The sequence below is a fragment of the Pelodiscus sinensis genome, chromosome 6 (genome assembly GCF_049634645.1).
Source record: "Pelodiscus sinensis isolate JC-2024 chromosome 6, ASM4963464v1, whole genome shotgun sequence".
In the NCBI taxonomy this organism is placed as follows: domain Eukaryota; kingdom Metazoa; phylum Chordata; order Testudines; family Trionychidae; genus Pelodiscus; species Pelodiscus sinensis.
The window spans coordinates 53437983-53726340 of NC_134716.1; the positions used below are offsets into that span (position 1 = coordinate 53437983).

Genomic DNA, 288358 nt, shown 5'->3' on the forward strand with positions numbered 1-288358 from the left:
CTGGCCCCCACTTCTGCATTTATCGTAACAGAGTGGGGAAAAAGCCTTGACACAGCTCAAACACTTTCTCAGTTAATCATGGTGTAGTCCAATACTGACTTTTCAGAATGTGTGCTTTGGCAGTTTCAAGCATAATAGTTTTCATTTTGTTCCAAAGTTCATTTGGGGTTGTATGTCTCCTTTTTTACTTGTGCTGATGCCTCAAACACATTCTGGACAGAAGTTGTTCTGAAACAATGAAAATTATACAAGTCCAAGTAAGAGCTAGTGAGGAATATGGACTATTACTGAATGTGATAAAAACAAAATGCATATATGTTGACATACCCTACAAAAGCAGGGTAGACAGTGTGAGGAAGATCATTGGAAAATCACCTGCATAGGGCTCAAAATTAGCAATGGATTTTGAAGACTTATGAAAATTCTGCAATAATTTCATTGATATCCAGGCATGAATAACTGGTTTTACTTAATTACTTAGTTAACATAAAGTATGTTTAAGACTATGTCTACACTGCAAAGCTTTTCTGGGATACCAAGGAATTTGGAAAAGCAAATGCTTTTGGCATCCCTGCAAACTTCATTCTATGAGGAAGAAGGGATGTTCCAAAAGAGGGTTTTTTTTTGACATTCAGCTCTGTGTAGATGGGCCTAATGTTGGAAAAGCCTCTTTTGGAACGAAAAGTGGAAAAAAGATACATAAATTATTATCTTTTTCTGACTTTTCTTTGTAATGTAGACATAGCCTAACCCGCCTCCCTCCAAATCTTAAACCCACTGAGCAACACTTAAGGCAGGGGTTGGGGACCTTTTTTTGAGTCTGGAACCACTGACCCACAGAAAAATCAATTGGGGCTGCACACCAGAGCCTAGTAGATTTTGTGTACTACAGCCCTATTGTAAGGCACTGGAGGGGTACTGGAGTGCCAGTGTAGGATCTTCAATGCTGGGGGGCATTAGCCTTGGGGGCTGGATCCTGGCAAGCCACTCTTTCCACCCATCTTGTCCATAGGGTCTCTAAAGTTTGATTTCCTCTTTTCTATCCCTTCTCACCCCCACTACAGTAGCATTCATGGGACATCTATCAAGTGAAGAAGGGTCAGGATATAGACAGGGTTTCTCCCTCCAGGAGTTGTGACAATCCACATTGTGGAGCTGCTGCAGATAAGGTCTGTGTCCCTTCTGCATTAGCTTGACCATCTTCAGCATTTGCCAGGCTGGTGGCACCACCAGACACAGGAGTAATGTGTTAACATACTTATTGCTGCCACAGGAAAAAAAAAAAAAAAAAGATCAAGACTTTGCCCACGCTCAAGGTAGAATGTTTTTCCAGTCCTAAAGAATATCTGACTATGTCAGTATTAGAAGGCTACACCATAAGAATTATGAAGGAGCCTAGCTACCAATACACTTACTGTGTATTTTACAAAGAATCCACTTGTTTTAAACAAAGCTAAACCACTGGAACTATATGGAGCATATATTTTGTATACCTTGGGCTCCCTATCACATGCACCTATCAAAAGAGCAAGGAATAATGTGGCAACAACTGAAGAATAGCTGATAGCAGAATCCAGACATGTGAGAATGTAGCAGCTCTATATATTCACAATTCAAGGCCAGTATGCATTATACCGAACCTTACGATTCTACATATTGTTATAGAAAACTCTTTTCTAGTCTTGTCATCATGTATACTTGAATTTGTCACTTTGCCAAGAATACAACTAAAGAGACCAGTTTAGCAGGAATATATAAGAGCATAATTTAAAAGTAAATCTTTAGAGGTGTAGACTGACTGCTTGGTATCCTTTGTTTTCCTTGAATGACCTTTAGTTTCCCTATGAATTACCTTCCTCACTTTATACAAACAATGACTGTTACAGAATAGAAAAGAATTGAGGAATTATGCACTTCCAGCTGGTTATGTTAATTGTGTGCTGTTTATTCAACAGCAACATTCCAAATACAAAAACCTCATCACTTAGTTCGCTGTGAAAGCCTTTACAAATAACAATACTTATGTAAAACGTAAGGTCTGAATGTTCCTTGTTTATGAGTAACTAGATATTATCATATTAAAATCATTACTAACCCAGTGCCTGATTATTTGTTCCGAAGCCTGTCAATACTCTAATGGCAGTAGTCTTGGAAACTACACATCTGCCACAGGATTAATTACTCACATAAAACATTATCATTTCCCCGCATCTCCTATGAGGTAGAGAGGCTGCGAGAATGATTAATGCCCCTGTATCACATACAAAGGAATAAACGTAAATGTTACCCAGTGGATAGAAAGATCTATTCTTGATTCATATTTGAACAAGTTGAAGAACCTTTGTGGTTCAACATTAATTCTTAAGGCCTGCAGGCAACAAAAAAATTTGAAAACAATTTCTGCAAAACTTGCTATTAAACTAACAAGAACACTTATCCCACAAGACATGGGTACATGTGTATGTGCATTTATCATACATGTACCAGATAAATGAATGTGACTGCTTATAATAGTCAGTGTTGGTACTTCTTGGCAGACCTTGCCAGTTAAACATCTGTGAATTTTTATTTAAGGGGTCTATACCACCATTGGTGGGGGGTTGTACTTATGTCAGGCATACAGCATGGAGACATTGGCTCAGTTTTAATGAAGAGAAATAAGTATTTTGGGGACAGTTTTTTGTTTGCTATTAAAACTAGCAGAGCAGAGTTCAAAGGTGAAATCTCAGCATGCAGTTGCTGCCATTGGGAAGCCCTAAGCAAGCAATTAGGCAATACGTACAACAAATGTAAAGAGGAGCTAATCTATTGATTGTGTCGCTAAGTGTCATTCTCAGCTGTCTGTCATTCTTGAGATATCCTGTATAAAGAACTAGAATTTTTTCCACTGCATAGTATCAGCCTCTTTTTATTCATTACTGTAAATCATTGAGATCAGAAATGCTATACTACAAAGGAGAAATCCTTGATATGTTCTCACCAAGTCATTTGTTTCAATATCCATTTTATTAGTGTTGTTTTGGCTTTTTTTAAAAAAATGTTTCATTTTCTTAATTTTAGGGTCAGTAATTAACATATAGGAGTTGGCAGACAGAGAGCTTTGCAGTATGTCACAGACTGAAAATACTTTGTCACAAAATAGCTGGCTTCTTTAGATGAAGTGGGTGTGGCCTCCCTGCGCTAGCACAGGTGCATTTCAGTTTGACCTGATTAAGAAGGTGAGGCAGCATCTGAGATTGATAAATGGGAGGAAGACAACTGTTGCTGGGAAGCAGGCAGCTGGAAGGAACAACAGGAGTTCCCTGGGGAAGGCTGTGGAAAGGAAAGATGGAGACAGCTATAAAGCAGGGATGTGGAGACTCCAGAGCTAGAGGAAGGCCCATGGGAGCCCTAACTGTGGTCACTGTCCTGTATAAGAGGCAGAAGTTGGGAAAAACCCAGGAAGGTTAAAAAAACCAGTGGAGGGGCTTGCCTGCTCACCTTCCTGAACTGGAGAGCTGGGAAGGCTGATGAGGACTGAAAGTTAGGATACCAGGGAAGGGGTATGAGGTGTATTGTTGGCAATTGTTTCAGGATTATGGACAATGTGCACAGTGTTTGGGATAAATGGACTGTGTCTTGGGCTCTCAAGGACTTTTTGCATGTTTGAGACAGTAAACTGGCTCTGGGTAGACGTAAGATTAGGCCAAGAGAACTTGTGGTGGAATCTTTCAGGAACCTGGGAGAAAAGGAAACTGAAGCAAGTGTCCATAGAACCACATCAGGCTACTAGTGATACTCAAGAGCCAGCCACAGCATAATCAACACAGTATCAGAAAAATGTTAATTCTTCAGCTAAAATTATATGATTTATGTCCATGTTAGGCACAGAAAGGTTTACAAGTTTTATGTCAGCAGACAACAATCTGTACTATAATTGTTACAGAAGTAATCACTGAGAAGCCAGAGGCAATTTAAATGGTTTGGCAAAACTGGCAAGGTTTTTTAAGGCAAACATCCATTAGATGAAATGTTCAATTTGTTTCTTACCATGCTGACATTATATCAAAATAGTGATATAACGTAAACTTAGTTAAAGTAATAATAATGAAGCCAGTAATTATTAATATCAGGGATAGAAAGTAATTATATCAAGTCAGGAATACCACAGAAGTATTGTGATGAAGTACTAAAAGAGATCATGTGTCCATCTCCTTAATCTTATTATGGCCCATACATTCTTCTGAATGAGTCTGGAAAAACTTGAGGACTAGTCCAATTTTTCCCTCGCTATTCTAGTCCAGATCTCATGAACGAATTTCTGCATTAATGGAATTTCTGCATGAGGTCCAGTTGAGAACATAGGATGGGCATAGGATCAAGCCTGGAAACAACCAGCCAATAGGAGCTGACAGATTGGCCAGAGAATGGAAACAACACAAGCCTCTTTCCTCTCCCAGAGCTGAGAGCCACAAGGAGGGAGCAGCCTGCAGTTTCAAGCAGCCTGGGGCTGCAGCAGGCAGGGAGACCAGCCTGTCTAGGGGGTGCTGCAGAGCTTCTGGCCTAGAGACATTTAGGTAAGCGCCTCTCAGCCAGAGCCTGCCTCTTGCGCCCCTGCCCTTCCTGGACCCCAACTTCCTCCCCCAGATCACCATCCAAACCCTCTGCACCCGCTGCCTCAGGTCATACCTCCCTCCCACACTCTGTACCCCCTCTTACATGCCTCCCCCAGGCCAGAATCCTCTCCCACACCCAAACACCCTCCCAGACCCTTCACCCTGTTCCCCTGAGCCAGGTCATAACCACTTCCTTCAACCAAACTCCCTCTCAGATCTCACACCATCTCCTGCACCCCATACTCCACACACCCTTTTGCATCCAACCTCCATCTTAGACCCCGCACCACCTCCACAGAAAAGTGTGGCCCTTGACCACTTTCCAAAATCTTGGAGTGCCCCCCCCCCACCAAAAATTATTGCCTACCCCGATTTATTTGGTTATGGCGAGGCTTCTGAGGTATAGTGAACCAACCTAGCAGCTGGTAAAAGGATGGCTTGTATGTGTTTACCATTGGGGTAAGCAGGTTACTATAGCTTTACTTAAATTCTGTTCACAATTTCTGAATGGTCTAAAAGGCAGAAGTGACCTTTTCTCACTATTGTACATTTATCTTTTGTAATTACAGTTATCAGTCATATTACAATAATAATGATAAAAAATTGCCCCAAAATGTAGTTCTCCAATCACACACTGCGGCTGCCAAATTGATATACTTATTTCCACCTGATTTGTTGGATTTTTGTGAGAAGCAGGAACTAAAAATTGAGTGCCTAGCTGAAAATTATTTATTGTCAGTGGTCACTGTGCTCAAGATTGTATCACTGAAATGACTAAGGAAGAAAAATCAATAATACTCAACTGTGGTGCTCTTCTCTTAGAGATCATCAGTTTTACTCTCAAAATTCTTTCTCCTTCCAAATTATTCTGTTGAATAAGAACTCTGTATCACAGTTCTTTGTTCAGAAGATCATTTGTGTTATACTTTCATTTGATTTTATGGCACTTTCAGAATTTAAAAAAGGTCCAAAAAGAAAATGGAAGTAGACAGGCTGAGGAAGCAGAGTGGCTAGTAATTATTTCAGGCAAGATTGAAAGCATCAATTCTGTAGTTGTATGGTGAAATGAATAGGTTGGTATATGTGATTGGTTGTATAGAATATCTGGATCTGCTACCAATATTTGGGAGCCCAGATAAATGCCTTTCATTCAAAATATCTAAATCTATCTGCTTACAGTGCTTCTGCCTATCACTATGGTATTTAAATACCATTCAGTGTTGTGTACTGTGATACGACCAATATTTGTCAAGTGAGGTTCTGTCTCTATTCCTTTTCAATTTACTTTGATAGGAATGTTAAATTTTGTTAATTTAAATGGCATATATGAGCTCAGAGAAGGTAGTAACAGGACTTGAAACTGCTCAACTCTAAACAGTTTTAAATCCAATAAGGGTTTGGTATACCAAAACTTCAGCCTGCATAGTGCCTTTGCAAATACATAATTAAAATCTTGTAATCTTTTATTAAAGGTACAGAAAAGAAGGAAAAACAGTTAAAGCATTTGAAATATGTAGTTTAGCTTTCATTTTAACAATATTCCTCTTGTCTTTCCCTTTAGCTGAAGAGTTTTTAGAAGGAAACATCTCCTCATCCCCTGACACACATTTGATAGTCTTTTAGATGATATTCAAGATGTCTTTTTGGGGGTGGGGAAAAAGGATGTTAGTTGAGAAGAGCTGCTGCTGCCGGTAGTGTTACATTCCAATTCAATTGTCTGAAAGACAAAACAAGACAAACACACATGAGGGAAGACAAAAGAACAAGGAAGATAGAGATGCAGCTTCTGTCTCTGATGTTGATTCTCATTGGGAGCTTCACTGCCGGAGAAAGATAGGCATGAGCCTGACACACCAGTCTTATTAACCACTGAGATCTCTTGTATCAACATTGGGCCATTTAGGGCTTTGCATTTAACTGCTGCTTTATGGCAGCAAAATATAGAGTTGGCAGCCACAAGCCAGCCTCTTATTATATAGAAGGCAAAGGAGAGGGATAGGAAAGAGAAGAAATAAGGAAGGGAAGGAAAAGAATACAGAGAGGTCCAGTAAATATGACAAACTATCCATTCCAGGTTCTGCTCAGAGTTTATCCAGAGCTGGTAGAGGTGCGGTCATCTAGGTCCCTCTCTCTGGCTCAGTCTGGTTACAAAATTTCTCAGAATTAGAAAGTCTTGGGTACCAAAAGATAGCCATCCAGCATTGCAATAGCCAGTTTGTATGAAATGTGTGATCAGATTTGCCAGTTGAGGATTGGCTTAGTTAGTCCAACAGCTTCATAGAAGATAAGATCTGTCAATCAATGGCTCAGTCCATCCTCCTGCTCATCAAATACTTAAATATTAATTGGTGCAGGAACTGGAATCTGGGTCTCCCAGATAAGTGCCTTAATCAGCAGCTATAGATTCTCTCTCTGACCCAATGAATATTTTAGTATTTCAGACAAATACCTGACCTTGACACTTTTTACTGGCTAGCTTAGGCAGCTACCTGACTAGCATGCTGATGTCTGTGAATTTCATTCCAAGGTGCCCACCTCTCACGATGCATTGTATAGGGAGCCTAACTCAAAGCTGTGGACTCTATTGGGAGGCAGGCTTACACTGTAAAGCCTGGTAATTTTGGGTGCCCTAAGTGCTCTTTGCAAATCTAGTCCTGGTACTTAGTTGAGCCAAAACAAATTCAGAACTGATGGTTGCACATTGCTGATCACTAAACCAATACACAGTTCTCAATAGCTTTATGAAATGGACAGACAGAAAGGATGCTGCCTTTCATATAATATCTCTGTTTGAGAATAGTTGATGATGAGGCAGAGAGGAATTTAAATAGGAATAGTAATTAATATCACCAGAGCTGTCTGAACAAAAGTAAATAAAGCCTTTGAGAATAACTAGTTAATTGCAATCGTAGCCAGGCATCCAAGCAACAAAGAGCAACTACAAAACTACAGCACAAACATGGCTGCAACAACATATAATGATTGTTTTTACACTAGTCTGAATAATTTCATTCTCTATTAAAATTGCTATCTGTAGTTCTTAGAGACATTCCTGATGAAGTCAGACCATTCCAATAGAATTAGAAAAGGTCTTTTGGCCAACAAACAAATTTTTAGGGGTCTTTTAAAGTAATATAATAAATTTCAGGAAAAAAGCCAGTGTTTGAAGGGTGTGCAGCTGGTCCCCGAGTTGCGAACCGCGCTTACAAACAGAATGGTCGCTATGTAACTCAATGGGGTCCGAGTTATGAACAGATCGAGTTATGGCCAAGTGTTTGGTCCGTAACTCGTTCATAACTTGGGGAGAGGCTGTAATTAAGGTGCTGAGAAAAAAATAAAGCTACTGCAGCCTGAGAAGAGCTTAAAGGCTCATGTGCAGATTTTGTTATTTCATTTTTCTCTGATTGTTAGTAGCATCAGCAAAAAGAGAAGGATGTGACCATCACAAATGAGTGAGTTAAGAATTGCTGCAACTCTCAGAATAGATATAATCTCCCTATTGAAATGAGAAATGCTGCACTAGCCTTCTCCTAGTAGGAAGCAAAGTGGAGGCTCTCTCTTATTGCTAAGTAACAGCAACACATCAAGACATTGGCAACACCTCCTCTGAAACACATAGGCTGCATCTAGACTGGCAAGTTTTTCCGCAAAAGTGGTTGCTTTCGCGCAAAAACTTGCCAGCTCTCTACACTAGCCGCTTGATTTTGTGCAAGAGCACTGACTTTGTAACGTACAAAATCAGTGCTTCTTGCGCAAATACTTTCACGCTCCTGTTTGGGGAAAAAACCCTTTTCCAGAAATGCTTTTGCGCAAAAGGGCCAGTGTAAACAGCTCAGATTTGTTTTGCGCAAAAAAGCCCTGATGGCGAAAATGGTGATCGGGGCTTTCTTGCGCAAAACCGTGTCTAGATTGACACAGACGCTTTTCCGCAAAAGCGTCCATGCCAATCTAGATGCTCTTTTCTGCAAATGCTTTTAACGGAAAATCTTTTCCGTTAAAAGCATTTGCGGAAAATCATGCCAGTCTAGATGTAGCCATAATGTTTGCACTTTTAAAAAAATCAGAAAAAACTTTCAATAGCTTCCCAAAGGGGATTTCATGCTTTTTCTTCCCTAACAAAAAGGTGGGTTTTTTTTGATGATATAAGAGTTGGTTGAAGATTTTCTGACAGAACAGCTTTGATGGAACATGCAGATTCCACATCTAGCATACACATAAGATTACCATCATGGAGATCGTATGAGATGTGACTGACTCTTCCGTACTAGCTCCATAGCAGAAGATCAATGCCTTGATCCCCCATATTTCATTCGTCCTGAAGGGATCTGCTATGGTGCTATCTGATATCTCTTAATGCCATCAGGCATCCAGCGAAGAAGGGGATATTTCTTTCCTAGGGGGCCGGCAAAGAAGTGGAGTAGTTATAGCACAGGCACAGTGGCACCATACATTCAAGGGATGTTGGTGCCACACTGCAGTGTTCACTCTCTTGTTTTCTGATGTGCCATGGTGAGGAACATTGCAGAGAGTGCCGTGCAGAACACTGTCAGGAAGCAAATCACTGAGAACCCTCCTGCCAAGATGTTGCACATTTGGAAATAGTACACAAATGCTTGAGAGGACTCTGAAGGATGCATCTGCTTCCGCTATGTGGAAAACATGAAACAGAACCTAAGCTAACACAAGCCTTTAAAGTGATAAGCAAATGGGTTGCTAGCAATCACTTCCTCCCTGGGGCAGCTTCACCTGATTTGCAGGTTCACCAGGAGGGCCTGGTCAACTGCATACTGCTGAATGAAGCCTTCACCCTGGGAAACAGAACAAGTAATGCTGGAAGTGTTGCTATGCTAATGAGACACTAATGTAGCCTGATTCCAGAGCCAGGAAACTGACACAAAAAGGCATTCAGAATTGCCTAGTTGAGGGGTGGCCAATATTTTTTGACCGGAGGCTGCATTAGAAATTATTGAAGTGGCCCCGGGATGCCCCGAAAGGAGAAAGATCTCAGGCAGAAGGGGCAGGGCTAGGGCACTTCCATGCCTCCTCTCCCACAGACCCTGATTGATCTGGCAGTGGGGGAGCACATGGAATCTTGCCCCCACCCTTCCCCAGAGAAAACAACGAGCCATTCTGAACAGCTGGTGGATCCCTCTAGATGCCCTGGCAGTGGGAGCAGACTTCACACGCTCTCCCCTACCTCTAGCTAATTAGAGCCTGGGTACAGAGAAAGCATGCAACATCTCCTCCCACCCTGCCCCCTTGACAGTTAGGGGCTCTGGTTCAAACTCACATGGTGGTTGTCAGAGCTTTGGGTGCATGAGACTCCAGCAATGTGTGTGCACTGAGAGAATGTGGAATTGGACAGTGCTACATGTGCCTGATGCAGCTAACTCATTGTATCAAACCAGGTTGTTGAGGGACATCTACCTAGAACACAACACAGGACATCAACACCACCAGTAGAGATGGGCTGGCATGCCAATGAGAAGTGAAATCAGGTAGTAACAAATATTTCTCTGATGGATTCTATAGCTACTAAGGGACAACCTATCTTAAACACTCAATTACTGATGGACAATATACACTCATTCCTATATTTCTTTTCTATGACTAACTTTCTGTACAACTTTTGAGTAATGAGTAATATTCCTGAGTATACGGATTCAGATATTTAAACTGTCCTGTTAAATTTGCTCACCTAACTTTGGGGTATTGTAGATTATGTACTATAAGTATCTTATCATTCTTAAACCAGACTTTGGACTTTGGATTATCTGAGTACTATGCTCAGATGTGCAGACATTATTTCCTTAACCTGTATATTCTATAATTTTAACATTAGCTTTAATATTTTTTTTAATAAAAAAGGTAACCATAGGGTGTCATTTGAATGCATTAGTTACCAGTGCCAAGAAAAGAGAGAGAGAATGAAATAATTATTTTCCTACAGTGTAATCTTAAAATGGAACAGCCCAATAGGTAAAAATTAACTGTCGCTGAATAGTACCTGTCACATTATGAAGTTCCTTATGCAGAATTGTAAGGTTCAGAATGCTCAGTGAATTGAGAATGAATCAAGGTGCCAAGCTGAGAAGCAATCCGTCCTTATTCAGCAAAACACTAAATCACATTCTTTGAATAGATGCTTAATCCCATTGATTTCAATGGGGCTTAAGCGGCTGCTTAAAGTTGAGCATGCACTTAACTGCTTTAATGAATCTAAATATGGGCCCACAGGCTAGACATGGCCTACCAAACATTTGGATCTGGCACATCATGACCCTTCAGGCTGCCAAATGCTGCTCAAGGCAGCCAGCTACTGGGGCAAGTGTGTCTCTGCATGTGTGTGCTCCATGTGGGTAGAGGACATTCGGTCGCCATACGCTGTGCCTGCTCCGGGAAACTGACCAATGGGAGTTGCAGGGGCAGTGCTTGTAGACTCAGGCAGTGTGAAAAGATCTGCTGTCTCTATCTCCCCAAGGAACATGCAGAAATATGTTTGCTTCAGCAGCCAGCTGCTTTGTGAAGTGTGTGGGGCAGTGGCAGACAGGCAGCCTGCCTAAGTGCCCCATTAGACTGCTGGTTAGGAGCTGCCTACTGTAAGTGTCTCCCAGCCAGAGCCTACACTGGTTACCCCCTTGTGTATTCCAGCCCTCTTCCCTAGGTCACAATCTTCTCCTGCACCCAAATTCTCTCTGTGTCAGCTCTAACTAGAGCACCTTCCTTCATCCAAACTCTGTCCCAGACCCACCACCCTCTCCATTAATATAGTAGAAAAGTGCAGCCCATGGCCATTTATCAAATTCTTGGAGTGGCCTCCCTGGAAAAATTATTGTCTGTCCCCTGATACAGAAGAACCTAAGCAAACACTTCAGTGTTTTGCTGAGTTGAGGCCTAAGTGAGCTTAAATGTTTTACATTGTAGTAGTTAGGTGGGGGAAGGAGTCAGATCTGATAAGAATACATACTGAATGCAGAATGATCATCTGAAGGCAGAATGATCATCCTGGATCCTACCTGCTCCCTGCCTTTGTTCCCCTCAACCCAAACTCATGTCCTCAGTTACTGTCTCCCTGTTGGTAGAAATGTGCCCTGCTGAGGAGGCCCTGGCCAGAGCCTGTTTGTTTCAAAGCTGAGACCCAATCAGCCTATGGGGAGTAGGTAATTGGAGCTGGGTAGGGTGGAATCCCAGGGCAGAGCAGCCAAAAGGAGAGAAATTGAGTCAGGGAAAGTGGAGGTGTGCTGAACACCAGTAAAAGCTTTCTTCCAAGAAAACGAGACAATGGTGTCTGGAATTTCTGGAGAAAGGAGGAAGAATTCTTGACCTGCTGGGAACACATGGAAAAATAAGTTTTGTGTTTATTAGAAAAGCACATATGGAGAGAAAGAATGGTCCTGTAGTTAAGGCACTCAAAAGGCGGGTCTCAAAACATCTGGGATCTGTTTTCATCCTAACACAGATTTCCTGTGTCATTGGTGGCACGTATTCTGCCTCACTTCCCCCTCTTTAGGGATATTAATACTTTCTAGCTTTCAAGGAAATTGCAAAGGTACCCTAAACCAATGAATGAATGTATTTAGATTCTTCATTGATGAGGGCCATACTAGAGTTAAGCTTCCAGGGTAAAAATATTAAAGCTTTTGGTCTTTTTTAAAAAAAGAGTACAGTGTATGATAATAGCTATTAAAAAAATTATTCCTTTAATCAAATGGTTTCAGACCAAATTTAGCAATATTTTTACAATTAGACACATTAAAAATGAGATTTTTCAGCCATAAAATTATTAATTGTTCTGCCTTATAAAAAAGTCCATAAATATCATTAATGTCTAACACTTGAATTGCTATTTTATATGTTGCAAAATCAACCACATATTGTGCACAAAAATTAAAGATATCAAATGAGCATGCCTTTATAAAGTGTAGCTTCTGTATCTCTAAGAACTGACGTATTTTAAGACCAAATAATGCTAGTTTTATTTCTTTCTCCATCCCAGTTGTGGGTGTTACAAAAATTCTAATCTTCAGAAGGTTACATCACTGCACTTTTATTGCTAACACTAATTGAACAGAAGGATTTGCAGAAAAGATTTGGAGTCAAATGTGCTCTCCCACCAGTGTCAACCTGGGGCAACCCCAGTAACTTTTCAGAGCAAATTTGGCCCATTATTTTTATTTCACAATTCATTTGTTTTTGACGAGTAGGAAAATTAAATGTAAAGGTTTATATAAATAGGCTGAAATAAGTGAAAAGGTTGAGTACTTGAACAGATATTCAAAAGCCCGATTAGATTAATTTTCCATGCACATGCCACACAGGTATGCACAGAGTTCTTCACAATGGAGCCCAAAAGATCAAATTATGCAAACTAGTTAAGGTCCATTGACATCTACAGTTACATACATTTTAATAGAATCATTATAATGTGTTTTGCATGGCTAGTGTTATATACAACTGCCAAAGATGCTCTGAACACTCAACCATTCAGTATAAAGTTTCCCATGTACCTCTTTCTAGGTATTGAATTTTCAAAGCGCCATCATTCTTCTGAAATCATTTAAGTATTTGTATATTATTCTCTTTCACAATAGCTATTATCACTAGCATCACACAATGTCTCTTTCCCCTACAAAATGTCAGTGTGTGAAATGTGCTGGCAGATGATACCAAAACGACAGTGAGGTGAAGATGAGCGATTTCTACCTCAACCAAACCAAAAATAAAAAGATATCCCTAAACTTATTGGCCAGATGCCTCTTTGATCTCATGTGTTGCTTGCTAAGGCAATTTTTAGGACTGTCATGTATTATATTAGTAGAGCACAACTGGGCCTCAACTTGATTGAGGCAACTAGAGATCCTCATAATATCAATGATAATAAAAATCTAAATGATAATGGTAATAATGACAATCAATACATTATTTATCCCAGGAAGTCTATTAAATTTTCCAGGTAGAGTTACAAAATTATATTTATTATAGGATATAGATTTTTTTAAAAGAAGGAATGACAGACGTTAGAATTTAAACCTATCTTCTCTAATCCCAGCTAGAGCAGCAGTCAGATTTCATTCTTTTGAACGCTATATACACAAATTTCATATTCTAAAATGCATTCGATTCTAGCTGAACATGTGAAAGACTTCCTATTCCATCCATCAGAAAATGACTTATTGCCTTACAAGTTAACACTACTTACCTTTTTAGATAAAATGTTCTGTGCAGTTTGAGATTTTGACATATACATGTCAAGGAAACTCAAAATAAAGAGGAACAAAATTAAGTGAAAGGAAGAAGATGAAAGTCAATGCAAAGGTACTACTAAATGCCATTTCTAGTTTATTACATATATAGAATGATAACTAAAATAGCAGAATGAATATGCTGAAAATACTAATTGGAAATCGAGCGAGGTTTTATTGCTGTGCATGGTATTAGAAGGAAAATGGTTTCACCTAAGTATTAGTCTCCCATGAGGTTTTCCACAATGGGTAGATCATATGAAAGCAAATTCATTAGTGGTCATGCTTACCCTTTACTGTACAGCATTGCACAATAGGAAGTGCATTATGAGGGATTTTATCTATCTTCTGAGGTATAAGCTGTAGCAGATGCCAGAGACAGGATATAGGACAAAATGAACTGATGGTCAGTGTGACAGTTGAGGGAATATTTCTATATACAACTTACAAATGCTGGACAATTTCATGGTATTGCTATATTTCTGAATGCCTCAATGTATCTTTATCTGGGTCATATATCACCCATGCTGTAGGGAAGAATGTATAGAACACATTAAAAAGTTGTTCACGGTAATGACTGTGCCCTGGCTGGGCAATGGGTATGAGATGCAGGAGGTCTCAGCTAGAAGGTAAACTGTGTTGGATTTAGATCTTCTGTTAACACCTGTAGATAAAGAATTCGATTAAAGAAACCCTTTATTTTCAATTTTGCCTATTCTGATATTAAAGATTATGGCTCTCCCTATAGATTTTCCATGGAAAAGGTTGCTAACTTTAGGCTAGCTATCCTTCCCCTTGAGGGACAAGGATATAGATTCATCAAGAACTAAATTCTTTGAAAACAAAATTATATATAGAGAGGTAACATATAATAAAACAAAACAGTAAATATTACAATTTAAAGGAGAGTGGTGTGGTTAATAAAGACTCAGCACTACATAAACAATGTCACTTAATTAACTCTATAACATAACAATTTAGCAATATAATCATGTAATGCTCTATAACAATATCTATTATATGCAACAATATAATAACTAACAAGCATATAACATCCATTACATAACAATTCAACATTCAATATTAAATATTTAAAACTAAATACTTAATACTAAGTATCTAAGAGCTGATCACACAATTATCAGATGAGTAGGGGAAAATATCAGAGAGAACCCAGGCATCCAGCTTTACTGACAGGCAAAACCCATGTACTTTAGGATGTTAAAGACAAAAAGATTTTAACTTACAGAGGCTTCTTTAAAATTCCCTCCAAAACAGCTTGTTTATTCCTTCTGCTCTTGTTTTGAGGGGATTGTCTGGGGAGCATTGTTGCAGGAAGGGCTATTGGAGGCAGTGACTGTTGCTGAGGTAAAAGCTCCTGCTTCAGTAGGAAATATGGAGTCCTGCTAGTTGCCAATGCTGGGCTGCTGCATAGGCCTCCTGCTGGCCGGGTATCAAGAGTGGTCATTGCCAAGCAACCGTGGAAGTCGGGGTGATCTGTTGATGCTTCTACTGTAACACTTGTTGACTTTCAAGCAGTTGTTCTTTTGTTGGGCTTTGCTGGAACTGCTGCCTCTGTTCTGCAGGGCTACATCTAGATTGGCATGATTTTCTGCAAATGCTTTTAACGGAAAAGTTTTCCGTTAAAAGCATTTGCGGAAAAGAGCGTCTAGATTGGCAGGGATACTTTTCCGCAAAAGCACTTTTTGTGGAAAAGCATCCATGCCAATCTACATGCGCTTTTGCGCAAAAAAGCCCCGATCGCCATTTTTGTGCAAAAGCTTTTGCAGAAAAGGACTTTTGCCCAAACAGGAGCAGCATAGTATTTCCACAAGAAGCACTGATTTCTTACATGAGATCGTCAGTGTTCTTGCGGAAATTCAAGAGGCCAGTGTAGACAGCTGGCAAGTTTTTCTGCAAAAGCAGTAGCTTTTGTGGAAAACTTGCCAGTCTAGACACAGCCCAGGTGTCTTCTTCCTTTCAGATGTCTGGTAGCTTCCCAGTCTTCTGCTCGTCCCAATCCGATGTAGCATGGGTCTCAGACTCATGCCATCCTTACCTGGAGCAGTTGTGTAATCCGTCCTGGGAGTCCCTGCCATCCGGGAGAGGGGGACTGTCCCTTCCTGCCATCATCTCACTCTCTTCCCCAATGGTGCCCCATCTTCCAAGGACATAGCTTTGGGGATTACTGGACATGTCTGGTACAGGGTGGCAGCAGAGCTTCCTGCAGAGGCAGGACCCGCAGTGAGTGCAGCGGGGCGGGGGGGGTCCAACCCCTGCTGCTGCCTCATTCCAGGTCCCCCATGTAATTCCCCTGTCCACTCCTGCCCACAGGCTGTCCTCAGTATGGAGAGTCATCCCATCCATGGAACAACTGGGGTGGCTGCCCTGAACTGTCCTATAGATGGGATGGTTCTGCCAGAGGAGAAGACACAAGGAGCAAGTTCCCAGAGATGAAATTTGGAATCCTGAGAGGACATTCACCCAAATCCTGAAGAACATTCCAAAGTGGTAAGGAAACTGAGTTATGAAATAATGTTTATAGCTTTGCCTATATATGTATATTTCTCTTGCTAAAGTAAAAAGTAAGGGTGCATCTGCACAGCACCCTAAACTTGAAATAAAATACACAATTTGCACAACACAAATTGCATATCTTATTTTGAATCTATTTCAAAATAGATTATTTTGAAATGAGGATTACTGGGATGTCGAAAAATATTTCAAAATAACGGGTGCTTGTGTAGACACGGAGTAGCTATTTTGGGATATGCAATTTGGTATCGGAAATAGCTGTGCAGTGTAGACGTATCCTAATTGGTTTTGGAATTTTTAGCAAAGTGTGTGTTATGCACTTCAAGTTTCACATATCCCCAGAGAGAGAAACTGTAAACCAGAGTATCCACATGGTTGGAGCTCTGGGAAAGTGTGTGGGTAAGTTAATGTGTCAATGCCCCTGGACTCCTCTAGTTTCAGGGTCTAGACTGTGGGACCATAGTGGTCTTAGCACTTAGAAGGAATTGCTAGACAGAGGGGCTACATTTCAAGAATTTGCTCAGAAGAATCACTGAGCAAGAGGCAGTGCCTCAGCTGTGTGCAGGGTCAGTAAGCTTAGAGCACATGGCCTGAGAACGTCCAGAAGAAGGAGCTCAACTTGGGCTGTGATATTCTGATATAAGGCCTAATTCTGCATTCAGAACCATGCAGATAAGCTTGTCATGTGGAATTCAGCTGAAATTGGTGGGATTATTGCACACACTCTCAAAGGTCTGGCCACACCGATCTAATTGGCGGATCAGAACTTAAAATTGCAACATCTTTTCTGTTCCTTCCCCTCGCCACCAGATTACCATTTCATCTGTCAAGTGTAGACCTGTTTGTGGTGGGTGTGTCCAGGGTAAGAGCTAGAGGAAATCAAAGGAATAAATATCTTTATTTTGGTTTGAATCTTTCTCAGAGCCACAAATTCACCTATGACATTTTCCCCATAAAAATGATGTAGGAGAACAATGGTGCCATGAGCCAGTGTAAAATAATGCACATAATTTCATGTTAACAGCAGGGTAACTACACTGGTAATTACATGACAACGCATGCTAACATTACCATGTAATTACCAGATAATTTTGGAGTTAACTTATTATATTCTTGAAGACAACAGACAACTACTAATACAATTATCTTCTGTCTTCATGAATTGTATCACAGTTAGCTATTATTTTAAAGAGCAGCTATGATTTCCTCTCATCACAGAAAACTTTTTGCAATTTTTGTATGCCAAATTAATAGTGTGAAAAGAGGGGTGAGGCAATATTTTTTTATTGAACCTATTTTTGTTATGGTGAGAGACAAGTTTTCCAGCTGACAGAGATCTCTTCTTCAGGAGCGCTGTGTAAGATCAAAAGTTTATCTCTGTTACAAACAGAAGTTGGTCCAATAAAAGATATTACTTCACCAATCTTGTCTCTCTAATATCCTGGGACCAACATGGCTACAACAACACAGCATATACATTATTAGAGTTCTAGTACTTACACTGTAAAATAAAATACACAGTACATCAATGTATTTAAAAGCATTGCGAGTTTCTCCCTGCCCTCTTACTTTTCACATTTCAATTTGTGTGTATTTCATTTCTTATATGATTGTGGCTTCTTTTGCTAATGCTATTTAACAAAGACGGACTTGTGGCAAATACTATCATGGAGATTGCATCGAAACTGATTACATAATCCTTCAAGTTTCTGTGTGAATTGGGGACCATGTTAGCACAAGGGAAGCCACAGAATGCTTGGGCATGGGAGTACAGTTAGTGGTTGAGAAACAAACTCTTCCCCTGCCCCCCCAAGAAAATGTGTTACACAAAGATTTCCCTTTGGAATATTTTATTCTGTGCATGTATTGCAAGAATCTTCAAGGTGAGAGCATGTGAAGCTGATGAAAAACAATATTACATTTGAACTACAATAACCACTTTTTAATTTTAGCATCCATGTGAAAAGGAGGAATTCATTGTGGGCACTTACAACCCAGTGAGCTGCTGACTATACAATCCTCATAAAGCAACATTCACAAGAACACTGACACGTAATGGAACTGGAGAACTGTTAGCACAGCTAATATCAGTGAGCACACACCCCACAGCTATAGCCTGTTTTACTCACACACCTCTATCTGCCATCTGTTCAATACAGAATGGAATATATCCCTTTTGATGTGTGTTAACACTATCCCAGGCTGCATCAGTGAAAAACATGGGGGAGAGGATGGATAAAAACATATTAAAGGGAAACTGTAACAGAGTGTGAATTGCAATTTGATAATCTGAGTGGTTATGGTTGTGACATTTTATTGGCAATGTTCAGGCGGTGATAGAAGAAGTATAGAAATTTGTCATTGAAAACAAATGCAGCCATAGTTATTTTTCATTTTGCTAATATATTTGAAGGAAACTCACTTTCCGAAAAAAAGTCAATACTGTGATATTTAAGTAACTGATGAACAAAAGATTTTAAAAAACCATGACTCCAAGAATGAGCAAGTAAATCTTTGTAGTTCGTCTGACTGACATCACAGCTTAGGGACACATATTTCACTGGCCAGCTAGCTCTTTTTTTTAAATATAAAAATTAAGCAGCCAACTCAAAATGTCACCCTGATGTTAAAAAATAAGAAAAAGTAATTAGCTGAGTATTATGAATAACAGATTTTTTAGTTTACTAGCAATTCAGAAAAAAAGTTTGGTTTCGATGAAACAAACATTTGGCAAATTAAAAAGAGGAAAACATATTAAATATAAAATTTGAAACAAAGTCTTTGCAAATAAAAAAAATAAGTATTGGGATTATTTTTTGTTTTGTTTTTCTTTTTCCAATAAAAAAATCAGTGAAACAGATATACATTTATGTAATGTTGGCGTCGTAGGAATAGTCACTAGCACAAATTATACATAATTATGCCACCATTGACAGAACTAGTTCAGTTGACTGTATTTTCTAAGCTATCTTATTACCACATTTGGCCAATAGACTTTTTTCCCCCACTGGTTCCTCTCAAAGAACTAAGAGTGAGGGTGAAACTCCAATTCATTTCAATGGGATCAGCTTTTATTCAGATAACTTTAACTCTAATGGCTGGCAACACATCTGCTAGGTGTAGATAATTATGTGATCCATAGACTTTTTCTGGTGACAATGTGTTAGAACAGCTTTGTTTTAACCAGCCATTTGGCCAGACATGGTTTGCCAGGGTTAGCCCCTGGCAGGCTGATTTGGCTGTATTTTCCTGCACTTTTGGTTTGTAGCACCTGTTGGCTATGGATCACCATTCCCAGCCAATGGGAGCTGTGGGAAGCAGTGTCCCGGTCTGCACCACTTCCTGCAGCTCCCATTGGCTGAGAACAGCATTCTGCAGCCAACAGGAGCTGCAAACACCTGTACTGGTGGAGGTGTAGGTAAATAAAGTGATGGCGGCCTGCCAGTGGCTAACTCTGGTGAACTGCCACCATTTTATTGCCCACCCCTGTTAGAGACAGGAGTGGCCTGAGGCCGGCTGCGGCAGCTGATGTCCCAGGCGGAAGGCGCAATCGACGCCCCCGCCTGCACGGCCGTCAATGACCGTGACTTACTCACGGGATGCCCCGGCACCCTGTGACGTCAACATCGGGGTGCCAGGGCCGGCAGCGCCGTAGGCAACTGCCTAGTTTGCCTAGGCTCACGGGCCGCCCCGGTTAGAGTATACTCTGTTAAGAGGGACAAACTGAGGTAGCTATTCTCCCACCATTTAGGCAATGTACTCACTTCAGCTTAAGTCTGCTTAAATTATATTACTCAGTGGTGTGTATAAGCCACCTCCTTGAGCACCATTGTAAATTACATGATGACATAGCTACCTACCACTGATCGCAGCGGCTGGAGTAATTAAGTTGATGGGTGAGCTAGCTCCCATCAGCTAGACTGTCTGCATTAGCAGTGCTACAGAGGCACAGTTGCATCCGTGTGATGTAACCATAGCTTTACATGACCAGTACCTATTACTTATAATACAAATGCAATTGAAACAAGTGAGATTGGGCTTTTCAACATCAAAGGAATCTTTATAGCACTCTGGGCTTGTTCCATCCAGATTCTTGATCAAGGTTTTATAACAGTCAAAGAAGAGATTTTCTCAGAAAAATCCTACATAGAATTCAGTGCATGCTGAGAATTGTCTTTTTAAGCGTACCCTACACTAGAAACTTATATCAGTATAAATCCGTCACTTATGAGTGTGGAAAATCTATATCCTCCTGAGTGACATAGTTATACGACCTGTCCGTGTAGACAGTACTTTCGATGAAGCTCCTCCTCTCCAGGAGCTTTCCAAATGATTGTAGGTAGCTGCTTCACTATGCACTACAGTGGTGCCAGGAGCTCTGAAATGGGGGTCATGGCCTCTCCTCGCCTCCGGTGGCCCTTCTCCCCCAGGTAGGTTGGCAGCTGGTGCTTGGACCTTATGCTATGGACCCTTGACCTGCCTGGACTGGGGCAGGACAAAAGCAGCCCACAGCATGTGTCCCCACCCAATGAACCCTCCCACCCTGCTAAGGACAGTAACTCTGCAGTGCTCCACAACTGCCTGTGCACAACTCTTACCTGGACCCAGCTCCCACTGCGGGGGTTGCAGCCCAGCCATAGTAAGAACGATGTGGGCAGCTATGAGGAGCCATGCACACTCCATTTGCTCTGGGTGGGGGACCTGATGCAAGGCATGGACACTGGCCATGGGCTACTCTCTATTCCTCTCGCTCCCAAGCAGATTCAGGATCAGCACTCCTGATCCATTCCAGCTTGGCTGGGAACAGGGACTCCAGTGGAAGAAGAGGGAGGGCCCTAATCTTGGCCCTCCTCCACATTTAAGCAGGCTCTGCTGTCCTTGAGTGGTGCAGCTGTAGCAAAGGAAGTATAGAAAAGCCCTTAGTTTCGGTCAGTACTATGTTTGGTTAGGCAATATAGCTCTTGCGGTAGCACTGTACTATAATATTCAAGGCTCAGGCTACATCTATACTGCAGCCTTCTTCCGCAAAAGCTTATGCAAATGAAGTGCAGAGTAGAATATCGCTGTGCTTCATTTGCATAATTAATTAGCAGCCGTTTTTGTGCAAGAGGCTTTTGTGCAAAAGGGAACTGTATAGATGGCTCCTTTTTGCACCCAAACCCCCTCTTGCGCAAGAGCCATTCTTCCTGAAAAAATGAGGAAGAACGGCTCTTGTGCAAGAGGGGGTTTTGGCACAAAAAGGAGGCATCTACACAGCTCCTTTTTGCTCAAAAGCCTCTTGTGCATACACGGAGCCTCATTAATTATGCAAATGAAGTGTGGCAATAGTCTACTCTGCATTTCATTTGCATAAGCTTTCGCGGAAGGCTGCAGTATAAACCTAGCCTCAGTGTTAGAATTCTGTGAACTGGAATATAGAGCAACAATAGACTGGTGTACATCAAGATTTTTTTGTGCCAGAGTAGTTATCCCAGTGCAAACCCATAGTTCATTACCACTGCACTGATGAAAGTGGGTGCAATTTAAACCATGGTAAGTTATTGCATTATAAAAGTTTACATTAGTTGTTTGGTAGTTACATTGTTGCAAAATTCTCAGGTGTACACAGTTCAGAGTCTAGAAAATGTTTTTCAATTATTTATTGTCCAATAAGGGCAAGATTTTGACTTCCCAAAGAGCAGTGGGTATTCTGCACCTTGCGAACTCAGGTCCACACATACCAGGAAATCAGATGTTTTGGTGATAGAGGCCATATTAGAATAAGGCCTATATAGAAAGAAAGGTAAGTGTAGCTGTCTCTGTTTAAGTGTGTTCAACTAAATACCCTGAAAATCTAGAGCCTAAATTCATAACTTTGTAAACACTAAAAATCATGGACTTAATAAAGACACTAAATTTATGGCTCATTACAATAATCTATAACCCATTAACCTTCCTCAGTTCTAGGCATGCAAACTGCCCTCTTCACCTTGAATGGTTTCTTATAACGTGTGATCTTTTATGCTAAAAAATGTGTTCCACCTTGTAATTAGTTTGTCTCTCTTATGAACAAAAATTGGTCCAGTAAAAGATATTACCTCTCCACTTTCTTTTACTAGTAGATTAGATAATATGTGGTATGGCCTCTGTTTGATTCTAGCATGAGTTTGCTAAAGAGGAAGCAAAGCAGTGTTCTGAGTACATTTGACTTGGAGTCAAATTCAAGGCTTCAAAGTATAGTTGTTAAAGAGACTTCAGTGTTACCATTTGTGACCCTCCTGGCTAATATAACCAAATGAGTTAAACAAATTCCTCCAAGATCACTAACAAAAATTTGCAAACAAATTGCCATTGTCTCATTTTGGCTCAGCACAGTAGGCTCTGCATCTCTCCACAACTGCCTATACACAACTCTTGTAAGTAAGAGTTAACAGAATGTTTGCATATTTAAGTCAACTGCTTCAGCTGTCTGAGAGCAGTATCAGTCAGAGAACTAGAAAAAACCTAGTGATCCCAGAACATAAATATCACACGTATGCTGCGCTCCACTGCTTCATTGCTTTAATTGGACACTTTAAGTATTGGGTGAGCTTGATGTGAGAATTCTTTAAATGATTTTAAAGAAAGAGTTTCCCTACAGGCAGGAAGAGAGAGAGGTAAACTCTCACTGCTTCAATTAAACATTTTTGCTTTAGTGGTGCAGGGTGTGGCCTGAACACCATAAATATGACTTTACTGAATTAATTTGGAGGATTAAAAAATCTTTGTCAGAACAAAAAGCCGCACCTCCTACTGCTGTCAAAATATAGCCACAAAGGGTGTGGGAAAGTTCAAGTCATAGACAAATCTTCTGTTTTTTCCTTTGGTGCACTTTCTTTACCATATATCATTTGACCAATAGCATTGCAGCTGTTTACAATGCCCCTTTTAGGCCACCATACAGATGTAATCTGCAAATCCCATGCTTGTGAGATCAGTCTGTAGTAGAGCATATGCTGTTACAGAATGTGAAGTAAACTGGAGGCATTCTGGCAGTAAAGTATGTTGGGGGGTGTTGTGTATGTGTGTGACTGAATTAACTTCACATAGCTAGTACAAAGGTCAGCTGTCCCTGTCTTTAATTCACTTGAGGCCTTATGTACAGTAGGACTAAAACAGTGTTACATGAAGCAATTTAAAGTGTGTTTTAAAATCATTCAAGATGCTTCTGTTCATAGTGGTTTGGGCCAAATCTGTTAAACCAACTTTAGAGAGTAGATAAGATTCCTACATAGGTAGTGTTGCCAAGTCTCCAGTCAGACAAAACTGAGCACCCCAGTCCCACCCTTTCCTTGAGTCTCTACCCATGCCCCACCCCTTCTCTGAAGCATTTTTCCTGCATCTCCATCTTCTCTCTCTACATTGCTCACTTTGCTCCACCCTCACTCATTTTTTATTGGGCTGGGGCAGGAGGTAGGGATGTGGAGGGGGAAGGCTCCATTTGGAGGTGCAGGCTCTGGGGTGCGGACAGGAATGAGGATTTTGTGGTGCAGAAGAGGGCTTTAGGATGGGGCAGACACTTAGAGGTTGAGGGTGAGGACTCCAGCTGGGGTAGCAGGCTTTGAGTGGGGCCAGAATTCAGGAGAGGGTTCTGGCTTGAGGCAGAGGTATGGGGTGGGTGAGCGTGAAGGCTCCTGCAAGGAGTGTGGGCTCTGGCATGGGGATGATGGCTGTAGGGTGCAGGGAAGACACTCAGGGCTGTGGTAGGGAGTTGAGATGTGAGAGGGGGCGCAGGCTGTGGGGTCCTGGCAGCACTCACCCCAGCTCCCAGGAAGCAGCTCCCAAGTTCCTGCAATCATCCCTAGGCACAAGAGTGGCAAAGGAGGCTCCTCCTGCAGGCACTACTCCCACAGCTCCCAATGATCACAGTTCCCAGCCTGAATGAGCTACAGAGCCAGCACTCAGGGGTGCAGGAGTGCATGGAGCCTCCCTGGCTCCCAATGCACCTAGGGGAGCTGCACCCAGGGCAGATAGGGGGCCTGCCTTAGCTCTGCTGCACTGCCAACCAGATATTTGAACCAACTGGTCTTCTGTGCCAACTGAAGGCACCAAGGTCCTTTTTCAACCAGGCATTCTGTTCTAAAACTGAACTCCTAGAAACCCTATATGTAGGCAAAACTTAAAAAAGAACAAATAGTCTAGCAGCACCTTAAAGACTAACAAAACATGTAGATGGTATCATGTATAACCCACATCTTCAGATGAATGGAGTATTAAAAGTCCAATTCCAAGATAAATAGGGGATGGGGGGGGAGGGGGAAATAGTGAATTAGAGTGTCCATGTTACATGAAGCTGATAGAGAAGGTGCAAATTATTCATAAGTACCCATTGTTTGGTTGGTTAAGGTAGGATGTGGAAGGTAGTGTGCTAGCCAGGTAATGTCTTTATTCATACCTTTGTGATGGGTCCCAAACTTGTAAATGAAGTTAAGTTCCGATGTCTATTTTTGCCACCTCTGCCTAAAGGAATATTTCCAACACACCAATGTACAACACACTGACCTTGCACCTCTTTCCCTGCCAATCCCACAAGAGAAAGGTTTCTGTGTGGGCCCCTACTAATGGTTGTAATGAGCGTCTTGACTTCTACATTGACTGCTTCTGCAAACATGCATGGGTTGACATTGTCAGCAAACAACATATAACATATCATGCAGAATGCAATTCTATACACAGCCTCAAAAACAATTTTAGAGTCATAATCAAAGGGGGCACTGTAGTCATCATGAACAGAACAGATTATGACCAGACAACTCACCAACACCAGATTCTACAAACCTCTCTGCTCTGATCCCACATAAGAATACCAAAAAACCTTAACAATTGCTTGTGAAGCTCCCAGGACCAAATTTACACAAACACCCCCACCCCCCAATCCCCAACCAGGATTTTTCTATCTGCTACCCAAGATACACAAACCTGGAAATCCCAGAAGACCCATAATCTCAAGCACTGGCACACTTACAATAGGATTATCTGGCTATATTGACTCTCTCCTCAGACCTATGTTGCCAGCATATCTAACTATTTTCAAAACACCACCAACTTCCTGAGGAAACTACAGAACATAAATAATGTTCCTGAAAACACCATCCTGGCCACCATGAATGTAGAAGCTCTTTACATCAACATTCAACATGAAGACGGATTACAGGCTATCAGAAACACCATCCCTGATGACACCACTGCACACCTGGTTACAGACCTCTGCAACTTTATCCTTACCCATAACTACTTTTGATTCAGAGACAATTTGTATCTTCAAGTCAGTGGCACAGCCATGGGCACCTGTATGACCCCACAATATGCCAACGTCCTCATGGCTAACTTTGAATGTTTCCTCAGCTCTTGCCCTCTAGCACTCTTACTCTTCTTACGCTACATTGATGACATCTTCATTATATGGACCCACAGGAAAGAGACCCTTGAAGAATTTCACAGGGATTTCAACATCTTCCACCTCACCATCAACCTCAGCCTGGATCAGTCCACAAGAGGGATCCACTTCCTTGGCACTACAGTACAATTGCACGATGGACACATTTCCATCGCCTTATACTGGAAACCTACCAACTGCTACACTCACCTTCATGCCTCTATCTTCCATCCCAGACACATTTCTCAATCTATTGTATACAGCCAAGCCCTAAGATACAACCGGATTTGCTCCAATCCCACAGACAGAGACAAACAGCTACAGGGTCTTTATAGAGCATTCTTAAAACTGAAATATCCACCCGGAGAAGTGAAAAAACAGATTGACAGCGCCAGAAGAGTACCTCCATCATACTCATCCAAGAACCCACCACTGCAGTCAGCCTCGGTGTCAACTCTGTGCACACATCTACACAAGCAATTTCATCACTGGACCCAACCACATCAGCAACTACATCAGGGGCTCATTTAACTGCACATCCACTAATGTGATCTATGCCATCAAATGCCATTTATATTGGCCAAATTGGACAGTCTCTATGGGAAAGAATTAATGGACACAAATCAGATATATGAAAAGGCAACACACAGAAACCTGTTGGAGAAAACTTTGAGATCAGTTAATGAGTGCCCAGGCAGGTTAAAGTCACTGTGTACCCATGAAAGCTCATGATACTATCTACATGTTTTGTTAGTCTTTAAGGTACATTTATTTGTTATTTTTTAAGTTTTTCCAGTTACAGACTAACTCGGCTACCCCTCTGAAGTTTTTATATATAGGCAGTGGGGCATAGCCATGTAGCAAAATTGATTTTAAATAGAACATGCAAGTATTCATTTGTGCCCAAATAGTTATCCAATCAGGAAGCAAAATTAATAGCATGTGACTACTCACGGTTGAGCAATATAGAGGGAATTGTCAGTATTGCAAACACACAGCAAACTTCACAGTGTACATTTTTTGAATAAATTAGAATAATGAATACATTAAAAGAAATTATGATCTACTCACAGATATTCCAGAAGCAGAAAGAGGGTAAATTAATCTGATAAATTATTCATTGCAAATTATTCGCTTAGCTCCAGTTATGTTTATTATTACTTATCTGATCTAGAAGAATAGCAGAAAGTCAAAGCAATGGACAAGATGAGGCAGGAAGTGAAATGAGGTACTAAATTTGTTACCTATGAAAAAAATTACTACCAACATGGTCAGAGAGTGACTGCCCCTGGTGCACTGCACACACAAGCAGACCTGCCAACTCTATGGGTATACAGTAAGCATTTCATCCCAGATTTGGCAGGACAATGCTAAAATGCAAAGTTCACGTCCCTGTTTCTGATTGAATGACTAATGAACTAACTAGCTCTAGGATCCCCTGCAGTGCCACTGTGTAATTGCCTAAGGCTTTAGGGGAAGTGCCAACCTCTTTGTGGTGAGAGGGTGGGGACTGAGGTGGGCCTCGGCCTCAACTTGCCATGAGGTCTTGCTCCTTGGCTAGGCTAGAAGCCTAATCCAAGAGGAAAGAGTGTCTCAGAGGGCCTGGGCTGCTGTGGGAAGCCACAGACCCTCTGTCTGCTCTGGTTGTCATGCACCAAGGGGCAGGACATAAGTGGGGGCTTCTCTCAGGCTGTCCAGACCCTGCCTAGAGCAGGTGGAGATCTCTGGACTTTCTACAGCAGCCAGAACTCCCTGGGCTGTTCTTCCCATGGCACAGCTCCAGCTTTTAGTCTGGCTGGACATAGGGCTCCTAAGGAAAAGGAGGGATAGGGGGCAGGTCCATGGAGAAGGTGGAGCTCCTACCTGTGTCCTGTTTTTGCCTTTTGAAAAGGTCACCTTATCTGGGTCTTGTCCATAGAATATGTTTTCTCCACCACATCTTCCTGTGGTGGAAAAACCACTGGATTGTAGGATAAGCCATGAGCTGCTTTTCTTTTTTCCTAGTCCTCTTCCTCCTTCTCTTCTCTGTAAAAATGGCAATGGATATTCACCACTCCTCCCTTTATTCCTCTCTACAGGTATGGCTAGACTGCAGAGCTTTTCCGGGATACTCTCCAGTATCCCGGAAAAGCTCTGTGTCCACAGAGTGTCCACTTTTCTGAAAAAAATGTCGGAAAAGTGGATGTGTTTTGTTGGCATCCCTATAAACCTTGTTTCACGAGGGTTCTGAAAGAGGGTTTTTTTCTGACATTTGGGCCTGTCTAGATGGGCTAAATGTTGGAACAGCCTCTTTTGGAAGAAAAGCAGAAAAAGATATGCAAATTGCAGTTCGCAATTTGCGCCTCTTTTTCTGACTTTTCTTTATAGTGTAGACATCGCCTACCTTGTAATTTTGGGGCCTGGAGGAAGGTGAGAAACCTATTTTGTGGCTACCCTTCTAGGCCTATGAGGAGAAAAAACATTTCCATGGTGCTACTACCCTCTTCAGGTCTGTGAAGGAAAGAAGAGATTGGAGACCTTCTGATCCATCCAGGCCTGGGAGAAGTGAAGAGCTAACTGCTTGCCTAGAAGGCTGGCGTGTGGGTGGCGGGTCAGAGTAAAATGCTAGGGTTGGAGAGAGCAATGAGCGAGTGAGAGAGAGATGCATGTGCAAGGTTGTGTGACCACCCCATGCGCACCCATGACAGCAGGGGAGATGGGTCCACCCAAAATCTCACCTCTTCTGTCTCACCCACTGGAGTCCAGCCCCAGCCCTTACTATGACTGCAAGTCTTGCTCAACGCCTCTGTGTGTCCCTTCTCTCCCTGCCCTAGGGTAGTGGCCTTGGAGACTGGAGAGCAGGGAGATGTGGTCACAACCCACAGCAACAGGTGATGAGTATCAGCCTCTTTGTGCCAAGCTGGCAGGCCTAACAACCAAGCAGCTCTTTGCCTGTGAAGCCACCCCTCCCCTCCTTCTGCAGCTGAACTGACACTGGGCAGAAGGAGCAGCCAGAATGGCCCCAACACCAGGAGGGCAGGCAACGTAGCATGAGCCCCCAGCCTACCTGGCCCAGCCTGCCTGCATGGGAACAGCAGGCAGGAAAGGGCCTGGAGGTGAGGTCATATCAGGCAGTTTGGTAAAGTAGAGCTTTCCTGTACCTAAGACACCCAACCCCCATGCCTGGCAGGGAGGAGCACCTCCTTCCACCTGCTCTCTTTACATACCTCCCTTCCCAACACTAAAAACCAGTCAAATACATTATGGCTTCTTCCCTCCCCCCACCCCTTCCCAGTAAATCACTTCTCCCTCTTTTCTTCATTGCTTTTAAGTAGCACTGCTCCCTGCCCACCTCAAATTTTGCTCCAATGCTTTCTTTACATCCCCCTTCCTGGATTTCTCACAATCCTGCATCTCTATATGTATCTGTACCATTTTTGCAAATTATGCAAATGTGAGCTGTAATGGTTTTGCCCACATGATATTTGCAGTTATGCAAGGGCAAGGAGAAACACAGCCTCTGAGGTCTAAGGAGTGGGCAGGCATAACAGGGGACAACTAATGCCATTTTAAAGATACAATCCCATCTCATGTTGCTTTTGAGGTGATATAATTCCTCATTGCTCTCAGTGCATGGCTGTATCCTCAAAGCACAATCTATGGGTATCATCAAGTACACTGATACATTTTCTTTGGTTTTCAGGTTTCTGAGTAGTCAAGGAAATCAATGCAGTATTCTCAGCCAATCCCTGTCTGCACACTAGTTTGTGGAGGCATCATGTTTCTTGAAAACTGAATAATGCTGCCTAATAACATTGTATCTCTTCCACTGCATGGCTTGAATAATTCTTCTAAATTCTGTTTTTATTTTGGGAGGGACTATCAAATGGTCACCATGAAATATGCAATACAGCAAAATTAAAGTGGTCTATTTAACATGCTACATGTCAGACAGCCTATTTCATTCCAGATGGCAAAGCAACTTTTTTTTCCATATGATAGTGGGATGGGAACAATTGTGTTTATTTTTTCTATTTTCTGGAATGTTTGCCACATAAATGTGCCTTGAGAAGGACATATATTTTGCCATGAGCATAGTACTAAATCTCCCCAGAGTGAGTTAGCTCAGGGTTGCAGTTTTCAAGTGTAATTATGTGTATTAAGTCCCAGTTCATTTCCTATTCTCCTGAAAAATGCCATCCCCAAAGCACTATATAACCATACAGTAATGTGAATGAGTGAAAAGCTTTGAATTCATTGTGTAATAACAAATGTTTGATGAACCCAATATTTTGAGTGCAGCATATGAGTCCAGCATGAGCCCCAGTTGTTTATTCCATGCACACAAACGCATTCATATAGTTCTATCTTGCTATATATTTAAAATACATCCATTTTGTTTCACCTTTTGGGAATCATGTTTACATGCAGCTATGCTGTAATAATCTTTTGAGAATTTTTCTAAGCTATGTGTTTTTCATTTGGAGATCCTAAGGTTTTTTTGGTAATTTTGTTTTTTTATGCACTGTATTCATGCTTTCTATTATCCCTCCAGCTTTGTCTTCAGCTGAACATATTATTTTTTTCTTTCCCCTCCAAGTGATTATTTGCTAGGGGATTTGCATTTAAATGGATGCGGAAAGTGCATTAATGACACCTACACTAACAAAGGGAAAGCTGCTTGGTATTTGTTGTTGCCAGACATGAATGAAAAAAAAATCAATTAATGTTTTGTGAGAGGAGTTCTCAGGTATCTACATTTTCGGCATAGGCTCTTCATTAGATTGTAGTTAATACAAGCTGTTTATACAGCATTATACAAGCATCAATGGCCTGATCGGAAAAGAACAGTTACCAAAATGTAACAGTGTTGTGTGACATCTATTTCAGCACTTGGATTAGATTCTGAGAACCTCCAGCTAGGATAGTCTTGAGGATTTGTTCCTAAGTTTTTCCTGTTTTATACCTCCATTTATCTGCTAGAATTAAGTTGCACTGATCAGACTGTAATGTATATTTGTTAAGGTATGTTTTTTGTTTTATGGAGTAAAACAATAGGAGTTTTGCAAATAGCCTGAATATATGTGGAAGAGCGAGAGAGAGTGTAGCTATGAACCGATCTGTTGTAACTTGCATATAAAGTACAAATGTAAGATTATCATTTAACGTTATAAATGATAAAATTAAATTGGACTTGGCAAAAGGACTGTATTACTGAAGAATATTTCCCCTTTATTGTTAATTATTTTATGTTTACAATTGTCAGTTTAAATGTATATTATTTATACAGTTACACATGATTTAACATAAATAATTTATACAGAATATGGAATTAATTTCTAATTAACTTTTAGCTCTGTTGGCTTATAAAGCTGCTTTAAATTTAAACCCTCTCTCTTTTCAGTGAATCCTTGAAGGGTAGCAACTGGCATAATTGCAGACTTTCATTTTTGGTATATTTATATTTAGCACATTTTAGTAAGTACCACTGATCACAAGAGAGAGAGAGAGAGAGAGAGAGAGAGAGAGGAAAAGGTAGTGTAGGAGCATTGTTTATATTTTTAGGTCTGCACAAGAAAAATAGAGCAGAGAAATTTACCAGAATTCTGAATATAATATGGCACTAACATCAAATAACTAAAATACAATTATTGTTTATTGCCTAAAATCAACCTTAGTATACTGCATATGCTAAAAAGAAATCCATAAAAATCAGAGATAAATCACTAACAGGTCTTCCTTGTTTATGAGGATGAAACAATCTATATTCCCCTACCTGTTAATGTGGAATAAGTCTAAATAAAGCAAATTCATTGCTTCCAATGAGATTTGTAATGCAGCAGTGAAAGAATGTGATTTCACATATTATGGTTAGTGTCCTCCATATCCATGCCATAATAAGTGTAATAAACAAGGCATATTTTAAAGCCAGATGAATACCTTCAGTAATTGACATGCACTCTGCATGAAAAACAATGATTTCCAAATGAAACAGCCTAAGTGGAATAAGAGGATTTACAGATACTCTTTGTAGGGTTGTATTATGTTAAATTTTCTCTTGCAACTCTTTCTCCTACTTCCCATTTTCCCAAAATCTCTTTTATAAAGGGGGAGGGGAAGGAGTGGAAAGAGAGTGTTCATATCTAGAACTTCCAGCACAAAAGTGACAGATAAGAGCAGAGGCCCTTTCACTAGAATAGCCTGAGGCTTCAGTGCCAAATAATGCTCTCATTTAAGAACACACTACTCTCATTGTTCTTCAGTGGATGTTGCAAGGACACAACTGAGGGAAAAATCTGGACCTACATTAAGTGAATTCACTTAGTGGGGTAATATTGGTGTAAACTGTAAACCCCTAAAGCAGATGTTATTAACTGGTTTTACACTAGTGAAGCTTAATCCAATATGACAGAGAAAAGGGTGCTGCTCCATCCACTATATTAGTGGGCAATTCTCTGCTGGTGTAAATTGTCAAATTTCACTGAAGTGAATGGAGGAATGACAATTCCCACTAGCTGAATATCTGCCTCTATGTTTGCACTGTTGCACATCACCATTTCCTGAGCACAGAGAGGAAATGAATGCTAAATTCCTCCACCTCCAAATCTAGTATCTTGTCAATGAACACATTTGGATTGAAATGAGATTTGTGCGTTATTCTTAATGTGCACTCACAGAAGGCACTGAAATTGCTCCTTTGAAGCTGTTAATGCTTTTTGATTGCTTAAAAACAATTTTCTGTTCTATGTGGTAATATAATCATTGGCTTATGCTGTGAATATATCACTACATATTCTAGGCCAAATTCTCCCCTTGGCTGCACTTCAAGGAGCCAAATTGTGTTTCATTTACACCAATGTGAAATGGAAATTGGTGACAGAAATTCATGGAGTTCCTCTGGACTTGCCTTGGGACCTGAGATTTAAACTAAGGTCTTGTCTACATGGGTGGCAGTGTTAGTACCTGTGGATACATGCTGCAGTGAAAAACAGGCTGCACCAACGCTGAGGTATGTGGTTACATATGGCAGTGAAAGAATCTGGCAAGCGGGTGAGACAGAAGGCAAAGGCGCTGGCAACCAGGAGAAGCTGGAGCCTTTCCCTGCTGCTTCCCTCCTTCCCCACTGCAGAAGTTTTTCTCTATTGCAGGGAAAAGCTCCCTCAGTGGGGTGCTACACTTTAGTATAGGCTCCAACTTTCTCACTACATTGGGGGTACACGACTACTTCACTCTGCCTCAGTCTACCCAAGTCCATCTCTTACCCAGACTCTATCCCTGCCCCACTTCTTCCTGTCTTGTCCCCCTGGAGCATGCCCTTATTCTGCTCCTCCCCTTTTCTCCTAGCATGCCTGGGAGCATTTGTTCTGTGGTGCTCAAAGGGGAATGAAAGGGAGGGGGAAGGAGTTCGTCAGCGGCAGGCAGGACATGCTGGGGAGGGAGGAAGCTTGGTTGCTGCAAGTAGAGCACCCATGAAGTCAGTGCCTATGAATGCCAATAACTGCTTAGATGTGTAGAGGGCCATATTGAGCATATACCCTTGGACTCTGGTGTTTCCTTCCCCTGCTCACTTGAGCAGAGTCACACTGTCTACGCTGCTATTGATATCCAGGCTACGGAGGAGAGCAGAGTATGTTTCTATCTACCACTATAAATGTAGGCATAGTCTTAGGTTGACAAAACTACAGCACTCAGAGTATGAAAAATCCACATTGCCGAGTGCTGTACTTTGCTGACTTAACCCATGCTGTGGGTGCAATTAGGTCAATGTACAAATATTTCTGTCAAACTGGCTACTGTTCTTTGGGGAAGTGGTGTTTCCCCAGCAATGGAAACCACCCTGTAGTCTGCATCTACATTAAGGTGTTATAATTGCATATCTATAGAGCCTTAGTCAGTGGGACCGACAGCCTAGCTGGGCCCGTGGGTAAGGCGAAGGGAGGCGTGCACTATGCCTCCAGAAGGGGCGGGTCCTCAGGTCAAAGGGGCGGGGCTTGGACTAGCCAGACTTCTGTGCTGCCCAGTGTGCACCATATCTCACTTTGGCAGTGATTTAATTGGCCCAGGTCTCCAGTTTCCGCAACTGCCTCAGCTCTGGGCCCTTTTGTATTGCCAGACCTCAGGGCAGTTGCCCTCTTTGCCCCTCTCTCCCATTGGTGGGCCTGACCTTAGCTATGCTACTGTAGTGCCCATAGTTTAAACATGACTTGAGACCACAATTTGGGCAATACACCCAGCTGCTAGATTCTATGCTGTTTGGAAAAACATAGCAAATATAGTGCATGAGAGAGAGAAAGAGAAGTGAGTAGGAAACAAAAGAGAAAAAAATGGTGAAAAGTAGTGAGATGGAAGGTTATAGAACAGAAATCAAATAAGGAGATGAAAAAAATTCTGCAAAATGGAAAAAAAGAACTTTGAAGGGAAAGAAGACAGAGGGACTAACAAAGGGATAAAATATAAAACTTTTAATAAGCCTGTGAAGATTTTTCTCTGAAAAAGGAATAGATCATAAAGCAGAGGAAGATGTAACACTGGCAGCAGAAAAATCTGCTCCTCCCCCTCCTTCTATTCACCAAACTCATTCCTTGGAAAGTCCATTATCTTTTTTTTGCTTCTAATACAGAAACCCAGTGAAAGGGCCACGAGGGAAAAGTGGTGTTTGTGCAATCACAGTGGAAGATTAAAAAAAAGTACTGTATCTTTATTGATTTTGCCCTCAGAATATAGCATTTAGCTACAGCTGGGTTTTTGTATCACAGAACCCATCAGAGAAACCTAAGGAGAAAGACACTTTAGAAAAACATAAATAAATAAACAGCAATAGATTGCCCTAGGCACATACTTTGACTAATTTTGGTTTGTTGTTGCTTATGTCAGTTAGGTTCAGTGAACAAGTTCTGTGGTAATGCTCCACTTGCTTATGTGACACCTCAAGAGCGAACTGTCAGTTTTTTGTGTTGTTGTTTCACTTATAATTCTATAAAGAAGGGGAGGGCCCAGCTTTTCATATCCCATTAGATTTCTTATTTCTTATAACTGGTTTCAAAAGATCATTGGGGAGAGGCCAACAGCAGACTCAGTTATGTGCAATACACAGAGCCCTTGCTGTGCAGGCATTAATTTTCTGTGTTCTGCCTCAGAAAATACTGAGAGGGATGTTGAAAATGCTGCCTGTTTTATTGACTTGAGAAAATAAGGTAGAGCTGGTCAAAGTGTGACAAAAATTTCAGGAAGCAAAAATACTCCCCCCCCCCCCATGACAAGTATTTTGCATACTAATGACCTGTATTTTGAAGATTTTTATATGCTTTATTCTTATGGGATTAAGTCCATGTTATCTAGCAGCAGTAGAGGCTGTTGAAGCTCTCACTCAATAGTTATGAAGGCTGTTTCCCCTACTTCAGAGGGTCTTCTCTCTTGGAGACAGTTGCTTAAAACTGATTTCAGACATATGAATTTTTTATTTAGCCACCTTCTCCCTAGAGCAAAGTCAATGTATGAAATCTTCTGTCTATGAAATCATTGCAGTGAAATCAAGTGGAGTTTTGCCACTGATTTCAATGGGGCCAGGATTTCACCCTGTGAAACTAATCTGTTAGACTGCCAATGACCTTTTGGTGCAATCCAGACAAGTGAGGGACTGTCACTCTTTCTTTGAACTCTTGGATGCCTTCTAAGGTCTTGCTGCTGTAGCTCCAACCTGGGTCACTCACAAACAGCCTGCCAGCATGCAAATTTCATCCTGAATGTTTGTGTATAGCTGCAGCCGGACAGCACTCTGCAATCACACTCTGGCTTCTGCCAGCCTTAATTAACACATGTGAGGTGATCCAAAGACACTCCTCCAAAAATATGTGTTCTGTACTGCACTGTCTACCTTCCTCTGGATAGTTCAGTTAATAAAGGTCTAAAGTCCCTGTAAAGGAACAATAAATAGCAATCTGCCCCCTTAAATGGAGTTACCCACACAGCTCACAACATCAGGTTAATTCTGATTGTAGTTCAATAAACTATTTTTGTTCTTTAAAGAGCTGGGTTTTAAGTAAATACAAGTATTAAGGAATTAAAGTCAGAGATAGTTACAAGAAATATAAAGTTCAAATACTTCCTAATCCTAAAACTTTACAAACTCGGCTGAAAATTCTTACTATGTGCTTCCGATTGCATTCCTCAACAATCTTCTGGTCAGGATCCCTCCCAACATTAAAAAGCTGGATTCTTTCTAAATGAAAAAGAAAAGGATGGTAATGGAGAGCTAGGGTGTTTTTTCCCTTCACTTATATAGTTCAGTTACTCTTTGAAATGTCTTCCCCTGAGATAGTGGCGACGTGTGTGGGGGAGGGACATGCTTTCCCAAACACCATGGGTGGGAAGGGCAATGGGCCAGAGCTCTAGATGGCCCAGGAGATGGGGGGCTAGTAGAAGGCCTAGTGTCCACAGCAAGAGTTTTGGCTCCTCCCTCCACACTCACCAGCTGTAACCTGTGCCCCCAGCTGGTGGGCACATCATTGGGGAGAGGCACCACTCCCTGCACTCATCAACAGGAAGCTAGCAATATGGCCAGCAGCTGGGGGAATGGGGTAGGCTGCAGTCCTGTTGCTCTGCTCTCCTAGCCCTCACTGCTACTGGCACCAGACCATCCTCACTAGTCTCCCAAGCAACATTGCTTGGGGCAGAAGAAGGCAGAGTGAGAGGCAGAGAAAGGGCAGGGAAGAGGTAGGGATAAGGGGGGCAGGAGGGAGTGCAAAAAGGGGCAGGGAAAGGCAGAGCTTGGGGCAGAGGGGGAGTTGTTCTAGCCCTCTTCCAGGTTAGGGGTGATACAGGGGAGAGTCATGCCTAACCTGGGGGTGGGTTGGAATAGCTCCCTCTAGTGGGCCAGTGGCCCCTCCCATATCCCTCCTTACCAGTTGCCCCCTGTCCTGAGAGTATGCCCTAGATAAAGTTCTTTACACTGAGAGCAAGGAGACACAGGAGAAGGTTTGATAAGTTGTTTGTTAAGCTGTGTATTTGTTTCTACCTCTTTTCCTTGCTAAAGATTAGCTACTTGATAGGTGATTACACCTGACTCTGATGACACTTGGCTGGGCATCAACTTGTCCTTTGTCTTTGAGAATGATTTATCCATTTCAATCATGATTCTAGCTTATGTTTGTAAAACTACATACAATTTTACATGATATTGTTGGCTAGCATGTTATCCATTTCTAAACGATACCTTACAATGCATATTTAGTACAAAGATTATTAATAGAAAGTATAAGGTCTGATTATAGAGGTGCATTCAATCACACTAACATAGGAAGCAATTGGACAGTCAAGACTTCTAGGGATATGCTGAATATCTTCCCTTGATCTATCCAAAACACATCCCCTCTCCAGAATTCTAGAAGGTGATATCTTCCACTATCTCATTTATTAACGCACCTGTTCTCAAATTCAAAATTCTGAGAAACTGAACTAAATAGTAGATAAAGGAAAATTGGCATTTATGTATTTGAACTTTAAAAAATTGTTTGAATTAAGTCCATCACATCAGGCACTGAAGGTACTGCCATGGATCAGATGCTGGCCAAGAATAGAAAACAAATAGTAGGAATAAATGGTAAAATTTTAAAATGGAACAAGGATAATAGCAGATTGTCCCAAGAATTTATACTATCATGTGTGTTATATTTTATATTTATTAATGTTATAGGAGAGAGGATGAACACTGATGCAAAAATGTCACAACATTTTTTGATTAGGGTAAATGCTCGGTTATCTGGCATATTGCGAGAATGGGGGGTGCTGGTTAATCGAATATTCTGGTTAACTGACAGTTATGCTTTACCAGTGGAATACCAATTTTCAAAGAATTAAAATAGATAACGTGTAAAATACTTAAATAGATAAAGTGTAAAATACTACTCACCAATCCAGTCGTAGTGATGCATTGCAGAGTGGTTGGTTTCATAAATCACTTAGGTGTATATGGATAAAGTTTTCTATTCATTAGGTTAGCTTATGACACTACATCTCACTATCGGACGAGTTCACCCAGATCACTAAAAATACACTTAACAGTAAAACTATACTGAACATAATTTAATCTTTCTTTGATGATTCAGAAAGCACTTCAGGATCTTGCAGTGCCTCAGGGTCATCATTATCAACATCAATTATAATTGTAGATGTAGAAGATGCAGGAGATTGGGCTGATCCTGTAATGATCTCATGACACCCTGGAACCTGCTTTTTTGGAATAAATTCCTGATTTCAGCTTGCTTACTTGTCTTCTGCTTCTTTTGCATAAATATAGAGTGCAGAATATGCAATTGCATAAAGTGCAGGCCAGTAGACTAGTATTCATTACTAGATTGAATGTTTGAATGGGGAGATATCAGTAATGCCAGTTAATAGAACTTTCTGGTTAACTGAGTGCCGGATAACAGAGCTTTTACTGTATTTAAGATTAGAGAAGATAGTGAGGGATTTTTTAATGCCCTAAGAACAATAAGCAATAAAATGGAATGTAAGGTATTTGTAAGCTGGAAAGAACTACAGTACTTGAAATACCCTTGTAAATTAAGGGGAAACCTTTCAGGAAGATGTCCAAGTTATCACAGTAAGGAATTCTATAACAATATCTTGCCCATATGCTGCACTAGCCAAAACAGAAAAAAAATTGTTTTAGGCACAGTATTGACTATGGCACTAATAATGTTATATCATTTTATAAAGCAAATCACTGGAATGCTCTCGCTTTATATTATATTGTGTTCTTGATAACTCACCTGAAATAGGAAAATATCATAGTTCGAACTAGGGTGGCTAATGTAGGCATTCGAACTTGCAAATGAAGCATGGGATTTATATATCCCGGGCTTTATTTGCATGTTCCCGGGCGCCGCCATTTTTAAATGCCTGTAGTTCGAACTACCTGCCTGCGGCTACACGCAGCACGGACTAGGTAGTTTGAATTAAAGCTCCTAAATCGAACTACCATTACGTCTCATTGCAGGAGGAATAATGGTAGTTTGAATTAGGAGCTTTAATTCAACCTACCTAGTCCGTGCTGCATGTAACTGCGGGCAGGTAGTTCAAACTATAGGCATTTAAAAATGGCGGTGCCTGGGAACATGCAAATAAAGCCCAGGATATTTAAATCCCGGGCTTCATTTGCAAGTTCGAATGCCTACACCCTAATTCGAACTAGGGTGGCAGTGTAGACATACCCATATAAAATAGTAGAGACTATAAGCTGGACAAAAAGTGTTTAGATCACTGGACTGTATGAATAGTGATCAATGGCTCAATGTTCAGTTAGTAGCCGGTGTCAAGTGGTGTTCCGCAGAGGTCTGTCTTAGGGCTGGTTTTGTTCATCATTTTCAATAATGACTTGGATGATTGGATAGGTTGCACCCTCAGCAAGTTCATGAATGACACTAAACTGTGGGGGTGAGACAGATTCACTGGAGATCAGCAATAAAGTCCAGAGTGACATAGACAAATTGGAGGATTGGGCCAAAAGAAATCTGATGAGGTTCAACAAGGACAAGTGCAGAGTCCTGAACTTAGAATGGAAGAATCCCATGCACTGCTAAAGGCTGGGGATTGACTGGATAAGTGGATACGAGTCAACCGGATACGAGTTGGATACGAGTCAACCGTATGACTAATGCTAATGGCATTTTGGACTGTATTAGTAGGAGAAATCTCAGCATATTGAGGGAAGTGATTATTCTCCTCTACTTGGTACTAGTGAGGCCACAACTATAGTACTGTGTCTAGTTTTGGGACCTGTACCTCAGAAATGATGTGGCCAAATTGGAGAGAGTCCAGCAGAGACCAACAAAAATGATTAGGGGGCTGGAGTGCATAATTTATGAGGAGAGGCTGAGGGAACTGGTCTCATTTAATCTGTAGAAGCAAAGAGTGGGTGGGGAAGGGTTGGGGAGGGGGAGGAGGAGGGATTTGATTCACTTCCTGAAGAGGGGTTCCAGAGAGGCTGGAGCTAGGCTGTTCTCAGTAGTGGCAGATGACAGAACAAGAAGCAGTGGTCTCAGGCTGCAGTGGGAGAAATCTAGGTTGGATATTAGGAAAAACTATTTCACTAGGAGTATGATAAAAACATCTATGGATGCACATTCCACAACCTCCCTAGGTAGCTCATTCCAGTGCTTTAAGTTCCAGCTTGTAAAAGCCCTGCGTCTGGGATGATTAGTAGGGGTTGATTCTGCTTTGAGCAGGGAATTGAACTAGATGACCTCCTGAGGTCTCTTTCAACCATAATCTTCTATGCTTCATATATGAAAAATGGCAATGAGAATGATTACAGATATAGAAAATGGCCATTGGAGGAGGCATTTAAAAGAGTAGGATTATTTAGAGTGAGAAGAAGAGCTAACAAATAGGGACATATCACAAAATAAATAGCACGGAGAGGTCAGTTGGCTACTCCACTTTTCCAAAAAATGGAGAATAAATTGTTACCGATCAATTCTAAACTCAGAAAAATCGGTAGGAAGAATTCTTTTGCCCTCTAGGGTAGCTAAACCCACCTGATTCAAATCTACCATATGTTCAGGGAGAGGAAAGAAGGGGATAAAAATCGCAGGCTGAATCAGGAGCATATTATCAGACCAACATGTGCTATTCTTTTCTCACAGCTATCTCTCTTCCAGCACAATGTTTTCAAAAAGGCAACTTTTTAACAGATGTAAAGATCTGTTATTCAAAATAGCAGTCTTTGTTAAATGTGCAGAGTTTCTACCCAATTCTCTGCTTACAAAAGGATTTAATTTTGAATCAGGACTGAAGTCCTCATCACATTTTGCACTCTGTGTTTCTGACGAGCTTGGACCAGTGAGAAAGGCTGAAGAGAAGCAAAAACAGAGTGGATTCTTAAAATAGAGATTCAGTAACTAATATAACAGACATTACTATTGTTTAGGAACCCTGTCCTGTAAACCTCACTCACCATGGGAATCAGACCCTATTTACTTCCCATAGTTTCATAGCAAAGTTAAAATTAAATATTTTTATTTAATTTGCATTTATTTTTATCATGGCATCTTTTTGAAATATCTTTTCAGTAGTTTTAAAATAGAAGGAAATTTCTGACATTGTGAGGAAAATTCCACTTATCTACAATTGTCTGAATTCTGTCCATTAAAATATATTCAGTGATCTTGGCTTGAAGATGGTCTATTATACTTTAACATTTCACTTTGACTATTCCAATTTTTGTAAATTATCCTATAAAATCTAATCTTTAGAATTTTATTTTTTGGAGTTATTAATAATAATAGATGATTAATTTTAGGAAAGCCTCATTAGCAATGCTATTCATTTCAGATTCACATTAACCTGTCAAATAAGAGCTGTGGATTCACCTTTGTTAGAATCAAGGCAGGTTCTAATAAGCTCTAATTACCACGAATGAAGTATCACACTATCTCTGATGATGTTTGTATGTTAGTGGGTTGAGAACATTCTGCTCAGATGCAGTCTCAGATATGTAATTTTCTGGATTTAGCTGGATTTAGCACTATTTACAGAAAGAGCAAAAATAACAATGTAGCTGGTGAAGATCTAATTTAGTATGAAATAGAATGCTATGCACATCATTCAGCTGAGATGCAATTGCCATGGATAAGTCCCTGACTGTGTGTATTTGGAATAGCTCTTTTGTAAACATACACACTGTGTATTTGTGTACATCAGCAATATGGTATCTTCAGTTTACAGGGGACTACAGATTTAGATTAAGTACTGAAGAGGTCATGGTCATAAACTCAGATACAAGAACCAAGGTCTGAGCTCTGGTACTGCACAGCAACAAAGTCTGATTGAAACCCCTTAATGACAGCCATCTGCTTTTGATCAGTGAGGCTGCAATGAAACATTTTAAAGACTTTATCGAGCACTTGCTGATTAAGATGATAAGACTTTTTCTAGAGTCCGCTGAATTGTCCTATTGAATATTTCTGTGGTCAGATACAGAATAAGCTGCTTATAAAGTCTAATTATGATGCATTTTTGTTTCTGTAGGTATCCATCACACTGAAAATGTAATGACTGAGATTCTATACAATTTTAGACAAAAGGAGGAAACTAAGGTGATCTATGGTTGTTAGGATCATTCATGTTTCCCAATTCCTTAACTAGGATTATTATGGGTAAGTTCACAGGAGGTGGCTACTAGGGAAGAAGGGTGGGTAATTAATGGTATATAATTGGCACATTAACTATAGATAAGCATTTTTGGAAAATGTGTAATTCATGGGATTATATAATTGCTATCCATGAATTGCAGGCCTTTCCGGGACATACTGAGTTCAGATGGAATTTATATTCCAAGTTCCTTTATCTATTTCCATTACTCTGTTTTGCCCTGTTCATCTCTAGTATGCTCAGCCTATGCTTCCAGCAGCTGAGTCAAAGCAGGGAACAGTCTGCCATTGCCTCCCAGCTAGGCTCTCTCAGGCAGAAGTGTCTCTGCTGTGCTCCCAGCCCACCTACCAGGGAGAAAAGCCGAATGTTCTGTGGGGTGATGCGTAGGGGGGAGGAGGGACAGAGGTGCAGGGAGAGAAAGACAGAGCCTCTTTACCTTCCTGTCCCTGGCATGTCAATCTGGGGGCTCACTTGACCACCTTCTCAGCCTGCCTCCCCCACACGTTGCCTCCACCTCCCAGGTCATAGAAGCAAAACAAAGATATACCCATGTGCCCACCCACTGTGGTCTCTCCTGCCAACCTCCAGACAATGTAGTATGTGAACAGAGAGAGGAAAGAAAGGCACTTAGAGTTGTGCAGATAGATGAGAGTGGCAACTCCATTAGGGCGTGTCTACACTACCCTCCTAGTTCGAACTAGGAGGGTAATGTAGGCATACCGCACTTGCAAATGAAGCCCGGGATTTGAATTTCCCGGGCTTCATTTGCATAAGCCGGGCGCCGCCATTTTTAAATCCCGGCTTGTTCCACGAGGAGTAACGATAGTTCGGACTAGGAAGCCTAGTCCTAACTACCTAGTCCGTGCCGCGTGTAGCAGTGCGGCACGGGGTTCGAACGAGCCGGGATTTAAAAATGGCGGCGCCCGGCTTATGCAAATGAAGCCCGGGAAATTCAAATCCCGGGCTTCATTTGCAAGTGTGGTATGCCTACATTACCCTCCTAGTTCGAACTAGGAGGGTAGTGTAGACATACCCTTAGAGACTTAGGATAGGATCCATGAAAGGACTTAAGTGCCATGAGTCTCAGAGTTAAAAACAACAACTAACTTTTGAGTACCTAGAAAAATCACAAGAGAGGGGTTGGTTTGGGGAGAGCTGTGGGTCTAGTTTGGTTTGGTCTGGGGAAGGATGTTGGTCTGGTCCAATTGGGAGGTTTTTTTTTCTGAATAGTAAAGCTTTGTTCAGCTGTACACATTTGAAAGAACAACCATAACATTTAGTTCCCCATTATGAACAACTGCAATTTGCTAGGTTTGTAACTCTGACATTCCACTGTATTCCCAAACTTTAACATGTGTTTGCTGGTCAGGGCCTGTGTGCCTGGGAGGAACACTATTGCTGGTGTAGTTCTCTGGCTGAGGCAGAACTTTTAGTCATTCTAAGTCCCATGGCATGCTTTGCAATTGTAGGGTAGTTAGCACCTGTGTGTCAGGACAGGGATCATATTACTACCTAGAAAATTATTATGTTAATTAGCTGTTATAATGTTAGTGTGGAATGGTTATGCCAATCAAATATAGCTCTAATGTAAAGCCTTTGAGCCAGTCCAGTAGAAACTAAATGTTCCCAGAAGCCTAACCAGAGTGGATTCTTATTCATTTTAAAATTGCTGTGTCTTCCTTCCAACCATCTGAGCGTCTCAGTTTTTAACCAAGCAGTTTACTATATTCTGGCTAGATTCCATTTGGCTAATACGCCACCTCTCTAAATTCCATCAGCAGCTCCACGTGGGTCAACAGTTTTTAATTTCTTGCTGTGTAATATTGGTGCAAAATTACAGCAACCTTTGCTTTTATGGGATTGTAGAATTCCTTCCTATGGTGGCTATATTTGAAGAGTGAGCTAAGTGATCCCTGTACACAGTCTGTAGAGCACTTTGGGATACTTCAACATGAAAGGTGTTGTATTGGCATTAGTGGGATTTACCAATGTAAAATATCTAATGTTTCATTGGGAGAACAAATCCAAGTGAGTGTTTGCTGTTTTTTTTTTTTCAAATAAAGATTTTGTATTATCCTGCTATAGCTTCTAAATTAAGCTAAAAAGGCTTTTTTATTTCCGCTCTTGTTCAGTGGGCTTTTGATATAATGCAGTTTTGCTTGGCAACAGCCATGGCTTAAAATGGTATTCCATGTATATAATTTGTGTTAGAAAACCCAGGAGCATACTTTTTCACTGCATCTGTTTTTGTTGTTGCTTAAAATGTGTGCATTTGGAGAACAATTTGGAGAGAAAGGATGTATCCGAACAGAGTAAGTTTCAACATACTATAAATTATGCTGCAAAAAAATGCAATAAAGTGTGTTTGCAGAAGCAAGCTAGCTTCTTTTTATCATGGTTACAAAAGGAGTAATGTTCATTGATTGGATATGTTTGATACAATATAGCATACAGCACACTGTATGAACAAAGACAACAGAGAAACAGCTAGTGTTTTGACTTTAATAGAGTTGTCTTGATTACATAGCACAAGCAATGATAAGCTTGATTAAATGACTTTATTTCATTGAGATCTTTTAACAGCTGAATACATAACTTGTAGTTTAACTTACCCAGTTACCGCTATGTTGCTATGGCAATAAAATATATACAAGAATGACATTTGACATTATTTTAATTTTTATAATTTGCAATCAAAAGGCTCCAAAAGTATGCTATTTTTCAAAGATGGCTTAGGAAAAATAGAAATGTAATTAACATCTTCTGAACAGCTATGAATCCTAAAAAACTAAATATAAAAAGTCTCTGGGAGTAGCAGCATTACGCTATGTCTACACAGCAGTGTTATTTCAAAATAACTAGCATTATTTCAAAATAATATAATCCATGTCTACACATCTGGCAGTTATTTTGTCAAGCTGGAGGACTTCTTACTCTATCTCCTGTAACCCTCATTATACGAGGAATAAGGGAAGTCGGAGGGAGAGTGCTCTATTTCAAAGTAAGTGCTGTGTAGACAGCATCAAAATTCAAAATATGCTATTTCAAAATAAGCTACGCAATTGACGTAGCTCAATTTGCATGGCATATCTCAAGTTAAGCCCTGCTGCATAGACACGCCCTTAGTATGCATCTACACTGCAGGACTTAACTCGAAATAAGTTACGCAAATTGAGCTACGACAATTGCATAGCTTATTTCAAAATAGGGAACGTTTACACAGCCCTCATTTCAAAATAGAGCACTCTTTCTCCAACTTCCCTTATTCCTTGTACAATGAGGGTTACAGGAGTCAGAGTAAAAAGTCCTCCAGCTTGACAGTATTTTGACACTTCTTCGAGTGCCTGCTGTGTACATGTGGACTAAGTTATTTCGGAATAGTACTAGTTAATGTTACTATATAGATGTGCCCTAAGTCTGTAACGTTAAAAACAATGAGTAGTCCTGTGGCACCTTATGGCACGTCTACACTGCAGGGCAAAAGTATAATTAAGATATGCAACTTTAGCTACGTCAATTGTGAAGCTGAAGTTGAAATAGTTTAATTTGGCTTTTGAAGTTTTCTACGCAGCAAGAAGTCGAGGGAAGAACACTCTTCCTTCGACTTCCCTTACTTCTCATGAATTGTGAGTTACAGAAGTCAGAGTAAGAAGTCCATCAATGGCTTGCTGTGTAGCAATGCACTTTGTTATTTTGAAATAATGTCAGTTATTCCGAAATAACACTGCTGTGTAGATGTACCCTTAATGTCTATTCAAACCCAGGTAAACAGTGCCACATTTGTAAATGAATTCCAGATCTGCAGTCTCTCTCTGTAATTGGGTGGTGAATAACTTTGTAAAAGAATGGTTACTTTTAAATCCATGACTTAGTGGATGTCCAGTTTGGCCAATATACATGGCAGAGGGACATTGCTGGCACTTGATTGCATATATCACATTAGAGGATGTGCAATTGTACGAGTCTGTGTTGTTGTGGCTTATGTGGTTAGGTCCTGTGATGGTGTTGCTTGTGTAGATATGTGGACAGAGTTGGCAATAGGGTTTCTTGCAGAGGTAGGTTCCTGGGTGAATATATCTGAGGTAGTGCAAAGCTGCTGGTAAGGATTTGCTTCATGTTGCATGGTTGTGTGAGGATTGGCCTGTATCTAATGCCTATGAGAGTGAGGGATCATTTTCCAGGACAGGTGGTAGATTGTCAATGATGCACTGAAGAGATTTAAGATGATGGCTGTAGGTGTTGACCGGTGGTGTTCTGTTATTTTGCTTGGTGAGCCAAACCAGTACCTAAACTTCTAGGTACTGGTTTGGCTCTATCAATCCAGTTTCCTTAATTCTCTAGGCAGGTGTCATGGCTCCTTCCCCACTCTGGCACGATAAATGCAGAAATGGGGGCAGCAAAAATACCCCAAAACCTTATCTACCAGGCTTTGGTATAAAACTTCCCTCCAAAATCTTAACAACCTATATTTTGGGAATAAAATCTCTGCTGCCACCACCCAAGTATTGATACAAAAATCAGGGGGAAACTCATGTGGGAAATCTTACCCCTAAAGTACAAACCAGGACACAATCATCAGCAAATACCAGGTTAATAAAAAGGAAAGAGGAAGAACTTTTATTATCACCACAATATTCCTGTTGCAAGTATAATAACTAGATGGAACAGTAACAAAGTAATATACTCACGGAGGAGAAATTTACCATGGGCCAGAAGTTACTTACAAAGGAGAGCAAAATCCATTTTTAAATGCACAGACATCAGATCCCATTTCCCAAACCATAAAACAATAAAACCTAATGAATTTATCTAAACTTTACCCACGTACAGAAAGTGAAGAATAGTTTCTTGGAGAGAGAGACATATTTGTCTCTCTCAGAAGCTGGAGAGGAACTGCCCAAACAAAGGAGGGGAAAACCCCAAAATTCTTTTGTCCCAGTTTGAAATTTCTACCTGCATTCCTATTGGCTGAATCTACCTGGTTAAGTAAGGGACATAGTTAACCCCTTAATCCCCAGGCTGCTGGCTAACCCTCATGATCATGACAACAGGTATTTAAGTTTTAAGAATGATTGATAAAGCTCTTGTAGGTGTTTGTCTATGTCTGTGTGATTGGAGCAAATCTGGTTGTATCTTAGGACGTGGCTGTAGATAGCGGATCATGTGATGTGTCCTAGATGGAAGCTAGAAGCTAAAAGTCTCATAACTCTGGCTTCCACCCAGCATACATCACACGATATAAAAGGTACTCTCACTATGTCAGTTATATAATTTTATTGAAAAATAGGTGTCCACTGTTTCCAAGTTTGGTTGGAAGAATGTACTGTCACATGGCAAGGCACTACTGCTGTGCCAAACCCAGACTTCTCTAGCTAACAATTTAATATAAAGATTTACTTATGGATACTCCTAGACAGGGAAAGCTTCCACAGTAGATACATGTAATTAAACAATGATGGGCTCAGACACAGGCACAAGCCCTTTATTCAAATTTTGCCAGCATATGAAAGGAAGGTTTGAGTGATTTGCCTATTTCTGACAGGATTTCTTAAATCTTCCTTAGGGAGCTTTTAAATATTCTGAAGGAACACATTTCGTCCCTACACTCAAACATTCTGTGTGAACACAATTCATCTTTCAGGAAGTCCAAGGGCCACGTTGACATCTTTGCTCTTCATGACCATCAACTATGTTTTTTTGACATAAAGGAGTTTGTGTCCTTAGCTAGGTCTGGATGAACACTTCTCAACTGAATTGTCCAATTTCAGGAAGCAAGACAAAGTGGAGCTAGACAATTCAGTACTTGGCATTTGCTAGTCACAAAAGTCTCCATCAAATGCTTTCCTACATGACAGAGAAATGTTCCTTGATGTTGAGAGGCAAATACAATCAGTACAGCCAAAAAATCTAGTTTTCCAAGTCAGAAAACTAAAACCAAAGCAAACGAGAAAAGTTATAGATTCTCTAGCCTCCACTGGGTATGGGAAAGAGTCAAATCTTGTCACTACTGCATTGAATTGGAGTGCTGAATCTCAAGAACCCCAAACTTTGTAGGGCTAATTTGAAATCAAAATCTAGTTCAGAATGTCACTATGGGAAGTTTTGTTATATAATGGGATGATCTTAAAATTGATACCTAGCTCTGGCTTCTATAGCTGAAGCCCTTTACAAGTACTTACTTGTACCTTATTTGAAACAGTCATCCCAACTATAATGTTCAATTCTTAAATAGTGCTTTACATGCTTATACTATAGTAGGAATCTCAGCCAATTAATCCTCACAATGTATTCCATAAGGTAGGTAAATTGGCAATATTATTTCCTATTGAATGGTTGAAGAAGCAGAGAAATTAGGTGACTTTTCAAGACAACAGTGTCAGTGGCCAAACACAGACTGAAATTAAGGAGTTCATGGCTCTCAGCCCTATATTCTAGCCAAAAGGCTACATTGCCTCCCTGGATTGAAAAGCTCACCTAAAAGTGAAAGGCTCCATATCTCATGAGGAAATCTCTCAAAGAATGGAAGAACAAAGAATACATTTTCAGAGTACTACAGTTTTTAATAACATAGGGTATGTCTCCACTACAGCGTTAATTCAAGTTAACTTAATTTGAAATAGTTAATCCAAATTAAGCTACTTCAAATTAATGCGTCTACACACAAAATGCAGTTCGAATTAGCATTTTGCTAATTTGAAATACTGCGTCCACACTGAATGGACACTGATACGGATTTAAGGCCGGCCGGAACCAAGTCAGGGGTAGGGCATCAGGTCAGTATGCCTGAGGCTATCTGAGGCTTATGCTTAAAGGAACACACACACACACACACACACACACACACACACACACACACACACAGGCTTGCTAGGTCACGGCAGTGACTGCTGGCTCTGGGTTGGCAGGCTTGGAGCTGGCACAGGCACCATGGCCATAGTCTACCCCTTTAAGGGCTCCGGAGAGGATGGGGGAGGGAGAGGAGTGTTCTTGCTTAAGGCTGGAGTGGCCACAAGGGCACCCTGGGACGGCTGGAGGCCCCCTATTTCAAAATAAGTGTCTACACAGCACTTATTTCGAATTAGGTAATTCGAGTTTGGTGTTACTCCTCATAGAATTAATTGCCCCACTATTTAATTCGAAATAGCGGTTTGCCTGTGCAGACACTATTACAGTTAATTCGAAATAATGGCTGTTATTCCATAGAGTGGAATACCCATAGAGTGCAGAAAATCAATATTGTGCATTTAAAAATGTTTTGAAGTAGGTTTATACTAGAATGCCAACACATCTTATATTATAAGGTGTATGATGATATTAAACAATAGGTCTCCTAATGCCACAATACTGTTATACAAGACTGTTTTGGCTAAACAAGCACTTTTCTCAGCTTTGTTGTGCATCTCAAGGTAAAATTTTACATACTGTAATTAATGTCAGAGGAAAAATAGTCAACTGTGAAAGGCTTTTGGCATCTAATTCAATAGAATTAGACTGAGGAAGGCCAGGGGATGCTGGTGGCTGTCACTCTGACATTGTCTTATTGTGGAATCCTGGGAAAAAAGTTGATGGAATGATCCATGGCTTAGAATAATGCAGCTATATGAGTCCTTGTTTCTGAAGTTGAATAGAAACAAACATATTTAACAGCTAACATTAAAGAGGAAATTATATACAAGGCAATGGATAAAGATGAAATTTTCAGTAGTTGCAATAGCCATCAGAAACCATAAGCCACATTCACACCCTTTCTGTGTCATTTTTCATTAACGGAGATACCTAAGCCAGACAAAATTCTACAGAAGCGTGTATGACCATGCTACACAATTACTTTGTATCAATACATTGACAGAATATTAGTTTTAAGTCTAACCATAGCAACAGAATATTTTTAAACAACAATGTATCAGTCATACTAAAATAATAGATTTAAACTCCTATAATAATTACCCAATTCTGGTATTCTATCTTCTTCAACTTATGCAAACTGCTCCTACCATCTCCCTGAGATAATCAGTGATCTGATTAGCTGGTCATGCCTTCCACGTCTTTACTATAAAGCATTCGTTTAGTCAGAACACACAAAAAAGTATTATGGGAAATTTTTCCATAGACTTCACTGGGGCCAAGATTTAACCTCACATAAGTGTCAAATGCAATTGAAGAGCAATACATAAGCAGAAATGTTTTCATGTTAAGCATTTGTCATTTGTCAAAAAGCTATGAACAGACATTTAAGTTAAATGAGAGTCTAATTGTGAACAGGAATAAGGGTAAAATATATTAAATGACCTGCTTGGTGTGAATAGTTTGTTTTGTGCTATCCATAAACAATGGCCTTATTAGCCAATAAGAAAATGAAAATATATCAGCCAACATCATAACAAAGAAAAAGTAATTTTTTTCTTCTGCCTCATCTGGATCTGAATTTCTGCATTACTGCTTTTGTTGATTTTCTATTGAAAATCTGTTGATTTTCTTTCTTTGGGTCAGGGCTCACATAAAAAACCTTTCCAGAAAGGCATCAGTAATTGTGAACAAGTGTTTGAAAGAATACTGCCTGCATAGAAATGATAAACATGCCATCAATGAATAGGTGCAGTTTGAACATCAATAAGAATGTCAATGTCATTTGTGAAAGACTGATGTACCGTATTTTTTGCCCTATAATTGGCTGGAATTGTTCATTTGTTGTCTGTTAGAGAAAAGTGTTAGTTATCTAATAATTAATACAGAATCACGGCCTTTGCAGTAAAAGCAGAGAGTGAGAATCAGATATGGGTGGCCAGTGACTTGACCACCTGGGGAGGCTAGCCTCTGGTCTTCCCCTTGTGCCCCCCTATTCTACTCTGCCTCACTCCTGCAGAAGGGAGATAAGACTCCAGTCATGGTGTGCCACAGCTTCAGTGCTCACAGTTCCTGGGCAGTGTGGCCACTGCACCCACATCTCCAGGGCTCTAGTCCCCAGTGTTGAAATAACTGTTTGTAGTATAGATGTGGACTATGTTATTTCAGAATAATGACAGTTATTCCGAAATAACACTGCTGTGTAGATGTACCTTAAGTGAATTTTAAGATCATACTCTAGACCTTATTAGGTGGGAACTTCCTCGGTAGAAACAGGATTAGTTTTTATATTGAATACTCTTTTAACTGTGGCAATATCAACACTGCACTGTACAGTAGTTCAAAAAAATACACAATTTGAGCTATGCAAATTATGTATCTTATTTCAATCTTATTTCGAAATAGCTTATTTCATAATTTGGCGCAGTCTGCACAGCACTAAATTTCTAAATAACCCACTATTCTAAAACATCCCTTATTACTCATGGAATGAGGTTTACAGGGGCATTGGAATAGTGAGCCCGAAATAACAGGCTTGCTATTAAGACACAGGATACCTATTTCGGGATACTCTGGTATCCCAAAATAGTGTTGTGGTGTAGGTGTAGCTTGTGTTATCAAGGGTTGCTGCTGTATTGTGTTGTAGTGTATTAGTAACAGCCAAATAAATCATTTATAGATGGCACTTTGACAGACCTTCCCCCCATGCTTTATGAAATGGACATGAACAGGGCTCAACAAACTATGTAATCTATGTGCCCGAGGCGAGTACATTACAACCCGGAAGCGCCGGGTTTGGGTGATCTGCGCATGCGCAGAATCGCTGGATAGCGCGGCTGGCGAGTGGGGCTCGCCGTGGTTTGGTGAGCCCTGGACTTGAATATACATAACTCAAAGGTGGTTTGAGTGAATTATTTCATGTAACCCATTGATCTTCATGTCATGATCTGCTGGTTCTGTTTATCTTACTCTGTTGTATGTACCATTGGAGTGTGGATAATTAGACACATGGAGTGGGGAATACTTTGTGGGTTTCAAACATGTATATCAGAGACATGGAGGGTGTTACCCTCAACTGTTAAACTATCTCTTTTTTCCTTCAGTCTGAGCAGTGGTTGGTAGGGAGTAGCCTCAGTTCTTTAACGGAAAGAATAGGAGAGGAGAGGCTTGGGTCTTTTGGCTGGGCTGCACCTGGAGGAAGGGGCCAGGGACTCCAGGGTGTGGAAAAAAGTCCTTGTTTAGAATGGCAGCTGGAAAATAGGTTTTAGGGTGAGTTTGATTAAGTTTGTACTGAGGTTTCAATGTAGAATTAGTCAAGTGGTTTTGTTTCTTTTGATTTGTAACCTACTTTACTCTGCCTACTTTCACTTAATACTACTTAAATCTTACTGCTTCAACTTAATAAAACCATTTTTATTTTCTATCAAACACAGTGTAAGCGATTGTTACCTGGGGGGGCAACCAGTGTGCACATTCCCCCTTTCATTGCTAAAGGGGGCTTACCTAATTCTTTGGGGTTTGATACCATCTGTGGAGAGCTCTCTCAGGAGGTTGGGCCCTAAACTGTACTCTCCTTGGACCTGAAGAGGATCTGTGTCTATGCTGCTTCTCTGTGGGGGCAGGGACCTCAGCTTGGGGCCTTGGCTGTGGGAGACCAGCGGACCTGGTCCAGCAGGACCAGGCTGTGAGGAGCCCCAGAGAGTGGGAAGGCGAGTGGCAGTGGTCATGTCAGCACCCCGGGAGGCACCCTGAGGGGTTGTCTATGACCGCACCCCGTCATAGGCACTATAAATGATTTAGTATTGCACTCTCTGATCTAGCAACATTCGTGGTCCTGCATGATTTTTGTTAGGTGGATGTCTACTTATGAGTATGGCCAAGTTTCTCATGGTCCCATAAAATTTGTTTACAGCCACCAGTCCTGGCTCTCAGTGTTCTGTGCTGTTATTTAGCTCTAATTTACATAACAATGTCTTCTAAAAGCCCAGTAAGCAGTTGAAATGTTGCAATGGTGCTAGACAATATTGACCTCCCCAGGGTCAGCAGATTCTCTAGTTCAGCATCGGTCAGGTCCCAAGGGTGCAGGACTAGAGAGGTTCAATCTATATGTTAAAATGACTATAGCAGTATACCCATTCCCTGCAGACTAGTTCTGAGGTTACTGGATAAGTATATATATTGTGACAACCAAGCTCTATAACTTTCTTCACAAAGGAGTATTTGCTCCTCTATTCTTTGTGGATATTTTGAACTCCTAATCCAACTGATTAATTTTCTACTCAAATTTGTATTGTAGTGCACTGTAAATAGAAAAAAAATGTCAGTAGTCAGAAAAAAAATGTTATTAAAGATAGAAAAAGAATGTATCCATAAGCTAATGGAAATAAAACCAATAAGTCCCCAAAACAGTAAAGGAAACATTAATTCAGTTGGCACCCTTTCAGTTTGCCTCAGGAATCATGAGTAGCAATTTGAAATCCTGTTTTTCTCTTGGGAAGAAATGCTGCCTGGAATATGATATAAACTATACTGATCAAATAAAAAGGGGAGCCTCGGGCTAAAACAGAAAGAAAGAGGTAACAACAAAGAAAAACAGCTAGTTGTATGAAATGACACATTTATACACCAGCAAAGTAAAATTAGAATCTCCCCCTTAACTTTATATCAGCAGAGAAGAAAAATAGCTGTATTACAGAGACAAGATAACAGAAAACTAAAGTCAAGGAATATCCAGTCATACCCAGAGGTTGCCTATAAAATATATATTTAGGGTCCAGTAATAATATATCATTAATTTGTTTGGGCTACAAAAATGTATGTAATGAAACTGTACATATTAAAGAGATGTAAAGAGTCTATGAATAAAAACCTTTAAATGATTCTGCCAGAATAAAGGTTGCTTTGTTTTTTTTCTCTAAAGTCTACTAAAAAAATGTAAAATTCTTTTTATTCTATTGTAGAAGAGAAATTACAGTATAAGAGGTTTTATTTCTTGGAAGCTTGAAATCTCTTATGCAATTATAGCCTTTTACTTACTCGACTTACACTATCCTTATAAATGAGGAAGATGAACATAGTAAATAAATTTGTTCAAGAACAGCAGGTTAGAGAGAAATGGTGAATTCACCATTAGCAAGAATTCCACTGAAACTAATGATCTTTGTTTTGTTTATGTAGCCTTTTCTTTGGATTTCCAACAGAGAAAAAATATTCTATCAAAAATACCCTAGATATTTTCACTCGCTGTTACAAATAAAGGCTGACACTATTTGTATGTGATAATTGAAAAAAAAAAGCCCTGTGGCACTTTGTGAAAGTTACATGACACAGATGTGCTTGCAGTGAAAGGTTTCTAGTAAAATAGTTCAGTCCCAAATATCAGTCCAGAAAGCTCTCTCTGCTAATTAAGGAACAGCATGTTATGGGTAAGTATTGAAGATGCATAAAATGGTTGGTTTAGAAGGGATCAAACACCTAGAATGACAGGAGAACCCAATGTCAAGATCTTACAGCTACATAAAATTTACAAAGAATTTTAATTACAGCTGCTTTAAGCAAATGCTCTAAAAGTGTAATAGAGGTCAATTTCAGCAACTGTTCCCCTTCTCTATGGCTATGAGAAGTTATACTAAGGCAGATGGCAAAAGAAATAATCCACATCTGTCTCATGTCTCTGTTCAGTGAAGCTGTATAAGGTTTTACAGAGAAAACTGTATAATAAAGGTGATTTTTGCTCAAACCACTATGGATGCCTGCTATATGACTAGACAGGTAAGGAGGGTGATGCTCCTTGATACTGTTCGCTACCAAATTATAGGCTGATAAAGTTGTTGACTCCCATTAAAATGTAACCTAAAATTCATATCTAACAAAAAAATAGCTTTCTTATGTATAATCTTGATTTCTCTAGTAGGGATTCATTGTTTGGACTGTGGCTGGAATTTGGGGCTAAATCCTGCCTGATCTGGTTGAATGGAAGCAGAATTTTTGAAAAACAAACAAACAGCCCTCCATTTGGCATATTTGCTGAAGAGATTGTCATTCACAAGCAAAACACTTCCAAAGCTAAAGAAAACCATAACGGCTGCGTCTAGACTGGCATGATTTTGCGGAAATACTTCTTCCCTGTCTATACAGGCCCTCTTGCGCAAGTATTCTTGAGCAAGAGGGCTTTTTCCTGAGCGGGAGCGGGAAAATATTTGTGCAAGAAGCACTGATTTTGTACATTACAAAGACAGTGCTCTTGTGCAAATTCAAGCAGCCTGTGTAGACAGCTGGCAAGTAATTGCACAAAAGTGGCCGCTTTTGCGCAAAATCTTGCCAGTCTAGATGCCCCCAACTAGAACAGCTATTACCTTTAGGGACGGAAGAAACAAATACAGTCTTTGTGACATTTTTGCTCATTACGTTCTTGTCCTAACTGTCCTAATATGCATGAAAACAGAAGAACAAAACCAGGGCTGCTGACAGAACTGTGAGACCCCTATGCAAGGTGTGTGTGTTGGGGAGGGGCCTTAGGCAGAAGAGGTGGATCTGGGGCTATCCTTCCTCTGTCAAGACCCCCACATGGAAGGAAAAAAGGGTACACTTTTATTACTCCTTGGAGGTATTGGGAGGCCTGGGCCAGAAGAAAAATTGTGGAATATTGGGTGGGAGGCCCATGTTACAAGTTTGTACTGGGCCCACATAAATTATTCTTGGGTCATCTTCTCATTTAGCCCTTCAGTGCTGCCCACATGTGCTACCCAGGGTGTTCTGAAGGGCCCAGGGCTCTGGCTACTGCCAAGGTAGTAGGGGAGGCAGCTGGGAGTTTTAAATTTTTGGGCCTCACAGCAGCGGCCCTTTTTGCACTTGACTTCCCCCTATCCTGTCAGCGGCCCTGAGCGAAACCAAACATACTGGATCTGCTTGTATTTATGCACTATGATAGTGTTTAATTATGTGCTATTTTCCCCCACAGGATATATTTCTCATTCAATGCTCCTGGTGTATGGTGCTCACTGAATGAGAAGCTATTCATGATTTTAATTTTTGTTATTTTAATATGTTTTTTCTTCATTATGCAGGGTCTGACCCCATGACTCATTTACTACACGCTATTCCTTCCTGTGAATACAGAATTATTCATTTACTCGTGGACTTTTATATAGCACTCATCACTATAGTATCTGAGTGCTTCAAAATATTAATGACTTTATCTTCACAACATCCGTGTTACAGAACTGAAACACAGACATTGAGACCAAAATTGGGAGGCGTGCTCACTAATTTTATATTCCTAAGTTTGAAAAATCAGATCTGAATGATCCTGAGTATTTAGCTTTTTAATAGCACTCTTTAAGTTCCAAACACAGTTCCCTTTGGCTTCAAATGTTGCAAAGCAGACCCCCAAAGGTGTCAAGCCTGGAACCTAGAAAATGAGGAACTTATAATAACCATTTATGAAAATTTTACTTTAAGTAACGTGTCTAGCATCATATAAGAACTCTGTGGCAGAAACAGGGATGGAATCCAATTATCCATGATGTTGTTCAACTGCCTTAGCCATCAGACCTTTCGTTCTTTCCTTCCACCCACACACCCACAATCTCCTGTATTGGACACTACAAACTTTTCATCTTTGACAACTATGAAGCAAGAGCTCTACAAACAACATTCCCATTCTCTACATGGAAATAGCAGAGTGAATAAATGCAAAAAAAGTTATTAAAAGCAAAGGAAATAAATAAGTGACTGTGTTCCAATCAAAATCAAATACTTTATAAGTCTAACAGAGGTCAACTTAAACAACTGTTCCTCTCCTCCATGGCAGCAGCAGCAACATCAGCCAGGCACCCCAGACTGCTTTGAACTGCTGGCAATTATTCTCTTTAACCTCCTTTTTGGCAGGCCTGGGCTTTGCAGGCTAAATGCTGTCATTCTACAGGTAATAGACATGCCAACCTTAGATTCCTCTGAGAGTGTCCCTGCAGGCCCACTTGCATAGGCGTACGCAGCACATTTCATTAGGGTGTGCACCCAAATAATTTTTTAAAAATGTACTCTTTGTCCCCCATTAGCCACGTCTCCGGAGGTAATACTTTCGGGGCAATATGGACACATGACCAGAAAAAAAGGTGTCATGTGACTGCCCCCCCCCCCCCGGACTTTTTCCACCATCCTCTTACCAATAGGGATTAGTTTGGCCCTCACCAACCCGCCCCTCATGCAACTATCCTACAATTGCACTAACCAATGTGTGTGACATTAACTCCGGGGCAGAGAGGCTGGGGGAAGTGTTTCCTCTAAGAGTTTCCTTCCATGAGCACAATAAATTTTGTGTTATCCACCAGTACTGAGTTTCTGGCTTATTTGGATGTGCCACTGTGGCACCCAAGTTATTAATAAGTATCTTATAAACCTCTACCTTTTCCCTCTGCTGCCCTGTCTCCTCCTCTTGCTCGATTAGCTCCCCTGGTGCCTGCTGCCTTCCCCAACCTCTCACCCACCTCTGCTGTCCTGACTCCTGCCCTTCTCACTGCCCTCAGCCTTCCTGAGACCTGCCTCCCTCCACCAGCCCTTCTCTCCCCCCCTGTGCCCACTCCTCCAGTAGCCCCAGTCTGATCATGTAAACTACCCCTCCTCATCCTCTCTCCTAACACCTTCCTCTACACACCTGCCTTGCCTCTCTCCTCTGGTGCTGGTTCCCCCCCCCCCCCCCCGCAGGTGTCTGCCCTTCTGCTTCACCCCCAGAATCCCCTGGCACCTGCACCTTCCCTTAGCCCTGCACCCTCCTGGTGCCTCTCCCTTCCCTCACTGCCCCTGACCCCTTTGCCCTCCTTTTCCCTGATACCCATCCCCTCACCACCCTCTGCCCCCATTCCCCTCATGCCCCTGTGCCTCACACATGCCTTGCTCCATCTCTGCCTTCCTCATGCTCACCCCTCCTTTCAAGCCTTCTCCCAGCACCTCCCCTTTTCCCCTCTCCTCTCCCAGCATCATCCTGTCCCCCCCTCTCACTGACACTTCCCCTCCTGCCCTTTTCCTCATTGTCTCCACTTGGCTCCCTGGCATTTGTCTCTCTCCTCACTTTGTCCCTTGGTGCCTTCTCCTTTCTTCTCCTGACCTGACGCCTTCCCCTCAGCACAAGCCCCTTCCTCTCTGACCCTTTCCCCCTATTTTTCCCTCCTCCTCCAGCAGCCACCAGCTGGTCTGTAACAGAGTTCTAGGGTCACCCTATCACCCTTCTGGTGCTCTCCCTACTCTGTCTTTCTTAAGTTTCTCAGCCTCCTTTTGGGCCACCAACCCCCACCACGCAGTCTCTGGTATCCAAAGTTCTGGCAGGCTCCCCAACACTTGGTGCCTGCACCGGGTCTGACTTGTAGGATTGCCAGGTGTCCAGTTTTCTACCAGACAGTCTGGTTTTTGGGCCCTCTGGTAAAAAAAAAAATCCAGAAAATACCCGACACATGCAATGTCTGGTATTTCTTGGTTTTCTGGCTGGGTGCCAGACTGAAGCCTGGCAGCGGAGGGGGGGAAGGCTGCAAGGTGGGGTGCGATTAGCACTGGGAGACTCTAGTTGAGTCTGATGTCTTGGGGAGGAAGAAAAGCCCTGTCCCTGAGCATGTTGTGCAGCTGGTAGAGTTACCTGGTAGACCACCCCCAAAAAACCAGACACACTTGATCATGGACTGGGGGTGAGGAGGAGGGAGGATGGCCAGGAGGAAGGGAGGTTGGTAAGCAGAGCTGGTGGGGGTCAGGGACCGCAGGGCTGGCTGGGAGGAAGGGGGACCTGGAGGAAGGAGGTGCAGGAAGCAGAGTAGGGGGAGGGGGAGTCGAGGAACGCCAGGTTGGCTGGGAAGAAGAGGGGGGATGTGAAGCAGCTCTGGAGGGGTGGGGGCCAGCCGTGCTGCCCCAGACCGCATCCCCCCCCCCCCCCGGACCAGCCGCGCTGCTCCCGACCCCGGGCCAGCCCGCTGCCCCTGGGCCCAGCCCCCTCCTTCCCAAACCAGCCACGCTGCCCCGGGCCCAGCCCCCTCCCTTCCTGGACCAGCCGCACTGTCCCCGACCCTGGGCCCCCTCTCCCTGAACTGGCCACACTGCCCCTGGGCCCAGCCCAGCCGTGCTGCCCCGGGCCCAGCCCCCTGCCCCCGACCCTGGGCTCAGCCGCGCTAATCCTGACCCAACCCCCCCCCCCCACACCTTCCCACCCGGGGTTTAAACTTACCTCGCTTGCCTGGAAGGTGGGGTGACAATGCTGCTCTCTGCCGCCTGTTTCTGTGGGATGCTAAGACCCGCCAGTTTTGGCCCCGCATGCGTGGCAAACCTGGTGCAGCATCTGTTCCTCAGCTCACCAGGGCGGCCCTTTGAAACATTAGGGTGTGCCTGGGCACACCCAGCACAACCCGTACGCACACCTATGCCCACTTGCAGTATTCATCAATCTGCTGCTTCCAAAGAAACTGCACAGTGCACTCCAGATTACTGGTTTCACTTCACATCACTTCTCCACTTTACACACAGCATTTAGATATGTTTATTGTGAAATCAAGTTTACGTTTAGTTAACAGAGCACAGAGATTCAAGTAGTCTCCAGTAGAAATGTTGGAAACAAATAGTTATATACAAATTAGAATCATAACATGCATCCTAGAACCTAGATTTAATTAACACGACTCTTATGGCTAAAAAACTATTACTCACCCAAAATCCTTGCAGCATTTTACAGCCTTTTACAGGCTGAGTGTGGCCCTTTTTTCATGAGACAGGCTGCTGCCAGTTTGTCTTCTAGGTGAAGGATTTGGTGTGTCTCTTTGTATTCCAGGATATACCAGATCAGTCCTTTGCGTTTGTTAATAAAAAAGGACCCTCTTCTTCCTCCCCAGCTTGTTTCTTCCTATGGCTTTTCTCTTCTCTCAATTCACACCTGACTCAGTACACAAATAGGCAGACAGTGTAAGGCATACAATAAATAAATTGGGAGATAGGTATGTGTCACTTCAGAAATGTTCCTTTCAGGAAGAAGATACGTCAACTCCTAGTGGCCGGTCTTAACTCCAGGCTCTAAGAACTTAATTTTTAGAGCAGATACATAACTCTTTAAATATTATCCATCCATTCATTTTGCAGTGATTATGATGACCAATGAGCTACATACACTACAGACCTTGTGAGACATCTCACTTACCATGCTTTGGTGAACTATTATGCAGATAGACTCAGAGGGGTAGCCAATTTAGTTTGTAACTTTAAAAACGAGTAGCCCCGTGGTACCTTAGAGACTTACAAAAATATGCATATTGTATCATGAGATTTTGTGGGCAAAACCCATTTCTTCAGATGAGATAATCTTAAGTGAAGACCAGAAGTATATAGGAGTACTCATTATTATGCAGATCGAAATACTCTCAAATCACTGCATAGCAAAGCACGTGATAATCTGACAAGTAATCTTGAGAAACTCAGGCTTGATGGAACTACCATTACGTGGATATGTAATTGGTTAAACAACCACAAACAAAGAATAACTATTAATGGAATAATGTCAGATTGGAAGTAGGCCTCAAATACGGTTCCATAGGAATTTGTTCAGAGTTTGGTGATGTTTAACCTCTTTATTAATGACTTGGATGTAGGAAGAAGTTCCTGAAGGGAGGTTCCAAAGAGGATGGTCAGAGATTGTTCTCAGTAGTAATGGATGACAGAACAAGGAGCAATGGTTTCAAGCTACAGTGGGGGAGATATAGGTTGGAGATTAGGAAAAACTACTTTACTAGGAGTGTGGTGAAGTACTGGAATGGATTACCTAGGGAGCTGGTGGAATCTCCATCCTTAGAAGTTTTTAAGTCCCAGCTTGACAAATCTCTGGCTGGGAAGATTTAGTTAGGGTTGGTCCTGCTTTGGGCAGGGGGTTGGATTTGATGACCTTCTGAGGTCTCTTCCAGCGCTAGGATTCTATGATTCTATGAAGAGAGAACATTCTGGTCAAATTTGCAGATGACACAAAGCTAGGAGAGTTTGGCAATAATTTGGAAAATGGAGTTAAAATTCAGAGGGATCTTAATAAATTGGAGAACTGAGCTCTACACAACAAAACTAAATTCACCAAAGACAAATGTAAGGTTCTCCACATAGGGAAGTAAAAACAAATGCAAAAATACAGAATGGGGGATAAGTGGCTTGGATCACAACTTTAACATGGGCCAGCAATGCAATTTTGTTGCAAAAAAAAGCAAATGCAATTTTAAGTTGCATTAACAGAAGTATAACAGTCAAGTCATGGGAGGTCATAGTAACACTCTAGTCAGCATTGATTAGGCCTGAGCTAAAGTACCATGTCCAATTTTGGTCACAAGTGTAAGAAAGGGGGTAGAAAAACTGGAAAGATGAGTGACATAGATATTCAATGGGATGAAATGCCAGCCATACGAGCAAAGGCTGAAGGAACTGGGTATGTTTAGGTTGGAAAAAGAGGATATTTAGGGGGGATATGACAGCGTTCTTCAAATACTTGAAAGGTTGACATGAAAAGATTCAAAAAAGTTGTTCTTTCTTGCTACAGATGGCAGGACAACAGACAATGGCTTCAAACTACAGCATAGTTGATTTAGTTTAAATCTCAGGAAAAACTGTAAGAACATTAGGACAAAAGGTCATGTGTGGGAAGACTGGCATTGGAAAAGGTTCAGAAAAGGGCAACAAAAATTATTAGGGGTTTTGAAAGATTCCCATATGAAGAGAGATTAAAAAGACTTGGACTTTTCAGCTTAGGGAAGAGGAGACTAAGGGGGGATATGATAGAGGTTTATAAAATCATGACTGGTATTGTTAAAGTGACTGAGGAAAAGTTATTTACTTATTCCCCCAATAAGAACTAGGGGTCACCAAATGAAATTAATAGGCATCAGGTTTAAAACAAACAAAAGGAAGTTTTACTTCACTCAAGCACAGTCAACCTGTGGAACTCCTTGCCAGAGGATGCGGTGAAGGCTAGAACTTTAACAGGGGTCACAAAAGAGCTAGATAGGTTAATGGAGATTAGGTCCATCAATAGCGATGAGCCAGAATGGGTAGAAAAAGTATCCCTAGCCTCCATTTCTCTGAAGGTGGGTAACAGGGAAGGGACCGTGTGAGGATTACCTGTTGACTCTGGGGCAACTGGTATTGGCAACTGTCGGCAGATAGCATACGGGGCTAGATGGATCTTTGGTCTTACCCAGTATGGCCATTATTATGTTCTGATGTGTAGGGAGATCAGAAGGTCCTTCACTAGAGGTTTTCAAAAGAAGGCTCATGAGCCATCTGTATTGTATGGTAGAACAAACAAATTCTGCCTAGTGGTTTGGGTTAGATTAGGTGACCCTGGCAGTCCGTTCTATCCCTATGATGATAGGAAACAAAAAAACTGATGATTTCATGAGTGGGTGACAACCACTAAACATGGAGGCTGTGTCTACACTGCACCCCTTTTCCGGAAAAGGGATGCACATTAGACACTTCAGAATTGCAAATCCGCGGGGGATATTTAAATCCCCCACGGCATTTGCATTTACATGGCTGCCGCTTTTTTCCGGCTTGGGGATAAGCTGGAGAAAAGCGCCAGTCTAGACGCGATTCTCCGGAAAATAAGCCCTTTTCCGGAGGATTTCTTATTCCTACTTGAAATAATCTATTGCAAAATATCTATTAATTGTTAAACCTTCCAAATCACTGGTCCAGTTGAAGAAACAATATTTTTTCAGATGTTTGTCATGGAGTTTTGAAAACAGGCAAGATTTTTGAATATGCTCTGATATGATAATTAATATCCTGTTCGGCTAATAGTAAAAATTCTCTACATTCAGGTGGGAAGAGATTTCTTCATGAAAACTAACTATTGGTATTTCTTCCTCCAATCCTTGTTGCAACAAAATTAGCCGCTCAAGAAAAGTGAAAAAGTGATTTTTTAATAAAATCATAAAATGAGCTAATGTCACCATTCTGGTAGCAGTTGTGACATTTTTCATACAGCCTTATCCCTGATGTGTCATCATGACAACTGCAATTGAGTTGTGCAAAAAGTTATTGGATATTGACAAGCCAAATATAGTCTTCTGAGTAATTTTTTTCACTGTGGGAAGAGAAACTGTAAGGAAGGTATTGCAGACCTAATAATGGATGAGACTTTAGAGAGAGCAAATCTAAACCTCTAAATACTAGCAAACTGAAGTGCTCAACCCATGAGAAAAAATTTTGGTTAGAGAAATGTTAGTGTTTATTCATATTCCTTCTGAAAAAAAGGGGTTGCAAGACACATCTGAGACAACAAAACCAGGACTGATCAGGCCACTTTTATCCATAAATTTCTGTTTCTAACTTCATCAGTCCCTTTAAAAAAATTATCCACCTAGGTTACCTTAGCATATTAACTGAAAAAATGCTAGATTTTGGCATACACCACAAAATGGATGAAAAAATGTTGACAACATAAGAACATAAGAACATAAGAATGGCCATACTGGGTCAGACCAAAGGTCCATCTATCCCAGTAGCCTGTCTGCAGACAGTGGCCAGCACCAGGTGCCCCAGAGGGGATAGACCGAAGACAATGATCAAGTGATTTGTCTCCTGCCATCCTTTTCCAGCCTCCAACAAACAGAGGCCATTTCTATCCCATGGCTAATAGCCTTTTATGGACCTAACCTCCATGAAATTATCTAGCTTCTCTTTAAACTCTGTTATAGTCCTAGCCTTCACAGCCTCCTCTGGCAAGGAGTTCCACAGGCTGACGACTGCGCTGTATGAAGAAGAACTTTCTTTTATTAGTTTTAAACCTGCTACCCATTAATTTCATTTGGTGTCCTCTAGATCTTCTATTATGGGAACTAATAAATAACTTTTCTTTATTCACCCTGTCCACGCCACTCATGATTTTATAGACCTCTATCATATCCCCCTTTAGTCTCCTCTTTTCTAAACTGAAAAGTCCCAGTTGCTTTAACCTCTCTTTATATGGGGCCAGTTCCAAACCCCTAATTATTTTAGTTGCCCTTTTCTGAACCCTTTCTAAGGCCAAAATATCTTTTTTGAGGCGAGGAGACCACATCTGTACACAGTATTCAAGATGTGGGCGTACCATAGTTTTATACAGGGGCAGTAAGATATTCTGTGTCTTATTTTATATCCCTTTCTTAATAATTCCTAACATCCTATTTGCCTTTTTGACTGCCTCTGCACACTGTGCACCTACAATATCTTTTCACCTTACAATATCTCAATTGTCCAATAAATAACATATACATTTTGGTTCTTTTATTCTCTTTCTCTCTCAAAAAGGATGTATAGAGAGAGAAAGTGAAAGAGAGAGAGAGCGAGGTTTAGTTTAGTTTTGCGTATGGAAGATTTTAAATTGACAGCACTACAGTCTTCTCTATAGAACAGGCAAAGCAATGTATCATAAGTTTTGTTACCATTTGGTTTTGTTCATTGCTTTAGCTCATTTAGACCTTTGAAATGGGTTCTGTATATTTATTTAAAAAAGATTAGATCAACCTGGTTTTCCTTAATAAAAAAAAAAGAATGATACAAATGCTATGGGTTCAATTACCATCCATTTAAGGGCATCATTGTTTCTAGAACACAGATTATTGACAGGTTCCACATGAAAGATCAGACAAAGGTCCATATGACTGTTTGGGTACACGTCAATGTTAAATGATTGTTTGACAGAACTTGGATTTGTTTATTCTAAGGAAAGAGAATCAGTGTCTGTGGATTTCTGTCTGTTTAAGAGGGAAAACTTCAGTATGTTCAAGTGACATTTTGAATTGCTGGGAAGGCAAAGTCTTCCCAAATTGAGAGATTTGATTCCCCCCAACTCATTTAGGGTAACTTTCATATGCATTTATCAGTAGTGGGCACATTTACAGAAATGTTTACATAACCTTTGTGGAAGGATCATGTATTTCCCAAGCCAGCTAATGTACTCTGCCACCGTATTTCTCAGTACAATTATACAGTTGAAGTGTAAGTGAAAATTGGTGGAGTGTAAGAATTAAATGAAGAAACCATCACAAATGATTAAATTTAATGACGTTTGTGATGAGTTCCTCCTGGGGTGCCACCTGAAACTGGATACTCTGAGCCCTCTGACTCACCAGCCTGGGTCTCTCACTGTGTTGCTGTGACAAGCTTCAGACCCATTCCCAGTTCTGCACTTCCATCAGCATTCACACAGGTAGGGATATACCCAGTTGCAGTTATATGTAGTCTCTTTGACTAGACACTGCATGAACCAATAATACAGTTGCTAAAGCCAAGATAGCCTCTGACATCCCAGGCACTCAATCCCTCTGGTGTATAATCCCCAAATTATACCACCTTGGACTGCATAAGGAACTGTACAGCATACGCCCACAGATTTCACCATGCCCTCTATGTAGAGAGGAAATGCAACAGCCTTTGCCTCTTTAGATAAAATTTCCAAGCACTTCATTCAAACTCACTGGTTTAGGTAAAGCAAAAGCAAGTTTACTGACCACAAAAAGTAGACTTTAAGTGATTATAAGGGATAGCAAGTAAAAGTAAGCAGATTAGCTAGTAAATAAACAAAAACACAAACTGAGCCTAAGACAATAGAAAGATAGGATAGGAATTAGCAAATTCTCACCTTGGCTGATATGAAACAGGCTTGTAGATTTTAAGGAACAAGCTACATTTCAAGTCCTTTTCCTTAGGAGCTTCACTTAGATGATCAGTTGTGGGGGAGTGAAGAACCACAAATTATGTCACTCCCTGCCTTTTATAGCTTTAGCATATGGTGGGAACCCTTTGTTTCAAACTCAGTTACCAGGCCAGTTTGTGGAAAAATACAGACATCCGAAATTGGAGTGCAGAGTCATGTGGCCTGGTCTCATGTTCTTGCATAGCTTGTTGAGTCATAGCCGCCATTACTTACAGGCCATCTGAAGAGTTCTCAGGGAGGCTTACCTGGTTGGAGGTAAGCTTCTCCTAAGATCTATTTTCTTCCTAATGGCCCATTACCTTGAATAGGCCTTTCACAGCCAGCTACCTAGCCTGAAAGCATTTTCCCTAGTGGATGTCAACCAGCTGTAATAACATGTGAAATATAGATACATAATCAATATTCATAACTTCAGATAAAAATGATATATACACATGACATACAAATAAAATAATCTTATTCAGCAAATCATAACATTTCCAATTATACTTTACGTGACCCATCTTTTAAATAGGGGTGCCTACAGCTTCTGAAAATGTGGGGGTAGGGACAAGAGGGTGGGACTAGGGCAGCCAGCCCAGAGCACACCATGCTAGCTCCCAGGCAGCCCTCAATGCACACCAAAGCGCTGTGCACCCTTCCCCCCATCCCTCAGTGGTGGTTGGAGTGCTGGGCCCTTTTGCCCTCTCCAATCAGCAGGCCTACTCGTACAAAATTCAACACAATTATTTCATAATCATATCATAATAATATTACAATGACAAATACAGGGTGTAGTGTCAGAGTTATAAACACTAAGTTAAGAACTTTTCTTTTGCAATGTTTGGACTGTTATAAACATACGGTCCACACATGAAATTAAAATGCAAACGTAGGTCAGATTCTGAAACACACTGGGCAAAGTTTGATGGCAAACAACTTACTATATGAGTTTTTAAAAAGTTATATTCTAGATGTACATTTTCTGTGCATGTGACTTTGTGGTGCAGTGTGAATGTTTTGTATGTTGATATGGTGTGTTTGCTTTGCATGTTTACCTAAGTGTTCAAATATATGAATTTTAGTAATTTGAAATGGGTCCAAGTCACAAAATTTGGATTTGGATCAAGTTTACAAAAGCTTTCCCAATTTCTTAGCTGTTGAGAGCTGGGGGATTAGTTCCATCCACAAAAGAGGACTCTGAGATTCAGCTATGAATCCACGTTTAGCCTTCCCTAGAGCCCCAAATTTCAGGTTTGTTTGAAATTGAATTTTGTTTGGCCACATTCTCTGATTAATTGTACTCTGGAGAGAATTCCCAGCTTTGCATTTTAGGATTATTTCAAATTTTAATAAATTCAGAGACCTATCAGCATATACACACCTCTTACATTAACTTTATGGCAGACTCCACAAAAGATAAAAACAGGAGACTATTTTCATAGAGTCCAGCCTCAAAGAAATTCTGCCCAAGTGCTCATCCACAAAATTTTGGGTAATGAATGCCTAACAGAGATATTTAAATATTTAAAATATATTTCAATGCATTTGTTCAAGTCAAATTTCATCAACTCATGTTAATTTAAGTATACTAATATTGACACCATCTAAATGGCCACATGAAGTGCAATATATTCCGTGGGAAGCATGTAGCTCTCCTGTTCTGTAAAGGTGTGTCTTGACTACAGGGATTTTTTAACAAAAGTGGCCTTTTTTTGAAAAATCTTTACCTGTGTCTAGACTGCAGCCGTATTCTTTTGAAAGTAAATTGAAAGAATGCGGCAGTTTTTCCTACCACAGAAAACCTCATTTTACAAGGAAGAATGCCTTTTTTCAAAAGTGCTCTTTCAAAAAAGGGGGTTTTGTAATGCAAACTGTGCTTTTTTGAAAGAGAGCATCCAGACTTCCTGAGTGCTCTCTTTCGAAAAAGCAGCTTGCTTTTTCGAAAGTACTAATTGTAATCTAGACACTCTTTTTCAAAAGAGGCTTTTTTGAAATTTGCTTTAGAACAAGCATCTCTCGAAAGAGGCTTGCAGTCTAGATGTACCCTAAGAGACTGTAACATTAGCAGCACTTCCAATATAAAAGAAAAACTATGATTTTTTTTGTAGAAGTTTGCATGGCAGGCAAAAGACCTTTAGGAAGCAACATTTTAGAAAATGATTGGATCTGCAAGAAAGGCAATAAAGGCAAAAATATTTTGGTATGATTCAAAATATAGGTAAAATGATGGAGGTAGTAAGTAATGAACATTTTTTGTTTCAATTTAAAATAGAGGAATTACTTTCTTGCACAGCTACTGTGCCCATCGGGAGAGGTACAGAAAGAATACTCACAGAAACACTGAGAAATAATATCTCTCCCTAGACAACAAATTAGCACATGGTATAGAGAACATCTTGTTAGTAAGTCAGCAAAGGGTATTTTCTGGTTTATCTAGAGCTCACAGTGAAAATGGTGAGACAACCTTTGACCTTTATATCACATGGATCCATTTTCTATTCTCAGTTACACTTTTGTAAATCCAGAGTAACCTAGTTGACATAAATGGAGTTTTATGGACTTACACTAGTATAGTTAAAGGCAAAATATAGGTCAAATATCTCCTGGTACTATACTTGGCAATCTAATGCATATCCAGGTTAGTAACATGGAAGGGGTGCTGACAGCCACTGAATCAAACTGTATGCCGTGTGTGTAATGGAAACCATTTCAAGCAAGGAGATGCAGCAGCACCCCTAGATCCAGCACTTAGGAAACATGGTTCAGGAATCTTTTCTCTCTAACTTACCAGTTGAAATGCATTCCAAATTATCCCCCAAATGTCCATTTGTTAGCTGCTCATTGGTGTAAGTGCAATGACTTGGTCATCTTAGTCCACTTCTAGAAAACCTACCAAATCCACTTTAGCAGGGTCTGCTGATGGTCTTTAGGTATGTTTTTATCTTCCATCTGGCCACTACCTAGATACAATGGCAACAGGTGCTTTATAAAGAGCTGAGGGTATGTCTACACTACCCCGCTAGTTCGAACTAGCGAGGTAATGTAGGCATACCGCACTTGCAAATGAAGCCCGGGATTTGAATTTCCCGGTCTTCATTTGCATAAGCGGGGCGCTGCCATTTTTAAAACCCCTCTGGTTCGAACCACGTGTAGCACGGCTACACGAGGCTCGAACTAGGTAGTTCGGACGAGGATTCCTATTCCGAACTACTGGTACACCTCCGGTAGTTCGGAATAGGAATCCTAGTCCGAACTACCTACTTCGAGCCCCGTGTAGCCGCGCTACACGGGGTTCGAACCAGCGGGGTTTTAAAAATGGCGGCTCCCCGCTTATGCAAATGAAGCCTGGGAAATTCAAATCCCAGGCTTCATTTGCAAGTGCGGTATGCCTACATTACCCCGCTAATTCGAACTAGTGGGGTAGTGTAGACATACCCTGAGAGAGGCTAGTGCAATTTCAGCAGCACCTTCAGAGATTGGGCATTGCTATGTTTGCACCTAATTCACTCAGTTCTCAAGCTGTTACCTCAGCTCAGCATCTGACCCCCTTAAAGTCAGACTGTCAATAATTTCTTTTTTGGAAAGTCAAGCAGGGTTAACCCCAATATAATTTACTGGAATCCAGTTCAGTTAAAAACAACTTCTAAAAAATAAAGAAAGAGAACATAAGAAAAGGTGAGTTTCACAGCTCCTGTCACATGTCCCCCTGTGGCCACTTACCAGACTGCTCTTATATGATCCAGCCACTGGATCCTGTGTGTTTTAAGCCTCCAGAACCTGGACAGGTGACCCTAGACACACTCTCAGGGTACGTCTACACGCATCGTAGCTTGAAATAAGATATGCAATTTGAGCTATGCAAATTGTGTATCTTATTTCAATCTTATTTTGAAACACTTTATTTCATACACTTTCAAATGAACCTGCTATTCTGAAGCATCCCTTACTCCTCATGGAATGAGGTATACAGGGACATCAGAATAGCGAGCCCATTATATTTCAAAATAAGGGACTTACTGTGAAGATGAGGGATAGCTATTTCGGGATACCCCCATATCCCAAAATAGTGCTTCAGTGTAGACATATCCTCAGGTTGCAGAGCTTCTACCTAGCACCCCAGGCCCCAAGAATTTAGACCACGGAGGGTATAAGTACTGATCCCTGAGATTTTCTACATAGCTTGAAAACATCCTATTCCAGAAACTCACCACACGTGTGAGCTTTCTGGCTTACAAGATAAATTATAGCACATAAACATACACACACACACACACACACTTTGTACAGAACTTGAACACAACATTGCATAGATGTAAATTAAAATAATAAACCCTGCATACATTTACCTGTCTAAGTTTCCTCATCACTTGAAAGTATTCTTTGGGGGGCTGGAGGGAGGCAGGGTCAGGGTCACTGAGGCTGTGTTATGTCCTTCCACTGCAATGTATTAGCTGTGTGTTGAAACATGAAGCCTTCTCTCATAGCTCAACTATACCGACTTTGTGTCTGTCTCCTTCCCAAGCTTCCTCTGTGTGTGTGTGTGAATTGCCCCAGTGTGAGCCCTTTTATCACCTCTTGTTTTACTCACCTGTCTCTTTGTCTCCCTTGATGAAATGTCCATTCTCCAAATCCTTCACCGCCTGATGAGCAAAGCCAGAGACAACTGTTTTTCCAGCTTGGGCATCATAGCTATCATGACAGAGTACAGTCATTAGATCAATGTTGCTATTGTCCCTGGTTAGGAAAGGTAGTGAGGTGGAATACAAGTTACAGAGATGCACTTGGCAATACAGCAATTTGCATAGAAACATCAACATGTTAAAGTTCTGAATTCTGGTTGATAAAATAGATTTCCTAAATCTTCTCAGAGACTAAGTATAAGTATTGCTGCAAAATTTTCTCAGCTAGAAAAATCTGAGTTAAAAACCATGCATCATGTCTTACTGCTGCAAAATTACATCCAAGACTTTCTGATTACAGCTTGGAAAAGATGCCTAACTTGTCAGAACACTCTCCTGGTCTCTGTGTTCCAGCAAAGTGCAGCCAAATCATGCTTTATTAGTTCCATTCATAGCTCCTGATCATGTGATACAGTTGTTTGTTAACCTAGGCTGTCTGGCTTGTTTTTTAAATTCAGTTTTCAATTCACAGTTTGTTCTCTGCATCAAACCCTAGGATGACAGAGCTAGTTTGAGTCCAGTTGAGATTTCTTTTTATCTCTAAGGAATGTGATACATATTCTATAATACTGTCAGGCAGCCTGTTTGTAATCTGTAATAATGCTGAATTCATTTTAGCAGTCATCATTTGTCTAATTTAACTAAACAAGCCTTCCCAAGGTATTTATAACACCTCCACTAGAGAAATCTATTTGTAAAGAAACTCTATACTACAGAACTATAAATCAGATATCCACAGAGAGTCATCTCTCACACCCAGCTGCATAAGTAAAATCCTTGTTGTCTTCAGAATGGAATGAGTTCAGACTAAGACTCATCCTCTCATCTCAGTAGGTAGTCCCTGCAGCACAGCTAAGGATCAGAAAAATGTTTAACTGTGTGAATACACAGTGCAAGACAGCAGAATTTCCTAAGAGTATACAGCATTGGACAGCATGGAGAAAGAGCAGGAAGGAGCAATTAGTAGAAGTCAGTAAATATGGGACTAAACTAAAGAGTTTGTATCTGAATCCAGATTCAAAGTCCACATTGCTCAGCTCTAGGGTTTTGGCCATTCTTAACAGAGTTTGGGAAGGGTTGAACTAATTTTTAATGTGAATCTAAGAATCCCGAAACTGCTCTTGATTAGATTTTAACAAATAGGGAGGAACTAAATTTGAGAATTTGAAAGTGGAAGGCAGCTTTGGTGAAACTGATCATGAAATAATTAATTTGTGATTCTAAGGAATGCTAAAAGGGAGAACAGCAAAATAGAGACAATGAATTTCAGGAAGGCAGATTTTAGGAAACTCAGAGAGCTGATAGGTAAGGTCCCATGGGAAGCAAAACTAAGAGGAAAACAACTGAAGAGAGTTTGAAGTTTTTTAAAGGGACATTATTAAGGGTCCAAAAGCAAACTATTCCACTGCATAGGAAAGATAGAATATATGTCAGGAGATCTTATATGATCCAAAAATAAAAAAGGAGTCATATAAAAAGTGGAAACTAGGTCACATTACAAAGACTGAATATTAGTAAACAACACAAGTATTCAGGGGCAAGATTAGAAAGGCAAAGGCCCAAAATGAGCTACATCTAGCTAGAGAGATAAAAGGTAACAAGAAGACATTCTACAAGTATATTAGAAACAAGAAGAAGACTAATGACATGGTAGGCCCATTGCTCAGTAAAGAGAGAGAAGCAACAGAAAACTTGGAAATGGCAGAAGTACTTAACTTTTTTGTTTCAGTTTTCGACAAGAAGTTTGATGGGCTACCTTACATAGTGAATGCTCGTGGAAATGGGGTAGGTTTAGAAGTTAAAATTAAAAGGGAAAAAAAAGAACAAGTTAAAAATTACTTAGAAATGATAGATGTCTTCAAATCATCCAGTCTGATCAAATACATCCTAGAATACTCAAGGAGCAGATAGAGGACGTATCTGTGCCTTTACCTATCATCTTGGAAAAATCATGGAAGACGGGAGAGATTCCAGAATACTGGAAAAGGGTAAATATAGTGCCCATTTATAAAAAGGGAAATAACAACCAGGAAACCACAGGACAGTCAGTTTAACTTCTGTGCCATAGAAAATAATGGAGCAAATAATTAAGGAATCCATCTCCAAACATCTGGAAGATAATAAGGTGATAGGTAACAGAGAACATGGATTTGTAAAGAACAAATCATGTCAAACCAATCTGATAGCTTTCTTTGATAGGGTATCAAGCCTTGTGGATAAGAGAGAAGTGGTGGACATGGTATACTTATCTATTAAGAAGACATTTGACATGGTCTCGCATGACCTTTTTATCAATAAACTAAAGAAATACAGTCTAGATGAAGCTACTATAATATGGATGCATAACTGGCTGGATAACTGTTCTCAGAGAGTAGTTATTAATGGTTCACAATCATTCTAGAAGGGCATAACAAGTGGGGTTTGTTTTGGGACATGTTCTGTTCTATATCTTCATCAACGATTCAGATATTGGCATAGAGAATACGATTATTACGTTTTCAGATGATACCAACGTGGGAGGGGTTGAAAATACTTTGGAAGATTGGGTCAAAATTTGAAATGTTCTGGACAAACTAGAGAAATGGTATGAGGTAAACAGGATGAAGTTTAGTAAGGACAAATGCAAAGTGCTCCACTTAGGAAGAAACAATCACTTTTGTTCCACCAGACAAGAAATCTCCTATACACACTTCTATTCCATACAACAAAGAAAAGACAATAAATTTTTTAAACTGCTCCACAGCACAGGCTACAACAGCAACTACCTCAACCCACCGGATAATATTGTTAACCTCTCCAGCTACAAACTCAACCCAGAAGAGTCTGTCTTATCCCGGGGTCTCTCTTTCTGCCCCACCTCCCTCACAGACTGGATTCAATTTTGTGGTGACCTTGAGGCTTTCTTTTGCCACCTCCACCTACGAAAATATTTCCAAACTATCAATGAACATCAGTCTGACCAATCAGATCCCCCCTATCAACACCAAAGGAAAAATAATTCTATATGGACTGCCCCTGACGGTTTGAATTACAATCTGGATTTCTATATACAGGCAGTCCCTGGGTTACGTACAAGATAGGGACTGTAGGTTTGTTCTTAAGTTGAATCTGTATGTAAGTCGGAACTGGCGTCCAGATTCAGCCGCTGCTGAATCTGGACGCCAGTTCCGACTTACATACAGATTCAACTTAAGAACCCCAGGCGTCCCCAAGTCAGCTGCTGCTGAAACTGATCAGGATGTCTGGGGCAGAGCAGCTGGGATGCTGCCGGGTTGGTCCAGTAGCGCCGAGAGCGGCGCTGGAGGACCAACCGGCAGCACCCCAGCTGCTCTACCACAGGCGTCCCGAGAAAAGCCTGGTCTGTTGGGGCCCCCCCCCGGATCCCCCCCCAGCTGACCAGGGAGACGCGGGTGGCGGGACCGAGACGCGCCACGGTCCCGCCGCCCCGGTCCTCCACGTCTCCCTGGTCTGCTGGCGGCCCCCCCAGCAGACCAGGGAGACGCGGCGAAAAGTCACGGAGGACCAGGTGGGGGGACCGCAGCTCGTGTGGGCGGTCCCCCAGCCCAGGTCCTCCGTGTCTCCCTGGTCTGCTGGGGGCCCCCCCCCAGCAGACCAGGGAGACGCGGAGCAACTTTTCTCGCCCCGGAGAACGCAGGTGGTGGAACAGCGGGCGCGTCTGGGCAGTCCTGCCACCCGTGTCCTACAGGGCGAGAAAAACCTCGTTCGTAAGTATGGATCCAACATAAGTCTGATCCACGTAACCCGAAGACTGCTTGTACAAAGCTTTCGCAACAATGCACAGACTGACATTATTCACAAATGACAACAAGCGACACACAATCTCAGCCGCACCGAACACTATGCTATCCAGAGTCTCAAAAAAACCCCGGACATTATAATCAAACCAGCTGACAAAGGGGGTGCTGTGGTCATTATGAATAAGTCCTACTATAACCAAGAGGCAACCAGACAACTCTCCAACACCACATTTTACAAACCTCTCTCCTCTGATCCCACCTCAGAATACCAAAAGAAACTACACTGTCTCCTTAAAGACCTCCCTACATCTACTCAGGACCAAAGCCACAAAGAAACACCTTCTGAACCTCAACCAGGATTGTTTTATCTGCTTCCCAAAATCCATAAACTGGTACACCCCGGACGTCCCACCATCTCAGGTATAGGCACGTTCACTACTGGATTATCCAGTTATGCAGACTCTCTTCTCAAACCCTATGCAACCAACACCCCCAGCTATCTCTGAGATACTACTGACTTCCTGAGAAAACTACAAAACATCGATAACCTCCCTGATAACACCATCCTTGCTACCATGGATGCAGAAGCTCTATACACCAACATCCCACATGAAGACGGATTACACGCTATTAAAAAACACTATCCCAGAGGACACCACTGCTAATCTGGCAGCAGACCTATGTAACCCACAATTATTTCCATTTTGAGGACAACTTATACCACCAGATCAGTGGCACAGCCATGGGTACCCACATGGCCCCACAGTACGCTAACATCTTCATGGCTGACTTAGAACAATGTTTCCTCACATCCCGTCCCCTTTTAACCTTTTTCTACTTATGCTACATCGCTGACATCTTTATGATTTGGACACATGGCCAAGAAACACCGGAAACATTCCACAGAGATTTTAACAACCTACTCCTCACCATCAATCTCAGCCTGGACCATTCTACAAGAGAGATCCATTTCCTGGATACCACACTACAAATCACCAATGGTAAATTAGACACCACCCTCTACAGAAAGCCCACTGATTCATACAGTTACCTTCATGCCTCCAGCTCCCACCCAGAACACACCATACGATCCATCATCGATAGCCAAGCCCTTCGGTACAACCGCATCTGCTGTAATCCCACTGACAGAGACCAGAAACTTCAGGATCTCTACCAAGCATTTATAAACCTCAATTACCCACCTGGAGAAAAAAAAACAAATTAAAAGAGCCAGACGAATACCAAGAAACCATCTACTTCAAGACAGACCCAAGAAAACCAGCAATAGAACACCACTTATTATCACCTATAGCCCCCAACTTAAACCCGTCCCACACATTATCAATAAACTACAACCTATACTAGAACAGGATACTACACTCCGAGAGGCTCTGGGAGACAGACCCATAGTCTCCTACAGGCAACCACCTAACCTCAGGATGATTCTTACCAAGAACCACAGGACATACCACACTAATACCAACCCTGGAACTTTTCCTTGCAACAAACCCCGTTGCCAGCTTTGGCCACATATTTACTCTGCTGACACCATTATTGGACCTAACCAAGTGAGTTATAAGATCAAGAACACATATTCCTGCTCATCCAGAAATATAATTTATGTCATCATGTGCCGACAGTGTCTGTCTGCTATGTACATTAGACAAACGTCTTAGACGCTTCGCCAAAGAATCAATGCACACAAAATGGATATCAGACAGTATCACAAAGAAAAAACAGTTTCTTGCCATTTCAACCAGAAAGGGCATTGTCTCAATGACTTGATTACCTGCATACTGCTTCAAAGGTATTTTCACACCAGACTTGAAAGAAAAACCTCTGAACTGTCATTCATGCTTAAATTTGACACTTTATGCCGGAGTCTTAACAAAGACTCTAATTACCTCACTTATTACTAAGATTGCTTCACCAATTATCACCTCTAATATCATTTGCTCACAGACATTTACCTCCCCCCCATCTCTCCTCTGTTCTGAAATGTGATGTCCTTTTTATATGTGTTCACTTTTTTTGATTGTATCCCTTTGGTATATATGGTCACGCCTATTTTCTTCCACAATTTGATCTGAGGAAGTGGGTCTGGCCCACTAAAGCTCATCACCTAATAAACCATCTTGTCAGTCTTTAAAGTGCGACATAGTCCTGTTTTTTGTTTCAGCTAGCCTAGACTAACTCGGCTACATCTCTATTACCATTTCACACATACAGAATGGGAAATGATTGTTTAGGAAGGAGTACTGCTGAATGGGATTTAGGAGTCATAATGGACCATAAGTTCAACAGTGTGACACTGTTGCAAAAAAAGCAAACATGATTCTGGGATGCATTAACAGTAGTGTTGTGAGCAAAACACGAGAAGTCATTCTCCTGCCCTATTGGCCCCAATTGGAATATTGTGTCTAGTTCTGGGCACTACATTTCAAAAAAGATTTGGAGAAGTTCCAAAGAAGAGCAACAAGAATGATTAAAGGTCTAGAGAACATGACCTATGGGGAAGACTGAAAGAATTGGACTTGTTTAATTTAGAAAAGAGAAGACTGGGGGGGGGGGGGGGGGGTGATAGCGGTCTTCAAGTATCTAAAAGGCTGTTACAAGGAGGAGGGAGAATAATTTTTCTCCTTGGCCTCTGATGTTAGGACAAGAAGCAATGGGCTTAAATTGCAGCAAGAAAGGATTAGGTTGGTCATTAGGAAAAACTTCCTAACTGTCAGGGTGGTTGAACACTGGAATAAATTGCCTAGGAAGATTGTGGAATCTCCCTCATTGGAGATATTTAAGAGCAGGTTGGATAGACATCTATCAGGAATAATCTAGACCAGCGTTTCTGAAACACTTTCAGAAACACTTTAATTGACTGCCTGGTTTGTTTATGTACCAGCGCCATGGCTATGGAGCCTCATGGCTCCCATTGGCTCCATTTCATCCTTGGTAGCCAAGAGGAGCCGTGGGAAGTGGTGGCCCATCACATGCCACTTCCTGCAACTCCCTTTGGCTGCAAAGGCCGAAACGGAGCCAATGGGAGCCGCGAGGCTCCATGGCCATGGTGCCGGTACATAAACAAACCAGGGCAGCCAGTTAAAGTGTTTCTGAAAGTGTTTCCATGGTACACTTTCAGAAACACTGATCTAGATAGTCCTTGGTCCTGTCAGGAGGGCATAGGACTAGACTTCATGACCTCTTGAGGTCTCTTCCAGTTCTATGATTCTATGAATGATTAGGAGAACTTAGACTGTTATCTTAGGCATATCTTTAGGCAATAGTCCCTCAACTGCAATTTCACCATATCAACAATGTTCAATCTATTTTGTTCATAGTATCATTTTATACTTGCCCAGAGAGAACAGGTTGAAAGTTATTGTGAATGAAATAGGAAGGCTGTAATTTTTTTCCCTATGAAAAACTTAAAAACCAACAAATAGTCTAGTAGCACCTTAAAGACTAATAAAACATGTAGATGGTATCATGAGCTTTCGTGGGCACAACCCACTTCTTCCGATGACAGGAATGTTGGAAGATCCAAGACTGGATTTGGACCTGTATTTGGACTTCCAACACTCCTGTCATCTGAAGAAGTGGGTTGTACCCACAAAAGCTTATGATACCATCTACATGTTTTGTTAGTCTTTAAGGTGCTACTAGACTATTTGTTGGTTTTTAAGTTTTTCCTGTTACAGACTCACTCAGCTACCCCTCTGAAGATTTTTTTTCCAGAGGCATATCAACATATCAACTACTTTCTCTTGTTAATCCAATTCAAAACAAGCAACCTTACTACTGTAACAGATTTTGTACCATCCTAGTAGAAATACATGGTAATACAATTTAGAGATATCTTATGAAAAACTACTAATACAAGAAGACTGTCACAAGTATTTCAAGAATTTAACTGCTGTCCATATTGACTTTTGTTCAGAAATGTTTGTGACCACAACATAATTAAGTATTCAGTATTCACTGATGCACACATTCCAAAATTACAGTCTCTTCTCAGACTTTATTTTGTTTAGTATGGTTTTCTATAATTGTTTTTTATATAAATCTGGTCTCTGGTGCAAGACTTTCCACTTCTAAGCATGCACAAGCCTCATGCTTTAATTGTTACATTATGAGTAGTGACAATTTACACATTTTTAAAATATTTGTGTTTTATAGTGTCTACAATCCTGCAAACATCTCACAGATAAAGTTGGACGTCAGCAACAGATATTTAGTATTCCCCTCCCTACAACTTCCAATCTCAATTTTGATAACAAACATGGATTGGAATTGTTGAAATAAAAACTTTTGCATATGACATTCAGATTGAAATAGTCATCATGCATATACAAGTTTCCTCAGCATCACTCAAGGCATGGATCAATTTTAGTACTCTCTCTTCTCTGTGAAAGTATAATATTTTTTGGGCTGGCTGTCAAAGCAAGTTCTATTGGTATCCTAAGGGCTAGATGCAAGGTCATGTGACTCTTTACTGCTTCAGAAAAAGTGAGCTTATAATGCAAAATGCTATTTTCATTTTATTCTTATGTATTCATATAATTCTGTTTGGGTTGCTATGGTGTTCACTTGTTATGTATTCTGCAGCATATCTTTCATTTCTGCAAAACTGCATTTATACCATTTCTTAAAACTGACAGTGGCTTTGTTCTTGATGAAGTGTTTTCATATCAAAAGAAATGAAGATATTTGCAATACTCTCCTGCAGTTTTTTTTAAAGACAGTTTCTAGAGTTTCAGAAGCTATCCAGTAGGTTCCTTTCCTTCACAAGCATCTTGTATGGAAACTTTGAAAAAATCTAATTGCTCAATTTCTTTTGAAAAGATTTAGAAAGATTTTTTGGTTTATATTTGTGTCCATATTATGGAAACCAGATGATCCTGCTTATTAAAGATGGCCAGCCCTAGTTTAGAAACATTATTTACATATTTTCCACTATGTTTTCAATGTTTTAATTTAGAACAATGCATTTGAAATAGGGTTACAGGTTTGTTCCTATGTTTCTCATTAAATGTTTTGTCTCTCTATATCCCAAAGGGAAGGGAGGGGGATGGCAGACACTCTCCTTTTACAACCACAATAGGAAGAATTACAAAGAAAATCTGTAAGTTGAAACTAAAATGTTCCACTCCTTAGACAGCATTAACACAATCAGGGGAGAACTTGGCTTGATTAAGGACCAAGAATTTTGCCTATAGCATTTTATGGAAGGACCTCACATAGGGCCAGCTCCTGCTTCCATTGAACTCATTGGCAAAACTCCTGCTGATTTCAATAAGAGATCAGGTTTGTGGTTACAGACTGTCCTCTTTAACTTTTGAAATGGCAAAGCTTCAGATGAAGATTTGGAGACAAACAGAGTGGATAGGAGCAAGATATAAGATTTGTTGATCCCTTCTTGTGTCCAATACCAGTATCAAACAACTGAAAATTTACAACATGCAATTTATTAATATGAAGAAAAATTATCCTGACAGTTAATATATTTTCTAGTTTCAGGCTGAACTGAGAAAAAAGAGGGAGTAGCTGTTTTGCTAGCAATATCAATTTGAGATCTTGTCTACATTGGCAATTTTAGTTGCCAAAAAAGCCCTTTTTGGTGACAAATCCCAGAGAAGCTTCTTTCTGTAACATGAAAAAATCTTGACAACCAACCACTTTTGGCGACAAAAAACTTCCACCTCCATGAGGGACTTTGGTCTCTCCCCCTCCCTTTACTATTGACAATTGTTTAGTGTGTACTAAAGTAGGTTTTATGTTGAGTTTATTGAACTCCACCATGTTTCTCATAGTGCCCGATTAGGTATTCTAAACACTGTTTTGAACTCTGCTGCTCTGCAGCCACGTAAATAGGTAAATAGATGTGCCCCTCCCACCTGCAAACCCTGGAAACTTTAAAATCCATTTCCTGGTGTCTGTCTCTTTGCGTAGTTATTCTCATGGCATCTTCTCAGGGGTGGCTATCAGTCAAAACACTCTCCTGTTTGGAGCATCTCATCACTTTTGGATCTTATCAGTGTGTGTGTGTGGGGGGGGGGTGAAGAATTGGTGCAATCATAGCTGTGATTGAGCTGTAAGAACTGGGAAATGTACAGTCACATTTCTCAAGCCCTGTGTAAGAAGGGGTACAATCGAGACACCCTACAATGCAGAGTCAAGATAAATGAATTCCAGCAGATATACCAGAAGGCAAAGGAGGCAAACAGCTGGTCTTGTGTTGCACCCAAAACATTCTGTTTTTATAAAGAATTGGATATAATCCTAGGTAGGAACCCCACATCCACACCCAAGAAGAGTATGGATAGTTCCCATAGCACAGTCAGAGAAGGGCTTAACCCAGAGGCAGAAGTTATTGATGAAGAGGTGAAGGAGAGGAGGAGGTGGGGCTCAATCCACTGACAACTTGTGCACCAGGCAGTGAGGAATTGTTCTGAAGTCCCACAGTTTGTGAGGACTCTCAGCAACTGAACATGGAGCATGAAGCATCAGAAGAAATGCAGGGTAAGTTTCTGTGCAGACAGGGGAGGGGGAAGTGGTGTGGGCTGCAGTCATGTGAGGTAGTAAGTTGCTCTAGTGCAGCCAGGGGACAAGGCAATAAATTGCTGTGTATTGCAATGGCAGGAGGGGGACCCAGGCAGCAGTGTGGGAAATTGATCTTGAAACTAGGGGTGGGTGGAAGTGGTTCAGGATGACCAGAACCTTTAATTCTGTGAGTTGGCTAAGCCTTGTCTGGGTCTGTGATGTCCAAACAAAGCACTGATGTACAAGAGATATCAGCAGAATCTTGCTGGGAGATAGTGTCAAAGCTATTTCTGATGTTCTTACTAATTTTCCTCCAGAGATTCCATTCTCTGTGGTATGACACTCTCCCAAACCATTCCTCAAAGCTGCCAAAACCAAGGTGGCACAGATTTTGGCTGCATAAGGAAAGAGGTACCCCCTGCTCACATCCTGAAGCAGAGCCTGGGTTTTCCTGTTTATCTTTAGCAGGACTATGTCAGTCAGAGTAATGGCAGCCTGTGGACAAGTGTAGGATTACTATAAATTGTTTCCATGTACACTCCCCAGGAAGTTTTTCAATCTCGATCTCACAAAGCCCTGATGGGGGATGGGATAAGTAGGGGTCGCTCCTGTTGTGTGGGGATGGAAAGGAATTGGGTGTGAGGACCTCCCAAGGGTCCTGGCAACCCTGTGATTCTCTGTGTGTCTCTTTCTACAGGCGGTGAGGGCCATCAACACCATCCTGCTGTGCAGAGTCATCAACTTGGACGACATGGACCCCATCATCACCGGATTTGCCGCTATGGGCTTCCCTAGCTGCAGGGTAGTGGTGGAAGGGGAGCTACTGATGGCACCAACATCCCCATCCAGACCCCCAACTTGAATATATCAACTAGAGGTGGTCCTATACGCCCTCGTGGACCACCATAGCCAGTTCCTCTACCTTGCCATGCTATCCTAGGAGTGGATGCTGCCCCAAGCGTGTGGGCTTGCCTGTATGTCATGTGTGGCACTGCTGTGTGTGTGTCTATATCCCCAGCCTCCTTCTAGTTAGTGGCTCCAGGGTGAGCATGACTGAAGGTGATGCCAAGTGTCACGATCAGAAGGAGTACTGACCAGCACCCGGTAACTAAGGGTATGTCTACACTACAGCACTAATTCGAACTAACTTAGTTCGAATTAGTTAATTCGAACTAAGCTAATTCGAATTAGCACATCCAGACTTAAAAACTAGTTCGAATTAGCGTTTTGCTAATTCGAACTAGCATGTCCACACTGAGTGGACCCTGAACCGAGGTTAAGGATGGCCGGAAGCAGTGCCAGCAGGGCATCAGAGTAGGACTTAGAGCGTGGAGCTGCTGACTCAGGCTAGCCGAGGGCTGTGCTTAAAGGGACCCAACCCCCATCTCCAGACAGACAGTTTTCAGGTGTTCCCCGCTTGCAAAGCAGTCCTGGCTTGGAGTGCCCTGAGTGCCCACACTCGGCACATCACAGCACTCGGCCATCAGCCCGGCTGCACTTGCCGCTGGCTGCCATCCGGGGGGGTCAATCGGGGGGCTGCAGGAGAGCTTCCACCCTGAGGAGCCTGCAGAGCCACCCCAGTCCTCCCCATCGGGGGCTCATACCCCATTCCTCCCTCACCCCCTTCCACTTACCCCTCCCTAGCCCCCCTTCCTGATTTACAAAATAAAGGACACGCGTGTTGAAAAATAGAAACTCTCTTTATTGAACAAAACTCGGGGAGACTGGGAAAAGGAGGTGGGAGAGGGGAAGAGAGGGTGGGAGAGGGGAGGGCAACTAAAATGATCAGGGGTTTGGAACAGATCCCATATGAGGAGACTGAGGGGGGATATGATAGAGGTCTATAAAAGCACGAGAGGGTGCGTAAAGAAAAGTTCTTCATTAGTTCCCATAATAGAAGGACTAGAGGACACCAAATGAAATGAATGGGTAGCAGGCTTCAAACTAATAACAGAAAGTTCTTCTTCACAAAGCAAATAGTCAACCTGTGGAACTCCTTGCTACAGGAGGCTGTGAAGGCTAGAACTATAACAGAGTTTAAAGAGAAGTGAGATAAAGTCATGGAGGTTGGGTCCATGGAGTGGTATTAGCCAGGGAGTAGAAATGGTGTCCCTGGCCTCTGTTTGTGGAAGGCTGGATATGGATGGCACGAGACAAATGGCTTGATCATTGTTTCGGTCCATCCCCTCCAGGGTCCCTAGTGTTGGCCACTGTCGGCAGACAGGCTACTGGGCTAGATGGACCTTTGGTCTGACCCAGTACGGCCATTCTAAGCTCAGGGCTCAGGGTCGGGGGTCTCACTGGACCACCCTGATTTTCATGCACACCTGCTCCTGGGTGGCTAGGCTGGCAGCTATCCTGCCCTAGATGGCCACTATCCTGTGCTTAGTGCGAAGGTCGTGGATGAGGTCCATGATGTCTGCACTAGACCAGGTGGGCGCCCGCCTCTTGCGGACCTGGGCAGGCTCCCGGGAGCCACCAGCCTCGTCCCGGGAAGAGGGCTGGTTGACAGTGGGTGGTTGGCTCGAGCCGTGCCAGGTGCAGGGTCTGCTGGCTGGGTGCTGGCAGGCTTGCACCTGGCACGGGCACCGTAGCCAGCCCGTGCCCCTTTAAGGGCTCCGGGGCCGGGAGGGGGGCAGAAGAGTTTCCCTGGTGGTGCCCAGAGTGGCCACCAGGGAAAGCTGGGGAGGGCTAGCCTCCCACTAGTTCGCATTAAGAGGCTACACAGCCCTTAATTCGAACTAGTTAATTCGAACTAGGCGTTAGTCCTCGTAGAATGAGGTTTACCTAGTTCGAATTAAGCGCTCCGTTAGTTCAAATTAAGTTTGAACTAGCGGTTTGAATGTGTAGCGCCTTTTAAAGTTAATTCGAACTAACGGCTGTTAGTTCAAATTAACTTTGTAGTGTAGACATACCCTAAGGGATTAACTCAGTTACCTAGCAAAAGCGATGGTTGGAGGGGTTGGGGCAATCAGACAATAAGAATATGGGTAGGAATTTCAAACTGAAGACAGAGGGGCTTTTTCTCTCTCTTCTTTGTTTGAGATCAGAGCAGTTTCTCCCAGGTATTGAGGGAGATGGGAGATGCTTCTATCTCTAAGAACAGACTTCTTGAAATGTCTAAGTAGGGAAAAGTTTAGATAGTCCACCAGGGTTTATTGTTTTCCTTGTTTGGGGGTTTGGAAATCATGTCTGAGTTGGCTAATTGTTTTTCTCTTTTGTAACTAAGGATTACAGCCAGGGACTTTCCCTGAGTGTGTGTGTGTGTGTGTACAGAAAGTCCCTGGCTGTAATATATATATAGTGTCTATTTACCACCTAGCCAAATTACTATGATTGCAACAGTAGTTTTGTTTTGATAATTAGAATAAAAAGAAAACTCTTTTACTAACTGGGATTGATTGATAGTTGTGTCTTTAGAACTAAGTGCCTAGTTACAAGGGCAGAGTCCATTGTTGTCTGTGGATTCCCTCTGTTTTTCCCAACTTCAAGCAAAAAGGAGGTTGGGGCAGAGGTGGAGAACTTTACCTTAGGGAGGGAATTTCTAAGGGAGGGGATTCCCAAGTTATCTCTACCCTGATTTTGTTGGAATCACTTGGGTCGTGGCAGCGAACAACCAGTTCTTTTTATTTGAATCTCAGAGGGACTGAGATTGAATAAGTTTGTCTCAGGGGCTGTGTCTACACTCGCATGAATTTCCGGAACTGCTTAAAACGGAATACTATTCCGTTTTAAGTTTTTCCGGAAAAGGAGCGTCTACATTGGCAGGCTGCTTTTCCGGAAAAGCCCTTTTTCCGGAAAAGCAGCTGTGGCCAATGTAGACGCGCTTTTCTGGAAAAGAGCCCCGATCGTCATTTTCGCGATCGGGGCTTTTTTCCGGAAAAGACTACTGGGCTGTCTACACTAGCCCTTTTCTGGAACAGTGTGCCGGAATAAGGAGCAGCGTAGCTTTTCCGGAATAGTGGCTGATTTTGTACAGTAGAGCGTCGTTGCTTTTCCGGAAATTCAAGGGCCAGTGTAGACAGCTCGCAGCTTATTCCAGAAAAGCGGCTGATTTTCCGGAATAAGTGGCCCAGTGTAGACACAGCTTGGGAATCACAGAGACAGGTTTTGCAGAGTTTATTTGGTTAGCCAGCCCCCCATCTCTACACACATAATGTCTGGTGAGGGGATTGAACGGTGACATCATGCAGTGTGTCATGCATACCCACATTGCTTTGCTCTATCTACAGGGGAGCTAACAACGTAGCCATAATATGCCAACAGGATGTCAGTGTAAACATGATTTGTGGACTTTCTTTTTGGTGACTTATGAATGTCGACAGTACTTTTGTCACCAAATCTTTCCAGTGTAGACATTGCTTAAGTCTCTGCTGTTTGTTAACCTCCCCCTGACTCCAAAGATAAGGTATTGCTTCACTTGAAGGGAGGAAAAAAAAGACCTGAATAAACTGCAATGTGTCTGATTGAAAAGACTGTGACTGGCAACTAGAGTTGGTTCACCTACAATTATTTAACTAGAAGTCAGCAACATCGTATATATTTTTAACTGTTTCTAGTGTTGCAAAGAATAATCTACACAAGAGATTTATTTTTTTATAAGGAAAGTAACTTGAACATAAAGGGTGTAAACCGAAACTCAGTAGGAGATTTAAAGAAAAGCAATTTTTGTTATTGGTTTTAATTAATGCCAGTAAGTGATAACCAAAAAAAATAGATTACTTAGAAAACACCCTTCCCTCTCCAAATTATCATGAAGCCACAATCTTTAGCTGCAAAGTTAATTTCCTCAATAATTATAGTTTGTTTTGAAGTGTAACAGTTTAGAAACACCCAACTGATAAGTATTTTTTTCTCTCTAAGAAATAAGGAAAACTGAGCCTTCTGTATCATTGCTGGATTCCTGAGGATCTCCTGTTTCCACTCCCTGCCCTTACATCTGCATCAGGAAGACATCATACCACACATACCAAAGTGTTAGTGAAATATAACTGAACAAGATTATTCCCTGAAGCCATCATTGGGATTCAGTCAACTGAAAGGGTCATTCTGGAGTCAGTCTCTACCTTTGCTAGAGAATGAGGTGTGCTGAGATCTTATTTGCGCTGCCTGTACTGAATCTAAGATAAACCTAATTAAATCCTCTGACTATTGCTGCCATGTTGCTGGGCATTGAAAATAGTATTCATAGTATACATATCAATTCACTAAATTCAGTATGTTTCACTATTTGCACAGACCTTATTACTATAGTCTTGGGAGGGAGGAGGGAGTCATTTATTATGGTAACCATAGTAACTATATCTTGTTGAGAGTGCAGTTGCTATATACTCATGCTTTTGCACTGCACTCCCAACCTCACCCTGTGGTACAGAGCTTTCGAGCCTTATGATAAGCACTTCCTCGAGGCCAAAAGGATTGCCCTCTTGGGGTGTGTCTAGACTACAGAGTTTTGTCGACAAAACTATACCTGCGTCTACACTACCGCTGAGTTCTGTCGACATAACGTCGACAGAACTCAGCAGTTTTGTCGACGCTGGTAAACCTCATTTTACGAGGCATAACGCCTTCTGTCGACAGCAGCTTGCTTTGTTGACAGAACTGAATGTAGTGTAGACGCTCTTTGTTGACAGAAGTTTTGTCGACAGAATCTGTCGACAAAACTTCTGTTGACAAAAGCCTGTAGTCTAGATGTACCCTTGGAGAACCAGCCAACTGGAGCCAAGATTATAACATGTCTGAGCAGCCAAATCTGCCTCAGTGCTAGTCCCATAACCCAAGAGCCCTATTACTGTAACAGAACTATTTGCAGTTAAGTTGGGCAAATATGCAGAGGCAACATTCTCAAAGAGTGGCAGTTACTATGGTACTCTTAGTTTGGCACCTTCTACCTAATGTCATCTGCTTAGTTCATCTTGTAGAAGTCAAGTGAGCAAGTACAGCCTGCAGGAGGGTAGGTTGAGGAGGTGTAACTAAGCAAGGATTGTAGAACTGCCTTCTCAAACATGCATCAGATCTAAATGCCAAAACAAGACAGTACTAGTGCATAATTCTTGGTAGCAGCCCTACAGATTTCTATGATGAAAACACCATCAATAGCATGATATTGATGCCTCCTTAACTCTGGTAGAGTGAGACATGACTATCGGGTACTGATATCCTACCTAACATATAACAAAATGTTCACATGTTTAGTGTAAGTAACATTCATCCATTTTATTCAGTTTCCTAAAGGCTACAAAGGTCTTGCTGATATCTTATATGTCTGAATCATATCCAAATAAAATCTCAAAGATCTCCCAACATTAAAGATAAAGTCTAATTTCTTCTGAGTGAGACTGAGATTTTGAGAAGAACAGTAGGAAATTAATGGAACTACTGGAATCCTTTTTTGGTTGGCTGGTAAAGATGACTTTTCTTTTTAGGTGTTTTGGTGTCTGCTGGGTCAAGCAACCTAGCATTAATAGAATTAATTTGCTTTTTCTCTTTGGACTCATGGATCAAGAGCTGGTGCATTTTATCCAGAACAGTTGAATTTTACAATTCTAGAGACTTTGTGATATATTCTAGCAACTCCTAGATTAGTCTGGAATTGTTAGGCTATGAAACAGATAAGGAGATGACCCCATCATCATCAGTTGTTGAGGCTGAAGGAATCCCATCTATATTTCATGTTTCTTCTACAGCAGAAGGATGATCAGAAATACGTAATCTTTCTGGTAAGCCCATACAGCCCATAGATTAAGAGAAAATAAGGGAAAGGTTCTTGAAACAGGGAGTCTCAAGTGACCAAAGAAGCTGAAAAAAACCCTTCTCTTATGTCCCAAGTGAGAATGAGACACTGGGGTACAAATTAATTAAAAAAGTTAGCCAAGGGCTAATAAAAACACCCCCTGAAATGTCATTGTGCATTAAGAGAACATCCCATCATGCATAACAAATTGTGGAAAAGAAGGAATTGAGGTGTCATTTTATACTGGTACAATGAGAGGATACTCATGCCACCTCAATAGGCAGCATCTTCCAGGAAGTTTTCAATGTTCAGCAGCACCAGCACAGCACTTTCCACAATGGGAAGAGACAGTAGTCACCACAGGGCATGTCTACACTAGGACATTATTTCAAAATAACATATTTTGAAATAATAACACCCGAAATAACTATTTTGAAATAGCATATCTATGCTACAGGGAAGCCTTGAAATTAGTCCGAGGCAGGCTCCCTTAATGTGGGTGCACTACCTTGATTTACTCCCCAGTGCTTCCTGGAACTCTAATTACTTTGAATGACTTTGGGGAATAGTTATTTCAAAACAGCAGCCATGGAGCGCAGATAGGATATTTTGAAATAAGCATTATTCTTCTTGGAAGGTAGGAATTATTATTTTGAAATGACCAACTGATTATTTCAAAATAATGGGGTTGGTAGTATGGATGCGCTGTTTGTTATTTCGAAATAAGGGAAGTTATTTCAAAATAACTCCCTAGTATAGACCAGGGCTCAGAGAAAAACTGACAGGAAGTCCTTGGCAACCAGATAGCTAAAAATGACATATGAATTACTTACATGTCTTACTCATTATAAAGGTGACAAAAGTTTCTTCCTAGTCTATCAATTAATGCTGTGGTATCCAACACGCTAGCCACTAGCAACATGTGCTATTTGGCCAATTGAATGTGGCTAGCTGGCGTGAACAATGTGGTTATTTGGCTGGTTGATTGTAGATAGTGCGCTATTGCAATAGCTGCTTCACAACTGGTTGGACACCACGGATTTAATGAGCAAAATCACACTTCTACTGATAGAGTGCAATCCGTGCATTTGGCCAAAGCTGAGTAGAGTAGAAACTCTCTGTAAAATCTCTGTAAATGCACAAAGTTGAGAGTTGAGTTCAACACCATTTTTCAATCTGGAATCCTATTAAGACAGCGTCTTGCTATTACTTTGCAATATGTCCAGTCCAATTTAGATATTAATCTGAAAGTCTTCCACTCTGGTGCCCCATTGAAACTGGAGTTAGTATATTTTCAAAGGGATTGATTTAATGTAAAATCATACTCATATAAATATGATTAGTCTTTCTTCTTTCCACACAAGTAGAATAATTGCTAGTCTAGCTCTCATCTATCAGCCCTTTTCCTGTTAACAGCAGACACTCCATTCCAGCCATGATCCCTCATTTCACAAGAACATTCCAAAGCAATATACAACCATTTCCATTGGGTGTTTTACCTTGTTGACTGTGGCTGCTTCACACAAAGCTAACTGATTGCCTCAGGGTGGGATAAAACCAGAGGGCTCACTGAATATCCCAGCCAAATGACAGGGCTCTGTTATGATCTCAGCAGATTTCTTGATACACCCAACTGAAGTAGCCAGGCAAACACTGTAGAAGAGGGAAAACAAAGCAGATATGTTAATACTCGGCAAACTGAAGAGATATGACCATATTTTACGTGATATTGAAAGTCCAAATCACTGGCATAGATACAGTTCACTGAAGTTCTAATTCTATTACTGCCTCACGCAGGCAGTTTATTTTTGCTCATTAATGAAACAGTATCATGACTGCACAAGCGGCAGCCACAGTAATTAGCAAAGCATCTCCTTCCATTCTTCAAAATGTCGTCAAAACACTTGTCAGGAAATAAACTCATTTTCAGTCACTACTACGATTTCCAGGGTTTCAGGCATTGATGATAGCTTGTCTGCTTGGTTTAAAAGAGCTCCTGATATAACAGAACCTGACACTGTTTACTTCAGCCTATTATGCTTGCTGCATTTGCTGAATGCTTCAGTGGAACAGAAAAATCGAAAGAAGGCTATTCATTGTAATGCCAGCTGCTTTTTAAAAAAGGAAATCAATTTTAGCTTGAGCTCAGAATGTATGCAGCAGATCCAGAGTGACCCGCCACTTTTGATGTCAACAACAAAAGAATCTGCCTGAATTTTCCACAACAATCTCAAAACAGCTTAAAGAACATCAAAAATCCTAGATTAGTTTCATTTTAGCTTATGTTCAAATTGGTATCTACTAGTACTGACAATATCACAAAATAGAATAGCTTCAACAACAGAGGTTGCCTTTGAAAGTGTGGAGGGAAAAGGGCATTTTTTCAACATAGAGTTTCATTATAAATTACTTGGCAGGATCATTTTACGACTGAAATAATTAGTCATGTTTGGTATTTATAGCTGGTATCATGATGCCTTTCTGTACTGCTAATTAATTATTTTATGGCCAGCATGTTTCAAATGCAATTAGCTAGGTATGGCAATGATCATAATATTTTACATATTCATGACAACACTCTTCTGATGTATTGTAAAACTTGTTGGTATACTGAATGTCAAATTCATTTAATGTCTTTCTTAATATTTAATCTCCATATATAGTTGTTTGCATAATATATATGAGATCCTATGGGCATAATCACTGTAATTATTATTTTCATTGCAGAAACTCCTTCAGGCTCTGATCAGAATCAAGGCCTCATTGTACTAGGACCTGGACAACTACAGCTTACGAGGATGGTACTTGCATTGAAGACTGCATATTTCAGAGAGCTATGAACTGGCAACACAGACAAAGCTGAAGGATCTGATGGTACCTGTGAAGGAGTTCCCTCATCACAAGTGCACCTTCTTGTGGCCAGGCATGGCAGCTATCTCCCCTTATGATGCCCCTTGCTGACAATTGCTCTGGCACCATGGTGGAGTCTCTTTCTGCAAATTGGCGACTGGACAATTGTGCTTTGGTCTTCCCCTTCCGAGGTATCAGCGAGTCTAACCAAGGTAGCCCAGTGATCTTAAAGCAGGTCTGCAAACCATGGCTCTTACACCCCAGACTGCGGAAAGTTTCACTTCATTTTCCTCTATGGCTGGGAGGAGAAGCCCTCTATTCTGGATACCAGATTAGGGATCTTGTAGCTGGCTGCAAAGGTTTACTTCCTCAGACTCCTTGCTGCCTCCCTGGACCACCTCCTATCACTACTGTTCCTCCAGAGAGTGACTTCAGGCTCTCTCTCTCCCTACAGCCCCTTTCTGCTACAAAACTCCTAGCATTATGATCACCGCCCACCTCCCCACCCCGATCCCCTGCTGAATTTAATGTTCAGTTAAACCTGTCTTTGTCTCATAGGGGTTGCAAGGTATGTTATTTGGCCTCTCAGGCTCACATTAATCTCTTTGTGGCCTGTATGGAGTACACAGCCCATCACAGAACCAAATTAGGCATCTCAATTGCATAATCTCCCTACGCTAACTGTGACAGTTTGGCCTCCGCCTTACACTTTACAAAATTGACTTATGGATACAAATATGCATAACTCAGAGATGCTTTGGACAAAATACCTCACTGTTAATGTCACAATTTGCTGGACCTATATATCTTGTTTTGGTGTATGTATCATTCTTGTATGTAAAGTTAGAGATATAGGGTATGGGTTGGTTTATGGTTTTAATGTGCAAATGGAAGCCATCAGGGTGTTTCCCTCAACATCTGGGTGATCATCTGTAAATGCTTCCTTTGTCCTTTAAGTCTAAGCAGTGGTTGGTCTTAGGACCCCAACTGATAGGGTCTGACCAGGTAATTTTCCATGGAAAGGAGGAATGTAGAAACAAAAAATTCCCGCCCAGAAGGAAGGCTATTTAGGAGGCAAAGTTTTCAGGCTTTTGGGTCTCTGGTTATCCTCTTGGGTGTGTCTTGCCAGCCACAGCCCAAGGGAAAAACAATCTTCCCTGGCTTGGAGGCTTAGCTGAAATAAGAACAGTTTTAGGGAAAGTTGGCAATAAGCTTTCGTATGTTAGAACTAGCTATGCAGGTTTTATTTTAAATTTGTAATTCTCTTTGCTCTACCTGTTTTCACTTGCAACCATTTAAATCCTACTGTTTGTACTTAATAAAATCACTTTTATTTACTACCAAGCTCAGTGTAAATAATTGTTGCACAGAAGAACAATCAATGTGTACATCTTCCTTTAATTTGTAATGGAGGCTTACCTGAATGATTTATTTGGGGGTTCTGATCTATTTGAGGAATGGGTTCCCTGGAAGCTGTGCCTGAAACTGCATTCTCCTCAGACCTGAAGAGTTTCAGTGTCTGTCTTACTCTTTGGGGTGTGGGTAGGAGAGCAGTGAACGCAGCTCTGTACCTTGGCTGGGGGAGACCAGGAGATCTGGTCCAGCAGAACAAGGCAGTGAGAAGCCCCAGAGAGCAAGGAGGCAAGTGTCAATGGCTTTATCAGCATACCGGGAAGCAGCCTCAAGGGGTCTTCCGTGTCTGCGCCCCATCACACTCATATTGATATGTATTCCTCCTCAGGGACAGTGACAAGACATCAGACACTGAATACCTTATAGTGCTTCATGTTTTCTCACCCTTGGGTTTGAGGGCAGCACAGAGAGGCCACATTCTTGCCTTAATTATGGCCGGCAAACTATGAGGAAGAAGCAGCAACCTTATTCCTTGTCTAGTGTGCCCACAGAAGAGTTATCCATTATTCCTCACAATGTTAAACCATTGTCCCTAAAGCACTCCACAAATGTAGTAATAACACTAACAATAAATTAAGGTACAAATTATATACTGATTTTCACCCTGTACAATGGTGGTGATACATTTCAAATATTAATGGGATCTTGGAATAGGCACTCTGTGCTCTCATGGAGACCTTTTTTTTCTTTCTTTCTTACTTTGTTGTTCAGTTAGTTTAAAATAATGGTCATTTTGATTGCAAGAGCTGACCAAAGTACTTCCATCAAAACATGGAAAATGGCTTTTTGACCATAATGATATTTTTTCAGCAAATTTTCATTTTAGAAGAAAATTTTCCTGTTTTTCAATGAAAAAAAAAAATCTCCAAAATGTTTGGACATGCAGGTTTTCCCCATCATCATTCTTCTATCTCCAATTTTGCAAGAGGAAAAAGGAAGAGATGGAGCTACACTCAAAGGCTAAAGATCAAAAAATGAAAAAAAAAATGTTTAATATTGTTCCAAAACCTGAGATTCTACCAAAAAGTTTCAAACGAAACCATTCTGTTCTGTTTTGTTCACATTTTAAAAAGAAATAAATAGCATTTTTTACCAGCTCTAATAATTGCTTTTTGGGAATGCAAAAATGACTAATACAACCCACATAATATCCTGTTCAGGCTAGCAGTCAGTTCCTCTGGCTTGCAAAATAGAGGAATAGGAGTCTACATGTCCTCTGAAGTTCGTGGAAGACTAACTACAAGGTCCAAGAAAAGGACCGGGTGTCAGGGGAGAGGACGAATTGGGTGATAATGACAGAAAAATCAGCTGGGTTAGGAAGAATGAAGTTGAAAGAAAGGAATCAGAATAGATAAAGATAGGGCTGGTGACAGACATCACCAGGCCCTGGGCACTGTTGGATGGGGCTGGCTCCAGGTCCTCCCAGAAGGGGAGGGACCTCAGGTTGAAGAGGCAGCCAGCCTTCAGCACTGACTGGACAGCATGACATGTCCCTTAGCACCTCTCAAACCAGACCACATGGGGCTCTGATTGCGATTTAAAAGACCCAGGGATCCAACAGCTACAATAGTGGTGGCATCAGCATGGAGTTTCAGACCCTTTTAAATCACAAGACTGTGGGGCAACTTCCCTCAATCCCTGTAGCTCCATCCCCATCACTGGCCCTGGACAAAGAAAAGGATAAAAATAATTATTGTGTGTCTAGAGAAGCTTTAGAGAAGCATTGAGACATTTTTGGGGGAGGGATTCCAAATAAACCTCTAAACCTCCTAAGATTCTCGCGTAACTTGTAAATTGTTTTCTGTATACTATTGAGAAGTCAAAGGAGAACTAGGAAAAGATATTACTCACATTTATATAATGAACCAGAGCCTTTGTTCCAAACTACTAACTGCATCTAAAATCCTAAGAGACTAGTAATAGCATGCAGAATCCTGAGAATGTTTTCACACTTAGTTTGTAGACAAGATAAACAACATCTGTGCCCAGCTGTCCTCCAGATCTTCCAGGGTATTCTTTTTTAAGTCACTACAGCCATTTCACATACAGTTTCTCTCCTGTTTCTTCACAAAGTGGTTGAGGAAGTGGAATTTTTTTTAAAACCATGCTTTAATAGCTGCTTGAATTCTTTGCTTATATTTGGTTGCTCTGAGCACATTTGGATATGTCAAGCAATATTGCGGCTCTCTCACGTTCATAAGACAGGGATTGATAATTGAGTGGTCATACTTTATTTTTTTTAAAGAACATTCTTGTTCAGAGAGATTATCCTGTGCCACCCTACAAGGCTGGGCAAATAATGGAGTAAAACTCCACAAGGATCTCCCTCATATTGAAGGGTGTTGAGGGGCAGGTTGGGCAGGTGAGGGGAAGAAGGGAATTATCTCTCCCACTATTCAGTCTGAGGAACTATAAGATTTATCCAACCAATATATATGCCTATTCCCAGTTAAACAGTTGTCACTTGAAGCCCAGCTAGTGTCAATATTTCCCAAGCAAATTAATCCCATCACATTTCGGAATGTAGCAGGTTTAGCAACTCTTCAAGAAAAGTGAACCAGCTGAAGCTAAATCTACACTACAGAGTTTTTCCGGGATACCAGGGAATGCATCTGCTCTTCCAAAAAAATTTTCAGAAGAGCAGATGCGCTTTTTCGGCATCCCTGTAAACCTCATTTTATACAAGGAAGAAGGGATGTTCCAAAAAAAGGGTTTTTTTTCTGACACTTGGCCCAGTGTAGACAGCTAGAGCCAGCTGAGCCTACCTTAAACTGGGATGAAAACAATGACATCTCTAACATTTCCATGAACTGATAATCCAAAATGTTTTGTTTCAGCAATTTTAAAATTTGTCCATCTTGATTTTGAATTTTAAAAATATTTTAATTTTTTTGAAAATGTGTATATCATTTATAATTTTCACCCGATAAGTTGTTTAGAACTGAAAAACAAAATTTTTCTTTTTTCGAAAAAAAAAGTGGAAAAAGCAACGCAAATTGTGGTTCTCAATTTCTGTAGCTTTTTCTGGAAGATGAGTGTAATGTAAACATAGCCTGATAGAGAAACACTTCAAAAGGTCCAGCCACTGAGGTGTTCTTCATAACCTCTTAATCCAGCCACTATAACTGGCACCTGAAGAAGAAGGAGTAGATGAGTAGGGGAGAGAAGAGGGAAGAGTGATAGCTGAATCTGAGAAATATTATATAAACTAAATAGTAGGCTAATTTTATAATCAAAACACCATTATGTACTTACACGATGAAGAAAACATTTTAACCCTCAACTTAATGGTTGATAATCGACCATATATTTAGAGTGTGTCTATTTATTTGATCAAGAACTCCTCGTAAATGATAAGAGCTAGGACCACCAAATTTAGTATGCAGCTTCCTCTTCTCCTAATTTAAAGCAACATATGGGTTTGGTTGTAGCAGGAAAACAGGATGTCTCTAGAATGGGATTGCTTCTCATAAAGTCAAACAGAAAGGAGACAGAATCCCCAAATCATGTCCACTGCTCAGAATTGACACAACAGGGCAAATGTTGAAAGAGACTTAAAGGAAGATGAACCACATATATAGGATGGACCTGGAATAGGAGCGTTTCTCAATTAACCTTCCAGAAAACAATATATTAAACAGATAAATTTGGAGTAGTACAAATTTTTTATACTGTCTTGGTACAGCTAAATCAATGCTTGAGGTTTGAAAACAATGTTATTGAAAACCAACTTGACGATAGTCCTTTTTTATTAAAATGTAACGAATGATAAGAATTTGCAGGGATGAAGAAAAAAAACACTTGATGGAATTTCAATTAAAAAAAAATACTAAACTTAACATAATAAAAACAATACAGTTTTGAAAAGCACAATCATTTCAATAAAGCTGTACATTTTCCCTTCATTCCCCTCTCCCCCCCAAAAAAGGAGGTAAAAACCCAAGCTATGCTGGATAAATCTGATTTAACACTATATAATTCTAATGTACTTCCCCTCTAAAGATCTCCAAATATTTTAAAGTTAATAATGAAATGAGATATTAACTTAATTACCTACACAACTGGTTCTTAAACTTTTTGACCCAGGTCCCACTCAACACAAACCTTTCTGCAGACCACCAGCCAACCACCCTTGATGACAAAATGGGTACAGGATGGGATGGAGGCTGTGAGGTCTGGCTGGGCAGTAGAGTTCAGGAGCAGGATGAGGGTGGGGCCTCTGGCTGCAGAAATGGGCTGAGGTGGGGCTCAGTGCAGAAACAGGTACAGCACTCATCTATTCCTGTGATCTGGCCACTAAATTAAAGCCTTAGGCTGGGTGTGCCTAGACTGGGTGTGTCTAGACTACATCCCTCTGTCAGCAGAGGGATATAAATGAAGCACTTTGAAAGTGAAAATGAAGCAGGGATCTTCATTTGCATAATCACGTAATGGCGCTCTTTCGAAAAAGCGCTATTTAAAATTGAAACCACAGTCTAGATGCAGTTCTTTCAAAAATAGAAGCCTTTTTCAAAAGATCCTATACTCCTCAAAAAATGAGCTTTACGGGATCTTTCAAAAAAGGCTTCTATTTTTGAAAGAACCATGTCTAGACTGCAGTTTCAATTTCAAAATAGCGCTTTTTCGAAAGAGCACCATTAGGTGATTATGCAAATGAAGTGCGGGATATTTAAATCCTGACTTCATTTGCACTTTCCAAGTGCTTCATTTACATCCCTCTGGCGACAGAGGGATGTAGTCTAGACACACCCTTAGTGTAACACTATCATTTATATAATGACTTATATTTTCAAAGTAAGGCACATACAGTACTTAGCTGCATAGAAATATTAGTGCATGTGCACTAATTTATGTCTCCAAATGTCCAATGTGTGTACAAAAATTAAGCCAAGGTATAGAATTTAGCTATGTATGTGAGACTGCACACACAACATATTTGTGCATGAATACTTAGGCACATAAATATGTTCTTATACAGCTCCGTGCAGCTAAATTTGAGAATATAATCCAAGCAATATAAATTTTGTTTGTTTATATTTATAGCATGAAAGTAATGTGCATGTGTATAGCTGCTGTCCACCTGGATCTTAACGTAAAATGAAGCTGTATTTTTAAAAAATTATTGTAATGGGCTACATTTAAAAAATTGGAAATATGTGCATACGCATGTTGCAGGCAAAGTTGGGATTTTAATCACTTCCATATTTATAACTGTCTGAACATCTGCATGCACACTTATCATTAGTTTAAAATTGTGCTTTTAAAAAGCATGTTTCCCTGCAACATAAAGCTTGTGGAGCAGCTGTCATCATACACTTGTTACATTACAGGATAAAGGCTGTGATAACATTTTGCAAACTTGGATATCTATCCGTATTTATAAAATATCATATTACTATTGTGCACCATTCCAAACTAAAATGGATGACTAATATTTGCAATTTTTAGGGTGTTTGTTCAGAGCTGCTGGGTATATATACAGCATAGCTAAATGTGATTTGGAAAATAATGCAGGCCAGCTGTGATAAGTTCCTGTTTTCTTCAGGAGAAAGCAAATCTAAATTTATTTTTAGTTGCAGGGTATCTATATGTCAAGCTAGAGTTATGTGGTATTTCTGTGTAAGCTGTGTGATAATTTTATTACCACCTGACGTCTAAAAACTTCATATTAATTGTAAAACTCTCTTAAGAAGATTGACTTGTACCAGTCTTGTGCACAGATAATATCTGCTGAAATAGATGCTGGTGCCTCATAGGAAAATAGTTCCCACCATATATTTATATCTATTCAGATATTAACCATATCATTTTTTATAATGGAAAAACAGATAAATATGATATTAATATTTTGAACTTGGACATATCCCAGCAATGAAATCTAATAGCTAGCAGGATAAAACAACAGTAAGAATTCACCAGTATAACTTTTCAAATATCTACAATATAGCTATATTTTGTTTTTGTGTCCTTGATAAAGCTGGAAAGCAGTGGCTAAAATAGTTTTTTCAATCTTCTTTCACCGTAGCTATGTCTAGACTGCATCCCTTTTCCGTAAAAGGGATGCAAATTAGACACATCACAATTGCAAATGAAGCGAGGATTGAAATCCCCACTGCTTCATTTGCATAAAAATGGTTGCCGCTTTTTTCCGGCTTGGAGCTTTGCCCGAAAAAAGCGCAAGTCTAGACGCGGACCTTCGGAAAATAAAGCCTTTTCTGAGAGATCCGCATCTAGACTGGCTCATAGACTCATAGACTCATAGACTTTAAGGTCAGAAGGGACCATTATGATCATCTAGTCTGACCCCCTGCACAGTGCAGGCCACAGAATCTCAACCACCCCTCTTAGAATAATCCTCTCACCTATATCAAAGATATTGAAGCATTCAAATACTTTAAAGGACCCAACATGCAGAGAGTCCTTCAGCTGTGATCTGTGCCCAATGCTACAGAGGAAGGCGAAAAACCTCCAGGGCCTCTGCCAATCTACCCTGGAGGAAAATTCCTTCCCAACCCCAAAAATGGCGATCAGCTAAACCCTGAGCATGTGGGCAAGACTCACCAGCCAGACACCCAGAAAGTTCCCTATAGCAACTCCTATCATCCCTCCATTGACCTATTTCCAACTGATAATGAATGGTCAATTAGTTACCAAGATTTCATCCAACCATCCCCTTATCATAGAATCATAGAACTGGAAGAGACCCCAGAAGGTCGTCAAGTCCAGCCCCCCGCTCTAGGCAGGACCAATCCCATCTAAATCAACCCGGCCAGGGCTTTGTCAAGCCGAGACTTAAATACCTCTAGGGATGGAGACTCCACTACTTCCCTAGGTAACCCATTCCAATGCTTCACTACCCTTCTAGTAAAATAGTTTTTCCTAATATCCAATCTGGACCTCTCCCACCACAACTTGAGACCATTGCTCCTTGTTCTGCCATCTGTCACTACTGAGAATAGCCTCTCTCCATCCTCTTTGGAACCTCCCTTCAGGAAGTTGAAGGCTGCTATCAAATCCCCCCTCACTCTTCGCTTCTGCAGACTAAACAGACCCAACTCCCTCAGCCTCTCCTCGTAGGTCATATGCTCCAGCCCCCTAATCATTTTGGTTGCCCTCCGCTGGACCCTCTCCAATGCTTCCGCATCCTTTTTGTAGTGGGGGGCCCAGAACTGGACACAATACTCCAGATGTGGCCTTACCAAAGCCGAATAAAGGGGAATAATGACATCTCTGGATCTGCTGGCAATGCTCCTCTTAATGCATCCTAATATGCCATTAGCCTTCTTGGCTACAAGGGCACACTGTTGACTCATATCTAGCTTCTCATCCACTGTAACCCCCAGGTCCTTTTCTGCAGAACTACTACTTAACTGGTTGGTCCCCAGCCTGTAACTATGCTTGGGATTCTTCCGTCCCAAGTGCAGGACTCTACACTTGTCTTTGTTGAATCTCATAAGATTTCTAGTTGCCCAATCCTCCAATTTGTCTAAGTCACTCTGGATCCTATCTCTGCCCTTAAGCGTATCTACCTCTCCCCCCAGCTTAGTGTCATCTGCAAACTCGCTGAGGGTGCAATCTATCCTCTCATCCAGGTCATTAATAAAGATATTGAACAAAACCGGTCCTAGAACCGAACCTTGGGGCACTCCACTAGAAACCGACCGCCATCCTGACATCGAACCGTTGATCACTACCCGCTGGGCCCGGCCTTCTAGCCATCTTTCTATCCATCTTACCGTCCATTTATCCAATCCACATTCCCTTAACTTGTTGGCAAGAATATTGTGGGAGACCGTATCAAAAGCCTTGCTAAAGTCAAGGTATATAACATCCACTGACTTTCCCATGTCCACCGAGCCAGTTACCTCATCATAGAAGCTAATCAGATTGGTCAGGCACGACTTGCCCTTTGTGAATCCATGCTGACTATTCCTGATCATTTTCCTCTCATCCAAGTGTCTCAAAATGGATTCCTTTAGGATCCCTTCCATGATTTTTCCGGGAACCGAGGTAAGACTGACCGGCCTATAGTTCCCTGGATCGTCCTTCTTCCCTTTTTTGAAGATGGGCACTACATTTGCCTTTTTCCAATCATCCGGGATTTCTCCCGATCTCCACGACTTTTCAAAGATAATGGCCAAAGGCTCCTCAATGACATTTGCCAACTCCCTCAGTACCCTCGGGTGCATTAAGTCCGGACCCATGGATTTATGTACGTTTAGCTTTTCTAAATAGTTCCTAACCTGTTCTTTACCCACCAAGGGCTGTCCATCTTCCTCCCATCTTGCGTCACTTAGCACAGAAGTCCAGGAGCCGATCTTGTCCGTGAATACAGAGGCAAAGAAAGCATTGAGTACTTCAGCTTTCCCCACATCATCTGTCACTAGGTTACTTCCTTCATCCATTAGGGACTGCACACCCTCTCTGATCACCTTCTTCTTGTTGACATGCCTGTAGAAACCTTTCTTGTTATCCTTCACATCCTTAGCCAGTCGCAACTCCATTTGCGCTTTCGCCTTCCTGATAACCCCCCGGCATTCTCGAACTATACATTTAAACTCCTCCCTAGTCATTTGTCCAAGTTTCCACTTTCTGTAAGCTTCCTTTTTGTGCTTAAGTTCACCAAGGATTTCCCCTGTAAGCCAATCCGGTCTCCTACCAGGTTTGCCTCTCTTGCTACGCGTTGGGATGGTTTCTTTCTGTGCCTTCAATAAGGCTTCTTTAAAATACTGCCAGCTGTCCTGGACTCCTTTCCCCTTCATGTTAACATCCCAGGGGATTCTTTCCATCAGATCTCTGAGGGAGTCAAAATCTGCTTTTTTGAAGTCCAAGGTGTGTATTTTACTACTCTCTTTCCTTCCTTTGGTCAGGATCCTGAAATCTACCATCTCATGATCACTGCTTCCCAGGTTATCACCCACCTCTACGTCCCCTATTAGTTCCTCCCTGTTTGTGAGGAGAAGGTCAAGCTGTACACGGCCCCTGGTCGGATCCTTCAGCACTTGTACCAAGAAGTTATCCCCAACATTCTCCAAAAACTTCCTGGATTGCCTGTGTACTGCCGTATTGGTTTCCCAACAGATGTCAGGGTGATTAAAGTCCCCCATGAGAACCAGGGCCTGCGATCTGGAAGCTTCGCTCAGTTGTCCGAAGAAAGCCTCATCTACCTCATCCACCTGGTTTGGTGGCCTGTAGCAGATACTAACCACAACATCACTGCTGTTTGCTTCTTTAAACCTGACCCATAGACTTTCAACAAGTTTTTCTCCCTCTTTATACTGGAGTTCAGAGCAATCATAGTGCTCTCTTACATATACTGCAACTCTTCCTCCTTTTCTCCCCTGCCTATTCTTCCTGAACAATCTATACCCTTCCATGACAGCGCTCCAGTCATGCGAGTCATCCCACCAAGTCTCTGTTATCCCAATTAAATCATATTTCTTGGTCTGGGCCAGGGCCTCCAGTTCTTCCTGTTTGTTGCCCAGGCTTCTCGCATTAGTGTACAAACACTTCAGGTAACCAGTTGATTGCACTCCATTCGAAACTGGGGTCCTCCTTTCTCGCTCCTTGCTCTATGCATTTCTTCCCGGTATCCGACTTTCCCACTCCCCTCAGGGTTTTGGTCACCGTCCCCCGACGAACCTAGTTTAAAGCCCTCCTCACTAGGTTTGCAAGCCTGCCCGCGAAGATGCTCCTTCCTCTCTTCGTTAGGTGGATCCCATCTCTTCCTAACAATCCTTGCGCCCGGAACAGAGTCCCATGGTCGAAGAAACCAAAACCCTCTCTGCGACACCACCTGCACAACCACGCATTTACGTCCTCAATTCGACGATCCCTGCCCAGTCCTTTCCCTTCAACAGGGAGGATGGACGAGAACACCACTTGCGCTCCGAATTCTTCGATCCTTCTTCCCAGCGCTACATAATCCGCAGCAACCCTCTCAAGGTCATTCTTGGCCGTATCATTAGTTCCTACATGGAGAAGCAGGAAGGGGTAGCGATCTGAAGGTTTGATCAGCTTGCTAAGCCTCTCAGTGACATCCCGAATGCAAGCTCCCGGTAAGCAGCACACCTCTCAAGATTCCAGGTCCGGACGGCAGAGGGATGGCTCAGTCCTTCTTAGGAGGGAGTCCCCGACCACCACCACCCATCGTTTCCTTTTGGGGGTGGTGGCCGTGGAACCCCCATCCCTAGGACTACGCATCCCATGCCTTTCAGTAGATGGTGCTCCCTTTTTTCGGGCAAAGCTCCGAGCCGGAAAAAAGCGGCAGCCATTTTTATGCAAATGAAGTGGGGAGGATTTAAATCCCCACTTCATTTGCAATTGCGATGTGTCTAATTTGCATCCCTTTTACGGAAAAGGGATGCAGTCTAGACACAGCTCTCTAGTTTCTATCACATTATATTTCCTTTAAATATATTTTCTACTGAAGGGAAGTGTCTCTTCAGAAGATCTTAAGTCTCCAGCAGAAGTTAGGTATATTTAGTATATAGTCTGACTTAACCCCCCAAAAAGTATAGTTTTTTAATTTTTTGCACGGTAGACTTCAATGGACTATAATTTCAGTCATGGCTTTCCATGATTGTTTCTCTGTATTTTATTTTCAAAATTTTGCTGGATGAAGCATACAATAAACACATAAATATCAGGATATATGATCCTATTTAGTGCTAGATTTATATTTAAAAGACACAAAAACTGCCACACAACCAGATCTATTTCTTTAGCTACAGAGAGAAAAAAATGTTATAAAGCTAAGATTCAGAAATAACTGATTAATGAAAACAATATTTTAGAAATTTTTCAAATTGCTTCGCAGTTTCTTATTATGTTTAAAGAAAATTTCTTATAAGTTCTGGCTCACTCTTTCTTTGGATTCTGTTTCCCTCTAAAACTATCAGTGCAAACTTGATGCTGTTACAAAAGACACAGCTGAAACTTAAGAACATAAGAACAGCCATACTGAGTCAGACCAAAGATCCATCTAGCCCAGTATCCTGTCTTCCAGCAGTGGCCAATGCGAGATGTCCCAAAGGGAGTGAACAAAACAGGGAATCATGAAGCAATCCCTCTCCCATCACACAATCCCAGCCTTTAACAGAGGATGGTGTAGCCAGACACGAACCCCATCTTGTCCGTCCCTCAGAGAGCAAGAGAAAGGTAGTCAATCTTTGATGCCCTGGGAACGCAGGTGCGCTGCCTGTCCCTGACTCTACCGTAAACAGAAACCAGACAGTAAACGGGCTAGCTGACGACCCGGGGCCTCCCGTCGCCCTGATGGCTAGTACCAGTAATTGACACGCCTGCACTGTCCCAGGAGAGGAATCTTCGCCCATCACATACCAGAGGTGCCCATTGTCTGCATTTTCCCAGGTGTGAATTATGCTTTGAACCCTTCGTGGGAAACTTGGCATTCAAAGCCATTTTTCCTAATTGGCCACTTGAGACCAGGAAGAAGCCTACATGACCCAAGGGCTACGTCTACACTGGCCCCTTTTCCGGAAGGGGCATGTTAATTTCAGAAGCCGTAATAGGGAAATCCGCGGGGGATTTAAATATCCCCCGCGGCATTTAAATAAAAATGTCCGCCGCTTTTTTCCGGCTTTTAAAAAAGCCGGAAAAGAGCGTCTACACTGGTCCCGATCCTCCGGAAAAAAAGCCCTTTTCCGGAGGATCTTATTCCTACTTCAAAGTAGGAAATTTTAGTGTAGACGCCAGTGTAGACGCTCTTTTCCGGCTTTTTTAAAAGCCGGAAAAAAGCGGCGGACATTTTTATTTAAATGCCGCGGGGGATATTTAAATCCCCCGCGGATTTCCCTATTACGGCTTCTGAAATTAACATGCCCCTTCCGGAAAAGGGGCCAGTGTAGACGTAGCCAAGGAGTATAAAGAGGGGTTTAGTAGCCCACCCCATTTGAGCTCCAATCATCTATACCTGCTGGCAGGTATTGATTGTCTCCTGAGGTCTGTGGGACGCCCAACCTCGTCCTACTTCTTCCCGAGGGATTGAGAGAAAGACACTGCCACGCCAAGTCTGGAACGCAGGGGTGAGAATATATACCTGCTATGTGTCTATTTTCCATGCATTTAAGAAGAGGTCAGAGAACCAAAAGGGTTTCATGGTACCTGTAAGTGACTTCTTAGTGTAATTTCTGTCCTGTCCTTTGTAGTGGCTGTGTTATCTGTAACACAGCAGTAGCATTTAACAACTAAGTTTACCCTGTAACAATAAAATAGTAACAGTTTAAGCTTTAACCTGACTCCTTCAGTTGCTGTAACAGAACCAAGCACAATTTAAAAGAACTTCAGCTGGTCCTAAGGGACTCACTGCCCTGACCGTCGGCTGACAGATGGGGACACCATTCCTACTCATCCTGGCTAATAGTCATTGATGGACCTAATCTCCATTAATTTATCTAGTTCTTTTTTGAACCCTGTTTAAATCCTGGTTGTCAAAACCTCCTCTGGCAAGGATTTCCACAGGCTGACTGTGCACTGTGTGAAGAAAAACATCCCTTGTTTGTTTTAAACCTACTACCTATTAATTTCATTTGTTGACCCCTAGCTCTTATGTTAGGGGAACAAGTACATAACTTTTCCACACCAGTCATATTAGACTTCCATTATATCCTCTCTTAGTCTCCTCTTTTCTAAGCTGAAAAGTCCAAGTCTTTTTTATCTCTTGGCATATGGGACCCATGCCAAACCCCTAATCATTTCTGTTGCCCATCTCTGAACCTTTTCCAAGACCAATATATCTTTTTTTAGTTGAGGTGACCACATCTGTATGCAGTTTACACAGAGGAAATAAGATGTTCTCTGTCTTATTCTCTATCCCTTTTTTTAATGAGTCCTAATATTCTGTTTGCTTTTTTGACTGCCACTGCACATTGAGTGGATGTTTTCTGAGAACTATCCATAATGACTCCAAGATCTTTTTCTTCAGTAGTTATAGCTAAATTAGTCCCCATCATAGTTAGGATTATTTTTCCAATGTGGATTACTTTACATTTATCAACATTAAATTTCATTTGCCATTTTGTTGTCCAATCACTTAGTTTGGTGAGATCTTTTTGAAGCTCTTCACAGTCTGCTTTAGTTTTAACTTTCTTGAGCAGTTTATTATCATCTGCAAATTTTGCCACCTCACTTGTTACCCCTTTCTCCAGATCATATATGAATATGTTGAATAGGATTGGTCCCAGTATGGATCCCTGTGGGACACCACTAGTTATCCCTCTCCTTTCTGAAAGCTGACCATTTATTCTTACCCTTCATTTCCAGTCTTTTAACCAGTTATCAGTCTGTGAGAGGACCTTCCCTCTTATCCCATGGCAACTTACTTTACTTAAGAGCTTTTAGTGAGGGACCTTGTCAGATGCTTTCAGGAAATCTAAGTACACTATATCTACTAGATCCCCCTTGTCCACATGTTTGTTGACCCCCTCAAAGAACGCTAGTGGATTAGTAAGGCATGATTTCCTTTTCAACAAGAAACCATGTTGTTCCCCAACAAATTATGTTCATCTATGTGCCTGACAATTTTATTCTTTACTATATTTTCAACTAATTTGACATTAGACTTACCAGTAATTGTGAGGATTACCTCTAGAACCCTTTAAATATTGGCATCACATTAGCTGTCTTCCAGTCATTAGGTATGGAAGTTGATTTAAAGGATAGGTTACAAACCACAGTTAATAGTTCCACAATTTTGCATTTGAGTTCTTTCAGAACTCTTGGGTGAATGCCATCTGGGGTTGGTGACTTGTTACTGTTAAGCTTAGCAATTTGTTCCAAAACCTCTGCTGACGACACCTCAAATTGGATAAGCATTGGGACTCTTCCTAACATCCTCAGACATGATGACTGAAGCAAAGAATTCTTTAGTTTCTCTGCAATGACTTTGTCATCTTTTAATGCTCCTTTGGCATCTTGATTGTCCAGGTTGTTTAGCAGGCTTCCTGCTTCTGATGTACTTAAACAACACTTTGCTATTACTTTTTGATTTTTTCACTAGATGTTCTTCAAACTCCTTTTTGGCTTTTCTCATTATATTTTTACACTTAATTTGACAGAATTTATGTTCCTTTCTATTTTCCCCACTAGGATTTAACTTCCACTTTTTAAATTATGCCTTTTTATCTCTCACTGCTTCTTTTACTTGGTTGTTAAACCACGGTGGCACTTTCTTGGTTTTCTTGTTGTGTTTTTAGTTTGGGGTATACATTTAAGTTGGTCCTCTATTATGGTGTCTTTGAAAAGTTTCCATGCAGCTTGCAAGGAATTTATTTTTCTCACTATACCTTTTAATTTCTGTTTAACTAACCTCCTCATTTTTGCGTTGTTCCCCTTTCTGAAATGAAATGCCAGTGTTAGGCTGCTGAGGTGTTTTTCCCACAACAGGGATGTTAAATTTTATTACATTATGATCACTCTTCCCAAGCGGTCCAGTTATATTTACCCTTTGGACCAGATCCTGCACTCCACTTAGGACTAAATCAAGAATTGCTTTGCCCCTTGTGGGTCCCAGAATCTGGTGCTCCAAGAAGCAGTCATTTAAGTTATCAAGAAATTTGAGCTCTGCAACCCATCCTGAGGTGATGTGTACCCAGTCAATATGGAGATAGTTGAAATTCCCCACTACTGTTGAGATTTATTTTTGATAGCTTCTCTAATCTTCCTTAGCATTTCATAGTCACTATCACTATCCTGGTCAGGTGGGCTACATCTATACTACGAGTTTTCTCAGCAAAAAATATGGTAATGAGAGACTCATTTGCATGAGTCATGATCTCATTTGCATATTTTCTTCCATTCCCTTTTTGGGGGCATAAGGATCTTGCGGAAAAGGGGGTTTTTGCACAAAAAGAAAACGTCCACACTGCTTGTTTTTGCGCAAAACCCCCTAGCACAAAAACGGATCAGCAGAAAATACGCAAATGAGATCACAACTCATGCAAATGAGTCCCTCGTTAGCATATTTTTTGCAGAGAAAACTCATAGTGTTGGCATACCCATGGTTGATAATATATTCCTACTGCTACATTCTTATTATTAGAGGATGGAATTACTACCCATAGAGAATCTACAGAACATTTTGGTTCATTTTAGATTCTTATTTCATTTGATTCTACATTTTCTTTCATATATAGTGCTACTCCTCCACCAGCATGACCTGTTCTGTCCTTCCAATATATTTTATACCCTGGTATAACTGTGTCCCATTGATTGTCCTCATTACACCAAGTTTCTGTGATTTCTATTATATCAACATCCTTTTTTAACATGAGGCACTCCAGTTCACCTATCTTACTATTTAGACTATTAGTATTTGTGTATAAGCACTTAAAATTTATCATTATTTATCTGTCTGCCAATTAATGGTGTTTTAGACTATTTTCATTTGATAGTTTCTCATCTGATCTTACCCATACTTTATCACCTTCCATCCTCTCCTATTTACTAGGACATAGAGAACCTCTGTTAATAGACCCTCCCCTAAGAGATGTCTCTGATGATCCATGTGCTCTTCTGCACCCATTGGATAGCCTCCACTCTGCTCCCGGGCGTCTGCCTGCATTTTCTCCTACAGATAATAAGGTTAGTGATAGGGGTTTTATTTAAATGAGGTAGTTTTGGTTCAGTTTAAATGTTTTCAAGAATGCCAAGTGTATCTAGCCCCCTTCCAACTCCCCCTCTAAACTCCCTGTTAGCTGCTCCTGGTTGCTAAGCTTCCAGGTCACTAAGCAGGCTTTATAAAGCCCTGGTCTTCCAGATAGCCCCATCCCCTGGTTAAGGCTTGACCAATGAACACAGGGTTCTAGATTTCAAATCTTTGTTAAGAGGCTCACAGTTTCCAACTGCCAGCCTCAGCATATGGTCCTTCAAACCTTCCCAGACTTCTGAAACATTGTCTACAATGCGAGCATGTATACATAGGAAATTAAGCTGAATTAATAAAAGGTCTAAATTTAAAGTGTATTAGTTTTAGTTGGGGTGGGCAAATACTGCCTATGGGACAGATCTGGTTCACCAGGATTAACTCCTGGCAGGCCACTGCTGCTATATTAAACTGCATCTCCACAGGTACGGGTGATTGCAGTTCCCATTGCCACGCTCTAGACAATAGGAGCTACAGGAAGCAGTGTCCCAGTTTGCACCACTTCCCGCAGTTCCCATTGGTCAAGAACAGCAATCCATGGCAAATGGGAGTTGCAATCGCCCATACTTGTGGAGGTGCAGGTAAATATAGTGGCAGTGGCCTGCTAGGGGTTAACCCTGGTAAACCGCTGCCATTTTATTGACCATTCCTGGTTTAAGTGCATTAAGTATATTTTTAGAGTCCACACAAGGATTTAATATATTTTAAATTCACGCCTTTCATAAATGCAGCTTAACTTCTAGCATAGATAAGCCCTAAAGGATTTACCTACTTATATCAATGGATGTCTACCACAAGTGCAAGTTGCCCCAATGTTGAAAACTGTGTAACTGCAAATATAGACCGGAACAAATTCTGTTCAGCTGTTGTTTCAGAAACTGTAGTTGTACTATTTTTCAAGATATGTAGTAGTGCCATGTGAGAGAGCTTTCACTGCTGGGCTAAGCTCACTACAAAAAGAAAGAAAGTACTTTAATTTCTAGCATTTTCAAAATGGCTCTCTTTAAGGAGCAAACAAAGACCAAAGGGATTAGAACTAAAATGGCTCTAGCAAGAGAATTCTCTTTAAATACAATACAATGTCAAGGAGTTGAAAAAATCGTCAAAATATAAGGTGTATGTGGGAAGAAATTATCTCTCTAATAAAGTTGAAACACAAAAGAGGCAATAAGAAATGTAGAAGAGTGGAAACAGGCAAAGCTGGACCTAATCCTTTCGCAGACAACGTGAAACTCTTCTCCTTCCTGTGTATTGAAAAAGAAACATTAGAAGACAGTAATGTCAGTAATGATTCCATTGTCAGTCAGAACCAACAATGTCATTCTATTTTTGCAGCATTTTGCACAAGCATGTTTGATTTGTTCTCATTCATTCTTGTATTCACTGTAATAAAACTCCTAACCTTAATGTACTCATTTGATGTTGATGGGGACATCACATGTCTACAGAAATGTCACTGTAATGCAGTATTAACAATAAAAAAAGAGTTAACATCTGAACTTAATGGGACTACTTTTATATCTTTTGGCACATGAAGGTTTTAATTTCAACACAGTAAATTTTATTTACTGCAGCATATATTTTTCTTCCAATAATTCAATGAAGTACAATATCTACTGGAGAAAACAGAGTATCAACCCTTGTTAGTAACTATTGTTTTCTTCTTAAAAATTAGTTGTAAAACCATACTTCTGAGTATAATTTACATTTTAAATAAATACTTAGAGCAGATGTATTATTTGCTTTATGATACACTGGGAGGCCAAATATGCCAACATAAACAGCACTGAGGCAAATGAGAAAAACCTCTGGAGTAATCCTCTCCATGGAACTAATGTTATGTCGAATCCACTGCTTAAATGAGACACTCACAGTTTTCTATTTTGCTAAGATATCAGTAATTAGCAGTCTCCTTTGGTCTTGTTCCATTTAGAATAGAAAAATAATTCTGATTCTGACCCTGTTGAAGTCAATGGGATCTTGACTTCAATGGAAGAAGGAATGAAGCCTTATTTATGTCCATGTTTTGGTCAAACTCAGATACCATTTCAATGAAGCTTTCAAAGTGAACTGCTAAAGAATTATATTAGCTGTGGTTCAGGACCTGCTTTCTGTTGTGCTACTAGGGATGAAAGAAGATACAGAGTCTTCCCTTAAGATTGTGTCTAAACTACATCCCTTTTTCGATAAAGGGATGTAGATTAGGCATGTACATATTGCAAATGAAGCTGGGATTTAAATATCCCATGCTTCATTTGCATAATGGCGGCTGCTGCTTTTTTCGAAACGGGGCTTTTTCAGAAAAAAAAAAACCCCACACCCTGGCAGTTTAGACGGGGCATTTCTGTTGAAAATGCCCCATCTAAACTGCAGGTTTTTTTTTTTTTAAACCATTTTGAAAAAAGCGGCAGCTGCCATTATGCAAATGAAGCACTAGATATTTAAATCCCAGCTTCATTTGCAATATCTATGTGCCTAATCTATATCCCTTTGTCAAAAAAGTGATGTAGTTTAGACAGTCTTACTGTACCCAGTGTACTGTGCAGCATCAGGACTGGGCAACTATTATGTACTTAATAAAACAGTAAGTAACGGGCATTATGTATTGTGGCCTCTGAAACACTATTGACCCAAGGGAGTCTTGTCTGCTAAGTAATGGTGTGACTAGAAAAATGACTTACCTTACAGAAACTGGAATTCTTTGAGATACGTGGTGTCTCTGTTTCTATTCCACTGTATACATGTACGTGAGACAGGAAAATCAAACCAACTACCTCTACAGATCCTTCTCCAACAGACTGTTTGAAGAAAGGATTGGCAGCAGAGGGCAGGTTAGTAATATTCACATAGGGACCACACATTTCAGAGAACTCCAGTTATTGTAAGCAAATAATCTTTCCTTCTTTGTCAGGTGATAGCCTTTGTCATACTTCAGGGCAGTAGTAGTGTCTGGCAATTTGGGTTATGTTCTTCCTCTGTGGTTCCTCGAAATGACACAACTCTAGGCTCCAGGACCCTCTTTCCCTTCTGACTGAGGTTTTTTCCAAGCTGCACAATTTCGTGCTGTAGCCTGTGATAGGTGTAGAATATCTAAATGGACCAGTATCTGTGCTTTCTTTTCAGAGTCTTTGATCAAGATAACTGCTAGCTACACCTAACTCATCACACTTGCAGTTAGAACATAACTTGCTCCTTCTAAGCAAGTACATTTAGGCCTAAAGAGAAAGCATTACAGAAAAAAACATATTAAAAACAATAGAAGAAACTTTATGCATGCTAATAAGCATACTAGAGTCCACAGCTCCACCAAGGGCTTTAGGTGGACTGAGTTCTTCCAAACTTTATCTGAGGACTTTATCTCTTCCCCTGGACAGAAGGTCCTATTCATTTGGTGGATCAGAGAGAAGGTTCTGAGTCAGTTTAAAGTCAAGCTATTCAACAGTCCTTTCTTTGTTGGTCTCTGGAGAATCTATTTTGAACTAATATATGTGAGAAACCTCACTTTTTTTTTCAATGCCTTCTTTATATTTATGACTGTTATTGGATTTTGGATCTAGTCATACAGTACTGCTAGAGGCAAACTGTGTCTATTTAATGAAGCTGACATAGCCTTGAGATTTCAACTTTATTGTGCTTGGGATTTCTTTACTTGGTCAGTGGTGTTTCAGAGAAACTGCATATATGTGTCAAATATTCCTCTTAAGGGTATGTCTACACTATCCCACTAGTTCGAACTAGCGGGGGTAATGTAGTCATCCGCACTTGCAAATGAAGCCCAGGATTTGAATTTCCCGGGCTTCATTTCCATGAAGCCGGCTGGCGCCATTTTTAAATGCCGGCTAGTTCGGACTCCGTGCCGCGCGGTACACGTGGCACGGACTAGCTAGTTCGGATTAGGCTTCTAATCCGAACTAGCTGTACACCTTGTGGAACGAGGTGTACAGCTAGTTTGGATTAGGAAGCCTAATCCGAACTAGCTAGTCCATGGCGCGTGTAGCCGCGCGGCACGGAGTCCGAACTAGCCGGCATTTAAAAATGGCGCCGGCCGGCTTCATGCAAATGAAGCCTGGGAAATTCAAATCCCGGGCTTCATTTGCAAGTGTGGATGACTACATTACCCCCGCTAGTTTGAACTAGCGGGGTAGTGTAGACATACCCTAAGTGATCTTCATAACTAGTCATTTAGGCAGGCAAACTGAGTCAGTTACAGTGAAAGATTAGGATAGTGACTATAGATAGCTTGTTAATGGTTTCATTAAATATTTTTAGTCAAGAATGGGCCGATAACAATACTTTGCACTTTCATCTGAGGATATCAAACTTTTTGATAAACATTGAAGAGCTCTATCTGTTTTGCCATTTTTGACACCAGAGGTTCTCTCTCTTCGGCTCTGGGCATCTAAAACAATTTTCTTGTATTCTTTTCCCTCACCAATTTTACATCTAATTTAAAATCTTATTGCAGAAGACTCTTTTCCTTAGGCACGAATTTTCAGATTCAAGATCATACTAAATTAATCCCTGGATGGGGACATCCCTTAACCTTTGACATATCTCCTTATGTCCACTCAGTTCATTGCTAACAGATCAATACACCTAGCACATCACACTTGCAGTTAGAACATAAGTTGACTTTTGACATCAAATACCTATTTTACATAACTTCAAAAGTCGTTAGAATTTTATAAAGAAAAGTCTGCCATGTGTGCTGCCTCTTATGTATTGTAATAATCTCCCCTTCTGTAACACCTATGGGTACGTCTAGACTACCGCGTTTTGTCGACGGAAGTTTTGTCGACAGATACTGTCGACAAAACTTCCGTCGACAAAGAGCGTCCAGACACATTGAGTTCTGTCGACAAAGCAAGCTGCTTTGTCGACAGAACTCCGTAGTCTGGACGCAACGTTACAGTCAATAACACCTTCTGTCGACAGAGTTCTGTCGACAGAAGGTGTTATGCCTCGTAAAATGAGGTATACCAGCGTCGACAAAACTGCTGAGTTCTGTCGACATTATGTCGACAGAACTCAGCGGTAGTGTAGACGCTGGTATAGTTTTGTCGACAAAAGTCCACTTTTGTCGACAAAACTAGGTAGTCTAGACACACCCTATGTGATATTTCACAATTAACCAATGTTAAGTTATGTAAAAGGTTAGAAAGCAGTTCCCAGAATTACCTACAGTTTTATTAGGTAATACATTTTAAAAATAATACTTTCTGCTACTCCAATAATTGAGATTTCTACCCGTTGATAATATACATTTTTCACACAGACGAAATATCCTTTGTCTCCCAAGTATATAGAAAAAACACTATGTTTGATTTCCTCCAGCAATTGTACTTCTCTGAAATTCTCTATTCTGTGCAGTTCTGTGACGTTGTCATTTTTTACAGTAAATTTCTGCTCTTGTAAAGTATCTGTACTGGGACTCTGGAAAGATGGATTCAATTCCTCGCTCTGCCATAGATTTCCTGTGTGACCCTGGGCAAGTCAAGCAGGGCCAGATTATTAAAGTGCTCAGTGCCTAGTGTCTCCCATTGTGATATTTATGGCCAGATTTTACAAAAAACTCTGCTGTGCTTTTTTGAAAATCTGGGCCTCTAATTTGGCACCGAAATGGCAGCTGAACAATTCTGAGAACCTGGGGCATAGTTTTTCTATACTTCAGCTCCCTATTTGTAAGATGGAATAGATAATAATTCCTTACCTTACAGGGGAGTTGGGAGGATAAATTAATTAATGTTAGTCGAGCTCTCAGGTACTTCTATGTAGAGAGAACCTGGAGATAAATAGATACTGATTGCATAATCAGGACAGTAACGTTTCCATTTTGGGCAGACTCTGAGACTTGGTCTATGCGGCAAAGTCTTGCCAGCATAGAGATGTCAGCTAAGAGTATGAAAACAATCACACACACACACACACACACACACACACACACACACACACACACACACACACACAGAGCCAGCAGTTATGCGAGCAAAATCCATGATAAAGAAACACTATCCCAGAGGACACCACTGTCAACCTGATAGCAGACCTATGTAACTTTGTTCTCACCCACAATTATTTCCAGTTTGAGAACAACTTATACCTCCAGATCAGCGGCACAGCCATGGGTACACGCATGGCCCCACAGTATGCTAATATCTTTATGGCTGACCTAGAACAACGTTTCCTCAACTCCCGTCCCCTTTTACCCATTCTCTACTTACGCTACATCGATGATATCTTTATGATCTGGACGCATGGCCAAGAAACACGAGACATTCCACAGAGATTTCAACAACCTACACCCGACCATTAACCTCAGCCTGGACCATTCCACACGAGAGATCCATTTCCTGGACACCACAGTACAAATCAACAATGGAAAATTAGACACCACTCTCTACAGAAAACCCACTGACTCATACAGTTACCTACATGCTTCCAGCTCCCATCCAGCACACACCATATGATCCATCATCGATAGCCAAGCCCTTCGATACAACCGCATCTGCTCTAATCCCACTGACAGAGACCAGAAACTTCAGGATCTCTACCAAGCATTTATAAACCTCAACTACCCACCCGGAGAAATAAAAAAGCAAATTGAAAGAGCCAAACGCATACTTAGAAACCATCTACTACAAGACAGACCCAAGAAAACCAACAATAGAACACCACTTGTCATCACCTACAGCTCCCAACTTAAACCTGTTCTACACATTATCAATAAGTTACAGCCTATACTGGAACAGGACACTAAACTCCAAGAAGCTCTGGGAGACAGACCCATAGTCTCCTATAGACAACCACCTAACCTCAAGATGATTCTTACCAACAACCACAGGACATACCACACTAATACCAACCCTGGTACTTTCCCTTGCAACAAACCCCGTTGCCAGCTTTGTCCACATATTCACTCTGCTGACACCATTATTGGGCCTAACCAAGTGAGTTATAAGATCAAGAATACATATTCCTGTGCATCCAGAAATATAATCTATGCTATCATGTGCCGAAAGTGTCCGTCTGCTATGTACATTGGACAAACGTCTCAGACACTTCGCCAAAGACTCAATGCCCACAAAACAGACATTAGACAGGATCACAAAGAAAAAACAGTTTCTTGCCATTTCAACCAGAAAGGACACTGTCTCAATGATCTAATCACATGCATCCTACTTCAGAAGACATTCAAATCTGCACTTGAAAGGGAATCCTCTGAACTGGCATTCATGCTAAAATTCGACACTCTCCACAGGGGGCTGAACAAAGACCCCAACTACCTTACCCATTACAAAGATAGCTTCCCCAATTATCACCTCTAATACCATTAACTCACAGACATCTCCCCTTCCCCACCTCTAATATCATTAACTCACAGGCATTTACCTTCCTTTTCCCCCTCCCCCATATCCCTCCTCTGTTCTGAAATGTGATTTGTCCTTTTCATATGTGTTCATTTTTTTTTTAATTGTATCCTTTGGTATATATGTTTGTGACTATTTTCTTCCACTATTTGATCTGAGGAAGTGGATCTGGCCCACGAAAGCTCATCATCTAATAAACCATTTTGTTAGTCTTTAAAGTGCTACATAGTCCTGTATTTTGTTCAGCTACACCAGACTAACACGGCTACATTTCTATTACTGAGTACTATGGTCCAACTGATGGTCCAAGGACTGGATTTAGACTGCAAGACTATTCTGTCTAGCCCCTGAACACATTTGCCCACCCAGAAGACCTCCTGTATAAACTGGTATCACACTCACTGTATGGGCAAGGTCACATCTCATGGAGAATGCCATTTTTAGAGCATATATTTGTGTTCTTTTTAATTAGGAAACTGTCAAACACCAGCATGCCATTTGCCTCTTATTCAGACTATTGCTCTCCACAGATTCTATTTGAATTTTTGTCCTCCTTCAGATTCTTTTCCCTGCAATTTTAAATAATCTTCTTTAAAAGACAAACACCAGGATGGTGGCTAAGTTCCTAGACTTTCTGGTAAAGGGAAGGTGTGCATCTTTATAAGAAAATGCTGTTGTAGAAGACAGAAGCTATGGAAAATATTGAGGCCTTACAATAGAAATGTTGTGTGTGTGTGTGGGGGGGGGGGGGGGGGGGTGGAGAGGGAGGAGAATCCTGATCTGCAAATGACAGAATTAGACTGATCTTGGTTGATTTTGTTAAAAATTGCTGCAAAATCCCTAGTATGCTGTGATAATCAGGGGCCAGGCACCTAAGGGGAGAATAGAGCAGTTGGTTTATCATTGCACTGTAACAATGTCAAGCAATGTCTCTTTTATTAAATCATTTAGTGTTCTGAATGCCATCATCATTATGAGATATGTTGTGACAGGGTGCCTGCCCTGCACTGGCCCTTTAAGACCAGGACTCAGGCCCGGAGCCGGGGCTAGAAAGAAAGAGGCCAGATGGAGCTATTTGGGGCTAGAGAGAACCCAGCTGGCAAGCAACTAGGGCAGCACGATTGGCTTGTAGAAGCCAGCTGTAATTATTAGGGCGAGTGTGAGCCCAGCTGGCACGTATATATAGAGAAGCCCAGGTTGCTTGAGGGGAGAGCTAGTAGAGAGCTGACTGCAGAGGAGGCAGGAGCTCCTTGGAGGGAGACAAGCTGGGGAGAGCCAGCCAAGGCTCTCCTGGCTAGGGGCTGGAGGCAAAGCCTGGGTTGGAGGCGGACCTTGATGCAGCCTAGGTAAGCAGGGCAGTGGAGACAACCCCGATGCCTATGATGAGCAACCCATACAGACTGTAACATGCCCTGCGAGGGGCTATATGAGGACAGTCAGGGGGCACTGAGGCGCACTGGGGGCGTGAACCCCTGACACCCTGACATATGTATACACAAAATGGTTATGAATGCACATATACATAGAAAAATGTAAACTGCAACTGTGGTGCAACTTTAACATCACTTCACAATAGAGTCACCAGGCAATTAAATATGGAGGGCTATTTCTCAAGCCTGTTGCTTACACAAAACCAGGTTCAGGTATCCATCTGTAACCCTTCTGCCAGGACAAGTTAATTTCAGCAAGGGCCAGGTTCAATATCTAGGGGTCTCCTCCTAACAACATAATACAATGCCGGCTCGAGCCCCCACCCAGTGACCTGGGAAATCTTACACACACCCCTGGGTGCCTCAAAGAGGCAATTCTTCCCCTCTCGCAAACATAGAGCCTTGGTATAGCAGCAAATCTTTAATAACACAAGGTAACCGACATCAGCATTGAAGTGGGAAAACACCACAACTCAGATTCATAAACCAGACATGAGCAAAGACCCACCCCCCAGCCACAAATCACCCAAAGTCCGACACCCCAAAAGTCTCTGCCCAGGGTTCAAAAGTTCACCTGGCAGGGTTTTACCATCCCAATCTGGGTGCAATGGAGGTGGCAGGGGTTGATACACCTTAAGTGGTCCACCGGCGGCTCCGCCTCTTCAGAGGTTTCTGCTGCCACCGTTGATACAAATCACTCCACCACACTCCACCTGCTGTCCTGTGAGCCGCTTCAGACATTCCACAGAGCAGTGTCTGCTCCACCAGCCTGCCTCGGTCCATGCACCCCAGCCACCAGCTGGTAGGTCCCACAGCTATTCCACCAGCTGCCCATTGGTCATCCCCATCAGCCGCTCATCTGCATCTACCAGTTGCTCCCCACAAACTGCTCCACTAGTCATCCCACAATCTGCTCTGCTAGTAGCTCAGCAACAGTGATTTCAGCTCCTAGTAGATTTCAGCTTTTCAGCAGTATGGCACCAGGTTCCCCTCAGTACACAATGATTTCAGCTCTTCAGTAAGTTCAGCTCACAGTAGAAAAGCCTCAGTGCAAGTGCACCATTGGCCCTCAGTGAAACCAGCAAAAAAGAAGGAGCTACAACCACCACCACCACCAGGCTCAAAAACCTGTCCCTAGCCTCTCTCAATCTGACTGGGTTTGGAACCCATGTCCTTTGTCTAGTGAATGCTACTTAGTTTATGGTGAAACAGTTCCACTATTTGATTCACATTATCAGGGTAACAACACTTTATCTCCCCTGCCTCAATAACAGAGAAACTTGAGATCCCACAGTGGCCACAGTGACCATTTGGCTGCTGTGAGCACATACTAGGCAAGGTGGGCGTGCCGATGCAAATGAATCAGTCCCTGAAGTCTTTTTGCATCACTTGCCACAGTTCACCTCCAGATGTCAGGGTAGGGCTTATCCTGACCCTGGCTTGCCACAGTTCACCAACAGGTGTCAGGGTAGAGCTTATCCTGACCCTGCTTACACATTCAGGCTACGTCTAGACTGGCATGATTTTCCGCAAATGCTTTTAACGGAAAAGTTTTTCGTTAAAAGCATTTGCGGAAAAGAGCGTCTAGATTGGCACGGACGCTTTTCCGCAAAAGCACTTTTTGCAGAAAAGCGTCCGTGCCAATCTAGATGCGCTTTTGAGCACAAAAGCCCCGATTGCTATTTTCGCAATGGGGGCTTTTCTGCGCAAAACAAATCTGAGCTGTCTACACTGGCCCTTTTGCGCAAAAGCTTTGCGCAAAAGGGACTTTTGCCCGAATGGGAGCAGCATAGTATTTCCACAAGAAGCACTGATTTCAGACAGCAGGAAGTCAGTGTTCTTGCGGAAATTCAAGCGGCCAGTGTAGACAGCTGGCAAGTTTTTCCGCAAAAGCAGCTGATTTTGCGGAAAAACTTGCCAGTCTAGACACAGCCCCATTGTCCAGTCTAGGAAAGGACAAAAGTAGACCATTGAAATTCATGGAAAGACATTGAAAGGCCTGGCGATTTCCCCAGTCAGATAATCCTGAGCCATCATAATCTGAGCAAGAGGAAAAAAAGGAGGGAACGTCATTTAAAAAAGAGGCTTGAAAATAAAGTTTTCATCAAGAAACAGAAAGGAGCCTTTGGGTCGGAAGCTGTGAAATGCTAGATCCACTGCACACATGGAAGCTGTTCAAAGGCAATGTGTAACTTGCATTAGAAAAAGGATTTTTAGCTAATATAGATGTGCAAAGCCTGAGGTTGTTTCTTAATTTTCTGGATCGCTTATATATGTGAGTTCCTTTCTTCTTTCATCTTTGAATCTGTTTTTTTCTAGGAACATAAATCTTTTGTTTATTCGAACGCAAGCAGATCTCTAGTGTGCAGACCAAGTGGAGTGTGTATCCCAAAGAAAGCCTGCATCTGGAGGGCTGGTTTCATGCCTTCAGGGTTGACAGATCAGATGGGAAAAGTGTCTGGTAAATAAGAATTTGAGGAGGATGGATTTGAGGAGATGGGACTGGAAGGTCTGTTGGTGTCACCCTGCAAGGAGAATCCAGGCTTCTAGAAACCAGGGTGAGACAAAAGCTGACTACTAGTGTCAAGGATCTGAGCCATATCAGCACAGCATTAAGGAGCTGCAAGGTTACAGGGCAGCAATGGCAGAATCCCCTCCTGGCCTGGCTGGTCTCCAAAACCTCACACATTGAAACCTGTGCCTCTGTGAAATGTCACTAAGTAAATGTCTCTCTATAAAGGTGCACAGCTCTGCACTAATGAATCCTGGCACAGGACCAAGGACCAAAGAAGGAAAAAATTAATGCACAAAAAAAGAATAAGGCTGTGTCTACATTGGCACCCCTTTCCGGAAAAGGGATGCTAAGGTAGCACGTTGGAATAGGCAAATCCGCGGGGGATTTAAATATCCCCCACGGTATTTGCATTAACATGGCTGCTGCTTTTTTCCGGCTTGGGGAAAAGCCGGAGAAAAGCGCCAGTCTAGACGTTATTCTCCGGAAAATAAATTCCTTTCAAGTAGGAATAAGAAATCCTCCGGAAAAGGCTTTATTTTCCGGAGAATAACGTCTAGACTGGCGCTTTTCTCCGGCTTTTCCCCAAGCCGGAAAAAAGCAGCAGCCATGTTAATGCAAATACCGTGGGGGATATTTAAATCCCCCACGGATTTGCCTATTCCAACGTGCTACATTAGCATCCCTTTTCCGGAAGGGATGCCAGTGTAGACGTAGCCATAATGTTTAATGCTGCTGAAAGAAAGTCATTTTGTAGTTTGGCAACTGACATTAACTTCTCCCTCTTGAGTATGTGGACATTGAAACTATGTCTACACTACAGGATTTGGGGGCAAAAACATCTGTTTTTGCGCAAAAACCTGCGGCGTGTCCACACCTCAAGCATATTTTTGCGCAAGTAAATTTACAGTGAATCGACAGAACAGAGGGCTTTTTGCAGTATAGGTATTCCTCTTTCTACAAGGAATAACTCCTTTTTGCGCAAGAGCTCTTGCACAAAAAGGTGTGTGTGGAAACAGCCTATCGAAAGAAGCACAGGTGCTCTGGTGGCCATTCTGCTAATGGTAATCAGAGCTTTCTTGCGAGAGAGCGTCCATTCAGTCTGGACACTCTCTTGCGCAAAAGCACATCGCTTTTGCAATGTACTTTTGTAATGTGGACATGCTCTTGCACAAGAAGATTTTGCGGAAGATCTCTTCCACAAAAAGCTTCTTGTGCAAGAAGTCTGCAATCTAGACATAGCCTGAGAGATGCTCGGTAAGAATTATAACCCATGGGCCAAATTTGACATTAGCTACGTCACTCACCAGTATAAATTTAAAGTGAACAATTGAAATCAAAGATTTATTCTGGATTCACACTGGCATACATGACAGTAAATGTGACTCTTTGGCACTAAGGGATTCTCCTCTGCAAGGAATGGGTTAGAAGCATTTAAGTTTTACTGAAATTAATTAAGCATTGTTATGAGAACATGACTGGACATGATTATGCTAAAAAGCAGCTAGAAAATCAGTTCTAAAAAGTCAAGAACACTTCAGTGCCTTCTCCTCCACCCTATAAGAAAACAAACACAAACAGCTTTGCAGTCCTACCACCGAGGGAAGTTACCTCTGTCATCACTTCTATCCAAACACACAAGAAAACAAATAATTCTGTTTTGTTTTTAAGAAGAAATGACAACATGCTTTAAAAACCAATATCAAATTACCCTATCTGAAAGGCCATGTGTATGAAGGCATTCCCACTACCATGAACCTTGTTCAAACCACTCCCTCTCCCCTTGTGGTGCATATAGGCCCCACTCCAGAGAATGCATTATTCTGCAGTCATTACAACAAATATTTTATATAAGAAATCCCGATAGAGAAAGATGATGTGCTCCCAAGTAAAAGAGATCTCTTGAAGCAGCCACTCAAAAAGCACTTATACCATGGAAGATGAAATACCGAGGACTGAAAAAAGTTGAAGAATGTAAACTTGCAATCAGTCAGAAAAACTGTGCTACTTGATCTGGGCTGAAGCTGCTTAGGATGGCCAGAATCTTGTTTTGTGGTAGGCAAAGGGAGAAGGATTGGGTCCTTTGTCAATTATACATTGATAGCACAATAATATTGTATTGGCAATGAATACATTTTGAAATAGATAGTGGGAGAAAAAGGCAGTTAAGCATTTTCATAATCAGGTTTCTAGGCACTTACAAGCTGACTATGATACCAGTAGATTGCAGAGGATATAAAGTCAGAGAAGAATTTGGCCTAATCTAATTTACTGTATAAAATAAAGTAAAAGAAATATAAGTCAGAGGGAAACTTCCCCTCCCCCCACTCATCAGGAATTTAGCATTTTAGACATTAGCTGCTACTAGATTTGTCCAGAATAAATAGAATAAACTACATGTTTGAAGGTGGAGTTTGATAGATGCTTTCCAGTGTTTTATGACTTTATTATATGCACCAGATTGTGCCCAAGCTCAAAGAAGGGAAGGCAGGAGGCTGTGGGGTGGGAGGTTACAGCAAACAGACTGCCATATCTTGCTTCCCACAAGGAGGAACTACGCTGGCCTGAGATGCTCCACACTGACAAGAGGCATGACTGTCTGTGTGACTGTGGCCTGGGTCTCATCCTTTCATACCTGGCCCTGCCCTGCACCAGCACCACAATGAGTGACACACTTACCACACCTTTTCAAAGGCTAAAAATGCTCCTGAGCATGCTGCTGAAGTACATCACTCCTGAAGGCAAAGTGCCTCATGAAACCGCTGCTCAGACGGAGCACCTTCAATTGCAAAAGCCACAATCTAGTCTGATAAGTTAGATGATAAGACAAAATGGCTCTCCTGAGGTTTCAGAGATAGTGTCCAAATTTAGTTCTGCATTGATAATGATCAATGAGAAATAGTAGGTATGTGACAGGAGCGCACTACAAGAATCACTTGGCTTTTAACAAGTGATAAAAAGTGAAAATAATAAAAAAGTAAGATATATTTAACACTAGAAAATGTATCTGGCATTACCCTTGGGTCCTTCAGGACATGGGATTTGGTGGTGTGGGGGATGCAGGAGTCAAGATAGGGAGCTGAGGAGGGGCTCAGGGCAGGGAGCTGGGGATGTGTGTGGCAGAGAGAGTGAGGGTTAAGGTGAGAAAGGGCTTAGGGCAGGGGATTAGGAGGAAGGGGAAGCTCAGAGGAGGGAAAGGGGTCTTAGAGGAAGGGAGGAAGGGGCTGCCACCTTCTTCCTGGGAATGGCCCAGGGCAGAGGGGACACTCCTCCCATTGGCTTGTCCCCTGGGGCTAGAGGGCTATGCACCTCTTCTCTGGCTTCTCTCAGGGCTGGGCAGGGTAGGGGGTGGGTGCAAACTCTATTCATTGGCTTTCCCCTGGGGCAGGAGGGGCACTGTGCACTCTCCTAGCCGGCTTTTCCCCAGAGGGCTGCACTAGGGTGGGAGACAGAGGAGCATGTAGGCTGGTCTAGCCACTGTGGAGTAGAAGGGGGTCTGCAAAGTCTGGCCCCGGAAGTATTTCCTGGTCCGACCAAGGGGAAAGAAAGGGAGGCCTGTGAAAGCCATCCGGGGAGGTGGGCATGATGGGCAGCCCAGCAGTGCTGAGTTAGGGGCAGGCTGTGGCTTCTCCAAGAGGGTGGCAGAGCCTTCTTTCCCCCATCTGGTGGGGCCTTTTCTCCTCCTCCTCTCTGACAGGGACCTCTTCTTCACCTCCCCATCCAGAAGGGCTTTCTCTCCCCCTCTGGTAGGGCTTTCTTTCCCCCACCCACTGTCCATGGGCCTTTTCTCCGGCCCTCCCCACCCACCCCCGTCCAGTAGTGCTTCCTCCCAATCCCTCGATCTGCAGGACTTTTTCTTCCCTTCCCCATTTGGTGGGGGCTTTTTCTCCTCCACCCATTCTAGCAGGAGCCTTCTCTCTCCCAGCCCCACTCTAGAGCTGCAGCCAAGGGCCAGTGGGGAGGGAAATACGTTTTGGGAAGGGATGGCTGACAAGATGGAAAGCCTCAGCCCTAGCCCCAGCTGGCTACTCTCTTGGTGGTGCAGCTGTCCCCAGTGGTCACTCAGCAGTATAGCATCCCTCCAAACAACCCCTTCCCTTTCCATGTTGCGGAAAAGAGTCTCCATTCCAGGTATTTCCCATTTTCCTGGCATAACCAAAACATGAACTTGCTTCAGTTTAGGAAAAGAGGAAGATACATACCAAATTTGGTGGTCCTAGCTCTTACCATTTAAGAATTCTTGAACAAATAGACTCTCAGCCAGATGGATAATCAGACAAATGCACATTTCTAAAATATACAGATGGATATCTGTATAAGTTTTTGCTGTCCAAACATTTCAAATGTTAAGTCTCAGATCCAATATGACTACATTATCCACATCATAATGTAATATTTGTATTTCTTTTGTGTCTCCATCTGAGGATTTCAGAATAGTTTATAAATATTAACTGAGCATCACAATAGCCCTTGAAATAAAGAAGCATTATCCCAGTCAGGGAAACTGAACCACAGAGATATCGTGAGTGACTAAAGTCACAAAGAAAGTCTGTGAAAGGGTCAGAAATAACCTGAACACCCAGACCTCTACTTTTACCCCAAGACCAAACTGCTCCAGATGCATGGACAAAGTTTACCAAGAAAAACATTACTAATATTACTCATCCTTAACCTGATTTCCAGCACAAATACATATGCAAAGGCAACCAGTGTATTGTGGACAGACTTCATTACAGTTGCATCCTAGCTAAATTAAATCCAGATAAGGAAAAAATAAGCGATTTTAATGATCTTCTTACTGTACACTTGTGTTTATCCAAAATAAACTGATTTTAATTTGTTGTCATTGTGTGTGTGTGGGGGGGGGGGGGGGGGGGGGGGCATGGAACACTAACTAGTTTTTCACTTTACTAAACAGGGTGAGTCCTCCTTTGCTAAACATCTCTTCCACCTGTTTGTTCATACCAAGAGGTCAGAATCCCTTGTGGCCTTATATATAATCTGTTGTTATGGAAATGACTGTGATGTTACAAAGGGAGGATTATGACCTCTTAGAATGAAAAAAAGGGTAGGTTTCCATTACATTTTCAACTAGCACTGAGACATTTTCATTTTAACGTGTGGACTTATCCTCCCTAAATGGATGTGGGGCTAACTAGAAGTGTAGCTGATAAGTGTTATCCATAGTCATTAGTGATTGTGCCAGTGCTTTGATTTCCAAAAGATAATGAATAACTTAATAAAGAACTGGCAAAGGAAGGAGTGAAGCCTTTAGCTAAGTACGTGAATAGCTTTCACAGCTTAGAAAGGATTTATCAGTGCATGATGCAAGTTGAAGAATTACCATCAAATCCCAGGAAAAAAAATAATATAAAACATAACAGGGGGAAAACAAGAATAAGTGGTACAAGATTTTTAATTAATGTAAATTTTCATGTTGCTTAATTTTCTTTCATTATATGTTTTGGGATTAAAGAGAGAAACAATTCATTACTTGACTGCTTATTGCAAGACATCTCTGGCCTTGACTGATAATAAAAAGGACTGAATGGTATGAAGCCTAAGGAATGAAGCTCAATCACTCCCAGCAATTACTGTGTCTTATTGATAACTTGCAGCTCTATCCTGCAAATGCCATCTCTGGAACAAAGCCTGTCACAGATCAGACTGAATCCATTAAAAAGCTTTGATTAACATGTCCCTGGGGGTGTGCTGTGGAAACTTTTAACGCCAAATGACAGCCGATTGCTACTGCTTCTGAATTGTCCTCCTGAAATACTCTTGTGTTTTAATCTAGTGCACAGTTTAAATTAAAAAACGGCAATGACTTTGTGTGACCTAAATACAAGACGCTTTTATTCATTGTGGGATTTATCAACTGCTTGCAGATTAAGTGCTCAGAGAAGCAACAATTAACCTTACTGTGGGTTAGCTAATATTAATTATATATCTCCAGTGCTTTCTTGTAGTAGCTACATGTGTCCACCGAAAGGGTCATATTTAATGTGCTCAGTTTAGTGGACAAGAAGCTTTGTACTTGTCCTCCCTTGAAAACAAACTGTTTGTATTTGACAAGCATAACATCAGCAATGTTGGCTTTCTTTAATAATACACATTGATGTGTAAATGGATTCTGGTCCTTTTAAAATACAAAAGCTCAGCCTTCCTGGGCCTCAAATTTCAAGAGGGCATGGAGTTGCCCTCTACCCAACCAATCGTCTTCCTATCATCCACTGAGAAAAGCAATCTTTATCTAGTGTGGATATTATTTTTTCTTTGTTACCCTGAAGTCCCTTGTAAGACAAAAGCTGAATGGTATGTGTCAGGGCCAGCAGGGAATACATTATAAACAAACAAAAAAAATGATTTCTTTATACTCCAGTAAAATACATATTTAGAAACACCTGCAGGTAAAAGAAGTGTTCGCCAGGAGATCATTCAATGTGATGTGTTAGAATCTACAAAAGAGGCGTAAAATAAGTGTGTGATCCTGATCCCATTGAAATCAATGTCAAAACTCTCACTGGCTTCTGGGGGAGCAGGACTAGACCCTGAATAGAATAAATTTGCAGAGCATTGATTGTATCTCCTTTCTCACCTGCAAAATCCTTCAGTATCTCATTTTGCTGAATATATCATTTTCTATTCCAATGGATTATTCAAATAGGTTAGTTACTATCCATATAGGTTGTGTTTACATCTGATCTGTTATACAGCAAAGAGTATAACATATATGCAGGACATTAGTGTGGATAACAACTGAATAATTAAGGCATTAGTAATAATTTCTTTTTTATGCCTGCTTCCTCAAACCTTTTCACTTTTTCTCTGCAGAATTCTGGTGCAACTGCAATTTCTCAGGTGTGCCCTCTGTTCAAAGCAGGCTTATTTTTTTACATGAAATTGAAAGACAATTAAGTAAGCCATTTTCTTATTTCGATACTAAGAATAATTCCTATTGTTATTATTAATTCTTAGAAATAAAATTGAGAACATTGCACAGGGGTAAGAGCTAACGGGTAGGATTAAAGGAATCAGTGCAAGGTTTACATCGCATACACATTACACACTGCACCTGCATTCATGTAGTGTGTAAAGATGCAGAATTGCTTTTTACCTCCAAGAAGCTAGCATGAATAACTAATGTATTCAACAGTACTATAATGAGTAACACATTTGTAATGCATTGTGTAAATAGCTCATTCTGAACTATCATTTGATTGAAGATAAAACAGAGTTAGCACACACTTATTCTGCTATTGCATACAGTTTGGCAAACAGCTTATGCAGCAAACATCATAAGAGTGCTGAAATAAGCAAATTATGAAGCACTTTATTTGTTATAGGGTATTTGAAGCCAGCAATACTATTTTGGATAAGAGTGCTATGTAGTCACAACCATTCTATACAGTTAAATTTCATGATCTTATTACAAAGAAATCTGTATATCAGTCTCAAGAGCAGTTAATCTTAGGTGAAATATCAGCATCTGCTCATAAGTGTATCAACAGTACCTGCTAATTTTGGATTCAGATCAAAAGTTCATCTTGAGCACATCTGTTATAAGTCCCTGTCAAATGGATTTGTGGCCTAGATAGACCATTGGTCTAAAACTGTATGACAATTCATATGTTCCTGCCATTGTAGATTGTGTATAAGTATGAAGAAATATTAGCACCTCATTGGCAGCTAAAGGAAGGGGAGGGCAAAGCCCCTTGAGGTTGGGGATGCTTTTTGTCAGTCTAGTCCCCTCATCCCAATCTAGAGAAACATGAAGGCTACGTCTACACTGGCCCCTTTTCCGGAAGGGGCATGTAAATTTCACGAGTCGTCGTAGGGAAATCCGCGGGGGATTTAAATATCCCCCGCGGCATTTAAATAAAAATGTCCGCCGCTTTTTTCCGGCTTTTAAAAAAGCCGGAAAAGAGCGTCTAGACTGGCCCCGATCCTCCGGAAAAAGTGCCCTTTTCCGGAGGCTCTTATTCTTACTTCAAAGAATAAGAGCCTCCGGAAAAGGGCACTTTTTCCGGAGGATCGGGGCCAGTCTAGACGCTCTTTTCCGGCTTTTTTAAAAGCCGGAAAAAAGCGGCGGACATTTTTATTTAAATGCCGCGGGGGATATTTAAATCCCCCGCGGATTTCCCTACGACGACTCGTGAAATTTACATGCCCCTTCCGGAAAAGGGGCCAGTGTAGACGTAGCCGGTGAGAATGGCACAGCACCTTGGATTCAACTGGCAGCAGGGGACACCTCTTCCATGCGCCCTTTCCCCCAGCTGCACCTACCTACCTACTTGTTATGGCTTCTGTAGGCTACACAAGGATCCTCATACCTATGAAAGGGGAATTCTGCAATGGCCGGGCCTACCAGCTTTAAATCTCAGATACAGAGTTTCCCTGATTCAGCTGAGAATATGCCCTATATGCAAGACTGAGGACAGATCTACTCTACTGCTTAAGTGAATCAAACATACGTCATTCAGGGGTGTGTGAAAAGGACACTCTCCTGCGTGACGCATGTTATAGCAACCTAAGCACTCTTCACATGGGCACTATATCTGTGGGAGAACTGTCATGCCAACATAGCTTCTGCCTCTCTGGAGCGAGGTGGAGTACTTATCCCAACAGGAGAGTGCTCTCTCATTGGCATAGAGCATCTTCACCAGATGTACTACAGTTGCCCTGACACATGAATGTAAGCTGTGCCCACCTGTAAGAAAATGATAACCTTTTATATATCCAGAACACAAGCATAAAGCAGAAATTTGATTATACACGATTACAAAGATGAGCACAAAACAATCCCCTACATACATTATCCCCATCTACACTATCATGTAATATGAAGAAGATTATCACCCTGTGACGATTGCTGCTTTCCAGGTTGCCATGGTGTAAGTCAGGGCTGGGCAAGAGGCTGCCAGTGGGCCAGATCTGGCCCATTAAGCCACCATAACTGGCCTGCAGCTGCCTTGTCAGAACCTTTAGGCAGAGAACAGCTCATGCTTTAAACAGCCACCTGCTATCTGCTCTGGACAACTGGGGAGGGAGGAGGGAGTCTTCATATGCTGCCCCTGTACCCCCTCCCCCCAGCAAAATCTCTCAGCTCCCATTGGTCAGTTGCTGGAGGGCAGGGGCAGTATGGGGAGCCTACCATGCCTGTAGTGGAGCCACCTGTAGTAGTCAGCAGTCCCGGATTGTAGCAGTCAGTCTGTCTCAGGTTTCTGCAGGGCTGCTGGCTGGGAGCTGCCTAGGTAAGTGCCTCCCAACTAGAGCTCTGGCACCCCAGCCCCTGTCTCTCCCTGGACTACCTGCCCCAGGTCACTACCCAAACCTTCTGTATTTCTCTTCCCCCTTCTCCCAGGTCACAACTCCCTTCCAGACCCTGTGCCCCCTTCTACACCTCTTTCCCAGGCCTGGATCCTCTCCTGAATCCATATCTCCTCCCAAAACCTAAACCCTATTTCCCTATCCCAGGTCACCACTCAAACCCTCTGCACCCCCTTCACCCAGGTCACAACTCCCTCCCAGACATTGCACCCTCTCCTAGAGCCCCTCCCCCAGGCCAGAAGCCTCTCCTGCAAATGTACCCCTTCCTGGACTGTGCACCCCAAGTCCCTGCCCCAGATCACAGCCTCCTCCATCACCCAAACTCCCTCACAGACCCTTCTTCACTCCAGTTCCTAACCCCAAGCTCCCTTCTGCACCCAACCTCCACCCCAGACCTCACACCCTCTCCATGGAAGGGCAGCCCTTGACCACGTGTCAAAAATCTTGGAGTGCCCACCCATTAAAAATCATTGCCCTTGATATAAGTGGTATTGCCCTTGATATAAGTGGGCTAAGTTGCCCCTTCATAAGTGTTTTCATTTAAACAGTGCTAATTGTTTTTTCCAGAATTATAAGATACCAAATGATGATCAACACCAAGGCCCTTGCTACAAGTTTTTGAGTCTAATATCAAAGTATTAAATGTTTTGAAATTCTAAAAGATAAGCAAGGAGTTGTTGATTTTATATGTATTTTATACACACAAGCACATGACACTATAAAGCCAACATAAGGCAGAGAAGTGAGGAAGATGCTCTGCGTTTGAAGAAGAGTTCAAATAAATACTCAGGGATTGCAGAAAATAAGTGCTACAGCAATAATCGACTTGTATCATTTCTACACAATTTTAGAGCCCTATATTTTAACATCCCTGACAAAGTTATTTGTTGACTTTGTAGATTGATCACCCATGTGTGCTTGACAACAGTGGACAAAAGGCTTTCTGTAAATGGTAATTGTAGCTACAAATGCTCTTTCACTGCCTCCATTACCTTCTTTCAGCAGGTGTAGAAGCTTTATTGCCTAATACTACCCTCCTTTTGAGAAATCTGGCTAGAAGCCCTCTTTGTTTAAACCCAGATGCCTGTCTCTATTTTACTGTTCAGGTTTAAAAAAACAAAAACAAACAAAAAGCACAACCAGCCATCTGGAGTAAAACTGATAGGGAGGGCAGTTCATTTTTGTACCTTTTTTTCCTCTTAAAGGCGAAAGGATTTTTCAAATGCATTAATGACCCATCTTAGGTCTATTAGACACTTCACGTTCAAAATGGCTCTTTCAGAAGCAGATACAAACGAGGTAATAGAAGCAAGGAGGAACATGCACAAGAGGCTAAATGGATTGGGAAATATAAATCTGTCCAATTATAATTCAAACAAAAATGCGTGAGAAACTCTACTCTGTTGAGGAACTATTGGCCAAGCATCTGGGTTTTGCATTCATGCATAATTAAGCTATAGACAGCTGCAGGCTTCTACAGTGCAATAGGGCACAAGATACCATAATACACAGTAAGATGCATATGAATGCTTTAAATATTTTTTAAAATTCATCTGACGCATTAGATAAAAAAGACTTCAGCCAAAATATAACAGTATTCGAGATGTTGGTGAACAGTGAGTGACCCAAGAGTCACAGAAAACAATAAAAGTGACCAGCTTTGCCGCCAACCCTGACAGATCTTTGAAGCAATATATGCACTGTTATTTCAGTTCATACAGTATAGTAGATCAAAGTAAGAAACATTAAACATTTCAGAGGACTTTATGCTGACAATTAAATTTACTCTTTTAAAAATATATACATATGTATTGGGGTATTATGAGATGCAGACAGTAGCCTGCAATGTGATTATATATTCAAGGAAGATAAGGCCTCTCTAATGGTATTTTTAACATGTGCGTTGAGCCTAGTATATTCTCTTACTTATAGATTCGGATCCCTTTCTCCATTAAAAATCATGTTTACCATAAAGGCTGTGACGATTGCACATTTGTGATATCAACTGCTCATGGTCCTCTGTTAACAATTGCTCCAGCTGGAATGATCCCCTGAAACATCTCTGAGTAGAAAATCTGCCTGTCTTTTTACTTTTATTTCCCTTTAAGGCTGCTTTTATTGGGAAAGACTACTATATTGGGTCTTCTCATTGTGTTAAGCCCCCAATAAACATTATTTATTTTCTATTCTGCACATAAACCTTTGCTATATGTAACAAATAGTGTTGATTGCCAAACTGGTTGCATATGTGAAAAACTGCTCCATTTTCAGAATAAAAGATATTCCTCTACAAGTTTATGCCTTTTGGTTTTAGATAGCATGTATGTACTTGACATGGGATCAAAGTTGCTGATTGGAAAGTTTTAATAGGATTAATCACTTGTTGATAGGAACTGTAGAATCACAGTTGCCGGAGGATAAAATGGGCACTGTCAGTTCATACCTTACGTATAATCCTAAATACAGGAGACCCCCAACTTGCCATGCGATTGATTCCCGGGGAACCCTCATTGATGATAGGCGCTGTGTGCCATCGAAAATGTGGGCCGAGGATGTAAGTCGGGGCTTTTCTGCCCCTTCTGCACTTTAAAAAATAATTGTAAGTGGGAAAGGGGCTGCAACTCGGGCAGTCACAACTCAACGGTTTCCTATAGGGAAAAACAAAACTATAGCAAAAATAGGATTTCCTACAAAAAATGTGCAACAGAATTGATGAGGTTTGCAATACATAGACATAGCTAATCTCATTTTATTTTTAGTGTGGATTGAATGATAATAAAGGTAAATTGAACAAAGGGTAGGAGGAGTTAGAAAATGTAGTAACACTGAGATGCAAATTTGGTTTTTATTGAAAATATGGATTTTAATGGTGTCATCAAACTGTTATATCACTCATTTTTCCCTAAGGGTATGTCTACGCTACAGTGTTATTTTGAAATAGCTTATTTCAAAATAACGCCTCTGCACACAAAATGCAATTCAGCATCCACTCAGTGTGGGCACACTATTTCGAAATAGCAAAATGCTATTTTGAAATGCATTTTGCTATTTTGAAATAGTGTGCCCACACTGAGTGGATGCTGAATGACATTTAAGGCTAGCCAGAACCAGGTCCGGCAGGGCATCAGGTCAGGAGTTGCTTGGTGTGGTTGCTGCCTGAGGCTATCTGAGGCCTGTGCTTAAAGGGACCCCCCTGGACAGCCAGTTCTCCACTTTTCCTGCTTGCTTGCCTACCTTGATGAGGGAAAGCAAAGCATTTTGTCTCTGCGTGCTCTGGTTGCCCTCACTTGGGACACCACAGCACTCTGAAACATGGAGCCGGAGCTGCCCCTGGGCACTCTGGTGCTTCTCCTGGATGCGTTGCTGTGAGCCTGGCTGCACTTGCTGCAGGCTGCCATCCAGTAGATCCATCGGGGGGCTGTCAGTATCCAGGAGCACCTGCGGGAGAGCTTCCACGCTGAGGAGCACTAAAAGCCTCCCTGGTCTGCCCCACTGGGGGCTTGTGCCTCATTCCTCCCTCACGTCCTTCCACTTACCCCTCTCTAACCCCCTCTTCCTGATGTCAAATAAAATACATGTATTTTCATGTACTCAAACTCTCTTTATTTAAAAAACTTGGGCAGGGGGAGAATGAAACTCTGGTGAGACTGGGTAAAGGAGGTGGGAGAGGGGAAGAAAGAGGGTGGGAAAGGGGAGGAGGAAACCTGGGAGGAGGGAGCTGGAAGGGGGAAGCAAGGGGAAGAAGGGGGAGGGGATGCTCAGGGCTCAGGATTGGGGGTCTCACCAGACCAACTTGATTGTCAAGCAAACCTGCTCCTGAGTTCGCATGTGGCCTTTGGTGGCTAGACTGGCAGCTATCCTGCCATAGATGGCCACATTCCTCTGTCTAGTGCAGAGACCATGGACATTGGGGGCATCCCCCCAAACCTGAATAAGTTCTATGATCTCCACCCTGGACCAGGAAGGTGCCTGCTTTCTCCGGGTCCTGGTAGACTCCTGGGAGCTGGCAGTGGCTTACTGGCTCATGTTTTGGGGCCACTGGGTCAGGGACAGACACTGCTGGCTCTGGGCTGGCAGGCTTGGAGCTGGCACAGGCACTGTGGCCAGAGTCAACCCCTTTAAGGGCTCTGGGGAGGAGGGAGGGGAGAAGGAGAGGAGTGTTCTTGGTTGAGGCTGGAGTGGCCACCAGGGCACCCCACCCTGGGAAGGCTGGAGGTCTCCTATTTCGATATAAGTGTCTACACAGCACTTATTTCGAAATAGCTATTTCGAATTTGGTGTTATTCCTCATGGAATGAGGTTTACCAAATTCGAAATAAGCACTCTACTATTTCGAATTAATTTCAAAATAGCATTTTGGCTGTGTAGACACTAGTAAAGTTATTTCAAAGTAACGGCTGTTATTTTGAAATAACTTTGCTGTGTAGATATACCCTACTATATTGTTCCTTGCCCATTGGTGAGAAGAACATTGCAATTAGTTGGCATTTATTTTTCTATTTACCCATGCTTTTTCTTCCTTTCCAAAAAATGATGATCTATATAAAAGGCAAGTAATTAAAAGCAACAGTAGCAGCACTGGGGGGTGAAGTTCAGGTTAATTGTATTTGTACATGTGATAATTATTTTATCTGTTCTGCTATACTGGTCAATTATAAATTCTCTTTAGTTTTCTTCATGTGAGATATTTCACATTTCCTATTACGTTAAGCAGAGTTGATCTAATTTTGTTCCCCTTGATTTCATTGGCCACTGCTGAGAACTTTTGAAAATCCCACCTTTATGTTCTTGAATTTTCCAAAGAATATAAAATTTACTGCACCCCTTTTTCATTATCAATCATTTTTCCTGTGAGTGTTAAAATGATTTACATGAGTAACGATTTTGGTCTGGAAGGACTAGAAACGAGAACTGATGTATCTGTTACTTGCATCAGTGTAAACCATCATAATTGGAATATATTTAGCACATGAAGGCTATGTCTACACTACAGGGTTTTTCTGGGATACCAGAGGTATCCCAGAAAACCTCTGCCTCGTCCAGGGAACGTGTCTGCTCTTCCACTTTTTTTTGTGGAAGAGCAAACATGTTCTTTCAGAAGCCCTGTCTTCCTCCTCCCATGAGGAAGAAGGACTTTTCCGAAAGAGGGTTTTTTTCTAAAATTTGGCCCAGTGTAGATGGGCCAAATTTTGGAAAAGCCACTTCCAAAAAAACTATTGGAAAAAGGTACGCAAATAGTGGAGCGCAATTTGTACATCTTTCCCAATAAAGCCCTGTAGTGTAGACATAGCTCAAGGGTTATACCAGAATAAAGCTAGAGTTACTCCACTGAAATCATCTAGAATGAATATTGAAGCTAGTGGAATTACTCTAGATTCACATTCTTATAATTAAGATCACATTCTGGCTCATGGTATCACCTACTGGATAGATAGGAGAACAACAGAAGAAAATCTTAATAATCAAATTAACATACAGACAGCTAGTTAACAACAGGAATTACAGAAAAGCTTAGTTGTTTAAGCTTCTGGGTACTGATTATCTGCTGTTAACATGCAGGACTCAAAAATCACATCTGACTATATTTCATATTATAGATGCTTCAACATTACAATATTTTTAAATGAGCTTTTTTCTTTTTGACAATTTGATTATTGAATCCACAAGGTATTAAGGCACATGCATAACTTTAAATCCCAACATCAGTATTTATACATGTAAAGGTACATACTTAAGCAAATTGCTATATCATGGTTCTAGGCAGCATTATTTTTATTTAAAGGGAATCAAGAAGAATATAACTGACCTGAATCAACATTCACCATCATAAATAAATGTCTTAAGTTTATTTTAATGTTAGCAATGTCCCTTTGATTAGCAAAGACAGTAAAACCACACCCTCCACTATTATATGCTCTCTGAGTTAAGACACACAAAGCACCTTCTTTGTTCTTCTTGTTCCTTCCTCTAAAACAGTGGGTCTCAAAGTGTAATTCGTGGACCATTAATGGTCCGTGACCATCTTGCAGGTGGGCTTGCCCCTTCCCCCACAGCAGGGTGTGACGTAGTATGGGTACCTTGCTGGTTGCTATGCTGGGCAGTGGGTTGTGAGTGACCTCCACTGGCTTCTGGCTGCAGCACAGCCCAGCAGGGCAGGGGAGGAGTCATTATGCAAGCGGACTTCGAAACTCGTCAGACAGGTATCTCCCAGGGAGCGGAACAATGGGAAGAAGGGGAGTGGAGCCCTGGCTGGGGGCAGGGCTGGAAGTGAGTTGGTTAGTTTCAGTCTGGCAGCATGGAGGAGACAGCCTAGGGAAAGGGGCTGTGATTTAGGGGCCCAGTCTCCCCCATCTCAAGGGGGGGGGCTGAGGCATCCTAGGCCTGCCCTGTAACCAGATTACATCTATGCTGTGCTGTATCCTGGAGAAGCAATAAACACCCTCTATTCTACTTGCTGGTGGAGTCTGTTTGTGCCATTATGGGGGTGCAGGAGATGGGAAAACCCCAATGTGCCATCACACAGGGAGCCTGCATTGGCACTACAGCCCCATGAACCCCCCCCCCCCCCGTGAGGTTGGAGAGCCAGGTTTTGGGGAGGAAGAAGTGGCTCTGGGGAACGGCAGCATGGGTAACTGCTCACCTGGAGGTTTTCTCCACTGTTCCCATTGGCCAGAATCACAGCCAATCTGAACAGTGATGTTGGTGCTCTGGAATGGTGGGAGACATGGAACCAGGTAAATGCCACTATCCCTCTCATGCCTAGACCCTGCACCCCAATCTTTCTCAGACACACCTCCCGTCAAGACTCCATATCTCCATCCTGCTTCTGCACCTCCCTCCCTCCTAGACCCTCTACCTGCACCCACTTCTGCACCCTACCTCCCATACAGACCTCCCAATCTCACACTGCTCCTGTGCTCAACCTCCAAGCCAGACCTCACACCCTCACACCCTCCTGCATCCATTTGGTCATCATGGGTGGTTGGCTCCGCAGAAAGGTCTGCACTGAGCAGGGTGGACCATGGGCCAAAAAGTTTGAGAACCACTGTTATAAAAAGACCAATTTCTTACCTCACGCTGCATCTGAAGGATCCCACTGACTGTTACTTGAGGGCAGAATTTGGCCACAGTTGTTTTGATGATTTCATTAGAGACTCTTAAAAAAATTGACTCTTAATAGGATTTTCTACAAGGGCACAGCTCACTTATTAGTCATCCATTCTCACAGATTATAGCAAAGAAAGAAGGTACGATAAACTGTGTGATATTACAAATCAGCAACCTTGACCCATGTGTACTTCCTGTGTACTTTCACTTCCTTTTCCAAACTCACCTGTTTCACACATACAGTATTTGACGTTAGAGGGGTAGCCGAGTTAGTCTGTAACTAGAAAAACTTAAAAAACAATGAATAGGCTAGTAGCACCTTACAGACTAACAAAACATGTAGGTGGTATCATGAGCTTTTGTGGGCACAACCCATTTCTTCAGATGATTGGTATATTAAAAGTCCAAATCCAAGAATAAATGAGGGAGGGGGAAGAGGGAGAAAAGAAACAAAAGAAAAAGGAGAAAAAAGACAGCGAATAAGAACAATTAGCACCTCCGTTGGTTGGTTGGTTAAGTCATTAGGATGTGGAAGGTAATGTGCAAGCCAGCAGATATCCCTGTTCATACCATTCTGATAAGAATCAAACTTGTAAATTAAGTTAAGTTCCAACCATTCCCTGTGTATTTAGCTTGTGTAATTGGCCTGAAACAACATGGTAACTTGGAGATCCATTAATGAGTGCCCAGGCAGGTTAAAGTGTTCTCCAACAGGTTTCTGTGTATGCCTTTTCGGATATCTGATTTGTATCCATTAATTCTTTCCCATAGAGACTGTCCAGTATGGCCAATATACAGGGTCGATTTCTAATTATAAATGTGTTAATGAAGACCATTATTGGTCCCAACCCCCTGAAACTTAATGACTCAGTGATCAACTCAATGACTTATAAACAGACTGTTTGTCCTGTAAGCCCAAATGGTGATTGGTTGTAGAAAGACATGTGATCATACCACTTGGTACTAGAATCCATTTAAACCTGGTTATTTTCCATGGGAAGGGAAAATGCAAAACAAAAGATTCCTGCCCTGGGAATCAATGGGAAACAATCAGCCCTTTGTCTTCAGCTGACTTTTGAAACTGCCTGGCACACCCTAAGAAGATATAAAAGAACTGTAGAGAAGGCGTTAGACCCAAGTCGTAATAAAAGACCAACTCTAATTTGAATCTTACACCTGAAATAGTAACAACTATTTAGTGTAAGAATTTGCATGTAATACGTTTCTTAGTGGATTAGAAGTAATTTAGTAATTAACTTTGAACTGTTTTCACTTGTAACCACTTAAATCTTACATTTTATACTTAATAAAAATTTATACGCCCAGTATAAATAATTGTTACCTGGAGGGAACAACCACTGTGCATATTTCTTTCATTGATAAGAAGGGCTGACCTAATCTTATGAGCTTTCCCCATGTAAAACTTTTACACAGGAAAGACAGATTTGTTGGGGCAAGAGGAGGATTGGACCCATTTGGGGGTTTGTTTCCTAGATGCTTACCCTTTAGAACTGAGTTGTCCCATAGCAGAACTGGTTCAGTGTATGCTTTGTTCTGCAGGGAGGCGGTAAGTGTAACCCCAACTCTTGCCTTGTCTGGGGAACACCAGTGGATGTGGCCCAGCAGGACAGTGTGGTGAGGTGGTGGCTGGGAGATGGGGCAGGAAGCAGCCGAAGCCCATACGCAGCACATGGCTGTCTAGTGCACCATAGAATTTGAGCAATTTGGTACCCCAAATTTCGTGGTGCCGTAAGCAGCTATACATTTTGAAAATGGGTAAGGATGTCCCTGGTTAGATCCCCTTTAAACCATTCCAGCCCTTATAATTGGTGTAAAGAGCCAGAGAGTGGATGTGGATCCCAGTCTCTCTTCAGAGCCTTGTGGCTGTCACACTTCTCTAAATATAGGGTTTGCCTTCATTGAAAAATTTTTACAATCACAATAAAACATGATGATAAAGAGCCGAGTTCGCTGACATGATTTTGACCACAACTGAGTGGTCAATGAAGAACAGGGAAAATCACACATTCAGCATATGTCGACTTCTAACTCTGACTGAATTTATGGTGAAGAGAAGTACATTGTACGATTGTCACGGTGCTTCCATTTATGTGTGGAAAACATTGCATTGGTCAGTGAATAGAGAATTGTTTTGCACCTTCTTTCTTTCTACACTATAAATGGAACAAAACAATTGGGCACACTACATGGAGCTGAGCTTTAAAGTGAGAAAACTATTGTTCCATAATGTGCGTGAGAAAGAAAGAGAAAGCGCATTATAGATTTTCTTCCTCAGTAAACTATTAGACTATCACCATGGGTCAAAGAATTGCAATGATTCTAACATTCTCTTTTGGAACAAAGTAAGTTATTGTTTTAGGCCATTTTTAAGTACTGAGAAACAAAGAAAACATATGTTTCTAAGTGAACCTTATAGAATATTGTTCCCTATAGGAACAACATTTGAAGGGTTAGTGCCACGTTTCTCAAACTATTGGTCCCGATCCCCGGGGTCACAAGCAACATAGAGGGGGGTCGCGGTATCATAAGGTTTGAGAACCCCTGGGTTACTGAATTACAAACTAGGCTTTCTTTTCATGTGGTACTGTAATGCAAAAGATGAATGAAAAGATTTTAAATTATAACTAACAAAAAATTAGGGTAAGAACCAATATTGATCTACTTCAATACTTCAGAAAACTGAACTGTTACAATCAGTGAGCTCATTCAAGACTGAACAATTATAAAATATGTGATTTTAATATGTTTGATCATATCCAAGCTGCAGCTTTTAACAACATCATAACTTTATCATGAAACCTCATCTATTTCTCCCAAAAACCCTGAAGGTAATCTAATTTTTTGGACCAATTCCCATAACCTGGATTACAATATCATTCTCCATGACATACCAAGATGAAAATACTGCTATTCTGAACTGTTACATTATGACACATTGTAAGTGACGTGACTCCCTTCTTGTGACATATTCCAGTTTTAAGAAATTTATTCCAGATTTATCTTGAGCTCAGTTTCTGATATCAAGAGTTGTAATCTTGAATTTAAAACAGAGTCATACACTCTCTGTTATACATTACATTTTTTTTTAGGTATTTCCTCTTCTAATAGTAATTTCCATTAAAATATTCCAAAACCTACAATGAATGTTTTCTTTGGAAAAATGGAGAATAAAACTATAGTTTCCTCTAAATTCATAAACTTTTCCAAAAACAAAAAAGAAAGAAAAATTAGTAAACTAATATACAAATTTGTGTCTGACCAAGAAATAGTATCATAGGCTCCTGGATGGTAGATCTAAGGGTACGTCTACACTGCAAGCTTCTTTCAGAATAAGCTTTTCTGGAAGAGATCTTCTAGAAAAGCTTATTTAGAAATAATGAAAGATATGCTATTTCGAAAGATAGCATCCACACTGATTGGATGCTATGTCACATTTACAGCCACCTGGAACCAGTTCAGGCAGTTCATCCAGGTGCTGCTTCCTAAGGCTATCTGAGGTGCATGCTTAAAGAGAACCCCTGGGACAGCCATTTCTCAGTTTCTTCTGCTTGCTTGCCTATCTCTCCAAGGAATAGCAAAGCATTTGCACTGGATGCTCTGGTTGCCCTGCTTCAGGACACCACAGCACTCCCTGCCATGGAGCTGGAGCTGCCTCTGGGCATGCAATAGCTCCATGCTGCAGTGTCTGCAGCAGTTTGTACAGGTTGCCTTTTGCATGAGCTCAACTCCGAGCTAATCTTTGCAAACCTCTGCCTGTGGCACAGACTGGCTCTTCATGTACATCCATATGTACAGACAGCAGCGCGATGGCCATGCTGATAAGGCCAAGAGATAATCGCAACACTGCCTTTCAGTACTCACCACCCTTGCCCTATGTGTGTGAAAATCTAAGAGCACTCACCTAATGATCCCTCCTTGACTTTGGAGAATGCCTGGGAGACATCCTGGCCCTGCGGTCTGGCTCCAAAGTCAGAGTGGTGACTGTGCTGGCCGTTTCCTCCTCCTCTTCTTCCTCCTCCTCCTAGGCTGGGATTCCCGGGCGGGCAACGACAGGTGTTTCCAGTCCCAACTCCACCACCGGGGTGGGGAAGTGGCTGCACCACCCCACAGAATGTGGTGCTGTTCCTCATAGTAGGGGTTCTGCCTCGGAGCATGTGCTGCACTCCCTTGTCCTAGCGTAGGCCTGCCAGAGCTCTTTGACCTTGCTCCGGACCTGCTCCAGACTCCTGTTGTAGCCCCTTGTGGCCAGACTGTCAGCCATCCAGCCATATATATCAGCATTGTGCCATCTGGATTGGAGATCCTGGATGTGCTCCTTGATGCCCCATACCTCCAGGAGGCCCAGGATCTCAACCTCAGACCAGGATGGTGCACGCCTTTTGTAGTCCCAGCAGGCTCCTGGAAGCCCTGTGCATGCTCCCTGGGAGGACTAGTGGGCTCTTGGGGGGCTTGTGGCTGGGACATAATGCCCACATGGCAGGCACTGACAGCTGCACTGACTCTGGAAGCTCTCAGGTCCTGCTTCCATCCACAATCCCTGTCCCCTGTGTCTGCAGCTTTAAGAGCGGCTGTGAATCAGGAACTATAGAGATGTGATAAGTGTGGATGGCATGGCCAGCAGGGCACCTCTGATATTTCCTGGAGGTCTCTTTTTTCAAAATAACTCCCTTTTCCACATCCATACACACCTTTACCCGAAAAAGCTTTTTCAGAAAAAGACTTATTCCTCATAGAATGAGGGTTACTGCCATCAGAAAAAGCCGTCCGTTATTTTGACTTTCCGGCTGTTATTCCAGAAAAATGGTGTCGTGTAGATGCACCCTAAGACTGTGTCCAGACTCAGGGTTTTTTTCGGGAAAAGTAGCCTTTTACTGAAAAAACTTCCCCTGCGTCCAGACTCAAGCCGCGTTCTTTCGAAATTAAATCGAAAGAACGCGGCTTTTCTTTCGATGGCGGTAAACCTCATTTCACGAGGAAGAACGCCTTCTTTCGAAAGTTCCTCTTTCGAAAGAAGGCGTTCTTCAATGTAAATAGGGCTTCTTCGAAAGAGAGCATCCAGACTCACTGGATGCTTTCTTTCGAAAAAGCAAGCTGCTTTTTCGAAAGTTCAACGTGCAGTCTAGACGCTCTCTTTTCGAAAGAGCCTCTTTCGAAAGAGGCTTGCAGTCTAGACATAGCCCCAGTGTCAAAGACTGCCTGAAAATACTGCTGCCTGGAAACAATAGTTTCTAGCAATCTTGATGTTATATTAAAGGAGCCAGCCATACTTTCTCTGATACATATGCACAGTGAACATTAAAGAAGTTGTGCACGCATAGATGAGGGTCACATTTAGTTTATAGTGTCACGCACTTTTCAACCATTATTTGCCAAGTTTGAGAAGGCTCCCACCAAATCCTTCAGTCATTATTGCAATTAGGCTTGTAAGAACTGAATGGCACTCAGATATGGTTAGTGTTAAAAGGACCGTAACCATCAAGTGAGCTGAAAATTGAAGATTCATAAGGATTAAAATTTAGATTTTTTTTTTTGCCTCAAGTATTAAAGTTCAATTCTGTTCTGAAAATTGACTATAAAAGGTTATCATGCATGGACTAAGTCAGAGGCACTATACACCAGTACCCAGGGTCCCAGATCCCAAAGTCACAACATGAAATCAGAATCTTAGCTGTCATTTTTATAAAATGGAATTATATTTCTAGATTTCATGCACGTTCAGTAACAGTCCAGTGTCATTGTGACAACTGAAGGGCTGCCAACCCTAGTATCTCACCATCTACCTTATTTACTTTGTACAAATATATAGATAATCACAGTGATGCAAGTTATTTAGGTACCTCAGACTCCCATTGCCACAACAGATGTAAAAATAGGGTTAACCTCAAAGGTTCACATTCATTTGTGATGTAATGCACTGAAGTCATTCTTTAATACTGTGGCTACAGCAGGGATTAATGTAACCCAATGTGATTACAACAGAGAGAATTTGCGGCTGGGATTTATCTTAAGTCTGAATATAGATACAGTGAGAGTCTCCTTTGTTTCTGGAAAGCAATTCCTGTTTTAAGAAAGAAAACAAGCTGCATGGATGATAAGAAATCATCTTTCCTTGCTACAGAAAATAATAAAGCCTTCGATTTCATTGAATAGCAGTGGAAATGATTTGTAAGAGGCCCCGGGCCCAAAGTGAACAAACTACAGTTAAATTCAGTCTGAACAGAAGAGCAGAATGTTAGGGAAAAAATCAATAGTAATGTTGAAAAAGCAGCAGGTCCCAATAAAGATAATAAGAGGTTATAATTCTAACTTTAGATAGTAAAATCTGACTTGCACAGCCAAAACCAAATGAATTGGAATAACAAGATTTTTTAATTGGTTCTTGGTTTTTGTTTTTACTTAATGTTAAATATTCAGTCCCTGTTTTTACTGAAATTTTGTTAAACCACAGTGCTCTCCTAAGTACATATTCAACTCCTGTCAGGAGGTTTAACTAAAGCTAGTGGGATTAACCAAGGTAAGAAAATGTCCACAACTGGAGTTATTATTACAATTAGACCTGTTCATGTCAGAGTTGCAGGGGTCTATTAGATAGTTTTACCAAAGCTAGTGAGATTAATGCAAAAGAAATGCCCAAATGTAAGGTCATTATTTCAATTAGACTTGTTCATGTCAATGTTTCATAGTTTTATTAGAGAATGATTAATGTTTTTAGTTTGGAACAGGGAGTTTATTGTCAGCTCTAGGCCACATGTCATCAAATCAGAATTTAGTGGTAATGTAATAATATTAATCTCATTGTTGCAATCATTTATGCTGTAGTACTTCTTATCCCCCTGAAATATGGAAAGGAGCAAGTTTCCAATAAAACCAAGCTATGGTTTCCCATTTTGCCAAAATATGTTAACTAACAAGCATCATCAACCATGTACATCAAGTGCAAACGAAGCCATAACATATGGCATTTACAATGAACATAGGTAGCTGTCTTTGAAGTCATCAATCAATTCACCCACCTAAAGAGGGAAAGGGAAAAAAGGATTTAAAAAAACTGGCATTCCATGAGACATCAAGGACCCAACCACAAAACAAACATCCAAATGGTGAAGGGAGAATGGGTATAACCAGCTCCAGAAAGATTATTTCAGTATAAGAAGGTTCCCTTGCAGCCTAGAGGCAGTACAAAATTGCTTTGTTCAGTACACTCTCCCTCATGCTCTGGTACCAGAAATTGTCAGAGAAGGACAGTGGGCTGGATGGATCACTTGTCTGACTCAGTATGGCAATTCACACATGTTTACATCTAGTAATGAACCCTACACATTTCTGCACAGAATTAGACAGCACAATTGTAAATTGTATGCTGCCTTTAAAAAACTCTCCCCATCCCATTCCCAAGTGTCCCTAGCCATCATCGAAGAGTTAGGGAAGAATTATACCTCTTTATTAGATGGGTAAAATGAGGCACGGTATAGTCAAATAGTTGTCCAAGTATTTCACCTATTTATAGTCAAATAGTTGTCCTATAAGTAGGTGAAGTAGCTGGTAACAAAGCCCTGGTTATATTGAACATTTCATATATATTTCTGAACTGTACAGGGCTGATCCAGAGCTCTGAGTACAGGTCACCTATTCTAATAGTCACTCTTTCTTTGAGGCAGAACCAAATAATATTTTTTTAAATTGTTTATTCAAGGTTTTTACAGTAATCCAACCAATTTATCACTAAAGCAAATTTTATAGAATCAATTATGTTTTTATTCTGCATGAATCAGGGACCCAACCACTAATTGTTTCTCCTTCTACCAGTGGACAGAAACTAAATACCTGCATAATTGTAACAACATCATTGAAAATAAATAATATATTACAAGGGTATTCTCAATTGGGTACTGAAAGTACCAGGGCTGAGGGAACAATCAGATAGTTATGAATAGGATCCTCCCAAATTCATGGTCCATTTCGGTCAATTTCAAAGTCATAGGATGTAAAAAGTCATACATTTCATGGTTTCAGATATCTAAATCTGAAGTTTTATGGTATTATAATTATAGGGATCTGACCCAAAAAGGAGCAGTGGGTGAGTCACAAGGTTATTGTTCAGGGGTTCTGGTACTGCTACCTTACTTCTGTGCTTCTTCAAGCAGTGCTGCTGCCTTCTGAACTGGGCAGCTGGAGTGCTTCCCATAGACCCGATTTCAATGAGCCCAGCACGTAAGGCAGAACCATCTGCAGCAGCAGTGCCAAAGTAAGGATGGCATGGTATGGTATTGTAACCCTTCCTTCTGTGCTGCTACCTGCAGAGCTGGGCACTCAACCAGCAGCTGCTACTCTTTGGCCACCCAGCTCTGAAGGAAGCATCTTAGAAGTAAGGCTGGCATGGTGTGGTAATGCTCCACTTACTTCTGGGCTACCGTTGCTAATGATAGGACAAGAAGCAATTGGTTTAAATTGCAGCAAGTGAGGTTCAAGTTGGACATGAGGAAAAGCGTCCTGTCTGGGTGGTTAAATACTGGAATAAATGGCCTAGGGATGTTGTGGAATCTCCAGCATCAGAGGGTTTAAAGAACAGGGAGGGTCTAGATCAGGTGTTGGAAACCTACAGCATGCATGCCAATTATACAAGCAAGCCGATTTTCAGTGGCACATGGGAGAGAGCTCAGCCCCGCCCCTCCTCCCCCATGCAGCCGCTGGAGAGCATTCCTTCCTCCCTGCAGCAGGTTGGGCTGTGGTGGGAAGAGGCAGCACTGGGGCTGAGGCTCCTCTGCTGGCACTAGAGGCATTGCTGCCATGGCCACATGGTCCAGGGAAAACCCAGGATTGCGTGGCTATGGCAGCATCACCTCCAGCCTCCAGGGCAGGCCCTGGACAATGTGGGTTACAGCAGCAGGGCCTCTAGGACCAGCCCCAGACCACGGTGACAGCAGGACCTCTGAGGAAGCCCTAAACCATGTCAACAGTGTCAGCAGGGCCTCTGGGCCCAAGCCCAGACCATGTGGGCCCCAGCAGTGGAGTCTACCTCTGGGGTGGCTGAAACAGAGTGGCTGTGGACATTGCTGCAGGGGGGCACAAATCCAGGTAAGTTTTCCCCTCATGCCCAGGCACTCCCCAATCTCCTCTTTTCCCTCTCCCCCTCCTAGAGCCGGCACCCCCAGCTTGCTCTGACACCCTCCCTTGTTCCTGCACCCTCTCTCCTGGCCAAACACCTCACCCTGATCCTTCATCTATGTTGCTCCTGTACCCTCTCTTCTGGCCACATACAGCACCCTCCTTTGCTCCTGTTCCCTCCACCTGGCCAGATGCCCTACACCCAGTCAGCTTCTGTACCCTACCCCACACCCAGAACACGTAACTTCTCCCCCGCTACACCACACCTCTATCTCATATGCTGCACCCCATACCTATCTTACTTGCTGACATTCCTATCTTGCATACTGTACCCTTCATTTTTGTCCCTACTTCAGAGCCTAAGGAGGTCCATAAAATCTACTGCCTCCAGAACCCCAGAAAAATAAATCTGGTCTATGGGAAGCCCTGAACCCCAGTCCCCCCTCTTCCCATCACCTTACCTCATGAGGTGAGGAGGAGAGGCACCAGAGGAGTGAGTTGTCTCAGTTGGGACCACATCAGTGAGCATTGGTGGTTTCTAGAGGAGTTTTTTTGCTTCTTACTTGTGTGGTCTCCCACTGCACTAAAAGGTAAGATCTGCATCTTCATATATTTATTAATGAAGCTGCTATAAGCAGGACTATTGTTGACTTTAAAAAGTATCACCAGCACTCATAGAGGCAAATAAGTCAAATCTTGACACTCCACCTATGAAAGGTTGCTGACCCCTTGTCTAAATGGTGCTTGGTCCTGCCATGCTACCAAGGTTACTTTCAGGTCTACAATTCTATAAAGTTGATTTGGGTTCAATACCTTGAGAAATCCTGAAACACACAGCATAGAATGTCACATTGATAGTTTAAAATGGGAGTTACACAAAGAGAAAAATGGAACTGTTGTATCCATGTCACAGTCAAGGACAGTTGCCATCGTCTGCCAGTCAGAGAGCTCAGAGTGTTCTGAATTCTAAAGCCATTTTGTAATGGTAATTAATTACTTGCTATCACTTTATTTTTGGAAGCCTTTGCAAAGTATTGTTTTGGTCATGCAACAAAATGGATAAGTGATGAAGTCCCAGGTTATATCTAGTCACATGAAATTATATGACAGGACATAATTTGGCATGTTTTGATATAATGAAACCTCAGGTATAGATTTGATTTTTAAAAATAGCTTTCCATTCATGCTTGCCAATAATTATAGGTGCAGTTTTGTTGGTGCAAGTATAAATAGATTGTCAACTTTAAAATGCCATGAAAAGTCAAATTGACTCATTTCACTAACAACACTTTAGATTATTAAAATTGAAATAATTTAAAAAATTAAATTAGCCTGCATAGTATGGCCAATACCAATTTGTCACAGACCATGAGGTAAATCTCCAGCAGAAAACATCAGAGGCTTAAGATCATGAGATTTTTAGAAAAATATTTTTATCTGTCCTCCAGTTTTTAAAACTTTAGAAGGAATCCATCTGTTCTGCACATGTACAGTGAGTATTTCAGGTTCAAAATTCAATATTAAATGCACATAAATGCAATTTGGCTCTTATAGGGGGACTCCATTTGCCATCTCCTAAAATGTCAGTTGCACCTCCCTTCAGTCTCCTTCTTGCTCCTCATGTTCTGCATTTAAGTCTCGGATTGACAAAGCCCTGGCTGGGTTGATTTAGTTGGGATTGGTCCTGCCTAGAGCAGGGGGCTGGACTTGATGACCTTCTGAGGTTTCTTCCAGCTCTATGGTTCTATGATTTTATGATTCCACTTAGTTTCCTATCCTTCCCATTCCCTGGAATCACTTTGGTATTTTCCCCTGTACCCTTGGACAGTGCACTCCATATTCTTTATGGAACTATGCTTATAAATATGAATAAACATATCTGGAAAATGTTTTATACAAAATACTTCTTGGTAAGGTAACATTTAAAAATATAATCTGCTGAATGCACATATTTTATTTGTGAGCACATATCATTCCTGTATTTGAAGTTAGTAATATGACAAGTAAGCCTGCTTTACTAATCTGGACATGTCAATTGAGGGCCATTTAAATTAGTTCAGAAACTTGATGGCCCATTGATAATGACAATGATCTGTAAATGGGTTTGTTTTTCCTATAAACAAACAGGTAGCAGAGGTTCAGAGTCCCCACAAGCACATGTGTTTAGGTCACCTGATGCTTAGACCCATTTTGGATGTTGTACTTTTCCACTGCAGGTGAGAAAAGTTTGAACTGAACACAAAAGATTCCCACCTTGGGCAAAATCTATATGAAAGTGTGAAACCAAACAATAAGAGTGGCTGCCAGATGCCAAGACATCACTGCTTACCACTCAAGATGACTGCTGGAACATCTAAGACTAAATAGGCCCAAGATGGGAGGCTTTCTAGCTTGTTTGAAAAGATTATTAGAACTACTGTTAGGGTAAGAAATTTAATGTAACAAGTTTCATAGCATAATAAGTTTAACTGGCATGGTTTGTTTTATTTTGTTCAGTAGCTTACTTCAATCTGTCTGTTACCTCTTATGACCACTTAAATCCTACTTTAAATACTTAATAAACATCACTTTTGTTTATTAATAAACCGAGTGTAAATAATTGTTACCTGGGGGTAGAAAAATAGCTTTGCATATCGCTTGTATGATAAAGGTGGCATTTTATGAGTCTGCTCTGTCTAAAACTTTATATCAGGTAAGATGGATATATCTGGGGATCTCGACCCATTAGGGATGTGCACCTGGGTACTATGGCAAGTCCCTTTAATTGAGCCTTCCTTGAGGTGGGTCTCCATATCTGTATTACTGTACTGCAGGATATGACACCAACTCTGTGCCATCGCTGGCGACCAGAGGGTCTGACTCAGGCTATGTTTAGACTACACTGATCTATTGGGAAAAAGTACGCAATTTGCATACCTTTTTCCGATAGTTTTTCAAGTAGAGGCTTTTTTGAAATTTGGCCTGTCTACACTGGGCCAAATTTCGGAAAATCCTCCTCTTTCAGAAAAGCCCTTCTTCCTTGTGAAACGAGGTTTACAAAGCTTCCAAAAGAGCGCGTCTCCTCTCCCGCAAAAAAAAGCGGAAGAGCAGACGTGTTCCCTGGGCGCAGCTGAGTTTTTCTGGGATACCTCCAGTTTTCCAGAAAAACCCCATAGTGTAGACATAGACTCAGCAGGAGAAAGTGGTAGGACACCCCGTTAAGGACAGGTAAGAGGGCTCAGTGATATTTCAGCACAAGAAGTGACTTTCTCAAGGGGATCTCTGACTGAACCCATCACATACCCCATACTCCTGTACAGGCCTGTCTCTCTTCAGAACCTCACATTCTCTTGATCCACTATTCCCCCGATCTTCAGTTTTGCATAGGTACTGTACATCACACTTGGTTCCCTCAGTCTCTCAGACCATCTAACACTTTCCTTTTCCCTCTGCTCTCCTGATCCACCTATATCATGACCCCCACATTCTCCTGCATCTATAGTCAGCTCTGTTTTGGCCTCAGATTACCCTTCTCCTCATAGTGCCCTCTCTAGAAACCACTGAGTATAACCACAGAGTAGCAGACAGTGGTGTCAGCCACTGGACTGGCAAAGTCAGTGTTGCCAGCCATTGAGATTTTATTGTGAGTCTTGTGATATTTGATATTGTACAGCTGAACACAGTGGATTGCATGAGAATCTTAGCTTTCATTTATAAAAGCTTCCTTCTAGACCTCAGCAAACAGAATATACACCTTGAAATTGTGAATCAAGTGCACATGAAAGGTTCCAAACCCAGACGACAGATGAAAATGACCTCAAATTAATACTTTAATCTGATGATTTTAAATGTTTTTTGGGCCTGTCTGACTTTTGAACATTGGGGTTGGAGAAATACTGCAATGCTTACTGCAGCTTACAGCAGCAGCTCAATAAAAAAATTCTGGAACTTAATGCCACCAAGGCTACAGTATTATCACCAATATTTTACCTTTGTTGCAATAGAGACAGATTGTTAGACCTCTCTGCCTTGCCTGAGGCCTATTTGGACTTTTTTATTTAAGGAAGCTTGATTCTTCTAGGTCCCTTCCCTCATTCTTGCTGTAGTTTGACCAATCTTCCCTTCTTGGTGACTACTGAACAAGATCTCAAGGAGCAGGTAAGGTCACAGAGTTCATGAGTAACCTCTTCCACAACTGGGACCCAATTACACTAATTTAGCTAATACTGAAACTCATGGGTAGAGCAGTTTATTTAAAATGGAGCCTGTTGCACAGGATAACACTGTCTCTTTGGGTGAAACCGTGATGGGGAATGAATCCCTTCAAGATATGGATAACTTTCCCAGAACAGTTCTGCAATCTCTGAAGTCTTGTTTATGCAAGTTTTAGCAGTTATACTGGGATAGTGATACTTGTATAGTTAACCCAATGTAATTATACTAGTGTATACCCTGATGTGGCCACTCCTCTTCCAGCATGAGTAGCTTTTTTGATTTAATGTTAACCCCTTTCCAAGTACTATGGGCTATACTGGAAAAAAGGACTTCTTGCAGCAGATTAGAGAATACATATAAATTGTGGAAACATATTTTTACACTGATATAACAGTAAATTCATAGCTTAGTTTATACCAGTATAATTGTCTTGTGCATATGCAACTGTCACTAGGCAGATTTTAACCTAGGATCTCTGGAGCTTAGTGTGGGAGCCTCTACAGCTTGAGCTATAAAGCCAGATGGCTCTAAGCATAGGTTGTAGAGCTCCCATGTTCTTATCTCTTGCTGTAAGTGGTCTAAGTGCCACTACATGGGACAGTGAACCACACAAGGTGTGTGGACTACATATACAAATATTGAGATGGTGGAGCAAAACACACCACCTTTCTCAGGGGAAAACATTACCAAAGACATTCTCCATAAGGATAACAATGGTTTGCCAAAGTAGGTCTCCAAGAAAGAAGAGCTGAGCTCAGTGAGCAACACATGGCAGAAATCTATTCTTTACATCATGTCCAATACTGTCCTTCTTCAAAGTGACAATTGAACAGTCGTTATGTATATAAATAATCAATGGATGTGGTTAGGAGGGGGACACAACCATGTTACCATGAGCAAAATTCTGCAGATTCTTTGCTCTAGTCAGACCAAAAGGTTGATCCTAATCTTAGCAAAGTATTTCAACAGCAAAGTAAAAACCAAGAACAAAATAGCTCAAGATTTGTTTTAATTGATAAAAGCGTTTCTATTGATCATAGATTTTATAAAAGCATGTTCTTGTTTTAAAATTATTAGAAGCAAATCTAAACTAATTATATCCCTTTAATTATGATTGCAGAAAGTGGTAGTTAGATGCTGACCCACAAATCCAGGAGTTAGATGGTTAACTGTGATAATTTGTGACAACAATTAGTTGGGGTTGCAAAAAGTGTATCTGGTTTTAAAACACAAGTAGTTAATATTCCCGTCCTCATTAGGCCAATTTGTCTTGCTGAAGCAGTTAATACACCTCTGCAAAAGGAAAAAAAATTGAAGAGAAATTAATACTTACTGACAAACTGACATCTGTCAAATTTAATTTTCGGTAATAAGACTCTCCTCCCTCTGGGAATATTTTTAGCCCTATTATTTCACTTTTGGGACATTTAGTCTTTTTTTTTTTCACTTCCTGAACATTTCAGAGATGAGTCTTGGCTAATAATGATTATATCTAAAAATACATCCACATTTTACTGTGCAAATTCAGAACTTAGAAGAAAAAAATACACCCCCAAAGAACAAAAGCACTGTTATAACTTGTCCTCTGTGGTCTCATTCTCCTACCTCTTTTTCTTCCTTTAATGTCTTGCCATGTAAAATGGAAAGAAATGCCTGTTGGAATACGGTTTCTCTCTAACAGTCTTAAGAGGATGTGTGATGTCATTTTCCACGCTGCATTAAACTCAATACTATTGTTTCAAGTGGAAAGTGAGCCAGAATCTGCTGCATATTAACCTGAAATCATTATAACCAGAAATAAACCTGAACCAAACCCCTATATTTGAACATCACCAGACTTAAGGTGTGAATCTGAACATAGGTACAAACTAAATTCTTCAGGTCCACCTCTAATTATAACTTGCAGTATAGTTCATGTGCCTCACCATAGGATTTGTCTGTTTTTTAAGCCATTTTGCATATATTTTATTTTAAATTTTCATGAACAATTTTGCAGTCACAGCACTAGTCATAAAACATTGTGACAGATGGGTGATCTTGTGGAAGATACTTTCATTGCTCTCTTTGTTCTTGTTGTAAGTGTCAAATGTAAACAATAGAAGGCCTTTTTCAATCTGTCATTTCCCCCTTAGCAGATGAAGATTGAGAGATGCATAAGTGTAAAAATAATTCTTGTGGCAGATTTTTTTAAATAGCTGTTTTTCATGTTGCTTGATTTTGTTTCATCTTTCATTTATTAATATACAGATTCTAAATGGATTCGATAATTTGGTGACTTCTGCAGAATCCACAATTTTCAAAGAAATTTTCCAGAATATACAGTATGATACAGACTTTTAATAGGTAAACCTCATGTAAACATATTACAAATTCAGATGATTTTCTGAAGTGCCTCTGAATTTATCTAAACCTCTTAGGCCTAGTTAAATTTAGTGGCAAAAAGCTATTGTGTGATTAAGAAACTTACAGCCAATTTCAGGACAAGGGAAATGTACAAATAATTCCCATTCATTCCTCACACACACACACACACACACACACACACACACACACACACACACAGCAAGACCTCAGTTTGTTCCATATTTTATCTCACTTAGTCCAGTTTTATCTTCTCTTCAGTTGAGTTAGTACAAATAACTGACCTAATATTTGATCACAACGAGTAGTCCTGTAGCACCTTAGGGTATGTCTACACTACCCCGCTAGTTCGAACTAGTGGGGTAATGTATGCATACCGAACTTGCTAATGAAGCCCGGGATTTGAATTTCCCGGGCTTCATTAGCATAAAGCCGGCTCCGCCATTTTTAAAAGCCGGCTAGTGCGAACCCCGTGCCGCGTGGCTACACGCGGCACGGGCTAGATAGTTCGAACTACGTAGTTATTCCAAACTATCTGTACGCCTCGTGGAACGAGGCGTACAGGTAGATCGGAATGGCTACGTAGTTCGAACTATCTAGCCCGTGCCGCGTGTAGCCACGCGGCACGGGGTTCGCACTAGCCGGCTTTTAAAAATGGCGGAGCCGGCTTTATGCTAATGAAGCCCGGGAAATTCAAATCCCGGGCTTCATTAGCAAGTTCGGTATGCATACATTACCCCACTAGTTCGAACTAGCGGGGTAGTGTAGACATACCCTTAGAGACTAACAAAAATATATATAGTATCATGAGCTTTCGTGGGCAAAATCCACTTCTTCAGGATCATCTAAAGGAGTGGGTTTTGCCCAGAAAAGCTCGTGATATTATATATATACATAGTTAGTCTCTAACTCCATGTCTACATGAGGAAATTTAATTTGAAATAGCTTATTTCGAAATAATAACTCCTGAAATAGCTATTTTGAAATGATATGTCCAAACTACAGGGAAACCTCAAAAATAATAGTCTGAGTCAGGCTCCCTCACTGTTCATGCACTACTTCCACTTAAAGCCCCAGGAAGAACTGGGGAGTAATTACTTTGACTCTGGAGAGTAGTTATTTTGAAATAGCAACAGTAGAGCGTCCACACAACGGTGGTGGTCCAAATTTCCAAATAACTATTTTAAAATAAGTGTTATTCTTCGTGGAAAGCAGGAGTTATTTGAAAATAACCAGCCCCTTATTTTGAAATAATGGGCTTGGTAGTGTATACACTCCACTTATTATTTTGAAATAATGGAATAACTCCCTACTATAGACCAGGGCTAAGGTGCTACAGCACTACATGTTGTTTTGAAAGTTAGGCTATGTCTACACTATATAGTTATTTTGGAATAAGCTATTCAGGACTATTTCGAAATAGCAGGACTACACTACAGGAAAGCCTCAATTAGTCTGAGGCAGGCCTCCCTAATGAAGACTTGCTATCTCGATTTAGAGCCCCAGGAGGAATAACTTAGAACGGGCCTGGTGAGGTGTTATTTGGAAATAGCAGAAATGGAGCGTCTACATATGCCTTATTTCAAAATAGTTATTTCAGAATAGGCATTATTCTTCATAGAATGAGGTTTACAGAAGTCAGAATAAGCCATCCGTTATTTTGAAATTATTTTGAAATAACTGAATTGTTATGTGGCTCCACCCAGGGAAGAAAGGAAGGCATTCTGAGCCACCTCCCTTCTCCCACCAGAAAGGGCTGATCTGGAACACAGGGGCTCTACAGGCTGCAGCCCCTAAATAACTTTTCTTATGCCCACCCTGCTGTGGCCAGAAGAATGCATCTTTCCCCTGGCTGTGACAACTCCCTGCATGGCAGCCCTGAGCCCCTGTGTGGGGCTTATTAGACAGCTGCACAGCCACATAGCTAGAGGGAGCCTTGATCTTGGAGGGAGCAACCAGATAAAAGCCTTTATGGACTAGTTTCAGATAGGCACTGAACTGAGAATACTGTGTCCTCTTTGGATCCAATAAACAGAGATGCAGTGGAAACTGTAGCAGATCTAAGGTGTCCAGCAAAACAAAAGCCTTAATACTGTTTTGCTTGCAGACATCCAGGGCTTGATTTTCAAAAAGGAAAGAGGTCTCCGTGTGTCTTGTGGAAAAATGCATGAATGATTTTCTTACCTTATTTATACATTTTCTTACTGAAAAATGGGTTTTGAGGAAATGAATTTCTCTTATAACAATTCAATAAAATAAATGGAGAAAAATATATGTGTTCTCGAACCTTGTTAATCTGGCAACCCTGGGAAATAGGATAGGCCAGATTAAAGATTTTACTGGGACAAGGAGGCCTGCAGTATTTGGGCAAGAGAGAGTGGGGGTGAAACAATTACCTGCTGTCCTGTCCTGGGGGGCACACGTGGCTCCGTACTCCCTGCTGCTCCCAGGAATTGCCCTCAGGGGAAGTGTCTCTAGCGCAGCTGTTCCTCCTGCTGGGTGGGGGCATAGAGAGCAGGAGTGGCAGCACACAGAGTCACGTCCTTCTCTGTGCCATAGGAGATGTCCCCAGATTAGGGACATCCAGAGTATGGAGATTTAAGTGTATGTAAAACTCAGAAAATATCATGAAAAACTAGGCCCAGGAACAATCATCTTCTATCTCCCTTTTGCTGAAACAGCTTTGCCCCAGTCTAGAAGCTACACATTCCTCTGATGTGCCTGGCCACAATTTTACTATCTTGAGCTGTTGGTGGACATGGTGATAGATAGGTATTGGTAGTTAGCAGAGATTAAAGTAAGTGGGTGTGCCCTGGTGTGCAAATCTGGCAACATCTGGCTGAGCTGCGGCAAACGCTCAGCAGGGAGCCATTTAAAGAGCTGGATTTGAGTTACTATAGGACAGTACCTGTGTCAAGGTTGTTCCCCACTCTGGCACGATAAATGTAGAAGTGGGGGCCCACAAGAGCACCCCAAAACTTTGTCTCTACAGCTTTGGTATAAAAACTTCCCCTCAAAATCCTAATACCCAGACCCACCCACATAATTCCACAAAAAATCAGGGAAGAAATCACTTGGGAAATTTCCTCCTAAGGTAAAGCTTTCCTCTTGCCCCAACCTCCCTTTTGCTTGGAGTTGGGAAAAACATAAGGGACCTACATACAGACCTTTCAGGACACAAAAAATCAACTAGTACAGGTTAATTAGAAAAAAGAAAACAAACTTTTATTATCAAAACAAAATTACAGTTGCAACCATAATAAAGGACTAGATGGGAAGAGGTACTAGTTGATATATTCAGGGGAAATCCCTGGGCTAAAACTTTAGTTACAAAAGAGAGAAAAAAAACCACACTTAAGCTCAGACATTAGTTCCAAATTCCCAAACAAGGAAAAAATAAAACCTGATGGACTAGCTAAACTTCTCCCTACTTATACATTGTAAGAGTCTGTCTTGGAGAGAGAAGTGTCTTCCATGTTCCTTAATACCTGGAAAAAACTGCTCTGCTTTTCAGACAAAGGAGGGAAAGATAAAGACTCCTTTGTCCTAGTTTGAATTTCCTGTCTGCATTGTTATTGGCTGACCAGATACCTGGCATGGGACAGAGTTAACCCGTTAGACACCAGGTGCTGGTCAGGACTCCCGTTTATGACAACCTGTAAGAAATTTTAGTTATTTTCACTGCTAGTAGTTAGATGGCAAGGGGATGCCATCTGGGGCTGCTTCTGTCTGGTGTTAATCTGCGTCTCTTCTGACTGCAAGGGCAGACACAGAGGTCTGTCTCTCCCCAAGGAGCTGCTCTGCATTAGCCCCTTAAAGACAACACTAGGGCTGTTCCTCTGTCTTGAGTAGTTTCATCCCCATAAAGAGGACCCCACTGTCAGCAAGTGTAATATAACTTGTTATATATACCTAGTCTTTAGACCAGTGTTTGTCAATGGTTGGGTCATGACTAGCAGGTTGGTGCAGAAGGGCAATCTGGTATGGCAAAGCAAGGAAACCTTGAAAAAAAATTCAATCTAAATAAAATAAAATCTTACTTCCACATTACCTATACATCCTTTTCCTCCAAGTATGTATATTTTCTTTCAGTATCTCATAACAGTCACAAAAATACAGTCTTACTGTGTCTGACTTTTTACTCTATATTTTACAATAAATGTAAAGGGGAGGGATTACAAAACATTGTACTTTAAATAAGAAGTTACCAACCAAAATTTGTTACAAAACACTGATCTCCTCTATAGATTTTACACAGTGTCCATACTGTGGCTGAACAGTAAAACACTATTAGAGCAGCTTAACACTAGCCCCTATTTTCCAGACATCCATGAAAGAAGCAATGAAGAGTTAACCTTTGTATATAATTAGAAATTGAAACTTTAGAAATTGTCTATTGTGTCAGGCTTTTTTCTAGAAGATTCTGTGGACATCTAGGCCTGGTCTATGCTACAGCAGAAGGTCAAATTAAAATAAGCTACATTACTTAAATAGCTGGAATTGATGTATCTTAAATCTCATTTCTGCACCGTACACACAGCGGGTGGCCAATGGGAGCAAATGCTCCTATCAGCTTCCCTTACTCTTCAAAGAGGAGGAGTACTAGACACCAGCTGGAGCTGCCCTCAGCATTTGATTGCCTGAAGGAGTTGTCCTCAGCTAAATTGAATGCCTGAAGGGCAACCTCTGGAGTGTTGATCTTCCATGTAGTGTAGATGTGGCCCCAGTCTAGACAACTAGTGACAATATGACATTTCAGAGAACAAGGAAGTGAAGCCTGATTATTTGACTGTATCTATTCAGCCTGTTTTAAAAGTATCAAATCATCATAACAAAAGTTTTAAACTCAAATACTTAAAAAATTAGAAGAAATGTTAAATATTTTAACCTAAGTATTCATTCAATTAAGGTCATAAAGAGCTTCCAATCCACAACTCTCAGTTTTATGAGGGAAATCTCTAGAGAATCACTGAAAGCAAGACTTGATATTCATGATATTTTTAAGGTAGAAAATAAAATCATAAACTGGGGAAAAAGGTACAAGCTCTTTCTTTTCAGGTTGCCTTTGATTCATTCATTATTGCAGCAAACAGTAAGTTTGATAGCAATATGATATTTCAATGTAAATGTTTTAGAAATGAAAGTTTCACTATATACAATGCAATAATACACTCATGCTACTAGTTTTAAACTCTTCCAGACCTCAGGTGTAAAAAAAAAATACAGAGAATAGAACTCTTGCTTCATAGTTCTTACAGAGTACACCTCTGAAGAGCAGAGTCAGTCCTTTCTGGGCATTGTATAGTACTTCACACCGCTGGCTTTCTCCCTGCCAGCACACTGTAATTAAAATGAAGACACATCAACATGAAATCAGATATGAGATGTGTCCAGTTGAAAAGGTTACTGCAGCAAATGAGCAATTAGTGCACCCTACTGCAATATCTGCTTCAGCTTCAGAAAAGACCCAGACAAAATACAATGGCAGGATAAACTAGCTTTGTAATCTGTTTGTCACAAATCCAGCAGTCAGTGCTATACACTGAAATGGCAGGATATGTGGTTCAAGGACAGTCAGGACTTTTCTACATTGGAAAGGCTTTTTGCCAGTATAGCTATACCAGTGGAGACACAGTTCATACTGACAGAAGAGTGCTTTTATCAGAATAGCTTATACTGGCTCCTTGAATAAAAATAAGCTATACTAGCAAATGTACCTTTTATTCTAGCATTCACACCAGAGCACTGGCCAGTATAAATAAGTATATAAACAAACAAACAAACAAACCGTATCCCAACTCACATTACTCTACTGGCAAAAGTAGACATGGCTTAAAGAATGAGTCAAACAAATCAAAAGCCACACAACTGTGTACAAATTTTCTAGTACAAACCCAGTGACTGCGTCTAGACTGCATCCCTTTTCCGTAAAAGGGATGCAAATTAGACACATCGCAATTGCAAATGAAGCGGGGATTTAAATCCCCCCGCTTCATTTGCATAAACATGACTGCCACTTTTTTCCAGCCTGGGGCTTTGATGGAAAAAAGCGCCAGTCTAGACGGGGATCTTTCAGAAAATGAAGCCTTTTCCGAAAGATCCCTTATTCCTTTTTTTTTTTATATAGATCTGTTATATAGAATAAATCTAGAATAATTCAACTGCCGTTCATATATTTACTCCAGATTTAGAATGTGTAACTAACAATAGGATCTGATGCACAGTCTCTAATAATACTGTTTCCCAGTTTGACCCAACCAACTAGCCAAAAATTCAGGGTCTAGTAGGTTGTGCCAGTCAGGAAGAGAATTTGGTGTCAGTCAGATATTTCTCTGATGCAGTTTTGTTGAAGAATGTACAAAGTCCTGTGTCTTTGAATACAGAAAGAGTTAAAAAGCTTCTTTCATAGCACCAAGAACATTGATTTCAGTTTGTAGCCCAGCCCAAAAAAATCTGTCCTCAGGTTTCTTCCAGCATCAGCCTCTAGACTTTCAGTTGTTCACCAGTTTTTTTGGTCTGTTCTGTCACCCTCCTCCCACATGCGCATGTACACACACAAACAACAGTTAGGAAAAGCTCCTAGTGAGTTCACATACTACTTTTTTCTGAGGAGGGGGTTATGCTTACAGTTGTTAATTGAATTGTGAGTTCATTCCTATCAATTTCAATAGGTTTTCATCATAAATTGGTTTACCCCAGCTCCTTACAATACTAAAGTAATTCTGGGCTGACATTTCCAATGAGAACTGTAAATATTTTGGACATTTCTAAATAATTCAGTCTGAGTTTTGATTCTCTATGGCTATGTCTAGACTGCAAGCCTCTTTCGAAAGAGGCTCTTTCGAAAGAGGCGAAATTCCGCGTGCAGTCTAGACGCTCTCTTTCGAAAGAGCCTCTTTCGAAAGAGAGCGTCTAGACTGCACGCGGAATTTCAAAAAGCAAGCCGCTTTTTCGAAAGAAAGCACCCAGTGAGTCTGGATGCTCTCTTTCTAAAAAGCCTGTTTGCTTTCAAGAACGCCTTCTTTTGAAAGAGCAATTTCGAAAGAAGGCGTTCTTCCTCGTGGAATTAGGTTTACCACCGTCGAAAGAAAAGCCGCATTCTTTCGATTTAATTTCGAAAGAACGCGGCTGCAGTCTAGACGCAGGTGAAGTTTTTTCGAAAAAAGGCTACTTTTTTCGAAAAAACCCCTGAGTCTGGACACAGCCTATGAGAATCAGCTTGGTAGTCTTTTTTTTTTTTTTTTTTTTTTTTTGTTATGAAAGATCTAAGTTAGGAGCTCTAGGCTGTGTCTCCATTGGCACCCTTTTCCGGAAATGCTTAAAATGGAACAGTTTTCCGTTATAAGTATTTCAGGAAAGAGTGCGTCTACATTGGCAGGATGCTTTTCCGGAAAAGCACTTTTTCCAGAAAAGCGTCCGTGCCAATGTAGACGCACGTTTCCGCAAAAAAGCCCCGATCGTCATTTTCGCGGTCGGGTCTTTTTTGCGGAAAAGACTGCTGGGCTGTCTACAGTGGCCCTTTTCCAAAACAGTTTTTCCAGAAAAGGACTTTTGCCCGAACGGGAGCAGCATAGTTTTTCCGGAAAAACAATGGCGATTTTACATTAGATCGTCATTGCTTTTCCGGAAAAGCAAGCGGCCATTGTAGACAACTTTCAAGTTATTCTGGAAAAGCGGCTACTTTTCTGGAATAAGTGGCCCAGTGTAGACACAGCCACAGTGTTTGCTCAATTCCAGTAACTTTTTTGAGAACCTATTCAGGGAATGTAGATCAATTTTAAAAAATTGAAATATTTCTCTGGCTGCAAGTTTTAAAAAGAGGGCTTATTGCTTTTGTGGTTCACACAAATGTGAAATGATGAATTAGTTAGCTTGGAGAATTAACAACTGAGCACTAATGCCCCATTAACTAATTTTCATGAAGTGTTTCTGAGGATACAGGTTTCCATTGAAATGGCTCTAATTGAAGTATTGTCACAAAAGTTGTTATGATTAAACACATGGTATTCAATGTTTTATGATATTGCCATGGCCAATTAAACTAAAGTCTATTGAAGTCTAAAATCATCACATATCTTGCTGTTATATAAATCCCATCATACCAAATACTCTGGAATTCTAAAAATTGAAGTGAATAGTGATATAATACCATTTAGGGACTAGTTCCTCCCCTGGTGTAAAAGAACACAGTTCTTGTGACAGAGGGTCCAGAGTCTGCCATTTTTTACCTTTTTATAAGGGAAAATTGCTTAAAAGGAAAAGGGAATAACTTTGGAATTGATGTAAAACTGTTTCCTCAACCAGGATAGGTAGGAATGGTCAGGGCTCAACAAATCGCTGAATCTACTCGCCCGTGGTGAGTAGATTTCAGCCGGTCACGCCACAAGCCCCATTCACTGGCGCTTCGCGCATGCGCAATTCCGGTTTTGCGCATGCACAGTAAGCGGCTGGCAAGTGGCTTTCTCTGGGGTTTGTCTAGCCCTGGGAATGGTGTCCCTGGTCTCTGTTTGTCAGGGACTGGAAATGGGTGACAGGAGAAGTATCACCTGGGGTGTGTCTACACTGCACCTATAGATCAAAATAAGCTACAAATTGTGAGCAACACAAATTGCGTAGCTTGTTTTAAGTGAAATTTGAAATAGCTTATTTTGAAATTTGGCTGTCTACACAGCACTTATTTCAAAATAAATTGCTATTCCCAAACATCTCTTGTTCCTCATGGAATGAGATTTACAGGGACATTGGAATAGTGAGCCCATTATATTTCAAACTAACGGGCACCCTCAAAAGACGTGGAATTTCAAGAGGTATCCTGAAATATCACTGTAGTGTACATGTAGCCTTGATGGTTACCTGTTCTGTTTACTCCCTCTGGAGCATCTGGCATTGACCACTGTAGGAAGACAGGATACTGAGCTAGATGGGCCTTTAGTCTGACCCAGTATGGCCATTCTTATGTTCTCATTTTTAGCCAGCTCTAATGAAAAAAAAAAATCAAAAGAGGCCTAGGTAAATTGAACATAGCCAGGCCAAATGAGTTCTGAAACAATTATACTTGAATTACTAAGCAACACTAAAGAGTATTTACATGCCCTGCCGCATCTGGCGTCTGGACACCAGCAGCGACTGGTGGGACCACATTGTCCTGGAGCACTGGGGAGACCAACAGAGGACCCAGAACTTCAGGATGAGGGACACCTTCCTCGAGCTCTGTGAGAATGCAGCTCTTCACCAATCACTATGGTGTGTGTATGGAATTGGAGAAAACTGTTTTAGAAAACAGGGATAGCTACTTTGGATCAGCATTCAGGCATAACTGGTCCCAGAAGAATCTGAGAGATTGTTCTCTGGCTGCAGTAGCACAGACAGATGGCATTCTGATGAAGGAGATCAGGGTAATACTTGCTTTCTAAATTATGTAATATTTGCCTTTTCCCTTTGTAATTAAGCCAGCCAAGTATTCAGATGAGATATTATACAAACTATCTGATTGAAAATACACAGAACTATCAACCTAAAATCTAAATTATTTAGTTAGTACTGTTGCATGGATGTTTCACTCAGTTTGCCTCCCAAAAGAGAGAAGTCCTTCAACCCCAATGAAGAAGTAGAATAAGGTCCAGACACTCATTTTGCCTTATCTCCCCATTCACTATCAGTCAAAAAGCATAGGTAGAGGTTAGGGTGTGCTGAAAACAAGGCCAAGAGCGCAGTGAGCTGTGTTGTACACTGAAGACATGAATAAGAAAGGATATGGATGACAGCTTGATTGATCTAAATAAATTTATCAACCTTATCCTGATTTTTCTAACTGTTTATCGACCTCAATGCATTCTGAAATAAGGTTTGATTCATATAATGGTATGGATATAATATCCCAGTTGTACAAACTGACTTTCTTAGGAAAGGCTATGGGCTTATTTTGCTTGAGCATTTTGTTGTCAAGCATCAGTTTGACAGCATCACATTAGGATCATTCTATCAACAGAAACTAAATGTAAAAGCTCATAATTACTGTTTAATGTTTAATATTTACACAGTGCTTTACAAATCTCAAAGCACTTTACAGGAAAAATATACAAATCAACAGTGCATAAAAGGGGAATAGGGAATATGAACAGAGAATGATACAATCAGAAGAAATATAAAAACGATGGACCAGACATTTAAGGGAGATTAAACTGGCAGCAAACTCACGTGTATGGTAAATACAGCAACTCATTAATCCATTCTTTAATGTACTTTGTGATACCTTGAATGTGAAAATGCTCTAAAACCAGTTTAATTCTTTTCCTCATGCAAACAAGTACAGTTGTCTCTTAGAAAGGGAACCAACAACAAAGATACAACCTTTTTTCCACAGAGCCAAAGTGTGAAGCAACAGACACACAGATTTGAGATTGTCAGCCTCAGAGTGAAAAGGCTTAATCATTTGAATCCCATCAGCCCTTTTCTTCTTTCCTCTCCCCACATTCCCCATGGGTATGTCTACACTTGCCTCCTAGTTCGAACGAGGGAGGCAAATGAAGCATACCAAAGTTGCTTATGAAGCTTGGGATTTAATTATCCTGCGCTTGATTAGCATATTTGCGGCCGGTGCCATTTTAAAAAGCTGGTAGCCCGAATTAACTCGCAGCATATAGATGCAGTAGTCCGATCCAAAACCCTTCCCTGGAATTAACTGTTACTCATCATTGCACGATGTGCTCCGGGCACTAGTTCTGGCCAGCCTTGACTTCAGGTCAGGGTCCATTCAGTGTGGACGCACTATTTTGAAATAGCAAAACGTTATTTCAAAATAGTTTTCGGGTGTAGATGCATTAATTCGAATTAGCTTAATTCAAATTAACTATTTAATTCAAATTAAGTTAATTTGAAATAGCGCTGAAGTGTAGACATACCCTAAGTGACATGCTGGAGGTCTTATGCTATCAGTATTAGAACATGGTTAGATTTTATACATTATAGATGAACAATTCCTAATTAAAAAAAGTGTTGATGCTAATGTGACAATGGACCGGGCCGGGTCTGGGCACAGCTGAGGGCTTCCACTCAGGGTGAATTGCTCAGAACCAGGTCTCCTTACAGCCCCTGACTGGAGACCTTTCCCAAAGGTCAGAAACCAGTCACACCGAGTGGTTCAGCTGCCAATCCGGCCAGCAGGAAGCCTCACGAGCAAAACTCCTCAGACATCCAAGTTCTCCCTGTGCCACAATCAGCCCTGGGCCTTACATACAGGTGAGGGGTTAGAGAACCCAATCGTACCTACCCCAAGCGAGTTCTCCCGGTCCCAAAGAGCCAGCCACAAATCCCTGGTCAGTTTATACTTTGGATCTTACCCACAAGAGCACACTGGGCCAGTCCTTTAGAATATAAAATCGAAAGGTTTATTAACAAAATAAAGAAAAGGTTGAGACTAAGGTTGTTAAGGAAAATACTTTACATGTACCAATCACCAAGTTCTTGATTCAGGCTCTCAGCAGAGATGTTATAAACTGCTAGCTTAAAAGTCTCTGGTGTACATCCTATGTCAGGATGCACCAACAATCCTTCCTGGCTCTCTGTTCCTCACAGGGCTGCATCTGGGATCAGTAGCAGAATTGAAGACAAGATGGAGTCTGCCTCAGGGCACTTAAATATCTCTCCTGGCGTCTCCATAGCCAGAGGAGGTCACATGGTCAAGTGACCGGTTTGTGTCTCACATGCTAGCAGCCATTATGCCCTGATTAGCATGCATTTTTCCAGATGCATTCCTCAGATGTGTATTGGCCACCTTGAGAGCCATTGTCCTAGCGGCTGTGTTAGTTAGCATAGTCATTCATTGGACATTCCTTCCTCACCCCAGTACCAGCACAGATTCCATATTCATAACTCCACATTCAGAGATTATACAAGTACATGAGTAGAATACATAGACTCAATAGAACATAAGCTTTCATTTGACACCTCACATGGCCACCTTTGTATAGACTTTGGGGCAAATCCCCCCCTCTCTGCGGGTGCAGCAGTAATCTGGCTGCTCCCCTTAAAATCCAATAACATGACAGCACACACTTACTTTAATAGGGCCAAATTCACAGAGATGAAAACAGTTGTGTGCAAAATCAGCTGAAAGGAAGAATTTAATGAGAAAACTGTGAATGAAAATTGGGAATCATTTAAGAATTCCTTAGTAGATACCCAAAAAGCCAGAGTCCCACAATTGAGTAAGAAGTTTGTAAGTTAGAAAACAACCTTGTTTAGAGGAGATGTGATGACATCTAGAAAAAAATGTATTTATGAAACAAAAAGAAGGGGAAGTTGATAGTAATTAATATAATTCAGAAGTTAGGAATTGTAGAAAATAGATAAGGGAGGCAAAGGAACACAAGAAGAAATCTATAGCCAGTAGACTAGAGGAAAATAACAAGTTTTTAAAATATATATATTGGGGTAAAAAAGAATCTGTACAATTACTATCCATGCATTTCTAGATGGAAGTGAAGAAAATACCAATAAGAATATAGAAAAGACAGACATATTCAATAAATATTTCTGTTCTGTATTTGGAAAAAACAGACGACATCAGCTCATCATACAGGGATACAATTATTTCAATTCTACTAATATCTCTGGAGACTATTGAACAGAAGTTACTGAAGTCAGACTCTACTAAATCAGCAGGTCCAGATAACTTGCACCCAAGGATTTTAAAAGAGTTGGGTGAGGATCTTGATGGACTATTCAATGTGGTTTTTGAATCATCTTGAAGCATTAGAGACATTCCAAAAGATTGGAATAGAGTTAATGGTAAGCCAATTTTTAGAAAGGGTAAATGGGATGATGTGGATTAAGGACGGTAATGTAATTAATGCAAATCAACATGGGTATATGGAAATAGAATCAACATGAGTTTATGGAAAATAGATCCTGACAAATTAACTTAATTCTTTTATTTTAAGTTTGATTGAAAAAAAAAAAAGGTAATAACGTACTGTACTTAGATTTTTGTAAGGCATTTGATTTAGTCCTTCATGACATTTTGATTAAAAAAGTGGAATAATATTAAATTAACACGGTGTAACTTACTTGGGTTAAAATCTGGCTGCTGGGTCTCAAAATGTGTCTGTAAATAGGGAATCATCATAAAACTTCTTTAGACACAGGTTAACTTGTTAAGTTGGTCTCTAGACAGCATGTTATGATTTTATTTGATATTAACCCTTTTGTTTCCATCATCCTCACTATCTCTTCAATCTTTGATAATAAACTTAAATATTTCAGTGCTATGATATTAAATAGGGGGCTGATCTTGAATTGAACCATGTATGCTGGAGTGTGTATTGATTCTTGGGGACAGCAGATGTGGTAGGGTGTGAGTATTCAGTGAATAAGGGGCTGGAGACTATAGGCCCTAGGAAAATGCTTCAAAGGGGCAAAGGGTGCACTTATTGTTAATTTGCAAAGCAAAGTAAGGGCAGTTTGGCGGTGTTGGGGAGTTGATGCCAAATTAAGCCCAAGCAACTCTCACTCTCACTGGAGGCAGGACTGTAAGAAAGTTACTCTCAGTAGCTAGCACCATGAACTATCATTCTCTACTCCCACTCCAAAAAGTAAGCTTTGGCAAATACTGAAGTCCAAAATTTTCAAATAAAGAGATGATAAAGATGAGGAAATAGGATCATGAGTATTTTAAAGGAATTTAATTTTAAATGGAATTCAGCTACTCTAATAACCATTGCAAATTCAGTACATTTAATACAATAGATAAGACTGAAGTAGCAGGAGCATTTTAAATCTACTGGAGAATTTCCTGGGAAGATTTTGAAGCTACCCTTCATTATTGTGTGCACAGGGAAACAAATCTAGTGCAATTAGGTTCCTCTGCATGGGAAGTGAGGGAACAGAATTTATTCCAATTGAAGGTTCTCCATGATATACCATGGGGTCAAAGCTCTGTGAGTAAGGTGTCGGGCGCTGAGGGAGGAATGTTTGGGATGGAACTGAAACTTCTCTCTGTAAGATGATGTCCACCTCATCACTTTTATTGTATCCAAGATCTTCCACAAGACAGTATTCTCTGGCAGTCACCAGTGCGGACTATATGGATGTATGACTCCTCAGCTGTTCTGCCATGTGGGATGCACCACCTCAGATGCACTGTGAGAACTTCAGACTTCATCAATCAAAATACTTAAAAATGTTGATGTTGAGCCCCTGTCTGCCCATGGGATACACTTAGGGGACCATTTGGAAGAAACCATTAGGTAGGCCGAGCAGAGTTTCTTGGAATGTATCATTTCCTTCTGCAAGTTTCTCTCCACAAGAAAACAAAATGAGCTCATACTAATACCTTTAGTACTTTATTGCAGTGGGTGAGTACTGTGCTCAAGAAGTACCACAACTCAAGTACTGGAAATACCAGAAGTGCTATAACACACCATTGTGGCTCCCAACCTCTCAAAAAAGTGCTGGAATGGCCAGGGCTGGCTTTAGGAAGTGTGGGGCCCAATTTGAACAGTTTTGGCGGGGCCCCCCGCCCCTCCCCCACCCACGATTTTTTGTTGAGAAAAAAAAATGCACAACCACAACCACACACAAATATCACATCAAGTAGATCTGATCAAAATGTATATCTATATAATTGAACATTTTCAAAAAAATGCCATCCTTTATTATGCAAAATTTTACACAAAATCAGTTGCCTTAAGTGTAGGTCAAATATTCTCAACTACAAACTATCCAATTTTTTCAATAAAGTTTAAAGTTTGATTTTTAAAAAGTTACCAGAAAGCGTTGCAGTTTTCTGTTACATTGATTTACTTTTTAAATAGCAAAAATGGAGTCTTTGTTAAGAAAGTGTCAGTTCTGTGGTCAAATTCAAGTCCTTAGTGATTTCAGCACCAATGATTTCACTAGGTAATATGGTACCTTACCACCATTGCCCCCTTTGCACTGCCCTTCAACACACTGCCTGCATGTTGAGTCCAAGGTCAGTCTACACAAGATTTTATCAATGATTTTTGCTCAAGCGATCACTGAGACAAGACAAGGACTCTCAATTGATTCTAGTCAGCTCTGCCTTTAAACACTGGATGTAAAGTGTCAGATATAATTGAGGACTCCCAAATAGACTCTACACCACCAGAAATAAAACCTGTTTCCATCTTCTGTGACTTTCAGTTAGATGTGACTCACTATCCTCTGCTTAGTGTTCAAGTTATGGTAGACCCTAAGCCAGGTCATATTAAGTTCAGGTCTTTTAATCCTACAATATGGATAACAACATTGCATTCTCCCAGCTCCAAGTCTTAAGTAAATTTCAACCCAAAAGAGCCAAAACTGATCACCTTGAGATAGCAAGAGTGTCTATTGATCTCTGTGGCAAAGTAAGTTGTCTATATAAATAAGGTCTGCTCATGAAGCCTTTTCCTACAGTTGATTAACAGATGGCAGTAGATAGCTCATTCAGACCACTGGCTGATAATAGTTAGTCACCCTGACCAGTCATTAACCATAGTCATGGACTCACCCTACTCTCCACTGTCTCTATGATTCTCTGATGACCTGTGACAAAAAGGGAGGGTAGAAAGGGAAACTGAAGGGAGAGACCTCTCTAAATTCACCAATCAAAGAGCTATATTGCCAACCCCAAAAAAATCACAAGGAACGCCTACACAAAGTTATGAGAATGGTCTACAAATCATAAGATTTTTAAAAAATAAAACATGTTGGATTTTTATTGGCCTCTTGTTTCTTGAGTATTTAGGGTTCATGTTTCAAAGTTTTCCTCCTTAGCTGTAAGGCCCAGAAGTATAGAGAACTTTTTTTAAATGAAAGCTGAGATTCCTACATAATCAATTGACTCCAGGCCTTTAGAAAAACACCAAATGTTTTGAAACTCATGGTAAAACAATGGAGGAATTCTTGTGAGCCCATGCTTCGCCCACAGTATAAATAAAAAAACCCACAATATCTTCTCCGCTAAACATCCTAATGAGATACTGCAAATGGTGAACTGAATTCAACAGCTTCTGATATGAACAGGTATCAACCTAGTTTTTCATATTTGAGTTGGGTTACCAGGAATTATACATGACAAAAGGAAATCTTTCCACTCTCAAGTCAGCGTATTCACAAAGCACCTATAATTCTGATCCATGCATTTATTGGCTAGTGAAAGAGAAAGGAGGGGAATTAGTGTAGATAAAAGTTCAAATTAAAAAAAAAAAGCCTGAAGGAATGAGGACTGGGCTCCTACATCTCACATTCAGAACTGACTAGGACACTTATGACCAGATTTTCAAAGGTGTGTAAAGATCAGATAGGTATCTTTCAAGATCTGAGTTGGCAACTGTCTCTTTAGGATCTTAATTACCTTTGAAAATCTGAGCTTAGATTTCCAAGTCCAATTTTCTAAAATGACTTTAGTCATTCAAGTGCTTTTGAAAATTTTAACTGGGGGCCTAAAGAGGCAAAAATAGACAAAAGACAGGAGATATGGTATTCCTTTTTAAAACGTGACATCTATTTTTAACTACATTTTATATTATTTTTCGCCCAAGGGCAAATGACCCCTCCGGCCCCATCACTACACCACTGCCCCCCCTCCTGCAGATCTATCATCTTATACATGTGCAAGATCTGTGAGAGTTGTCCCATGAATCTGCAGTTAGAGTCTGTGGCACCTGTTTTTGGGTGGTGTCTCAATGCTGCCATATTCACCTCCAAAGAGGGGGCTTCCTAAAGCAGGCCCTTGTTGCAGACCCCCAAGGCATCCACAGGTCCAGTCTCCTTTCAATGGGCCCACTTCCCAGGGCTCATTGATCTTGGATCTGGCTTCTATCCCCTCTCCAACCCCCATCAGAACTACTGTACCCTCCTAACTTAGGAAAAGATTAAATAGGAGGATTGGAAATTAACCCACACTGTCTCACATCCGCTAGGCAGGGAATGAGCATCTACATTAGGCCCCAGCTGGAGTATCATGTCCAGTTCTGGGCATCACATTTCAGGAAATGTGGAGAAACTGGAGAAAGTCCAGAGAAGATCAACACAAATGATGAAAGGTCTAGAGAACACGAGATATGAGGCAAGGCTGAAGAAATTGGCCTTGTTTACCTTGGAAAAGAGACGACCGAAAAGGGACATGAGAGCAGCTTTCAAGTATCTAAAAGAGTATCATGAGGAGGAGGAGAAAGAAAAATTGTTCTGCTTCATCTCTGAGGTTAGGATGAGAAGCAATGGGCTTAAATTGCAGACATTTAAGACCAGGTTAGACAGACACCTGTCAGGGATGAGCTAGGGCAACTCAACTTTGGAAGCCCCAGGGGACTGATACTTACAGAACATGCTGAGGGCCTGAACTTTAGTGTGGTTGCATATGCAAGCAAATATATACAAATAGCTTCTCTCACACTGACAGGCATGAATACAAAGATTAAGGCAAGACTATACAACACATAGGCCCCATTTAAGTCAGTTCTGCTGATATTAATAAAATGCAACATTTACCTGATTTCTACTCATGTGACAGCACTTTTCATGAGCAATGACAGTCCAAGAATTTAACTACTAAAACATATATTAACAGAAGATCATTACACTGACTACTTGTGTTTTGGCTCCCACTTGCCGGCCACATGTTGAGCCCCACATAAACCCAAACTGCAGCGTGGGGCACAAACAAACTGGCCGTGGGCAGGATACCATGTTATTAATAAATATTTTATAAACCTTTACCTTTTCTCTCTGCTGCCATGTCTCCTCTTCTTGCTCCATCATCTTCCCTGGTGCCTGCTGCCCCCCAACTCCTCACCCTCCTCTGCTGTCCTGACTCTTACCCTTCTCACTGCCCTCAGCCCTCCTGCAACCTGCCACCCTCCACCAGCCCTTTTCTCCCCACTGTGCCCACTCCTCCATTAGCCCCACTTTGATCAGGTGAGTTACCCCTCCTCGTCCCCTCTTCTAACACCTCCCTCTACACAACTGCCTTGTCTCTCTCCTCGGGTGCTGGTGTGCCCCCGCAGGTGTCTGCCCTTCTGCTTCATACCCAGAATCCCCTGGCACCTGCACCTTCCCTTAGCCCTGTACCCTCCTGGTGTTCCCCCTTCCCTCACTGCCCCTCCCCCTTTGCCCTCTTTTCCCCTGATGCCCACCCTCTCACCACCTTCTGCCCCTCTGTGTCCTCACATGTCTTGCTCCATTCTCACCTTTCTCATGCCCACCCCTTCTTTCAAGCCTTCTCCCAGCACCTTCCCCTCTAGCTCCCAATGCCCTTCCCCTCTCCTCTCCCAGCATCACCCTGTCCCCATCACACTGACACCTTCCCTCCTGCCCTTTCCCTCATTGTCTGTACTTGGCCCCCTGGCATGTATCTCACCTCCACCCTGACTCTTGGTGCCCCTTTCTTCTCCCTCCCCCACCGCACAAGCCTCTTCCTCTCCTACCCCATCCAAGCCCCTGCCTCCACCTCTGCTCCCGCTCCTGCTCACACTCCCCTACCTTCTGCGGGGCCGGTCTTCGAACCGCATGTGCCGCAGTGGCATGGCACTTTTCAGTTTTAAAATCCCGGGCGTGATTTCATGTCACGCCCGAGCGTCTCCCCGCCCACCTGCGAACGGCTCACGCAGTAGGAGCAGCCGGCAGCATGGGAGGGAGCCGAGCAAAGCCGAGGGAGTGAACTTCCGGGTGCAGGGCCCGAATTGGCTGAATCGGCTTAAGGCCGGCCCTGGGAATGGCATTCTGGAGTACTCTGGAAGGACTTGAACATGGCTTTATTGTCATCTTCTTCGATCCTCCTTCCTCCCCTGCCCTAGATCCTGCCTTTCTTCCAAGTCTCTTTTTTTTTTTTTTTTTTTTTTTTTTTTAACTCCAGGCCTTCTGAAACCATCCATACCCCCACATAACAGTACCTATGTCCTTTTCATCATAATGCCAAAACCTACCCCAGGACATCATTGCAAGAACTAGTAAACTTTGAAAATCTCAATTGAAGCTATTGAATAAATTAATGGAAACACATTTGTTTTCATAGAAAAAACTGAAAGCAAGAAATAACTGGGTGCAAGAAATAACAGTTTCTTGGTTCACATGAATAATTGGGCTTCTTTTGATGGCTTTCTAGTAAAATATTAAAAATAACTATGACTTACAGTAGTGCAATTATACTGAACTGATGAATCTGATTCCCAGTGACTATCTAAGATAGGATACTGCTCTAGAATGACATTAGATCTGATCCAGTATGGCTAACCAGTCAAACAGCAAGAACAGTGATGGGCAAACATAAATACCTCTCACAAAATTATTGACCAAGTCACAAAGCTAAGGAAGGCAAGGTCATAACAAGCTGTGACCTGCCATTCTGATTCAAACCTCTGTTGCTACACAGATTTTTCAGTGGTATTCATGTACATCCTATATCTCTTTCCTCTTCCTCCCACCCAAAGAAAATATTTGTCTAGAAATCTATTAAATTACTTGTCTATTTCTATGTCACATAACTACAGTCAGATTCTGCAGTGTCTATGCAACTAAAACAACCAGAAAAACAACCAGATTCAAAGTAACTGAAATATTAGCAAAATGCAGGACAATGTAGCACTTCTCTCTTTCTTTTCTTCTCCTCACTCATATTAGTTTAGAATAGTTACATTTTATCATATGATCCTGGATTCTCACCTCACACTTCAGAGTTTCCATTGACTTCAACTGACTGACTGGATTTACTCCAGTGGAAGAAAGAAGAACCAGGTCTTAGATTCCTTTCTTATTTTTATTACATTTATTACAGTAGTACCCAATGGCCCACTGTGTGAGGCTCTGTACAAACACAGAGCATATGCCCATACTTCAAGCTGGAGGTGTAATTCTCAGCTCCAGGAGATACAACACAAGTCTGAGGAGTAATAAACACAGTCTGTGCCATGGAGATTTTACAATCTAAATACATCCAAAAGAGGAGGACACAAAAAGAGTTAAGTGACTTACCCAAGATGACAAAGCAGATCAGTGGCAGAACCAAGAAAAGAACCCCAGTTACCTAAATTCCATTCCAGCAGACTATCTACTGGACAATATAGCCTTTTGTTTCCCCTGCAGCATATAATTTCTAGGATCCACATGCCCCCCTCCCTCAATGCTTTTCAAATAGGATGGCCTGGAAACCTTTTTTAGTATAAAGGATCTTTCAGTTCACTGGAATATGCTCTAAGCAAGAAATCCATAACCACAATTTTGAAAAAAAAAAAAAAGCTTTAAAAAAAGCTTTAAAAAGCTTGTTAGCCATTACACACCCACCCAGTCTATGAGGCATTCAAATGAGTTCAATCAAGTCAATTTGCATAAAGTGCACACAATAAGGCCATGTAATTTGCACATTTTATTGAAAAGTAAAAGCACTTCTCATGTCAGCATTCAAAGCTTTTAAAAGCAAAGTTCTGTGCACAGTGAGAATTTCATAGGAAAGGCTGCAGAATAGATAGTATTCATAAAATACATTTTACCTAAATTGGTACTGTCTTTAGTAATAAAACGTCTGGAATAGATGTTGACAAGTGGAAATTATATTAAAAACCCTGCATTAATTCAACATATTCATGGCCATGCTACTGTCATTTCTATTTCTTATTATATCTTAGCAACTTAAATAAAGTGTATTTGTCCCAAACTGAAATTTACAATATTGAGTTCTATTCTGCAGATTTTACTCCTGTCAAACTCTTGTTGAGTTTAATGGGAATTGCAATTGAGAAAGGACTGTGGGATCAGGCCTATTAGTCACATGACTATAAATGCCAAAGTCTAAGCTTCAATTTGAACACTATAAATATTTTCCACATGAAAATACACTAATTTTATGTTGCAGGCAGCTGTTGGAACATTATTTCTAAGTTCAAGATCTATTTCTATTTTTAAGAAAGAATACTTAAAACGCATTGCCCTATATTGTGGGATATTCCAAAAATGGCTATAATTTGTCATGGCTCCTGTGAAGTCAAAAGATCTGTGATGATTTACACCAGCTGAAGATCTGCCCCAATGGCTAATATATATACATGCATGCACAAACAATTTAACTAAGCACATTTTTCACTCTGAAAAAAAATCTCACATGGATTACTGTGCAGGAATATATGATTTTAAAATATTTCTATGGAAGGATCAAAATGTCCTCATATTTGTGTTAATCATTGATGTATATATGGTTGTATGATCGTTACTAAGGCTACGTCTATACTACGATCCTCTTGCAGAAGAGGAAATGCAAATGGAGCGCTCATATGCATATGTCGCTCTCTCATTTGCATTTCCTCTTCCTTTCCCTTTTGTGCAAGAGGTCTTTGCGCAAAAAAATGCAGTGTAGATGGCGCCTTTTTGTGCAAAACCCCCCTTTTGTGCAACAGCTGTTCTTCCTCAAAAAATGAGGAAGAACAGCTCTTGCACAAAAGGGGGGTTTTTGCACAAAAGGAGGGTTTTGCACAAAAAGGCGCCATCTACACATTGGTTTTTTGCGCAAAAACCTCTTGCGCAAAAGGGAAAGGAAGAGGAAATGCAAATGAAAGCACCACATATGCAAATAAGCTCTCCATTTGCATTTCCTCTTCCTCAAGAGGAACATAGTATAGACGTAGCCTAAAGTTGCAAGGGCAAATTCTCAAATATGAGGAAATGCCAGAATTAAGCTTGCCTGCATGTGTGGGGATTATTGTTATCTCCATTATACAAATAGGAAACTGAGGCCCAATTTGAGATGCCTCCGATCTAATTTTTCAGAGTACTTAATGTTATACAGCTAATTATATATAAGCTATTGTCTCCAGCGACAGCTGTAAGTGCTCTGCAGTCCTGTAAATTAGATAGCAGACTCTGAAGTCAGTCACCCAGAAGATGAGGGATACACAATTAGTAACCACCTGTAAACGTTTAAGAGTTTTGCATAGTATCACATAAGCACTCTGTGGTAGAGGCAGGAATAGAATCAAATTTTCTAGGAGAGCATTCAACTACTTTAACTATGAGTGGCCATCCTGTAAACGCCTGTCTCATTCATTACACACCTTGCATATTCTGCAACAAATGAGGCATGAGTCTTGCTTCCTCTCCAGATCATGCTCCATCCATTACACTGAATGACACCCACTGGGTTTGTCAGCAAGGGTGCAACCTTCAGATGTGCTGCACTTAAGCTAATGGAGTACCTGCTGGGAGTAGTAGGTTGTCATCCTCTATGTTCACTAGAGGGCGATGTGACACTTTGCCAAGGTGTTACACACAGATATGCACATTAGAGATCTACGACCCACAGGAATCTTGGGTTCTATTCCAGTCTCTGGAGAAGAGTGTGGTCTATGGGCCACAGACTCTTCTGCACATTTTCCCTCAGCATGACCTACTCTCCCCAAAATATTCTTGTTCCAGTCTGTCTCTGTTTCATGTTCTTTGTCCCAGCCCCACTTTCCTCACCAAGTACTACCCAGTTCCAATTTCCTGTCCTGGCCATTATTCATTCTTTATCCCTGTCACACAATGCCTCGTCTCCAATTCCTTGCCCAGCCAGTCTCCCCTGCTCCAGATAACCTTATTCAGTGTGTTTATCCCTGATCTCCAGTCATTCTCCCTCTATCTATGTTCTCTAATGCCACTGGCTTCCAGTCTCAATCACTGACCCTAAGCTCCTCATCTCATGCCTGTTTCCCCAGATCCCTATCCCAGTCTCTGCTCAGCTTTGACGTGAACAATTTTTTTTTCTCCAGACATATTTCCAGACATGGCAGAATTGTTTTCACTGATTCTTTCCTGTTAAACTAGCCCAAGGCAGACACCTAGCAAGGAAAATTTCATCCCAAACTATTAAAGTTTGGTACAGTTATAAGCAATTTAAAATAATTGGTCTTATAATAGGAATTGTTGGTTAATCTTACTAAAGGGAGGTGCTACAAGCCCTGTCTATAATGTACAAACTAAACTAAGCACATATTGGTTTATATGAATAGGAGAGTATATTTTTATTTATTTAAAAAATTTATTCAGATTAAGAGTTTATGCATCAAAGTGGAATTTTCCACAGATGTTCAAGGTTTTTGGCTCAACTATTACTAATTTTAATAGGCCACTCAGAGCATGTCTACATTAGGGAACTATTTTAAAAATAACTTATTTCGAAATAATAACTTCCAAACTAACAATTTCGAAATAGCGTGTTCACATCACAGGGAAGCCTCAAAATTAGTCCAAAACAGGCTCCCTTAATATGGATGCACTACTTTGGCCTAGAGCCCCAGGAAACACTAGGGATTAATTACTTTGAATGACTCTGGGGAGTAGTTATTTCAAAATAGCAGCAGCAGAGTGTCCACACTACCACTATTTTGAAAGAAATTATTTTGAAATAAGCGTTATTCTTGTGGAAAGCAGAAGTTATTATTTCAAAATAACCAGCCTGTTATTTTGGAATAACGAGTGTGGTAATGTGGACGCTTTACTTGTTATTTTGAAATAAGGGGTATTTTGAAATAACTCCCTGGCATAGACCATGGCTCAGTCCCATATATCATTATCTAAAGTTAGAGGCAAATTCAATCTAAGATGAATTCTCAGGGGATTTTTTTTAATATGCTAAAAATGAAGTTAAGAGGCAATGAAATCTGAGTGGATATGGTCTTAATTATAGTGATGTTAGTGTGCGCCACTATGACAAAGGAAGGATCCAGAATTATGAAAAGGACACTGGCCAAATGGTTGCTTCAGGAATCTTGATGTAAAGTGGAATTGTGTTTATTGTGAAAATAGGATACACAGCAGTAATTAGGACTGCTAATGGGAAACAGTTTGGAATTTTTCCCTTCTAAAGAATTCCAGCTAACGCTATACCTGAGAACACTTAGTAGCGTAGTATGTCAGTCTGTTTATTGAGTCCTTCCGGTTATTTTTGACAGGTCATTTAGCTGTGCTGACCAACAACAGTTATGTACATTAAGACATCTCAACTATTTAGCAATATTTTATCAAGGAGGGATGTCTGATCAAATTGAACTATTAATATCTTGCCTGTTTGCTTTGCTTTGACTTGTGTCATTATTAAGAAAGAGTTTGAAGAGCCCTGCATTGTAAATCGGAGTCAGGAAGAAGTGATATATTATATTCCCGACTCTTAAATATATGCATTATGCAACTTCAGGCAAGTCATTGCAATTCTCCATGCCATAATTTCCTCATCTGTAAAATGGAGATAATAGCTATCCACTTTTGTAAAGCACTTGGAATTTTTAAAAATAAAGACACTACATAAGTGTGAATACTTATAATTCAGACAGCTATGCTTTCCTTAGGATGAAACTTCCAAGAAAGGTATAAAACACTCTTCCCACCCCTCTTTCAAATACATACTACACGTGCAAAGCCAAATATATTGGAAAATGAAAGTCTTCTCCTACTTCCAGGGAAGTGAACTGCAAAACTCCCATTCAATTATATACATGGGAGTGATATGGGAGCAGAAGCAGGCCAATCCTTCAAATATGGGCCCAATCCTGGACTCTATTATAGCTGTGCAAAGTAGTCATAATGTCATCTAACCTGTCAGTGGAGGATTACCGCAATATGAAGGACTTCACAACGTGGCATAGGGCTACCTTAGCTGCTCTGACGTGACTCTGTCCTCTAGACCCTGGCATAGGTGGCTTGTCCAAGGAAAGAGTGAGCTCAGTTTTGCAAAAAAAGTTGGGACAGTTGAGACAATCCCTTTTTAAAATATGGTGACCCTAGTGGGATGTCTCTGTGCTGCAGTCATATTCAGCTGTAGGAAAGCCACTTTGGGCTCACCTAAGCATAAATGTAGAGCACCTTGTAGGAACCAACCTCCCTCCTAGGCAGCCCCATAATCAGAAGGGGCATTAATAACATTTAAGACTACTTTTTGTGCCCTGCGTCTGCCCCATGCATTTGAACTGGCCTGAATACTTCTCAGACACTGACCCAGAGTAGGACTTGTATCATAGAGCTTAGCTGAGAAGCTGCCCTCAAAGCAGACATCTTTTGATAGTAGCACATTTATTTATGGAAGCCAAATGGGAACATTTTATAAGAGCCAGTTTTGCTTTACAAAGCTGTGGATGGGAAAGTAATTCTAGTCAGTGGCCATAGAGTATAAATGAAGGTCTATAGTATTCTACAAAATGAAACTACCTGAGAAAGATAATGTATTCAACATAGATGCAGCTGCTTTGGATATAATCTAGTGAAACATGATATAATTTGGGGGAAAAGAAAGTAAAATTCTGCTGTCATTGTCCACTTGTTTTTCTCCCTTTTGTTGTCCCATGGATAAAACAGAGCCACCTTTAATGGCTTTGGTGGGAGTTACTGTGTTTCCCCCATTCCCCACTTCACGTAATGTTCTTCAGCCTGCCTGTCAAACACAATTATTTCTCTTGGTAACAATATGAAAGGCAGCTGCAGCGAGTGTGGAGGTCAGGCAAAGCAGGCCATGGATGCTACGGCACCTGCCTCTTGCACGTGAAAACTGAACAAATTACAACATTTGTCACCAAGGAACTGAGCAGAAGCACCATGTGGATGGCCTCACAAGGCACAAGCACCATTTTCATCATGTGCACGGGTATATCTTTTCAAATCTAGAACAGGGAACAGATGTTTCATCAAAAGACACATTTAAAATAAAGATAATTATTCAGTAAGAAGCTTAATTACATAGGATTATTCAGGTCCACTTAATTGCTTGACAGTCTGAGAGCCTCCCATGTATTTGTTTCAGAGGCATCCATCTCTTATTGGGTTACCAAGCTCTTTGATGGCTTCAGGACAAATGTAGTCACTTAGTATTCAGCCAATATCAATTCATGGGATCTGGCTGGAAGGAGGAAATGTAAGTAATCACAGCAAGCAATAAAATATTGTCTAATTCCTATAGGCATTGTATTCTGTTCCCTAAAATATTAATAGTCTGAACTACTAAAATGGAAACAAAACTAAGGGCTATTATGATAACATAATTCAGCATTAGTCATACTTGAAACATTTCAGATCAATTAAATAGTAGATTAGGCTGACCAAATGTCATGCAAAAATATAGGAATCTCTTATTTTCAGGGAGTCTTACCATGGTCTTCTTGTTAGGTTGGCAATAGTAGATAACCTTTCTAACTGTCTGAGCTGTCAAAATACTAATATCTTCTTCACTCACAATCAAAATGTATCCTGGCTCAAAAGTATCCTCCAAAGTATCCTGGCTTTGCATTTTGAAAATCTTTTCAATGCATTTTGTCACCTCACTTTTGATTACATGACTGAGATTCAGCTATGTTAATCCACTAGGCAACAATTTAACTGGAAAACAGAAAATGTAAGTAATGTAAGAAATACTGGAAAAAGCAGCAGTATTATATTGTTTCCCCCCACCTCATCTCACAGATATTAATCAACATATTGCAAAGTTCCAGCAAACCTAACTGTAAAATTTGTTATGGGATTTGAAAGAGATATTAAAAACCTTAAGGTTAAAATATTCTATCCTACAGTCCATCAAATAAGCACTATACTATATATAAGTGACAAGTCATTGCAGATTTTTCTTTAAATAGAGTAGCTTTCAGTGACTGCATTGTATATTACTGAAAAAAATTGCCATGGAATTAACTTCATAAGTCATTTAAAAAAAATCCTTAGTTCAATTCAGACTAAGCTGCTAAATGTAACTTAAAGCTGGGGAAAGGTAATTGCTCTATAATGGCTCCATTCGCATTCACAAAGTTGGGGTCATTTTAAACTATTGCTACATTTTGGAAAGCTGCCCAGAAAACTTTTGATGTGAAAAATCTGCAGAATGCCTCTGTGTGACATTAACTACAGTATTTAAAGGTAAATAATGCAGGTGCAGGCCTTACCATATGCAAATTGGATTATAAAAAACATGAAGTCTTCCCATAACCTTGTTCTAATTTATTAAAAATAGATTTTAAGACTTAATAATCAGCAACTACAACAACAAAATAAAATTGTAAAAATCCCGTTCTCAACAAAGAGAGCCTGCTTGCAAAAATCAAGATCGCTCTTCATTAGTTTTATTTAATACAGAGCAACATTTTAACTTTTCTAAACCTAGATCAGCATTAAGAGCAATTTACCAAGAAAACTATTAAGAGTTACATTATGTTCCACATGAACTGATACAAGGTACACTTAATGCTTCCCCTTTGCAGCTTGCAAGCAATTTACAGAGGCCTTCAGCTAAGGTATATACAAGTTCCTAGTTCTATAAAAGTTATCATATGCTACGGTAACATGATGACTGATCACACTCACGTGCTGCTTCTCTCTGTAAATGGGCTTTCTTATAATGGAAATGTTTAGTTCAAAGCACTGTATATGTTACACATGTTACTAATGTCTGAAACAGATGCTTCCTTCTAGTTTGGTTTTACATAAAGTAAATCCTCTTGTAAATCTACATCTTTTATGTGGTTGCATTTCAATATGAGGGATAATAATAAAAAAGCCCTTCCTATTCTGCCTTATACTACAGAGGCATATGTATTTTTAATTTGTTACATATAAACAAATTTATATACATGGGCACCCATTTTATTACCCATTTTATATTACTCCATTTGTATCTATTGTAAATTGAACAGTTTCTTAATCACTGCTAAGCATAAAATACCCTCTCACTTAGTTATTCCTACAATAAAATATATGATGTGGTCTGCAAATGATGGCGATTAATTTCATGACAAAAATGTTGCATTTATGTTGTGGTTTATGTTCAATTAACACTTGGCTGCATTAATGCAGAGCTCCAGCTTAGCTTTATACCAGATATGAAATAAAAAAGAAGTAGCCTCAAAAGAGAATGATTGCCGCTGTTAAACAGAATATGAACCAATTTATTTGGGGTTTACCTCCACAGTGTCACCTGAGATGCACTCCCGAGGAATTCCAAATGTGAGCAACATGTTTCTCACAGGAAAATAAATTATTTATTTACCTTTTCATGCAGTTTTGTGACACAAAATAATTGTGTCTCTATGCACATCATAGAACAATAGTTCAAAAACTGGAGCAGCTGCAGCTCATGAAAACCGGATTATTAGCAGAGAGAAGACATCTCTAAAAATAAGTCATTCATTTATTTCATTACATACAAACAAGCCTAGTTTCAGAGATAAGCAGCTCGTGAGAGCACATGGGGAGTGGAAACAATGGTTATGATCCTTTTTGATGCAAAGCATGTAACAACAATCATTAGATTTACTAGATGCTCTTTTTCTATATCTGTAAAGTTAGGTAAGAGAAAAATTTACTTGAAAAGATGGTTTAAACACTGATATGCTGAATCAGCCTGCTCTGTAAATAGCAAAGCTATTACTTGTATTTTTTGGATTTAAGTACCTCAGAAGTTACTAGTTCAACTGCAATTTAGGGTGATTGTATAGTAGACCTTATCTCTGAGGCTATGTCTAGACTGCAAGCCTCTTTCGAAAGAGGCTCTTTCGAAAGATACTTTCGAAAGAGCCTCTTTCGAAAGAGAGCGTCTAGACTGCACGCGGAACTTTCGAAAGAGCAAGCCGCTTTTTCGAAAGAAAGCACCCAGTGAGTCTGGATGCTCTCTTTCGAAGAAGCCCTATTTACATTCAAGAACGCCTTCTTTCGAAAGAAGCACTTTCGAAAGAAGGCGTTCTTCCTCGTGAAATGAGGTTTACCGCCGTCGAAAGAAAAGCCGTGTTCTTTCGATTTAATTTCGAAAGAATGCGGCTGCAGTCTAGACGCAGGTGAAGTTTTTTCGAAAAAAGGCTACTTTTCCCGAAAAAACCCCTGAGTCTGGACACAGCCTGATTTTAGGTCTCCCAACCCGTTAGAGCCCAATGGCTCTTTAGCCCTTAGATAAATATCTGAATGGCTATTCAATGACTGATAGTAAATTAGCATCATTAAACAGATCAGGAATACAGTGTTATTGAAATCTACTTAAAGTCAGGAGATAAAATGATGAATTAAATGTTCTTTTTTTTCTGACCACAGAGCTGTGCAAATTTATAAATAACCTCACATAAACTGTTTGGAAAATTTCTGGAAAAGTTCTCTGGGCCACCAAATCTCATCATATACATTTCCCATGGAAAAAGTTTTTTTTATAGAGGAACTTACAGAAACCAGTTGGTGGAAAAAAAATTTTTTTTGTAAACCCGCAGAATTGAATAAACTGTATGAAGGTCCTCTGATATTGACATTACATTTCATTTGGATTATGCAGTCTCCAATTCAATTTCAATTCAATTGGGTCAGTCAAGATGATGGCCATCCCATTTACTCAAGGCAAATCTTCTATCAGCGCTAGGAATTAATGAAGATACAGCATCTAGCACCATGTGGACCAGATCACTGCTACCACAATCCAAATTACTGTAATGCACATATAGGCTATGTCTAGACTGCAGGCTTCTTTTGGAAGAAGCTTTTCTGAAAGAGATCTTCCAGAAAAACTTCTTTTGAAAGAAAGCATCCATACTGACTGGACACTATCTCATATTTAAGTTGTGATTACTATGGACGACATGGCCACCAGGGCACTTGTGCTTTTCCTGGGGGCCTCTTCTTTCAAAAAACAAACAAACCCCTCTTCCCTGTCCACACACGCCTTTTTCTGAAAGAGCGCTTTCAGAAAAAGGCTTCTTCCTCATAGAAAGAGGTTTAGTGCTGTTGGAAAACCCCCCTGCGTTCTTTCAACTTTTTGTCCAAAGAACGCAATTGCAGTGTGGAGGTAAGTATAGTTTTTCCAGAAAAACGGCCATTTTTCCGGAAAAACCCTGCAGTATAGACATACTCATAGGCAGGGCTCGACAAATAATACAATCTACTTGCCTGTGGCGAGTAGATTGCAACCTGGAAGAGCCGGGTTCGGGAGATCTGTGCATGCGCAAATCGCTGGACAGCGCAGCTGGCGAGCAGGGCTCGCCGCGGTTCGGCGAGCCCTGCCCATAGGGATTTGTATGTTGGTAGAAGGATTATTAATAAGTAGCTAGCTCTAAAGCAACATATATACTCACATGAAAGACCTATTACTGAAAGACCCGTTACTGACTGTTTTCTTCTGCAGTTTGATGAAAGCTGATACAGTTCTTAGGAGCCTTTTCTCCAGGCCATATTGTCCATAGCATTACACCAATTTAATGCCAGTATAATTTCAATGGAATTGTAGTTGAGATGCCAAACCTTCTTTTTAGTTTTCAGTACGATGAGCCTAAATTTTCATGCACATAGTGTATTATCAATGTCAATTAGTAGTAACTCAATGGCTTATGCCAGCATAACACTGTTGTGAGAATTAAACTCCATATGTTATAAAGATTTTGAAATAACTTCTACAGAGCAAAGACTTTGCCCTTTTACCTAAGACATAAATTAGTCTAGTTTATGAAAACATCCCTTTTACTGCTATTGCTATATCAGGTTATACAGTATATATTTTACTGCTAATTTACAGTACAGTATATATTTATATGATTTATAATATACATTATATTGCTGTACATGATAGTTTATTGCTATTATATTGTTTTTAAGAACAGGCACTAAATCAGGATTTGTTTTCTATTTTCTTTTTACTGATAATATTGCTTAAGGAAAACTGCTTGTCTCACAAGAGAGGCTCGCCCTGCAGGATGTCAAGCGAAATACAATAAACCTTACTTTGACAGAAAATTGACCAGACCTGAGAATGGGAGGAAGGAAGGAGGGCATTAGGGAGCTATAAGGACGTACACACACTCATGTATTCACAACACCACTAACTTATTTTAAATTACTTTTTCGTATGAAGGAATGAAGGGTTTGGTCCTTCCTGGAAGCCAGGAGGCAGATGACAAACCCGTTGAAAAGATCCAATTTGTTTATAGAAGGGCACTCCAGCAGGGGATTTGAAAATAATTTAGTCCTCCAGAGATAGCTAACAGCTACCTGAGGCTGTTGTGGCTTTTTCAAACAAAACAAAACAAAACAAAAACAAAACAAAACAAATTTCACTTTTAATACTTGAATGTCTTATTGTTCAGTACTCAGTGGACACTCTTAAATTGCTCAGCTGGCAGAGAAATAAAACATACCCTATCCTCCCCACCTCCAGCATGCACACACATAGTGTACAGTGATTTCAGTTTGTTTACTTAAAAACTCACGGCTTCAGTTGAGAGTGTCTCTCTCCTCCACATGACGTCTCAGCCAGCCTCACTGCAGTATCTGTACCTTCAGTTTTTCCCTGTTAACACATGAAATTGTCTCTTTTCCTTGTCACCAACGGCATACCTCATACGGTGCATATGCATGCATCGTTCCTTTGGAAATTACTTCTCAAACCAGATCTTGTGCAGCAGGGAAGTGCCTATGCTTGTCAACAGTTTTATCATGCTGAACCTGAGAATTTAATGTAAATACTTTGGACTGCATCCATCCCCACACAACTTCAGTAGGAATTGGATCAAACTTTTGGGGTTTTATTCCCTTCTCTGTGGGCCCAGTCCTAAGCACAGCACTAAACCAGATGCATAACTTGAAGTATGTGAATAGTCCCATTGATGTTATTCATATGTTTAAAGTAAAGCACATGCTTAAATTATTGTTGTACTGGGACTTTAAAACACAGAAGTCTAATTAAGAAAATATGGAAAATACATAGTTTATGAATGTCAGAGTGCTTGATTTTTTTTAAAAGCATTAGTGTTGTGTAACGGAATGTACATTTCTGTTCACAGTTTAATTTAATTTAATATGCGATGAGATAGGAATCAGAAAGTAATAATGATTTCAAAATATTCTAGTGTTAGTGAACAGAAGAATTAAAGGTTTGAGGTTAAGCTGAGATGTTTTTACACTAATATTACACATATAACATCTTTTATATCAAAAGAAGTGTTCCAACTATAGATGACCTAATTTTTAGAAATGTTTGAGCATCCAAAATTCTTGTTAAAAATCAAAGGAAGTTGAGAGAAGTGTCTGTTCAGGAACTCTGAAAAATCAGATCTCACATTCTTCCACATAGGAACGACCTCACTCAAATGTCTGTGCCTGAAAATGCAGCCACCTCTGGGGTAAGACAGCAATACTTCCACAACAGTTCAAAACAGAATATGCTATCCAACAGTAATTAGAGATAGAGTTTGGGGTTAAACAAAATAATTAATGAAACTGAAAGTTAGTCAATACACCATAGTCTCTAATTTATTTCCCACAAACTTGTGCATGCTACCATTTATGCAAAAAGTTGAATGTACTACATATACAAATACAGCCTTTGAAAATATCAATGAGGATTTGCAGGTGCATATTGATCAGTTGGGTAGCCAACTACCTGACTTTTTGTGCAAGTAATGAAGTAACTGTAGTTGGTAACAGTGGTGTGTACATTTGGCCTTTAATGAGCACAAGAGTGCCTCTTGTTTTATATATACTTCAAAAGTCAGAAATTGGAGCTAGACTAGTCCCTACTGAAAAGATCAACCTAAGAGCTGAATGAATTATTCATTGCAAATAAATTAGCATATTAATTTGGCCCTTTTTTCACTTCTCAGATTATTTGTGAATCTTTCTGATTTCTATGTTTGTTTTATTCATATGTATTACCTGAATAGTTTGGCTGAATGCTGTTCCTCTGATGGGTTATTCAAGCGCTGTTCACTTAGACTATTTGCTGTACATTATTTGTGTTCTGTGAATAACTACTTGAACCATATGATATTATTTGCAATCACTGATTGGATGCCTAAATTTGTTCAGAAACAGAAGAATAATGAACAGTGCAAATAGAACACAGTGAATAGTAAGTAACCTTGTTCACAAATGAATAAATATGTATACAGGTGTTAAGAAGGGAAAAAAGCAATTTCCCACACATTTAGGCTATCAGAAACCTAGTAGTGTGAAATTCTGAGAACACCTTGTTTTTTAGCAGTATTTGGTCAGCTCTGATTAATATTATAGATTCTTGTTTTGCAGCAGCTTGGCTATAAGTCAGTTACCTTAATGCAATCACACATGTTTAATCTCTCTAATCACACAAATCAGAGACTGTAATAAGCAGACATAGAACCATAGGGTTAGAGGGTATTACAGGGGTCCTGTAGCCTAACTCCCTGCCAAAACACAGGATTTCTTATGTCTAAACCCCCAAAATAGATGGCTATCCAGCCTTCGTTTGAAAGCCTCTAGCAGAGAATCTTCCACAACCTCCCTAGAGCAGTCTGGTCCATTGTCTTGGTGTTCTTACAGTTTGGAAGTTTCTCTGGGATTTAATATAATCACAAGGAAACACTGAACACACTACTAAAATCCAGAGCCCTTGCATCACTGTACCCACATTCAGTTCATCCACTCATTTTGTAATTAGATTGTGAAAAGCAAGCTGTTTTGTTGGCCAGATCTGGGTTTTTTTTTTAAGTCCGTGCTGTGTGGTGTTTATTTTTCTGTTAGCAATAGTTAGCTCTGGTGTAAACAGAGAGACCAACCACATTTTGTAAAAACAACAAATGGTCTGGTAGCACTTTATAGACTAAAGAAACATGTAGATGGTATCATGAGCTTTCGTGGGCACAGCCCACTTTTTCAGATGACCGGTCATCTGAAGAAGTGGGCTGTGCCCACAAAAGCTCATGATACCACCTACATGTTTTTTTAGTCTATAAAGTGCTACCAGACCATTTGTTGTTTTTTCTGTACAGAGTAACTCGGCTACCATCTGAAGCTTCTGCACATTTTGTAGGTCTATCTATTGATGCTACCAGTTGGCAAACATGTAAGGAAGGTCACTATTAGTTATGTTTCAGAGGTTTATAAGACCTCTATTGTTCTGCAGTTGTTCTGAGCCACTTTTCTGCTATGTCATTTCTCTCAGCTCTGCCATGATTTAGTACTCCCTTTTACTGCCCAGATTTGACTTGACTTAAATGTAAAAAAATAGTTCAATCTTGAGTGTAAGACCAGCTGACCTAATTATTTTTTTAATCACTCAGTCTTAACATGAGAATTTTAAGTGTGAAAATTCCATCCAACTTTTCCTTTGTTTGTCTTAACTTGTTTTGCAGGTGGTTCCACCAAAAAGAAATGTTGAAGAGACTTGGAATATAAAAAAAATTATTTGTATATATCATTCCATGAAAGCACCTGTTTTTATAAACAATCAAAATTCATGTTGCCTTGAAGGATTTTTTTTAGACTTCATGCAACTTGTGTCTTTCAGTGTTCAATTCATTCAATATTAATACTTGTACCAAACTATGTTTTAATCACACTAAACTCTAAGGTGGAAAAAGAACTGAAGAAAAATACAAAATTGATACAAGATAGAGCTTGGAAATTTTAGAAGGCAGTAGACAATTACAAATAAATAAAATTATTTCATCCATGTCCTAAGTGCTTGGATGGGGCATAATAATTCCTGATAAATAGAAAAAGTGTTAGAATCGTGTTAGTAACATAACAATTGAACATAAAACTACAAATAGAAAAACCTATTACCATCAGGAGGAGGAGGTAGCTATTCTGTGATATAATAAGAAAGAGGACTGTGCTGAACGTGATAATTATCTAAGCCACTGTGACTGGCTACAGTTGTGCATTCTTCATTTAGGACCTGAAGATAATCTATCGTGAGACAGGAAAGAGAGTGGGGAAAAAAGCCTTAAATTGGAAATGAATGGCAAAGGAACAAAGGCCCACAGACTAAAGAGTGGTGACCTAGTAACTTAGTGGACAAAGCTTAGCCTCAGTATTATCTGGAAGTCCATGCTAAAGCATGGTGTAAAAAGAGTTTGATGCCATCAAATCAGTTCCTAGGGAAAATAAATTGACACAACTTTGTAGATTTGGAGACCAAATTAGCTCTTACCTTACAAAGAGTGGTCTTTCTAGGTCACGGGTTAGGTCAATGGGATGTCATTGTGAAGAGGCTTAACACTGCATCAGCTTGCCTCATATTGGCCCCAGGGATGAAAAGGAAAAGCTTTAATGTCAAGTCTTACCACTGCTTTAACCTTCAAGGTCAAACATATTCCACTTCCTCTCATCATCCCAAATCCTCAATTCCAGAATTAAATTACACGGTCAACAGTGATAAGTAAGAGACTGGAAGGAAAAAAAAGTCAAGATCTTGAGGCTTGGAGGTCATCTGAGCACCCGCAACTTAGTATTTGCCATCTCTTAATATTGGATTGATTAAACAGATTCAGAGGCTATTTTCCCAGCTGTTTAAAATGAGGGGTTTAGTCAACTAAAAGAAATATACTGTAATTTTCTCATCTCAAAAAATTAAAAGATTTTATACGTAACAGTATAACCAAGCTTTCCAGTTGAAGTTTTTAACTTCAGCACAGCCATTGATCAATGAATCTGGTAACAGAAATGTGGTATGTTTGTATACTGTAAGTATCATTTTAGCAAATGTTTGCCTGTTCCAATATCCTTGCACTATAATGATGAGTCACTTAGGACAGCCTGGGATGAATTGCTTTATGTCCTGTATCATAACAAAGCACAGTTACTGGATGAGCTGATAGGACTTAGAACTAATCCCCGTGATAGACAGAACATTTGAAAAGTTTTTCAAGGGGGACAGGAAGGCATCTGAAGCTGTGCTTAAAAAATAGATTATTTCCTCCTCCATTGAAAACACTCTCAGACTTGTTCCTGATCCTAACCTTTATGTAATTAATCAGATCAATGGATCTGTTTATGCTTTTCATGTTCAGCAAATGGAGAAGTAGAACCATTGATTAGGCAGAGACATCCCAAAGCATAAAAATATAAATGATGCACACAACACAGAGGAAGGAAGGTCAGGGAGTTGTCCTGTCATAACTCAATGACAAAAGGAAACATTATGCAGTTACACAAAAATGCAGTGGGATCAATTCATAAAGTAAAAAAAAAAACCATATGTTTCCCCAAATCCATATATATTGTCAGTAATAAAACATGAAGATCAAAATCCATCCTAGTCAAATCTATGATAAATACAATTGAATGTTGGTGTGAGCCAGAAACTTGAAGGTCTTTTGTTTCCAAAAGAAGAACCAATCACATGTCTATGATTATAGCTGGCTGGATAACCGTACTCAGAGAGTAGTTCTTAATGGTTCACAATCCTGCTGGAAAGGTATAACAAGTGGGGTTCTGCAGGGGTCTGTTTTGGGGCTGGCTCTGTTCAATATCTTCATCAACGATTTAGATATTGGCATAGAAAGTACGCTTATTAAGTTTGCAGATGATACCAAGCTGGGAGGGGTTGTGACTGCTCTGGAGGATAGGGTCATAATTCAAAATGATCTGGACAAATTGGAGAAATGGTCTGAGCTAAACAGGATGAAGGTTAATAAAGACAAATGCAAAGTGCTCCACTTAGGAAGGAACAATCAGTTTCACACACAGAGAATGGGAAGTGACTGTCTAGGAAGGTGTACTGCAGAAAGAGATCTAGGGGTTATAGTGGACCACAAGCTGAATATGAGTCATCAGTGTGACGCTGTTGCAAAAAAAGCAAACATGAGCCTGGGATGCATTAACAGGTGTGTTGTGATCAAGACACGAGAAGCCATTCTTCCGCTCTACTCTGCGCTGGTTAGGCCTCAGTTGGAGTATTGTGTCCAGTTCTGGGCATTGTATTTCAAGAAAGATGTGGAGAAATTGGAGAGGGTCCAGAGAAGAGCAACGAGAATGATTAAAGGTCTAGAGAATGTAACCTATGAAGGAAGGCTGAAAGAATTGGGTTTGTTTAGTTTAGAAAAGAGAAGATTGAGGGAGGACATGATAGCAGTTTTCAGGTATTTATAACGGTGTCATAAGGAGGAGGGAGAAAACTTGTTCATCTTGGCCTCTGAGGATAGAACAAGAAGCAATGGGCTTAAAATGCAGCAAGGGAAGTTTAGGTTGGACATTAGGAAAAAGTTCCTAACTGTTAGGGTAGTCAAGCACTGGAATAAATTGCCCAGGAAGGTTGAGAAACGCTATCTCTGAAGATATTTAAAAGTAGGTTAGATAAATGTCTATCAGGGATGGTCTAGACGGTATTTGATCCTGCTATGAGGGCAGGGGACTGGACTCGATGACCACTTGAGGTCCCTTCCAGTCCTTATGATTCTATGATTCCCCTACATCTGTATCCCATTGTCACAGAATGAGCAGAGTGGGGCCTCAGAGAAGGGGTGGGGCAGAGACAGCGTCTCAGGGAAGGAGGTGGGGCAAGGGTGTTTGAGTTAGAGGTAGATCCTGGATAGACTTAAATTCACAAAGTGATCTAAATTTTGGACCTAAAAAGGTCAGAGACCACTGATACGATGGTTGGAGACCAGAGATATAGATATGTCCCTTTAAAAATTCTCCCAAAAGGGATGCCTGTCAAAACAATGTGCTCTTTTGCATCTATAGGCATTCCCTTAGTTTAAAAACTCCTTTACAAATCTTTGAGTTTTACGTACCAGAAATGTGGTTCCATTTTGATTTAGGAGGAATCTGGGTTTTACTTTCTTTCCTCACAGCCTAAATTTACCTGGAAGAACCTCTCTCCTGCCTTTCCCTATTACATGTGCCATGTACCATGGCTATTGACTCCTCTCCAGCACCATATATTGTTCTGTCTGTGTGTATCAGAAGGTCTACAGCCTTTGCACCCAGCAGGCAATAGTTACAGGTAACATCTATAGTTACCTCAGTCCTCTCAGGCCCAACTATTTATATGTCTAATTTAATTCCCTGTTGCTATTACTTGTTTCTTCCTAATAAATGGGATTATCCAAAATCTCCTCCCCCATAGGGGTATCTTTACTGAAAAAGAATACCATGACATCTGAAATAAAATACTGAAGATTAAAAATGCACTTTTGTTATACATTAAAATACGTTTAAAAAGAAAATGTGACTTGTCATTATTCTGGAGATTTTTGTTGTTGTTGTTTTTGCCTTAATTTTATTGTTCTGACATTTTAGTTTCCAAAAGACTGAAAATTCAGGAATTCTGAATGCAGTATCTCATTGCAGTGGAAGGCCTTCTAATGAACGCTTACTGCATTATGGACTTGATAAGAAGTTGTTGGGAGTTTTTGTTTGTTTGTTTATTTAGAACACTTAAAAGAAAGCCATATAGAAAAACCATGATGGTACATTTACCTGATGGACTGTTAAACTTTAATAAGTTCTTATGATTTTTTATTTTAGTAAATCAAAATATATATTGCAATGTAGTGGTGCTTTCTTTATAATGATTTTTCCTCCTCTGGGAGCATGCTTTTAAGTGTTCACTGCTGCAGAAAGATGTATTTTCCCCCATTCTGAAAAGCACTGCATTTTTGGGCTCATGAACAATGAAGGCATTTGTCACAGCCAAACCATCCTGGACTTTGCTTTGCCTCTCCAGCATATTCCAAAAGGATGCTGCTATGCACTACACAGCAGGATTTCAACTCCAAGTGCATGGTAAACAATTAAGCTTCATTTACATTTTACAATTAGGTTTCACGTACATTTTACTGTGATTTTAACATGCATCAAAGACTTTATTTCACATCTTTACTAAATGCACAAACCGTGAATTTCAGCATTCCCTATTTTTGACATGTTATTCCACATGCTAAATGTCAGTAGTCTTCACTTGGTTGAACAAAGCCTAAGAATTATACAAGAGTGAGTCCAGATTGAAATGAAATGACTCTGAAATCTAAAAGCTAAGCTAAATCATTTACAACAGTTTCATAAATGGCTGAGAGATGAAATGCAAATATGTTTAACCCATGTCCTGCACTATAAAGGTCTCTGATGGTAGATTTTTGAACATCTGTCATTTTATTAGAGCACAGATGATAGCCATCAACTGGAAATCAATAAGTAGTGCTGGATTCCAATTTTTAAAAGTTGGGTAAATTAAGTAGGTAAATAAATAGGGAATTTCACAGCTACATAAAAGATGTAATTTTCACTAAGCAGTAAAAATAATTTATTTTAATATTTCATTGTAATTTCAGGATCTATTAGTCAAAGGGACAGACTAGCAAGTAAGTTTTCCTTTTAAATTTTATCAACTGCTTCCATCCCCCAGCTGATTTCCGTTTTGTATATTTGTGAGTTTTTTCTTCAAAAGTCTCCAATTCTTCACTTTCTTAAAATGGAACTAATCTGAAAGTTCACATGGCGAAAGCTGTCAATTAAAGTTTATGTGCAGAGTTGTGATGTTATGAATTTGTTCTCCTGGGCACTGACATTTGTGTCATCATTTTGTGATGCAAATATTTCTGGGCTTGTTTACACTACTGAGATGATTGACGCTGCTGCAATTGATCTTCCAGGATTCAAATTAGCAGGTGTAGGGAAGATCTGCTAATTCAATCTGAGAGAGTGCTCCTGTTGGTGACAGTAGTCCAGCTCCTCACAAGGAGTAAGGGAAGTTGATGGGCCTGTGTGCTCAATTGACCTCTCGCTGTGTGGATGGCGCCATGCACAATTTAAGATAATTATATAGCTGGAGTCAAAGTAACGTAGCTGGAGTTGCGTATCATAAGTTGACCTTCCCCTTTAGTATAGACCAGGTGTCCAGAGACTGCTGTTAAGAATAAGGAGCGATGGTGATAAAAACACCATAAGAGGCCCAAATTAAATGTATATTCCAAATTTAAAAACAGAGTAAGAGGAGCAAAAAAGTGCCACCATGACTAAAAGTAAAAGAAGTGGTTAAAGGCAGAAAGGGATCCTTTCAAAAACTGGAAGGTAAATTCCACTGAGGAAAATAAAAAGGAGCATAGTTCTAGCAAGTCAAGTGTAAAAATATAATTAGGAAGGCCAAATAAGAATTTGAAGACCGACTAGCCAAAGAGTCAACAACTCACAGCAAAATAAATACTTTTTAAAAGCATTTCTGAATCAGGAATCCTACCATACAATCAATAGGGCCACTGGACAATCCACATACTAAAGAAGCACTCATGGATGATAAGGCCACTGAAGAGAAGCTAAATTAATTCTTTGCATCAGTCTTTACTGCAGAGGATGTGAGAGAGGTTCCAACACTTGAAGCATTCTTTTAAAGTGACAAATTTGAGAAACTTTCCCAGATTGAGGTATCATTAAAGGAGGTTTTGGGACAAATGGATAAATTAAACAGTAATAAGTCACTAAGACCAGATGGTATTCATTCAAGAGTTTTGTAGACTCTCAAATATGACATTTCAAAACTACTAAGTGTGGTATGGACCTACCACTTAAATTAGCTTCTGTATCAGATGACTGGGGGATAGCCATTTGGAGCCATTTTTAAAAAAGAGGCTCCAGAATAGTTCCTTGCAATTACAGGCTGGTAAGCCTGACTTCAGTACTGGGCAAACAGGATGAAACTATAGTAAATAACAGAATTATCAGACATGTAGAAGAACATGATTGATGGAAGAGTTAACAGTATATTTGGTGAGGCATGATATATGTATAAAACAAGAGGCATAAATTAGCTGTTACCACAAAATAAATAGCTCTTGGCATCATCAATCATCATACTTCTTCACACAACATATAGTCAAGTTGTGGAATTTATTCCCTGGGGCTGTTGTGAAGGCTAGAACTGTAACTGGGTTCAAATAAAAATTAGGTAAGTTCATAGAGAATAGGTCCATTAAAAGCTATTACCCAAGATGTTCAGGGATGCAAGCAGGTGTCCCTAGTCTCTCACTGCCAAAAATGGCAATGGATCACTATATGCTTGTCTGATTTGTTCAGTCCCTCTGAAGCACCTGGCATTTGCCACAGTCAGAAAACAGGATATTGGGCTAGATAGAACATAGGTGTGACCCAGTATGGATGTTCTTTTCTTAGCTCAGTGTTCTGTTCCTGGCTGTAGACCCTCAGACAAATCATTTCATTTTCTGTTTCAGTTTATCCTTCTTTAAAATGCAGGTAATACTTTCCTATCTAAAAAAGGTAGAAACAACAAGTAATTTTGTGGCACCTTAGAGACTAACAAAAATATATATAGTATCATGAGCTTTTGTGGGCAAAACTCACTTGTTCAGATGAGCTTGGATGTAGAAACTTTTCTCCAAAGTTACAGGCTAACACGGTTATCTTGCTGAGACTTTAAAATAGATAGAGTGAGGGTTATAGTAAAGTAACTGTGATCATGAATAAAAAAAGCAATAACATTCCTAATTACAAATATTGCACTCCTGCCTTGATGTTGTGCCAAATTTTCAAGTATTTCAAGAATGTTTCAGTGCAGCACATTACTGTCTAAAGTCAGCAGTTTCTGGTGTAATCCATGCTTACAATGTGTCTATCTGGCCCATAGCAGCAACACCACTAAAAGGTTTGTGATAGACTGTGTTACAGCATTGGATGTAATAGTACAGTTGAATTGTTTAGCTCCAGCAATAGTGGTGTTGCTTTTAGATCTAGACATCTTGGGTCCAATCCTGCAATTGATGCGCTGATGATCCACATGTCAGAATTGGGAAGAGTTGCAATTGTTTACATGTATTATGAAGGATATAGTATTTGAAAATATGATTGCAAGAATTTGACAATGCTTCCCAAATCAGTTCCAGACATTGACTTCAATTGCCCTGTCAACAAAAGCTTGAGATTTCTCTGGACAGGACACACTGAAGTGCCAGTTGTCTCTGGAAGGATTTGCTTATAGAAATGTTCAGGGGCTATAACAATATTACCAATCCCAGAAAGGGGAAATTACAAGGTCAAGTCTTCCTTCACTAAGGTACTCACAATATGTCCATTAGGAGGAGACCGGACTGTCTGTTTGAACTTCTTTGCTTATGACACTATACTGTTTTACTAATCCTCATCAATTTGCTCATCACAACAGCTGACCAATAATGACAGCTTCACAGTATTTTTCTATGGGCAGTAAGTAGGTATGTTTTGTATTTATCATGGTGATTTCTGAATTATACTGTAGTACTTGCAATTGTATTTATGGTAGTTAAATCAAAGTTATTTTTCCATAATGTTCCTTTCATAAGAGGCTAAGAACAGCCATATTGAGACAGAACAAAGGCCCAACTCACTCAGTAGTCTGTCTTCTGACAGTGGCCAGTGCCAAGTGCCCCAGAGAGACTGGAAAAAACAAGCACTCATAGAATGATCCATTCCCTGTCATTCAATCTCAGCTTCTAGCAAACAGAGGCTAAGGACCCCATCCCTAACCATTAATCGCCATTGATGAACCTATTCTCCATGAATTTATCTAGATCTATTTTTTAACCCAATTATAGTCGGCCTTTACAACATCCTTTAGCAAGGAGTTTCTCAGGTTGCATTGCGTGAAGAAATACTTCTTTTTATTTGTTTTAAACCCATTGCCTACTAGTTTAATTTGGTGACCCCTAGTTATTAAGTTATGAAAGACTAAATAACTCTTCCTTGTTTACTTTCTCTAAATCAATCCTGATTTTATACATCTCAATCATATCCCCCCTTAGTTGTCTCTTTTCTAACCTGAAAACTCCCAGTCTTATTAATCTGTTCTCCTATGAAAGATGTTCTATACCCCGAATCATTTTTGTTGCCCTTTTCTGAACCTTTTCCAATTGATCCTTTTTTAGATGGGGAGACCATATCTGCACTCAGTATTCAAGATGGGGTGTACCATAGATTTATATAGAGACAATATTATATTTTCTGTCTTATTAGTTATCACTTTCATAATGATTCCCAAAATTTCTGTTCACTTTGTTGACTGGCACAGAACATTGAGTGGATATTTTCAGAGAAACATTCACTGTTCCACCATTCCTTTAAAATGCTTTAAAAATGGGGAGTGGGGTGAGGAGGAGAGGAGGAGGGAATAAACACTCCCCTCTAAAAAAAATAGCATACAGTGATAACTAAGGGCATGTCTACACTAGGAAATAATTTTAAAATAGCTTATTTCAAAATAATAACTCCCAAAGTAACTATTTCAAAATAGCATGTCTACACTATAGGGAAGCCTTGAAAATAGTCCGAGGCAGACTCCCTTAATGTGGATGTGCTACCTCAACTTGGAGCCCCAGGAAGCACTGGGGAGGAATTACTTTGAATGACTCTGGGAAGTAGATATTTCAAAATAGCAGCAGTGGAGTGTCCACACTACCACTGTTTTAAAATAAGTGTTATTTCTCGAGGAAAGCCGGAGTTATTATTTTGAAATAACTAGCCCCTTATTTTGAAATAACAGGGTTGGTAGTGTGGGTGCTCCCCTTGTTATTTCGAAACTCCCTAGTGTAGGCCAGGGCCAACTGTTTTTTTGCCAATCTTTTGAACGACACAGTTATATTGTAGTTCTACTGTGTTGTCACATCAGAATTTCATTTTGACTTTAAGAGTAAATTGGGTATCTATCAGAAGTATATAATAAGTACATTTATTATCACTTCTTTTTGCTATGGTTATGGAGATGTTTGCCCATTTGTTATGTAATAAATTTCATATACATGGATGTCATGACATTTGTTACATATAGAGCTCATGCATTGCTAGACTTGCAAGAGGAAATCTTAAAATTTGTCATAGTGTCAAGATTTAAAATAAATTACTGTAAGTCAGAACTCCCAGACATAGGTATGGGCTCTGATCTAATCAGTTATAAAAAGTAAATGCAAATTCAAATGGGCAATTATTTCATTGAGACATGTGACAATACACATTTCAAAAAGATGGCAAGAGTAATGGAATATTAACTATCGTCCATTAATAAAAATGAAACGTATATGGAAAATTGTTCAAAATATGAAATGTCATGGGTATGCAGAATTGTGGCAATTAAAATGAATATCCTCCTACTCCAAATTAATTTCATTTTCCAAACAATCAAAGTTTTAGTCCCAAAATTGCTCTTGGATCAATGATAATCTATGATAAACATCTTCATTTGGGGAAATAAGAAATCCATGTTTAAGCAATCGAGTTTACAGAGGCCATCACAAAAGGGAGCAGGCCAATTGCTAGACATGGAACACTGGGGACATTTGCTCACCTGTCCCAAAAAATCTTCAAGGGGCCCAGAAATTATTTTCAAAGGTCAAAATATGTAGTTCTCCAGTGTTAAACAGCAGAAATGACAATAGTGGAGCTTTATATTTCAGTATGTCTTCTGAACAACATTCATAACTGACAAGGATGGTTTTTTTTTAAATAGTTATGTTTAAATATGCAAATCACCTCAAAACAGGAAAATCATACTATTAGAATCTGAGATATCAGTTACCACCAGGGAGGTTGTATCAAAGCTGACACATACATTCTGTGGTTCAGCACAAAGTATCGGTAAACTACTAACATTCAATTGTTGCAGCAGACAGAAGACATGTAGGATCATCTACTTGCTGCTGGTCTGCATTTATAATTTAAAGATATGCATTTGTCTGTTCCAGTCTGAAAATATACTGAAGCACTCTTATGTAATCTTTCTTCACCAATCACCTTGCTATGATTTCTTAGTACTTTAAATAGTAATTGTAAAATGGCTTAAGAGAGACCCATTTCTTGTATTTGGGAAGACCAACCCCCATGACATTGCTGGATAGCATCCTGCCAACAGCATCTTGATGACACTAAAATACAGGCAAATATCCTGTTAGTAAGGGTGGATAGCAAACTTTCATTGTTAATATAGTTAAGTTCAACCATGCTACCATTAAAAAAGTGAAAATAACTGTCAGATGCTGAAAAGCAAGAAGACCCCTCTTCTCAGAGTCAATATCACGTCACATCAGCATGCCAGTCTAACAGAATGGTTGGTCCTGGGGACATCAAGGAAAAGGATCTAGGGCTGACTTCATCCGTCTCTACAATGTCTGTCTGTACGAAAACTTTAGATGAGCCATCATATAAGAGCCATCTGTAAAGCTAAGAGAGATGGCTCACTTAAATTGTCAGAGCTATTTGTTCCTATTTGTGTGAAGATTATCATAATCTCTCAGCTCAGCCTCCTTAGCAAGTATCCTGGAAAAAGATAATCACAAAACAGACTAGGGCAAGATCCAGCAACATGGTATGTCCCCTTAAATTTTCAGGCTCCATTTGTTATCTTGAGAGAGGTCCTATTCAAGCGACATCTGAAAACTTTAATTTGCCATGGAGTGATGGAAGATGTTTCTCTGATAAACTCCACAAAAGAGTACTACCAAATGTAGAAGCTGTCGATCAAAGCTATGTTCCTCTGCAATGGGCAGTTATTCCTATTTTCTATGCAGTGTTTGCCAGAGTATCTGTTAAGACATCTCAACACCCAGAAATAGCTTTCATAAATGGTGTGCCAGACTGTGAGAAGTTGGAGCTTAAACTAAGGATGCATAAGATAACAGAGGTTCATGTGAACTGTGACTAAGGGTTTGCCTATACTAGCAAGCTTACAGTAGCATAACTGTACCAATGTAGCTGGGCTACTGTAAAATTGCTTACATAGCTGCTCTCCCATTGATGTAATAAAACTACCCTCTACGCGGATGGAAGCGATATCAATGCAAGAAGCTCTCCTGTCAATATTGCGCTGCCCATACTGATACTTCCATGCCTATGTCTAGATTACGCTGAAGAGTCGAAAGGGGATATGCAAATTCTGTGGGAATTTATATCTCTTCTTCTGATCTCACTTTCGAAAATGAAAGTAGTCTGGATGCAGTTTTTTCAGCAGCCTCCCCCCTTTTTGAAAAGACTGCGTAAACCTAATTTTTTGAGGAAAAGTGGCTTTTTGAAAAAGGGGTGGGAGTTTGCCGAAACCCCCCTCCCACATCCAGACTACTTTCACTTTCGAGAGTGAGATCAGAAGAAGAGATGTAAATTCCCACAGAATTTGCATATCCTTTTTCGACACTTTAGCGTAGTCTAGATGAGCCCTATCAGTGCAACTGATGTCATTCTAAGGGTTTTCCCCACCTACACCATTGAGCAACATAAGTTATGCTGACAAAAGTGGTAGTATAGACAAATCCCAAGTTTGAAGTATACTGCACAACCATAAGGAATTGTGTGACTACTGATGAAAAGCTGCAGCAGGAAAGTGAAGATAAGAAACACCACTGGCACTTATTTGCAGCAACTTCAACATGTGACACTATTTCTTTGTGAAGAAAAACTGTCATTTAGAGTGGATATTGAATACTTGGGGATACATATGGAATGGAAACTTCCTGGGAGTGACTGAGTTATTGTCAAAGTATGAGCCTGATTTTTGGCAGATCATTTGGATAAGGTAAATACAGGAGCATTCTATTAGTAAGGACATGCAAAATGAGTTCATTCAACTCTTGTGTCAAAAAAATAAGCAGCAAATTCTGATGGAAGTGAAAACTGCAAAATATTATGCATAGTTGTGCATAGTAGCTCAACTGTATACCAGGTTATTCTCATGTAGGAGAAGTATTTCCAATTACCTGGCATGCAAAAATGGATGAAGAAGCAGACTGCAGCTTTTAAACAATCTTTTCTTACATTATTGGCTATCAAAGCCAGAATCCGAGCTGAACTAGATTAAATTGTTTTGAGCCCACTAGAATACATGGCACTTAGGCTGCAGAGTACAATGTTATGACAATGGCTCAAACATAAGTGACAAGCACTAGAGTTTGCAGGCTTGAACTGGCTGATTTCTGCTGCTGCGTCCCACAAGTCCAGAAATTCATTTGGACTACTGCAAACATCCGGTACAGCTCATGCCTGCAGAATGAGGAGGTACAGGGAGGGCCACCCAGTGGGTTGGGATGGAGGTGCTCCTTTAGAGTGCCAACATGAGTCACTTATGGCAAAAGATAGTATATGTTATTTGCTGGATCTATTAAAAGGTGAAATAGTTTTAAAAATCACATGTATATTTCCCTGAAACCCATGTCTGAAACTAGATGGGAGCCATGTGTATATGCTGTAAAATCTGTTCATCATCAAAAACTCCAGATTTGTGAGGCAGTCTAGGTGCTACATGACTTAACTTCTAAAAGTATGGTTTGTTCACAGGCAAAATCATTGCTAGAGAAATCATTAGTTAGACTTTCATAGTAGCTCTCACTATGTGGCCCAAGATGATGAAAGAAATTAGCATGATCAAAAGCCAGTTTCAGGGAAATTATATAGATTTTAGATTAAATATTTTGGTTTTTTTTAAAGATATGCTCTGGGAAATATATGGAGGATGTTCTTGGGCCTGTTATACAGGATGTCAGACTAGTTCACAATGGATCTTTCTGGCCTTTGAGTCTATGAAGCACCAACCGCAGTAACCTTCCAGGAGTGTAGTCAAGCAGTTTTGATATAGATTTTGAGAAATGGCTCGTGAATTGGATGTAGACTCAAAATGTCCTCATTCAGGGAGACAGAAGACATTATTTGAAAACAAAGAAACTGGCAGTGAAATAGATACAAAGGAAAGGTTCAGAATTAATTTTGTTAATTCACTTCTGGACATTGTTATTACTGCTGTGTTTTAGCCATGTTGGTCCCAGTTTATTATAGAAAAAAAGCTGGGTGAAGTCATATCATTTATGGGATCAACTTCTTAAAGAATCTTTTCTTACATTACTATCAAAGCCAGTATCAGGGCTGAACTAGATGAACTAGTTTGAGCTGAATTAAATAAAACTGTTTTGGGACTTAGACTACAGAGCTATTCTCCAAACCTGAGAAGAGTTCTGTAATTGTCATTACAGTCATTCACAGGTGATCTTCAGGTATTTGTAACTATGGTGGTTTCTTGCATGCATTTTCAAAACTGAATGAGGACTCTAGAAAAGGCATGTATAAGGAAGAGAAGCAGACTTATCAGCTGACATACTGAATGAAGCTGTGACATTAAAATATATTTTGAACACTGATGAACCAAACACTCATGAAATTCGGAACTGTTTCAGAAAGAACAAACTCCACTTGTAAGTCTGTTCTCCTATCTTCACTCTTTTACAAAGATCAATTTCATACAATGTCAGCCTTGTGTAGTATCATTGAAAGCCTCATAATTTACTGATCATCATCATCATCATCATCACTGTACAGGTAAAAAATATGTATAATAGAGACATGTGTAGAGTCATACAACAATTCCCCCAAAATGAAAGAATAGATAACACCTCAGCTAGCAAGTGTTGGCTATCCTTTGGCAGGAAAGAGCGTTTGGGTGACACCTATGTTTTAACAAAATAAACAACTGGGGGTTCCCAGACACATAGACTTTGTCACCTGAACTTTAACTGGAGATGAGTCTCAAAGAAGAAAAAATGTAAGAATGGGGATCCCATACTCCCAGTGATCCTTCCTTTTCTCTCTAGTCTTGGCAGCTGCAACATCTGAGGAGCGAAGCAACAGCTTTGAACTGAGGAGGGATCATGTCTGTTCTAGTATGTGGTATGGGAGACTCTTGCTTTAAATTCACTAAGCTGGTTAAATTAGGTTTTAGTTGCATTTTACTTTTTAGTTCTATGTAACCAATTGTGACTTTTATGCCTAATTACTTGTAGACATGTAATCCTTCAGTTGTTAATAAACTTGTTTTTATTTAAATCAGTGTGTTGGATTGATGTGTGTGGGAAACTTCATTTGAGATAGCAGGATTTGTGCATGTACATTTCTATTAATAAAATGACAGACTGTGCATGAGCTTGTGTTGTTCAGGCGAGGGATGAGCAATACAAGACTCACATTTCTGGAGGAAAGTTTGGGATTGCTGTCTTTACTCTGCCAGAGCATTCAGACACAAAAGGTGGGGACAATTAATATGCTGGTGGCTGTGTCTGAGTAGACCAAGAGTCATTGCTGTTACCTCAAAGTAATATAAAAGGTACCCCACGCAGGAGAACTAAGAGGGATACACACTTGTTCAACAGTCCCGCCTGTATCCTGAGTAATGTCACTCAGCAATATTGCACATATTTAGAATTCCTATTACTGTGGTTTTAACTGACATGCTTTCCAAGTTAAAGCACATAAAGATTTATGGTCTCAAACGTGAGAGAGGATATTTGATGCTTTAGCCCTATTGCCTATTGAAAATCAAGTTGGAAAATAGTTGAACTTTGAAGAATGGATAGATACTTTTACAAGCACAAAGGCAAGTGTGTTTTAGTGATTCTACCTGCATACAGGAAGAACTTTATATACATTTTAATTTAAGAAGGCTATTCCATGCCAGGGACTGATTTCTGGTTTAACTCATCTGTTTTATGTAGTTGGAACCTGCAGCGCTTTGTACTTTAACTTATTCAGTATTTTGTTTCCATGGGCATATAATTTCAGCAGCTACCATCATCTGTCAGGATTTCAAGAACATTTAAAAAGTATAAGGCAAGTGGGAAGCCCGCCAGTCACTTCTTTATCATATTTTATTGAAAGAAGCTTAGCTTTAACTACTGCTTACTTGTAGTTATTAGAACCAACATCTCTATTTGTTGTGATGCCAATTGAAAAACACATGGAATTTTGTTTTGTCAACCCACAGTTGTTTTTGATGCATGGTGTTTTACTGATTGCCTTATTTTGTGAATTTGTGCCTTCATAATTGCTGAGTAGTTGTTAGAAGAGGTTTTTACTGTTTCAAGTATTTCCATAGCATTGGCTGAGAATAAAAACACTGGTGTTTTGATTGCTATCTAAGCAGATTCCACTTGGAGGTCTTCAAAGTAAGCATAATATAATTGAACATTTCTCGTTGACATACTTTACACCTTGCATTGGCATTTGGTGTTAGCAGCAGAAATAAGTGATAGTTTATACATTTCAACTAATCTATCTCCCTTGCCTTTTAGTGTTATAGATATAATAGAAAGAAGTATTGCAAGACTGCTAGCATTTCATTCTGTTTTCATTTTGGATTTTATTTTTTGCAAGCCTGACAGGTAAAATTATACTTAAAACATCAGCGGATGGGAGAATCTTCACTGCAGAAGAATTAGAAATCACAGAAAATGCTGACACTGTAGCCAAATTTTACTTGTTTAAAATCAGAAAATTGAAGGTTTTCCCAGGGTCTATCTAACTCTTGGACTCCTGGAAAGTTGTTTAAGAAGTAACAGCAGCCTGATGGCCCACTTGCACCCCAGCAATGAGACCTTAGAACTTGTCCTGAACAGGAAACATGGCTTTAGCAAATGTTCTGAACTGACTAGCTTGGCAGTAGTGCTTAAATTTGGTGCACAGGATAACACCATGCCTTAGTAAGGACTTTGTACAGTCAGAACAAATGTATTGTACAGTCAGAACAAACTCCTTTGGATAAAGCAAACAAGCCACAGATCAACAGATAACCACATGTTTATGAAAGTAGCAATAGCAACTTGGGATAATTTGAAAAGCTAAGCCTGTGCACTTCACTTCTAATGCTCATGAGAGATAATATAGAATTTCACCCCACTAAAAGCCTGAAAAGCTGAGACTTTTGGGAATTTAAAAGTACATCAAAATTTGGTCAGAGACAATGAAGTTTGATAATTTAATGAAAAGTTACCCTGTATTGAGACCTGTTAACCAACTCCTACAAAAAACAAACAAAAAAACACTAAGCAGAAAATGGATGAAATTGGGGTGGGAGGGGAAACCCATCTTAGATCCATGAAACATGAAGACTTTCTTTCCACTCTGTTCTAAAAGAGATCTAGCTATTAGTTATAGGAAATAACTGTATTCATGAAAAGTTGATATAAGGATGGTGTCCTAAAAAAAGAGAAATAGGAGGACATATGGAGCAATGATCCCCATACCTTAATAAATACAATAATGGGAGAAAAATAAAATTATTTGTAAATGGTAGCTAACGCCACTAAAATTAAGTTAATTGAGCAAATTTGAAATTTGAAATGAAATGGGAGGATTTATCCATATATGGTGGATATGCTCAAAAGCAAAGACATTTTGAACTGCTATTGGACACACTGCAAGGGAAATAATTCAGTCTCCACTGTCAAATTACTCCTTAGTATTTTAATTAAATTATCATAATAAAAACTCAGACTTATAAAAGCCTTATGGAACTGATCTTTCCTCTCTTAGTTTTTGTTAGAATCACCTTAGCAAGGTGATGGGAAGGTGTGACTCACCTAAAACTATTGACTGGTATACAAATTTGTGTAAAGTTCTAGAACTAGTTCAAGTCAGATTTCTACAGACATGAAGGAAAAATAGACAACTGCTTAGAGGTTTGGTGGAACTTCAGAGGATTTGCTGCAAGAGGGTTAATTTAAGATTGATAATTTAAGAGCTTTTCTGCATATTAAGGAAGAGAGAAACCCTATTCAACAAGAGCCAAACTGAACTCAAAATTAAGATCAGAATTATAGAAAAAAAAGCTTAACATAGGATAGTTTTGATAATTTAACTAATAAACAGGCTGTTCATTTAAATGCAAGAAAAACAGAAAATTGGATCTAAACCTGAGCAGACTTTAACTGACACTACCAATTGACAAGGCTGAAGAAGATGAAGACAGCATTGAGCATAATGAATGTTCAATAACAAAAAGTTAAGAAAGCAAATGGTAGCAGGTCTTATAGATGTACATGGGCCAGTTCATAACTGTGCGTACACTTGTGCTCTGTCTACACTGCAGCGCTATTTCGGAATACCTCCGGTATCCCGAAATAGCTATTCTGCAACTTTTGAGTGCACCTGTAATTGTGAAATATAACAAACTCGCTATTTTGATGTCCCTGGAAACCTCATTCCACGAGGAGTAAGGGATGTTTCAAAATACCACTTTATTTCAAAATCAGTGCTGTGTAGACAGTGCCAAATTTTGAAATAAGCTATTTGAAATAAGATCAAAATAAGTTACACAATTCATATCTTATTTTAACCTATGGTGCAGTGTAGATGCACCCTAAGTATCTACTTAAGCTACCAAATAGATCTGATAAATAACATTAAATAAAACAGAAAAGATTTCCTTTGCTGTTTGGGATAAAAAGTAGAGATGTTTGACTGCAAACAAGCTGAAATAAGCAACCTTTCCTGAATAATATTTAATTTGGTTTTATTCAGGAAACAGTTGTTCAAAGTTAAATATTATCCCCAAGTATACAGGGATTATTCCACAATACACTATAGAACCACAGAAAGTCCGGTCTTACCACCACAGTAATATAGGATACTTTCCACTTGAATCAGTGGGCTGGATTCTGAACTCACATGTTGGTGCAAAGTTAGAAGTAATTCTGACATCAATTCACCAGCATAAGCAGGATCAGAATAAGCCCCAATTTTCAGATAATTGCAAGTCCAGTCTTTAAAGCTACTGGTAACTGATCTTTTAGAGCTTGGTAAATTAATGACTTATACCAGAGACAAAAGGCACTTATTGTGCATGTGTCCTTTCCACAGACATGATGACCTCTGACTCCAAAATACTCTTCAACAATATGACTGCTAAATTATCTTATAGGGACATCATGGAAAAAATCAATGTACTGAAGCCACATTCTATGAAGAGTTCTCAAAACCTAAACTGTTAAGAAGGAAGTTTTGGCTTTAAGAAATATCCAGATTCTAATTTTTTTTAAAGAGTTTCTAAGCTGGCAGAACATGCTCTTTTGAATTTCATTTTCTTGTTAATAAACCTCTTGTTCCAAAATGCTAGTTTATTTATACCAAAAGAAAGTTAAAAAAGAAAGATTAATTAAAAGATTTCATTTGATTTCAGTCATTCCAATCTCAAAAAAGTTTCTGCAAACTGATAAAAAAATATTGTTCTAGTTTGTAATGGGAAAACATTTTAAATATCAGAGAGACTCCTGTGTAGTGGGAAAATCATTTCCCATCCAGCTGTGAAGACAAGGACCTAGGAAAGGAAACCAACTGCAGAGTAACATTGTAGCAAAGTGCTAGAAGCTGTGTTATTGCTATGCATTCTGGTTCCTCCACCATTTAGGTCACATGATATTGTTTGTTTCCTGACTAGGTGACTCAGATAATGAGACAGTGGGAATATTATAAGAAATAATATTTGAAATTCACTCTTAGAAAACAGTCTAGAAATCTAACTAAAACATGTAAAAGTATTCAAATAGTTGCAATAAAACTTCAATATTCACATATTTGTGGAGATCAAATACAAAATGTCACACATATGGTCAAAATTTAAAATGACCTTAAAAATTAAATTGTGTGAACATTTTAACCCACTATTTGCCCATTTTTCATTTAAATCAAACACACATATTGCATATTCTTGAAGTCTTCAAATCATGTAACCCAGTGATTATGAGTCTGTAACAGGAGTGGGTGAGAGTGAGGTTTATAGTCTGGAATGTTTATAGACTTCATGAGCATAGTGGTCCTTTCTGACCTTAACACCTATGGGTCTATATTCCATATCATGACCATTTCAGACTTTCCATCTTAGTAAGCACACCTTTCAACCATCAAACCAGGTATTTTAGACAAAAGCTATCCAGTACAGTATTGTAGTCATTAAGGTGTTGGAGAAAACCAGTTAAGCAACAATGAGAAGACATAGCTGAAGATACATTTTGGAAGACAGAATTCCAGAACCAATTCTTAATAGAAAATGAATTGTACAGTAATCTACCTTTCAGCAATGACCAGTATGCTTAAAGGGAAGAACAGAAGGCATTTTACACCTTGCAGCATACATTTTAAACTTAAAAAACAACAAATAGTATGGTAGCATTTTAAAGACTAACAAAACATGTAGATAGTATCATGAGCTTTCGTGGGCATTCATGATATCATCTACGACTATGTCTAGACTGCATCCCTTTGTCGACAGAGGGATGCAAATCAAGCACATTGAAATTGCTAATAAAGCCAGGATTTAAATATCCCACATCTCTTTAACATAAACATGGCCACCACTTTTTTTTTTAAACGGAGTTTTTTGGAAAAAAATGGCAGTCTAAACACGAATATGTCGAAAATAAAGCCTTTTTCGACAGATCCTGTATTCCTCAAAAAATGAGGTGTACAGGATCTGTTGAAAAAGGTTTTATTTTCGACAGATCCGTGTCTAGACTGCAGGGTTGTTTTTTTTTAAAACTCCGTTTCGAAAAAATAGCGGCAGCCATGTTTATGTTTATTTAAATCCTCACTTCATTAGCAATTTCAATGTGCCTAATCTACATCTCTCTGTCGACAGTTAGTTTTTAAAGTGTTATCATATTATTGTTGTTTTTTAAGTTTATCCTGTACAGACTAACTTGGCAACCCCTCTGAAGTATAAATTTTGAAATGTTTAGTTTGCATACCTGCAAATGAAACAGAATGTCTTGAGCTTGAATTTATAGCACTACAACTACACAGTCTTGGCAACTGCATAATGGGTAAATGCACTCACAAACAAGTATTTTTGTGGGTAAATACTAATTTGTGCAAAAGCAAATGCTCACACACGTTTTTCTTCCCCATGAATGACTGAAGATCAACATTTTGCAAGTATGGACCTGTAAGTCTTCATAACATCATATTTCAGTTAATTCTGCTGCCTGATTATGTGCCATATAAAGGAACTATCTTTTGTATTTTAAGATAATTATTGAGATTGGAAATGCTTGTACTTTTGATATTTCAAGTTCTTTGTTGGCAAATGTGCAAAAACATGAGCATATTCTGTGATAGCTCTTTGTGCAAGAAAGAAAAAGCAGCACACTTTGTATCTCAATTTCATCACTAAAACTTGTTTATAAGTATCAGAGGGATAGCCGTGTTAGTCTGAATCTGCAAAAGCGGCGAGGAGTCCTGTGGCACCTTATAGACTAACTGAAGTGTTGGAGCATAAGCTTTCGTGGGCAAAGACCCACTTCGTCAGATGCATGTAGTGGAAATTTCCAGAGACAAGTATAAATATGCAGGCCAGAATCAGGCTGGAGATGACGAAGTGGATCCAATCAAGGAGGATGAGGCCCACTTCTAGTAGCTGATCTGGAGGTGTGAATTCCAAGAGCGGAGAAGTTGCTCCAGATCAGCTACTAGAAGTGGGCCTCATCCTCCTTGATTGGATCCACCTCGTCATCTCCAGCCTGATTCTGGCCTGCATATTTATACCTGCATCTGGAAATTTCCACTACATGCATCTGATGAAGTAGGTCTTTGCCCATGAAAGCTTATGCTACAATACTTCAGTTAGTCTATAAGGTGCCACAGGAATCCTCGCCGCTTTTGTTTATAAGTATGATTTTCCAGCATATCCAGTAGAATTTTTGCAGTTCTGGTTCATAAACCAGAAGATTTTAATGTTAATTGTGCACATGTATTTGCTAACCAAATGTATATTTCTAAAAGCAGACATTATGGGCAATATTATTCCTTTTAGGACAAAATATGCTCATATATTCTAGTGAGCTCTCGGTCCATATGTATAAGCTGTATATCCTGTGGTGGCACCAATTTACTCTCTCACAGCTTTAGCAGTGTTCACACTGTGCATTTCTATATCTACTGTAAATGTTCAATTTGCAGAAGAAATTTTATTCTTATCTTTCTTTTTTTAGTTTTAAAACATATAATGATTAAAGAATGAATGTGCAATCAATATATATAGAGAGAACTCCTTCTAGAATGAAATAGGTGGTTCAGCTTGTTAAACTTCAGTAGAATTTATAACATCTACAGTAACTGTACCTCTCTTCTGTGTACTACCTTCTCCTAAATAATTTCTTCAGAGAGATGATTTAGCAAGTTACCATGTAGTGGCAGCATATTATTTTCATTTCTGGCATGACGTGTATTTGTTTCCAATAATAAGAAGACAATGATAACCACGGGTGTGTGTTAAATTTATTATATTCAATATTCTATTAAACCACCATAAGCTAGAGGTTTATACAGGGACAGATTAAATCTTGTAGTGAAACTAAAATCTATGAAAAAGCTGAATTGGAGATTTATAGCGTAAAAAAAGCATTTCCCACAAGTTTGGACAATGAGTCCATATTTTGGCTACAATATAAAATCTTTACTTCAGTTATATTCATGTTTACACTAGGTAGAAAACTTGCTTTTCAGTGGCTCATTTATATATATACGAGACCCACTATTCAGGCACTGGTAGATGCCTAGTGGATTTCTCAAAAGCATCTAAACAAGTTAGGTGCTTCCATTGATTTCAATGGATATTAGGTGCTTCATCTGTATTGAAATTTTTGAAAACCTACCTAGGCAATTGTTTGCATATCTAGGTGAAAATCTGACCTATGAATCTGACCCCATCTACAACTATAGAAATAAGTGTAAACACACTTTCCTGTGCCTGCTAAACTCATAGTCCATTCCCATTTTGAATGACTTCCCCTTGTGGAGAGCTGTGGATACTACCTGTGCCATCAACTACAGTTCAAAGGGGAATATATGTATATGTATGTATGTAGGAGAGAGGTGGGAAGTTTTACATTCCATAGTGCTCCATTGAAGTGCTGACACCAATAGTCTCTGGAATCTATAGAAAAAGCAGAGTTCTCAGCCAAAGCTTATGTCCTTAATGCCTCCACCTTCCAATAAGTAAAGTTGCATCCATTTTGCAATTCCCCCACCTAATTACCTTTCCATCCCCAGGTCTTTCAACAACCAGGTCCCACTACCACTCATTACACTGATATAAAATAGCATTGAATTAAATTCAGAATATCTATTTTGATAAAATAAAATAAAATTGAATGGCATTTAGGTACTGATAATTATCAGTTAATTAATATAACAATATACACACACATACCATAGACGTATACTATCGATATGTAGCATCTTAGCAGTGGAAGTGTAGATGCTTGTTTAGGAGTGAATTCAACATTTTCTACCATTTACAGTTTGGAAACTCCTACTGGAACAACTGTGTATCTGTTGGTGCAAACTGACACTACATTTTCTTTCATGAAATGCTAGGCCTTTTATGAGCTTTACGTATTAAAACAATTCAATCTAATTTATACATATAAAAAGTATATACATTTAATAGATTATATCATATCATCCCAGTTTGATGAGCAACAAGATTCACAAACATTTCGTGTGCAATTCAACAACATTTTATATATTTTTGTCTCTCTTTGGTTTTTGATGTTATGATTATTCTAATACAGAGATGGACATGAATCAAACCTGTAGATTTACATACCCATTTAATGTTACATTTCAAGCCTATCATTTATTGTAATATATAGATGCTAAACTGGCTGAGAGGATTCTGTAACACTGTACTGAAAAAATACCAGCCATTTTTCAGAAAAATTTAATGCCAATGTGGGTAGAAATAGTACATTAATATATCTTATAATATAAATGGTGAATATGTTTAAACTACTTCAGATTAAAATATTGAATATTTTTAATATATTGTCAGTGTTATAAGGCAAACTCACCAGCCCAGGCATCCCTTCATGGTCACGTATAGTACTGCAGCAATTCTGCCTGTTTTCCTCATCAGACACTTGTTTGGTCATGCATCAGTCTGCTTCTTAGAGCTCCAACTATTCTCCAGTTTTCACTCCTTCTAGGTAAAAGGAGACCTTCAAAAAACAAAATTCCAAAAGGCACAAAACAAAGGAATCTTCTACCCAGTCAGGTCATACTTCTAGTCTCTGCTTCCATACAAAATTGCCAGCTGTTACACCTGGAGTCAACACCACTTAAACACATAGCCTTCTTGCCTTAAAACTTTTCTTTCTGCACCCCATCTGGCCTGCCACAGCACCACATGATTTTTTGTCTGTACCAGACTGCTAATCCTGGGCAGGAACTCCTGTCAGCATTCATCTCATTCACAGCTTTAACTCACTGAATGTCTCCCCTTTTAAGACTAAACCCAGAACAGGTGAAGTGGATATAGCTACCTGAGACCAAGTCTGGTCTTAACCCTTTCTAGCCCAGAATGAAGTAATGCCTCGTTACAATCTGAATTAAAAGAGGAGGCAATTAGCTCAGAAGAGACAGCTATAGAATTTGGAAAGTAAAACAAATATGTAGAAAAACAACAACAACAAAATATACTACTGTAAATCTAGACTACTTCCATTGGTTTCAGCGGGAGATGACCCTATGTCTTTAAGTATTTTTATTATGAGAATATTGTCTGGAAGCAAAAAATGTGTACAGATTGAACTCTAGTCTGGCACACTTGGAACCTGGCTGGTGCCAAACCAGCACCAGAGAATTTAGAATTATAGAATCATAGAATACTAGAACTGGAAGGGACCTTGAGAGGTCATCAAGGCCAGTCCCCTGCCCTCATGGAAGGACCAAGCACCAGATAATCCCTGACAAATGCCTATCTATCCTGCTCTTAAATAGCTCCAGTGAGATTCCGTAACCTCCATAGGCAATTTATTCGTGTTTAACCAACCTGGCAGTTAGGAAGTTTTCCCTAATGTCCACCCTAGACCTCCCTTGCTGCAGTTTAAACCCATTGCTTCTTGTCCTATCATCAGAGGTCAAAGAGAAATTTTTTTCTCCCTTCTCCTTTTAACACCATTTAAGGTACTTGAAAACGACTATCATGTCCCCTCTCAGTCTTCTCTTTTCTAAAGCAAACAGACCCAATTCTTTTAGTCTTCCCTCACAGGTCATATTTTCTAGACCTTTAATTATTTAATCTTTAAACCTTCAATCATTTAATTTGCCAAACCATGGGAGGTCAATATTATGTAAAACTAAAAAACAGCACCCAACACTGCAAGCCAAGACTCGTGGCTTTAAACAAACTTTATGAGACCACGGGAAACTTGGCCACACCCATGATAACTAAAATCATGGCAGACCATAGATGTTGTTGGACTAGAGAAGTTCAGTCTGTACCAGGAAATATTATTTAATTGTATGAGGCCAATTTATTATGGTGGATAGGCACAGAATGGATACATCTGTATCTATATATAGATAATATATAGGCATAGATATTTATATCTATCTAGATACAAATCAGAATTGAAAGTCCTTATTCTGTCCAGGGTTCAATTAGTAAAAGATGGATTATTCCTTGCTTATTTTCAGGTGATTGCTGCTGTTAAAATTATAAAGCAAGTTAAGACCTGTGATTAAAGAACAAGGAAACTAAGAATCACAGCCATTTACAAAGCAGTCCCTCCTATCTAGGACAGGCACATGTACATGCAGACTCCAATGCTATCTCATCAGGGAACCAATTGCATTCAGGAGCCTTTTGGAAGAAAGATGTAGGAACATATTTGCTCCTATTTGGGGAATGATACAAGGGGGTTATTTCTGAATGATTAATTAAAGGGAATCAATCTTCATTGCATTGCAACTGACATGAAAAGCACCATAGCTGTGCAATAATCGCATGCAATTATTCAACTACCCCTTTGGCAAGGACAATGTAATTAGTCCTGGTGGTGTCGAGAGATTTTCTTTATACCCAACAAATTGGCAGTTTTAATCAAGTGTTGCTGAAAATTTATCATAACACAGGGAAAACAATAGGTGAAGGTACAAGACCCCAAGCTGTGTGACTAGTATCTACAATGGTACAAATTTACAATACTAACAACATGATGAATACTGCCATTCCCTGAATAAGATGATTATAATTGTATATCAGTATCAAGACACAGTAGTGCTTATTTGTTTAGAATCATGGAACTAACCCCTGTCATGGGGTTTACTTAAAAAAAGGTAACCACTGAAGACAATTTTTAGCAGGAAGAATTTTCTATGAATCAAGAGAATTTAGAATGCAAAACTGCACACTCAACAATGTCAATTAGTACAATGTTTCATTATTTCTACTGCAGTTGCACCCAAAAGTCCCAAAAGGGATTGGGGTCCTGCCCATTATGCTGAATACTGTCCACAGATATTTGAAGGTATGGGCCATATTGCAGAGAGTAATCCTAATGAAGTAATCCCTAACTAGTATTAATGTAAACTGCTTAAAATACATGCACTATGGACCAAATTTTCAATCAATAGAGTCACTCTTCCCTGTCAATATGTACAGCACTATGAGCAAGCCAATTTGCAGGTACAACTAGAGCAAATTGGGCAAATGTATTAGCAAATAGGCAACTAACTGCCCAGCTAGCTATATGTACATCTTCATTAATGAGTGGATGATGGGATGGATTGCGCCCTCAGCAAATTTACAGATTACATTAAACTGGAAGAGAGGGTCCAGAGTGAGCTAAACAAATTGGAGGATTGGGCTAAGCAAATCTGATGAGGTTCAGTGAAGACAATTACAGAGTCCTGTATTTATGAAGGAAGAATCCGAAGCACTGCTACAGGCTTTGGATGACAGGCTAAGGTGTAGTTCTGCAGAAAAGGACCTAGGGTATGTCTACACTACCCCGCAAGTTCGAACTAGCGGGGTAATGTAGGCATACCGCACTTGCAAATGAAGCCTGGGATTTGAATTTCCTGGGCTTCATTTGCATAAACTGGGCGCTGCCATTTTTAAATCCCTGTTCGTTCGAACCCCGTGCCGCGCGGCTACACGCGGCACGAACTAGGTAGTTCGGACTAGGCTTCCTAGTCTGAATTAGCGTTACTCCTCATTCCACGAGGAGTAACGGTAGTTCGGACTAGGAAGCCTAGTCCAAACTACCTAGTTCGTGCCGCGTGTAGCCGCGTGACACGGGGTTCGAACGAGCAGGGATTTAAAAATGGTGACGCCCAGTTTATGCAAATGAAGCCCGGGAAATTCAAATCCCGGGCTTCATTTGCAAGTGCGGTATGCCTACATTACCCTCCTAGTTCGAACTAGGAGGGTAGTGTTGACATACCCCTAGGGATTACTGTGGATGAGAAGGTGGATATGGGTCAACAGCATGCCCTTGTTGCCAAGAAGGGTAATGGCATATTGAGGTCCATTAGCTGGACCATTCCCATCAGATTGTGAAAAGTGATTATTCTCCTCTATTCAGCACAAGTGAAAACACATTTGGATTATTGCATCCAGTTTTAGGTCCCTCACTACAGAAAGGAGATGGACAAATTGGAGAGAGTCCAGTGAAGGGTAATGAACAGGGCTCGCCGAACCGCAGCGAGCCCTGCTTGCCAGCCGCGCTGTCCGGCGATCTGCACATGCACAGATCGCCCGAACCCAGCTCTTCCGGGTTGCAATCTACTCACCACGGGCGAGTAGATTACATTATTTGTCGAGCCCTGACCATGAAAATGATTGGGGAGCTGGAATACATGGCTTATAAGGAGAGTCTGAGGGAACTGGGTTACAGCAGAAGAGAAGAGGGGGGATTTGATAGCAGCCTTCAAAAACCTTAAAGGGGGTTCCAAAGAGGATGTAGCCCGGCAGATGACAGAAGAATAAGTTGCAGTAAAGGAGGTCTAAGTTGGATATTAGGAAAACTACTTCACAAGGAGGGAGGTGAAGCTCTGGAATGGATTGCCCAGAGCGGTAGTGGAATCTTCATCCTTGTCAGGGGGTTCACACCCCAGTGCACCTCAGTGCCCCTTGACTGTCTTCATATAGCCTATCTCAGGGCAGAATACAGTCTGTATGGGTTGCTCATCATAGGCATTTGGGCTTATCTCCGTGGCGCCGCTTACCTAAGCCAGGCTGTAACCTGTCTCCATGCCCGGGCCTTTCCTCCGGTCCCTCATCAGGGTAGCCTTAGCTGGCCTTCTCCCAGCTCTAGCTGGCTAGCCCCAGCAGGTCTCCCTCCTGGGAGCTCCTGCTTCCTCCACAGCCAGCCCCTCACTGGCCTCTCTCCTCCCCCCTTGAGCAACCTGGGCTTCTCTATATATACGTGCCAGCTGTGTTCATACTCGCCCTAATGGGTTCAGCTGGCTTCTCCCAGCCATTCGTGCAGTCCTGGGTCTTTGCCAGCTGGGCCCTCTCTAGCCCTAACTAGCTCCCGCTGGTCTCCTTTCTGCTAGCCCTGGCTCCAGGCCGTAGTCCTGGTATTAAAGGGCCAGTGCAGGGCAGGCGCCCTGTCACAATCCTGAAGGGTTTTTAAGGCCAAGCTTCACAAATCCCTGGTTAGAATGATTTAGTTGGAGTTGGTCCTGCTTTGAACAGAGGGTTGGAGTAGATGTCATGTCTCTTCCAAACCTAAACTACTCTGATTCTGTGATTCTATGATTCTATGACATGCATTCATATTTATCTTGAAGGTCTGAAGTCATTGCCCATTGTTCCAGTAAGCTTAGGATCAGTTCACAGCAGATGGCAAGCAGGAACATATTTCTTAAGAATGATTTCTTGTCTTCTAGAATCTATAGTTTCATTTAAAAAGTTTCCAGCACATATGGTTGCAAAGATTACCTTGCAAATGTGAAAATTTTAAACAGAAGAAATGATGTGTTCCAGGGTCTGTAACATAGCTCGGTTCTCTGAACTGCCTCTATTATCTCAGCGCTAGATGTTTTACAATAACTTAATTATATGCTTTACGAAGTATTATTCCATACTCTACAGAGCTGAAAATGGGAGCTTTATGGCATTTTATAGAGGAGTTTCCATCCATCTAATGATACCAAACATTGGTTTTAAGTCCTAACATAGGAAGAACCACACCTACTCAAATTTAAAACTGATAGTTTTACATGAAAATATTAGTGTTGGTTATTTTTGAAGGTTGTTAAGGTCTCCTTTCAGCCCTGTTCAGCAGGACTTACTGTAGTGTGACTTACAGAAGGAAGACTACAAAAATCAGCACCAAAGACCATTTTCTAACCTTTCCAAACAATCCCAGAGTAGTTAGTTGCTATGTTAACACATGTGGCTCAGCTAATGGGATGGATTGTAGAGCTGGCTGAGCATTTTAGGTAATTTTTCCCACTGAGAAATGTGAATTGACTGAATCTGAAATGCTATGTGAAACAGGATAAAAAGGAGAAAATAGGGTATACATGTGGGGAGGGGAGAAGACAGTGAAAGTGAACCATTTTGAAATTACTGAAACAAAATATTTTGATTGTTCATCCCCTACAAAAAAACAACAACTTTATTTATTTATTTATTTATTGCTTTGTGAACATTTTCAAGACTTCAAATTTTTGTCTCAATTTGGGACAAATAAAAGTTACAACAATTTTACAGGACGGACAGATTACAGTGGTGAGACATAACACTTTTGTTAGTGCTCATTTGGTGTTGCCCAACTAGCTCACTCATGGTTTGGCCATTCATGAATAACAGTTATTTTAAAAGTAACAGAGAGGTAGCCGTGTTAGTCTGATTTGGGTAAAACAAAAAAAGCATTCATGTAGCACTTTAAAGACTAACAAGATAGTTTATTAGGTGATGAGCTTTCATGGGGCAGAAGAAGTGGGTCTACTCCACGAAAGCTCATCACCTAATAAACCATCTTGTTAGTCTTTAAAGTTATTTTAAACTCAGGCTAATAAACACTTTTATATCACACTGTAATCATGAATATTCCCATTCACTCACTCACTCTCTCAGTAGGTGGAAACACACACATATGCACAGACACACAAAGAGTTACAAATACCTTTGCAAATAAAATTCTAGGGAGTTAACTTAATGTCCAAATCTTTAAAAATCATAACGCAGCACATATTGAGTACATCAGAAGTCCTAGAGAATATGTTGTCTTTTTAACATCCAATGTCTCTAAAATTACCTTTGAGCTTAGAATGCAAAACTTTTCCTTAGGCTATATTTCCATTTTCAATGTTTTATAACTCTATGAGTGGAACTGCTTTGCATGCTGACAGAAGCATCCATTACTTATGGCAACATAGTAATTTGTTACATTTTAATGCATTTAGTTGAAGGGACAAAAAAAATGGGAGGGAGGTTAGAAAAGAGAAGAGGCAGGGAGAGAAAAATCACCATACGTATACACAAGAGACTTTATATAGAATCTGAATAACTTCCATCCCTGCAGAGGTCTCTTATCTTAATGACTTTGCTAAAGAAGTTGTCTTGTCAAACATATTCAAAAGCTTTTGCCTCATATGAATAATTTGCAAATGGAAGCAATTTGGCAACAGCCTGACTGAGATAAAGAAGCTGGTTGGAATGGCAGAAGCATGCAAGTGCAGAACAAATACACAGTTACCAAATCATCAAAGAATTTTGACTGTCATTCTGCAACATTCAATTTCTATGTGTGCATCCTCTCCTACTAAGGTTGCTGAGGTTTTAAAACGAATGTGCATCTTGATTAGTGTGTGTACTGTTTTCTTCCGCAGCCCCATGTGATGTAAACATGAACCAAAACCCAATTGTTTTGCACAGATGTATACAGCTGTACAGATTAGATCCATCTCACTCTATGTTGGCTTTTTGATGGTATTCTCATATGCTGCTTCTGCCTAGTTTTTTCATTCTTGAGCTGTCTCACAAGTGCCTGGCTCTGGGAAATGGGCAACCAGGGAAGGGAAGGGAAGAGACCTGAGAACCGAGAAATTCAGGATGGAAAGGAAAAGAAAGGTGGAATGTGAGAATCTGTTGGTGTGAAAAAAGACGTGTGGAATTCAGTAAGGCAGAAGAAAAGATTAGGAGGATTTTGACAGGGATGGAAAGAAAGATTTGGGAACTGTGAAAAAGAAAGAATTGGGAAGTAAGGAAGAGAAGCAGATGACAACTAGCAGATGAATCCTGCTTCCACTGGAACAAATGGCAAAGCTCCGATTTAAATGAGAGCAGGATCCATCCCAGGCAGAATCAAAGCAGAAAAGAGGAAGAAACAGAAAAAGGTGAACAAAGGTAATATAATAAAAAAGATAGGGGGAAATTAGGGAATCCACACTATGGCTACATCTACACTGCAACACTATTTTGGGATACAGAGGATCCCAAAATAGCTATCCTGCGGCTACACAATCCCATTAAGCCTCATTCCATGAGGAGTAAAGGACATTTCAGAATAGCACTTTATTTAGAAATTTGGCACTGTGTAAACAGTCAAATGACAAATAAGTTATTTCAAAACAGCATCAAAATAAGACACACAATTTGCATCACTCAAATTGAGTATCTTATTTCCAGTTACAGTGCTGCGTAGACTGTAAGCAGAGGTTGGCAACCTTTTCAAACCAAAGAGCCAAACTACATCAAAATTCAGAACAAGTGGTCAACAAAGAGTGGTTAGAAGAATGTCCATTTGAATGACTGAAAATAAACATCTAAATATTATTTATAATTGACATAATGATTAATGTCCATTTCCCTACCATAACACTCCTGTACCACCCACCCCAAACCTGTGCCTAAGCTCATCAAACACCCAACCCCCCCAGCCCTGAGCCCCTCTTACACACCAACCCAGACTCCCGCATCCCCACATCCCAAGCCCCCACCATAAGAATGACAGAAGACAGCCTGAATGCATGCATGAAGCTGTATTTAACCAGCTATGATGTAAACTTCAAAGAAATGTGCAAAAAGATGCAACAGCAGAAGTCCCATTAAATCAGTCTATTTCATTTATGTTATTATTATAAATAAATTAATTAAATTAATGGAGATTGCCTATCTCCTAGAACTGGAAGGGACCTTGAAAGGTCATCTAGTCCAGTCCCCTGCCTTCACTTGGTCCTGCTGCAGTTCTAGGAGATAGGCAAGACACCCGAAATGCAAACACCCGAAATTGCAAATGAAGTGCAGATTTGAATTTCCCGTGCTTCATTTGCATAATTGCATTATGGTACTATTGCAGGATAGCATTATTTCGAGAGAAAAAACGGGGCTATTTTGAGATAAAACCCTTCCTTCAATTAAATACCAGGGGTCACCCACGGAAATTAATCGGCAGCAGGTTTCAAAACAAACAAAAGGAAATATTTCATCATACAACACACAGTCAACTCATGAAGTAGTTGCCAGAGGAAGTTGCAAAGGCCAAAAGTATAACTGGCTTCAAAAAGAATTAGATAAATTTATGGAGGAGAGGTTCATCTGTTAACCAAGATGGTCAGGGAGATAATCTCATGCTTTGAATGTCCTTAAACCAGTGTTTCTTAAACATTTTACGAATGAGGAACACCAAACAATATTTTTTTTATGAGGAACACCAAGAATTTCTTTTATTGAACCAGAAAAAAAAAGTCGACTGCCCCTTTAAGGGCGGCCATTTTGAACTCTGTTGTTCTCTGCAGCACACCTCCAACTACCTCACAGCACACCAGTGTGCCACAGAACACAGTTTAAGAAACACTGCCTTAAACCTTCAACTATCAGACGGTGGGACTGGACAACAGGGGGTGAATCACTCAAAGTGAATTGCCTCTAAAATATCTGTCACAGGCCACTGTTGGCAGACAGGATACTGCTCTAGATGGATCATTCTTTTGACCCAATATGGCATTCTTATGAGTTGCTTTTAATTAGGCAAATATGATAATCTTGGGCAAATAGGCATATCTGCATGTGAACAAGGATATTCAAATATAAATGCCTATACTGAAAGAAATGCTTACCTGACCAGCCTGTATTTACACACACATTTACTAGTTGGGAATGTGACAAGAGAAAGTGGAAATTAAAGTCTGCTAGACAACCAATAAATCAGTCTTACAACTTCCTCTCCCCCTCAGTCTATAAGGAATCCAGCTATTTTAAATTCTAGGCACAAAGCCAAATGTAAAGCTCTTTCCAAAAGAGGACAGGAAAAGATTTCAAATCCCTTAACATTTTCTTTGCCTACTTATCCCTTTATATCACTCTCTTTAACTGTTCCCCAGCTCCTACCTGAGAAACATAAAGCCTCAGTGAATTCTTCAGGCACAGCTCCTATTTCAAAAGAGTAAGTCATCCACAGACACCATGCCACATGAAAAAGGTGACCACTCACACTGACCAAAAATCAAACACTTGAAGGAGTACTTTCAGTGAAGAACTCATGAAAAACCATGGGCCCAAGTATATCTAGAAAAACATATTTGTCAACCAGGTATGAAAAAATGGACAAGTTCATAAAAATGCTGATATGTTCACAGATAGTCTAGTCAACAGGGAAGGGACCAGGGTAAAACTTTCAAAAGAGCTCAAGTAACTTGCAAACCTAAGACCCATTTTCCAAAAGTGACTCAGGCACTTTTGAATTTACCTCTTGGGTTGAGATGAGGAGAAATAAGTGACCGGATCACGTAGAATCTGTGGGGTGGGAATAAAAATGAGTTATTTTTTGGGAGGGAAGGAGGATTGGGCAAGAAGTTTGCAATGCTGATGTATAATCCTGTAATCTGAATTTTATGTGTTTTGTATAATGGTTGTTTTGTTCTTAAAATGCTTAGCTTTACTATGTAGTCAACCCTGTGTGGTCAACCCTCTGTCTTCACCCAGAATCTGACTGACTGAAGTAATGCAGTGCAGAAGCACAAAGGGAAATCAACATGGTCTATCATGATGCAATGGACATCCTTCATTGTTCTCACAGCACTATGCCCTGGCTCTTCAAGAAAGGATCATTTAAGCTTGCTAGGAAATGTGGTTTAATTACTGTACTGGCATAAACATGACACTGTCACTAGAGCCAATGAGAAATTCTCCGATGAAACTGTTTAATCAGAAAATGCAAATACCTTGAAACAAAACTGATAGTGAGAAAGGCTTAGATTCCATGATTTTTTGTTGAAGTACAGATAGGTATCCAATGGAACTATGTCTACCAAGTACACTAATCAGAAACCTGCTTGGTTTCTTCACAGCTTGCCAGGCAGATTATTGGATCCATGGCAGTAGGACAGAACTACCTAATAGACTGGATAGTCCCGTTCTGTCAGGGCATCCAGTCTCCTTGAAGCAGATCAGGGAATCTGGAAGGGCTAGGGCCAGTTTTATCTAGGGTTTAACTCTTGGACCTGGAGCAGGGATCCTGCAATCCCTAAGAATTATGGGTTTTACATCCCTAGGATCCAGCTGGCCTGGGAATCAAGAAGCCATGAAGTCCCTGAATTGGGTCATTTCTCATGACCTACTTGCAGGGCTGGGCCAGAGCCATTCACCATGGAAGCAATGGTAGCTGTAGACTGACACAGATATTCTTGTCAGGTTCACCATGGCTCTTTAAATAAATATGTCAAAGGTTCTCAAATGTCAGCGGATGCCATGATGCTGTCAGTGCCATGAGTCTGTTTTTAAAACAATTTTTGTCCCCAAGATTTTTGATGCATGGGAAATTAATAAAAAATGGTTTAGTTCCTGCAAACTGGAAATCTTGAATTTAGCCAGCATTACAGTGTGATACTTTGTCATCTTGTGCATCGTGCACAAAGACATGTGGTGGAAAGCCACATTCTCAGCAATATTGTGATCTGACGTTGAGATGAAATTTGGCTCCCTGAAGGAAAACAAAGTTCATTAAGGCTCCCCGAATATTCCATACCCCACCATGGCTATATAAGTATTACATTTAAGTGTGGCCTGCTCCACCTCCCATTGACATATTTGCATTAATATCAGTTGGAGCAGTCTTAGACATTTTCTGAAAACTTCTCCCAGATATCTCTGTTCAGACGTCAGTGTCTGTAAATGTCATTTTATCATTCACTCTGGAGATTGTGTCAATGCTGTAAACAAATGCCTTAAGGAAGAGTAAAATCTCCTCTCGAGATATTACAATTTACAGATATTTGCTTCAGCCCTTTGACAATCTTAACATTCTTCAGCTGTTATCTTATGACAAATTATAGATATGGGGAAGACATTCATGGCCTGAGTCTCCTTTTGCTTATGTTTCCGTGAATCAGGAGTAATTCCATCAAAGTCAAAACATTTACTCTAGTGTAAACTCAATGAACACAAGAGCAGAACCAAGCCCATCCTTGTACTGAGAGGCTTAAACATGAGTGAAATCTACAGCCTAGAATAAATGTGTTTAATGTAACCTTCACAAGTCATCAGCACAGAAACCCTTCATTTTGGTTTCTGTTTATTCATTTTATAAAATGCCTTTGTGTAAGAATTTCACTAGCCTAATTTAGCAAAAAGCCCATCAATAATGCAAAGCCCAACAAATGAGCTGATATATTATATTTGTAAATAGTGCTGTGTTAGAAAGAAATTGCATTGGACAGACAAATTCAAGTGCTTTTTCTCTTAGTGAGAAAAGGAAACATGATATTAATTATTATCTGCTTTCCTTTGCCACCTTCTCTCTCTTTTGTTTATTCAAGAAATGTTTTGCTTAATTGTCCTTTTATGTTTCTAAATAGTAAACAAGCAAGTATGTTTCTACTAGACCCTTTTTAGAATTATACAGGAAGACAATTTTTGAAGATTCTTGTGGGTGTTGTTTTTTTTTTTTTTTTTTTTTTTGGATGGACAGAAACAAGGTTTGGCACAAGGAGTCTATAATAAGTTTCAACTTACAACACTACTGAGATCCATAGACTTCAACTGAGAACAGTACTAGGCACTGTACAATACATAGTAAAATAATAGACAAAGCAGATGTGTCTTGAAAGGAATACATAAATTAATCTTTGGTATTCCCACAATACCAAAGGTGGATAACAATTATTATCCCCATTTAACAGAAGTGAAACTCTGTTCCAAAGATTAATTGACTTGTTCAAGGTAACACATAATATATGTTGCTAACCCAGAAGCGGAACCTATAACTCTTCTCCATGTGTCTGCAAGGATATTTGTACTTAGAACAAAGGAATTACAATAAGGTATAAAACAACTCCAAGGAAACACTTCCCACTAAGGTTTGGCTATAGCTAGGCTACGTCTAGACTGGCATGATTTTCCGGAAATGCTTTTAACAGAAAAGATTTCCATTAAAAGCATTTTCGGAACAGAGTGTCTAGATTGGCATGGACGCTTTTCCGCAAAAGCACTTTTTGCGGAAAAGCATCCGTGCCAACCTAGACGCGCTTGTCTGCAAAAAAGCCCCAATCGCCATTTTCGCGATCGGGGCTTTTTTGCAGAAAACAAATCTGGGCAGTCTACACTGGCCCTTTTGTGGAAAAGTTTTGAGCAAAAGGGACTTTTGTCCGAACGGGAGCAGCATAGTATTTCCGCAAAAAGCACTGATTTCTTACAGTTGGAAGTCAATGCTTTTGCGGAAATGCAAGCAGCCAGTGTAGACAGCTGGCAAGTTTTTCCGGAAAAGCGGCTGATTTTCCGGAAAAACTGTCCAGTCTAGACACAGCCCTGGTGAATGGTAAGCATTCAAGCACTTATTAATTTTATAAGATAATATCTACTCTTACAAATTTATTTTCATGGACAGCTTGGCATCTGAGTGAACTCCTCACAGTTTTTGTTCCCCTGTACATCTTACTTTCCCATTTATATTTTAAAATTTACTCTTCAGAGATGGCCAAATCACAGTTTAAAAAGTTACAAATAACTATTTGCTTTGCCATGAACAAATAGATTTTGTTTTTTTTAAATAAGTTCAGTTGATCATCGTAGCTAGCATGAGCAAGTAACTTATTTCTTACCATTATTTCTCATGTAGTAATATTCTAGAATAAAACAGTCTCATGGAACGTATTTACCCTCCTCTCTTTGTCGCAGGATAAATACAACTGATACCTAAGAATTGGTAGGCCCGGGATTTAAACAAAATGTACAATGAATAAATTGTCTCTTTGATCAACTCAGATTATTTCGGAAAACGTTCAATATCCTAAAATAATCTGAAAACATAACGAGGCAGGATTCCTTTCAACAAGGAGTTATTTCACACTCCTTTACACAGAGGTTAGGGGTTGGGTGCTGGAGTGTTCATGTTTAACTGAAACCACTATTTTGCTCCACAAAGTCCTCTGATGGAGATGTCTGTATGGTAACTAAGGGAAAGCTCATAAATATTGTACAAAATGTTTGTTAGGTATATTATTCTTATGTGTTCATTAAAATTCATGGGACCAAAATTTGGTTTTGTACATTACAAACAGTGTTAGAAATGCTAAGTGCACAGTGCACATCTGCTCCCATGTCTAAATGAGGAATAGAATTTTAAAATTGCTCAGCACTGGCCTAAGTCTTTGTGAGACAGAAATAGTGATCTTATGAGGCCAATGTTGCCAACCCCAAATGTTCAAAAATCATGAGTCAGGTATACCAAAAAATCATAAAATTATGTAAAAATAATAAAGTAGATATTCTTTTTATTTGCCTTCTGCTTTTTTTGAACCTTTAGCATGCCTTTGGGTAGAAGATCACATTAGAAGCTTTGTCCACAGCTATGAGGACTAGAAACTTGCTTTTTCTTTAAGAATGAAAATTAGAGTTATCATATGTCCACTTGACTCCAGGAACTGGGTCTTTAAGCAAAACAATCATCATGAGATTCATGACAACATCATGAGAGTTTGCAACACTGGGGATGCAACTCTAGAGCCATCCCTGGGGAAATGCTGGGCTTGACACAAACCCCTGCCCACACAGGCTTCAGGATAGGGTCCAGGGCATTTCCCCCAACCACAGATCCCACCCTGCCTGCCTCTGCTCCACCCCCATCCTATCCCTACACCTCCTCTCCTCCCAAACCCTGTCCATGGTCTGTGCTCTCTCCCCTACATAACACAAGGCACAGGGCAGCAGCAGGGGTTACTTCCCCTCCTTCACACTCCTTGTGGCAGCAGGAGCCAGAGTGGCCCAGCAGCCTGCTCTGTTCTACCCACTATCTGTTTGGGTGAGTGCCCTGAGGTGGAGCAATCTCCTTCCAGTGACTGCAGAGAAGCCGAGCAGAGTGGGCTGTGAGAGGGAGACAGGGCAGGATGGAGTGGAGCAAACTTCCTGGCCATTCTGGCTCCTGCTGCTGTGGTGAGTGCAGGGGAGAGGGACCACCCACCCCATTGCTGCTCATGCCAGGCCCCCAGGAAATCCCCTGTGTCACATCCATAGGACAATTGAGGCAGCTGCCATGGGGCCCCACAAAGCACAGGGACAGCAATTGCCACTTTGAACCATCCTATGGACTGGATGTCTGTCTGCAGCCAATCTGACACTGCCACCTGGGTGGTATTAGCTGCCACAGTGGCTCAAAGGGCACAGGAAGGCACCTGACTACTTTGCATGGATGCAGTCTCCCATAACCATTTGGGTTAAATGCAACAAACTACGCTATCCCCAAAATCACAGTGCAAGTCAGTGGAGCAGTCAAAATAAGGTTTCCATGTTTTAGTCTCTATGACTTCATCTCCTTTTTCCATCAAGAATGCAAAGAAAGCATAGGTACATTTCTATAGATTTCTAAAACTATTGTTTGGAAGACATTCTAATCTCCAGGCTTTGGATGACTTATCACTCTTTGACATAACTAAATATTTCACTACATTCCAGGAAAGCTTAAACTGTAGGGGCAAATTCTCTTCTGGTAGAACTCTATTGACTGAAATGGTCTTGTATCTCAAGAGAATTAGACCCACTATTTTTAGACTTAGCACTCCTGTAAAAATCATAGCTTATCGCTTTTTCTATCTTTATATAAGATAGCAAATTTGAAATATAAAGTGCTCGTTATGGGGCCCCGCATAAAAGAATAAAAGTGGTTTCTTAGGAAATAAAACCAAGAGTAGGAACAGTAGCAAATTAAAATCCAAACCCGTTTTTAGAATGTGGTCTGTTAGGTCTGTTCTGAAAGCAAAGCCCATTCTGTACAATCTTGTATCAGGCTCTGGCTGGAAGCTAGCATTGTTTTAAAGAGTATCAGGGGGTCTCTCATAGGCCATGGATTCTTGACTCAAGAACAGGTGCAGTCACACCCACTCTGCAAACAAAGATATTTTGTTTCAATAAGCACAGCACAGAAGAATGGGGTGTATTAATAGCTAAATAGTGTCTTTATTAACAGTAGAACAGCTGGCAGTTTTATATGACAGCACTCATTCCAATCCATTTTATCCAATTGCAAAACCATAAGCACACTACACCAGGGAACCAAAGGGACCACACACAAGCAATCAGCCATTCAACAGCACTATAATTGCTTCACAGTTGGAAGTTTGTTCAACTCAGCCACTGTTATTCTTTTAGACTGAATTGTTGGTGCACTGCTACTATCTAGAATCAAGGGCTGTTAATGCAGATAAGCTTACTTAGAGAAACTTCTTTTGTTTTACAAGCCTCCATGAGCTATTCCCTCTGCAGCAGCTTTTACTGTGCCACTGAGGATCACACATGCTTCAAGTGCTGGGTGCCAGAAGTGAGGCTAAGACAGTTAGCTTCAGGATCTCACTGTATCCCTAGCAAAGTGGTTACCCCGGTGAGAAAAAAATAAACTCCCAAGTCATAAAGACCCTGATAGACCCTGCTTGAGAACCTTTCCTTAAGACTTCCTACTGAGCTAAAGAATAGCCTCTGTGAGTCTATATGAGATGTATAAATGCCTGCAACTATACTAGTAGCCTCTACCTAGCAGGGAATCTGTTCTAGAAGGAATTGGTTTCAGGGTATAATTAGGTTTCACAGGTAGATGTAAGAGAAGAGGGAAGACCATTTGGGAGATATGAGCATATATAAAGAAGAAATTGCCCAATCTATATATTTTTTTAAAAACCAAAGCAAGTATAACCAAGTGCAAATCTAGTCTGTAATTTCAAACATTATTTTTATTAGTCTTTAATGTTTTAGTTGTTTGCAGTTTACAGCAACTCTAAAGTTCTTCACACATTGTTTTTGCAATTTCCCCCCAGTGTAATGCTTATTTGGTAGGTTTTCAAACTATCTTTTGGGGAGAACATTAAAAAGCTCTTGACTGTAGTTAGCACAGCAGATTACAGACAGATATGAAATTATATACACTCTAATTTGCTGGGTTTTTTCCCTCTGCTTTCTTTCGTCCTTTGGGGTTATATGACTCAGAGGAATAATTGTTATTGTTCAAGGTTTACCAATCAGTTTTCCCTCTGACTATATCTACAACAGGACTTCAGTACATTGTTGTGATTTCTTTGTTATTAATTGACATATAGCTCTAGGTAATAAAATAATGGGCTGTCCCAACTCGTTATCTTGTTCTGCAGCTTCAGGATGACTTTCAGGTTGTCCTTTTTTGCTCCATCTCTACTAGTGGCACCTTATGAATAAATGAACAGGTCTTATAGGCAAGACAATAGATTTGTATGAACTGAAGATCACTGTTAACACTCAGAGTAGACTCAGGAGAGTCTGGGAAATTCTGATTAGTAAAGAAAAAAAATGCTTAAAAAGCCACCATGCTCATGAGCTGACAGAAGAACTTTAATTAAAGTCAATAGAGAATGGGAAAGCATGTGGGAAGGAGTTGGGAAATGGGCAATAATGAAAACAAAAATGTAGTTCCAGGAGAGAAGACCACTGAGGATCATGTTAAAAAATAAGGCATATTTAAATCTTAGCCTGCTTGGAAAACACCATGGCTGTGTCTAGACTGGCAAGTTTTTCTGCAAAAGCAGCTGCTTTTGTGCAAAAACTTGCCAGCTGTCTACACTGGCCACTTGATTTTGCGCAAAAGCACTAAAATTCTACTGTCCAAAATCAGTGCTTCTTGCGCAAATATTTTGACATTCCCGTTCAGGCAAAAGTTTTTACACAAGGGGGCCAGTCTAGACAGCTAAAAACTGTTTTGTGCAAAAAAAAACCCAATGGCGAAAATGGCAATCGGGGCTTTCTTGCGCAAAACAGCATCTAGATTGGCATGGATGCTTTTCACAAAAACTGCTTTTGCAGATAAGCATCCATGCCAATCTAGACGCTCTTTTCCACAAATGCTTTTAACGGAAAAACTTTTCCATTAAAAGCATTTGCGGAAAATCATGCCAGTCTTGACGTAGCCCATGTGAAAGTTTCTAAACTATTCACAATTATTATTTAATACAAAATAAATGGTTCCCTTTCCCTCTGCAATATAGGAAATTGTCTCTGTTCTGTACAGTGCTCTGCAATTCTGATTGGGGGGGGGGGCCTTTGTACTTAATATTTACTAATACACGAAGGCTACGTCTACACTGCAGGCTTCCCGCGCAAGAATTGTTTTATGCAAGAGTTCAAGGTCTTGCACAAGAGTGCATCCACACTGCCACATGCTTTTGCGCAGGAGCGTCCATGGCAGTGTGGATGCTCTCTTGCACGTGAAACCCCATTTTAGCCATAGGGGTTTCTTGCGCAAGAAACCCCTGTTGTCCATCCACACTGCCTTCTTGAGCAAGAGATCTTGCACAAGAGGGCTTATTCCTCATGGATAGAGAAATAACTCTTGCAGAAGAAGCCCTCTGTTCCAAAGCCTTACTGTAAATTTACTTGCGCAGGAACGCACGAGCAGTGTAGACACGCCATAACTTTTTGCGCGGGGATGGCCCATTCTTGCACAAGAAGCCCGCAGTGTAGACATAGCCTAAGATTACTGCTATAATAATTGATGGCGCAAGATGGGTAATTAATTTGTGTATGCAACTTCATGCCATTTATACCCATTACCTATGAGCACCTTCACACTTTTCTTGTATGTGTGCAGGATGGGCATATATTTTTGAAAAAGAAGGCTAAATGGAGAAGAATAAGGAAAAAAAATATTTTACAGCTGGTGAGTGGGCTGTACTGCAGATGAATTGCAAGAGCAAACAGAAAGTTAAATTAGGCATGCAGGTACACACATTTAAGTTTTTCTCTTTACATGAAAACATTGTATGAAGCTTTTACAATTGTTTTTACATACATTTTACTTGGGACTTGTTATGGATTTGAAGATCATGGTGAAGAAAAGGTCCCCTATGTAAAAGGCACTATAGAATTCTAAAGTAATGTCCCCAAAATACTTTGGACAAAATCAGAGCCCTATTGAATTTAATGGCCATTTTACCATTGCCTTGAATAGGGCCAGTATTTCACCTACTGCTACTGTGGTATTTTGGACAATTATTGATGAATGTTTGCATTTTCTTAACAAAATGGTCCTGTGTAAAATAAAGATATTAGCTAGGCAGATTTATTAAAGGGGATTAATCAGAAGTATTGAAAAGAAATAACTCTGTTGCATCAACTCCAATTCCAAAGTCACTAGTTCCATTCTATCTCTTGTCAAGACCCTCACTCATTAAGTCAGGCCCATTTCTTCCCTAGATTTTTGTGTCAGTATGCAGTTTCTTTCTAACCACTACAAAAGAGCAATAGAAAAGATCTTTATATGGATTAAAATGTTCATCATTTCAACACAACACCAAGTGCCAAAACAAAAGAAAAATATATCTGACAACTACTGCTGAAATATCAGAAACATTTGGGTTCTTAGTAGCATCACAGACTTTTCCATTAGGTAACTTAAATGATCCAATTGGTACCCTAAAACATGTGGCTACCGTTGAAGTGTAGTAGTCAAAGAAACCACCTGAAAAATTACTATCTGGTATTGTCTTTCATTGTGCATTCTCTCATGACAATTATTTACCACTGTCCTAGCATGAGGGAGAATAGAACCTCAGAATTACCACAAGGTAAAAGATAAACAGTGAGCATTGAGAAAAGAAGAGCAAGTTATTCCTTAGTTGAGTTAAAAAAAAAAAGGAGAGAGAGATTGGGGAATGATAATGGACAACATCCTGAGAATATTGCTCTAGTGATTTAATCTGACTTGAATAGCAGAATGGATTCTACACAAAACCCTTTGAGCATTCTGATACAATAGGTCATTCATGAGAATCTTTAAGGAATGAATAGATTGTGTACAGTGAGTGTACAGAGCCACTATCTTTCTCTGAACATAATGTACAGACAATATTTTCTTTTGTAATGCTTCAAAATCGTGTTGTGGGCACTTCTTATTTTCCATTTTTATTGGTGACACTCAGTTCTCTAATAGTTCACAAAGTTAAAGACAAATTTGATGAGTTTATGGTTGTTGAAAAGGAATCACTGCTGTTGGCAAGCAGAAGCATATTGATGCGAATGCACTGCTTCTGGAGGGTGTCTAATACTGATTGCCACAGCTTCCATTTAAATAACAAGATGGCTAATATATACAGTGTCCCATCATAAAGGGTAGATAAGCCATGTTTCCAGCTGTGTACAAAAAATAAGACTTCATTTCAAGTTCTACTGGAGATTAGAGTTAGTGCTGTCCAGAAAACAAGAATATTTTATTAAAATGTCCAGGTTTTGATTGTTTTTACTGTTCCAACTTGGAATGAAGCCAAGATATTTTTCACACACACATACTCAGTGGTTTGGGCACTATTTGGGCATGTAGGAGACCCAGGTTTAAGACTGAATGACCAACACCATTTACCCATGTGATGCAGCTGGCTCCCCCATTAAGAAGGCAGGTTAAGGGACGCCCTGAATGTAGGGAGGTGGGGGTGGGTTCTGGAGTGGCCTGGGGCAGTGTTACTCAACCAGTGGTATGAGTACCCCTAAGGGTACTCGAGAGAAGTCTGGGGGGGGTACCTCAACACAACTGAAATTTGGAGAAAACTGAACGTTTAAAGTTTTACAGCACTTTATTATTTTTGTACTTTTGACACCCAAAAATGTAATCGCCCACCTGGTTATGATTAAGTTGTTTAAACAAATGTGTGGCAATTGTAGAAAAAAAATATGTGTGTGTCTGAAAACTGTAGGTCCTGGGGGCACTTGTAACTTTTTTAAAGGGGTACTTTATAAAAAAAAAGGTTGAGAAACACTGGCCTAGGAGATAGGGCATTTGCCCAGACACAGCAGGGTTATGTGCTTGAGATCTGACCACTCTGAGAGTGCCCCCCTAGCCAGCAGCAGTTGCCCCAGGGATGGAGCTGGCTCCTCAATTTGGAAGTCAGGTCTAGGGGATAGGGCATTTGCAAGGACTTGAATCTCAGTCATCCATATCCCTGATGAATGCTTTAGTCACTAGGCAATTTGCTATTCTGAGTGCTCATTTATATTTTGAGCTGAAATCACAGCATGAAGCTGAGGAAAACTTTCATAACAAAATATAGTCAAAACTGATAAATATTCACAAAAATTTTGGTTTTGATGAATTGGCATATTCCAGCACAAACATGTTGTTGAAAATCTTCCAACCCAGGTTTAGTTAAAATGGCAAGGTTTCTATAGAATATACTAATTAATTCACATGAAATCTAGCCTGAATTAATAATATTCAGAAGAGGTTAATGCAAACTATTACTATAGCTATGGAAAAGTTAAAATAGATGGGGAAAATTCCACAAGATAGAGCTGAGGTTTTTGTGGGGCATAGTGATTCTCACAACCAGATGAAAGTGGTATGTTGAATAAATCAAGAGCATCACTTCTTGCCTTGTTTTATTTCTTAGAGGGAAGGATGCAAGCTGCTTTAACATTCTCCAGGTCCTTGAGGGTATGACCACACAGCAAGGTTAACAACAAAATGTGCATCTACACTATAAGCCTTTATTATGAAAAAATGTGAAGCTGGAAGACTTCTTACTCCGACTCATGGTAACACTGATTTCATGAAGAGTAAGGGAAGTCTAAAGAAGAATGCTCTTCCTTTGATTTCCTGCTGTGTAGACAGCACCAAAAACCGAATTACACTATTTTAACTTTATCTACACAATTGACATAGCTGAAGTTGTGTAGCTTAATTTGACTTTCTCTCTGCTGTGTAGATGTACCCTGAGAGTTTCAATGATTGTACTGGGGATGACTCACCTTCAAGGCACCTCCTGTTGGTCACATTGTGAATTTCCTCAGTTTGCTGACACGTGCTGCCTTCTGGCCGGCGTCTCACCCAGCGTCACTTTGCTCCGCTCTTTCCACCATCTCTAGCTCACAACTCCATTCTCACTCCCTTCTGGGGGTATCAGCACTTTTAAAATCTATACATCTGCCACTGTAGTCAACTGCAGTCCCAAAGCCTATACAGAATACAGCTCACCCCTCAGGCTAGCCCCTTGCCTTAGGGGTGAGCTGCATTCTGTAATGGGCGTGCTTCTTGGTTGCAAGGTATGATGCAAGAGGATGGGGGAGACCCTGGCCCACTCACAACTCTAGGTCCTATCCCAGGGATCCTCTGGCAGCAGCCTTGTACTGCCCTCCTTCACTCCACCTTCGCTCCAGCTTTCCTGTGGCCAGTGCTAGTCCACTTAAGATGCTTCTCCCAGGGAACCAGTTCTGCACCTTCCCTGATCAGGACCCAACTGTCCTCTGCTCTGCTAAGTGGTTCCTTATGGCAGGGCTACCCCAGCAAGTCACCCTCTGATTGGCTCCCTATAAACATCTCTCCAGTCTGCTTTTAAACCTTCCCTGGACAGAGTGGGGCAGCCACTCCACTACAGCAATACATTCCTTCTCTTCTTCCTGCAGTATCTTTTTTTCTACTTCTTCTATCTCAAAAGCAGATGTGAAATACGGTAGTGGCTTCATACAGGAGAACTGAGTTGTCAATGTTTTTCAGGGCTGTGTGTGCTGCTATGAAAGACATGTATCCAGTTGCCACCACTAGTGGTGTCATTCAGTAGTATGTCTGATTCCTTCAGATTGGCTACCACAAAAGATTTGGTTGACAGTATCTTTGGCTAAAGCAGCTGCTGCAGAGGGATAATACTGGTATAACCCAGTATCACAAAGTTAAATAAAGTCAGCTTGCAATGTGCCAGACTTGGATACTACAGAATTTGCAAACAGTGGACCAGATTCTGCTTTTATTTATACTGAGAGTCGTCCAGAGGAACCCCACTTGGCATCAATAATATTTCTAAACTGCGTTGTCTGAACTTATATTGGTGTACCACATACACAACCATGTAAAAATCTCTAGCAAGATCTGTAGCCAGGAAAATCATCCATAATCCATGAGGAAAAATATAAATACAGTAATACAGCCGGTCCCCGAGTTGCGAATGGTCGACTTATGACCATTCGCAGTTACGACCGAAGCTGTCGTAAATGGCTGACCCCAACTTACGAACGCGATCCATGCTTACGAACAGTGCGGTCGTGTGTAACTCTATGGGGTCTGACTTACGAACAAACTGAGTTATGACCAATTGCTTGGTCTGTAACCGGTTCATAAGTCAGAGAGAGGCTGTAATAAACTCTTTAAAATCTGTATTGGAGATATTTTGACTTAAAAAAAACATGTCACAGGTGCAGTGACATCTCTCATAGTCAGAGACAAATGAAACAGCTCATGGAAAGATACTGGCAATGGCCTTGTCTTCATTACCAGCTTTGCGGGCAGACCGTAGGCAAATGAAGCACAGATTAGCATTTTTTCTGTGCTTAATTTACATAATTTATTCAAGGCCATTTTTGTGCAAGGGTTTTTGTGCAAAACCAAGCAGTGTGGATGGGGCAAAACCCTTGTGCAAACCCGGCTTGAATAAATTATGCAAATGAAGCACAGCAAAATGCTAATCCATGTTTCATTTGCATAGGCTCTGCCAGCAAAGCTGGCAGTATAGACGTAGCCAATAAGAGGCCACTTATTTACCCCCTTTTCCAACAGAAAGAAAGGAGAAGCCTCTTGAGTTCTAAGTTACACAAATGTTTTTCATTTGTTTCAACATTTCTAAAAGTATCCAGGCTCTGTTTGGCAATAGTGGTAGAGCAGTGTATCAAGGATGCAATTAGCCAGGCCTTTCCGTAAGTTCCAGCTAGCATCACTCACTGAGATTCTGATGGGAGCAGGGAAGGTTCAGATGTGAATGGGATTCATGTCCTTGATGGATGATAAAAGCCACCAGAAAGACAATTCTCCTTCAGAAAGTCAGGTGACTATCTGTCCATAAGGATTCATTCTGAGACCTTTGGTCAGGAAATTATCTCTCAGTGCTGTGTCTAGACTACATGGCTCCATCGACGGAGCCATGTAGATGAGGGTTATAGGCAAAGGGAAATGAAGCGGCGATTTAAATAATCGTCGCTTCATTTAAATTTACATGGCTGCCGCGCTGAGCCGACAAACAGCTGATCAGCTGTTTGTCGGCTCAGCACGCTAGTCTGGACGCTCCCCTGCCGACATCAAAGCCCTTTGTCGGCAGCCCCGTTATTCCTCGTGGGATGAGGTTTACCGGGGCTGCCGACAACGGGCTTTGATGTCGGCAGGGGACCGTCCAGACTAGCGCACTGAGCCGACAAACAGCTGATCAGCTGTTTGTCGGCTCAGCGCGGCAGCCATGTAAATTTAAATGAAGCGGCGATTATTTAAATCGCTGCTTCATTTCCCTTTGCTCAATAAACAAATCTACATGGCTCCGTCGACGGAGCCATGTAGTGTAGACGTACCCAGTATGAACAATCTGACTCCACTCCCTTTGTTTGGAGATATTTGCCAAAGAGCTGTAGCTATTACAGTAGTTGGATTACTTCAGTTAATCTAATAAACTATTTTCAGGCACGGGTATAGTCTAAATATTATACTGCAGTGTGTGATATTTTCCTGGCATCAGATGAATATCAGGTGCACATACTGATACTTCTATAGCTATGAGTTGTTTTCAATACTGTTAATGAGATATTGAGTCAAAAGAGCCCAGAATGAACTGATCCCACCACCTTGAGCATAATGAGGTCCAGACACAGCTCTCTATTTGGGGCATTATTATTTTCAATCTGATGGCTTCTACCATAAGCAGTTTGAATTCTGATGGTGTAATTTTTTTGGTTTGGACAACATAATTATGCTTAACTGTGACTTTGTCCTAATGAACATTACAGACAAATATCAGGCATGTTTAAGGAGTTTGTTGTTTCTGAGTAGGAATTTTTGGTGAACAGTGTTCTACACTACTCAAAAAGTTCATGTATATCATACATTCCTGCCTTTGATGAATTCTGTTATATCCCACAAAACTCTAAAAATATACAAAGAGAAAGCCAACTTCATGTTAAGAAACAGATATTATTTAAAGGCAAGAAAGATGACTTGTATAAGGCACATTATTTGAAATATGATTTATATGGAAGAAAAGTGATAATGGTTGGAATAAATAAACTATTTTGCCAGTATCTTTTAGACAGCAAAAGACTATCCTCATTACAAGTCTTAGTTTGATTTTTATTAAATGCAATAACACAAATCTGAGAGAAAAGCAAAAAACCTGGATATGCCCCAACCAACAGCAGCTGAAAAGAGTCTGATTTGATGTGAATTTTAATAACCTGTCTGGATATTTTCCAGATGTGTGCATATAATATTAGAAGTGCATTTAGTTTAATAGTGCATTTGGCATCTAAATATAGGAAACAGGGACACTTAAGCTGCATAAATATAGATCACATGTGCTGCAGACACCACTGTGAATAAAGGCATATTCTTTTCAAACAAGGACAGAAAAACTGGGATAACCTTGTGGTTTTAGGCTTCTGACCTTTGTCTCATTACGTGTACCTTTAACTGTGATAAACATCCATTTAAATGAATATCATTACCTTACAATTACAGCAGGGTCATACATAATACAGCAAGTTCCCCTGTCAGCATATGTGTTAGTCATAAATATTTCATGAGCAGTTTTATTCCACCAGTCAGCTTCAAGCAATGCTCAATCCCATAGTTTTGGGGTGTAGGAAATAACAGTCTTATTCATAAAGAAATTCCATGGAATTCTTGTAACTGCACATTATCAAGGGGAGCAATAGAATGACCTGCACAAGTATGATCTGACCAAAACTAGTATCTATTTTCCTCTTAATATGTGTATTTCCTATTAATTTTCAGTTACTAAAGAACACACACTTTCTCTGATTTTAATGCATGAACATAAATACCTGGACTGATACTGAACAATGCAGGGTGATGAGCCCTTAAGAGAATCCATGTGCAAAAAATAAAAAGCCATGCCTGTTATATGCTAAACATTTCTAGGGAAGGCAACAAAACTATATCATGGTCTATAGAGCATGATCAGGCAATGTAAGTGAAGCAACATCTGTTTATGCAGCATGATGGCTTTTTCCTGCTGCATGAGTTGGAGGAAATAGTGTTGTAGGCTAATAAACATAATAAAAGGTTGCAGTAACAATGGAATACAAAACTCTTTATATGTTCTCAGTAGTGCTAGTGGCATTTTTCCCTTTCCTCTTTTCAATAATATCAAGCTCATTCAGGCAACTAACCCTATTTAATATTTCTTCCCATACTAAAAGATACTATAAAGAGGTGGAGAAGTCACAAACTCCAAGGCAGCGAACTACTGTAGTGAGACAGGTATATCATAAGTCACCAGAAAGGTTATTCTCTAAACTGTTAATTTCAAAAAGAGTGCAAAGGGCAGGCAAAATAAGACCCAAAGGACATGTCCCTTTCAAAAGGATATTGCTATGAGATTCTGATGACAACTTTGATGTCATTTGGTTTTTAGCAGATTTTTTGCTTAAGCCATTCCACTGAAGAATACATGTTCTTCTTGATGTGCTAAATTAATATTTATATTGTTAGAATATCAGAGAGGCCACTGAAAAATATTAATATAAAAAGGTTATAATTATCTTTAAGAATGTGGCAGCAATTGAAATGTAAATCCTAGTGAGCTGGGAGAGATACTTGTTTGCATCGTGCCTGGGGCACCCGGCCTGACTGCCACAGCTGCAATTGATCATTTCAAATCAAAGAAAGCTGGAGATGTCTCTGGTGGCTCAACTGGAAAAAATGTAAGCAGAGAAAGATTCTCTGTTCTGCAGGACTATTATCAAAAAATGAGCTGGAATGTGTTTCAAATCTTTCCTCTGTTGAATTTGCGGCCCTTCAAAGCTTTGCCATGATAAATAAAGTTTTCAAAACACATAGAATGTAAGAGACACATTTTAATATTCTTCTGAACTAAGCATTTTCTCCTTTCTTGTCATTACTAGAAAACAGAAATATGAAACAAATGTTCATGTAGTGATTAAATACAAGGCCTATGGACAAATTTGGAGGCCTCCATTTTTTATAGTGGGACCACTTTTGAAAATAAAGTGTCAATTATTTTGAGAAAGGGAAAGAAAGTCTGAGAAAGAATATAAGGTAAAAGGAGATAATTCTGGGTATTATTTCTGCATTGGGCAACTGCTTGCAAGATGCAGTCAGCCGTCTATGCTTCAAGTAATAGTAGATAAAGTGTATCTCCACTAAACCCTGAATATTACTGACTGTGTAGACATTTCTTGAGGTCCATTAAATTCTATTTGACATACATTAAAAAAGATTTAATCACAGATGCCAGTCAGCTAACCAACCCATTAATCTAGATGTTTTTCCTATGAAAATTGTATTTTAAAAGGTCTTTTTTCTCTCAATTTAGTCATCCATTTAAATTTCATGTATTTATCATGTAAATGTGCCTTATTTGCAAAAGAAAAGCTCAGGACTCAGTGAAATAAATAGTTATTTCATTAAAATGGATACAAAAAACCCTGTGATTAGGGTAATTAATTTGCACACTAAAAGCTATCTTCCTAGTTCAGATCATTAATATTGATGGCGTTCGATTTTGTTCTCAGTAATGTTCCTTGAAATACACTCAGAACTGGCAAGCAAGGATAAAGAAACAGACACTCAAACTAGAAATGAGGCTTCAGTAAGCACTTGGCGACTTTCCCTTTGCTACCATTCAGAATTAATAACACACAGTACTGATGTTCATGTCCTGAAATGAACTGGATTAGTTGGATAGTATGGGATTATGTGGTTTGTCACAGGTGGCGCTTATTTATGTATGCTGCGCTCACGTCTTTTTCTGATTTTAGTTTATTTTTTAAATTGCAAAATAATAATACAGGAGATTATGTCTAGGTACCCGGTGCTGCTATGCACATCAATGCCTGATCACACGTAGTGTCTGCCAGTATGCCCTTTTCACAGTAGATTTTCATTTTCAGTACGCAAATTCATCTGTAATTTGTGTCAAAGTTTCCCAGTTTGAATCCTTTCTACCACAAGTTTTAATCAAGACACATATTTTGTTTCCCTACTGTACAGTAAATGTGTTCCACCAAAGGTCTTGCAAGAAGTGTGTCATATCACTGTGGTACTCATGAGACTCAAGTCCTGGACCAGTTTCAGATAAGGGTCTACTAGCTGTGTCTACCCAGTCAGATATCAACAGTTCATTGTCGGCTATATGCATTTTATATTTATCTAACACACTGTGCACTCAAAGCCTCAAATTCCCTCATGAAAGACATTCCAAGTTGCACAAAATGTAATAATTGTTCTCTTGCCTCTGCTTCTGTGGAGCTTATTTTTAGCCTGGTAAATCACTTCAGAAAATAGGGATTCCAGATCTGAGAACTTTACTTTCTTTAACAAGCTTCTGTGTTGTTTTACTGTCAGAAGTATTTGTGTTAATATTTAACACCATTTTATAGAGTTCAGATTATGTCCTGTGCAGGATTCATAATATCAACTCTGTTTTGTTTTTCTCACTCTGGACAGTATCTGGCACTGCCTGGTATTTAAACACTTCTGGCACTTATGTGGATTTCTGTCTGTTGGGGGTTTTCAGAGGTGCAAAATCACCAAAGCACGGATCTATTCCAGCCAAGTTCAATGACCCCTCACACCTGCAGACACAAATCTGAATGCCATCTTCACCCAGGACTGCTACAATGGAGGTGTGGAGCTGACAGAGTTCAGACTGCACCTGCACAGGGGCTTCTCTGCAATAGGGGTATTCAAACTGAGCATGAAGTCTGCGTCTTAGCTTCTTTGCACTAGCCTAGCTGGCACTAAATCATCCTACGGCAACAATGAATCATGCCCTGTTGGTGTAAATCTTCTGTAAGTGAGAGGAGAAAGAGGCAAAAAAGAGGAAAACAAAAAAGAATAATGTCGTGAGAATATGTTTATTTAGCCACAAGGAAAATGAATAGGTAAGCAATTTTTCCTGGTTTAAAATGATAATTACAGTGCTGGATGAACCAGGAAAACATTTGTTGTTAGTGTCCACATAGCAGGCACAAAACATGGGTTCTACTGCACCAGCTCTTTTGTCTCTTCCTGCCATCATTTGCCGCTCATGGCACCATATCCTGCTAGTCTCCACCTTCCTTTTCATTCAAGGTCTCTACAGATCATTTTTTCCTCCCTACTCAGATTCATATTCAGATGGGGACTCTGCAGGGATTTTGTAAAGAAATTCAGACTATGAAACAGCTAACGGAATTAAAATGACTTGTCTATCCTTTTATTCAATTAAAAATGCAATGCATTTAAGAGGCATAGAAAATGGCTTGGAACCCAGAGAAGTGATTCTAATAATTGCTCAATTCGTTATTTAGTAATTCTTATGAGCTTTGCTGTAAAACAGCTTCATTTTCCCAAACATAATGCAGTTTTGTAATATTTCTCCCTCATTATTTTTCAAATGTAAACTAGTTATAGGCATTCAAATACCTAAAATTGAAATTCTTCTCGACATTGATAACCAATATCTTCCAGAAAAAAGGGAGCAAAACGTGTAAGTATTTCAAATCAATCCTAAGCAAACGCTGTTTCTCTGCCCCTCCTATCTTAACTTTTTTCATAACCTGCTCCAAGTAGAATCCCCTGGATGCATTGTAATAAGACAGCGCTCATCCATAGAGCAGCAACAGCAGTCAAGTTATAGCAATGTGCTAATTAAAAAGAGGAACATGCCACAAATCTATTCGTTGCTATTCATGGCAAGCATATAGCAATTCACTTAGCTGTTTGCTTTTAAAATAAAAGCTTTTGTCTCACTTGTTTAGAAAGACATGCACAATCTAAAAAGACTTTTACAAAAGCATGACATTGAAAAGACATTGCCCTAAGGTTTGCTAGAGCAAAAGCCCGGATCATTTATATTGTTTAACGTTATACTTTATTTTTCCACAGCTACTCACCTTTCACAATATGTTTCCTTTAATTCACTGCAGATCAACTGCTAGGTGATCTGTTGGGGGCAGGGGTGGGTCTTGTAAGGTATTTCTCAACACCAAGAAACATGATAAGAAAAGCTCTTTACTGATGAAAATAGAATTTTGATGCCTGGCTGTTAAATAAAGTCCATCTTTATTAAGGCTGTAGGACCACATTCCTGACTATTTGCAATGCCATTAAATAAGCAGTTCATTGAAGGTGGTACTGTGTGCAAACACTAAGTAATCTTTGTCCTCATTGAGGGCTGATGCACACATTACATGTTTAAAAAATAATTCATGGGAAAGGGTTTTGCAATGACATTTATAAAGAAGGGAAGATTGCTATGGGAAAACAGGAGGAAAAGTGCTGTTTTTGTCATAAGACAAAAATGCAGAAGTCATCATTTTTGTTTTTAGAATTTAAAAAAAGTCACAGAACAACTATTTCAGTTCTAATCAGTTCATTTTCCTTTAGAAAACAATTAACAGCTGTTATTGGTATTTTAAAGCACTGAAAAAGAGCAAAACTCCAAAAGTGTGTCATGAAAGAGTTTCACAAATGTTAGACATTAGCCCAGTTCTGCTCCCATTGAACTCAATGACAAGTTTATTATTTCCTTCATTGGATGACAGCTATGCCAATCCCAAGTACATTGGAACATTCATGGGAAAATGTCTTGCTAAATGGTAGGCGGACTGTAGTGAAGAAGACTAAATGTGGAATATTTTCCTTCAAAGAAATTTCAGCCATGACAAATATATAGATGCATATGTGCAGCAATTTACCTGTGTTCACATTTTAAATTAAGAAACCCAATCATAATAAGAATGGCCATACTGGGTCAGATCAAAGGTTCATTTACTCCAGAATCCTGTTTTCCAATAGTGGCCAGTGCCAGATGCCATAGAGAGAATGAACAGAAAAGGCAATCATCAAGTGATCCCATTCCCTGTTGTTCATTCCCAGTTAGGGACATCATGCAGAAAGTAAATACTTTAATCAAGGAGACACCATGAAAAACTCTGGCACAGCTAAAATATGGAAATACTGTGGAAAATATTGTGCACATGTATCTGTGCAATGGTCTTAAAATACCCGTGGAAAATGTGACCAAGCACAGATGCCAATGTTCAGGTTAGGCATCTCTTTTTTTAACCTTTTTTTTTCCTCTTACGAGAGACCGAAAAGAAGGTGCTTAAGTGGTGGACTTTAAGAGTCTGCAGACCAAAGACCCTTGTTCATTAAATAGCTTGGCTTCTTAAAAATAGTTAAGGCTGCAAATGGAAGGAAGCAATATTAGCGGAGAAAACATAGGCTGGAGAGCATCGGCACCAGTGGAAGCTGTACATTAAAACCCAAATCATCATTTATTTTATCATCATCACAAAACACAGAAGCGAACAGATGTTCTTTAAACAAAAAATAGATCAATGATATAGACAAATATAACTAATTATTTGATACAATGATAATACTACTGAGGGGAAGAACAACTACAGTGGTAGAAAGGCAGACTACAGGTTGAACCTCTCTAGTCCAAAACTCTATTATTTTAGTTAGCCAAATGTCCACTTACCTTTATCAATTTAGCTCAACAATGTTCATTAAAGAAGGTTTCAATGTGGGTGGGAAAGAAGTAGGGTCTGGGACAAGATATTCTCTCACCTTAGCATTTAAGTACTTTCCAAAACCTTTAAATAATAAAAGTCAAAACTGATATGTCCTCCTGACATATTAATGAACCACTTGCAGCAGCAAGAACTGGTGTTGCATTAAATGCCAGGAACTGCAGAAAGCAACAAAGTTATAGCATACAATAAATATGAAATGAATGAACATTTTGGCCCTGTCCACCCTGTTTACAGTTGTGAATAAAACAGTGTGCTCCTAATTCATGTTTCAAACTTTTCTGCAGAAACTGTAAAAAAAAAAAAAAAAAAAACACTTAAATGCAGGAATTTCTGGGATGGAACATGACAGTTAATTTGCCCACCAAATGTACACAACAGTTTTTAGATGGGGAAGGGAACCATATCTACTCTATTTAGACAGCAGGGAAGTTGTATGTAGACAAGATTTGACCAATACATCTAACCTATCACCACCACCCCTGTTAAAAGTTTAATGAGATTTTTAATGATCAGAAGTAAAGTTTTAGGGAATAGTAGTAGTAATTGTTACATTAGTGCCTAATGATCCCCAACTGAGATCATTATGGTGGACAGTGGACAGATACATAATACAAGGTCATTCTTGCTCCCCCAAACTTCCATTATAAATAGACAACACCATGGGCAGTGGGTGAAGGCCCATCTAGGGAAGGCAAGCCTCAGTCCCATTCTTTCCACCCGAGGCCCCACCCCTTCCACCTTAGACCCCACCCCTGTGGCAACCTCCCCACATGGAGACAAGCTTTGCCCAACCCCAGCCCTGAAGACTAACCCTTCCTGGCCAGCCACAGGGTAGGGCCTGCTGCACGACAGCTCTAGCCCTCCTGGGTGGCCAGGAAGCATGGGCAATTTTGGGAAGTCAATTGCCTTCCCTTGGCTACATTACCTGCCACTCATGGACAAGACAGAAAGAGCACAAAGAGAACAGGGGAGAATTACTTGTCAATTTTCACAGCAGGTCAATGGCAGAGTGAGATAGATGCCAAGTCTTCTGTTTTCCAGTGCTTTTTCTTTTAATAGCAGAAGATCACTCATGAATAACAACCTAGCAACTGTTTTTTGTTTGTTTGTTTTTTATATGTGTTGAGCAATTTATGGGACCCAGAGAAAAAAAATCACTTGTTTTAGTTATGCATACGAATTAATTAAATTGACTGATGGTTAATGGATCCAAAAAAGCCTAACTTAATTAAGAAATAAAATTAATAATGGGCAAGTCATTAATAATACAATTTCTCCATTGACCAAAAGCAACATGTGTGGGTAAAAACTGACAATAGGGTTTGTGAAATTGGATGAAAAGAAATGGAAAGGCTATTATGATAGTTTCCTTTAGGTGCAAAAGTATTGACTTAAATCTGCTAAGATGTCAAGCCCACTTTTAAAAGATGGCAAGGCAATACCACCTGAATGGTATTTTTCCCAACTTGGTACTCTGCCAAAAGGGCCTTATCTTGCACACACTGAAGTCAGTGAAGGTAGAATCAAGCCCTGTGTGTACGTCTGTACTATAGTGCAAAGTAAGAGTAAAACCACTCAGAGATACGTGGCTAAGATTTTTTTAAAGTAATTGTTTAAATTTAAGATTTTACATCCATATTTAGGTACCTAACTAACTGGCCTAATTTTCACATGTGCTTAACTTCCAACAAACAAAGCCTTTAATGGCAACTATGGGGTGATCAGCAATTATGAAAATCTATCTACTTAATTATGTCAAAATACTGAGCGACATGAGAATCCTAACTTCAGGAACCTATTTTGATAATCTTAGGTGAATGTCTTTAGCTGGGAATAGTTTAGCTAGATCAGTAAAAATCAAATAAATGCAGCATCATACATTCCTTTCAGTAAATTTTTATTTATCCACCAATTATTTTACATTCTAATTCCCTTTCAGGCTAATTCACTAGTTCAGTAAGGATCATTTGCTACCCATTTCATGCCGGCGACTCCAAATTCCACATAAAAGAAGAATTTATACCTATTCTACAGCATCACCACAACTTAGAGTTTGGAGAGTTAATGATGTAAAAACTATAAGCCCTATTATCACACGCCCACAAGACACTTTTCACAAGCATTTTTCTTTAAATGGAATACATGGTTATATGTAACATTACACCTGTCATTTCACAGCATTTATTTGTAAAAACTGCATATAACTAAAGAAATTAAATTGTTGTGGTGTCTTCAGTCTTACTTAGAGCACATGCTCCAATGACACCCTCAGGAATACAGATCCAGAATTAATTTGGACTATAACAGAACAGACACACATCATCATTGTGGACTCATTTCCCACTCACATCTGAGATTTAGCTACATTCACAGGATAGGCTATATGGAAGAGCCATGTTTAATAGTTAGAAACAGACAGAGATATACATTGAGGGAAATAATACAGGCTTCTCTCTTCTTTTTATTCATTCTCCAATTCTAGCACCTACTGCAGAAACACTGAGGTGAAGTAGTGATGGCTTCCTAGATGTCCAGCTCTTTTAAGACATGAGTAACTCTACTACCTACATATCAAAACCAACTAATACATATCACCACCCAATCAATGAGAGGAAAAAAGAATATTCTAGTTTCCTATAGGAAACTGACTTTGCCCTTCCTCTTATATGAAATGTAAATGGAACATTAACTTTGCAAGATTTGCCAGTTGCCACACATTGTACAAAACAGTGAATTCCACTTTCTTGTTAAATACTGACTCCACTGTTACACACTGACTACTGCAAGACCAATTATGTCTTCATTGAGAATACTTAGGTGCTTAACATCAGACCAGTGCTAATATACTTCGCTGAATAGGGGCTTAAGTGGACAAACAATGTATTTAGGGATAAGGTTTCATAAAATGTACCTAATTCATAAAATTTAGGGTTTACTAAAAAGTGTTCTATTATACTTTGAGAAAATATATAGCCATAAAATGAGATATAAAGAACACAAACCACTACTAAATCTGAGTTGAGGAGTATGGAGAAACTTGTATACTTTGGTGTAAAGGTGAATGAAGTTATTGTTTTCTTTCTACAATGTAGGCAGATACATGTGTGTGTGTCCATGGTGGGAAATTTTCAAGGTTCCTTCTTTTTTTCAGAATTCAAAGCAGAACTTTTTTTGTAATTTCAAAATTATTTTCAGAAAAATAATTTGAAAAATGTTGGTTTTTTTTTTCCAAATTTTGAGCATTTGGTTTTCCCCCTTTCTTCCTGCCTATCTGTAACAGGAATGAGTGAGCAAGAAAGATTTACTAGATCTAAGAAAGCAAATGAAGACAACACTGTCTTCTGACTTGATACAATGAATATATAGTCTCTGTCTTCAATGTAAGAAACTCTGGCATGATCTAATTCAGTATTAAACTGCACCTCTTGAGAGCTACCTACACATAATATATCTATCACCTGAGCCCCTTGCTAAGGAGGTGTGAATGTTTGTCACTTCATAACTATTTTATTTTTTAAATCACAACAAAGGAAATAGATAAACTATCTGATGAGCAAACAATCGCTAAACAATAAAATAACCAAAGTTTGAGGGCTTGCCAGGATTCGGTTGCCTAATAAGCATGCAATGGAACTAAATGGACCACCGTTGATTTCCTAATTTTTAGGCGAGTCACCCAGAAATGAGCCTATCTAGGTTTTCCTGGCAAAAGAAAAGGCAAGAATCCATATTTTTTTATTGGGTGTAAGAGGACACATCAGTCTTCCTGGCCAATTACAACAGCTTTATCAGTGAAGTTGCATGAATTCACTGGGCTTCTTGAAGGACAAGGTCATCAGTTTGTGCCAGAAAACAAAGAAAGAATACAAAGGTTACTCACCAATTTGCATTTCTCTCCCAAAAAATTGCTTTTCCCATATTTTGTACATTCTGAAGATCCCCAAAACAAATATTTGTCCTGAAGTGGTATGCCATGAGAGGCATTATCATAAATAGGTGCTACTAAGGAGAGTCTGACTTTCCTGAAGAGTGAGGAAAGGGATAAGCAACTGGAGATTCACCTAGGGAAGGGGTTCGGGCAGTCAGCTAATAATGCAAATAGGAATTTCAAACTGGGAAAGAGGTTTTTTTTTCCTCTCTCTCTCCTTTGTTTGAGATCAGAACAGTTTCTCCCAGATATTGAGGGAGATGGGAGATGCTCTCTCCACGAATGGACTTTTTGAAATGCGTAAGTAGGGAAAAGTTTAGATAGACTGTCAGAGTTTATTGTTTTCTTTGTTTGGAGGTTTGGAAATCATGTCTTAGCTGACTAATTGTTTTTATCTTTTGTAACTAAGGGTTACAGGCCAGGGAATTTCCCTGAGTCTATGTCACTTCATGGCTATTTACCACCTAGTCAATTTACTATGCTTGCAACAGTAGTTTTGTTTTGATAATAAAAGAGTTTACTTTTTATTCTAATTAACTGGGATTGGTTGATTGTTGTGCCCTTAGGACTAAGTGCTTAGTTACAAGGGCAGAGTCCATTGTTCTCTGTGGATTCCCTCTGTTTGTTTTCCCAATTCCAAGCAAAGGGGTGGTTGGAGGGAGGGAGAAGAGCTTTACCTTAGGGGGGGGGGGATTCCCAAGTGATTTTTTCCCTAAAAAGGGTTTATTTCATATTTTCCTTTAATCACTTGAGTGGTGGCAGCAAGGAACCAGCCTTGTCTTTTTTGGATCAGGGGGACGGAGATTGATTAAGTTTGTCTCTGGAATCACAGAGATAGGTTTTTCAGTGTTTATTGTATTAGCTAGCCCCCGTCTCTGCACTCAGTGTGTCAGGTTGGGGAATTGAGCTGTGACAGGCAACATAAAAGAACATTTAAGAGGAAGGATACTATCATTTATGTGAAAAAATAATAATGTTGACATCATAAACAGTCTCAAACAGTCATAAACATTTTTACTGGAATGTCATGCAAATGATATAAGTCACATGATGAGTGTGTTTTTCTATATTTGTTTATCTCTGCGGATATGTGGTTTGCTTTCCCTGTGTCTTCCCAATTCTCTCATTATTCTCTAATTAAATTGCTCAAGTCAATGAAATTGGATTTTTACAGGGAAAGAAATATTGTTGAATGCATGTATATCTGTGCTTAACTTGATAAGCACCCAAAAGTATTTGCTTGCTTTTGACCTTCATAATGTAACTAAATTAATAGGACTAAGATTAATGAGCCAATTATTTTGACACAACAGCAGGCACATAAGGTTATTTACTCTATGTTACCATTTTATATTACTAACAAATGAGTAGCATCCACAACACAAGCACTGATGGGTGCTTACAGGCATAGTCTATTTCCAAGAAATTAACAACAATTTGAGGTTTTGCTTTTGAATTCTAAAATTTGCAAGAAGAAAGGGGCCAACAAAAGTGGGTGGCTCTACTACCTAAACCTCCATATGGGAGGGTTGAGAAGAATGTATCAGATCCGAGGTCTTATTACAACCTATGAAAGGTAGTAGCAAGGTCTGACTGCATTGATGCCACACCCTATCACTAGGTTATTAAGGGGATCTTACCGCAAGCACTACCAATATAGTTAGCCTCTAAAAAACCCATGTGCTCAAGGTTTCCATAGAAATGTGAATTTCACCCATCTATGTATGAGGAACTACATGAAAGAAAACATTTTATGCTCATCCTACCTTTTTTGGAACAAGTTAAAATACAATTTGCCATTACAGAGTAATACCATTTTAAAAATGTGTTCCTTAAATTTATTACATAAAAAATACTGCTGAGAGAGAATTAGGATAGGTGTGTGGTGAAAGCACAGTAGTAAGAATGATATGAACTGGAGTCTATTCTTGGCTCTGAAACATATGTCATGGATGACCGGGAACATGCTTTGTAATGTCTCAAGGCCTCAATTTTCCCCATCTGTAAGACAAGGATAAAAAATAATAGTTTTCTACTTTATGTGATGGGATGGTGTGAAGCTTTATTCTTCAATGCTTATTAAGTATGTTGAGCTTCTTACATGGAAGATGCTATGAAAGTGTACTTTCACTACAAACAACATTCTCCGATGAACATACAATTTAGGTTGGGCATAGCTGCATGAAATGAGAGCAAATGTTACCAAGTGATTATGAACATCATGTCATTTTGATATGCTAAAAATACCCCTCCTCACTCTACCCTCTGCTAACCTCAAGTCTACAAAAATTCCAACCTTTGATGGAGCAAAGATTGGAAGTTCTGACCAGAAGTACAAGCAACATTTCGTCATTTAATATGCTCTATGAATAGTATACGGCATAAGCCGCTCATAAATTATTAATAACCAGTCCCCAAATCTCAACATGGCAGGAGCTTGTCAGTTGTTAGACAGTTTTTGTATGGGTTGCATATTTCCACTGTATTTTACTGAAATGGGAGTAGAGGCAACCAAGTGAATCTGTCAGCAAAATTTCCTAACAGCTAAACAACTTCAGTCAACACTTCTTATCCCTGAATTGCATTCAGTTTTTCTGTCTCTTACACTTAACGATTAAAAAAAAAGCCCTGCTCGGTTGCTTTATGCACAACATATCCAGTGATTCCATAATTTTTAAAGGATGATCAGACAAGCTTAAAAATCATGCAGCACATGATTTTGAGCATGCTAATAAGCAGAGCTTGTTACTTAGTATATGATCTGTGGTAAAAGAACCAAATATAAGGTAGAGAAAATATAATTTTATTTGACTATTTTAAACACATTCCAAAAAAATAATGCAACTGACACCTATTTGTCTTTACAAAGACACTGCTTTCAAACATTTTATAAGGAAAGCCCAAGAATATATTTAATTCCAGAGAAAAACCATTCAGTCCCCTGAGAAATCCTTTTTGTTCAAAACTAATCTATTTATGCTTTGTTCACAAAAGTAAAATACTTTGTCATATTCTCTGTAGAAATCCTTTCACCTATCTTAAAAAATGTATGTGGTGCAGACCTACTTGATTTCTCTCACATGTGCAAAAATTTACTTTGTCAAATTATATTCTTCAAAAAGCCTTTCAGCTGACTTAAAAATCCATTTTGTGCAAAACAATGACCGTGCATCAGCTCAGAGTGATTGCACAGTAGTTACTTAGCCTGGCAAATGGCAGCAAAATGTCAGCTGAAATGAAAGAGACACAGCCCTGGGCTTATCAGGAAAAGTGCAGATGATTCATGTAACATCATAAATAAATAACACAGACTTTGTGTTAAGGCAGGTTTTACAGTAGAGGTTCTCTTACCACCACCAGTTCATTTCAAAGAACCCGTAATAGGAGCTTTATGTGGTGACAGTGACATGCAACAAGATAAGCTATTCTGTCTTTAACACTCATATTTCAAGGTCACCCAGTGATACATTTCTAAGGGAACAAGAAGAAAACTTAATCAGATAGGGCACACATTACTGGATCATCACAATATTGATAGTTAAAAAGAGAATAAAAAAGATGGTGTGACACATGGGAAGACTGACAATCATGCAGTGCTGGTCAGTGATCATGCAGGGAAGGAAGGACAGAGGCGTAATGTTGTATGTTTTTCTTCTAGTTTGTCTATTTAGATTAATGTGAGGCCTCTGGATGAGCTGTCAGCAGTGGGGGTTGAATTCAGGATTTAGGGATCTAAAAGCATAATCCTCTGTTTCCTGAGCTAAAAGACCAGGTCTGTGATGTCAATCGGTATAGCAGGCTCATAAACCTCTTTGTGATAGCCACACCATGTAAACATGGGTTATCTTATCAAAAGAATTAAGGATATTTAATAGTACCATGGGTTGCTGTCCAAGGCAGTTTATAGTTTGGTTTCTATGTTCTGTACTTACATGTAAAAGACTCAAAGCTGGTAACAAGCTGGAGTCCCAACAGTGTCTGAGCTTTCCAGGAATGGATAACCAACAATGGTTGGTTGTCAGGTGGAATTGGCCATTACATTCTTTATTATTCACTCACAGACAATGGTATTTGGAAGAGATATTGAAGAAATATATGAAGAAACAAAGGTATACCTTTGCCACCAATGCTCATGAGAAGTACTGAAAGACATACACTTGGAGTACATCTACACAGCACAGCTTAAAGTCAAATTATGCTACACAATTTCAGCTACGTCAATTTCATAGCTTAAGTTGAAATAGCTTAATTCGGCTTTTGGCACTGTCTACACAGCAGGAAGTTGAAGGAAGAACACTCTTCGTTCGACTTCCCTTACTCCTCTTAAAATGAGGGTTACCATGAGTCAGAGTTAGAAATCCTCCAGCTCAACATTATTTCAAAATAATGGCTTGTAGTGTAGATGCGCACTGTGTTATTTCAGAATAACGTCAGTTATTCCAAAATAACACTGCTATGTAGACATAGCCTTTGAGAGCCAATGGATACTGCAGATTTCCCTAAAGCAGCATGATTTAAGGAAACACACTTATGCTAAACAACTCTCTATCAATGTTCACATTGTTCAGCACACAGTATATGCTTTTCTTAACCATGGTGTGATAGCCTTAATTTTTTACACAGAAGGCTACAGAATTTAGCATATAGGCTCCAAACATCATGAAATGCTTTATTATAACATGCAGTTATAATTTGGTAGTTATAGGAAACATATTTAAAAATAACAGGATATCTAAAAGGTTACACTATGCTAATAACATACATAATAACTATAATTGGTGCTATTAAAAACAATCAACATTTACCAGTAATTAATACACAGTGGTATCTGAAATATTCCACTTATTTCTTCTTGTAAATAGGAGTAAACTATAAAGTATCTCAGATGCCACCTATTAATAGTTAATAACTATTGATCTAATAGTAGCCACTCTTTGCAAAAGGTGGATGTGGGCAAAAGCCAAGAAAAGTGGGGAATTTTAAGGGAGTAAATAGGGTTAATTAAAGATTAAGAAACAGTTTGTGTGTCTTTCTAGTATTCCTGAATGCAGCTGTTTGACTGTACACTCTACAAGCCGGAAACCTCTTAAATTAAGAGGAAGAGTTTGATCATTGGGAGATGTAGGTTTGTTTCCAGATTTTCAATTTAGTAAGCACTATCCACTAAACCGCTAGTATGGAGATCTGGATTCTGGCCACGATAAAGTATCTAAACAGGCAAACTACCAGACCATCTCAAGGCAGAAATTTCTATTCATAGTTCTAAAAGTCTTCCCAAAATATCTAAGGTATTTAAGACCAGGAGATTGTAGAAATCTTAGGTTCTGATATAGTAGAGCCAGCCTTTGTTCCAAGCTGAATCCTCTTTTATATTTAAAACAGAAAAACAGATTTAACCATCTCAAATGCCTTATGAAATCCCCAGATGATTTTCTTCAAGGTTGTCTGTCACGAGTGAAACTTTTGCTCCATAATTTAGAAAGATCTTAAACTCTATTATAAACAATGTCAGGGGTGGCCAATAAATAGCCCACTGCAGTTTGCTAGGGTTAGCCCTTGGCGGGTTGCTAGACAGACAGGAAATAAAGTATTCAGTGTCCTTCCAAAGGGCTAACTCTGACAAACCATGTCCTGCTCATGGGCCACTTACTGCCCACCCCTATATTAGAGACACAATATCTGGATGGGTGAGATAATATCTTTTATTGGATCTACTTCAATCGGTGAGAGAGATAAACTTTCAAGCTTACACAGAACTCTTCTTTGGATCTGGGAAATATACTCGGACCTTGTTTACATTACCAAGTTTTGTCAACAACACAAATGCCAAAAGTGAACAAAACAAAAATAGCCAGAGGGTATTCAGACTTCCTCACTCTGTCAACAGATCATGCCCACATTAGGGCACCATCATCTATAGTATTAGCAATGTGCTGTAGGTATGTATCCCAAAGTGCAGTGTTATGGAAGGGCAGAGCTTATTGCTGGGCACCTTCAGATTCCCTCCAAGTTCTTCCAAAGCTTCCTCAGTTGCTGGGAGTGACACCAGGAGTAGCTCTATGAGCTCTCCATGCTAAGGAACATCAAAACAGCACAGCAGCCTGCCCTCCTCTCCCTGCAGCAGCAGTCTGCCTGCCACTGTGTTTCTAGTGTAGGGCAGGACAGGAGCACTCCAGTGATTTGCTCTTTGTTCCCCCAAAGGAGCAGTGCACACACACTCAACTGTCAGTCCCCAGAAGTTTGACAGGGGAAAGGCACATGCCATATAGCAGGGCAACAGCGATCAAAACACTGAATACAGCCATCAGGCTTTGTGGGATATTGGCAGAAGCCAGTTCTGTGGACAAACAAACAGCAAAGTCTACACTGGCTCTTTGGAGAGGAGGGAAGAAAAAAGTCTCTTGTAGGACTGGAAGGTTGTGTCGCTGAAACTGGGCATTTTCCCCAACAAAAGTTGCATTCCAGTTTGAATGCTCTCACTGTTTTGTCACTCACTGTTTTTGGTAACAAAAAACTTGATAATGTAGATAAGGACTGAGACAGCATAAACACAAGGAAGAACAGATTCATTAGCACAAGTAGTTAACACATATTTCAAGAGATCATTCAAGATGAAGTGGCCCATTAACTCCTCTCCAGTTCAGGGAGACAGATCCAAAAAAGAAGCCGGGAGTGGGGGAAGAAGGGTTATAGATTGTTGTAATAAGATATAAATCCAGTAACTCTATTCAGTTCATGTTCTTAGTATCTAGCAAAGTAATGAATTTAAGCTCCAGGCTTATCTTTTGAAAGCATTGTGCCGGTTACCTTTGAGTTTGAGGACAGAGAGGTCAGATATAAAGTGATCACTTTTTTTTCCTTCCCCACAAAGACTGATGCAGAGGAGCAGAGAGAAACAAGCCTGTGGTCTGCCTCTGCCCTTGTGAGATAGTATCTCCCATTGACTTGAGGGCCTCATACACCACAGAAAGAGAATCAGACCTGTAAAGTTGTATTGGCTTTAATGGGAGTTTACTTGTATCCTGTGGCAGTAGAATCAAGCTTGTGGAGTACAGTTGAAAGCTTGTAGATCCATCTAGCAGTCAGCAGATAATATTATTTAGCAGATCCATCTGGTCAAAAAGAATGAGAGTTTAGGGAGATGTTTTTCATGCAATTCTCTCTACTCCCCTCAATTCCACAGCACCTAAACCAATTCAATTAAGTAGAAACAAAACTGCAATTCCTCCCATTATAACTGTATCTACTTTCTTTCAAAGCAACATTTCTAAATAAAAAGAAATGCATTTTATTTTATACCAATATCTAGTGGTTTGGGTTTTTTGATGTTCTAAAATCATGTGGGTTTTTTTTCCTCATACGAAGCAAAGACTATGGCTGTGTCTAAACTACATCCCTTTTTCGATAAAGGAATGTAGATTAGGCACATCGATATTGCAAATGAAGACGGGATTTAAATATCCCACACTTCATTTGCATAATGGTGGCTGCCGCTTTTTTCCGGAACGGGACTTTTTCAAACCCCCCCCCCCCCCCAGCAGTTTAGATGGGGCATTTCTGTTGAAAATGCCCTATTTCAAAAGATCCTGTACTCCTATGTGTAAGAAGGGGTCAGATCATCCTCTGAGTTAAATTTTTATGGCTCTATTGATTTCATACAATGTATGTGAGAGACTTGGGGAGGGGTTCTTTTGTGTATTGTGGATTTTATTCTCCTCACAATCCATATAAAACCCCTACTCATATAAATTAGTGCCCTATATCTGCACAAGCTTTAAGTCTGGATATGATTTCTTTCTCAACCACCTCCCCCTATTCTTGTTCTTGTATCTGGACTTCTAATACTCCAGTCATCTGAAGAAATAGGTTGCACCCACAAAAGCTCATGATACCATCTACATGTTTTGTTAGTCTTTAAGGTGCTACTAGACTATTTGTTGTTTTTTAAGTTTTTTCCCAAAATTCTGACAGTCTGCTTTTTTTTGGCAGTACTCTTTGTGTTCATATCTTTTAAAGGAGATTTATACCGTCCTAACTCTATTATTATTAAATTCTTCAAACACATTTCAAGGAAAAGACCTTCAAAGCCTAAAAAGAATCAGTGTCCTAGTTCTGCAATCTACCACAGCTCAGCATCCACTGCTCTAAATATAAATACTCTAGTGCTAAAATCAAACCAGACCCTCATTTAATCTCACTGCTTTATGTTTATGCTTCAGTGCTTTAAGCTTCCTTCTCAACCTCTTTCACAATACATCTTTATAGTCTACAAGGAAAGGAGCACAACAAAGTGAAAAACATAAATAAATGAATAAAAAGCCAATTGTTTGCAGTATTATCCAAGCTAGTATGTTGCTTTCCAGCCCTACTTTCAATGGAGCAGTGGGGAGGGCTATAAGGGCTGTTTCTGTGTATCTGATGGTGAAGAAAAAGGACTTCATGAAGCACGGGGGGAGGAGGGAAGAGGAGGAGAAACAAAGTGAACATTTCATTTTCAACAGAATGAAAAGTGGCCAGAAGCTAATGTGAATGGCCACTTTACAAATAAGCCGAATGAATAAAATCTTCTCAAACGCCAAAGCAAAATAAACAGAAAAATCGTCTCTTGTAGCCAAGTGCTCCCCAAACTCATTCCAAACACTTAGCTATTGCAGTCAGCATTTCTGAAAGCCTTACACAATTTCCATCTGCTTTCCACTAGAGAAATAAGTGCAGAGGTTTGCACAAACAAAAGGATTTCAAGAATATTGATCTAAGGGACTATATGGTAATAAAAAGGAATTTACCAAAGTAAAATGTAATTGTCTTTTTCTTGACTACAAACTCTTCTGGTTCACATTTGTGTTATAATGCTATTACGTTATGTTTTCTCTAGCTGAAATATTACAGAGAGAGTGGGAAGGAAAAGATCTTGGGACTTGAACAATTTGCCTACATTTAGTTCTATTAATATCATTAGACAGGAGAATCAGTGACACTGTGGCTAAAAGCTAGAGATGAACTAACCAGCACTTTATCTTCTGTTGCCAAGGACTACATGATGAACTCTGCAGTGACCTAAATTTATTACAGAATAGTGCTCGTTGCCGCTGTACCAAGCACTCTGTTGCAATTACAGCACATTAGGCAGAGGAGCGAATCTCAAGGGGAAATGTCTAGTCTTTTAATCAAGCAGTAGAAAAGCCAGAGTGGACAAAAATTACACTGTTGTATATATCCACAGTTAATCTGTACATGCACCTCCAATAGCAGTCCTAATTTTGACCAGAAAATGCTTTTATTATATACAGGGGGTCATGATTCTATAGTTCACTCACTTAATCTTTTCTGTACTTCAGTCCATTTTTTCCTGCATTATATTCTCAGCCTTTCTGAACCTTGTTGGGAGCATGGGAAGTTAGAATAATCAGGCATAGTATTTCACCTCTAGAGTGCCATCTCTCAATTTTTTTAACGTGATGTTGGAGGATCACATAGATTTGAGGATCTGAACAACATACCTGTATTCTAAATGCATGAAAAGAGACAAAATTATCCCATTTCAGCAAACAGGTTTTAATATTTAATTGAATCTGCAAAGATTACTTTACAAGTGTACAAACATTTGATAAGTCATTGATTTGTTTTAATGGATAAGAGGAAACTGAGTGTTTCAATAACTTTATTAATGAGGCTTCAAAGGAGAAACACTCTAATTTTTGTAGCAATCTCTGAAAGTTTTTACTCTTTATTTAAAAATACTCATTTGAATTGCAGCTGAATGAACTCAAGTAACTGGGAATATATCCTGCCCACTGCTTGTAGATTGGGTGAAGGAGAATCAGATAAAGGGAGAACGGGCCTTTCCCAATGTCTTCAGAAGGGGTCACAATAGAATTCTCAAATCACTTTAATGTCAACATTAGTGCCCGATATTGAAAAGTGACAGATATTGAAAACTCCCAATGCTGGTGAGCCATCCTTAATCATGTCCACAGCTCATTGAATCACATAGCTAAGAGTTGAACACCTGAGTAAGGGTTTGCAGTTAACTCAGATTCTCTTGTTGACTTTCCTCTTTCTGTCCTTTTAATATTCTTAAATAACAAGTACAATATTACCAAATGTAAACAGAAATCACATACTTGTAACATGCAGCTTTGACAAGAATGCAGCATGGTTAAGAACGTACACCCGTCCTTGGCAATATCATTACCATAAGATTTCACTGTGAATGACTGGGTTTCTTTGGCAAATCATTGAGTAGCAGCCTAAAGAAACCCGAGTTTCACATTGACTCTCTATCTCTTTGGAATAAGAAAAGCAAGTTTGGTAGGTGACCAGATTGGCTTACCAGAGAAAACCTTGGTGATCTTAAACACAAAAAGTAAGCTTATAAGAAGTGGAAACTTGGCTAGATGGCTAGGGAGGAGTATAAATATATTGCTCGAGAATGCAGGGGAGTAATCAGGAAGGCGAAAGCACAATTGGAATTGCAGCTAGCAAAGGATGTGAAGGGTAACAAGAAAGATTTTACAGGAATGTTAGCAATAAGAGGGTGATCAGAAAGGGTGTGGGACCCTTACTGGATGAGGGAGGTAACCTAGTGACAGATGATGTGGGAAAAGCTGAATTACTCAATGTTTTTTTTTGCCTCTGTCTTCACAGACAAGGTCAGCTCCCAGACTACCGCACTAGGCAATGCAGTAAGGGAAGGAGATAGACAGCCCTCAGTGGAGAAAGAACAGGTTAAGAACTATTTAGAAAAGATAGACATACACAAACCCATGGGTCTGGATTTAATGCCTCTGAGGGTATGGGGGGAGTTGGCAAATATCATTGCAGCGCCTTTGGCCATTATCTTTGAAAACTCATGGAGATCAGGAGAGATCCAAGATGACTGGAAAAAGGCAAACATAGTGCCCATATTTAAAAAAAGAGAAGAAGGACAATCCATGGAACTACAGACCACTCAGCCTTACCTCAGTTCCTGGAAAAATCATGGAGGGGATCCTCAAGGAATCCATTTTGAAGCATTTGGAAGAGGGGAATGTGATCAGGAATAGTCAACAGGGATTCATGAAGGGCAAGTCATGCTTGACCAATCTGATTAGCTTCTTTGATGAGGTAACTGGCTCTGTGGACACTGGGAAGTCAGTGGATATGATATACCTTGACTTGAACAAAGCTATTGATACGGTCTCCCACTGTATTCTTGCCATTTATCCAAATATGGATTGGATAAATGGACTGTAAGGTGAATAGAAAGCTGGCTATATTGTCAGGCTCAACGGGTAGTGATCAATGGTTCTATGTCAGGCTGATGGTTGGTTTCAAGTAGAGTGCCCCAAGGATTGGCCAGTTTTATTCAACATCTTCATTAATGACTGGGATGAGGATATGGATTGCACCCTCAGCAAGTTTGCAAATGACAATAAGCTAGGGAGAGAGGTAGATATGTTGGAGGGCAGGGATAGGGTCCAGAGTAATCTAGACACATTAGAGGATTGGGCCAAAAGAAATCTGGTGAAGTTTAACAAGGACAAGTGCAGAGTCCTGCAGTTGGGATGGAGAATAAAAGCATTGTTACAGGCTAGGGACCAATTGGCTAGGCTGCAATTCAGCAGAAAAGGACCTGGGGATTACAATGGATGAGAAGCTGGATATAGTCAACAGTGTGCCCTTGCAGCCACAAAGGCTAATGGCATATTAGGGTGCATTAGGAGGAGCACTGCCAGCAGATCTGGGGAAGTGATTATTCCCCTTTATTCGGCACTAGTGAGGCCACATCTGGAATATTGTATACAGTTCTGGGCCCCTCAATACAGAAAGAAAGTGGACGCATTGGAGAGGGTCCAGCGGATGGCAACCAAAATGATTAGGGGGCTGGAGCACTTGACCTACGAGGAGAGGCTGAAGGATTTGGGCTTATTTAGTCTGCAGAAGAGAAGAGTGAGGGTGGAATTTGATAGCAGCCTTCAACTTCCTGAAGGGAAGTTGCAAACACGATGGAGAGAGGCTATTCTCAGTAGTAACGGATGGCAGAACAAGAAGCAATAATCTTAAATTGCAGTGGGGGAGGTCTAGGTTGGATATTAGGAAAAACTATTTCACTAGGAGGGTGGTGAAGTACTGGAATGGGTTACCTAGGGAGGTGGTGGAATCTCCATCCCTAGAGGTTTTTAAGTCTCAGCTTGACAAAGCCGTAGCTAGGATAACTTAGTTGGGGTTGGTCCTGTTTTGGGTAGGGGGATTCAATGAACTCCTGAAGTCTTTTCCAGCCCTATGATTCTATCATTCTATCTTCAGGTAAGAGTCTTTTTGACTCCTTGAAGCTTGCCAATTTGTACTAATGACGATGGGTACGTTTACACAGTATGCTTATTTCAAAATAAGCTATTTTGGATTTTTTTCCCCAAAGTAGCTTATTTCAAAATAGCACATCTACACTACAAGGAAGGTTCAAAATTAGTTCAAGGCAGGCTTCCCTAATGTGGATGTGATACCTCAGTTTAGAGCCCCAGGAGGCACTGGGGAGTAATTACTTTGAATGGCCCTAGGGAGAAGCTATTTCAAAATAGTAGCAGTGGATCGTCCACATTACCACAATTCTGAAATCACTATTTTGGAATAAGCATTATTCCTCGTGGAATGAGGTTTACAGATGGTTTCAAAATAACCAAATTGCTGTGTAGACACTCGTATTGTTATTTCACATTAACTGTGTTGTGTACAGGCACCCTAAAAGAGGTCTGTTTAGTGAATTGTGTAAATTACTGGTTACACAAACAAAATAAAATTAAGTATAATGCATTACAATGTTTCCTTGGTCCATTCATGGCAGCAATTGTAATTTAGCATCTTGTGATAACATTTCAGAATAAATGTCGGGGCTCTGTCAAGTACATTACAGTGAAATGTGGATTAGTGGATCTCCTGTGTTTTATTATGCATATATACACAAACATCTTCTGCATATTTTCCTCCTATTAAATGTGCTAAGCACAAAAGCAGATTGGCACACTACAGAAGCAATACAGTACCTGGAGGCAATGTCAAATAGATCCTTCAAAAAGGGTAGGGAAATTGTCTCTACTACAATCTTACTTTTGCGCCCTGGCTAATATGCAAACACTAAAACCATTCAGCACAGAGAAGAATTAACATATTTGAGAAATATTATAACCACTGATCTCTGTGCATTTTCACAATCCATCAGAGCGCATATTATTTACACAGGAGTTAAGCAGCAATGGATACAAGATGCAATGACTCTCTTTCCCCCAACTCATACTTCTCTTCTAAATGCAGCAAAGAGAATACAGAGTGGGGAGGAAATAAAAGAAGCAGCCAGAGGACAGTCTAGACAGTGATGTCAAAAGAAGAAAGGGGAATTTGGTGAGCTGTAGTAGCCGTAAAGACAAAAGAGTTTCTGAAGTATGAATAGGACTGAAGAGAGATAAAGCCCAGCAGCTCAAAGGGATAGAGCTTGGAAAGTGTGACTGATAAGGGACAGCCAGCAGAGATGCAAAAAGAAAGACAGAGAAAGGAAGCTTCAAGGATTACAGTAAAGTGGGAGCATCAACATGGTTTTCTCACAGTAGAAGAAATAAAAATAAAGCCCAGGAAAGAGACAGGGCTTGTCTACACTGGCACGTTTTGTTACCAAAAATTGCTTTTTGGTGGCAAAACAGTGAGAGCATTTCCACTGTAATGTGACTTTTGTCAGGGAAAACACCCTGTTTTGGTGACAAAAAACTTCCAGCCCTATGAGAGACCTTTGTCTTTTCTTCTCCTTTTATTGTTGACGAAGAGCCAGTGTGGACTCTGCTATTGTTATGTTTAGAGAACTGGCTTCTGCCAGTATCCCACAATGCCTGTCCTGGTGGCTGTGCTCAATGTTTTGAGATTTCTGCTGTCCTCAGGCATGTGTTCCTCCCCTTTCAAAGTTCCAGGAAGTATCTGACAGCTGAGTGAGCTGCTCTGTTTGGGAAACAAAGAACAAATCATTGAAATGCTCCTGGTTCTGCCCTGCTAGGAAAATAGCAGCAGACAGGTTGATGCTGCAGGGGGAAGGCTGGAGAGACTGCTGGCTCTGCCTTCCCACAACACTGCATTGTGGGATGCTTACCCACATTGCTTTGTTCTTATCTGTCCTCTGCGTGCTAACAATGTGGCCATGAAATGTCAACAACAGGTGGCCATGAAATGTCAACAACAGTTTGGTGACTTTTGCATGTCAACAGCACTTTTGTTGACATATTCAAAGGAAAAGGTTAATGCTCAGTTTTACAGAGGGGACCAGTGCAATAGGATGCCCCTCACCGGGGATGCCGTCCAATGTCAGGTTGTATCATGACAGATGTGCCTCAGTTTCCACTTTTTCCCTTTCTCAGTGTTCAATACAAACTCCATCTTTGGGAACAATTTATTGATATTTGTCAGTTCAGGAATCCCCCCAAAACTTTCTAATGAAACCATTTTACAATTGCCACATTAAACATACAGATGCAACAGTTTTGACTAGTGACATCTCTTTTAAGTCACCCACCCAAAAGTCAATAGCAGCACTTTGTTTCCAGTTTCTTTGGACCCACTCTAATGCCCCGCTCTCCAGACCTATTTGCTTGAGTGCAACCATCCTTCCCTTAGTCCTTCACTCAGGTCTTTACCCCAAGAGCTCCCCATCCTGCAGTAATCCAGTTCTCCATGCTTGGGAGTCCTACCTCTGTAAGATTCACCCTCCCACAGCAACCCTCTTACTTCTGGCTCCATTTCCCCTGCCCAAGCTGGATCCTCCATTTTTCCAAGGGGCCTTCTGCTCCTCAATGATCCCTAGTTTGATCAGTTCTCAGCAACATCTCCCTTCATGTTCCTCACTGGGTGCCCACAACTAATTCTCTTCTTCAGCCCTTCCCCTCAAGCAACTCTTATCTTCTTCTTTTTGAATCACCAAATCCCTGACTCATCCTCTCTTGAACCAAACTGTTGGTCAACTGACAAGTCACAGGGTCACCTTTGGACAGGTACAATGAGGCATAGAGCAGGAAAGCAATTTACACTGAGTCACTTACACTGAGTCAGTAAGCTGCAAACAGAGCTAGAAATTCTGATTCCCATTCTCCTGAACTATGCTACATTGATTTTACATCAAGCAGCAGTGATGGTAGCGGTAGTAGTGAAATTAATGAAAAAAAATAGTGAAGAAACCCTCTTCTTTGGTAGAAGTTTGGCATTTCTAGCTTCTGGCGTATGCAGACACTGAAAGTGAAAACACGTAGTCAAATATTTCTGATATGTAAACAAGGTTCACTCCATGATTGTAGAAAAGGGTGCACATTTCATGTATGCAATGATGAGGATTTTTATTTATACTGGGATCTTCCTTGTTTTCTAGAGAGAGGGCTTCAGTGTACTAAGAAGAGCTGAGCTTGCTGGTCTGACTACATTCTGCATCTCAAAATGATTATAATGATGACTTCATTCTAGGCACTTGAGGGGAACCTTTTGGCAGCACAGTAATTCCCCTGCTGTGATTATTTCATGTGTTTTTGTGATTGTGTGAAGACAAAGCACTATAAAAATGTTAGGCATAAGCCTGCATCTATTTCAGCCTATATAAAAAGAAAAATCAGATCTGTTACTAAAAGAGGAGAAATATGGAAAAGGTTATTTAGTCTTACAGTCTAACTGGGTAATTTTGTTTTTATTTAGAGGCTATAAAACAGCAGTTTGGGGGTGAGGTGGAGGCCACTGCATTGCTAATACATAGAAATCAATGTGTTTACTTGTAATGTCGAGTATCACTGAATATTCTGAAAGCATATGGCATATACAAGGACATTTTGGAGCTACATTGCAAGTGTTGTTGTACAGCAAGGTATTAGTAACAAAGACCGGGTTCTGTATAATTTCTATAAAATAACTAACATAGAGTCCTTACCTTGAGTCCTATTTACTCTTTAGATTCTGGAAAATTGAAATCTAAACACCCTGGTCACCGTTAATGGATTTTTTCTTCTCCTCTCAGAAGTACACACAGTCCTGGTAATAAAGAACACAACCAATTTTATTATGAAAAATCACACAAACTGATTCAACTTAAAAAACAACAAGAGTCTGGTTGCACTTTATAGACTAACAAAACATGTCTCCCCTATTTATTTTGGGTCTGCAGTTGCACATCCTAAACTCAAAACTCCAGTCATCTGAAGAAGTGGGTTGTGCCCATGAAAGCTCATGATACCATAGAATCATAGAATATTAGGACTGGAAGGGACCTCGAGAGGTCATTGAGTCCAGTCCCCTACCCTCATGGCAGGACCCAGTACTGTCTAGACCATCCCTGATAAACATTTATCTAACCTATTCTTAAATATCTCCAGAGACGAGGATTCCACAACCACCCTAGACTATTTATTCCAGTGTTTAACCACCCTGAAAGTTAGGAACTTTTTCCTGATGTCAAACCTAAAACTCCCTTGTTGCTGTTTAAGCTCATTGCTTTTTGTTCTATCTTCAGAGGCCAGGAAGAAAAAGTTTTCTCCCTCCTCTTTGTGACACCTTTTTAGATATCTGAAAACTGCTATCATGTCCCCTCTCAGTTTTTTCTTTTCCAAACTAAACAAGCCCAATTCTTTCAGCCTTCCTTCATAGGTCATGTTCTCTAGACCTTTAATCATTCTTGTTGCTCTTCTATGAACCTTCTCAAATTTCTCCACATCTTCCTTAAAATGTGGCGCCCAGAACTGAACACAATACTACAACTGAGGCCTAATCAGCACAGAGTAGAGTAGAAGAATGACTTCTCATGTCTTGCTCACAACATACCTGTTAATGCATCCCAGAATCATGTTGGTTTTTTTTGCAACAGTGTCACACTGTTGACTCATATTTAGCTTGTGGTCCACTATAACCCCTAGATCCCTTTCTGCTGTACTCCTTCCTAGACAGTCGTTTCCCATTCTGTATGTATGAAACTGATTGTTCCTTCCTAGGTGGAGCACTTTGCATTTGTCCTTATTAAACTTCATCCTGTTCATCTCAGACCATTTCTCCAATTTGTCCAGATCATTATGATCCTATCCTCCAAAGCAGTTGCAACCCCTCCAAGCTTGGTATCATCTGCAAACTTAATAAGCATACTCTGTATGCCGATATCTAAATAATTGATGAAGATATTGAACCGAACCGGTCCCAAAACAAACCCCTGCGCAAGCCCATTTGTTACTCCTTTCCAGCAGGATTGTGAACCGTTAATAACTACTCGCTGGGAACTGTTATCCAGCCAGTTATGCACCCACCTTATAGTAGCCCCATCTAAGTTGCATTTGCCTATTTTATTGATAAGAATATAATGCGAGAACATATCAATGCCTTACTGAAGTCTAGGTATACCACGTCCACCGCTTCTCCCTTATCCACAAGACTTGTTATCTATCAAAGAAAGCTATCAGATTGGTTTGACATGATTTGTTCTTTACAAATCTATGCTGACTGTTCTTTATCACCATATTATTTTCCAAGTGTTTGCAGATGATTTCCTTTACTTGCTCCATTATCTTTCCTGGCACAGAAGTTATTTTCCTTTTTATAGGTGGGCACTATATTTGCCCTTTTCCATTCTTCTGGAATCTCTCCTGTCTTCCATGATTTTCCAAAGATGATAGCTAAAGGCTCAGATACCTCCTCTATTAGCTCCTTAAGATGTTTTTGTGATTGTGTGAAGACAAAGCACTATAAAAAGGCTAGACATTTATGCCCAAATGGTTGATGGCCTTGCTTAGAAAGGCCACCATCCGAGCACATTAGACGAGGTGAGACATCCTTAACATCTACATATTTTGTTAGTCTATAAGGGTGTGTCTAGATTACAGGTTTTTTTTAAAAGTGGCCTTTTTTTGAAAAAAATATACCTGCGTCTACACTACCGCCGCATTCTGTCGATGGCAGTAAACCTCGTTTTACAAGGAATACTGCTATTTTCAACAGAGTTCTGTTGAAAAAAATGTGTGTGTGGACGCATGGAAGAATTTATTTAAAAAATAAAGGCCTCCAGAAAGAAGCCCTGGCAGACACTCCAGCCAGAGATTTCAACTCTGTTGTTCCTGCCTGTAGCCATCTTTAAAAGAAACAGGCACCCGAGTAGCATTGTGGCAGCAAGCCAGCTCCAAACAGGACCCTGACTGCTCAGCTCTTCCTGGTAGGGCCACTCAGAGCCATGTCCCAGGGAAAAGCCCCCCAAGATCCCTCTGGCCCCATCCAGGGACACATCCCCGCAGTAAGCCAGCAGCATCAAACGCTGGGCACCCTCCTGGTCTGGGCCTGACATCAAAGCCCTTTTGGAGCTCTGGTCTGAGGAAGAGTCTCTTCCGGCCCCACAGTCCAGGAGGAGGAACTCAGACATTTATGCCAGAATGGCTGATGGCCTTGCTAAGGAAATCCACCACCCCTGCACATTAGACCAGGTGAGAGCCAAGGTGAAGGAGCTGTGGCAGGGGTATGTTAGGGCCCATGAGTGCAGCTCCTGCTCTGGGGAAACAGCACACTATTGTGCCTATTATGAGGACCTGGGCCAGATCCTGGGGGCAAGGGAATCCCTGCCTCCTGAGAAGGTTGTGGAGTCTGGGTTGGAGATCCCTGTGCAGCAGTGGCCGCAACTTCAGGGTGAAACCCCAGAGGACCAGCAACTCCAAGAGATGGAGGACACCAGCAGGAGCACAGTGACCCTGACCCAGGAGCCAGACAACCAGATGCAGGAGGCCTCCCAGACAACTTCAGACACTGGGGAGGGAACATCAAACTTATTAAGTTTGCAGATGATACCAAACTGGGTGGGGTTGCAACGTCTTTGGAGGATAGGGACATAATTCAAAATGACCGTAGAAAGTTAGAGAAATGGTCAGAGGTAAACAGGATGAGGTTTAATAAAGAGAAATGCAAAGTGCTCCACTTAGGAAGGAACAATCAGTTCCATACATACAAGATGGGAAGCGACTGTCTAGGAAGGAGCATGGCGGAAAGGGATCTAGGGGTCATAGTGGACCACAAGTTGAATTTGAGTCAACAGTGTGATGCTGTTGCAAAAAAAGCAAATATGATTCTAGGTTGTATCAACAGGTGTGTTGTTAGCAAAACTCATGAAGTCATTCTGCCGCTCTACTCTGCACTAGTTAGGCCTCAGCTGGAGTACTGTGTCCAGTTCTGGGTGCCACATTTCAAGAAAGATGTGGAGAAATTGGAAAGGGTACAGAGAAGAGCGACAAGAATGATTAAAGGTTTTGAGAACATGACCTATGAAGCCAGGCTTCATGAACTGGGCTTGTTTAGTTTGGAAAAAAGAAGATTAAGGGGGGACATGATAGCGGTTTTCAAATATCTAAAAGGGTGTCACAAGGAGGAAGGAGAAAATTTGTTCCTCTTGGTTACTGAGGACAGAACAAGGAGTAATGGGCTCAAAGTGCAGCAGGGGAGGTTTAGATTGGACATTAGGAAAAAGTTCCTAACTGTCAGGGTGGTCAAATATTGGAATAAATTGCCAAGGGAGGTGGTGGAATCTCCCTCTCTGGAGATATTTAAGAACAGGTTAGATAGACATCTGTCAGGGATGGTGTAGACGGAGCTTTGTCCTGCCTTGAGGGCGGGAGGCTGGACTCGATGACTTCTCGAGATCTCTTCCAGTCCTATGATTCTATGATTCTATGAGTGCTGTGAGGGTCCAAGACACACAGGGCAGGGGAGGTGGGAGCAAAGTGGATGGTGTAGTGCTGTGACATGTCATGCTGATCACAGCCTGGGGGGGGTGGGGATGGGGGACACACATGGCCAACCTCAGGGAGGTTCCATCCTACCCCTGCACCCGCATGGCTGCGAGGCACCACCTGCTCCTGAAGACAGTGATGCCAGGTGCAGGCATGAGTTGGGGATGCTGGGATTGCCACACAGCTTCATGCCTTTAGCAACTTATGGGAACCCCAACTATGGCCTGACACTTGTCTGTGCTGCTTGGCCACGGTGTGGGTGTGGGGGGGGGGGGGCAGGATGGTGGCCTGCATACCTTCTGAACAAAAGAGTTTTATAGTTATCGACACAATCAACGGTGAAATAAGCTGTAAACATTTTTTCAACAACACCTGTCTCTGTTCTCAGTGTGAATGCATACAAAATGTGTGAACGTGGGGCTGGGAGGGATTTTGGGGAGGAAGGCACTGGGGACGTGGGACAATCCCACATTTGGAAGGCCCTGGGGAAACTCATTGGCCTCCTTGGGAAAATTGCTCCCTCAGGTCTTCCTGAATGCTCAGTTCCAGCTGTTGGGCTTGCCAGATGACAGCTGTCCGGGGCTGGTCAAAGTGCCTCCCCTCCACATCAGCCTGTGTCCCCCATGCTGGGAGGAAGGCCTCCCCTTTCCTCTCCACAAGGTTGTGCAGCACACAGCATGCAGCAACCACATCAGGGATTTTAAGTTCCCCCACATCCAGCTGAGTGAGCAGACATCTAAATCTGCCCTTCAGACGTCGAAAGGTGCATTCCACCTGGAAGCGAGCCCGATTCAGGCGGGAGTTAAACAGTTCCCTACTCGCATCCAAGTGTCCCGTGAATGGCTTTATGAGCCAGGGCATAAGGGGATATGCCACGTTGGCCACAATGCACGTAGGCATCTGTACATTCTCGACTGCATAGTTTCGCTGCGGGAAGAATGTCCCAGCCTGCTGTACAGGTATGAGTTCCGGAATATGCGGGCATCGTGTGCCTGGCCTGACCACCCGACACAAATGTCTGTGAATTGTTCCCGGTGGTTGACCAGGGCCTGCAGCACCATCGAAAAGTAGCCCTTTCTGTTAATATACTGTGCTGCTCGATGGGGTGGTGCGTGGATCGGGATGTGAGACCCGTCAAGTGCTCCACCGTAGTTCAGAAAACTCAGCCCCACAAATCCGGCCAAGATGGTATCCAGGACTCCGAGGCAGATAGTCCTGTGAAGCTGTTCTGAGTTGATGGCCGTCACCACCTGCAGAAAGGGACAAATACAAACACACATAACAGGACATTAGAGGAGTTGTGTGCCCCCCGCACCATTCCCTGTGCCCGGTCCTGACCATCCCTCTTATCCACTCACCCCCACCCCATGGATTGTCCCCTGAGAGTGACTTACCTCCATCAAGACAGCCTCGACAGTAGACCTCCCCACACTAAACTGATGTCCCATGGAGCAGTAGCTTTCGGGGTGGCCAGGTTCCACAGAGCAATAGCGACGCACTTCTCCAGGGGGATGGTAGCCCGCAAGTGGGTGTCCTAGCATTGCAGGGCAGGAGCAAGCCAGGCACAGAGCTCCTGGAAGGTGGACTTCTGCATCCGGAAGTTTCAGAGCCACTGGTCGTCATCCCACTGCTCCATAACAAGCCAGTCCCACCAGTCTGAACTGGTGTCCAGCCTCCAAACTCGCCTCTCCAGGAATAAGTTTGGTGGCAAGGGCAGTGAGGCTGCAGCCCGAGTGAGGGGCTCAAAGCTGGGCTCTGAATCCAGCTCTGCCACAAACATCATGATGGTCTCATGAAGATGCAGCAAAACGTCCAGCATCACACTGTGGGGCCATTGCCTGCTCAGAGGCAGCTCAGGTTCCATGGCAAAAAACACTGTGAAATGCATAAAAACAAACCTGAAAGCAAACTGCTGTGGTGTCCGAGGAAGCAGGGCAACCAGAGCAAGAACTGCAGCAGCTTTGCTTTCCCTCTAGGAGGTAGGCAAGCCAGAAGCAGGAGCAGAGCAACGGCTATCCAGGGGGATCCCTTCAAGCATACATCTCTGCAAGAGCATGCAGCAGCACCTGGAAATAAAGGCTGCTCCCATGCCTTTCCAGAAGCACTTCTGAGTGCCTTCTTTTTTCAAAAGAGCGTCTGGCAGTCTGGATGCTCTTTTTTGAAAAAGTGGATCAATTTTTTGATCCACGTAATGCAATCTAGATGCTCTTTTTCGACAGAAGCTTTTTCAAAAGACACTTTCAAAAAAGCCTCTGTCGAAAAAGGCGTGTAGTCTAGACATACCCTAAGGTGCTATCAGACCACTTGTTTTTTAAGTTTATCCTGTAGAGACTAACTTGGCTACCCCCTGAAGCTTATAAACTGATTAGTCAGCTGCTTGGGACCCGGCTCCCATCTAAAACCTCACCCACAAGCCCAGTAAAATGTCTTCTCAGTAACATGGGTACAGGGGCTCCACTCAACTAGTGACCTCAGCTGTGTTCTTACTGCAGTTTCTGGACATTATGTCTATCCAATCTAATGAGGTTTTCATTGATCCTCAGCTGTTATCTCCCATCCAGTTTTCTGCCACTACACCAGACAGTCATATCAGATACTATCAGCTCGAATCTGGTTCACTGATAAAACCTAAACTGCCATCTATCCTATAGACAGCTGCTCAATCTACCCCAATCCTCCCTCCATCCCACGAACTCCATTCAACCTCTGGACAGTATTATAAACCCACCTGTTCCCAAATTCACCTTTAGATTTCTACCTTTGGTCTCCCCTAGCCACTGAGCATTCACACCCCAAAATAACCAGATTGTTCTGAATTTCTCCTACTTCATAAACATTTGTCAACAAACACCTATCTGTCATACTTATCACACTGTGTGCAGCATCTCTCTCAACTGCTAATAGAAGGACAGGTGGACTGTAAAATGAAGTTTATGAGCATATACACATTTTAAAATAAGAAAATTATTTAATAGAGAAATTTACATTCAATATCATCTCCAGAGGAGCAAAAAGTTTGGCAATTTTTTTCTCAATAAAACAAAAATAAACCTCAGAAAGGAAGCACTGTTCTCCCGCCCCAGTCTGTCTTCAGTTTGACTACAGTACTAGGACTTACTGACATCCAGGCAGTGGAGACGACAATCTCCACAAGCCCCTAAGCAGGTGGAGGAGGGAAGCAGCTCTATGCTCCCAAAAGGGGCAAGGCCAAGGACAGCCAGCCTTCAGCGTTTTTTAGAGTATGCATTCCCTACCCCCAGCCCTTAGTACTAGTTGGAGCAAGCCACATGGTGCTCCAGAAGAGATTTAAAGGGCCCAGAGTTCCAGCCATTGCCACTGGGAGGCTTGAGACATGGGCCCCTTTGAATTGCTGGGCCCCCATACAACTGCCCTTTGCCTCCTCCCCCTCTGCCTGAGGGTCTGCATCCAGATTAGGATGGCCCACATTTTCCACTGACACCTGCAGACCCATTTATACATCTGCAATTACAGAGCACGTTTATGATTCAAAAATCTCATTTAAAGTATCTTGTGAGTATAGAATTGGGGTGGGGGGGCACTCTGGATGGTACAGCTTTGGGCAGTTTAGAGGAATTCCCAAAGTAGATACAAATCATAACTGCCAGAAGGTTGGAAGCCCTGTGATGTGGCATTCTGAAAATAAGCTTATGATATGAACATCATAACTGAGGTATGCTTTATGTAACATGGCTTGGGTGAAATATTCTTGGAAAGGTTATGATTTACAGAATATGACTATCCTATTTGTATGTATGAATCACTTTTGTTTCTGGAGTTAGGAACATGCACTGTAGATTTATATAAACCAATGTATACATGTTGTGAAGTCTTCTATCTGTAGCTACAGGAGCCCAAAAGAGACATGTGACCATTTTACCTAATACTGGATCCTATCTTGAATTCTGTACTTTTCCATGGAGAGGTGGGGAATCAAACAAAGGTTTCCCGCCTTATGAAGATTCTATAAAAGGTGAAGGAAGAAAATAGAAAATTAACTTTTCCACGTTACTTGAACATTTTTTTAATTGAACCATTCCATTTATAAGCTTCTAGGGTAACAAACAGAAATAGAAGTTGGTACATTCATCCATCCCTCTTATCACCGATCAAAACTGGTAGTAGCCTGAAGTTCTAATAAATCTCAAGCATTTCGGACATCCAGAGAATCCATGTATTCATTTTAGACATTTGCTACTGCAGAAAAAGAAAGAAAAGTAACAGCTTCATAAAGAGAATAATCATTTTTGCTTTGTTCTCTAGCTAGGCGATGCACTAAGGCAAGGCAAAACCGCTTTTGTTTTCTATAATAGGTTAAGTGGTCTTTAATTTAATGAAACTGAAAACAGATAGCATTGAAAACCAGACAATTTTTATTAACCATGAGGTGGGGAGGAGGGAAAGTGTTCAAAGAGATTCTGAACTCCCTCCACATTGTAGTTGCTCCAACTGCTTCAGTTTAGAGATGACTGAGACTATGAGCCTCTCAAGTTATTTTTTGCTATGTCCCTTTGAATTTCAATGCACTAAAAATAGGAATTAATTGAAGCAACACCATGCATGTATTTTCTAGTCAAAGGGAAGGCAAGCTATATAATAGAGGGAACAGCTTTCCCGCATAAAAGCTTGCCGGCTACTGCATGCCATGACTTTAATCTTGGGCCCTATTGAAGTCAGATGCAGGCAAAACTCTAGGTCCCATCCAGCCTCTGTCTAGGTTCACTTTAAACTGAAGACATTCAGAGGGTGAAATCCTAGATACATTTAAGTCACTAGCAAAATTCCCATGACATCAAAGGAGACATTTCATTTTGTGTGCAAAAGCTGAACTGTATGGACCATATAGTTTTGACCATTGTGTCCTGTCCCTCAACTCCACATCTGTGAGGCCTGTAACTATATCATTCAATCTTAATGAAGCCCTAAATGCACCAACTGAAACAACAAGTCAAAATGAGGAAACCAAGCACCTTAAAATGATGTGGGATTGATTTCTTTAGAAGAAATAATATTTTCTATGTAATCAGGACTTTTTATCTGTGATATAATCCAATAAATAAAATTAATAATTTCCCAGGCTCTCCTAAGCCTTGTCGTCTCAGGATGTCTTTTCCTCTTCAGTGTAGTTGGGTGACTGGGCAGCCAGCCCTAATCCTTCAGTGTAGCAGGATTTCATATCTCCTCAACTCCTTTGGGCCTACTGACACAATGGCTTTGAAATCTTATTGCACTCAGGGATTTTTCCACAGCTTTACATCTCAAAATGTACTCTTAAATAATGAATGACTTCTCATGCTACACTACCATGGCCCACTGATTCTGAAGCCTCTTTTTTAGGGAAACCTTTCAGCTCTACTAAATTTTAAAACAGGAATAGATGTCCCAATAGGAGTAGTGGCTTCTTACTGTACCAGGGAAACAGACCACCAAGCTATCTTTGAAGATTATACAATGTTGAATGAGATGGTGTTTTCCCCACAAATTAAAGGGAGGGTGTTCAACTATACAGTGGACAGGGGCGACAGCTGATGAGGTTTGAGATTGTGAGGGTGAAGGTGTGCTGTATAGCATAATAGTAAAAACTGAAAAATGTTGACTACTCAAACCTACTATGAAGCACTGCAACTGCATCCTTCTTGTTATAATTTTGCACAACTCTTTTAATGAACTACTTGAATGTAGGACATTTATCTGCAGTGGTGTCTTATGAGTCCAGTAATTCCTATCCTTCCTAATGCTCTCATGATCAGGCAGAAGATGACTCCTTTCAGAATACAAAATTCTTTTCAATGAGGAAGAACAACATTCAACTGTAGCTGTTGTGACTAGGAGTCACAAGAGATTAATTCCTTCTTCCTTCATCAAAAGAACATAGCACAAAGAGTGGACTGCACCAGTAGAGGTGATAAAGAAGAAGCTGAAGTCATTCATTCATTCATTGAATGATGTTCCACTCTATTTTCAAATTTTCTGTTCTTCCTAATCACATAGCAGCCACATTGCTGGCAGTGCCTTACTCCACTCAAACTCTTGGGCTATGTCTTCACTGGCATGCTTTTCTGAAAATGCTTTTAACGGAAAAGTTTTCCATTAAAAGCATTTTTGGAAAAGCACGTCTAGATTGGCTGGATGCTTTTCCGCAAAAGCACTTTTTACGGAAAGGCGTCCGTGGCCAATCTAGACGCGGTTTTCCGACAAAAAAGCCCCGATTGCCATTTTCGCGATCGGGGCTTTTTTGCGGAAAACAGTACTGTGCTCTCTACACTGGCCCTTTTGCGCAAAAGTCTTTCGGAAAAAGACTTTTGCCCGAATGGGAGCAGCATAGTATTTCTGGAAAAGCACTGACAATCTTACATGAGATCGTCAGTGCTTTTCCGGAAATTCAAGCGGCCAGTGTAGACAGCTTGCAAGTTTTTCCGGAAAAGCGGCTGATTTTCTGAAAAAACTTGCCAGTCTAGACACAGCCTTGGTGTATATAAGACAGACATTTATAAAATATACACAGAGGTTGAGTCTAATCTAGAAGTTTCTGCTGTAGATTTGTAAGAATCAAAGCTGTGTAATTTTTCAGATGGCTTAACAAATACTTTTTGCTCTTTTCACTTAAAGAATTAAGGTAAGTGCCTTAATCAGTCAACTTCTCAACTGAAATCTTTGCTTCTTTCTGCAACTTTTCAATAGGTGTCTCTCTGATTGACCCAAGGCCTCTATTGCTGGATAAAGATCTACTACTGCTGTAGCAAATGCCTGGATGGCACTGTTTAATGGTTTCAACAGTGACATAGAAGAGAGAGAATGATAATGTTCTCTGAACTTAGCAAAAGTAGCCCACTAGCCTCATTACGATCTGTCACATCTTGGTAGATACTTTCCAAAGCCAATAATTACGGTTGCTGTAAATTTAGACAACAGCCAAGATCACTCATGAGGAAGCTAGCAGGTTTTCCCAGGCAGGACTCATTTGAATGCAAGTTCCAGTATCTCTATATTTTCCAAGATGTTTAGACATTTTGGTGTCTTGCTGAAAAAAAAGGGCATAACAAAGACATTACAATTATGACTTTTTATTGTCTTTTCAATATTCTGTAGTTTGTACTAGTGCTAGATGTAGCAGAGAGTGTCTGCAATATATATAGGTGAGATTACAGTTATACTTTGCACTGAGCAATGCTTGTTATCTACTGTCTTCCAGAGAAGTTTGCAATTCCATCCAATGCCCAAGCAGCCATCTCTATGGGGTTTAATTCACAGGCATTTAACTCTGCTAAGAAGTGGGTTACTACAGATGCAGCTGATGCATCTTCTGAAACATGAATATCTAGCAAGGCATCTCCTGGCCTACCACGGACAGTAAAATAACATATGCAGTGACGTAATACTTAACACCCATTTGCATCTGTCCCTTCATTAGCCATGTATATATTTTCTGGTTGTGGTGAGAGAGTTCTTCAATTTTTCAACTGTTGTGTCTGTCACCACGTTTCTAACCAGTTAAGTGAGATTTTTGCAGAAAGGTAGTGAGCATTTACTGGCTGGTCTTGGTCAGAAGCAATGTTCAACATCAGGATTAACAAGTGACAATGCACTTAGCATTGGTCTCCAGTTTGTAAAGTGTGGTATCTCTTACTTAAGTAAGAAGCTTGATGTCACAGCCATGTTTGTTTGCATAAACTGTGTTGTCTTTACAACATTGTTAACCATCTCATTAAGTACTTCTAAAATAGGCTTTGACAGTGACTGAATATAAGGTTTTCTTCAGGTTAATGCAGTCCAGAGGTTTTTTGCAGCTTTTTCACATGGGTTGTCAGTATTGGTTGGATGATCAGTCTGGCAAATCAAGCTCTTCCATTTTTACTGTATAAATCCATGGTATGCCCATATCTTGAATACTGTATATAGTTCTGGTCACACTATCTCAAAAAGATACATTGTAGTTGGAAAAGGTGTGGAGAAGAGTATCTGAAATGATTAGGAGTATGGAACAGTTTCCATATGAGGGGAGACAAGACAGGAAATTTTCAGTTTGGAAATTAAACAACTAAGAATGGATATAAGAGAAATCCATAAAATCTTGACTGATGTGTAGAAAATGAATAAGGAAGTGTTATTTACTTCTCACACACTACAAGAATTGCGGGTCACCCAATGGAATTAATAGGAAGCAGGTTTAAAAACAAAACAAAACAAAAGGAAGTTTTTTTCACACATATGTAGGACTTTTTGCCAGGAGATGTTGTGAAGAACAAACCTATAACAGGGTTAAAAAAAAAGAACTAGATAATTCAATGGAGCTTACATCTATCGGTAGCTGTTAGCAGGATGGGCAAGGATCCAGCACCATGCTCTGAGTGTTCCTTGCCTCTGTTTGCCAGAAGATCAGAGTGGACAACAGGGAATGGATCACTTGATAATTGACCTGTTCTGTTCATTCCCTCTCAAACCCTAACACTGGTCTCTGTCAGTAATCAGGATACTGGGCTACATGGATATGACCCAGGATGGTTATTCTTATGTAAAAAGTTGTTATGATACAATAAAAATGTTTATTATAGAAACTCCCCAAGATAAAGATTTCATATAGCAACAATATGAAATAATAACTTTGGCAAATAATTAATTTTAAAAATCTTGACCTACTAGAAAATGTTTATATAAGTTTCCCAGTCACATGCTATATATGCTTTTAAAGTATATATTCATATTTTGATTTCAATTCAAATTTCCATCAAATGACTGAATTGACAACACTGAATATGACTAGTTGACCACTAGTGGTAGTAGTGGGATTGGAATATTGGGAAAATTCAGTGAAAATATAGAGAAATCCCTGGAACTAAAAGAGTGAGGTCAGAGGATACCCGGTCTCCTCCATCCCCACTACATACACAGAGCATTGCACTTTTTAGATGTGGTTAGATTTACCGATTCTAAAACCTTGAGAAAGGTTGGATTCAGGTTCATTATAGATTAACACTTTGGAGGGGTCTTGTTTTAAATTGTTCATCCCTGTAATTTAAATTTCCTACAACTTGTTTTAACCCTATCCTAAGAAGATCACTTCTAGAGTGAAAGGGTCTTACTAATGAGGCTGACACTAAGATACTAATTAGTAGCAACTGTGATGCTTTTGTTTTGGAAAGCGAACACCTTTCAATTAAGAGCTGAACTCTCTCCCCCAACTTTAGAATCTTGATCTGAATGTTGAGCCTTTCATCTTACAAGTGAAGTGCCAGATTTGACAGCTACTGAACTAATGCATCCTATTACATATATTTAGTTCCCGAATTTTAAAAAAATTGCTGGCATATATTTCTTTGTTTCCAAAAGGATTTGTCAGAGAAATAATTTTCCTAGTATCTAGTGCAGTTCTTCAGACACAATCATTACTGATATAATATTGCCTAGCAAAGTGGTTATGCATCAACAGTTCCCTCTGAAATAAGCTGTCATCAGCGCATTTCTTTATGAAATAATATTCATTAAAAATTGGATAACCTCTTAGCTAAAATGACAGCTCATCACCTTGTCATTTTTCCATAATAATATATACCTTACAATATGGTGCTAACAAGACAAAAGGTAGCAAGCCAGCCATCTCTTCTGGTGTCAGAGTGGAACTACATACACCCATACACAAAGAAAATAAGTCAATTAAATGAACACTGTCTGCAGTTAGAGTTGTACTGCCACAGAGCATCACAATCTGTACTCTTATTATTCTAGACTATATATCAGAGATCTTTCATTTCCAAGTCTTTTTCTTTTTCAAATTGATTTAGGTCAGAAATGGGTTAACTTGGAAACAACCAACAAAATTCACATGTTTTAAATTCCCCCTTCTATGGACATTATGATGTTGAGGTAGTTACATTATAGCTATGAACACAGTAGAGAAGGACAAACAGCCTGAAAACTGTATGTGCTCGGTCCTCAGCTGGTATAAACAAGAATAACACCACTAACTTCAACTGAGCAATGCTGGGTTACCGCAGCTGAACTTCTGACTATGTATATATACACTCGGAAGACTTATTATCCATTTGGAAGTAGAAATTGATGGAGCCAGGAATTTCTCTGATGCAATCTTGTTTATTTTTAATTCCTACTTCTTCAAATGCAGGAAGAGCCAAGAAGAATCTTATAGCCCTGAGCCATATTAGCCAACAGACCCAAAATCTCTCTCTATATTTTTGTAGGATCACACCATGCTCCCCAACTACTGCTTGCTTTTCTTGCTTTTTACCATTGCTTCTCTCGGTGTTCTGTCTGATCTCCGTTTCTGTGTGTACTACTTTTACATGAATGCATGGATGCACGCATACACACAAACATACACACTATGCAAACAATATTTAGCAAAGGAGCTTACTATTCGATGAATATCTCCTGTGCAGAGTTTGTCTTAGCTAGTGATTTGTGCTTAATTTCTGCTTACACTTACATCATCTGAAGGCTCACACTCATCAATCTCAGCAATATTTTAACTCAACTCCTAACAAGGTTGAGTTCATGACAATATTGTGGGATGATTAGGTTACTGAAGGCAGGAGCAGTATTATCAGATTAGGCGCAAAATAAGTTTGTTTGTTTACATGTGAGATAGCTATGCCAGAGTATGATCTGAAATCCTGTATGGACATGCTCCAGCAATAGCAATAGTAAACGGGAAGAGATACAACTTAGGCAGCAGTTCTCCTAGCTAGGAGTTCAATTTTTCCCTGATCATAGTACAGCATTCAGCATTACCAAAGCTGTATTTTGAACACAATCAATTTGGGGTAATATCCCCCTCTTTGCACATCAAAACTATGTACTCACTAATTAGCAAACAAATTCCTAATTGTATTTCCCTGTGAAGTTGTTCTAAAGTAACAGCGTACAGTGCAGAAGGACCATAAAAGTAGCAGTTGGATTATGTGAATGTTTACATTTTTATGGCTAGAGGTGCTGAGTGACTAATGGCTGTTTACCTGACAACACACTGTGACACATACTATTACCATATTTTCTCTTCCTAGTAGGCAACACTACTGAAAAGTATCATCCCCTGAAGCTATCTTTTAATATTTGTATTAGACTTCTGTTCCTGAAAATGTTACCACTAAGGTATGTCTACACAGCACCATTACTTTGGAATAACTGACGTTATTTTGAAATAACAAAATGCACATCTACACAGCAAGCCATTATTTCGAAATAATGTCGAGCTGGAGGACTTCTTACTCTGACTCCTGTAACCCTCATTTTACAAGGAGTAAGGGAAGTCGAAGGAAGAGTGTTTTCCCTTTGACTTCCTACTGTGTAGACAGTGCCAAAAGCTGAATTAAGCTATTTCTACTTAAGCTACACAATTGACGTAGCTGAAGTTGCATATCTTAATTTGACTTTTGCCCTGCTGTGTAGACATATCCTAAGTGACTATATCTTCTGATATATAGGAAGATGTTATGACTGTGATCTTTTTTCACTACAGGTATGGACTTATCTGGTATAATAAGACTTTGAAAAAAGTTCCTAAAAGAGAGTTAAGCTTTAATGAGTGTTACCAGATTTGCCCAATACTCTGGGGTATGCTCATTTATTAGGGTTACTTTTATGGGGGTGGGGGAAGGTTAACAATTCTATCAGTGTGCTTACTTGTGCTCACTTGTGCTCTCATATGAAGCTGAATTCTCCCTGCAGCCAATTCCCCCTCCCACTGGACTCTCCTGCAGGAACTAGGTTCCTCAGGATAAGGTTCTTCCCACCTTAGTGACACACACAGACACTCACACCCACAGGACTGGCTTTAGGAAGTGTGGGGCCCAATTCGAACCATTTTGATGGGGCCCCCCGTCCCTCCCTCACCCAGAATTTTTTGTTGAGGAAAAAAAACACAACCACAGCCACACACAAATATCACATCAAGTAGATCTGATCAAAATGTATATCTATATAATTAAATATTTTCAAAAAAATTCCATCCTTTATTATGCAAAATTTTACACAAAATTAAATCAGTTGCCTTAAGTGTAGGTCAAATATTCTCAATTGCAAACTATCCATTTTTTTCAATAAAGTTTAAAGTTTGATTTTTAAAAAGTTACGAGAGTGTTGCAGTTTTCTGTTACATTGATTTACTCTTTAAATAGCAAAAATGGAGTCTTTGTTAAGAAAGTGTCAGTTCTGTGGTCAAATTCCAGTCCTTAGTGATTTCAGCACCAATGATTTCACTAGGTAATATGGTACCTCATCACCATTGCCTCCTTTGCACTGCCCTTCAACACACTGCCTGCATGTTGAGTCCAAGGTCAGTCTACACAAGATTTTATCAATGATTTTTGCTCAAGCGATCACTGAGACAAGACAAGGACTCTCAATTGATTCTAGTCAGCTCTGCCTTTAAACACTGGATGTAAAGTGTCAGATATAATTGAGGACTCCCAAATAGACTCAACACCACCAGAAATAAAACCTGTTTCCATCTTCTGTGACTTTCGGTTAGATGTGATTCACTATCCTCTGCTTAGTGCTCAAGTTATGGTAGACCCTAAGCCAGGTCATATTAAGTTCAGGTCTTTTAATCCTACAATATGGATAACAACATTGCATTCTCCCAGCTCCAAGTCTTAAGTAAATTTCAACCCAAAAGAGCCAAAACTGATCACCTTGACACAACAAGTGTGTCTACTGATCTCTGTGGCAAAATAAGTTGTCTATATAAATAAGATCTGCTCGTGAAGCCTTTTCCTAAAGTTGATTAACAGATGGCAGAAGATAGCTCATTCAGACCACTGGCTGATAATAGTTAGTCACCCTGACCAGTCATTAACCATAGTCATGGACATACCCTACTTTCCATTGTCTCTATGATTCTCTGATGACCTGTGACAAAAAAGGAGGGTGGACAGGGAAACCGAAGGGAGAGACCTCTCTAAATTCACCAATCAAAGTGCAATATTGCCAACCCAAAAAATCACAAGGAACGCAAAGTTATGAGAATGGTCTACAAATCATAAGATTTTTTTAAAAATAAAACATGTTAGATTTTTATTGGCCTTTTGTTTCTTTGTTTATTGGCCTTTTGCTCCTGATATGAACAGGTATCAACCTAGTTTTTCATATTTGAGATGGGTTACCAGGAATCTTACATGACAATAGGAAATCTTTCCACTCTCAAGACAGCATATTCATAAAGCACCTATAATTTTGATCCATGCATTTATTGGCTAGTGAAAGAGAAAGGAGGGGAATTAGTGTAGATAAATATTCAAATAAAAAAAAAAGCCTGAAGGGATTAGGATTGGGCTTCTACATTTCACTTTCAGAACTAACTAGGACACTTATGACCAGATTTTCAAAGGTGTGTAAAGATCAGATAGGTATCTTTGAAGATCTGAGTTGGCAACTGTCCCTTTAGGAGCTTAATTACCTTTGATAATCTGAGCTTAGATTTCCAAGTCCAATTTTCAAAAATGACTTTAGTGACTCAAGTGCTTTTGAAAATTTTAACTAGGGTCTAAAGAGACAAAAATAGACAAAAGGCAGGAGATATGGTATTCCTTTTAAAAACATGACATCTATTTTAACTAAATTTTATATTATTTTTCTCCCAAGGGCAAATGACCCGTCTGGCCCCCTCACTACACCACTGCCCCCCCTCCTGCAGATCTATCATTTTATGCATGTGCAAGATCTGTGAGAGTTGTCCCATGAATCTGCAGTTAGTGTCTGTGGCGCCTGCTTTTGGATGGTGTCTCAATGCTGCCATATTCACCTCCAAAGAGGGGGCTTCCCAAAGCAGGCCCTTGTTGCAGACCCCCAAGGCATCCACAGGTCCTGTCTCCTTTCAATGGGCCCACTTCCCAGGGCTCATTGATCTTGGATCTGGCTTCTATCCCCTCTCCAACCCCCATCAGAACTACTGTGCCTTCCTAACTTAGGAAAAGATTAAATAGGAGGATTGGAAATTAACCCACCCAGTCTCACGTCCCCTAGGCAGGGAATGAGCCATCTACATTAGGCCCCAGCTGGAGTATCATGTCCAGTTCTGGGCATCACATTTCAGGAAATAAATGGAGAAACTGGAGAAAGTCCAGAGAAGATCAACACAAATGATGAAAGGTCTAGAGAACATGAAATACGAAGCAAGGCTGAAGAAATTGGCCTTGTTTACCTTGGAAAAGAGAAGACCGAAAAGGGACATGAGAGCAACACGGAGTAGGTAGTTCGAATTAGAGTACACCTCCACGATGTGTACCGGTGGTTCGAATTAGAGAGCCTAATTCAAACTACCTACTCCGTGCCGCGTGTAGCTGTGGGCACGGGGTCTGCACCAAGGAGGATTTAAAAATGGCAGCACCCGGCAAGATGCAAATGAAGCCCAGGATATTTAAATCCCGGGCTTCATTTGCAACTTCGAATGCCTACATTAGCCACCTTAGATCGAACTAGGATGGCAGTGCAGACATACCCTAAAAGAGTATCATGAGGAGGAGGAGGAAGAAAAATTGTTCTGCTTGGCCTCTGAGGTTAGGATGAGAAGCAATGGGCTTAAATTGCAGATATTTAAGACCAGGTTAGACAGACACCTGTCAGGGATGAGCTAGGGCAACTCAACTTCGGAAGCCCCAAGGGCCACACTGATACTTACAGAACATGCTGAGGGCCTGAACTTAAGTGTGGTTGCATATGCAAGGAAACATATACAAATAGCTTCTCTCACACTGACAGGCATGAATACAAAGATTAAGGCAAGACTATACAACACATAGGCCCCATTTAAGTCAGTTCTGCTGATATTAATAAAATGCAACATTTAACCGATTTCTACTCATGTTACAGCACTTTTCATGAGCAATGACAGTCCAAGAATTTAACTACTAAAACACATATCAACAGAAGATCATTACACTGACTACTTGTGTTTTGGCTCCCACTTGCTGGCCACGTGTTGCACCCCACATAAACCCAGACAGCAGCGTGGGGCACAAACAAACTGTCTGTGGGCAGGATACCATGTTATTAATAAATATTTTATAAACCTTTACTTTTTCTCTCTGCTGCCAAGTCTCTTCTTCTTGCTCCATCATCTCCCCTGGTGCTTGCTGCCCCCCAACTCCTCACCCTCCTCACTGTCCTTCTCACTGCCCTCAGCCCTCTTGCAACCTGCCCCCCTCCACCATCCCTTCTCTCCCCACTGTGCCCACCTAACTCTGATCAGGTGAGTTACCCTTCCTCATCCCCTCTTCTAACACCCCCCTCTCACCTCCACCCTGCCTCTTGGTGCCTCCCCCTTTCTTCTCCCTCCCTCTACACACCTGCCCTGCCTCTCTCCTCGGGTGCTTGTCCTTCCACGGCAGGTGTCTGCCCTTCTGCTTCATACCCAGAATCCCCTGGCACCTGCACCTTTCCTTAGCCCTGCACCTTCCTGGTGGTCCCCGTTCCCTCACTGCACCTGCCCCCTTTGCCCTCTTTTTCCCTGATGCCCACCCCCTCACCACCCTCTGCCACATTCCCCTTCTGTCCCTCTGTGCCCCCACGTCTTGCTCCATCCCCACCTTTCTCATGCCCACCCCTTCTTTCAAGCCTTCTCCCAGCACCTTCCCACCCTAGCCCACAATGCCCTTCCCCTCTCCTCTCCCCACATCACCCTGTTCCCCTCCCACTGACACCTCCCCTCCTGCCCTTTCCCTCATTGTCTGTACTTGGCCTCCTGGCATGAGTCTCACCTCCACCCTGCCTCTTGGTGCCTTCCCCTTTCTTCTCCCTCCTCCTCCGCACAAGCCCCTTTTTTTCCCACCCCATCCAAGCCCCCACCACCGCCACCACTCCCCTACCTTCTGCGGGGCCAGTCTGAGAACCGCATGCGCCATGGCAGCGTGGCACTTTTCAGTTTTAAAATCCCGGGCGTGACATCACGTCACACCTGGGCGTCTCCCCACCCACTTGCGAATGGCACGCACAGCAGGAGCAACCGGCAGTGTGCACAGGTAAGGGCGGGGGGAGCCGAGCAAAGCCGAGGGAGCCAACTTCTGGGTGCAGACTTGCGGGGCCCCCTTACATGAGGGGCCTGATTCGGCCGAATCAGCTTAAGGCCGACCCTGTACACCCACCAACAGAGCACACCTGAGTTGACTGGGTAATCAGCACTCACAAGCTGACCTCTCATATGTCCCTGGATTCAGCAGGCTGGGTTAACAGCAATGCCACACTGCACCCTCACGAGCCTTTAGACTCAATGGTCTGGATTAAATAGCACTTTAAGCTGCCATCCTCATACGCCCCCAGTTTCAGCACCCCCTATCTCCACTTTCACACCAAAATCATTCACTGGTAAACCACATGATGAGCAAACCCCACAGGATTCTGGGCACTACTGAGATCTTTAGCTGGTATAAGAAGCTTTGTTTCAGAGTGAATGGGGAAGCCAAAACAACACCTCTTAAGGAAGAGTGAGCGAAAGAGAAAGAGCGAGAAAAACAACCAGCTTAACAATTAAAGCTATTTATTTCTGAGTAGTGAAAACAGTTACAATATTCAATCTAAATTGAAACTGATTACAAATGTTATAACAGTTTACATAGGGCAGGGTCAGGAGGCTATGCTTAGAGAGGTAATTGAGAGCAGGGGGAAGAGAGAGAAAGAGGGGGAGAGAGAGATCTCACCACTCTGTGGAGCTTGCACCAGATGGTGATGGGAGCCGGGGATCCAGAGGGCAGGAGATGAGCAGAGCAGAGCAGAGCTCCCAGCACGATCAGACAGGAGATGGTGAAGTCTCAATGGAACTGATGCAGTTTAAATTCAGGTATCAGAACAGTTTTTCTTGGGCAAGGATAGGAGGTTTTTATAGGGATAGGACAATAGTTCGAAAAGAAACAGAGGCGAGACACAATAGAGACGGATCACACTTGGTTATGGGTGATGTTCCTTGAATGAGCTTACAATGCAATTGGGCAGTTTCAGTATTTTGGATGTCACTAGAATTGGTCTGTTAATGACTAATTTAGCTGTGAGCAGGCCTTGGTTCATTAGCCTCTGGAGCAGAGATTTCCCATCAGGCAGTGCTTCTTTGCTTTCGGTATCCCATAGTTCACTGCCTTGGAAGAGCTGGTCTCCATTCTGTATGCTAATGAGATGTCCTTCTGTTCTATATTCAATGCAGATGAGGCTGGGGTGTTTTCTTAATTAGTTTAGGTGTGTCTTCCCTGGCCTTTTCATTGCTGTGTCTGATTCTATCAGAGACCTATGGGAAGAGGGGTGGGGAGGATGGTTTTCCATGGATGTCACTCCCTGGTTCCCCAAGAGCACAGGGCTGGTAGGTAACATGAGGAAGTTGCTAAGAAAGGTGTTCCTTTAATGAGTTGCTCTTGTACATTGCATGCAGCCAAAATATATTTCAGCACAGTAAAATACAGTTTAAAATGTATTTTTGTGATTAGTTTTATATTAGGATGATGTGTAATAGCAGTTGCAATTTACATTAAGAAATCACATTAGATTTACAAGTCAAAAATCTTTTTAGGGTGTGAGTTTGTTTGTTTGTTTGTTTTTTTGTTTGAAATAGAAAATAAATTCCTTGAAGAAGTGACTCATGGAAATATAATAAACAACAGTAATAATGTTATTCTGGACTTTTGATTTCCTAAAAATTGTTTTATACTCATTGTTACAGAGTATACCAGGAAGATACATTACCTAGCTTTCTAAAGAATAGAATATTTCTGGCACAAGTGAGGATTAACCAATTTATTCAGGAGCGCCAAAGAACAGAGTAAATTATACAGTCAAACTTGTATCCATGCTAGGATGAAGCATATTTTTTTTTCCAATAAATGTTTTAGTTCCTTTTCAGAATCACATTTAAAATGTTCTTCCTGTGTATTTATCAATGTATATGTCTGGTTGTAGGATTATTACATACTGGTGGACCTCATCCAGCATTCCTTGCAAACACCAAATAGCAGTAGGAATTTGGTGTTTGCACAAAAATTCAGAATCAAGTCTTTAAACATATAATAAACCTAGGACCAAATGTATAAAAGTGGCAAATTCACAGGAAAAATCTTATGCAGTTGATTCTAGGATTCTAAAATGTTTGAGGGTCCAATCTTACATTTCTTACAGATCCCAAATTCCCATGGATATCAGTGGATGTTTGAGGAGTGCAAGCAAGATGAGATGAGAACTTAACCATGATTTCAGTGCCAAATAATATATTTAATTGAATCTTTATCTCTCTCTCTTTTTTACCATATCAGACTGGTGCAGTCTGCAAATTACATTTTCAGCAACACATTGAAACAAGAAGCCTGGTTAATCATAAGTAGAACATGTTAAAAACATCTCTCTCTCTCTCTCTCTCTCTCTCTCTCTCTCTTTATATATATATATAAATTCCTGTGGGACGACAGCGTGATGTCATCATGTCACAGTATCCATAGGATTAGGGGGGTAGACAAGTAAAGCCCAGCTCTCAGTCCTGCCCCTTTGTCCCTGGAGCCAAGCCCCGCCCACTGCCAACCCAGCCCTCCGAGCTGCCAGCAGCAGAGCTGGGCCTGGCCCATTCTCAATCGGGTGGCAGGAAGAGGGCTAGGCTTAGACCTGGGGGGAAAGGTCTGGGGCAGTTGCAGCTCTCCCCAGTGGCTGGGAGAGAGACAGGGTTACCTACACCCTGAGAGAGCGGGGTTGGTGAGTATAGCAAGCAGAGGGTACAACCCTCTGATACTAAATAAAATACAATACACAGATATCAAACAAGAAATTTCATGCCCAGAAATGTGTGTGCGTGGGGGTAGGAGGAGAAGAGGTATATATATTTTAGAAATGTGTGTCTGTCTGTCTGTGTCTTTTGGTCTGTCCATCTGTGAGTCTGTTCAAGAACTTCTCCTAAATGTTAAGAGCTAGGACCACCAAATTTGACATGCAGCTTCCTCTTATCCTAACTTAAAGCAAGGTCAGGGTGTGGTTGTGCCTGGAATTAGATTGTTCCTCATAAAATGGATAGGGCAGGGTCTGGTTGGAGGGAGTTATACTGTGGAATGACCACAGGAAGCAGCAAGCACCCTGACAGGAAGCCATTGGCAGCAGTAGCTGACACCCTGGTCTGCTCTAGGGGGTAGCTGCTGGCTGTTGTATGGCCCTCTTGACCCTGGGCTGGGCCTAGAGTGCACCAGCAAGAAACATGCATGCCCTTTTCCCCCAGGGCCGGGCCCAGGGAATACTGGCCAGATGCCTACACTCCCCCACCACCAGGCTCTGTGACAGTCACAGGGTGAAGCTGGCAGATGTGCACACTCCTAGCCAGTGCTGGGAAGAAGTTGGTGGCTGGGGTGTGCCCCCTGCCTCTCCTGGCTGACCCAGTGAGAAGCCAGCAGCCAGGGTGCCCAGCCCCAGACCTAGGCAACATCAGGTAAGTGTTCTAGCGTACATATAGTGTGCAACAGCAAAGAAAAATGGCACTTAAGGGCTCATTTACAAGCAATCATATGCACTTGAACACGGGAGTAAGGACATGTAAAGTAATCTCTTTTCCCCTTGCATGGGCAACCTGCTGATCTATGTTCAGGGGAGAAAGCAGCTATCAGCACTGAACCACTGCTTCTTTTTCTACACAGATGGGGGGGTGCCTTGGCACTACCTCTCTAACCCACTAGCTAGCACAGCTGTGCTGGAGATGAGAAGTAATTAAGCCTGTACCTGGCACTGCCTGCTTCCCCCTGCTCAAGGTGGAAGCAGGCACTATGTTATACTTCTGAGTCACAATTTCAACCTTGATAGATTCATGGGGCAGTTCAACACCCCTTCCTCTGGACTCATGATGACTTTGCAAATTATCCCTGAGGTTTTAACAAAAAGGGATTAAGAATCAAATATATGTAATCAAATTTGTCAAGTATTAAATATTATAATGCTCATTGAATACATGTTAATACTATTGCCAATCATCCCTATTTAAACACTGAAAGAGGCTACTCAGCTTTTTGAGACAGCAGGGGTGTGATAGAACAAAAGGGTTTATGTGTGTAATGTAACCATCTAAAAGCCTTTCTCCTGCAGAAAACAGATCATACAATAGCTTATCGGGTAGCAAAAAGCAGGTGTGTGTATACACACACACACACACACACACACACACACACACACACACTTGTACACTTCATTTTAGGTTAATGTAGTCTATTTTTCTGAGTAGTAACCTGTTCTCGTATTTGTACAAACATTAATAACCCTCCCTCCTATCCCAAAAATGCAGCTAAAATATAAATGCTGAAGCCAGAGAAATAAAAAATAGACACATTATTACGCCACAGCATTTCCCCCTCCCCTACATTCTCAGTGGTATCATTTGAAGCCTGCTTTTTAAAACAGAAGTTGAACAAATGAATCCTTCTGTCCTCACTCTCAGTTGTCAGCAGTGCTTCAGTGTGAGATGAAATAAATTGCCAGGCTCTTTCATCTTCTATAATCAGCTCTGCACAGCTGAGTACACCCACAGTCCTGTGAGCAGCTTCTGCCAGCACTAATTCTATGTGGAATGGGAAGTCTTTGTTAGTGCCTCGTTTCTAATGTTCTACACAGGGGTGGGTTTTATTATTTTTATTCCTCCCTTTTTCTCTCGCACACTCTTTTCCGCCTGATAAGCTATTGCACAATCCATTTGCTGCAGGAGAGAAGCTTTTAGGTGGGAATATTATTTTCAAAATGTGCTTGATGTCGGGTATTTCTTTTCCAAGAAGCACCGCAATCACTGAAGGTATCAGTGCTTCAGCAACATAATACTTATAAATTGAAGTTTGTGTGGTGATGCACTGAACCAATACCACAGCAGGTCAAAATGTTTCATTTTTAAAGGATTGAAAGCTACAAATTCATAGCTATTGTATCAATGCAGGGCATCACAAAGATTTACTTACTGCAATATTGGTTTTGTCTTTCCAGCACATGCTCTATGTTGGAGTCTATTAGAGAACAGTGCAGAGGATAACAGGAAAAGAAAGGGCTGAATTTCAAAAGACTCACAGGCAGCTTAGAACCCCCAGGGGCAAAATCCTTTTCCAAATTAAGCCTTTGGGAAATGAGAGGCAATCAACTAAAATTCTGACATGTTTCATTAGGGGATCAGAAGAGAAGCTTTGCCAATGGACCAAATGGCCCCTGATTGGTAATGGGCTGTAGAGCTTTTAATCTCTAGGTCACCAGTTTAGCTCTAGTGAAGGTCAGTGGCATGAAACATGCTGTAGGTAGCAGTGCGAGCCTTGGCAGATGTCACCAGAAATGCTATCCCAAGGGATAGTTTTTCTGGCAGCCTCAGCAGAGAGACAAGAGATTGATTTGCCATAGAAATTGAATGATCATCCCTACTTGTAGTCCCACAGGTTAGAAGGGAGAACAAAGTTGTACTGTCAGTGCTACTTCCTGTTCTGCAGCCATTCAATGGGCAGAGGATTTCGGTCCACAATGCTATCGCTCCACCACCTCTGATAGGCATTACATACAATTTTTAAAAATCAAAAGTATTCTTCAGTACATCTCACTCCTCCACTATCAGAAATTCCTAAGGGAAGGAAAGACTGGAAGATCAGCTGTCTTCGGACAAACAAAGAGCAAAACCATTTTATTGCAATGCTAGAAAACTACCACTTTCCACACATTAACTTAGGGGCGGACAAGATACAGCCTGTGGGCTGGATTTGGCCCATGGGCCACCCTGCTGGGATCTTCAGGCATAGAGCAGCCAGCCATTTCAGAACAGCCCCATGCTGCTTTAAGTGGGTGACTGGTCCCCTGTACCTCTTTGCTCCAGGCACTGAAGGTGGGGGAGGCTTCACGGAAACCAGACAATGGGAGCAGAGGGATTTTGCTGGTAATGGGGGCAGCGCACAATGCTTCTTCCTCCTCCCAGTGCCCAGAGAGCCACAGCCAGTCATTTTGAGCAGCTTCAGTCTGCACCAGAAAGGGAGACTGCCTCAGGGTACTAGAGGGCTGTTGGCTGGGAGCTGCCTAGGTAAGTATCTCCCAGCCACAGCCTACATCTGGCATCCTAGACCCTTCCTTCCCCCAACCACCTGCCCCGGGTCACCATCTAAACTCTCTGCACCCGCATATCTCCTCCCCCAGGTCACAACTCCCTCACAAACCCTGTATCCCCTGCTACACCCCATCCCAGGCCAGAAACCTCTTCTGCATCCATACTCCCTCACAGATTCTGCACCCCAAGCTCCTGCCCCAGATCACAACCCCCTACTTGATCCAAACTCCTTCTTGGACCCCACACCCTCTCCTGCACCCTACTCTCCTACCCAAACTGCCATCTGCACACAATCTCTGTCCCAGGCCCCATACGCTCTCCATAGAAAAGCATGGCCCCTGACCTCTTACCAAAATCTCGGAGTGCCCCCCCCCCAATCAAAAATTATTCCCCACCCCTGCATTATTTGATAGTGGCATTTTAAACCTAATATTTGGCTACGCCTGGTAAGATCTCATTGGCTGGTAAGATCTTTGAAAGAGTACATTAATTAAGCAATCTGACCTAGCAGGAGGCACAGCTTTATCATGAAATAATCACAATCCTAGGCAATTATAAAGAACAAGCAAAACATCCCTTTACCCCTTAGTGTCTGATTACTCCAAGACAACTAAACCCAGAAGAATTGTTTTATTAAAGCTCTTATAATTATGTGGTATTATTCTTGAGAAAATGAATGTTGTAGAATTTGAATAAAGGGAGATTGACCATTAATAGCACTGGATAGCAAGCAAACTTTATGTGTTATTCTACACTTTAATAATGTATTAATAGGTAATAAAATAGTTCACTGCACCAAGCAGTTTTCAGATCTTGAGGTTTTAGCTGAAAGAGCTGTTAGTCATTCTTAAATTGCCACGTGTTCACTACTTACCTCTAAAATGTCAGATTGATCTTTATACAGAAGAAAAAAATATATACATTTTCACGGTTGTATACTCACACCACAGGGCTGGACCCAACCCTCAGGAGTACAGTGGGCTGGAACTAGAAGACCATGTGTTTTCAAAGACTGCTTGAGACTGCTTTCCCTTCCCTTGAAGAAGACGACAGCTTCATTCTCTTCTTGGGACTCAGACCCTCCAGCAGATGCTTCTTGGGTGATGCACTGAAATCAGTTCATTTCCTAGGTGGCTTTGCCCTGTCCTGCCTTCTCTCTGATTGCTCCATTCACTGAGGGCTAAGCTGGTCAGAATGGGACCCACCTATGAAGTGGGAATCACTTGAGATTAAAGTTGTTGCACCCTCACTCCAAAGTGACTTTCTATAGCTAAGGCTACAAGCCTATGTTCCACGTATAAGTGTTATTGGCAATTAATAATACCTGGATTAAGGTACCTAACTCTTCCTATTATTATATCAGTGTTTCTCAAAGTGGTCCACAAAATCACTCTGAGAAACCTGCTAACTGGCCGCTGCAGTGTGTTTATTTACCAGCTCTGCAGCCACAGAGCCTCATGGTTCCCATTGGCTCCAGTTTGCTGTTTGCATCCAAGGGGAACCAGGGGAAGAGGCGTGGGCTGGGCTGCCACTTCCTGTGGCTCCCATTGGCTACAAATAGTGAACTGGAACCAATGGAAGATGTGAGGCTCGTTGGCTGCAGAGCCGGTAAATAAATCCACCAGACAGCCAGTTAGGTTTCTCGGAGTGTTTTTGCAGACCACTTTGAGAAACCCTGTAATATAGGAACACATGAACTGCAGCTCCATTTCTCATATGTTCTAGAGATTATTAACCCAAATTCACTTGACAGGTGTTTCCATAATTTCTGCTGCTAGGCCCACCCACTATTTCAAGGAATCAGGACAACAAAATAACAACTCCCAACGTACAGCAGGGTCTCATTAATTGTGAAGAGGAAGGAAGAACTGATACTATTGAACTATACCTGCATATAACTTCTCTTTTCATCTCCATCATTGTTAAAAGATTAACATATTGTGCAGAGATAATACGACCCAAAACATGTGCATTATGTTACTCATGGAAGAATATGGCCTTAAAATATTACTTCTCCCCCTTTTAGTTTCTACTAAAACAATATCCTGCTCAGTTAGGGAAAAGGGCAGAGGGACCTAATAATGACAGAGTTGAGTGCAGGAGAGTGAAATCAATGTTTCTGTCTCAAAGTAGTTGTTTAATTTATTTATTTTTAAGGTATCAGTGATAGTGGGCAAGTTTCCTTCTCTCTGCAACAAGAGTGAGTGATGACCCTTGGGTGCGGCACCCAAACTCTAGATGCCGCAGGCTAGCTACTGATGCAAATGTAAAAATTAGTCCTACATGCATAAAACAGTCAACATACATGCATACATGCAGTAGCTATATGATTGCTACTGCTGAAATGTTTGAGGAATCAGCCACATATGAGTTGTTTTACTTAGGTGTAGACTTGACCACAGATCTATTTGAGAACAAATTTAAGCAGCAGCATTATTATTTTCCTCATTTGTGGACCAGATGCCCCTCAGGTATAAACTGGAGCTATACCAAACTATACTAGTTGAAGATCTTGCCACTATTTTCCTTTATATCCTTTCCTATTTCCAATTTTATTTTTATAATCCCATTTTTTACATTCATTTTAGTAGCTCCTTCTCTGCCTCTAATTAAGCTCTCTCAGGACTCCCAAACTATGTATGTGCCAGACTGGTTTTTCCCAGGCATTGATATATCTAATTTCTATAGCCTGTTTTCTGCTCAAAGCTCTCAGTGATGTTTACCAATAAGAGAGGTGGCTAGAATTTGTATAAGCATATAATACAACTACCAATATACAATAGCTTAAGTTAGGGTACAAGTATTTTTAATGAAAAAACGAGCAAAAAGGATGAACACTGTTAGATCTCTCCACAATAAACATCAGTAAACATAGCATTTGCTTTTTAATCTTCTCTCCTGTGTTGATGTTTAGCGGAGAGAGGTTATCCTTGAAAGACATATTTTATTTATTGTATTAGCCACTAGATCGAATGACAGAAGTATGCTTGTTACTTTCTCTCTGTGTAAGTTAGGGCTAGACACTGTTCTGTACTGTGATCACTCTTTTTAACATTAACTTCAATAGGAGAAAGAACGGGGACAAAGGAAGTTTAGTCATTAACTTCAATGGGGGAAAGACTGGGAGCTCTGACAAAGAAATTTTCTTTACTAATGCATTAATATTGTGTGTAAGTTCGAGAATGTATGTGCATGCCTTGGCATGTTTTACATTACATTTATATTACACCCAGCAATCAAGGAAAAAATTAAATATGTTGCTATTATAGAATTATAACCATACTCCTCCGAAGTGCTGATACTTTTCCATACTACAGTGATGTGTGTAATTGTAGAAACAATGATGACTTTATGAATTACTCCTCCTTTAAGATCTGAAAGATTGTGTGATACAGAGCTCAAAACGTGTGTGTCAGTTGGTGCTTGAGTAGAGTCACAGCCTGAGGAATCCTAAGGAATAGCTGGATGGCAGCCTGTTACCAGGTTGCACTTCCTTGTTCCTGTTCTTCTTCCTGTTGCATTGCACTTCTCTGGGTTGTGTGTGGTGGTCTCTCTGGGGTTCTAATCACCATGTTGTCCAGAGGGGCTTGTTATATGTTTGCTTTATTATTAAAGTAAAAATCGCTATTCAAGTTACCATCGAGTACTATAACATATTAACCATATTGATAATATTCTGGACTGGCAAAGATGCTTCCATTGGTTAAGTTTTATTGTTGATATTTTTGATTAAAGATAGCAATAGCAAAATATAAATGTACCTGCACCCTAATCTGAACTTTCTGAACATCTGAGGATTTACAGATGTGAGGTTTTGGTACCACTCATTATAAAAATAGGTTCCAGGTGTGATATTTGGCTCCAGATTTGAATCTAAATCCAAACTTTTCCTATTTGGGTCTTGATCCAGCTTCCACTGAAGTCAATGGAAGACTTTCCACTGATTTCATTGGAGCTGGA

At 40.6% G+C, this 288358-nt stretch overlaps 1 long non-coding RNA gene across 3 annotated transcripts; it reads right to left on the reverse strand.

Moving 5' to 3' along the window:
• Positions 1–6040: 6040 nt before the first annotated feature.
• LOC142830059 (uncharacterized) lies at positions 6041–208146 on the reverse strand. 3 transcript variants are annotated; one of them, XR_012905085.1, is made up of 5 exons: positions 207782–208146; positions 181658–181737; positions 88631–88784; positions 70013–70113; positions 6041–6312 (listed from the first exon to the last, which is right to left on the reverse strand). It is a non-coding gene; the product is annotated as an uncharacterized LOC142830059 (long non-coding RNA). The 3 variants fall into 3 exon arrangements; XR_012905083.1 differs by lacking the exon at positions 207782–208146 and having other exon boundaries at positions 181658–182010; XR_012905084.1 differs by lacking the exons at positions 6041–6312; positions 207782–208146 and adding an exon at positions 66222–66927 and having other exon boundaries at positions 181658–182010.
• Between the last annotated feature and the right edge of the window lie 80212 nt (positions 208147–288358).